The sequence below is a fragment of the Sebastes umbrosus genome, chromosome 13, assembly GCF_015220745.1.
Source record: "Sebastes umbrosus isolate fSebUmb1 chromosome 13, fSebUmb1.pri, whole genome shotgun sequence".
Taxonomy (NCBI): domain Eukaryota; kingdom Metazoa; phylum Chordata; class Actinopteri; order Perciformes; family Sebastidae; genus Sebastes; species Sebastes umbrosus.
Window position 1 is genome coordinate 18,141,237 of NC_051281.1, and position 237,323 is coordinate 18,378,559.

The 237,323-nt window shown below is 41.5% G+C and overlaps 6 protein-coding genes and 2 long non-coding RNA genes across 15 annotated transcripts; 3 read left to right on the top strand and 5 right to left on the bottom strand.

Annotated features, from left to right (window-relative positions):
- Positions 1 to 36,834: 36,834 nt before the first annotated feature.
- On the bottom strand, positions 36,835 to 55,947 carry LOC119500736 (hepatocyte cell adhesion molecule-like). 6 transcript variants are annotated; one of them, XM_037790614.1, is made up of 18 exons: positions 55,686 to 55,947; positions 54,173 to 54,466; positions 51,863 to 52,126; positions 51,398 to 51,502; positions 51,005 to 51,052; positions 48,560 to 48,610; positions 48,258 to 48,296; positions 48,080 to 48,163; positions 47,402 to 47,665; positions 46,798 to 46,848; positions 45,079 to 45,132; positions 43,790 to 43,843; positions 43,501 to 43,539; positions 43,353 to 43,406; positions 42,985 to 43,062; positions 42,385 to 42,435; positions 42,093 to 42,131; positions 41,810 to 41,998 (listed from the first exon to the last, which is right to left on the bottom strand). In XM_037790614.1, exons 1-18 carry the CDS (start codon positions 55,732 to 55,734, stop codon positions 41,931 to 41,933), a joined length of 1,686 nt encoding a protein of 561 aa, XP_037646542.1. In that variant the 5' UTR covers positions 55,735 to 55,947; the 3' UTR covers positions 41,810 to 41,930. The 6 variants fall into 6 exon arrangements, with proteins under 6 accessions (XP_037646547.1, XP_037646546.1, XP_037646542.1 ...); XM_037790616.1 differs by lacking the exons at positions 43,353 to 43,406; positions 43,501 to 43,539 and having other exon boundaries at positions 41,824 to 41,998; positions 43,054 to 43,056; positions 43,793 to 43,843; ... (1 more) ...; positions 47,402 to 47,677; positions 55,686 to 55,941; XM_037790617.1 differs by lacking the exons at positions 43,353 to 43,406; positions 43,501 to 43,539; positions 45,079 to 45,132; positions 46,798 to 46,848; positions 47,402 to 47,665 and adding an exon at positions 44,396 to 44,656 and having other exon boundaries at positions 41,819 to 41,998; positions 43,054 to 43,056; positions 43,793 to 43,843; positions 55,686 to 55,943.
- A 1,767-nt stretch (positions 55,948 to 57,714) lies between these two features.
- On the bottom strand, positions 57,715 to 67,084 carry klhl6 (kelch-like family member 6). 2 transcript variants are annotated; one of them, XM_037790890.1, is made up of 8 exons: positions 66,946 to 67,084; positions 65,984 to 66,267; positions 65,740 to 65,905; positions 62,380 to 62,829; positions 61,338 to 61,575; positions 60,625 to 60,827; positions 59,352 to 59,565; positions 57,715 to 58,222 (listed from the first exon to the last, which is right to left on the bottom strand). In XM_037790890.1, exons 2-8 carry the CDS (start codon positions 66,238 to 66,240, stop codon positions 57,924 to 57,926), a joined length of 1,827 nt encoding a protein of 608 aa, XP_037646818.1. In that variant the 5' UTR covers positions 66,241 to 66,267; positions 66,946 to 67,084; the 3' UTR covers positions 57,715 to 57,923. The 2 variants fall into 2 exon arrangements, with proteins under 2 accessions (XP_037646818.1, XP_037646817.1); XM_037790889.1 differs by lacking the exon at positions 66,946 to 67,084 and having other exon boundaries at positions 65,984 to 66,368.
- A 2,907-nt stretch (positions 67,085 to 69,991) lies between these two features.
- Positions 69,992 to 78,436, top strand: LOC119500805 (immunoglobulin superfamily member 3-like). The gene is made up of 10 exons (XM_037790747.1): positions 69,992 to 70,129; positions 70,899 to 71,276; positions 71,385 to 71,804; positions 71,935 to 72,339; positions 73,019 to 73,384; positions 74,482 to 74,853; positions 74,951 to 75,343; positions 76,144 to 76,545; positions 76,991 to 77,380; positions 77,476 to 78,436. Exons 1-10 carry the CDS (start codon positions 70,060 to 70,062, stop codon positions 77,673 to 77,675), a joined length of 3,396 nt encoding a protein of 1,131 aa, XP_037646675.1. The 5' UTR covers positions 69,992 to 70,059; the 3' UTR covers positions 77,676 to 78,436.
- A 24,066-nt stretch (positions 78,437 to 102,502) lies between these two features.
- Positions 102,503 to 181,146, top strand: igsf3 (immunoglobulin superfamily, member 3). Its single transcript, XM_037789826.1, has 9 exons — positions 102,503 to 103,575; positions 123,773 to 124,153; positions 152,270 to 152,689; positions 156,555 to 156,941; positions 159,369 to 159,776; positions 163,428 to 163,853; positions 175,215 to 175,625; positions 177,604 to 178,047; positions 178,626 to 181,146. The coding sequence occupies exons 1-9, from the start codon at positions 103,533 to 103,535 to the stop codon at positions 178,874 to 178,876; spliced, it is 3,171 nt and encodes a 1,056-aa protein (XP_037645754.1). The 5' UTR covers positions 102,503 to 103,532; the 3' UTR covers positions 178,877 to 181,146.
- On the bottom strand, positions 171,409 to 177,206 carry LOC119500205. The gene is made up of 2 exons (XR_005209577.1): positions 176,623 to 177,206; positions 171,409 to 171,945 (listed from the first exon to the last, which is right to left on the bottom strand). It is a non-coding gene; the product is annotated as an uncharacterized LOC119500205 (long non-coding RNA).
- A 9,889-nt stretch (positions 181,147 to 191,035) lies between the features above and the next one.
- Positions 191,036 to 195,611, bottom strand: rpe (ribulose-5-phosphate-3-epimerase). The gene is made up of 6 exons (XM_037790602.1): positions 195,401 to 195,611; positions 194,982 to 195,061; positions 192,876 to 193,015; positions 192,606 to 192,740; positions 191,821 to 191,907; positions 191,036 to 191,726 (listed from the first exon to the last, which is right to left on the bottom strand). Exons 1-6 carry the CDS (start codon positions 195,592 to 195,594, stop codon positions 191,604 to 191,606), a joined length of 759 nt encoding a protein of 252 aa, XP_037646530.1. The 5' UTR covers positions 195,595 to 195,611; the 3' UTR covers positions 191,036 to 191,603.
- Positions 195,612 to 206,079: 10,468 nt separating this feature from the next.
- Positions 206,080 to 224,187, top strand: LOC119500727. 2 transcript variants are annotated; one of them, XR_005209677.1, is made up of 4 exons: positions 206,080 to 206,580; positions 212,707 to 212,871; positions 213,114 to 213,231; positions 223,789 to 224,187. It is a non-coding gene; the product is annotated as an uncharacterized LOC119500727 (long non-coding RNA). The 2 variants fall into 2 exon arrangements; XR_005209676.1 differs by lacking the exon at positions 223,789 to 224,187 and having other exon boundaries at positions 206,081 to 206,580; positions 213,114 to 213,731.
- A 2,072-nt stretch (positions 224,188 to 226,259) lies between these two features.
- On the bottom strand, positions 226,260 to 233,641 carry ackr3a (atypical chemokine receptor 3a). The gene is made up of 2 exons (XM_037790246.1): positions 233,455 to 233,641; positions 226,260 to 229,814 (listed from the first exon to the last, which is right to left on the bottom strand). Exon 2 carries the CDS (start codon positions 229,744 to 229,746, stop codon positions 228,616 to 228,618), a length of 1,131 nt encoding a protein of 376 aa, XP_037646174.1. The 5' UTR covers positions 229,747 to 229,814; positions 233,455 to 233,641; the 3' UTR covers positions 226,260 to 228,615.
- Positions 233,642 to 237,323: the final 3,682 nt, after the last annotated feature.

A 237,323-nucleotide genomic window follows, 5' to 3' on the forward strand; every position in this document is an offset into this window, starting at 1 on the left:
CACTCTCTACGCACTGGCTCTGCTCCAACTGGCTCTAGATGGGGCCATTCGCGTTTTCGTGTCGGCCACCAACACGCTTGGCACACGGGTGAGGCTGCAGTTGGTCGCAATTTCCCTCACCTCACCTCACCGCTAGATACCGCCAGATCCTACACACTGGCCCTTTAAGTACAGAAGTTACGTGACAAAAAAATCAACGTTGACTTCTGGTTTCACGCAAATGATTGCATGGAATATACACAAATTACAGTGCATTACTTTTCGTAGGTATAGCTACGAACGGTGTATGAGAACAGCCTGATCAGTGACAAGCAATTAGGTCATGGTCTAAAAGAAAAACAATTACTTGATTGAAGGTGGTTGAACATGGATGGCAGGAAATGCCAGAACTGTAAAACAATTGTTTATTCATGAAGAAAGAACAGTAGAAATTCATCTATTTATTTTGTGTTACCCATTAAAGAGGCGCTTAGGCATACAGTCAGTACTGATGGATAATGTAAAGTCATCGTTGTCTAACCCAGAATATCTCACATAGTATGTTGCATGTAGTACATTTGATTTTTTGAACTGTAAATGAATTACTTGCTTCAAATTGAAAGCTCGTAATGGTTTTGCATGACAACCGTTAGCATTCTGTTGGCATGAAATAATGTCTGTGTTACCTCTTTTCAGTATGTTAGCAATATTTCATTAACAGATTAACAAAGAATTATATTGGGAGTAATACGTAATGTTTATTAATGAAATTATAACTTGTGTGGAAATGATGAATTGTACATGTTCTTGGCTGTAGAAATATTTGTTGTGCAGCAGTCAGTGAATGTCTATATTTATTTATGTGTGTATTACAAAGTTTGGTTTGGATGTGCGTGAATGTGAATGTTTCGTGTGTTCTAGTCTCAAGTTTTTGAACCGGCAAAAAAATTCTTGTAAAGACATTTTGTAAAAATGGAATTGTAAATACAGTCTTATGTTACATGTTATTTTTCCATGGTAGAAACTGTACAAAATGCTAAGTAATAAAATAATCCTTAACCAGTTCCCTTTGCTGTTTGTTTAATTGAAGCTGCTGCGAGCAGTAAATAGACATGCTTCTCCTCCCAGTGCTCAACTATTTGGCAGTTAATGTTGCTTATTTTGGCTGTAAAAGCCATCACGGCCGACTTGGTGTACAGCGTATCCACTGATCGGTCCAGGAGTCTGAGACATTCGCTCTGCAAGTCCAAATAAACAGGTCATCTAGCTCAACAGCCCGAGCAAATTTACCATCGCCGAGGTCGGACGCCCTTCAACAGAGTGCTCTGCTTCTCAGAGCACTTGTGTGTTTGAAAAGCATTAAATCCCTCCTCGGCTCAGCGGCCTTTTGCCCTCATAAAATGGAAAGTGGAAATGTTTACAAGAAAATAAAGCTTAGAGTGACATTGTGAGAGTTAATCCTATATATGCGGAAAGTGTGATTTTTGTGTTTAAAACCGCAATCGGAGTTATTTTTGTATGTCGGATGAAAAACTTTTTTTAGGACACACAATAATCCTGAAAGAAGTGCATGCAGAATAGTGTTTAATAATGCATACTGTTTATAATACGGTTAACTTCACTGGATACAAATGGTAAAACTTATAAACATGTTTCATTTGTATCCAGAGAAGTTGACAAATACATTCTTGTTAATGGTAGTAGAGCTTTATTTACACCACGAACATCCTGTATTAGGGCTGTCAAAGTGTACCTGATAATTTGGTTTAACGCCACTCATTTCTTACACATCAATGCAACTTGTGATTTTTAGGTTGTAGCAGGCTCAGTTTTAAAGGTAGAGTGAAGATGCTGGCATCATATGAAACTAGAAAACCTAAGGAATCCATTGGCACAAACCATGTCAAAAATAACGCTCCAAACTTACGCAAAATTTTGACCAGGGAAAAACTGGCGTGGCCATTTTCAAAGGGGTCCCTTGACCTCTGACCTCAAGATATGTGAATGAAAATGGGTTCTATGGGTACACTCGAGTCTCCCCTTTGCAGACATGCCATTTTTATGATAATCACATGCAGTTTTGTGCAAGTCATAGTCAAGTCAGCACACTGACACACTGACAGCTGTTGTTGCCTGTTGGACTTTAGTTTGCCATGTTCTGATTTGAGCATATTTTTTATGCTAAATCCAGTACCTGTGAGGGTTTCTGGACAATATTTGTCATTGTTTTGTATCTTTAATTGATTTCCAGTAATAAATATATTTATATACATTTGCATAAAGCAAGCATATTTGCCCACTCCCATGTTGATAATACTCATTTTAATCGATTGACAGCCCTATCCTATATATATGGTCATTATCATTACATTTAAGTTCATTTCGCAGACACTTTTGACCAAAGTGACTTACAAGAAGTGCATTTGTCCTCCACAGGAACAAGAGCTGTTGTCAGAAACTGTCTTTTACTGTGCTAATGAACATCAGCATCCTCACTGGTTGAGTATTCAGTATTCAAACCACTGTATCTGCATTTGCCAAACCTCGCATTTTGGACTTCAAAAGACTTTGTGATAATCATGCAGGGAATCCATCAATGGTTGGATTTCATTTATATTTTTTAATAGGTTTACAAAATAAAACAATTCATGCATTCTGTCCAAGATTCAATTCAGTTCAGATCTATCACGTGTTAGAAAGTGTTTCATGTCTGCCATAAACCTGATGAGCTCGGAGAGGAGCCACAGGCTCACCTGTGCAGTTTAGAGTCAACGAGGCACAGGTGAGTTCAATCTGCACACAATCAGTGCTCCTAGAGAGGACGAGGAAGAGCATTTCTCTGTTTGCTCTGTTACCAGCCAGACTGGTTCCCCTGTCTTCATCCTGTGGCATCTAAGGTGAGTTATTCTTTATTACTTTGATAATGCCATGTTTTTGTCAGTTCACTTTATGACTAAAATCCCATGTTAAACTGGAATATTGTTTGTGTTTAGGTATTATCTGGCTATGAGTTGATAATCATGCATAGAATATAATGCAATAAATGTATGTGCAGTGCTGCTAACAGTATGTCATGCATCTCCCTCTGTTTTGTCTATTAATGCAGATACAACACCTTGATGATGTTAAAGGGGAAGTTAATCTAATTACAGTCCCTTTTTGGTGGAAATTCCTGACTCGCTGTCCCTAATTCTTGTTGCCTCACATCCAATGTCTAAATGTCCCTAGTTTCCATTTTCCAAACAACATGCATTATGTTTCCAAAAAATCATCACAAAAGTAACTGTAAAATGAAACCAGTCAACAGAAATGTACACAAACAGACATGAAAAACAAGCAATTGTTGATCAATTTAAATTGTTAACTTTTCCTATTGATGCATTTTCATGAGTTTTGACTTTTTTTACCCCCCTGAGCCATGTGCAATTCAAATTTGCCTTAGCGTCCCCAAATAGACAAGATATCATTCCAGCAGTGTGCTGCTAGTTTCCTATTCTGCTGTTGGAGGTTAATCAGTGTCAATTCAGTATTGCAAATATGGCAGTGTTACGTGAATGAAAAATAAGAAATCATGCACTGTATTGATTGTGTCTGTGCATATTTACGTGTGTGTGCTTGCTTTCATAAAGAGACGTTTTTGTCCAGATGTTTCGAAGTCTGTTCTCGTCCCCGTTTTTCCACAGCGAGCCACAAATTATTCTGAGCCCCTTGTTTTCACACACTCAGCCTCTTCAGTCAGTCAATGCTTCGCCGCTCACTTCTCAGGGATGTTGTTTATGTACAGTTCTATTATGTCACAGGAGATTAGTTCCTCTTGGGCTGTGCACGCTAATCCCCTCTCTCTTTTCTAGGAGCCCGGCCAGTGTTTAGCCAAGGCTCCTTTTCTGTGCGAGCCAGCCCAGCCCCTCTCCCTTTCAGGCTGTCACAGTCCCTCTCTACACACACACAGAATACCATGGCCCTCAAGTGTGAAAACCCTCAAAACAAAAGGGCCTCTAGCCTCTTTTGAGGCATGTTGCAAGACGTCCAAGTCTCCGCGGACATAAAAGAAAGGGGAAAAAATGCAACAACTAAATAATAGGCCAGTCGTCGGTACAAAAGCTTTGTCTCTTATGGTACAAGGCCAGTGAGGGCTTATTCACTTTGCATGACATTACATCCCTATTGTGAAAGTCAGGCGGGGGATATCGCTTTCAAATTTTGAACACATATTTCTGAAAACAATATTATTCATTTGGCTCTCGGAATAATCACGGTCAATTAAATATTTACCCGTCTCCTGGTTGACATTAGCCCCTCGTTTTATTAGAATCGAGAATAACACAGTGAGTCCATTCAGAGCAGAGCAACAAAGATAGGCTGTTTCTCCCACACATTTTCCTCTGACCCCTTTGCCCCCGTTCTGCAGATTAAGAGTGCAATGAGCCGTGCATTACTATTTATCAAATCTATAAGCCACTTTTATGGGTCATCCTACGATAGTCAGACAGAGCAGCTGTAACATTACTCCTGAGATGATGGCTGGAATTTAAGTTTTGATGATCCGAGCATGACTTTGAAGTATGAGGCAAAAAATAAAATGGATGGACTTTTACTTTTCGGATGACACCGATCGTAACCTGAACAATTTGAAAGTGAACGCTGCTCTCATGTGAGTTTCAGGTCAGTGAGATCATCGAGCGGAGCCCAGGCATTCGCTCCCAGATTACTACCACATGGACGACATCCATTTGCGCTGGTACTCCTTCAATATGATGAGATGGAATATATTGTCTGTGAGATTGATGAAAAATAACCAGTGTCCACCCCCCCCTCCATTAGGAGATGCAATGTTGCTTTAATGCTATGGCATGGTGAGAAATCTGACCTTGCCCTGGGCAGTGGCATGTTTCTGGTTAGGCTCTGGTGAGTGGGACCAGGCAGGGGACACATGAAAGGATCTCTCTCTCAGGACCGCAAAAGATGTTCAGTCTAAGTCTAATGAAGACCAGAACACATGGACAGACCTGAGAACATGCCACACATTACACAAGAAGCACTAGAGCTACGGCACTGTTGACACGTTTAGTATTCCTCTCTTGTTCTGACAAAGTGAGAAGCTTGATAAGCATGTCATTAAAAAACAGTGCTACCAGGACACTGAAGTAAAAACATTGCCTCTTCCAAAGACAAGCACAGATAATGTGTTTGTTTTCACCGCTTTTCATTTTAGCAACAATTTCCTCTGCCTCTGTGTCTCCACGGGGGACGTTATTTCATAGTCTCCGTGCCTGGAAAAGCTTTTATCAGGTTGGACAAGTCAGCGGCTGCGCTGCTATAATAATACCATAACAAAATTATTTCGTATAAAACAAAGTTACCAGCTTATAGGGTACACCTGTGCAATCAAATGCAGTCCCATACAATAGCTCTCCAATCTCATAATGTTCAGTTTTTGTCGACACTGTGTCAGAGAGGTGTTGATTCAGCTCCTTTTGTAGCAGTTGTAGTGGAGATATATTGGACTGCTATAGAGAGATGTGTTGTGGGCAGCAAAATATTAAATCACCTCCCGGTATAATCAGCGGTGGAAGATGTACTGCAATTATTTAAAGGGAAAGTATCAATACCACAGTGTAAAGATACTCCCTTAAAGGAACAGTGTGTAGGATTTGGTGGCATCTAGTGGTGTGGTTGCAGATTGCAACCAAATGAAACTTTTCCCGTATGACAAGCGTTTAGGAGAAATATGGTGGCCGTCGCGAAAATGCGAAAATGCGAAAACGCGAATGGCCCTATCTAGAACCAGTGTTTGGTTTGTCCATTCTGGCCTACTATAGAATATGGCGGCCGGCTCCGTGAAGAGGACTCGCTCCGTATGTAGATATAAACGGCTCATTCTAAGGTAACAAAAAAGTGATTATACACTAAAGAAAACATACTTATTAATATTATATTCCATTTTTGCTAATAGATCCCCCTAAATGCTACACACTGTTCCTTTAAAAGTAATCATGCATTCAAATTTTTTATTAAAAGTAAAGTAAAAAGTACAGAATCATAATCAGCTAAATGTACTTAAAGTATGAAAAGTGCTAATAAGGCAGAATGAGCCATTTCATAGTGTTATTTATAATGCGTTATTATATTGCATTAACATGTAAGTCTCTGGTCTAGAGTGAAGATACTGGCATCATTTGAAACTAGAAAAACCTAAAGAATAACCAACCATGTCATACTAGCTTGTCGGGAAGGAGGTTAAATAACACTCCAAAGTTATGCTAAATTTTGTTGAGGAAAAACTGTCATGGTCATATTCAAAGGAATCCCTTGACCTCTGACCTCAAGATATGTGAATGAAAATGGGTTCTATGGGTACCCACGAGTCTCCCCTTTACAGACATGTCCACTTTATGATAATCACATGCAGTTTGGGGCAAGTCATAGTCAAGTCAGCACACTGACACACTGACAGCTGTGAGTTTGCCATGTTATGATTTGATCATATTTTTATGCTAAATGCAGTAACTGTGAGGGTTTCTGGACAATATTTGTCATCGTTTTGTGTTGTTAATTTATTTCCAATAATAAATATATATATACATTTGCATTAAGCAAGCATATTTGCCCACTCCCACGTTGATAATAGTATTAAATACTTGACAAATCTCCCCCTATTTTGAACACATGGCCTAAAAATGAAATGTACATAGTTCCTGTCCACCACTGCATTTAATGCAACGTGATACAACAACACGGCTCACTACAGCCTCAAAAGTTACCACACTGTTGAATCAACACCCCTCTGAAACAGTGTCAACAAACAGCATTAAGAGCTTCACAAAGAGACATGCATCTGCCCCTTATCCTGAGCTCAAACACACTCAGTTCAAACGCCTCGCCATCCTTCGGGTCAAAGGTAAGCAAGAGGTCCAGTGTGTTTGTGTTTACAAAGAAAACGTCACCGGAGGAGTCATTATCCAGATCCCTCGGTCCAAACCAAACATCCTTCTCCACAGGCGTACAAAGTGGAGAGATCAGGCAGGGAAGTACAATCCAGCTGGGTAATAGCTGTTTATAATCCACCCTGATTAGTGTTAATCCCCTTAATGCTCCTTCCTGAGAATAAACACATGTTGACCCAAGTGACCCGCTCCTAATTAATGAAGTTTGGTATGCTATCATCTATTCACTGTGGTCCAGTGTTGCATGGGCTTGTATTGGCTGCTCTTAATGATATAGGTAATAACTCAAAATACACCAGCTGACACTTTTTAAATTGCTGGCTGGTGTCAGCTTTTTTTTTTTCACAATAGGCTACAACATCACCCCGAGGCGTGACTAGCGATGAGGGGCAACTTTCCGTCTTGTGTTCTGTTTTCTCCTGTGAAGTCAGCGCGCGGGGTCGGTAGCCGGGGCCTCAGAGGCGAGGCAAAGTTCAAAGGTCAGCGTGTACCCAGGAGGATGGACGGCAGCACGAGGGCAGGGCCCAGGCTCGGGGACAAGGGGAAAGGGGTCAGAGGTTGAGTTCAGACGGAATCCACACAGAGGATGTTGAAATAGATATCGTCAGGGGAGAACAGAGCTTCCTCCACTTTTCCTTCTGGCCCTATATACCGCTTAAAGACTCCACAAGGAAGGCAGGAGCAGCATATCAGAGACTGTAAACACATCTCCTGCTCTGGGCACTAATTCAAAGGTGTTAATAAGATGATGCATCTGCCATCCAAAGTGGCTGTTACAGTAGATGAGGAAATTATGGCACGCATAATTTGATGTGTAAACACTATGCCTCAGCGCCTCTGCTTCCTCAGTATGTCGAAATAAACTTGCGTGACAGGGAAAAAGAGCTGTGAAAAATGTGTTCTGAAGGCTGTTTAGGGATTAAAGTCCATGCACTCTTTTTACAATAAACAAAAAAATCTGATTCTTACTCCAGCTCAAACACAGCTGTTTAATTCTGAGATTTCTCTGAGGGAAAATCTGCTCCGTCTCCTTCTTGAATTCCAGAAAAACTATCTTTTAAACAGTCGATCCATTTGTGCGTCTGCTGTGTGCTCTCTCTTCATATGGAAGAACTGCTGTGCGTCAACATCTGGTTCATATACCCAAAATAATAAATGTTCCTGTTTGTTTACATATAGAAAGACGGCATCAAAGGGTAATGGGATGGTTTTCAAAATGCTTGTTAAATCCATTGGTTGTCCCGACAAAATCAAAAATGAGGCATGAGCTGAAAAGGGAGCGTGAAATCCATTACACTGTAAAAGAACGGCTTATACGTGCAATCACAAAAGCTCTCGCAGGCCACCGAAAACACGGAGCAGCGATTTGACTCCACAAATAAATTAGCGGCAGGATGATATGATTTTTTTTTGTTTTTTATTTTGTATGAAGACGTTGATCTAAATACATTAAAAACAAAGCCGGCACATGTGCTCAGCAAACCGCAGTGTTTATATAATGAATATGCAGTATTTTGTCCTGTCTCTCTATATATGTGTGTGTGTGTGTGCTCCAAGGCTAAGAGCTCATTTCCACCCTTGATGATCACAGGCACCATTGATTGTAATGCTGACGAGCAAGCTCGTTCTGCCCGTGGCATACAAAGGAATCTGGACATGTTTAAAGCACTAACTTTCATGTTTTTTTTTTAATGCTGGTATGAAGTTGAATGCTGATGTTGCGGGGCAGCTGGCTCTCATTAAGAAAACACGATGTCAAACAGAGGGCCTGGCTGGTGAAAGTCAACTGCTCTCCCTCTCTGGTCGCCGGCGTCTCTCGGCGTACGCCGGCAGCTGCGCTGAGAGCTGTTCGACCTCGTGGATTTGATACTTTAGTGATGTCATACAAAGAATCAAGAAAAAAACAACCTGAATGATGACTCTAGGTGCGAAAGAAATCATGCAAACTTTTACACTTATAGGCCTATATAAATATAAATTCCTAGAATTCCCCACGCTACACAGATACACTTGTCATTCCTGCTAGTTAGATCTCATATTGCTGTATACTAGGCTTTGTTAATGTTAATAAATCATTCATTTATGTTAATAAATCATTAATTAATGCTTTATAGATGAGTGAGAAACCACTTGTAAGAACAAATTGTGCAAACACAACCATTGGCTGGTGTATATCATCCTACAGCAAAACTTATTTTGTCTTTAATGCATCAAGAAGACCGTGACGGTGCCCTGGTCACCTAGGTTACCAAGCCAACCGTGATCTGCAACATCCCTGGTTTGCTTCCGACTGGGGATGTATATTACATAGTCATTCATGTCACTCTCCCCTTTCCTGTTTCCTGTCATGTTTTTACTGTCAAATATCCACAAATGGGATTAAAAGGCACAAAAACATAATTTTTAAGAGGATTGTTGTAGTGGAATAAACCTTTAGTACTCACTAACCAATAACATTTCGGAGGATCTATTAGCAGAAATGGAATATAATATTCGTAACTATGTTTTCATTAGTGTATAATAACCTGAAACTAAGAATCGTTGTGTTTTTGTTAGCTTAGAATGCGCCCTTCATATCTACATAGGGAACGGGTCCTCTTCACGGAGTCCACCATGTTGCTCCGCCATGTTTCTACAGTAGCACAGAACGGACAAACCAAACACTTTTGCATTTTTCACGTACCTGAAGGCCACCATAGTTCTCCAACACGCTTGTGAAACTGCGGTAACATGAGCCGCAGGGTGCAAAACCGTGGTACCACCAGCTGCGATCTGACTTCTATTGCTCCTAAAGTAGTGTTATTATGGTAAGGATGGCCTCTTAGTGAGGCGAACAGCGTTACATTAGTTTTACACTCGGCAGCTCACGTTACCGCAGTCTTGGAAAAGGAGGAGTGAGTGGAGGGGTATTCAATTGGTTGCAATCTGCAACCGCACCACTAGATGCCGCCAAATCCTACACACTGTACCTTTTAAGTCTGCAATTACGTTACTACACATTCATAAAAGTTAACAGCTTTTTCAAAACTTTTCAATAAGCCTTCAACTCTGGCCAAATGTTGTTCTTTTGAATATGTTATTACTGATCCATAAAGCAAAATGACTAAACAAATCCTTCCTAACCATGAACAAAGATATTAAAACCCATTAAAAAGTATGCCTTATCACCTAAAAATGCAGTACAAGCAACTTGTAATATACTTTCGTGACTTCAATTTATGTCCTCAGTGATGGCTGACCATTTCCTGTGCCCCAGCATGCTTGGAGGCACAGCCTGGTCTTATTTCTGTCTCAGAGGATGAGGACGACAGCGAGCAGAACATGATGGTACATATCTCAGTCATACTACTACAAAGAATTACAGATTATTGAGGGCATAATAGGGATATCTGCAGGTGTTAATATCTTGAAACGGTGTTAAAGGTGCATCAGCAATATAAAACAGTAACATCTTGTTCATAAATTCCACGTCTAAACGCGCCGTCACAAGTGTGCTTTTTCCAGCCTGTTTGCAACATAAACAGTTCCGTTTGCGTTGAGGTGTTGAGTGGACCCGAGATTTAGGTGAGCTGAGGGAGTCCTGTGATTCAGTGTCAGGACAGGCCACTGTGCCCGCGCAGCCTGTAACACGTTTATGACACTCAAGAGGAGAAAAAAAACATATGGTATACATGTTAGGAAGTTTTTTGCACAGCACGGCTAGACGAGGGATGATCTGTCTTTTTCCATGCTTTGATGGTTAAGTGGCTGTTAACCGCGTCCCACCTTTGGGATAAATGACATTATCAGCTACTTATCTGAGGACAATCTGCTTTTCATCACTCATAACAGAAACCTAGAGCATATTTTCCAGGCTCAGTTCACTCTCCAATCCTTTATAATGACATCTGATGACCGCGGCGACGTACTTGGGGTTTTCTTAATTGCTTGATGTTTAATTACTCCACACAAGAAAGCTCTCTCTTACGAAACTGTCGTTTTGCTGAAGCACCTCAAGAGAGTGATTCCTGAAAAACCACACAGTTCCTGTCTGATTCATATGTGCTGAACAAACAAACATATTCCTCTTTTCAATTCACACACAATTTAGTGCTTTCTATGATGTGTGCCGCGTCTATCAGCCTTCTCTATTCTCACATCTGTGAACATATGATGCTGCCAAAGATCCTCGACTCAACTCATCTTTTCTCATACGCACAGTCCTTTCAAGCAAAGCTCCGAAGACAATGAAATATTGCGCATATCTGATTGAAAACAGCCATCATAATGTGAAACGAGCAATTTCTCAGACCTATGTCATTCCAGTTTTTAAAATGGACTGTTTCAAACATCACGGTAATTTGATTAAAATGGATTGACAGCCCGGTGAGTTACTGTCAGCGCGCCAGTGGGAAAAGAGTGTTTCTGATTTCTCCTGAGGAGAATCCTTCACCTCCCCAGCAGTTCTTTAAATACAAGGGCAGCGCCTTTCATCTGCTCCTCCAAGCGAGGCTCCTAATGCGTTGCAGGTTCTGTTCAGCACTGACGATATTTCACCGTCATCTCTTTAGCGAGCTTTCTGGAGTGCCTTTCAATTAATCTTGATCTTTTCAAACAAAGTCAAGCTAATGTTTGATAATGAATGGCTCATATCCATATATGTTGATAAATAATGCCATGGATTGATAAAGAAACTGCAGAATTTCAGATGATAGTGTCTATAGGTTAAGCTCTGATCGCACTAATACACCATATGTTAAATACCATTATCCAGGGGATGAAATACTTTTAAAATATGAAGCTCCGTGGATGCAATTTACTACTTCATAAGAGCCTATATTTTTCGTTTCCAGTGAATTGTAAATATTCCACTGACTACATCAGCAGAGACAGACTAATAACCTTAACAAAGTAAAGGACTAGCTCTACATTTTGGCTATTTGTTTTCTTGCCAAGACTTAGATGAGAAGATAGATAGGCTACCACTCTTGTGTCTGTCTAAGTGAAGCCGAAAAGTGAAGCCAATGCAGAAGTGCCTTAAACTTGCATTCTTTCTAACAGCCAGCAGGGGGCGACTCCTCTGGTTGCAAAAAGAAGTCTGATTGTATAGAAGTCTATGAGAAAATGACTTGATTTATTACCTCAGTAAACATTGTAAACATGAGTTTATGGTCTCAATCACTTGTTTCAAGTCTCCTTCAATACAGCATGATGTTCATTTAGTAAATGATGGTCCCATTTAGAGTCAAATAGACCATAAAGCAGGCTATGCTTTAAGGCGTGGCTACCTTGTGATTGACAGGTTGCTACCACGGCGTTGTCCGGTCTGGGAGTTGTCCACGTTTTCGTCTTAACCCTTAACCCTTTCACACTGTGTTTTCAGTTCGTGAAAGTTAATTGTAACATTTTGGTTCCCTAAAAATGTCTTATTCAGCGTTTGGTTGTGCTTAGCTCCGCCCTCTTGTGTCACTTCTGGTTGCAAAAATGCAAGATGGCGACGGCCAAAATGCCAAACTTGAGGCTTCAAAGCCGTAGTCCACAAACCAATGGGTGACGTCACGGTGACTACGTCTACTTCTTATATACAGTCTATGGTCTGTAAGTTGAATTTGAGGCTACTGCCAGCAGCTGATTAGCTTAGAATAAAGACTAGAAACAAAACTAGGGTATTAGGGCCAAGCTAATCGACACATAACCCCCTGAAAAACCACAACTTGTTGATTTTACACTTCGGTTTTTGTACATTTAAACAAATATGTTAATTTGTAAGCTTTACATCACTACCTGCAGAGCCAGGATAGCTGTTTCCACCTGTTTTCATCTTTGTGTTAAGCTAAGTTAACCATCTCCTGACTGTAACTGCGTGTTTAGTTTACCGTACAGATATAAGAGTGGTATCGTGCCTCTCATCTAACTTGGCAAGAAAGCGACTAGGCGTATTTCCCAAAATGTCAAACTATCCCTTTAATCAAAGCACAGTGTTTCAGACCTCTCACTGGTCATTCATCTGTGTTTCTATAAATTCCTTTATGCTTTTCTTATGTTCATAAGACAAAATCAGCTATTTGCTGCAGGGCACACAACACTTTGATGCTTGATTAACTCAATTAGTATGACCAAATCAAGAATAGGAAGCTGTAATGTGTAAGGATAATACAAAAAGCAAACATTATATTAACTAACCACTGTGGCGGTTGCTGCAAAATCCCTCTAGTAGTCCTCTGGCCTTGCTGCACGATCTGTCTTTCATAGTCGACCAGCGCTGGCTGCCAAGAATAGCACTCTGGCTGATGTGTCTGGCTCTTGTTAGCAGAGGATAGGTTTGTGTCAAGCACCGCTTCTCTGCAGTCTGAGCCGTGTGTTGTTGTTGTGGTTGAAAAAAGGATCATGGGACTGTTGTGTGCAATCGCTCACTGACAGAGATGTCGAAGATGCTAAATGACACACTTCCAATCAACTGATCGTCTGCCAGTGCAAGTCATCTGTTTCTCATGGCAAAGGCTCGATAGAACAGTCTTTGAACAGGTGTCCAAAGCTGTTGTTTTTCTTTCTCATCACTCTCTTTTTTTTTTTTTTTACTTTACCGTTTGTGTATCTGATCCCATATTAGTCTACCCATCCAACTCCCACACAAACACACACTCGCTTTCTTTCGCTCTTTATATTTTTATACAAAAGAAATAGTGTTGGCCTCTGGCATTTATCAAGGATGAAATGTGTTCAGAGAGAGAGTGCCTTTGAATTTGAGCCTATTCAACATACTTTCAGAGAAAATATTGAATTGAGTTATACTTTCATACTTTTTTTTTTTTTTTACATGAAAAGGGGATTATATTTCTTTACAGGGATTTTTTTTCCGCTGTTTTCTGATCCTCTTTCAATTGACTTAAACTTCTTGTGAATTTCTTCCAAGTGCACTGTCATTGAATATATATCCAGTGACTTTCCTCTCTTGAAGGTCTGCCAGCTATTGCGGGCCTGTTTTTAATTGACTCATTGTCCACTTGGTTGGTGTATTCATGGGCAATGCCATGGGCAGACTTTCTTCTCATCAGAAGCTGCTGTCGAATCTCTGCATCTCAGATCTGAGGGCAGTAATTGAATAGATAGGGTTTTGATTGATGTTTAGAGGAAGTCCCTTTCCTATTTAAATATTCATGGGTCTGTAGCCTGCAGGGGTGAGACAGGAATCCAACCTGTGCACAACAATAGCAGCTCAGAGTTCCTCCTGTCTGCTTCTCATTACAGTAAATACATTCTCAGAGCTACCATCCCATGCTGCATTCCTGCTCCACTGGGCTCCACCTAACGGAGGCTATTTGGCCTCTGAAGACAAGCCTAAATGCACGGAATGAAAAGACAAATTTCCCATCATCTCACTGTTTTGGTAAATAAAAATCAATCAGCGTCAAGGCATGGGAAAGCATGAGTATAGGTTTATATTTCTCCGGATTTCGCTGGCCGCTACGCTTCATTTTCCTGCAGATTGAAAGTGACTGTAATGCTACTTTGTTTGAAACATGCAACTCATATTACAGGTGTTGCCTTTGGCGCCGTGTCTCCACTCCTAATGCACTCATGGTCTTTCAACCCCACCAAATCCCACTTGAAATGTGTCAATCACAACGGGCCGGTCGCTACGACATCGTTATGGACTCCCCCAGTCTTGCTGAGCCAAAAATGATCCCAAACCTGCGAAACGTGCAAGAAAAGCAGCATTATGCGTGATTTAGTCTGTGGCTTTTCGCTCTTGGATCAAGGCCCCCAGTATGATAATACAGGAGGAATGCCTTTAAACTTCATATCAAGTGACTTTAAACAATTATTTTAGCCTGCATTAGCATGTGATGACAATCCAAATAGCCGCTTGAAAGCTAAATATAAACTAAGACAGATGAAGTGACTTGCTAGAAAGAAGTGATTTTGAAAGAGATCAGTAATGTCCACCAGGTGTCCTGCAAAATAAGGTGCTGATTAACAAACACCCCAACTTTCCCTACGAAGCAAACTCGGTAGAGATTATCAGAGGTTAAAGGAGCTATATACGAAATTCAGAGTCTAGGCCAGGATAGCCTGCACACAGCTCTCACCTCTGAGGTCACAAGCCAATCTGGAGGTGGCCGAGCCGAAATGGCGGCGGGTAGCAGTGCCAGCGGCAGGCGAGTGGCGTCCTACTGACTGCCCGGTGAGGAGAGGAAGAGACCCCATGCTGTTGGCAGAAGTCTCGGTCACTGTGATTACTCTGAGCAGCATGCATGGGAATGAAGTACAATATAATATACTTTAATATATTTCTTGCTTTTTCTCTGATGGTCTGTCACTAAATTTGCCGGTAGACGCTTTTTTTTAGAAATAAAGTCGCTAAAAGGGTCTGAAAAGTCGCTTAATCTAGCGAGAAAGTCGCCAAGTAAGCAGCACTGAGAGCAGCTGTGATTAGCTAGTAGGACATGAACACCAAGGGAAATGTAATATATGTACATATATTGAATTACCATATATGAAATATATGTAAATATGAAGTAAAAACATATGTACAAACTATATATGTACTATATATATTGTGTATGTGTAATACATTTTTTGACATATGTCATGTATATAATTATTTATACATATATTTATTTGTATATATGATGTAAAAACATATGTGCATATATGTACAAACTATATATGAAACCTATTAGAAATTGGAACAATTTCATATATGACCTATATGTATAGTGTCACAACTGGCTCAGGGAATGTGACAAAAAGGGTGTCTACGCGAGGTTACACGTAAAACCAGACATAATTTATTAAACTAAGGTTAACTCAAATGAACAAAGGAGTTTGTAGCTCAGTAATGTCAGCAAATTAAATGGACTATTTGTAACTTTCAGAATTGCTTGTTAACAGCAACACTTGTGGCTGTTAAGTCAACGAAAGTCAGCGTTGAGCTCGCGCTTGCTCGCTCTAAATAGACATGAACGAGCATCACTCAAAACAGTGTGGCGACACACGTCAGCTAAAACCACAATATCACTCTACATTTCAGTAATGTCAGCAAATTAAAGTAGTGCATGGATGTGTTGCACATCTGCTGTGGAGGTGTTGAAGGTGCAGAACCAAAAGAAGGTGATGCCGGGTGGATGAGGCTGTAGGAAGACAGAGAGAGGATACGTAATGTAACATAAATTCGTGAGCCTGGTCGATAGCTCAGAGAGAGAGGATTAACACATGGAGCAGATTTTTATAGCCTGGAAGGCCCGTGTGAGTTTAATCAAGCTGACGACCCTCCCTTAGTTATCAAACTGCCTGCTCAGTTTGGCAGGGGTGTGGCCAAAGGGGTGGCCGGAGGTGGCACGGGCCAGAATCTAAGTGGCCACCCCAAGTGAGTCTGAATGTGATAGGTCATTGGGCATGTCAGTATTAATTGTCTACAAGTAGTAGTCGTTTTCTTAACCATGCTGCATGACATCTGCATTAATCCCTCGTATTGTTGTGGTGGTCGAGCACCTGCCATAATACTCCACACTGGGGAGGAACCAATGTAACCAGTGATGTGTTGTTACTGGACTAAATGGGGAGCGCAACCAAAGTAAGCAAGTCGGTGGACAGAGATGCCTTCAACTAATTTTTTTTGGGCGATTTTGCTGGTACAGGAAAAGGAAAACAAAGGCTTAAGTGAAGTTTAATATGTGTAGCTTTTAATTTGGAAAATGATGGGATGCTGAGTTAAGACTAGGAGAAAGGAAGTCCCACTGTGACTGTCAAACATTGGTCAGGAGACCGGGCAGCTAACGCTACAAATTAAGTTAAAAGGTGGCATGTTAGCCAGGCTGGCTCGATGAGAGAAATATGTTCCAAAGGAGGAATTAAGCTTTCCTTAATGAACCGATGGCGAACACACCATGCAACGCCAGCATGTTAGTAAAGGGAAAGTTCTGTGTAATTTCGATAAAGTCTTTGATACTCACTGTATATTTAAGTAAAATACATATTCCTAAATGTCTGTCTCATATACGATACTTATATGTATGTAAAATATATGTTCACTTATCTATGTTACATACTGTATATGATCTTTTACCATAGGTTACATATGTACCTACAGTGTTGCAGTATCTTGCAAATGCACATGACATGCTTTAAGCCTTAATTGTCGCAATTAGCTAAACAAATGAAATAATACATCTTTATTTAAACTGTGTTTATTTAAAGAGAATATCAATAACGCTACAGCAAGTTTAACTACACGACCGAACACCAGAACAAGCAAAAAAACAACACCGAACAAAACAAATATACCAATGATCATGGTGGGGCTGGAGTCTTTCTTGAGGTAGTTGTTTGCTGCTATATTAATGCTCTGAATGTCGTATATAGCTCATTACAAACTTCATCCTAGCTCTCAAAAACAACCATTTGGAAGACATGAATCATTAGAGGTAGTGAGCTGCCAGCAAAAACCAAGAATGCAACCCTTTCCAAGGAAACACCTCCTGACCGGAGTAAGAAGGATGCCTCATTAGTGTTATAGAATGCCACCACAATGCCAGGTATGAATTCCTGGATGCCTTGAGTATTTTAATTGCCGGGTCTCTGTTTGACTGTCAGCTTACAGCAGTGTAAAAATCCACCACAGCATTGCAAGACACTGACAAGAACAAAAAAAAAAAGCCTGTTGGAAAAAAATTCACCCACGTAGAAGCCAACAAACACAGACACAATCTGGGCTGGAGTGAGTGCAGGCATCTTTTTTTTGGAAAAACAAAGGTCCATGAATTGTCTGCAAATGTGTTTTCAGCACGGAATATCTCCTTTCTTTCCACAAACACATTTTTCAATCGGGGATTTAATTAAGCGAGTGTGAGGGGTTTTGTTTGAGCAGTACCGGGAAAGAAGCAGAATAATAAAAGCTCTGTTACGGAGCCAGAGAGTCAAACAGCGTGCTGCTTAAGCACACAGCTCACATTTCTGTCACTTATTTTTTTCTCCATCGTGTGTAATTTGTCTACATGTTTTTATTTATGAGGTTTGTAGGTATGGAGCCAGGACATTCCTTCCCGATGTTGATGCTAAGGGATAATGATTGGCCATGGGAAATAAATGTTCCTAAGTGGAATCAGAAATTATGTTTTTTTTTATTGCTTGTGTGGTACTCATTTTTATAGAGTTTGAAAATTAAAACGACTATATCCTTACAAATATGTTATATAATATGTTCTTATCTGCGTCTAGTAGTTGTTCAGAGGACAAGTAAGCTCAGTAAAAAAATTTGTCAGTTGATTCCCAGCAGTGTCTTTGAAGTGAGAGACAAAGTGGAATGAAGCATAATATCCCCGGGGTCCCATTTAGTATTTGGGGAAAATAAACATTTGCCAAGCCCGATCTTGTGTGACTGACTCCGTACGTATAGGTCTGGGAAAAGAGCCAGTACTATTTCTACAATATAATTAAAATGATAGGTATTCAGGAAATGAGTTGCTCTTTGAGGAGGAGTGATGATTTCATTATTCAGTCTTGTTGACTCCATGGAGAGAGACACTGTAGAGACTCTATTACAGTATAGTGAGTAATTCAGACACACGAGGTTGAAGTAAACACTGTGCTACTTTAATAAATATCATAATGTGATGGATTTTGTATATGTTTTTCACCCTATACTGTCAATTCATTCAATTTTATGAATGGAAAATAAAAAAAACCCCATTCGCATTCAAAGCCTAAATTGTTATATTCTCCGAATATCATTCAGATATCAGAAAATAATCACTACAAGGTCCATTTAATGGCTGTTTTGGAGGTATGTCATATGATCATCATCAGCAGATGGAGTTTCCCAGTTGTCATGCAACTGCAGCCGTTCAAATTTTCCATTATTTTCCAATATAATATAAATTGAATCTGAGGTGAGGGTGGAGGGATAATCAGAAACAAAGCATCATAAAAAGATACGACATTTTCCTTGTCTTGGGTCGGAAGCATTAGGACAATTCGATTTGAACACTAAATGCAGATCTGAAGGGAAGAAGATGAAGTAAGACATAGTTGAGCTTTTAAGAACTGACTTATCTGCGCCTTTTTAATGACAAACTTGCTCCTTGGCGTTTACTCGCAGGGTCCTATCCAAGAAAGGAAAAATAAAAAATCTTTCTTACGACTGAGCACATAGTTTTTTTTCATCCTCTTCCAAAGCCCACACTCCAACCACTCACAATATCCCTGTGAAATGTCCTGATTTATTACATCTTCAAATTTCACAATCTGGGGACAAATTGGTCTCCTCAAAAATGCATGAACATGGCTGAGAAGCCCCATATTAGATGAAAATGCATTCCCGATGTTGCAACATGAGCGAATGCGGGCATGGCCGTGTCACTGCGGATTAAAGGAGATGCCATGTTTTATGACCTGCAATACTGTTACTAATTTGGGGACACTTGATATGGTGCATTTCATTAGAGGGAGACACAAACAGAAAAGCCGCAGCGCTGTTTCTCTCGGCCCAGTCGCTGTCGCTGAGCTCAAGGTGACAGAGACACATGGCCCACAGGGTTAAGCATCTCTTCTAACAAGAGGAACAAAAGCATTGCGAAGCGGAACAGGCCGTCATGCCAAAACACTCATAAAGAGGCATGAACTGGCAAGTCCTCGATCTCCACATCTTGAGAAATAATCACTCCCTTCTGGATGTGTTTATGAGGGCAGAGGGGCCTGTGCTATGACGCCTGCACAATATACTGAGGAAGAAGCGTACAATGCAGCTGATCTGAGCCTTGGACTCTCGCAAAAGGGCATGCCTGAAGTGACATTATGCTTTCGTCATTTTCTAAACGACGGACATGTTTTTCTGTTGCGAATCCATTACGGAGATCGATGCGACTGAGATTCAACAGAGCCGAATGCGAAGTGAATTAATTGAAAAAGATGACATATCTATCTGTGACCACACAAAAAAAAAAACATCACGCATTGTTTCACTTTACAGCCACGGCTTTATAATCGTAGGTGTTCTCCACATGTGCTTCAGATCAAATCATAAATGTCAGGCGTACGTTAACGTTTGCAAGAAAATCATTTATCCTAGCGCAAGCTTATATAAGGTTTGCAGTAAAAAAAGAATATTTGTCCCTGGGCACTGGGTTATTGTTAAGTCCAAGGAAAGAGAGAGGAGAGTTGAGTCCGGCTCCTCTGTGACTACAACACCATCCAGTGAAAGGCTCTTTCTGATTCAAATGAATGGAGCCAAGGTCGGGGCCAAGGAGTCTGGACACTGCGCAGCATGCAATCACCTCTCAAAGCAGTGCTGAACACATGTTTTTGTGGGAGACAATGGGGCGGGTTTAGAAACGTTTGAATGGAGGGGCCAAACTGGGGCACAGTTTTTAAGAAGGGGGGCACATTTATTACCTTTCACGGCAGCTGGATTCTCGCAATGTCACAAGATCGCACGAGAATCCATATTGTCAGGCGTTTGTGTTTGGCAAACCAGTGCACAGACCAGTCGGCAGCTACAGGCGTGGCTTAGGTGTATGGGACGACGCGGGGAGAGGACTCTTCGTTCAGAACGACGATGGCGGCTCCTGAAGAGGTTAGCGTAGATGCTGCAATAGCATCAGTTATATCAGAACTGGAGAGTTTTTCTTCAGTGAAAAAAGAGCAAAGAATGGCACTGAAGGCTTTTCTCGATGGAAATTATGTTTTTGCTCTTCTCCTGACTGGCTTCGGCAAGAGTTTGATTGACAGATGGTTCATCCAACCATCTGCCAAGTATTTTTTTAAAAGGGCCTGACCTTTTTCAAACACTTTCCAATGACGTCTTCTCAGATGGTTCTCTGTACCAAACCATCTGGTGGGTCAGGTTAGCACGAGGGCTGTCAAAGTTAACACAATAATAACGCATTAACGCAAATTTGTTTTAAAGCCACTGATTTCTTTAACGCATTAATGCAGCTTGTGCTTTTTAGATTGTAGTGGGCTCAGTTTTAACAGTTTTAAAGTGAAGATACTGGTATCATATGAAACTAGAACACTTAAAAAATCCATTGGTACCAGCCATGTCATACTAGCGTATCGCAAAGGAGGCTAAATACCGCTCCAAACTTACACTAATTTTGGTGTGGAAAAACTATTATGGCCACTTTCAAAAGGGTCCCTTGACCTCTGACCTCAAGATATGTGAATGTAAATGGGTTCTATGGGTACCCACGAGTCTCCCCTTTACAGACATGCCCACTTTATGATAATCACATGCAGTTTGGGGCAAGCCATAGTCAAGTCAGCACACTGACACACTGACAGCTGTTGTTGCCTGTTGGGTTGAGTTTGCCATGTTATGATTTGAGCATATTTTTATGCTACATGCAGTACCTGTGAGGGTTTCTGGACAATATTTGTCATTGTTTTGGGTGTTAATTGATTTCCAATGATAAATAAATGCATACATTTTCAATAAAGCAAGCATATTTGCCCACTCCCATGTTGTGTACATGGGAGTGGGCAGTATTAAATACTTGACAAATCTCCCTTTAAGGTACATTTTAAACAGATACAAAATTTGCAATTAATTTGCGATTGATCGCGATTAACTATGAACAATCAGGCGATTCATCACGATTAAATATTTTAATCGATTGACAGCCCTAGTTAGCACATTTGTAAACTGAGTAAAAATGTGTCAAGACTCAAATCTAAAGCCCGGGTTCTCTGCAATAATAAACTGTACATTATTAATAGTAACATTGTTTCGTGTCTATTTGTGGTAATTTTGCGCCAGTTTAGTCATTTTACATCTCTTTGCGTCTTATTTTCTGTTTCTTTATGGTGACTTTACATTTCTTTGCAGTTGTTTGACTGACTTACTAACAAGAAATGTCAACAGTCACTTCATCCAGAGGTTTTGGTCCAGAGGCTCATTTACTAATCCATCCATGATGCTATTAAGACAACTACTGAATCTGTTAAGGGGGGGGGTGCCATAGGGGGCCAATCAGATTTCAGGGGAGGGGCAAAAGCGTGACTTTGTAAGAGAAGAAAGAAGCTGAAAAATACTTGAGTGGGTATGAGGTATGTCATGTGAGCAGTGGACTGTTTACAAGTTACCACAGGATTAGGATAGGGTGGATTTATGTCCCGGCGGAGGTTCAAATAGTTCCATGTCAAATCCAGGGATATGTATATTTTGTCCACCCTTTTTAAAGCAGCCCTTTCAAGCTGATGGATATGGTGAGAGCACATGACATGCAGAGGATTTGCTATTCCCTTTCATGATTGCTGTGGCATTGTTTCTGTCTGAGCTTTGCGAGCCTCTAAGGACATCTGGGGGAAGCCAGGCATGTGTTTGTTTGTCAGGAGCCCATTTATAATAGATCCACATTTCAAAACAAAAGCAAACCATCAAAGTGTTTATCTTAATCATTACATCCTAGTCAGTACAGCATTTATGAATTAGGTTACAACGAGGAAATGAGCTTCAAAACAGGAAAGAACAAAAGAAACTTTAGGATTTAGTGATACTTGATACGATGGAATATGAATTAGCATCCATTTAGTGGATGGTTGGTTCGTATAGCAACAAGTATGCCCGGTTTGTCTGAACCCACACAGTTTGTAGAAAATGTTAAAATCGTTTTCATAAGCCACTGTACATGCTATGATGGTTAACTTCTCCTCCAGTCTGATTTGCATTTGGAGGAGGACGATTCCCCCGAGAATCTGCTCAGAAGAGTTGCATCAACCGTGTTCTCTGGATAGACGAAGAGGGCTTTATGTGTCTCTGCAAGCTTGTTAAAAAACAAAGGAGGATGTCAAGGAAAGGAGCACGTGGATATACCATTCCCAGTGGAACAGCCTTGACTTTAACAGAGAAATCTGCTCCGGTCGTTTTTTTCCCGAATTGCTTTCGCTATCAATATATTTCATTCAATATGAAAAGTTCACTAACACACCGTGCCATTGACCTGAAATGTCATAAAATTTTCCTGGAACGCAACTCGGAAGTGAAATAAAAGTGTGTTGCTGGTTCCGAGTCTGTGCTATTGTTCGTTGACTTTGCAACCTTTGAATTGGAAGTTCAGATCATGATTTATTTCCTACAGATGACCTTAGTATATTATGTTAAAAGGGCTGTTACAAATAGATCTTCCACTTTAGTCAAAGTTACGCAAGTTGGGCTCAGCGCAGCTCAAATACCGCAGAGTAACCGTTGCAGGAGGCCACAGTATGTACTGTAATGGAATCCAGGTTATGACCTATTTTTGTTTGGATTCACCTTCGTTTGCATGTCATGTCTACAGCAGTTTCTGTGCTGACATTTACAAGGCCTGTGATGAATGTTGCAGGCTTCATCGTCTCACATGAAGGGTGCTGGGCAGAGCATAATGTCAGCCTGTCCAGCGGCGTCTGCACCAACCACAGAGCATCCTGACAGGTCCGTGTTGCAAACCTGGTGACATGACGTCCAGACATCGAGCTCCAGCCGCCTTGTAGCACCACAGGACTACTTCCTCTAATTAGTTTCTTCATTCATCAGTCAAGACCCTTCGCCACATGCCGTTGATGTACGCTAAGACTCTCCTTTGATATGGAAACAACACAATTCGTCACCTTCCCCGCTTCCCATCACACCAGGCAGCCCGACTCGGACAAATGACATTGATTGTAATGGTTTGCCATGTGAAGGTGCTCCCTCGAGTTACTTCTGATTTGACTTTAATCCGAATCTAAAGGTGTGATCACAAACAGGCCGCGAATCGGCGGAGCGTTTCACATGCACATCTCTGGAACTCATTTCTCCCAGCGTCTGGACCTTGCTGCGAAGTGTGGATGGGGAAACGAGAGACAACGTTGTAGTGGCTACAGCTGAGAGTACATCTATCATCCTGCCAACTGTCCTGCATCCCTCCTCGGATGAGAGCTTTAACCTTGAGGGCAAGCCAGCGCCGAACATATGCGAGTAATTTGTATAGAATAAATAACAGGATGATCTTATGACAGTCAGTGCAGCTGCTCGGGGCTTTGTTGTTGGCTTAGATGAGGCAGCTCTCTGTGCCAGGCTTCTAGTGGTCACTGTGGAGACCTGGAGCTCTTTGTGTGTTCAAACTTAGCCTTGTTATAGCTAAAGTTTACTAAGTGGGGAGGACGCATCACTGAATTAAAACAGGTTGCACCAAACCAACTTGTTTTTACTGAAATGGATTAGCTGTTACTAAATATTTAGACCCACTATCTGCCAAGTGTTGTTGTCACTTATAACTGAACCAAGGGACAAAGGTAACTGTAGCTTATACGACAGGATTAGAGTGGAGTAAAAAAGGTCATATGGAAAATGACCCGTCACTTGATAAAATGCTGTAAATGTAATGGGAATATTCCAAATTACATTTGTATTACTATAATCTAGGCCTTTGTTGAAATTCTCATTACATCCCGACAGCAATCAATAAATCAAATGATCTGACAAAAAAATGGCCAAAAATGGTTGGACTGCCTACCTGTCTGCCTGCCTGTGCGCACTCTTCCACAAGCTGCGGTATCGAGGTCACCCGTCCGAACCAATCATGAGCCGAGCACGGCCGCAGCTAGAGAGACTCACAGCTGCCAATCATGTCTCACCTCCTTTTTATAGCATCAAATAACTAATTAAAACCAGACTTAGAAAAATGAACACTTGAACATGTGATCAGAACTACCAAAATGACAGACACCATCTTTGGGAACATTTTATTTGACGTGTACTTGGACTTTTTAGTTTGGGCCATGTCCCATCCGCTAACATGGAGAAGGCAGGCTGTATGACCTATACTGCAGCCAGCCACCAGGGGGCGATCCAGATGTTTTGGCTTCACTTTTGGGGAGCTGTCATGTCGTCCATCTTTATATACAGTCTATGGTGATAACATGGCCATGTTAATTGTTTACATTCATTATGATATGTTTATGTTCATAATGATAATTGTGGGGGAGTGGCTTTGGAGTGAGCCCTGAAGCGACGGACTGTCAGTGTTGCCGACTCTAACAACTTTTATAGCTGCTAGCGAAGAGTTGGCAACACTGGGCTGGGTTTTTCGGTTGGATAATTTTTAAAATCTAGCGTACTCTTGCTAGTTTCTCAAGATTACCAATCCTATCTTTAATATAAATATTAATATATAATATATTTTAACCCCCCCCCCTCCAAAAAAAAACTGTTTTGGATTGGTTATGCAACGGCTTGTGACAGTGACCTCCAGTTTACAGTTGACTGCATTTGATTGGACAGCACTACAGGTAAATGTTTCCTAGCAACCAATTTACACTTAGGTCTTTACTAGTTAAGACAGTTTTAATGAGGTAACATGATTTAGTAGTGTTTTTCCACTTTTACCTTTTATATACTATATAATTAGTGAGTCTTAAATTAGTGGCCACAAAAATAAAGATTTTTTTAGAATGTTTGTAGACTTGAACTACAGGAACAAAATGATCCAGAGGTCCTTTATTGTACAATAAAATCTGGGCGTGAAAATACTCATACACACCATCACATGTGAAGGGTGGGGAACTATTTGTGAAATGTGCAGCATGCGAGTAACGGGTCATAAACTTTTGCGTCTGTAGCAGCATTTTTCTTTTCTCTCTTTTTTTTTGATGTTTGATGATTCACGATATTGGAGAGCTCACAGATAGTGGGAGCAAACAGCTTTATTTTTTTTTCACTCAGATACCTAAGCCAAACAAAAACCCTCCTGGAAAGATAAACCTTAACACCAGATCGATCATCCCCGTCACTGTGTCAGATCAACTTGCAAGTGCAGGTATAGATTATGGATCTGCTCATTTCCTCCATATGAGCCAAAGAGCAGATGGATTGCACATTAAAAGATCTCAGACGCGCCAATGGCCATCTAAAAAAAAAAAAGCTAAAAACATGGGGTAGAGGTGACATCCTTTCAGGAAGGAGAAAGATTTAAAACAGCGTGTTTTTCCTAAGGCCTCCAAAAGGCAGTTGGAGAGAGGACTTAGAGTGAAATATAACCATATTGAGTTTGTGCGATGTGCTCTGTGGATTCATAACATCTCAGCTGTATGTCGGGTCTATGCAATAAAAACTTCAGACAGCTCAAGGTTAAGATGCTCATTAGAGAGCAAGGATAAAGAGGATCAGCAAATTACACATTGGGGAATTCAATTAGGTGCAAATGGATGCACGTGTGTTTATGGATTAATGTTCAGCCCACATGTTGAATATTGGCATATCCTAGTAGTTCTTACCAGGACTTATTCTGGCTTAGCTATCGGAACAAAAACATTCCCCGATGCTTTACGGAGATTAATAACAACCTTGGTCACACAGTACATTTACATTAGATGGATGAGAGAAGAACATTTTATCAGACATCTGCTCAACCCGACTAATCTCAGACGGTTGGAACCGAAGCTCGCTCTACAGAACCAAATAAAGCCGTGAACTGTTGCTAACACTGCACAGTGACTCGTGGTGGACTGTCATCCAAGAATACCACATAAAACCAAATCATTCTTATAAAGCTCTGCTGTCCCCACGGCTTTGAGCTGGGGGCTTCAGGGCTTATAAAGGGGATACTAGACCCCTTTAAGAGACTTTGTGGCCTCGGGGGTTAAGGTAACAGTTAATTGTTTCGCTTGTGTCCTGAAGATATTCGCAGTGAGCTCATGAATCAAGCATGTGACTTATGCATCAAGCCACATCCCCTCGTGCTCCTTGTGCAGCACGCAGCCTGTGATTTATGGCTGGACAGTGGCTTGCAGAGGTGTTGGATTCAATGAAATACAGGGGAGAACATCTGGAAAGCCTATTAGCTCCAATTCACAGCTTGGGCCAGTTTGATAGCGATGGCTGATGCAAGCCTGGAATTGACATGCTGGTGCACACCGGGGGGACGCCGTGTCTCTCTCTCCCATCGAACGGACATGTGTGAACCCGAGGTTGTTCATATTTTAAGTAGATCAATATTAATGGTCCTACTTAAAGCGCCAGGTGAGCTAACAAGAGCCTTAAATGAGCCTCTTCCATGTGTCCCTAATGTCTCCCAGATGTAGAGCACTTCAGTCCTGTTGGCGTCCTTGGTTGGAAGCAAGTGAAACTCTTAATCTGAAAAATGAAAAGGCCTTGATAGGATAAAAACATCCATCGCAAAGCTGCGTGACACGGCCAGTGCTGCACAAGTCATTCTAGTCAAGGATAATTGGGTAAGAAAGAGCATCGGCAGGGAGTGTCTGAACAAGGTACCCCTGCCTCCACTCATCTCAGCCCCGTAATAAGAGCATGGGGAGGTGTGTTGAAATACAACCCCGTCACTATTCATCCTCACCCCCTTGATGCAACAATGACTAGCATGCGGTCTGCTTTTCATTTAAGGGAATTACCTTTGGGAGGCCAGCAGACGTCTCCCGAGTTGCTCTGTGTGTGTTCTCCCCATCCCCGCAGAGCTGTCTCATTAACACAGAACCCAGCAGGCTCGGGTTTTTTAGCTTAGCCCCGTCTCTGTCCCGCCGAAGCCTGCAGCCTGCAGCCTGCTGCATGGAAGCTGAAAATAATGACTCACACATTACAGAGTCCCCGAGCGCACAGTCCCCGGCTCCAGCACCACTCCCCAGGTTGCTGCAGCTGAGGCCTCCAGCCTCTCTAACGAGTCCACTGTAATGTTAAGGCCACTGAAGACTCAGCGGCTATGTTTTGTGTTATGCGAAGTAAGAAGAAGAAGTAGTCTAATTTATGACTTTGTGACAGTTTATGCAGCCTACCTAATGGGGTGTTTGATATGGTACATGAGTTTCATTATATTTCAGTTTGGAGTGGAGCAGCTATTACTCTTCTTCATGTAAAACATGTTTTACAGCCATTGAAAAGACCTAATTACTCAATCATCAGTAGGGTGGCTACTTCCTCTAGGATGCTTATGAGTTTCAGGCGTCATCTCACCGGGGTGTGGCTCATATCATTTACATTTCATTAAAGCACGCTGTGAGACATCATTGATTTCTCAGTAAAAGCAGGAGTTTCCATGATGCAAGCTCGTGGGTGGGGGGAGCGGTATAGACGTGTCACCCGTCAGGAGCTGTCAAGAGCTGTCAGAGGACAGGATCCAGACCCTTGGCCAGGAGAGGCCAGGCCAGCCAGCTGTCACCTCTCTGACACTGGCTGAGACCATCCATCTGGCTGAGGGAGGCCCACCACGGGCGGAGAGAAACTCGCCAGATCCCAGACTGCATGCACATGACGGCAGGAATGCGTGGACACAAGCATGTTTCATGTGCATATGAACAAACATTTATGCACGCACACGCAACGTACATGCACTTCGCTACGCACGTATGAACTCGTACAATGCCGCATGCCAGGGCTATTTTGGGTATTCACCGGCACAATCTGTGGCGCTGTCCACATGAATCATTCCCCCCACAGACAGATCGGGGAAACAGAAGTGACACGCTGCCATCGAGCTGAACAGACACAAATAAAGAATTATAACATTTGGCTGTGACGCTCGCTTACACATACAGTAACTCTCTGTCTCGTAGAGTGAGCTTTAACAGCAGGAGGGTTTTTTCCCCCATGTACCTATGCATCATTATGGAGTACATAAAAAAGTCCTCTGCTGGCAATAACATTTGGATCAGTGGCACGCTTTATCTACTCCAAATTTAGACATGCCACAGTAATAGATCCATCTCTCCTTGTTAGGTTTCACTCTAGTTTTCACTGCTGTGATGCTCATGTAAAGTAAAACAACTCCGCACATTGGTTGAGCGTGGAACGCATCTACGCTGGCAATGTTTAAGTAAGAGGGGTCAGCGGAGTTGCCAGACATATGGAGAGCATTTGGGATGTATCCAGACTCCGCGTCGACCACAACAGAGTCGGGCAGAGTGTTGTACATCTTGTTTTGGTAACATCTCATTTTCATAAAAATGTTAAATAGCCACAATTGTCCTCAAAATTCTGGATCTATTTTACTAAAAGAAACACATTTAACTCAATTATTCGTTTGCTATTTTCAATATTTTTCAAGACTGAAATTCTTGTCATTTTGACATATGTTTTAAGTGAAAAGCAGATTATAGCCGTTAGCATGATAGCAAATCAAAATGGAATTTCTGTCTTTTGGGTCAGATCTTAATTGTTCGGTAAGGATTTATTCAGTCAGTGAGGAGGACTCACCGACAAACCAATTAACCAAGACACAGTTTAAATGTGGGTGACCTTCATGTCAAACCTTTAGTTTCTAGATAGATAGATGTACTTGATTGATCCCAAATTGGGATGTTAGGGACCAAGCAGTGAGGCAACAAGGAAACAGGAGTTGTTGGAGGGCTTTTTATTCACCCCAGAAATAGCAAAAACAATATAAACCAAGAATTTAATAAATAGGCCTATAAAAAAATGTCAACGCAACATAACTATACTTATTACAGCAAATAAACAAGGTGTTAATTGAACAAAACTGACTTGACACCAGTGTTGCCAGATCTTGCGAGAGAAACAAGCAACCAGGTCCGTAGGAACAAGCCCAAAACATGACCTTACCTACTTAACGTTACCACAATATGAGAGAGAGAGGCAGCCACTTGATCACATATACAGTATTTGTATTAATTTATTTTGTATTGCATGCATTTCATTGCATTTCTGCATTCATTTTTAGCTTGTAACTTTACATTTTTCTTGTTAACTAAACTGGGTTGATCCTGCAACAGGACAAACTAGACCGGTATAGAGGAGAGAGACAGGAGCCCAAATAAGCAACTACACTTCAGAAACAAGCCCCAAAAAAACGCAACCTGCGACTACCAATATTTGTAAGCGACTTTTCAGGAAACAAGCCCAAAATCACTTATAATAAGCAGACTTGGCAACTCTGAATGACACAGGAGGGCACATATATATATATATATATATATATGGGGCTTGGCCAAACCAAATGGCACACAAGGGGTAACCAAGATGGACACTAACTATAACTACATACAAAGCAAAACGAACTAAACCCCAAATCCCTCCCCCCATGACATGGCATCACATGGTTTGGCCCAACGAGCTGGCTCAAGGATTTAAGAGTCCTCAGCCTTCAGCCACACCTTTTGCTCATCCAGGAAGACACCTCCCCCAACAGCCACGGTAACCCAAAGACAAGGAACCAAATGATTAATATAACAAATAATAACATGTGTAACCCTACAGTGTTAATGTGTGCATCTAATCAATGTAAGGCTAAGAGCAAACAAACAGATTCCAAATCAAATCAACTCTTTGATGTTAATTGTTTAGGTGTGGTTGACTGCAAATTAAATGAACCTGTGTTGGTAGCGAACTGGCATGATATTACCCTGTGTGGCTGTGACCATCACATGGGAAATTATTGAATTATTATTCTACTGGTTGTGCTGTTAAAATCTTGCCTTTTCCAGATTGTGAAGTTATACACTCAAAGCGGCAATTATGTGTTTGAGTTTATCTCAGAATTACTGTGAACAATACTTGCTGTCAATGAAAAGACCACAGGAGGCTCCATGATTGTGGCAGAAAGCCTTCTTTTTGGTGTGAAGACAAAGACAGCCAGAAATACACCACTAGACTGGCAACAATTACCCAGTGCTGCAGTCCCAACACATTATTTCCTTCCAGACGTTGGTAAGTATTAGAGGTGATTAGATTCAAAGCCCGGGATAAAAACAGTTTCTCAAATGTTATTCTGGTGATTTCTTATCACACTCGAGAGATGAGAAGCAACATGAGAAATGTCACTGAAAGACTCAGGAAGGCAAAGATAGACAGACAGAGGAGGAGGAGAGCGAGGAGACTGAGATCAATGATAATGTGATCTGATGACATAGCTGAGCGAGCTGTTCCCCTCTGGTGGTCCCACCATCGACCAACTCCGAGCTGAAGAGAGTGAATTTTGTTTGGATTGGCTTTAATCTTCCCATCAGACAATACGAGGCGGGCGGTACGCTGCAAATGTTTTCCATTTTGCCACAAGAGACTTGTGTCAGGTTCTGCAAGTGCACAAGCGCCGATACGTCAGCGTGGCCCGTTGACAGGCAGCTTGTTCAAATAAAGAACTGACAAAGCTGTGAACCCAGCGGCTCGACTTGTTGAGAAAAGTATTTACAGAAACACATGCACATGACAACAGAAAACAAAAAACAAAGTGATTCCCTCTGCTGGTTCGATCAGAGACGGTCTGTCCATGGTGCTGAAAGGATATAGGCAAAATTTCCAAATGTTGAAAAGGGCAATGCATACTTTTTGTACTCCAAAGTCAATTACAAACGGTTACAGAGTAGTTTAAAAATGTGAGCAAATGGAAAACATAGTCTTCTGTGACAATGCTGCTTATGCAATGTCAAGAACGTTCAACAACTTGCGCTGAGATTATCTTTGATGAATAGCATCATATGGTGCTGGTCGTTTCAGACAAAAGAGTGTGAAACCAGATGATGAGTGGTGCTCATTGCTAGTATGTAAATCAAAGACACCAATGTGTCATCCATCTGCTGTGTCTGTCCCGAACAACTCCATGCTCTGCAAGGAGTTTATATTTACAGCCATGCTGGCAGCTTTGTGAGGCTGTAGCTGCATAGGCAAAGTGGGGCTTTGAGCTAAATGCTAATTAGCCTACTAACATGCTTACAATGGTGCCATGCCATTGTTCCAACGGCCCATTATTTCGAAAACCCAATAGTCCAAAAAATGTCCCATTGGACGGAAAGCCAATTTGTCTGATAACCCTTTATCCCGAAAAAAATGCCCATTGTTCCGAAGGCCCATTACTCCAAAAATACAGACTCTCAGAAGCACATGGTTAATTATTATGCAAAATGATGTCATCAGACCTTCCTGTTGTTATTGTTTTCCTACCATGTGGAAGTCATGACCCGCCCTACTCTGCCTCTGGTTGGCTTACCCCAATATGCTTACCCTAAACCTAACTAATCCAACAACGAAGGCAAAGAGTAATATGAGGCAGAGTGGTGGGGGGGTGTATCTTCACCAGTTGGAAAAAAAAATTAGGAAGGTCTGATGACGTCATTCTGCATAACAATTAGCCATGTGCTTCTGTTTCTTGCATGGAGAGTGTGTATTTTCGGAGCAATGGGCCTTCAGAACATTAAGCGTTTGTTTTGGGCTGTGGGACAAATTGGCTTTCGGTCCAATGAGAGATATTTCGGACTATTCAAGTTTGGGAATAATGGGCCGTCAGAACAATGGGCAGTCCCCCTCCAGGGACAATGCTGGTTTAATGTTTCCTATGTTCACCATCTTAGTTTAGCCTGTTAAAATGCTTACATTTGCTAATTAGTACTAAACACAAGGTACAGCTGAGACCGGTGAGAATGTGATTAGTTTTGTATAGTAAGTAAGTACGACTCAACCAATTTTCATGGCAATCCATCCAACAGTGGTACAAATCTCTAACCAAAAACCGTGAACCTGCTGGTGGCGCTAGGGGAGAAGTCAGGGGATCACTAAAGTTATTCAGATACTTGGGGACTATGAATGTTTGTACAACATTTCATGGCAATCTATCCAATAATTGTTGAGATATTTCAGTCTGGACCAAAGAGGTGCACCATACAACTCCCTAAAAGCAACATAGATGTAACCAGGTGGTAAAATCCTACATAGAAATACACCAAAGAAACAAAACCACTGTAAATGAGATTCTCTGCTGCAGCTGTGGACAGCAGGGGGGGCGCTTTCTGAGAGGTCAAAGGTCGCCGGGAAAATACAGGAATTAAACATATCACGCTATTTCGCTGAGTTGGCTGGCTGATGCTGATGGTGAGAAGATTAATGAATATTTACATGTTGTTTAAGGATTATTTAGTACAATACAACAAATTGTTGGTTCAGTGTTATCTTACGTATTTATAAATTCACATTTTGTGTAATTGTTGAGTCTAGGATTTGCCGATGCGGGTGGATCAAAAACATGACGTGTGCTACTGGAGCTCGGTGTGCATGAGCCAGGTAGGAAACTGATGTGCTTTGTATTTTTATTTGTCCAATGTATCTACCAGTATGGACACATTTTGTTTCCTTTGTAAAGTGAAGTTTGGTAAGTTTAAGGTTACCACAAGTACTGTGTAATGATTTTACAGGGCAGTGTTGTGAATGCTTTTCTGTTTACTCCTCAGGGGCCACGGCCGTATTTTTGTGTGATGTAACAACCGTATTTGTGCCAGATCCCTGCCGTGTTTGTGCTGTGTTGATACTAAAATAGTACAAGATTAACTTTTATTAGAACCATACCTGTTTGTTTTGGTAAACTAAAAACCATTGCTTCTGTGGAAGCCAAACTCTTATTTACTTTTGTTTTAAAGACTACATAAAAATGTGAAGACAATAAAGGTCCCACAAAATTCGCATTTGAAGTCTTGTGTGTGATTGATCCTGGCTTCATAGGCTACTGCATTATACTACTACAGTCAAACTAATGTTTTCTAATGCTTGACAAAAGAGGTAGTTCTTTATTACGCCAAGTATTGTTTGTCTCTGTTTCATGCTTAGCTCTGTGCCCATACTGTTTAGATAAAATCCTCGAACGAGGCCAGGTTCTGTGTCCCTGCCGTGTTTGTGCCATGTTGATACTAAAATAATACAAGATTAACTTTTATTAGAACAATACCTGTTTGTTTTGGTAAACTAAAAACCATTGCTTCTGTGGAAACCAAACTCTTATTTACTTTTATTTTAAAGACAATAAAGGTCCCACAAAATTCGCATTTGAAGTCTTGTGTATGATTGATCCCGGCTTCATAGGCTACTACATTATACTACTACAGTCAAACTAATGTTTTCTAATGCTTGACAAAAGAGGTAGTTCTTTATTACGCCAAGTATTGTTTGTCTCTGTTTCATGCTTAGCTCCGTGCCCATACTGTTTAGATGAAATGCTCGAACGAGGCCAGGTTCTGTGTCACTACCACAAAGACGAAATCCGTCTCCAAAGCAAAAGCCCAAGAGGAAACCATAATGAAAACATGTAAATACTCTGAGATTTTTCCTGGCCATACAGAAGAAAATATTTACTTATTGACTTAACAATTGATGTTTCAGTGGGAAATTATTGCCAAGACGTTGTGTGACAGAGAAAGTTTGCATGGCACAAAGATGTGACCGAACTCCAAATCCAGCCAGGCCACAAGGAGATGCCTGAGACTCTGTAATTAGCTTCAAGCTGTCCTGATGTCTAGGAATCCACCGTGAGACTCACGCAAACATGGCTCCCGACGCAGTGCACACCTTCGTTCAGCCTGGAGGTCTAATAACCCGTGTTTATAATGTGGTTACCAGATATGAACATGGCAACAGTTCGTGTTTGATAGACCTTGTGTTGTTCAGACACGACCGAACAGTAGATAACATCCTTCAATTAAGTTCCTTATTAGTGGAGTAATAACATCATCATAGCCGTATAAATCTCAACAACGACCTGATCAGGTTTCCCCTTACAGAGCAAGGCCTCTGTTAATAAGACCACAAAGGAGCTGAGGTATATTTGTAGCTACTGGAATTATTTCTGACTACTGAGATCATTTTTGGTTCGGAGAGGATTGTCAAACGACGTTCTCTCTTCGACCTTACACCTATTTATCTGTCCCATTTGTAGCATTTATAGGTGTACAAGTATTAATAAGTGTTTCCACCGTGTCGGTTGCTGCCATGGGTATAATAATCTCTCTGCCTCAGGCACACTCAGCATAGATGCTGAGTTGGACCCAAATATACAGTCATAAACATCATCACCCAGGAGGGAAACTATGTTTAGTACAATAATAACAATGACAAACAATGCTCTACTATCACCTCTCATAAAAGCAGCGTCCAAAGACAAATCATGCCTTAATAGAGGTCTTTTTATAGAGATAGGAAAGAGATATTATTTCATTATAATGTCTCAACCACACTTAACAATATATCCACATAATGATGGTGGATGCCCAGGTTGCACTGTCACAGTTAAAGCACGGCCCAGAAACAGCCAAGAACTTTTATAGAGCCGATATTAATTGATTTGTCCTGACCTACCCCAGACCTGGCCTCCCCGGGCTCAGCTTCCTCATCGGAGCAGTGCCAAGGTCTGTCCTAACTCTGCATAAAAATAAATGAGAAGCTATGGGGCTAGTCTCTAAAGCCAGAGGATATTGTTCGATTTCACGTCAGCCCTCCAGGAGGCAATTTAAACAACCCAGCATGCTAATCAACCTGGTATAAAAGGCAGTTCTGGAGGGTGGCCCATTCTTCTGTTTTTCCTCCTTCGCTCCTATTGTAACAAGGCCAAAAAAGAGGAGCTAAACAATCTGAAGGGAAAAGTGTAATGAGGCATGTATCTGAAGGAACATTACACAGTGTAATGTAACTATGCGGAAAAGGAAACATGTACTCTTACTTAAAAAAGCATTCCCTGGCATGCCATTGTCACGTGTTGTTTTTTTTTTTGTTTTTTTTAAACAGCCTCTTTGGTGTAGGGCTTGGCGATATGCAGAAAAATCAAATATCACAATTATTTGGACGAAATACCTCAATATCAATATTGCGATGATATTGGTTGACTATTGAAGCTTTCACGAAATATTAAAAAAATTAGATTTTTTGATAAATAATCATCAGTAATGTGGATACAATGACTAAGTGGGTCTGGTAAGTTCAGAAAACGACATCACTTTCCTGTAATGCAGCCTTTAAAACCAAGAAAAGACACTTTAAACCTGCAGTAGGCAGAATATTTTTGGCATCATTGGGCAAAAATTCCATAATGACCTTTCAGCATATTGTAATTCAAGTGTTCTGAGAGAAAACTAGACTTCTGCACCTCCTCATGGCTCTGCTTTAAAAAATCCCATGATGGGAGACTTTGGCCAATCGCAGGTTATTTCAGAGAGAGCGTTCCTATTGGCTGTGCTCCGGGCTGGTAGGCGGTGCTTGGTGTTTCCTCAACATGGCTGTCGGGTCACAAACATTTGAGGTGAGAAATAAGCATTACAGTAACAGAATATTGATTCATATTTGATCAGCGCTGCCTAGTTTGACCGTTTGATAACGATATAATATTGATTTATTAACCAGCTCTACTTAGGTGGAGCAATCACCCTAGAAAAAAGATGCCTAAATAGGCTAATTATAAAAAATAAGTTGGCTCCACTAGACTGGAAGAGCCAGGACGTGAGCTACCCTGCTGCCATCAACACGTCAGCAACGTCTCAGTGAAACCACATTGTGAACCGCGTCGGAGGAGGATCCCCACAAATAATTCAATACTCTAATATCCCCTTGGTATTCGTCGTGACCACAGAAATCCGATAGTGTTCATTCTCTGCTTGTGCCCTGAACCCACGGGTCAGGTGGTAGCAGATCACAGACTTCTCTGTGACTCAGAGGTTAAACTAATCATGCATGACTTTCTCACATGGCCCCGGCCAGTGTACCTTTAGAAATCTACACCAGCTTGTCATCCAGCAGTGGGTGAATCTGCTTTTCATGCATTTACATCATCGTCGGTTGGACTGTTGGTTCACTGAGGCAGCTTTTCACTAAATTCACCTTTCATTCGCACTCCCACACACTGCATTTATACAGCTCCTCAAACACCCACAGCACTGAACTCAAAGTAATATCACATATCTGTATGCTTTAGACTTTAGAGAAATGTTCTGCAATACATTCGTGTAAAGCCACATTTGACCATCATATTTTTCAACTGTGTGTTTGTTAAGCTTGCCTCTATAGCTGAGGATGTCCTTCAACTCTCTGGTAAAGAGGGTTATAAAAAAAAGAAAAACATTTCTAATTTCTAAAACTCAGTTCATGACTAGAGGTAAGAGCTGATAAACACTGCCCCCTATTGACACAAACACATTCTTACAGTTACATACCAATATGATGCAGTGTCAGTATGTTTTGTGTGCTAAACTGTCAAACACACCATCAGTTTGTAAATGTATTTTTCTCTTATTCCATCAGTTCAACAATCATTTCTTCTAAAAGCAAACCCTGCAACCTTTAATAATAAATATTCTGGTGTGATCACTACAATATTTATTTTAAAAACGGTGGAATCTGAGCGTATATCATCAAACAAAAAGAGAAAAAAATCGAAATAAACTACTCACACTAGTATTGCCTTTACAAAATCAGTGCAATGAAACATCCATCATCAGCAAATACTGCAGCAAGCGAAAGGAAGACAAAATACAATTTCGCTGTCATGTGTCATGCACGGAAATCACACATCATTAATGAATAATCAATAATGACAACTATACCCTGGGCACCGAAAAATAAAAATATTATCACAGCAATTAATCAGCAGAATCAAGCCGCTCTCAATACAAATAAAGGACGCATTTTTTAAATACATGGAGGAACAAATATTTGACAATGAACCATCTTTTCAATCTCATATTTTTTAAAAGTGGGTTACTTTTATATTGTCATATATTTTTCAGTCCTTTATGAATATATATATATATATATATATATATATATTATTTATCATAACAGCATTTTTTTCGTAAAAGGGCAAAGATCAGTTGTTTTAATGTCGTCACATTCATATACTTCTATTACAATATAAAGTCTTCCTTATGTGTAAGATCACAATATAACATTTATATGATTTATGCCGTTAAATCAATTAGAGTTAAACATATACATTCTTACTTAAAATAGTTTGATTCATTAAAAAAACAAAGACAAAACATTAAAAAATAGATCTTAAAAATGCAGCTTAGTCAAACACATTTCATGAATAATATCAAAAGTAGCTAAGAAGTTCAAAGTAAGAAGACCAGGGACATCTTAAGAGAAAGTCTTTTTCTGTGTGAGTTTAACTTCTGGTACTCTGCACTTCCTACATAACTGTCATATCTGTAGTCATTTCAGGTGCATGCTAGCTCTCTGAGACTGTTTCATGGTGATAAGATGCCATGTATTTTAGTCGGTTATTTAGTTAGAATACTGGTTTCAATGAGACCTTTTATATCCTGTTACATAAAAAAAAAAAAAAAGGCAACCTCAAAGCGGTCCTTTTTTTGCCTGGTAATTGTCTGTTTCTTACTGTATGGCCATCTCTCCATCATTTTCCTACAACCCCACAGTGAATATTTCTCTTCATTTGGACTGTTGTGAAATACGTCTATACTCTTTTAAATCTGCCTTTACATCTTCGTATCGATCTTATTCTCTTTGCCTTCTGCTGTGTTGTTTTTACAGCTTCACTTTCACTATCTGCTTCCTTCTTTTCTCTTTGCCAAGTTGCATGAAGGCCTACTTCACAACTTCATCTTCCTTTTGTCCTTCTTCATCCTCACTAAGGCTCTCATTGCCTGGCTTTTCTTCTTTTAGGCCACACTGGATGTCATTTTTACCTTCATCATTTTACCTTGCCTTTATCCGACTGCCCATCAGACTCGTATGAGTCACGACTGGTCTTATGCCCTTCTTCTTCTTCTTATTCTCTATCTGGGTCTGGATGTGCAGCGTGTGGCAACTCTTGAGGGGTATCGGCGTTCCCGTTGTCTGGTTTTGTTGGTGTGGGGCTCTTAGGTTGCTGGGAGTCGGCTACATTCAGATCCGATTCCTTATCTGATTCATCTTCGTCTTTAGAAACCGGTTTGACTGTTTCTTGCTGGTTGTCTTTGTTTGTGTTTGCTTCTTCCTGTGATAAGTTTTTATCATGCAGTGATGTTTTTGAACCTTTCTGTTCTGGAATGGTGGACGACAGTTTGTCCTTGCTAGAGTCGTCTGACACATTTTTTTCTGATGAGTCAGCTTCTCTGACATTTTCCTCTGCAGTTCCTCCAGCGACCTAATCTGAGGCTTCCTCGTGTTCACCAGCGGTGTCCTCAAGTGCCATATTTGGAGAGCTTTTGGTGGCGGGGGAATGTGGCTGAACAGCAGGAGAAGTTTCAGAAGTTGCAGGTTTTTCTTCGTCATGTGCCTCCTTCTCTGGCTCTGAAACAGACGGTAAGAAGAGTTTAAAGAGATTCATAAAAAATGCACCTGACTGCTTAGACTTGCCAAAGGATTAAATTGTTCAGAGGCAGCTGGTTTAAAATCAATCAGTCTTACTCCATGGAGGTTTAAAAAATGAGCAGAGCCAAAACGCCATTTCCCAAGTCACTTATGGATACATTAAAATAAGCAATAAAGTCAATCAAATATACTGTAACTTTTACCATATGCTTCAGTTTGAACCGTCAAAATTAAGAAACGCTGTGATCATTGTTAACGGGTGATCATTGGTCGAGGTCAATCTTTCTTCTATGAGCAAGGAAATACTGAAATATTTTTTTTTTTTCTGATCTGTCAGGATCATAGCAAAGAATAATCAATAAATTAATGAATCTGCTGCTGCATCTCGTCTTGTGTGTCTGATAAATAGACTGTATATAAAGATGGACGACATGGCTCCACTTCCTACTCCTGTACAGAAGTGAAGCCAAAATATCCCGGATACGGGAGCTTCCATCTTGAGACTTTGACGTCATATGATAAGAACTGCCTAAAATGATAAAACCATCTTTGGGAAAAAAATTATTTGATGTGTTTGGCTTTTTAGTTTGTCTCTTGTCCCATCCGCTAACATGGAGGGGGCGGGATTTATGACCTATACTGCAGCCAGCCACCAGGGGGCCATTGAGATGATTTGGCTTCACTTTTGGGGAGCTGTCATGTCGTCCATCTTTATATACAGTCTATGGTTATAGATATGGATATAACACAGTATGCATAACCAAACTTGGGTGTTTCATCCAGTTTTGCTGTGCACTCTACTGTAGAAAAATAGATTTGTACCTATCCATGTGTTGTGCTTGATGAAAGTATTTTTTGGTATGTATGCTTCCACTATACAGTATTTTGCTTTTATTTATTTTTTCTTCATTTGAGTGTTTTTTCCCTGTGACTATTCTGAATCGAGTTCAGATAATGTAGTTTCCAAACCTGGCTGTTGAGGAGCCATGGAGAATTCCAGATCAGACTGCGTGTCCTCACTTAATTTGTCCGACACACCGGCTGGGTCTGGTTGGAAAAAATACATTGATTAATGAATTAGTTAATTGAAAAAAAAATGATTACATTAATTCTAATAATCAATCAATACTTATACAGCAACATTCGCTGGTTCAAACTTCTCAAATGTGAGGATTTTCTGCTTTTTTCTTTTCTATACTATTGTGAATTGAACACTTTTTGACTGAACATTTCACTATTTATAACTTACTATAAATAAAAAGATTAAGTAAAAGAGAAAAGTGCAAATGAAAATAAGCATTACTTGCAGCTGTTAACAACCCACTAACAAAAAGTACCTGTTTGCAATTTTGGTGTGTCCCCAAAAAACTTCCTTTTATCTTTGACATGCCCTGGAAAGAGTGAATAGCACACAAATTAGTTTGTAGCACTCGTTCTACAACAGTATGTATAAGTGATAATGAATAACATTTGCGTTAATGTAACCTTTTTGTGGCGTTACATATTTTCCATCCACATCACATGCTGTAAAAAAGAAGATAGGAATTAAACAAAGAATGCTTCCTGATTCAGTCCATAATAATTTCAATCAAGTATAATTCGTAACACATCGTTCCCTGAAATGATATCAGTAAAATACCCACCAAGGTAAAGTCATGGATATGTATGAAAGCCATAAAAGGCAAAGTGAGAAGATAAAACAAAAACATAATTATTGTTTTATTATCATTACTAAATCAAATCATTTCAATACAAAGGTTTTTTTTCCACTTCCTACCAGGGCTCCTAACTTTCAGTGGCTCCTCCTCTTGTTTATCCACATCACCTGGTATAAAAAAAAGAAGATAGGAATTAAACAAAGCAGAATGCTTCCTGGTTCAGTCTATAAGTTTCAATCAATTATAATTTGTAACACATCGTTCCCTGAAATGATATCAGTAAAATACCCACCAAAATAACACTATAAGCACAAGTCATGGATATGTATGAAAGCCATAAAAGGCAAAGTGGGAAGATAAACTTTAACTTGATTGTTGTTTTATTATCATTACTAAATCAAATCATTTCAATACAAAGGTTTTTTTTCCACTTCCTACCAGGGCTTCTGCCATTCAGTGACTCCTCCTCTTGTTCATCCATATCACCTGCTATAAAAAAAAAGAGATAGGAATTAAACAAAGAAGGCTTCCTGGTTCAGTCTATAAGTTTCAATCAATTATAATTTGTGACACATCATTCCCTGAAATGATATCTGTTCCATCACTCTATTGTACTGTATACAAAATACCCACCAAAATATAGATATAAGTACAAGTCATCTATATGTATGTAAACCTTAAAAGGCAAAGTGGGAAGATAAAACAAAAACATGATGATATTTTATTATCAATCCTAAATCCAATAGAGAGGCGAAGTCCCGCCCCTTCCGGTGGACCCATGGGACCTTATTTCGGAAAAAATATGTACGGTAGTCATCGGCCTAGCCAAACTTGGGTGTTTCATCCAGTGTTGCTGTGCACTCTACTGTAGAAAAATAGATTTGTACCTATCAATGGGTTGTGCTTGATGAAAAGTATTTTTTGGTATATATGCTTCCACTATACAGTATTTTGCTTTTATTTATTTTTTCTTCATTTGAGTGTTTTTTCCCTGTGACTATTCTGAATCAAACTCAGATAATGTAGTTTCCAAACCTGGCGGTTCAGGAGCGATGGTGGATTCCGGATCAGGCTGCGCATCCTCACTTAATTTGTCCGACACATCGGCTGGGTCTGGTTGGAAAAAATACATTGATTAATGAATTAGTTAATTGAAAAAAAAATGATTACATTAATTCTAATAATCAATCAATACTTATACAGCAACATTCGCTGGTTCAAACTTCTCAAATGTGAGGATTTTCTGCTTTTTTCTTTTCTATACTATTGTGAATTGAACACTTTTTGACTGAACATTTCACTATTTATAACTTACTATAAATAAAAAGATTAAGTAAAAGAGAAAAGTGCAAATGAAAATAAGCATTACTTGCAGCTGTTAACAACCCACTAACAAAAAGTACCTGTTTGCAATTTTGGTGTGTCCCCAAAAAACTTCCTTTTATCTTTGACATGCCCTGGAAAGAGTGAATAGCACACAAATTAGTTTGTAGCACTCGTTCTACAACAGTATGTATAAGTGATAATGAATAACATTTGCGTTAATGTAACCTTTTTGTGGCGTTACATATTTTCCATCCACATCACATGCTGTAAAAAAGAAGATAGGAATTAAACAAAGAATGCTTCCTGATTCAGTCCATAATAATTTCAATCAAGTATAATTCGTAACACATCGTTCCCTGAAATGATATCAGTAAAATACCCACCAAGGTAAAGTCATGGATATGTATGAAAGCCATAAAAGGCAAAGTGAGAAGATAAAACAAAAAAAAAATGATTATTGTTTTATTATCATTACTAAATCAAATCATTTCAAAACAAAGTTTTTTTTTCCACTTCCTACCAGGGCTCCTAACTTTCAGTGGCTCATCCTCTTGTTTATCCATATCACCTGGTATAAAAAAAAGAAGATAGGAATTAAACAAAGAAGGCTTCCTGGTTCAGTCTATAAGTTTCAATCAATTATAATTTGTGACACATCATTCCCTGAAATGGTATCTGTTCTATCACTCTATTGTACTGTATACAAAATACCCACCAAAATATAGATATAAGTACAAGTCATCTATATGTATGTAAACCTTAAAAGGCAAAGTGGGAAGATAAAACAAAAACATGATGATATTTTATTATCAATCCTAAATCCAATAGAGAGGCGAAGTCCCGCCCCTTCCGGTGGACCCATGGGACCTTATTTCAGAAAAAATATGTACGGTAGTCATCGGCCTAACCAAACTTGGGTGTTTCATCCAGTGTTGCTGTGCACTCTACTGTAGAAAAATAGATTTGTACCTATCAATGGGTTGTGCTTGATGAAAAGTATTTTTTGGTATGTATGCTTCCACTATACAGTATTTTGCTTTTATTTATTTTTTCTTCATTTGAGTGTTTTTTCCCTGTGACTATTCTGAATCGAGTTCAGATAATGTAGTTTCCAAACCTGGCGGTTCAGGAGCGATGGTGAATTCCGGATCAGGCTGCGCGTCCTCACTTAATTTGTCCGACACACCGGCTGGGTCTGGTTGGAAAAAATACATTGATTAATGAATTAGTTAATTGAAAAAAAAATGATTACATTAATTCTAATAATCAATCAATACTTATACAACAACATTCAATGGTTCAAACTTCTCAAATGTGAGGATTTTCTGCTTTTTTCTTTTCTATACTATTGTGAATTGAACACTTTTTGACTGAACATTTCACTATTTATAACTTACTATAAATAAAAAGATTAAGTAAAAGAGAAAAGTGCAAATGAAAATAAGCATTACTTGCAGCTGTTAACAACCCACTAACAAAAAGTACCTGTTTGCAATTTTGGTGTGTCCTCAAACAACTTCATTTTATCTTTGACATGCCCTGGAAAGAGTGAATAGCACACAAATTAGTTTGTAGCACTCGTTCTACAACAGTATGTATAAGTGATAATGAATAACATTTGCGTTAATGTAACCTTTTTGTGGCGTTACATATTTTCCATCCACATCACATGCTGTAAAAAAGAAGATAGGAATTAAACAAAGAATGCTTCCTGATTCAGTCCATAATAATTTCAATCAAGTATAATTCGTAACACATCGTTCCCTGAAATGATATCAGTAAAATACCCACCAAGGTAAAGTCATGGATATGTATGAAAGCCATAAAAGGCAAAGTGAGAAGATAAAACAAAAACATAATTATTGTTTTATTATCATTACTAAATCAAATTATTTCAATACAAAGGTTTTTTTTCCACTTACTACCAGGGCTTCTGCCTTTCGGTAGCTCCTCCTCTTGTTTATCCATATCAATGGCTATAAAAAAAAAAAAAAGAGATAGGAATTAAACAAAGAATGCCTCCTGGTTCAGTCTATAATAGTTTCAATCAAGTATAATTTGTGACACATCATTCCCTGAAATGATATCTGTTCTATCACTCTATTGTACTGTATACAAAATACCCACCAAAATATAGATATAAGTACAAGTCATCTATATGTATGTAAACCTTAAAAGGCAAAGTGGGAAGATAAAACAAAAACATGATGATATTTTATTATCAATCCTAAATCCAATAGAGAGGCGAAGTCCCGCCCCTTCCGGTGGACCCATGGGACCTTATTTCAGAAAAAATATGTACGGTAGTCATCGGCCTAACCAAACTTGGGTGTTTCATCCAGTGTTGCTGTGCACTCTACTGTAGAAAAATAGATTTGTACCTATCCATGGGTTGTGCTTGATGAAAAGTATTTTTTGGTATATATGCTTCCACTATACAGTATTTTGCTTTTATTTATTTTTTCTTCATTTGAGGGTTTTTCCATGTGACTATTCTGAATCGAGCTCAGATAATGTAGTTTCCAAACCTGGCGGTTCAGGACCGATGGTGAATTCCGAATCAGGCTGTGCGTCCTCACTTAATTTGTCCGACACATCGGCTGGGTTTGGTTCATTTGCCTTCTCAGAGTCTGAGAGGTCGTACTGTGGGACTTCTTCCTCAGCAGGCTCTCTGTTCTGGTCTGCATCCGCATCACTGTCGTCATTACTAGCAGGATTATTCAGATCCAGAGGAGAAGGGGACTCACTAGGCGGAGGGGGAGGAGGAGACGCAGTTCTCTTGTGCTCCTCTGCGTGATTTTCGAAACCGGAAACACAAATTGAAGAAAAAGATTAAACTACACAGAGGCAGTCTTAGAAAATGGGAGTAAAAAAAACAGTAAAGAGCAATGTGTGGTGTTAATATAACCTTTTCGTGGCGTCTCATCTTCTTCATCCACATCACATGCTGTAAAAAAGAAGATAGGAATTAAACAAAGAATGTTTCCTGGTTCAGTCTATAATAACTTCAATCAATTATAATTTGTAACACATCGTTCCCTGAAATGATATCAGTAAAATACCCACCAAAATAAAACTATAAGCACAAGTCATGGATATGTATGTAAGCCATAAAAGGCATAAAAGTGGGAAGATAAAACAAAAAACATTATTGTTTTATTATCATTACTAAATCAAATTATTTCAATACAAAGGTTATTTTTCCACTTCCTAACAGGGCTTCTGCCTGTCAGTGGCTCCTCCTCTTGTTTATCCATGTCAACGGCTATAAAAAAAAAAAGAGATAGGAGTTAAACAAAGAAGGCTTCCTGGTTCAGTCTATAAGTTTCAATCAATTATAATTTGTGACACATCATTCCCTGAAATGATATCTGTTCTATCACTCTATTGTACTGTATACAAAATACCCACCAAAATATAAATATAAGTACAAATCATCTATATGTATGTAAACCTTAAAAGGCAAAGTGGGAAGATAAAACAAAAACATGATGATATTTTATTATCAATCCTAAATCCAATAGAGAGGCGAAGTCCCGCCCCTTCCGGTGGACCCATGGGACCTTATTTCGGAAAAAATATGTACGGTAGTCATCGGCCTAACCAAACTTGGGTGTTTCATCCAGTGTTGCTGTGCACTCTACTGTAGAAAAATAGATTTGTACCTATCCATGTGTTGTGCTTGATGAAAAGTATTTTTTGGTATATATGCTTCCACTATACAGTATTTTGCTTTTATTTATTTTTTCTTCATTTGAGGGTTTTTTCCATGTGACTATTCTGAATCAAACTCAGATAATGTAGTTTCCAAACCTGGCGGTTCAGGAGCCATGGTGAATTCCGGATCAGACTTCACGTCCTCACTTAATTTGTCCGACACATCGGCTGGGTCTGGTTCATTTGCCTTCTCAGAGTCTGAGGGGTCGACCTGTGGGACTTCTTCCTCAGCAGGCTCTCTGCACTGGTCTGCATCCGCATTCAGATACAGAGAAGGGGCCTCACTAGACGGAGGGGAAGTAGGAGACGCAGTTCTCTTGTGCTCTTCTGTGTGATTTTCGAAACCGGAAACACAAATTGAAGAAAAAGATTAAACTACACAGAGGCAGTCTTAGAAAATGGGAGTAAAAAAAAAAAACAGTAACGAGCAATGTGTGGTGTTATTAACAAGTATTAATGTAAAAAGACATTGATTAATGAATTAGTTGATTGAAAAAAAATGATTACATTAATTCTAATAATCAATCAATACTTATACAGCAACATTCGCTGGTTCAAACTTCTCAAATGTGAGGATTTGCTGCATTTTTCTTTTCTATACTATTGTGAATTGAACACTTTTCGACTGAACATTTCACTATTTATAACTTACTATAAATAAAAAGATTAAGTAAAAGAGAAAAGTGCAAATGAAAATAAGCATTACTTGCAGCTGTTAACAACCCACTAACAAAAGTTACCTGTTTGCAATTTTTTTAATGAAGTCTGTCCACCACTATGGTTGAGTCTGTCCTCAAACAACTTCCGTGTATCTTTGACACTCCCTGGAAAGAGTGAATAGCACACAAATTAGTTTGTAGCACTCGTTCTACTACAGTATGTATAAGTGATAATGAATAACATTTGCGTTAATGTAATCTTTTTGTGGTGTTACATATTCTTCATCCACATCACATGCTGTAAAAAAGAAGATAGAAATTAAACAAAGCAGAATGCTTCCTGATTCAGTCCATAATAATTTCAATCAAGTATAATTCGTAACACATCGTTCCCTGAAATGATATCAGTAAAATACCCACCAAGGTAAAGTCATGGATATGTATGAAAGCCATAAAAGGCAAAGTGAGAAGATAAAACAAAAACATAATTATTGTTTTATTATCATTACTAAATCAAATTATTTCAATACAAAGGTTTTTTTTCCACTTACTACCAGGGCTTCTGCCTTTCGGTAGCTCCTCCTCTTGTTTATCCATATCAATGGCTATAAAAAAAAAAAAAAGAGATAGGAATTAAACAAAGAATGCCTCCTGGTTCAGTCTATAATAGTTTCAATCAAGTATAATTTGTGACACATCATTCCCTGAAATGATATCTGTTCTATCACTCTATTGTACTGTATACAAAATACCCACCAAAATATAGATATAAGTACAAGTCATCTATATGTATGTAAACCTTAAAAGGCAAAGTGGGAAGATAAAACAAAAACATGATGATATTTTATTATCAATCCTAAATCCAATAGAGAGGCGAAGTCCCGCCCCTTCCGGTGGACCCATGGGACCTTATTTCGGAAAAAATATGTACGGTAGTCATCGGCCTAACCAAACTTGGGTGTTTCATCCAGTGTTGCTGTGCACTCTACTGTAGAAAAATAGATTTGTACCTATCCATGTGTTGTGCTTGATGAAAAGTATTTTTTGGTATATATGCTTCCACTATACAGTATTTTGCTTTTATTTATTTTTTCTTCATTTGAGTGTTTTTTCCCTGTGACTATTCTGAATCGAGTTCAGATAATGTAGTTTCCAAACCTGGCTGTTCAGGAGCCATGTAGAATTGCGAATTAGACTGCGCGTCCTCACTTAATTTGTCCGACACATCGGCTGGGTCTGGTTCATTTGCCTTCTCAGAGTCTGAGAGGTCGTACTGTGGGACTTCTTCCTCAGCAGGCTCTCTGTACTGGTCTGCATCCGCATCACTGTCGTCATTACTAGCAGGATTATTCAGATCCAGAGGAGAAGGGGACTCACTGGGCGGAGGGGAAGGAGGAGGAGACGCAGTTCTCTTGTGCTCCTCTGTGTGATTTTTGAAACCGGAAACACAAATTGAAGAAAAAGATTAAACTACACAGAAGCAGTCTTAGAAAATGGGAGGAAAAAAAACAAACAGTAACGAGCAATGTGTGGTGTTATTAACAAGTATTATTGTAAAAAGACATTGATTAATGAATTAGTTGATTGAAAAAAAAAATATTACATTAATTCTAATAATCAATCAATACTTATACAGCAACATTCGCTGGTTCAAACTTCTCAAATGTGAGGATTTTCTGCTTTTTTCTTTTCTATATTATTGTGAATTGAACACTTTTTGACTGAACATTTCACTATTTATAACTTACTATAAATAAAAAGATTAAGTAAAAGAGAAAAGTGCAAATGAAAATAAGCATTACTTGCAGCTGTTAACAACCCACTAACAAAAGTTACCTGTTTGCAATTTTTTTAATGAAGTCTGTCCACCACTATGGTGGAGTCTGTCCCCAAACAACTTCATTTTATCTTTGACATGCCCTGGAAAGAGTGAATAGCACACAAATTAGTTTGTAGCACTCGTTCTACAACAGTATGTATAAGTGATAATGAATAACATTTGTGTTAATGTAACCTTTTCGTGGCGTCTCATCTTCTTCATCCACATCACATGCTGTAAAAAAGAAGATAGGAATTAAACAAAGAATGTTTCCTGATTCAGTCCATAATAACTTCAATCAATTATAATTTGTAACACATCGTTCCCTGAAATGATATCAGTAAAATACCCACCAAAATAAAACTATAAGCACAAGTCATGGATATGTATGAAAGCCATAAAAGGCAAAGTGGGAAGATAAACTTTAACTTGATTGTTGTTTTATTATCATTACTAAATCAAATTATTTCAATACAAAGGTTTTTTTTTCCACTTCCTACCAGGGCTTCTGCCTGTCAGTGGCTCCTCCTCATGTCCATCCACATCACCTGGTATAAAAAAAAAAGAGATAGGAATTAAACAAAGAATGCTTCCTGGTTCAGTCTATAAGTTTCAATCAATTATAATTTGTGACACATCATTCCCTGAAATGGTATCTGTTCCATCACTCTATTGTACTGTATACAAAATACCCACCAAAATATAAATATAAGCACAAGTCATCTATATGTATGTAAACCATTAAAGGCAAAGTCGGAAGATAAAACAAAAACATGATTATTATGTACGGTAGTCAACGGAGAGAGACAAATATTTTTTTGATCCCATTTGAATTGCGCTATTAATCACATATATGATGTCTGTCAATTTAAAAAAATTTGCAAGTCAAGAAAGTCACAGTTTATTGTAGGTTTGTCGTAATATCATTTAGTTTTGTGTGAAACTGCTCAGTGAACTACAGCTCTCGTCTCGCACAATATACGTCACCACCACTAGCTAACTCATGTTCCACGAACAGATCAAACGTTATCTTACTGATGTGTTTAATCAGCCGGGAAGAGAAAGAACGATCAGACCCGTAGCTGGTGTGAGTTCATCCCAGTAGGAAACACACAGGCATCGTAGCTTCAGCGAGAGAGACGTCACTTGCGCAACTTTTGGGTGTGTAGTCTTTCTGATTACGTTTTTTCACAATCTTATACTTCAGCAGTTTTATAACAAACTGAGACTTTCTTGACTTGCAAAATGATCTTTTGAATTGACAAACATCATGTGTGTGATTCATGGCGCAATTCAAACGGGATCAAAAAAATATTTGTCTCTCGCCTTTAACTACCGTTTATATTTTTACATATATAGTCTGAATCTGTGTCTTCTTTGTGATTGCTAGCAGGTTCATTAATTACATATTACCTTGGTCAAGTTGGCGAAGTCGCTGAGTAGAGGGAAATGTGGGCGCTCTGTCAAGAAGAGGCCTGTCTGACCCTGAAACAGATTGAAATACAGAACATAACAGGCTGACCAACTTTTTCACATGAGAGCCATGGACTGCATCAAAATGGACCACAGAATGCATCAATATCCATCATTACACATCAAAATAAAAAAAAATAAAAAAACATAAAGAGTGGGGCTGTCAATTTATCTGTTAAAAATGTACCTTAAAGGGAGATTTGTCAAGTGTTTAATACTCTTATCAACATGGGAGATGTATATTTTCTTTATGCAAATGTATGTATATATGTATTATTGGAAATCAGTTAACAACACAAAAAAATGACAAATATTGTCCAGAAACCCTCACAGGTACTGCATTTAGCATAACAAAATATGCTCAAATCATAACATGGCAAACTGCAGCCCAACAGGCAACAACAGCTGTCAGTGTGTCAGTGTGCTGACTTGACTATGACTTGCCCCAAACTGCATGTGATTATCATAAAGTGGGCATGTAAAGGGGAGACTCGTGGGTACCCATAGAACCCATTTTCATTCACATATCTTGAGGTCAGAGGTCAAGAAACCCCTTTTAAAAATGGCCATGACAGTATTTCCACGCCCAAATTTTGCGCAAGTTTGGAGCGTTATTTAACCTCCTTCATGACAAGCCAGCATGACATGGTTGGTACCAAAGGGTTCTTTGGGTTTTCTAGTTTCATAAGAAGAAGAATCACTCTATAGCTTTAAAACTGAGCCAGGTACAACCTCTGGAAAATCGATTGCATTAGAAATTAGTAGCATTAAAATGAATTTGGGATAACTTTGACAGCTCTAATGCAGAGATTTAACAGAGGATGCTTCATGGTTCAGTCCACATCCATATTTCAATTATATTTGGTAAAAGTAGGTTATGAACAAAGGGACGACTACTTAACCAGCTCTGATTTAGACCCAGGAAATTTCCAAACGGGTTTCTTAACATTCAAAGGTAGGGCAATAGGTTTCTCATAAACTTCTGCAAACAATCTGTCATATGTATCCTGTGATTTACTATAAATATGTGTTTTTGACAGAGATCTGGATCCAGATGCAAATCATTAAACATTTCAAATCATTCTGGATTATTATATATTTCATTTCATTTAAAGGATTGTGCAGCTTTGGAGGTATGTGCTCTGAATGTTTTCTAGCTCTTATCTACAACACTCCCTGCACACAATGAGCTCTCGCCACCAGCCAGATGAAACTGCTACACCCTTTATTTTAAGTGATTAAATCAATATGCAAAACCTGTTCATCAGAAAGAAAAAGGAAAACACTACATATACATACATTGCTGCTCAATGGTCTAGCACAAAATGGGTCAGAGAAATCGACATTAATGATTAGTCTATTGACAGACATTTAATAAAAACATTTTGATAATCTATTAATCATTTTAGTCATTTATGAGGGATAAATGTCAAACATGTGCTGGTTCAAGCATACAAACAATAACATACCTTCTGTTGCACCAGGTGGTTTTTCCAAATCTCCTTTTGCAAAACATGCTGGAACCAGGAGGGAGAGGACAGAAGAAGAAAGAAATGGTTTGTGTTTTAGTTTCATACATTGTGAGGATTAGAGTTAATAAAAACAGCTGTTCAATGATAATGCATATAAATAGCTTCCTATACATACATACATACATACATACTGTTAGAACCTTTAATCTCTAAATGACAAAGAAGCTTTCACCATATAGAACTGCATTCAGTCAACTGTCACACACATAGCTCTGAATACATGGACAGTGTATATATTCTGTATACTAACTAGTACTCCTTAGTTGCTGAAAAATAATTAATTTGGGGATCAATTTCACTGGTTAAGGTGTCATTTTTTAAAATCTTTACCTTTATGGTGTCGTTTGCAGAACCATATGCCCACGCCCACGCCCACGAGGAGTAGCACAAAGATGCTGAGTAGGCTGGCAATCAGTGCTACAGATGAACTTTTTTCTGCACAGAAACACAAAAGTCAAACTTACACCAACTTCTTATTACATGACATGCATTACTAAAACATTCAGGTAGAACTGTAACACCGGACATTTCAGTCTAGATTTTGCACAAGAACTCTGCCATCTTTCTTGATACTATAATTTATTTATAATTTATTATTATTATGTGAAGGAAACATCATTTCTGCATTTCTTTTTCTGTCATTGTCAATGCAGCAGTGCATGTACTGTTTGTGATCCTGTGACTAATGGTGGGTTAATTATAAGAATATCATACATAAATTAGCTTCTAAAAGATAATTTGCTTGAAATGACAAATTCCACAACATGAACAAAAAACATGCAGTACAGCTGATACCTGGGTAGCAATCCTTTGCAGTGAATGTAGCTGTTTCGTTACTCAGAGGGTTGCTCACAATACAACTATATACTTCATCATCGCGTTCGTCCCCCAGAGATATTGTTAGCTTTGGTCCAGGCTTCACGTTTCCACGTGTACTCCACTCAAACTTCGTTAAGGATTGAGGTCGTCTGGACTCTGAAGAGCACTCCAGCTGTGCAGATGACTTAGAGCTGCTGCCGTTGTTCATCTCACAGGATATGGTGGGCTTGGCGACCTCATCTTAATGAACACATCAATGAACAAATAAATTAATGATTATATTATGGTACATTATGTTTATATAATAACACAATTGTAAACATGGTATAGGGTATAAAGGATATAAAGTGCTTATCAGAAAAAATAAAGAATTAGTATCACAAAATTGGATAAAATATAAATAAAAGTACTGAAACATTTGATAGTTATACACAAAAGATATATGAAAGAAACAAATAGAACATATATAAAATGAATAGAATAGCTACAGTGGCAAAGAAATAATCATTATTGTAATTAAAGTCTTCATTGTCCCAAAACGTCGCTTGTTGTTTTCTGTTCCTTTTAAAAAGGTATAACTAAGTTCAGGTAACTATAACTACTTAGTTTAAGGTTAGGGAAACATCATGGTGATGATAAATAACTTACTGTTAGACTAAAACACTTTAGGGAAAGAGTGCTGTCAGGACTACTCTCACTGCTGGACATGACATTAATGCCAACACACTGACTTTTTACTGCAGTATAAGAAAGTCACAGTAATTCCTACTTTGGCTCTAAATGCAAGTGTATATTGTCTCCAGCTGTTTTGACAAACAACCTATATTTTATGGAGAGCAAAGTCTCTTTGATACGAAGGCCATCATAAAAAGTAAAGTAAATATACAAACTACAAAGTTATTTTTTATAGGTGACATATTAAGAGATACTGGTTTTGATATCTGGATCACTATTGGGTGTGGTGAGCAGTCCTGGCTGAATGTCTCAGTTAGGCCGATGAGCAGGGGCTTCCACACTGACAATAAAGCAACAGCATGCAGTCCAAAATGTTTCCGATACTGCTACTCTGTTTACAGTATATGATCTATAATGTTGTTGTTTTTTTATGCAAATACTAAAAATTTGCAAAATTCAAATACAAAATTTTAAAAAACTTTCTGAAATTGATCAACAGAAACTGTCACTATTGAATGTGACAACAAATCGCTATCTAAACCCGGATCTAAATTTGATTGACGAACATTTATTTGCCACCTCTCAGGTCAATATTTACCAGAGACACCTTTAGCAGCATAACAGCCTTGACTCTGTGTGGAAAGGTCTGTATCAGTGTGCACATCTGACATCTGCAATTCTCCCCATTCTTTATTGCAAACTTTCTCATTTTACAGCGAAACAGTACACTACAAGATGTTTCTGAAAATATGTGAGGTGAGAAATAGGCATTACAGTACCAGAATCTTGATTCATATGTGAATCAAGATTCTGTTAATGTAATGCTAATGTTCACGAGCAGTGATTGACAGCTGCGTTAGAGACTCCTCGGCTCTGATTGGTTGTTTTTTAATCCTGAACTGGATTGCTGGAAAATGAATCTTCTGACTAGTCACTGTTTTCATCAGCTGCAGCAGGTTTTCCTCAAGATTTCTCTGTAGTTTGCTGCATTTACCTTCCCTCTGCCTTCACAAGCTTTCCAAGGCCACCACCACTACGTTTCATGTTCAGTGTTACTGCTGTGGTTCATGTGGTGTCATGCTTGAGCCAAAAACAGCATTTAAGTTGATGTTCAGGAAGCTCAGTTTTTGTCTTATCCTCCATTTGTTTCATATAGTCTCCAATGTCCTCTGGCAAACACTAGCCCATAGGTTGCAAGATTTTTAGCAGCTTCCCCTTTTCCATTCAAATATAATGTTGCAACTGGTAAAGTAACTGAGCAACAGTTGTTGCATGCACAGTGTTTCCCACTGCAGGCTCTGACAATAAAGAGTGTTCTGTTGATCAGTGTCAAAATCCACTGTGGTGCAAAGTTGTAAAGCAATATAACATGAAGAGACAATATTTCTTACTGGCAGAGGCAGTGGTATAGTCTACTAAGCAACAGGATTTAGGTTGTCTATTTTTTTGTGTGTTGGGTTTTATTTTAAAGGAGTTGCTATAGCAACACATCAACCAGCTATTTTACAGCTATATTCCAGCTACAGAATGCAGATGCCTTTGTTGATTTGAGCGATTAAATACATATAAATACTTTGATAAAAGAGTAAAAAAAACAAATAAAAAACGTACCTATAACCTCCAATTTATGAACTGAACGATGATGCAACGCTTTTTTCACTTCTACTTCCAACTCATACTCTCCGCTGTCTTCAAATCTGAGGTCAGTGATTTGGAGTTCTGCAGAAACCCAGCCAAGAGTGATCCTTTTGTCAAATGCGCTGTACACCTGTTCCTCTTTGCCATTAAACTCCACCACTTTGTTGCCGTCAAGTTTCCACAGTATCCCATCAGGTAGTTCAGCGATGTCAGGCTTCAAGGAGACCTTTCCCCCCTTGAGTGCATATTTTGGAGACTGTCCAACAACTAGGTGAATAGAGACGTATAGAAACATGCAGCAGTATGAGTGAAAGTATATTTGTAACATTGTTATCTTCGGTATTTATTTGTTACAGTTTGTTTTATAAAAGTTAGGAAAGGGATGTTTAGGTCATCGAGACTGAAAAAGTCGGATCAGTGCATCCCTATACAGGTGTAACTAAAGGTGCAAAGTCAATGTAGGCAAAATATTGTACATACATAGTTATAACAAATTGAAACAGGTGTATTTCTTGTTATTACCTTCAGAAGCAATGCTGTATTCCTACAATAAATTAGGCTATAATGGGAGGGATTATTTTTTAATCAGTCTATACATTTTATATTTATAAATATATATATATATATATATATATCCATATAAATATATATTTTCAGTCTTGAGTAGTAGCCTAATTATACGCCCATTATAACCTAATTGTTTTAGAAATACAGCATTGCTTCTGAAGGTAATAACAAGAAATACACCTGTTTCAATTTGTTATAACTAGTATGCACAATATTTAACCTGCATTGACTTTGACACATATATATATATATGTATAATTCCTGCATATTATACCTTACAACTATTAATTTGATTATTTTAATTTTACCAAAGGAGTTAGGTTAATACTAATACAGCCAATACCACCACGGACACATGATTATTAGGTTATTATTAGGATTATTTTTTAATCAGTCTATACATTTTTTTTATATATATATATGGATATATACATATCCATATATATATATAAATACATATCCATATATTTTTCAGTCTTGAGTAGTAGCCTAATTATAGGCCCATTATAGCCTAATGTTTGTAGGAATACAGCATTGTTTCTGAAGGGAATATCAATACACCTGTTTCAATTTGTTATAACTAGTATGCACAATATTTAGCCTACATTGACTTTGACATATATATATGTATAATTCCTGCATATTATACCTTACAACTATTAATTCGATTTTTTTTTTTTCACCAAAGGAGTTAGGTCAATACTAATACAGTATATATCACCACAGACAAATGAGTATAAGGCTGCCTGCAGTAAAATATTAAACTATTGTAGCAACTCAACTTTAGATAAATCATTAACTTGCCCTGCGTTGTCCTGTCTGACCTGAGAGGAGGTGTGCACTCTGCACTGTACTTTTCATGTCGACACAAAAGTGCAAAGCTTAGAAAATCACAATCATAATCCACAGACAAACTCACCTAGAGACGAGGTTAAAATGAAAAACGCCAGGAAACACCGAGGAGCCATTTCAGAGGAGCAGAGCAGATAATAACCGCCGTCTTACATTTACTTTCACTTCTCGTCAAGTCTCTCAGGTATCAACAGGTTCACTGTCTGCCCTCCTGATATAGTAAGACGAAAATTTCATGTGTTGTTTTCTGTCCTCGAACAAGTTGGGACAGGCTTAAAACGAAACAAAACTAGGAGAAAGTACCTGCGAAGATAATAGAATAGGTGTGTTACCCAGGTGGGGCGTGACGTAGGTGGGCGTGGCCTGAGGCGCTGCAGGTTGGCTTTTATGGAAATACATTTCTACTGAGCTGAGAGTTTCCGGTCTCTTGATTTACCAGACCTTCACAATAAGGTCGACCATTTATGCACATCAGTAGCTAACAATGACACTGGACTTGGCAGCTTGTAAATGAATAAATAAAATACTGTAGGCCTATGTCCATAAACACTGAAATATATTAAAATATGTTATACTATTTTACATTAGTAGTCTAGGCTTCATTTTCATGATCACACACTTTAATAAGCTATTCTATCAAAATGTAAGCACAAACCAAGTATACCTCTCTCTATAATTACTTAATTACTTAATACTTAAGTACTTAATACTTAAGTATACTTTCTGTATACTTGTCAGTATGAGCCAAGTATACTTAGACTTTTCTGTATACTTGTCAGTATGAGCCAAGTATACTTAGACTTTTCTGTATACTTGTCAGTATAAGCCAAGTATACTTAGACTTTTCTGTATACTTGTCACTATGAGTCAAGTATACTTAGACTTTTCTGTATACTTGTCAGTATAAGCCAAGTATACTTAGACTTTTCTGTATACTTGTCACTATGAGTCAAGTATACTTAGACTTTTCTGTATACTTGTCACTATGAGTCAAGTATACTTAGAATTTGATGTATACTTGTCACTATGAGTCAAGTATACTTAGACTTTTCTGTATACTTGTCACTATGAGTCAAGTATACTTAGAATTTGATGTATACTTGTCAGTATAAATCAAGTGTACTTAGAATTGTATGTATTCTTGTCAGTATGTGCCATTATACTTATGTATACTTTTGTTAAGTATATCTCTGATAAGTACATGAAAAGTAAACTGAAAGTATACTGTCTTATTTTAAGTTTATGAGACGTACAAATAACACACTTGAACAAACTTCTTTTTTCTGTAGGCCGACAGAAAGCCAATTCTGTATATCACATATTCTGTATTTCCACGTATCCCTTCCATGTCATGGAGCAGTCTGAACTGAAAAGCTTAACTGCTTTTTGTGTATCATGGTTTTGTGTTGTCACTATTTCTTAAACAGTTTGTGTTTAATCATTTTCCAAACAGTATTGAGGTGACCAGTAAAGACTCATTTGTTTTAACTCAACACACAAGCTTTGTTTGATTTCACGATTTGATATGAATTGTTGCTGGACTTGTCACCTTTCATGTCAGTACATTTTAGTTTGAAAATATACCGGAAGTTTGACAAATGACCATTGATGCCATAGATTGATGCTAGATTTGTTTTTCTTCCGGGAGTGTACATGTCTCAGGAATTCAATGAATGCAGTACCTGGACAAAAATAGCCTATGGGCCTTCAGTGGTTTTGTTCCACACAAAGATTTGCCATTTTCTAAAACACGTTTGCACTGTGCAAATAAGACAATCTGCTTTTTTCGTTTGTTTAAAACAAACCTCTTAGTTTACTAGATGTAAACTAGATCTTAGACCACTAGATGTCAGTGTTCACAGGAAGATATAGGCACAAAACAGTATCACAGACTGTGTGCATGTGAATTACAAAAACATCAGGTGCTCTAGGGCTTTGGGTTTGGTTCCTTAATGAAAGTCACACCTCATGTTGATATGCATATTTCTAGTTATTAATAAGCATTATTGTCAACAGTTTGCATGCTTCTGCAATCTTTACGTTAGCTGTAAAAGCCATGAAACAATGTATTTCTTGGTATTAAAAGTCATCTGTTATTACTGTTGTACATTCATTTTTAATCAGTATCAAATCAAGTTTCAACAATTACTGCTGTTACATAACATTATACTGTTAAAGGTTAGATAGTGATTGACTCCTAGTATTTCAAAGTGGCATAAATTGACTTAAAATGAACAGCAATGCAACAAATGATCTCCTTTTCCCTTTGTGTTCCTCTCCATGTCCTGTTCACAGAAGTCTTGTGTCATTGGCACTCTGAAACAGGTGCTATTCTGTGTATGTGTGTGTAGGACTTCATGAGTGTCACGCTTCCGTGGTGCGACACTCCCAAAGGTAACACACACTCCTCTGTCAACACCCCTCGGTCAACGTCCCAGCACATCACCGTGGAGATGACTTGGTTCTTGTTATCCCGTCCCCCAGTGATGAAGAGTTTGTTGTTGCAGGCAGCGATGGCACAGCTCGCCCTCTCACCCAGACGGGTCACCAGGGTCCAGGAGTCTGACACAGGTGAGTAGCAGTACATGGCATGCATGGCACCACCTGGGAGCAAGACACAGAAACCATATTACAGTTCATAAATATATATACACACATTTGCACATCCATTTCTCACACAATTAACCAGACACAGATGACCTCAGTCTTGAAAAAACAACAATTATTTGTACAAGTTTTGATCTGTTTTTCCCACATTGTCAGTCACAATATGAGAAAAGTAGTGTTTACACTACTTACTTTTCTTTATAAATATCAACATATATAGACACATGTATACACATAATCCAGATTTAAAGCCACCAACTTGCAATGTTGGAGGAAGTATTTAGATCCTTTACTTTAAAGATACACTGTAAAAAAAATTGTTTTTCCGGCAGCAGGGGCGCCAGAAAATGTAAAAAACAGTAATTATCTTTATATAAATAGCCTTCGTTACTGTAATTTTACAAGAAATATTTGATTTTTAACATATATTTATTGTTAGGATAGAGTAATACACCGTAAATCTAAGACCATTTACATATAAATCATAAATGAAACATGTAATTTTACGTTGCAAAAGCCTAAATTTACATTAACTCAGCAGTTTTGCAAAAGAAAAATCTGTATTTTTACAAGAAATATTTTTAGAATTCCATGAAATCCTTTTCTTCAAACATAAATTAATTGTTAAAATAGAGTCATAAACCTTAAACAGAATAATTATCTTTAAAAATGATCAAGAAAAGCTTAAATACTGGTAATTACGATTGTGATTACAAAAAATACTGTAAGTCTAAGACCATTTATCAAATATAAATATAAATCAAATATAAATCACAAATGAAACATGTCATTTTTACATTTTTTTCTGTCATTTTGAAATACAGACAAAAAATGTAAAATTTCTTCAAAAAAACTGTAAAAAATACGTTTTTTTTTACAGTGTAGCAATACTCCAATATAAAAAAATACTCCATTACAAATATAAATGCATTGAAAATGCCATTTAAACTAAAGTCTTATTGGTAAAATATATTTAAAATATAAAAAAATACTCATATTACAGAAAAATGTCCCCTGTAAATATTTTACTACTACATATTATTGTGTTAATATCATTTCACTGTTTAGTTGGTCAAGGTGAAGCTAGATAAATGCACTTAGTTACCATCCAGCACTGCCAACTTACCAACTATATAGATGCAGTTCTTGAATGTGACTGCGTTAGTGCATTTGGTTTCGATGGGAATGGGCGCCCGCAGCTCCCAGCAGTCTGTCCCAGGTTCCCAGCACTGAACCTTATCAGTCGCCAACTTTCCATTGGGCCCTCCACCGATCACATAGATCCATCTGTCATAGCTTGCAGCAGCAAAGGAGCTCACACCTACTGCAAGAGGTGTCACCTGCAAGCACAGCCAAAAGGGCATCTCATGTAATGGAGTACAGCCAAACAGGTGTAGAAGTAAATATGTGAGATATATTGTTTAAAAGCAGTTTGGACTGTCAGATGAACAGTATTTAACACTTAATTTACGCAATAATAGTATAGTAATTAATGGTAATTATGGAGCTCCAAAGTGTTCAATATTAAATAAATAAATACATATTTATGAAATAAACAATCACGAGAATAAATTGTGGAAAATAGCCTATAAATAGAAAAAATATAATATATATAATAAACCTCAGCTCATCTTTCTTTCAAAATGCCCTTTTTCAAAAGTCTGCTTTTATTTCGTAATGTCACATTTTATTTCACACCACTCATTATTTCGTAATGTTCAGTTTCCTGATTTTTCAGCCAATCACATGTCTCCTGCCTCTCAACAACTGCTACCAGAATTATCCAGTTATCACCTGTTAGCTTCAACAACAAAGTCATTCTGAATCAACTATCTAGCTGCTGCTAATGAATGTGACTTTTGGGCAAAAAAAAGGGCGTTTTGAAGTAGAATGGGTATAATGAAATATAAATGATATCAAATGCAATTTTGTTATCATGAAAGTGAAGAATGAAGTAACATTTCTTAATAAATGAGTTGAGTTTAATGATTTCTTCTTTGTTAGTCCATTTATATATTTTACACAATTTATTTCTGCATTTATTTCATAATGCCTTTTATTATTAATTTAATATTGAACATTTACGGGTTCCATAAGTTATGGCCCCAATCTGGTGTTTGATTTTTGGTGGAATGATATCATTAAACCTGCATAAATCCAATATTTATTCTCCTTTTAGCTCTGTTTGGGTCTTCTGAGGAAGACTTATTAGCTACTAAATGCTCCATTACATGTATGTTTAAACTGCAGAATCAGGTGATAATACTCTGTGGGTTTGTCACTATGAGCAACACCTTTCACATCCATGTAGTCATTGTTATTATAAAAAATATATTTCTATTGGCCTTAAGGAACATTTGATGCAAAAGCACTATTATATAGAAGTCTTGTATGTGTACCTGTGCCCAGCGATTGTGAAAGGGATCATAGGCCTCCACGCTATCAAGTCTCTGAACTCCATCAAATCCACCCAGCGCGTACACCTTTCCCCCATGAACTGCCATCTTGTGTCTCCAGCGCCCGGTTGTCAGGGGCTCGATCTGGATCCACTTGTCCAAGGCGCCATTATATTTCCACACATCATGCTGAGTCTCTTTACCTCCTGCAACAAACAGGAGCATTAAAGAAAAAATAGTCACCTGATGTACAGACTTTCATCCCCAAACATTGACGTGTCACTGAACCTTTAGTTATGACTATCTGTGCTCTACATTTGGCCACACACATCATTCTGAGATGAACTCCCACGACCTAGTCTGAACTTTCACAACGTACGTGTTGCTGGGCTGCTGCAAGTAACCACTGCTGGGGTGTCAGTTCCTGAGTTGGGAAACACCTAAACCCACAGAAACTCTAACTGCAGATGATATCCTGTTGTTTTGTTCAGTCGCAGACTATGAATTCACTGATTATATTACTATATCTGATTAAGAAAAGCCTAGAAACATTTATAACAACCTGTTTACATGATGAAGATGCAAGAAAAATGGAGAGGCCTTAAAGAAACCATAGCTTGGCAGATACATAATCAGTAGACGGGGGACAATTTCACTTTCATCTGCACTGTAGGGGATCTCCCACACTTATTACAGTAACTAAGTCTTTTGCTCACCAGAAATGTACAACTCATTGCGGAAGGTGATGCACGCAAACTCCACCCATTTCCTGTTTTGGGATTCATCCTGCATCTCTGTGATTGGCAGCCTGGCGACCTCCAGCCTGCTGCGTCTGAGGGGGTCCAAACAGGTGACAGTGGAAATGAAGCGCTCGTCTTTAGTGCAGCCGCCGATGATCAGGAACACCTCTGATAGAAAGTGCCGCAAGCGTGGTTTGGTGCGTTCAGAGACCACCTGTAAACATGTTAAACAGCAGTGATTTTTTTTTTATTTTTACAAATTGTCTATTTGTGCAACATTAAAACTATTGATTATTATCTTATTATAACATTTTAAAGCGGCAGTAGGCAGAATGTTTTTGGCGTCATAGGGCAAAAATTTCCATAATAACCTTTCAGCATATTGTAATTCAAGTGTTCTGAGAGATAACTAGACTCCTGCACCTCCTCATGGCTCTGTTTTCAGTGTACTGTAGTGTACTGTTTAGCTGTAAAATGATAACGTTGCTCCGGCTGGTGGGCGGTGCTTGGTATTTCCTCAACTGATCTCAACATACTCACAAACTTTCTCATTTTACAGCTAAACAGTACACTATAAGATGTTTATGAAAATATCTGAGGCGAGAAATAGGCATTACAGTAACAGAATACTGATTCATATTTGATCAGCGCTGCCTAGTTTGACCGTTTGATTGGAGTTTGTGAGTGATTGACAGCTGCTCAGAGACAGCAGACTCCAGCTCAGCTCTGATTGGTTGTTTCCCATCGGTCTGTGAAATCTTGCAGATGCCATTAGGAGCACCGGAGGACACAGAGGTGTTTTTCAGATTACCTGTCTCATGCACTATTGTCAGGATATAGTGACATGTAGTATATAGTTTTATAAAAATAACTTTTTTTAAATCACATTTGCTCCAATTCTACCTACTGCCGCTTTATAGTAGATAGCTTTTGCAAAACAGCCTACCAGCATTTTGTTAAATAATAATCATGTCAGACACAACACCACATTTTTGGTCTTCCCTGATCGGCTACTGACCTCTCTGCCGGAGAGGTGATAGATGCGGGCCTCTTGCAGCAAAGGAAAAGCCTCACTGCAGTAGCGAATCAGTTCATCCGACTCCACTTTTTCTACAAAGTAAGCAGGCTCCAACAGTGGCAGCCGCACATGCGAAAGCAACCTTGCCAGTGAAAGACAGCGTTCGTCCTGCTGGGCTCTCACCCAGCTCATGAGGGCTTCAAAAACACTCTCCTCACATTTGACATCGAGGTCGTCCCTCAGCAGGACGGCCTCCAGCGACTCTACCGGCAGCTCCAGGAAGTCCTGCTGCTGGACCACCTGGGAGAAGTGAGTGGTAATGTAGTCCTGAGCCCCGGTCATCAAGGCCGGCAAGGCATGGCTTTCAGCGAGATTCAGGATCCCGATGCAACTCTCGAGGTGCAGAGACTTGCTCAGAAAGCCGGCACATGCATCCACCACACGCAGGAACTGCAAGAGACGAGGCCAGGCATTAGTGTCACTTTTCAGATCAAAATTGAGAAAGCACTCTGATGTGCACATCACAGGGTTTCTCAATATTGTCACTGATAAGCAGATGAAGCCACATTTCTAAGACCAGTGAGTTGCACCAGAATTCACGAGAAAAAGTTTTCTTGCCTTAAGCCTTAATAATAGCCAACATTTCATTTTTTACAGACTTATTTTGCAATCCACTTTTACAGTTTTTCTTGTAATCATTTCCGCATTTCTTACTGTTTACTGTGTTTGTTTTACCGATAAGCACTTTGTAACTCTATTTAGAAAAGTGCTATAGGCCTATAAATAAAGTAGGGCTGTCAAAGTTAACGCGATAACACGTTAACACAAATTAGTTTTAAGGCCACTAATTTCTTTAACGCATTAACGCAATCGATCTTTCGGAGGTTGTAGCGGGCTCAGCTTTAAAGCTAGAGTGGAGATACTGGTATCATATGAAACCAGAAAACCTTAAGAGTCTATTGGTACCAAGTCATGCTAAGGAGGTTCAATAACGCTCCAAATGTGCGCCAAATTTTGGCGAGGAAAAACTGGTCATTTTTAAAGGGATCCCTTGACCTCTGACTTCAAGATATGTGGTTAAAATGGGTTCTATGGGTACCCACAAGTCTCCCCTTTACAGACATGCCCACTTTATGATAATAACTTGCAGTTTGGGGCAAGTCATAGTCAAGTCAGCACACTGACACACTGACAGCTGTTGTTGCCTGTTGCGCTTGAGTTTGCCATGTTATGATTTGAGCATATTTTTTATGCTAAATGCAGTACCTGTTAGGGTTTCTGGACAATATTTGTTATTGTTTTGTGTTGTTAATTGATTTCCAATAATAAATATATACATACATTTGCATAAAGCAAGCACATTTGCCCACTCCCATGTTGATAAGAGTATTAAATACTTGACAAATCTCCCTTTAAGGTACATTTTGAACAGATACAAAAAATGTGATTAATTTATGATTAATCGCGATTAAATATTTTAATCGATTGACAGCCCTAAAATAGTGTTATTATTATTACATGCATATCCTCCAACTGTACCCTAAATCTTAATCTGTAATTCTAACCTCAATCTTAACCCTAGAACAGTCCGTTTAAGAAGTGAGTACTAACAAGAATGCATGAACTTTTTTTTTTATTTTCAAAAAACTCAAATTGTTTGTGACAAATATAAATGTGTAAAGGAGCACAAAGCCCTGCCTCCCCCCTTGTGTGGTGCAGCTGCGTAGTTAATTTAAGCCTATATGGAAAACTGATCCTGAGTGTAAACAACTGGGCAACTTTCACTTCCCTCTTTCACTCATCTCTTACTCAGTAAGATGTTTATTCCACTGAGTGGGGGAAGAAGATGGCCTAAAGTGAAAAGATCAGAACAATTTGGAGACTTTAAATATAGTTCTAAACTACAGCAGGGTCACAGTGCTGATAAAAAAAGCATCGCTGTAATAGAACCGGTCTTTCTGAATGTAAATAAATATGCTTTCTGATGCTAATCCTGTTCCGTAGTGTCTCCTGCCATGCCTTTTATGTGTCCCAACTGTCTGATAATAATTCAATGACACTGAATTAAAATGCAATAAATATCGACTATCTTGTATAAACGGTAGACTAGATTAGTTTAGAACTTCATGTCTAATTCTGGTAGTTCGTGTTTTTCTTTCCAATGAAGAACCACATGATCATGCATGGTCACACTTGTGTAGATTGAGAAAGTGTTACTCATCTGATAAAAACCCTTTCACACCCAATTGGGTCAGGTAAAAAATGTGCCAAGCTAAACAAAAAAAAAATGTTTTTCTTCACTGGATGATTTAAAAAGGTAACTTTGTTTGTTTTTTTCAACCTGAACCCTATTTTCCAATGTTTTTGTATCCCACTAACTAATAGGGACAACAATTTCTGAACTTGATCCAGTATTGAGGGAGAGTGCTGTACATGACAGCTTCTCACAGGCTTCAATGTAATACTATTGGGGCAAGCTGGCACCGTCATTTACGTCCACTAAAAGTGCTTGTTTTTGCCATGACAGGCTCTGATTGTTATTATAAGTGTCCGACATTATGGAAAGAGTCTCGCTCAAGGAGAAATCTCATTCTGAAATCTGGCTAGGTGACGTGTTAGCAGAAGTAAACGGTAAAATAGTTGAATAGATCCATGGTGGAAACGTTATTGCCAGCTGGGCAGAGTTTGTTGTGTTGGAGTACAGAAAGCGTAGCTTAGTGTTATCTAAAATATTTTCAATGTCATGGCTGAATATTTATTTTGCTGATTTCTACAATGTGGATAAGGTCTTTGAATTAAATGTTATTTATTTGAGCCAGAGTATACGGATATTCAGATTTCACAACGAGACTTCTCCTTTAGTGGGAATTTTACACAATAACAAACAGAAAGTGAAACGTTTTATTTCTCTGTAAGGTTCTTTCCATAATGTTGTCAGACACTTATAATAACATTCTGAACCGGTTAGTGGCAAAAACAAGCACTTCAACTGGACATAACATTACATTGATACTTGCCCTGCTTGTTTTACGGCTGTTGGTTACAGTGTTATCCCTAAATATTGGACCAGTTTAAAAAATTGTTGTCGCCATTAGTCACTTAGACACAAAAACATGGGGAAATAGAGTTGAAAAACACCAAAGTCACCCTTTATGTTTTGAGGATATATTTAGGATCTTATAAAATGCTTGGTTTAGGAAAAACTTTTTGTCTTTACTGGCAATTTGTAATGCTAAAAAATGTGAAAAAAAGTGCTCAAGATTCACAAGGAACTCTCCGTGTATTAGGCAACGAATGTGCAAAGTAAAGTACTAATCGAGTATCCTCTTTGACTTTCATTGTAAATAATTGTCATTTTACCTGAAATTGACTGGCGGCCTCTAGTATTCTCTGGACGTTTGCGTGTGTGAGGAGGGCATGGCTGGTGTAGGTATACTCCAGCAGAGAGTGCATTGTGCCACTGTCCAGCCCCTTCATTTCCACACGCTCATCATAACTCTCCTTCAGACCGCTGCAAAACATGGCCCTGCACAGAAAAAAATAAACAATCCTGTAAAACCAGCAGTATTCACAGTGGAGTTAAACAACACTGGATGTATTTTACCTGAAGTACTGGCTGGCAGCAGCGAGTATGGCTCTATGACAGGGGAAGTCATGTCCCTGAACACACAGCACCACATCGGTCAGTTCTTTGTTCACTCGTAAGGTCTCCATCCCTTTCTGCAGCTCCACAGGTAGACCTCCATCCTCCCAACGTAACTCACTTGAGCATCCCTGGCTGTTTCTGTCCTCGACTCGGCTGGAGTCATCTGCGAGAAGTGGCAAGGGACATTCTGTAGTCCTCTCCAGCGCGTCACTCATCCTTACACCAGAAGCACTTCAGAAACTCTGAAGAACAGCAGTGTGCAGCTGCTGTAGTTGCACCTGCACTAGTTAAATAGACCTCTGTGGTTACCGCTTGCAACAGTTGTGTCGCTTTGAGATGGGGATTTGTTTTTTCCTGTAGTCTACATACTTCCTATTCTTGTTCTGTGAGGAACGTATGTAGCAACGCTTGTTTCTAAACACTTCCTCTTCTTGTGCTGAATATAAATTTCCCCTAAGTTACCCAATTTTCCTCTTTACTCAGAAGCGCAGACGCCTGGTCTCCTCCAACAGATGACACCAATTACTGCAAATAACACTCAGCATCTTATTTGCATGGGATGGAAGTGTCATTGAAGTGTTAAATCTTGAATACATATCTGTTGTTGTGTGTCTATACATTTGCTGTCAACATGAACTCGCTGCCCTGAGGCGCACCTGAGGTGACCCTTTAATCCCTACTGCATTAGTTCCTGACCTGTTTGGCTTGTGACCCTTTTAAAGTGGTGTCTACTTGTGACGTTGCATATTATGTCTTTAGATTGAGAGCAATAGAATCAGATTTTAAAATTTTAAACTTGACTTGGACTTGCAAAAAATGACTTGTGAGCATAACTGCTTTTTAGTTCATGAAAGTATACTTTGCATGTTTTAAGTTATAGTTCTTAGCCAATGATTTATGTATTACATAAAGAGACTTACCCCTTTTGCTATTTGACTTGATGATTTGTGATGAGATTAAAAATAATAATAAAATGAGTTGTTCTCGCATGCCTCTACGGTGAACGGATAATCCAAAAACTTGATGAATTGAAGTAAATTCATATCAAAACATTCTTTTACAAACTCTCACACACTTTAATAGGCTACTCTATCAACAAGTAAGCACAACTACAAGCCAAGTATTCTTTTCTGTAGGCCTCTAAGGCAAGAATACTTAATTATATTTTTCTTAAGTATGCCTTAATCAAAATATATAGTAGGCCTATAAGCCAAATATACTTAACTTGTCTGTATACTTGTCAGTATAAACCAAGTTTACTTAGACTTTTAAGTATACTTGTCAGTATGAGCCAAGTATACTTAAGTATATTTTGTTAAGTATATCTCTGATAAGTACATAAAAAATAAGTATTTTAAGTTCAAAAGAAGTATACTAATAGCACACTTGAATAAACTTAATTTTGGTAAGGGTTGTCTTATTTTAATTTTGTTTGAGGCCTCAAGTGTCTTGGGTTTTTGTGTAGTCTGTTTCCTGTTTTATTTTGAAAGTTTCTCTCCCCATATGTCATGTAGTGTTTTACTTTCTGTCTTTGTCATTTTTCCCGCCTGTTTGCCACCACACCTGAGTTTCATTAGTTAATTAGTTCCTTGTGTATTTAGTGTGTGTGCTTCCCTGTTTCAGTGTCAGATCACCTGCCTTAGTTGCTTGTTCCACGGTCTAGTTTTGCTCCTATAGAGTTTGGTTTCGGTTATCAGTCTTCCCAGTTTGTGATGGATTATCTTCAGTTACCTGCCTGATTCTGGACTCAAGCTGTAAACTAATTTATCATTAAATCATTGGAGTTCTCCCTACTGTCTTCTCTTCTCTTCATCTGTGTTTGGATCCAACTCTGACATTTCCTGAGACCATGACATAAAGAGGTAAAACTGTCAAAGCAAAGACTAGATAACAGTTGAGAAAAAAGAAACACATTTTGTAGCAAAAGTTTTTTTCTTAACTGCTATCTCCAACAATACGTAATCAATAACATATTCATTATTTCTATGACTGCTATGTAAGTAGTAGTCTAAAGGTACGGTGTGAGGGATTTGGCAGCATCTAGTGGTGTGGTTGCAGATTGCAACCAACTGAGTACCCCTCCTCCGCTCCCTCCTCACTTTCCAAGACTGCGGTAATTTGTGCTGCCGAGTGTAAAAGCGTGGTAACGCCTTTCGCCTCGCTCAGAGGCCATCCTTACTATAATAACACCACTTTAGGTGCAGCAGAAGTCCGGTACCATGATTTAGCGCTCACAAGCGTGTGACGGACAGCAGGGGGAGCAGGATATCTGTTTCCATCCTTGATCACACAGTAGGTTACAGATGACTTCATGATAAACAGTCCATAATATTACACCCTGTCATCAAGGGCAGACTGCACAACAGAGTAAACAGCTTCTATGTAAGCTATGATTGCAATCAGAATATATTAGACAAAGGTTAAAATCTGTAGGATCTGGTAAAACCTTTAGATAAAAACAAACTTGAGGCATGCATATCTATCTATCTATCTGTCTATCTATCTATCTATCTATCTATAATATATAATATCTATCTATCTATCTATCTATCTATCTATCTATAATATATAATATCTATCTATCTATCTATCTATCTATCTATCTATCTATCTATCTATCTATCTATCTATAATATATAATATTTATCTATCTATTTATCTATCTATCTATCTATCTATCTATCTATCTATCTATAATATATAATATTTATCTATCTATTTATCTATCTATCTATCTATCTATCATATATAATATATAATATCTATCTATCTACCTATCTATCTATCTATCTATCTATCTACCTATCTATCTATCTATCTATCTATCTATCTATCTATCAATCATATATAATATATAATATATAATATCTATATAGCTATATTATCTATCTATCTATCTATCTATTTATTTATCTATCTGATATATACAGTATGTGTATATCATATCTAGCTATATAATATCTCTCTCTTTATTTATATACTGTATATCACTATACTTTTATGTATTATAATGTATATTATACTTTTATACCCTGCTGGATTTCTGCACAAATATTTGCAGGATTCTCTTATGAAGTGCAAGTTATTATAGGTACATAATTTATATTTTGTATCTATAGATTTTTAATGTCATACCTCTAATTTCCAATTTTATTTGTATTTATTTCATTCTAATATTATTAGTTTCCCCCCCCCTGACCTTTTAGTCTGTCTATGTGCTTCTGACTCCTCTGGGATTAATAAAGTATTATCATATCTTATCTTTACCTTTTATGAAAAGATCTAGACTATTTCACATTTTCTCATGACAGACACAGCTGCAGCAGATATGAATGTTTTCATCTTCTCCACTAAGTGGCACTGTTGCCCCATCCATAGATGTACAACACCATTCAAACTCTATCTAAATGAGTCCAAACTTATTTCCTGTTTTATATGTTTGGTGAAATAGGTCAAACTAGGACCCAAACTGTTTCCTAGCAACACGATTCAATCGCAGGTCCTTTATCTCCTCAACTCGTTGATGCATGATTGGATTATTATATTGTATGTTAATCATGTAAATGAATAATCACATTCTGGAAAAAAAAACGGAAGTTAATCATATTTTATTTTGAAACAAAATGCAAACAATGGTTGGTGTAGTGTATTCTCAGTGTGAAAAAAACCTTTAGACATGGAGGGGCGTCAATCTGTGAGGATGGAGAGCATCACCAGCTGCCTGCAGCAGAGAGCATGAGCGCTCACCTGACTGTTTCTCTCAGTTTGTTAAAGCTGTCATTTTTGTCCAGTTGATTTTGAATTACATTGATAATGGTGTCAAACCATATTTAGGCTACACAGACATATACATGAAATAAATAATAAATTCACAAGTACAGTATGTACTGTATGCTGCAGCTGTGTGTGTAATATGCAGGAAATATCTCAGACTTCCTCTTACCTACAGGAAACATTACTGTCTCTGATAGACAGACAGACTGTCCACAGCTGCTATGGTGTGAACACTGCGTTACTTCTGAGGCAGGTTCAGGATGAAGTGTTCCCTGCAATCTCTTTTGAGAGCCAATTTGCTCTTTTGTCTGGGACTACTTCTGCACTGGGGTAAGTAGCTTACATTGAATTCCTGCAGTTGGATTCTATTTTGCTGAGTGAGTGATCATGCTGAGTGGAAATGTGGTTAAATATTAGTATTTATTTTGTTAAAATCTAAATAAGAACAGAAAAGAGAGAATCATTTTAAAGTAAGGAGGTAATAAGTGGAGCCAGGAAACTTGATGTTGCATTTTAAGTGGAACATAGTTATTTGTGCGTCTGTCATTATGTCCATCTTGACTATAATAAAAAACAAAAAGTAATAATAACCATTAATACATGTGTATATATTGAGCTAGATTTATCTGATAGATCCCAAAATACTCACTGTGTTTGGTGACTTATTTTTATGATTTCATTTAATTATATTTGCAAAGATTTCTGTGGTTGAACTTAATTATTCATATTGATGATTCACATATGTTATTCTCTCTGTCTTTTTAATAACAATTTAATTGATGTAGACAAACAAATTACTGGTCATGAAAGCTGGAAAAGCAGCAGTAATTGCTTCCTTTCTTTTGGATGAATACAAATGTACTGACATTTTTTCACTATTTAGGTGCTCATTGAATATTTATGAATACATAATTCACACTATATACTGTAAAAAAAATTTACAATTTGCAAAGCAACTTGAAGGCTATGAGTGTTGCTTTACGTATCCATGCAATACTAAAACAAAGAGTAGACCCTGGAGCGTAGCACCCTTATATACTGTAAATCATGACTGATGCTTTAAGTTGCACTATTCAACCGACTTCCACATTGTCTGCAGGAGAAGCCAGTGTGCACACCGAAGTGCAGGCTGGGCCTCTGTACCGCATGGTGGGCTCTCCGCTCTCCATCTCCTGCAATGTGAGCGGCTTCGCCAATAACAGCACTCAAAAGGACATTGAATTCCGCATTACGAAGCCTGCAAATACAAATTTTGAGATCAACATCATCAGCAGCGGAAACTCAAACTTCGGCTATGCCGGGTACACACAGCGTGTGAGGAACAAGGGTATCACTCTGACGCATTTGACTCCAAACACAGTCCTCTTTGAGATAAAAAGCCTAGAGAAAGGTGATGAAGGGGAATATCACTGTTCTGTAATCAACCCCCCAGGACATGATTATTATGGAACCTACAGCGCTACGACAAAAGTGAAAGGTAATCAGCTACTGTTCTACTTTCGAGACTTAATACTTTTCAATGTAACTACATCGCTGTATTTTAAGATGTGACTTTAATGTCTCTGTTTCTGATTTGGTGCTGCAGTGATTGACAACTCCCTCAGCGTTTCATCACCTGCCCCCACCTCACTGAACTATAATGAGGGTGATGCTCTCACGTTTACATGCCAAGCCTCCAGCAACACCGTCCAGCACACCCACCTGTCTCTCGCCTGGTATCTCTGTAAAGAAGAAGACAAGGCCAACGCACAGCCTATCATTTCTCTGGATAGAGATTTCACACTGAATCCAGGCTCTGGGTTTGAAGGGCGTTACCAAGCTGGACAGATAAGGTTAGATAAAACGGGAGAGGCCACGTACAAGCTAAACATGGCTCACCTGGAGCTGTCTGACCAAGGCAGGATCTACTGCCAGGCTCAGGAGTGGATCCAAGATCCTGACCGCTCCTGGTACACTATAGCACAGAAGGATGCTGAGGAAACTACCCTGAATGTCAAAGCCAGAGGTGAGAAACAGCTATCATCTATTAGCCGATCTTGATATGAGTTGACACATTTGCTCTTCCTCTACGCAGTTGTTGTGGCTTCTTAACAGGATGTGTGTGTCTCACTGTGCTTATTTTTTGCCTTGAGTAGAGGTGGCGCCAGACACGTCGTCTTTGGTGGTGAGAGTCTCGGCGCAGTCGGAAACTCTGCAGGAGGGGCAGGAGCTGTCGCTGTCATGCAACGTAGTCACGCAGAACCTGAAGGAGAGGTTCTTCTCTGTAGCATGGCTCAGGGGAAGCGTAGAACTGGCCCGCATTGGCCCTACAGGCATTCTGACTGCGGGGCCCGAGTACAGCGGGCGAGTGAAGGAAGGAGAGCTCAGGGCAGCCAGGACAGGGGACGGAGATTACCGTCTCATATTGCAGCCTGTCAGAACCGAGGACCAAGGGGAGTATATCTGTAGGGCATGGCTTCAGGACAGAGGCCAAGATGGGACCTTTACACCGGGTGCAGCACAGGACTCCAGCTCCCAGCTGGTCAGCATCTCAGCCACAGGTCAGTCATTAAGTGAGCCCATACTGACTGAGACAGAAAGACGTTTACTGAGTTTAAAGAGGACCTATTATCTTTTTGTGCTTTTTTCCTTTCCTTTAGTTTGTTATATAGTTTTTTGTGCATGTTAAAGGTCTGCAAAGTATAAACAAAGTCCACGCCAAAGGGAGTTATTCTTCCCCCACAGATACACTGCTCCTGAACTGCCTGAAATGCCTTGCTTGAAGTCCCGCCTTTTCTTCCGTAACGTGATGATGTCACCAAGTAACACATTTGCATAATACCTGCCTAGCAGCTAGTTTGGCAAGCCCTCAAACAAAGCTAGTTAGAGTGGAGCTGGAGTGGAATCTGAAGAGTTTGGTTCGGTTAACCAATCACAACAGAGTGGGCTAGCTGACCAATCAGAGCAGACTGGGCGGTATGAGAAAAGTGAAGCATTTTTTGAACAATAAAGCATGTAAATATGTTCTAGTAGAAACCTAAAATACTTATACACCTGAAAATAAACATAATAGGTCCTCTTTAATTTTAATTTTTACCCAGGATTTGTTAAATTTTTATCTTTTGTAATTGAGTTATTATCGATATTAATAAGATAACATTATTTATAATGAAGTTACTGTGTTTTCTATTCTTCTCAAACACACTCATGCCATCTTTCTGTTGCCTTGTCTCGTCACAGAAAGCGGGCTCTCGGTTAAAATGCAAAACACTAGTGGTGTTAACGAAGGTGACAGGCTGGAGCTCACCTGTAAAGTGCAGGGGGTCAAAGGTCAGCTCTCCGTCGCCTGGCAACGCAAATCAACATCCGCGGCTGCGTTCACCAGTGTCGTCAGTCTAAGTCAGGAGGGTGTTATGGAGAAAGCGCAGGAGTTCACTAGTCGCAAAGTGAAGGCAATGCGTCCAGCGATTGACACCTTCACCCTGGAGCTCGATGAAGTCACGCTCTCTGATGCAGGCGTCTACCAGTGTGCTGTGTCCGAATGGATGACCAATAGCAAGACCAACAGCCAGTCACAGAATGCCGCTGTGACAGTGGCTCCTACAGGTAAGACACATTTCCGTGTGATATTATTCAAGACAAATGAATGATGGCAAAGCTTTGGATGTGGATGTTGCTCAGTCTGCCAGTTGGTCTCTCTGTCTGTATGCAAGAAATATCAAAATTCCTGAGCACATTCATGCTCCACAGAGTGAACGCTTTCCATTTTAGCACTACATGGACTCCCCTCTTGTGCCGCCTCGGGTCAAAATTTGAAGTTTGCACAACAAGATACTACTGTGACATTTGTGAGGAAAATAGTTTGGGATTTTACTCAGCACAAACTTTGCACTTTTAGCCCAACTTCACATAACGGTCTATGAAAAAAACCAAATCTTCAGGATGTGTTTTGTTCTGTCCAACGCTTTTGTGCCGTAGGGTATAATAGATATTGTAGGGTTCACTTCCAGGGCTTTAGACTTAAAGTTTTGTCAACATGCATTTGTTGAAATGGCACTGAAGTATAGACTTTAGAGTGCCTCACTGCATATATTTGCATATAATGACGAAAAATTGATTTTCTACCGCTTAATGTAAAGCATTAAGCGGTAGAAAATCAATTTTTCAGTTCTGAGTTTTATCTGAGGACAAGTATGTTAACATAGACATACTGGATATTTAATGCATTAATGGTCATTTTATATAGATATCTATCTATCTGTCGATCTAGATATACTGTATAGAGATAGATACTTTATATAGAGATAGATGTATAGTGATCTCTATATATAGATATATAGCTCTAGATATAAAGAGATCTAGATATAGAGAGATCTAGATCTAAATATATAGAGCTCTAGATCTAGATATATAGAGATCTAGATTAAATATAGAGAGATCTAGATTAGATATATAGAGATCTAGAGAGAGAGAGAGAGAGAGAGAGATCTAAAGATATACTTGTTTTAAAGAAGGAAATGATATTGAGAAATGATGCGTACGTGTGAGAAAAAGCTGAGTGAAGAGACAGACAGTATTTTGTAAATTTCCTTTACTCACATCTCTTTTTTGCTGTGACCATTCTTGATTGCATGATGATTGTATGATCACTAACTTCTGCTTTCTTACTTGCCAATGCTGACTATTGTGTATTTGTATCACAGATTCCTTTGTGAAATTGTCTCTGAAAAGTCGCAACAACGTAGTGACTGTAGGAGAAGATGTGGGGTTGATGTGCCTGGTCAAAGGGCCACGTGTGCCAATAACACTGACTTGGAGCCTGCAGCGTGATGCCTCGACCCTAGATAACATCCTGGTGATGTACTCTGACGGAGCCATCAGCTGGTCTGGAGATCAGCACCGCTACCAGCTCAAAGTAGAAAACAATCAGAATGGAGTTGTTCACTATCTGATTATCAACGGCGCGAGCCGCAGGGAGGCAGGAAGCTACCAGTGTAGTGTGTCTGTCTTTCTGGAGAATGTACACAAGAAGCTGCCTCCGTCCAACCTGCTGGCTGTTTTGGTGCAGGACCCAGGTAGGCTACTGCTGAGATTTGTGAGGCTGCAGGCTGTGCATTCTATTTCTCTTTATTTCTCACCATATATGACTTAACTTTTCTCCCTCTCCTGTAGTGAGCAAGCTCAAATTGACCACCACCCCCACCTTGACGAGAAACATCAACACTGACATAGAAATTAAATGCTCAGTTAGCTCAGAACCCTCCGCGTCCTCCCGCTACGCTGTCACCTGGCTGCTCCATCAACAGGCAGGAAATAAGACCATTGTGAGCTCAGACCAGGACGCCCTGGTGACATTCGGACCCCAGGTTCAGCTGAGCCAAAGACAGCGAATCAGCATGAAGCGCACTAAGGGCCCTAGTTTTGAGTTGAGCATTCGGCAAGCTCGGACCTCAGACGGTGGCTCATACGTATGCGAGGTGGTGGAGTGCCTACAAGATCCTCATGGTGACTGGTATCAGCTCTCACCAGTGTCCAAAACCACAAAGCTAACAGTTATTGAGCCTGGTAAGTTTGTTTTAAAGCCAGAGTTTAGTAAGAATTTAACATATATCATTAACATGAAGTGCGTAAATTTTAAAGTCCCCTGAAAACTTCTTTTCTCAACAAGCTGTTTACTATACACGATGAGGCCCAACATGAACACACTATGTGCTAACAAAATTCAAACAGTTTTGCTTATTTTAAATGAGATATTTCCATATTTATCCATTTGTCCTTTTCTTTCTCGCTGATTTTAAGTGGCTCGGTTGGAAAAATGTGATGTATTTCTTTGCATCATTAGGCAACATTTGAATCAAAATGTATCTTCAGCATGTTTTCAGCACTTTAAATCAAATGTTTTTTAGTGCTGAAAGCCTTTGTGAATTTACTTTGCACGGGAGTCAAATTCTCGCCATGTCACGAGATCACGCGAAAATCCATCTTGTCAGGCTTCAAGTAATGCGTTTGTGTCCAGAGTTTGATTGACAGATGGTTCATCCAATCACCTGCCAAGTACTTTTTGAAAGAGCCTGCCCTTTTCCAAACAGTTTCCAATAACGGCTTCTCGGATGGTTCTCTGTAACAAACCATCTAGTGGGTCAGGTTATTTGTGAATTACTATTTGACCAAAATTCTTAGGACTGTTTTCTGAATATGGCCCCTTAACTTTTATTTAGATTTTTTTCTTACTTCGCATTGAATATATAGAAATACTTCAGATTTTTTCAGAAGTTTTCAGGGGCTTTAAACAAAATTAATTTGACAAAATACTAATGTCTTGATTGAGTAAGTTTTTCTTTTCTCTGCTCACTCTCATTCTCCAGCCAATGACCTTAGTTTAGACAAAGAGCAGCCACTGCCTGCCATGGAGGGAGACGAGGTGGAGCTCAAGTGTAACATCACCTCAGGTGCATCCGGCCCTTCGTTTCTCTACAAAATCGCTTGGCTGTACACTGGACACGATGGAAGCACAAAAGCCCTGGTGGAGCTTGATCACAGGGGCCTGCTGAGTTACCCAAAGAACCAAGAGCTCACAGGCTTGCAGGGGCGGCTTCGTCTCTCCAGGCCCACTCAGAGCAGCTTCTCTCTGGGGATTCAGAGCGCCCGTGAGGGTGACAGTGGGACCTACCAGTGCCAGGTGGAGCAATATCAGCTGGATGAAGGTCGCTGGCAGCAAAAGGCCTCAGACAGCACTGGGCCCATCACGCTGACTGTAAACGTTACGGGTATGATCAAATCTTTCAGTGTGCTCTGTAGGCAGCTTTTTTAAATGTGGCTGGGTGTTGGCATGGGGATTTTTCATGGCTTGTGTTGCACAACCGCACATCTGTTTCTCAGCAAAATAACCACTTCTTTAATGGTGGTCTCATGTGTTTTGCTCTTGTGGTGTTAATGGTTTTATGCATGTTGTTTTTTTATGTACATATGCCCTACTTGCTCTGCTCTTTTAGTATTACAGATTCATTTTGTTGTGTTTTCGGTTTCTGCCCTTTGCAAAGCCTCCTAATCTTCCTGTTGGATTCTTTCCCGCCAAAGGAATTTAACCTACTAGCTTGGCCTGAGGGTAGCTACTACGGTAGTTGAGATAATGATGTGGCGAGGACAGGAAGGAAAGCCAGGATTGAAATACTGAGGAGTTGACATCTTTTTTACCTGTATGCTTTTACACAGAAAACAACCTGTCCATTTTGAAGGAAGAAAAGAAGTTGAATATGAGCAGCTCCCAGGATCTCCTTATCCCCTGTCACATCACCAAACAGTCCAGCACGGAATCTGAGTTCCAGGTCACGTGGTTAAGGCAGAAAGAGACGGAAACTGAACAACCCATATTCACAGCATACCGCAACTCCACCTTTCAAGACAGGTTTGGGAAGGGTGATCAGCTAAGATTTGGCCACCCTCTACCCAACCACTTCAGCCTCACAGTCTTGAAGCCAAGTCCTGAAGATAGTGGCCGGTATTTCTGTGAGGTAGAAGAGTGGCTCCCATCTCTGTCTCGTGGGTGGATGAACGTTGCAGTGGAAAAGTCAGGATATTTGACTGTTAATGTCTATGCAGAAGGTAAATAGCAGAATCTCTCAGCAAATACTAGCGTTTGAAAGTCATGTTAAATCATAGACGCCAGTAAAGTATTTTTTTTGTCTTCTTCTTTACAGGAGATGCCGTCTCTGAGGCAGAATGCAAGTCGAATATGTGGATGGGGATTCTCATAGCTACAGTCATCTGCTCACTGTTGGTCGTAGTCCTACTGGTGCTGAAGATGTGCTGGGGCAAGGGCTCAGGAGGAAAAAAGTCAGGCACAGATCTGTGGACAGAGGAGCACCCTCTGAACACCAAACCCAGCGGAGAGATCTGAACCTTGTAGACCAGAAGAGAGGAGAGGAAAAATGCATTTACATTTTTTATGTGCCATGTAATATATGCAATGCTTTATAATTCAAAAAGTTGCAGTGTACATATTTTTTTAAAGTCCAATAATTCTCATTTAAATGAATCTGTTGATAATGTTCCATAAAAAAAATATGTTACTCCCTGTGCAGCTGGGAATAATTTTGCCTTTATGAATTAATGAAATTGATTAAACCTTTAAAATTAAACAAGCGCTTTTCATTTTAAAAGCTAAAATTTATCGCCAGCATAATCACCAGCTTCTTACTGCCTACAATGGACAGTTGAACGAGGCACGAGATCAACTTAGTGGCTTCACACCTGCAACTGACAGATTCTTTTTTATGTAGCAACATACCAGGCTGTCTTTGATGGGGAGAAGTCAAAGCCTATAGCATGTCTGAAGGAGTAGCTCAGCACGACATGTGGTAAGATGTGAAACTTCTGTCTGCGAGTAACACCGCAATGAATCAACCGGGAAGTGCTCTGTGGTTCTGCAAGAGCACATGACGACTGTGTGTCGTGCAAATCTGTTAAGATGTGACAAGCATTTGGGCAGACAGAGGTCACATTCGTACAAAGGAAGTAGAAATCTGTCAATGCGAACATTTCATTTGTGTGTGATTCTGAATGATGAGACGTGCACAGTGTGTGTGTGTATATATGAGTGTGCTTCAAGGAGTGTGCGCTTGCTGACTGAGCCCATGTGAAATAAAACGCTGAAACGTTTTTAATTGTTTTGGCTACTCAATCACACTGTATTTGAAGTTAAACATTTACGATGATATTAAAGAGGTCTTATTATGCTTACTTTCAGGTTCATACTTGTATTTTGGGTTTGTACTAGAACATGTTTACATGCTTTAATGTCCAAAAAGCGCTTTACTTTTCTCATATCGGCTGTGCTGCAGCACCTTTTTTCACCCTAGGTCTGAAACGCTCTGTTTGAGGTCCTGAACCTCCCCCCAAAAAAGCCCAGTCTGCTCTAATTGGTCAGCAGGCAAAGTGTGTTACTTGGTGACAGCACCACGTTACGAAAGAAAAGGCAGGACTTCAAACAAGGCGTTTCAGGCAGTTCAGGAGCAGTGTCTCTGTCGGGGAGAGTAACTCCCTTTGGCGTGGACTTCAGGTTTTGCAACTTTGCAGACCTTTTACATGCACAAAAAAAACTATATAATACACTAAAGAAAAAGGAAAAAGCATAATTGGTCCCCTTTAAATGTCTGACTTTCAAGGGTCTTTTACATCCATAATGGTTGAACAATGTAGGAATTGTCACTTTTCTTATACAAGATCCCACAATGTAGGACAATGCAGCGGATCAAAGTGTCTTTCATTTCTCGAAGACCAGGCTGGTGGTAAAACCAACCTAAACAAGCAAGGTCATGCAGGTAGAGGATAGTGGGCAACCTCCGGTTCTGCAAAGTGAAGCCAATTCGGAAGTTAAATTTGCATTCTTTCAAATAGCCAGCAGGGTCCTCGGGTTGCAAAAATAAGTCTGATTGTATAGAAGTCTATGAGAAAATGAGCCTACTTCTCACTTGATTTATTACCTCAGTAAACATTGTACACATGAGTTTATGGTCTCATCGTTAGTTTCAAGTCTTCTTCAATACAGCTTGATGTTAATTTAGTAAATTATGGTCCCATTTAGAGTCAAATAGACCATAAAGCAGGGTATGCTTTAGGGCATGGCTACCGTGTGATTGACAGATCGCTACCACGGCGTTGTCCGGTCAGGGAGTTGTCCCTGTTTTTGTCTTACAACTTTAACCCTTTCACAGTGTGTTTTCAGTTCATGAAAGTTAATTATCACCCTTTTGGTCGCCTAAAAATGTCTTATTCAGTGTTCGGTTGTGCTTAGCTCCACCCTCTCGTGTCACTTCTGCTTGCAAACAACATGGTGACGACCAAATACCAAGATGGTGACCTCGTGAACTGGTGAACTGGTGAACTGGTGAACTCGAGGTAGTGTCCTCTTCTTATATACAGTCTATGGTACAGCACCACCAAATGTTGCTTGCTGTAGACTCACTTTGTCATTGGTTGTAAATTATTTGCAACCAATTTTACATATTTAAATCATCCCCTAAAATTGGCAGATAACGCATTGAATGGGCTACAGTTACAGCACCTCAATTAAAGATTAGAGTCAGCACTTAACTTAAAAAAAAATGTGTCACTGTCCAACACAGGATGGACTGTCCTTGTATACACAAGAATACATTCTGCCATAATGCAGTTGCTGCATTTTAACAGATGTCTCTACTCAACAAAATTGGATGTTGGAGCGTAATCAAATCAAAACTAAGGAAGGAGAGGAAAGTAGCCTCTCTCTCTCTCTCTCTGTCTTTCTCCCTGCATAGCCCTATCAATGTTTAACACCCCATCTGTGTAAGAGACAAGAATAGAATCCATTCCTTGCTTTCACTTTTGAGGAAACAGGCACAGACACCAAATTACTCCCATACAGAGAAATGCTCTTGCCCGATGACTGTGTACACCAGTTATGTACAACTTAAGGTAAAACTAACAGTGTTTTTCTGAAAGATGGGAGAGACTAAAAGTACACTGAGGACCTTTAAGGCAGGCTCAGCCCCGGAGAGATGATGTACATGTAGCGCTGTCTTTGGTCTTGAATTATACCAGCCCTTCACAGTCTGGTGGACTGGCTCCGTCTTACAGCCTCCCTCTTAACTTTACTGTAATTCCACTGCCTCGTGTTTCCATGGCAATGCCTGTCAGAGCAAACAAAGAAACATTGAATTTGGGAGGCAAATCAATGCTTGTGTCTATGCAGCAAAGACCAGATTTAACGGGGACAAACTACAGTGCACAACGGCAGCCATGCTACAACTCCCTCGTCATGCTGTTTGCCGTAATAAAGTCTGAACATTAACATATCATTTCATCAGCTCTTGTTCTGACGTTGGAGGCAGTGCATGAAGCGCAAAGCAGAATTTGTAATCCTTCTTTTTCCAAATCTCCGAAATTCATAGGTGTTAGAGGACATTTTGGTTCCCAGTTTGCCAGCATGTAGCTGGATGCTTTGAGCCGGTTATCTCTATTGCTGTGATCTCGCTCCAGATCTGATTTGGCATAATGCTCTGTCCTTCGTGTGCCATGAATGGACTAGATTTATGAAAACCATGTCGCCATTGTTCCATACATCTTGAACTGCAGCTCCTTGAACTATACAGGAGCATGAACGTTGTACATAACCACTGCTATTAAGGTATACCACTTGGACTGCGACATCACAGCAGTACCTGGAGTTAAAGAAACAGCTGTCGTGAAACTAAAAGAAGGTTATTAATGTGAAAGCAAAAGCGACTTCAGTAGCCTACCTGTTCACTTGTCAATCCCAGGTGCAGTCCATTTAGGCATGCTGTCCATCTGGTTTATTAACACGCCTAAATGGCACATTGCCATCATCAATGGTATTGGTTTCACATCTTCCTACTTTCCCTCTAGTTTCACCATGAAGTGTAAAGGCATTTTTGTTTTTTTAGTAAAATGTCTGGACAACTATTGATGAATTGCCATAGCATTTGGTCCAGACATTCATGGTGCTCAGAGGATGAATGCTAATGACTTTTACCACCATTACATTTGTCCCTTATCGAGTGAAATATGTCAACATTTGCTTGATGATGGCACAACTTTATGTGCAGACATTTGTGGTTCCCAGGACATGAATCATTCAACTTACATGATCCCCTGACTTATCCTTTAGTGCCACCATGAGGTTGACAATCTTGGTGCAGAGTGAAATGTCTCAACTATTTGATGGTTTGTCATGCACTTTGGTACACACATTCATGTTGCCCTCAGAGAGAATTGCAATAACTTTGGTAATCCCTTGACTGTTTATCTAGTGCCATCATGTGGTCAAAATTTCAACTTGTCCAATACTTGCAAGAAAAGACATTTCCATCATTGCAGAATAGCAAATGTTAGCATGATGCTAACACACTAAACTAAGATGCTGAACATGGTAAATATCTGCTTAAACATCAGCATGTTACCAGCTGATTTTCGAGTCTCTTTTGTTAACCATCTGAGACCTGCGATTGCACACTTTATGATAATCACATGCAGTTTTTAGCATGCAGTATTTGGGTTATTTTCGCCTATTATAAAAATGGTATATTTGAATATTTCTGCATACTGGAGTCCCTAAACAGTCTTGGAATTGCATAAATTGGGTATCACTGTAAAGCTGAGACTCTTGTGGATCCAATGAGCCCAACTGTATTCATGTGTGATGATGTTAATCCCAGACCATTTTTTTTAAATTTTACCTCACTGTATACAATTAGCTGTTGTAACCTCTAAGATAATCATAGCCTCATGAAACTTTACAGCCACAAACTAGAGACCTAGAGCATTCAGAGGATGGATGGCCCTCCTATGTATATTGACAATGAGGGGGTGTCTGAGCAGTTTCCAGAACAGAAGTGCTCACCATCCATGGGTGGAAAATCTCCAAATTTCAAAAGGTTTTGATACCAAATCACAGCATGGCTTTTTCTATGGTGTTCCTCAAGGTCTTGGCGTCTTAATGTGGTATTTTGGAGGGATTACTGATCATTTTCTATCAATTATTGATTAGTAAAAAATTGTCAAATTTAGCACCATATCTGTGTAACAAATGGTTCAATTCAACCCAAAAACTGCTGCAACAACTTATCATACACAAGTGAGCATGGGACTGGCCATCACATACTTTGAGCATAATGTTCTAAAACACTTTTATAATTCATTTTAAATAATTAATTAATTAATTCATGTTTATTTCTGATTCATGACAAGAACAACTTGACACACAGTGCTGAGCTGCATCTCAAATTAATCTTCAGGTTCCCAGCTTTCAGATGATGTACACCACTTCTATGTGGCATATATAGTTGACCTTCTATCTCTCCCTAAACACCCCCTCTAGCCACCTAAATGACAAAAACGGGTCCATTGTGGGTCTCAGAGGGTTATAGAAGTCGAAATGTCTTCTGCAAAAAAAGATCTATTGTGGGCTACTCTGCATCCTGCTTTTCTTTTGTCTGAAACAAAGACTCCCTATGGCTCTGTATGTGTGCATTTAACAGTGTACTGTTACACACACACTAACCCAACCTTAACCTAAACCTAACCTTTCCTTGCCTTAAACTAGGTTTAGGGTTACCTAAACCTAGTCTTTACCCTAAAATGTAATGATTTACTTTATGGGGATGTGCATCTTGTCCCCAAAAGGATGGCGAGTCCCCACAACGTGACTGTGTAACCAGATTTATGTCCCCACAACATGAGTAATACACACCCACACACTCACTGTGTGATCAAAGTTGGCCCTCAACCCTCCTGAACAAGAGGATAATGTGTCCTGGCAGAGGTAGGGGCGACACAAGGGGAAAGAGATACTCAAACTACCATCTGCACGAATTACGTAACGTCTCTCTTGAAATCGCAAAGTCTTCTCTGAAGTACTTCTCGCCTCCTCTCACCTCAGCTCACTGAGTCTCTTTGCTTATACCCTCAACTCCTCTCTAGTCTCCCATGACCTCGTCTTGCCTTTGATATTCCCTTTTATTCTCACATGGAGAGGACACGGACCTGACAGAACTGCCTTCTGTTCCTCGCTTGAACTGAGAGCTACATAGTTTTACTCTCTGTTGTCTCTCCACATCAGTCTTATCATCTGCCAGCACTAGAGGGAGCTATTGTTACCCTAACCGACAGAGACATGTAGTCGTCAACAGGTTAATATAGAAAAGGGTGAGTCAAAGGGTGAGTCAAAGTGCTTGTCAGTGCAGCACCCATCGCTTCGTGAGCAAATATGTAGCCTATGTGTGAGAGAATAGAGGACAAAAATGCCTACAAAGCTGGACATCCAGGTGGAGAGGCTGGAAGTCAGTGAGGATGTGAAGGTGAGAGGGTGACATCTCGCTGTGACCCGGATTAGCAGCGATCGCGAAAAATCGAAGCAATCTGTGCACGAGTGACAGGCACAGTCTCTTGACGCAAACACAAAGAGAGAATTACCTCATTTATCCGAGCCCACCCCAACACACAAGTACATAGACACACAAACTGTGTACAACTCTCTAAATTGTTAAGAGCTGTCTGCCTTTTCTTGTCGAGGCCTGATTGTTATCCCCAGAGACAGCGTCGGCTGGTAGAAGGAGCTGGAGAGTCCAAAATAAAAACAGCTCAAATGGTGCAATATGAAGTAATAGCCTGTTCTGCTCCCTGTCAAGGGAGCTCTCAACAAACTCTGAGCTCCCATTTTTTTTCTTTCACAGCTGTATTCTCACACACTGGCTCTCTGCACAGATTGAACACCCCAAAGCTGCTTTATCTGCGCGCCTCTTGTTATGAAAATGTAACTTACCGATGTATGCATGTGTCTTTCATGTCTGTGTGCTGCATGTGCATGTGTTGTGCTGTCGCTGCTGCCTTTAATCATATTTACAGTGGTGCTGTGTGTCTCCTCTGACAGAACAGAGACCAAACAATGCAGAAAATGATGACAAGTTCATGTGTCAAAATGAAATCAATCCTGCTTTTTTTTGTTTTTTTTACATGATATTATTGCGCCGGTGGGCTACACATGAATACAACGATGAATCTTGACTGACTCTTGATTGAGCGTGTTTCTCCTTTGTCATTCCGTCTCTCCTATTCTCCACAGACCACTCCATTTAACAAGCGAGCAAAGACATTTCCATCTCACTGACAAACAAGAAATAGATTTTTCGTTCTGGGATTACATTCAACACACTTTCCAGAGCTGATAATAGAATGATAAAACAAACACAACGTTGATGCGTCTTTATTGGACTGCAGGGGCTTTTACTGTGAGACTGCTGCTTTCCTGTGGTGCGAGCCTCGCAGCTACTCGTTATCATAACTGTCATCATTCATGCTAGAATCATTCAGAAGTCCTCTTTAATAAATCATTGGGCATTTATATCAAAGAGACAGTGACAGAAACAGGTGCCCAGTGTGAATAACTGATGGCATATACAACTAGAAAGGGGCACTCCATAGAGTGCAGGTGTGTCTGCAACAACCACTGCTGCAATGTTTGATTGCATGAATAAAACCCACAATTGGCTAACCACTTCAAGTGTATCACACGTGTTTTTCACACGCACTTCTCACACAACAGATATGCTGTCGTTGTAATCTATGCAGATGTCTCCACCGGCTGTATGCAGGTGCGCCTCTCAGCTCCTTCTCTAGGCTTCAAGTCTACTTTTTCGACAATACGCGTGTAAACGTGAGGTTGATGCCCAATAAAAAGGCTCAGAATAACTGCGTCTCTGGCAGCAGAGCAACGGCGGCGATGCACTCAGCTCTGTGTGTACTCCCGTTAGCTGTTAGCTGATAGACAAACACACCGTCTAAATGAATAAAAGTGAGATTTCTCCCACTGTGTCACTGGCTGAGCAGCGACAATGCACTCAGCTGCGTGTCTCACTTGCGACCGAGGGCCAGTTAAGAGTAGTGAGTGAGGAGTCACCAGTCAATCAACGGCAGTATCAAACAGGCAGTAAAAGGTGTTATGAGAACATGTGAGTCACTGCAATTACAAGCGGTCCCATGAGCATGCACCCATAAATGAGCACCCAAAATATTATGCAATACGGTGCAGCAGTATGCGAGATTAGCCGCGGACAGACACATAGATGCACACACTCACTCACTCACGCACACACACAGCCGTTCTCATTATCTCCTGGCAAGGAGATAACTAACACTGTGGGAGTTGCCATGCATCTACTTGGCTCGCAGATGACATGCTGGCGAGGGCAATCTGAATCAAGCATCACCAAGGAGACACAAGTAGCATGATGTCAGAGATGTCAGACGTTTCAATTTAGCACAACTGTGATTTCTGACTGAAGCTGTTGATGTGAACTTTCCTGGGTGAGGAAAAGGGAAAACAACAGCTAAGCTGGTGTGTGTGTGTGTGTGTGTGTGTACAGTTTTACGTTATCTGATTTTGATACAGACAGAGCCGCTGCAGTGAAGAGGCCTCTTAGCTGAGGGATGCGGGAGCGGAGGAAAATGTCAACTGCCTCCAAAACATTTGCTCATGGGTATTTCAGAGCCGGTCAACAGATATAGTTCTGCAGCTATCAGCGAACTCTATCAGCAGAGGCCACGCAAGCTGCTAATCAGCCAATATATCAGCCCGTGGCATTGAAGGCTTTCCTCACACTCAGTGGCCATCAGGGTCTCGCATCCAAAATGTTTTCCTGGAAGGTAGAGGGGGAATAAATGTCACGGTCGGTTTGGCTTTAACCACCTTGTTGTTGCACATTTTGTGAGAGGAATGAGACCAAGACAGAGATTGCTGTCACTGTTTTGCTGTTAGCTACTTAGAAAATCCATCTCTAGTGTCTGTGCATCTTCCTCCACACTTAATTTGCAGAGTGTCTCGTGTAATTGAATTCTATGCCACTTATCTCTATACTACATTATATATTTCTTGTCACCGGTCTTGCGTTCTTTATTTAACATGCAGAACTTTTTTTTTTCTTCAGCCATGTATGATTATTTTCTCTAATTATAAACACCTACGCCAGTATGAAACTCACATGAGATGTATGTTCTTTTCCCAGCACAATAGCCTTCAAATTGTCATGGTAACACCATGCAAACTGAGAAAAACCTGGAACTGAAAACAAGTAAAAACTTTCAGCTGCCTTTGCTGCTTTAAGCCACTCTATTCCAGCCTTTGTGGATTACCGTATTTGCCTGCATGCATGCCCAAATAAAGCCGGCAAATACAGTAAGAAAGACTCAGATGAAAGCAGACAGCTCCATCAAACAAACAGAGCCAATCTGATTGTATTTACTGTTTTCTTTAGTTTAGTTCTGCACATTTGACTATAGCTATATATTGCAATGCCACCAAGACACCAGCATCCCTACTGGAGTGAGATAATTGTGTGTTCACAGGCACAAATGTTTTTTGTTCTCTGCACCGGCATGTGTACATCTGACGATTCTCGTGCACTGTCTGAGCAATAATCTTCACGCCATAATGCCAGTTTTGACGGCTAGTGAGCTGATGTCTTCATTAGCAGCGGTTTAGAAGCTGTCATCGCATCCCCCTCCTCTTCCTCAGTCACCAGCAACGACGCTCCGCTGCGCCCATCAGCTCCCATCAGCTTTTCTCTGCGTGTGAGGTGCTCCCCCAACTGCTGTCGCACTAACTCATGTTGCTAATTAGCTGACAAACACCGTACAGTTCAACCAAGGGCCTGGCTCATTTACAGCACTCATGTTTGTATATATCTGCAACCATACACACATACAAATATGCACTTCCTTATGATACATATGCACAGTTCAGAGCGTTCATATGGCCATGAAAGGTTCACACATTCACATGAATGCAAACATGTCCACTTAATGAGTCATGTTTTACTCACCGAGCACGTTTTAAGTCAATACATTCCTTTACATTTAAGCATTAAAATGTGATATCCTATCAAATTTTTATGCTAATTGGACTTTGGGTCTAGCCCTCCACCGTGAATCCCATTGGTGAAGCACAACCTCCTTTACCAAAACATATTCTTTTACACTTCTAATTAGAAATAATGCTATAGCATAGAATTTATTAGGGCTGTCAAAGTTAACGCGACAATAACATGTAAAGCAAATTTGTTTTAACGCCACTAATTCCTTCAACGCATTAACGCAACTTGCGATTTTTATAGCGAGCTCAGTTTGAAAGGTAGAGGGAATATACTGGCATCATATGAAACTACAAGACATAAGGAATCCAACCATGTCATACTAGCTTTCGCAAAGGAGGCTAAATAACGCTCCAAATTTAAGTTAAATTTTAGCAAGGAAAAACTGGCACGGCCATTTTCAAAGGGGTCCCTTGACCTCTGATCTCAAGATATGTGAATGAAAATGGGTTCTATGGGTACCCACGAGTCTCCCCTTTACAGACATGCCCACTTTATGATAATCACATGAGGTTTGGGGCAAGTCATAGTCAAGTCAGCACACTGACACACTGACAGCTGTTGTTGCCTGTTGGGCTGCAGTTTGCCATGTTATGATTTGAGCATATTTTTTTATGCTAAATGAGGTACCTGTGAGGGTTTCTGGACAATATTAGTCATAGTTTTGTGTTGTTAATTGATTTCTAATAATAAATATATACATACATTTGCATAAAGCAGCATATTTACCCACTCCCATGTTGATAAGAGTATTAAATACTTGATGAATCTCCCTTTAAGGTACATTTTCAACTGATAAAAAAATGTGCAATACATTTGAGATTAATCGCCATTGGACAATCGTGTCATTAATTGGGATAAAATATCCTAATATATACTGTATACTGTATATAGATGCCTAATGTGTACATAATCATCTTAACTAAAATAGAGGATTTGATTACCATCCCCCTTTCAGATCCCTGTGGCTGCCTTGGTAACCAACACCTTGAGAGTATTCACAGTAAGTAAGCGAAAAATAAATAATTGTGAATGAACCAGTTATGACTGACATTAATCTCTTGTTCTATCTAATTTATGATCCTTATTTGTGCATCTTCTGTGACACTCAGTATCTGTTCCATCATGGTAAGTATAGGAATAAATTTGAAGCTAAATGACTTAAAGTCTATATCTGTCGGTGTGTCTTACTCTCTCTCTCTCATGCAGCTTCTCTCTTTCTCAGCAGCTGGTTGATGTGACACTCAGGCAGGCAGGCCTGTCACACATCATCAGGGTCTTCCAGTGTGACACAGGAGGCCCCCTGGGTACAGAAATGGTCTGGTCCACGTCCACGTGTACGTAATGTCATTTTTTTTTTTTTTCCAACTCCAAAGGCAGATTCAAAGTCATGATGGAGGTAATGAGAGGTCCCATGATACTTTTATGCGACGTTTTCTTTTATTCATCATCTGCCAGTCTCGCCCTAATTACATAGAGTGCAGATGCAGCCATCACAGAAGCTGCTCTTTTTATTTCATTTATGGTTTGCAACCTTGAATATGGAAATTACCCGGCAGGCACAAGCACAATATGCCTATTTATTATTTTTTTAGCAGCATTTGAATTGCATGCTACTGGTGTAGTGTTGATGGGGGTGACTGTATACTGTAATACTTTATTGTGAATGTACAACAGTCTTTCTTTATCTTGCTTTCTATAGTCAAAGAATAAATCCACACTGATTTAAATAGGGCAGACAATTGCTGGTGCAATGCAAGTTGAAATCACTGTGCACCGCTATAGCCACACTGCAATCAGAGATGTAAAAGCATGTGATTTTCTTCTTTGCAGCTGATTGAAAACATCGCTGATTGGGGTGTGGCCGAGAGTGCAGAATGCTTGACAGTTTCACCCATACAGAGCATCTCAGCAGCAGTTTTCCACTCTGTGTAATCCTCTGCTGATTTATCTTTTAAAGTTGTATTCTTTAGAGTACCAGATCGCCCAGTAAACTTGTCCTAAACCATTTCCTAAACTGAAATAAATGCTGTCATCTTTTAAATTCTCTTTTTTCTGACTCAAAGTTGAATATAGGTCTATGGAGAATAAACCGACCATGGAGGTATTTACAGTTTACAACTTACTAGGGATGGTGCTATTTTTTTCTTCTTTTTTTTTTCTTTTACGCTTTAATAACACAAATATTTTCTCCGCATTTAATAAGCTGTTTACAGCAGAGATAGCCAAATCTGCTACCGTCACAGCTAACATGAAAGGCAAACCCCTGGTGAACCTCGAGCAGGAGACAAGCGTGTAGCCCGCCAGCATGTTTGTCACGCTTAGCCTCGCTTTTCTGTGTGTAAAAAAAAAGTAGTAGCTTATGTGAGTTTAGATCCTGGTTTACGGTCACTTAACAGCAGATGCTGCCCTGTTTATGAACCATACACAGTATATTTAGCACTGTTAGCTGAGCAAGGAAAGCTACATAATGATAAAGCTTTATCATAACCTCGTGCAGCATTAGGCCCTAAAAGCTGTGGTCTTAAAACAAGCTCCTGAGGGCTGAGATACAGGTTTTACCGTAACAGAACTTACAAGTCTTTCATCCTGAGCGTCTCTCTGCCACAGCAGGCCCATTAGGCTTCATGATGCAGTGTGCAGTAATTGGTATTTCTGTTGGTAAGCAGCTTCTTTATCCCAGAGCTGAGCCTCACGCTGTGCATGAGACTGTCTGATATCAGAGCTGCAGAGAACACATGACTGAACCTGTACAGTGAGCGACACATCGCTCAGATAAACACCTCCGAGGATGAACAAACTCCAATACCTTACTGACAAAATCCAATCATACGTTTTGTTGGGGAGAGTTTGTTTTTTTTACTCCACACACCCTGCTATGATGATGTACTCCCCTTCAACCTCTCTGCATATGATAAGCGTGAAGCTGCAATCCCTCCCCCCAAAGGATAATATGGCTGTTGCCTATCCCAAACATACTCAATAAGATGACCTCAACACAGCTAAAGGGAAATTCATAAATTAACATTTTTTTTTTAATGCTCTGTGTCATCAGAATTGGCGGTTCGGTTTCCACAAATGGCGAGAGGGCGGTTGCCCCCTTTGATGTGGTAATAAGCTGTTTGGATTTCTGTGTGTCAAGCATGTTTTAACGGTGAGAGGCATTCCCAACAGCAACTACTTCAAAATCAATTAAAACTCTTTTGCTAACAGCCCTGCCCAGTTCAGAAAGAGGAAAACTAATTCTCCCACCCCACCAACCCCCCAACCGTCTCTCACTCTCAAACAGTCATTTGAAGAATGTGGTCCAAGAAGAGCGTAGATATGGAGCCTGGGGAAGTAGTGAGAGCGCCAACCTTATCTTTACTTCACGTGTGCCGCTTACAACTGGCTTGCAGTAGGCCTTAAGTATGCATGCATGGGCCAACTGGGCCAATACAGTGTTTTGTTTTGTTGTGTTTTTTTGCAGATATACTATTTACAGTTTTTCTCAATCGCTTTTTCGAAACAGTCTTAACATTCTCTAAACTGTAAGTGCAATTGTCACAATTGTTTTGTGGGAAATCACAACTCTATTGCATGTTTTCAGAAAGTAACTCACCCAAAACACTTTATTCATGCTTCAAAACCTAGTTATTGTGTCAGTAAATTGGCCATTGCCACCAAAATGAAAAGTAGTTTTGTCAAATGATGGCAGTCAACCCTGGAAATGTTACTTATACAAATCTCTGTTTTGTTCTACTTTTTTACACTGACTGCTTAATGTACTATACAAGAATGTCAGTTTTGTCTGCCAGAATGCTGTTGTGTATCGCGCTGAGCTTTTTAGATTTCCATTTCAACAGTAGGTCAACGTTTACTGGGATAAGTCAGTACCGTAGTAGCTACAGAGAAACAGGATATGCACGTGTATGTAGGCTATACAGTAAATGTGTTTGTGTAGCAATGTGTTACATTTACTGTAAACAGAAAATTCACTTTTGATCTTTCATGTAAAGTCATATACAGTGAACAGAAATTTTGCAGCCCTGCAACACTGAAAAAAAAATGCAGTAGACAAAATACGTGCAATTTGCTTGAATGAATGAGAAATTCAAATCTGTTGTGAACAGCAAAATTTTTGTTTTGAAAAAAACATATTCTCATTCAAGAATTGAGCCAAAGCGAATGATAAAAACTGTAACTTATTCGTGAGTGTATTTGCAATGTTGAGAAATGATTGCATGGACAGTAGGTTTGTTGTAGCCAAAGGGGGGGAAATATTTTCCTTCTGACAAAGACTAAAAGGAAACAGTGATTTTTACAGTAGTAATATAAAGGCTTAATCCACTTTTGATTGTTTTGAATCACGGGGTGCAGCTAATGGTCATCAGCCATGCAGTCCAAGCCAAATCTGTCAACAATCTGATTATTTATTTCCCTAAACTTACAAGTCCTTGAACTAATATCCCCTGGAACATTCACAGTAGCCTAATAGGCTGTGCTTGAGCTAATAACACAAGGCTCGACATGACTTGTTGACTCCAAAATATCCTATTGATTTAAAATTATGTCTTTTTCGCTAATGAAAGTCTCATTCCAGTAAAGCAGCATTACAAACTGTAATTATTTTTCTTCGACGGCTTTCGGTGCCAAAGGTTGAACCCAAAAAAATCCATACGGACCCACAATAATTATTTTCAAGCTTCTTCATGAGAGATGAGAATGTCAAGACTTGCAAAATGTTGCATGTTATGATTGGTACTGCAGGATCGAGGGTCCTCTATTGCACAAGTGCTCACTTTTTTTTTTTTTTTTTTAAACTTAGGTGTGTCAAAGTTTGTTTGGGCAAGATAGATCGAAGTGTGCGTGCACGACCGTCTGCACGTTCACACAGGTTGATGTTTTGTAGCTTTTTCTCCCTCTATAGAACAGTGTTTCTGCAGCGAGACAGTCAGTCATCAGAGGAGCAACGATATGGAGCTCTGTCTATGAATGCCCAAGGACATGAAAAGCCCACGTGAATGTTGGTGAGATGAAAAAGGAGAGCAGGCTCAAAGGCACGTTAAGAAAAGTGTTTTTACATGGGACTGCTAGCATGAGATAGCATTTGCATCAGAGGCTGTGTTTTCCATAGCAAGTGTATAGGCTATGTGTGTCCTAAACTGCTCTGTGTGCACGTGTGTGTGTGTGTGTGCGTGTGTGTGAATATGCAAGTGTGTTTGTTTAAGAAAGTGAAGTGCATGACTCAGCCCGAGGTAGGAAGGCAGCAGCTCATGTTTCTTCTGTTCTGGCAGGCAGCAGAGATAAGATCGGACTGACCCAACATTTAAGGAGCCCTGGGCTTTACCTCTACTAAAACACACACACACGCACACACACGCACACACACACACACACACACACACACACACACACACACACACACACACCGGCTCAGAAATCCTTATCTGTTAACTCTCATCTCCCATCTGAATGGTTGATGAAGTATCGGTGCACGGATCGCCTTGATCTAAATCAAGACAATGAAATATCATCTTCTATTGTCAATTTCATTTTCAGTGATAGTGCTCAGGTAAAACAAGCAAGGAAGGTAGATAAGAAGATAGGAAGGTGGGTAGGCAGGAAGGTAGGCCGGTAGGTAGGTAGGTAGGTAGGAAGGAAGGAAGATAGATAGATAGGTAGGTAGGTAGGTAGGAAGGAAGGAAGATAGATAGATAGATAGATAGATAGATAGATAGATAGATAGTTAGGTAGGTAGGTAGGTAGGTACAGTAGGTACAGTAGGTAGGTACAGTTGGTAGGTAGGTACAGTAGGTACGTACAGTAGGTAGAAAGGTAGGTATAGTAGGTAGGTAGGTAGGTAGGTAGGTAGGTAGGTAGGTAGGTAGGTAGGTAGGTATAGTAGGTAGGTAGGTAGGTACAGTAGGTAGGAAGGTAGGTACAGTAGGTACGTAGGTACAATAGGTACGTACAGTAGGTAGAAAGGTAGGTATAGTAGGTAGAAAGGTAGGTATAGTAGGTAGGTAGGTAGGTACAGTAGGTACGTAGGTACAGTAGGTACGTACAGTAGGTAGAAAGGTAGGTACAGTAGGTAGAAAGGTAGGTATAGTAGGTAGGTAGGTAGGTACAGTAGGTAGGTAGGTAGGTACAGTAGGTAGGTAGGTAGATACAGTAGGTAGGTAGGTATGTAGATACAGTAGGTAGGTAGGTAGGTACGGTAGGTAGGTATGTAGATACAGTAGGTAGGTAGGTAGGTAGGTACAGTAGGTAGGTAGGTAGGTAGGTAGGTATGTAGATACAGTACGTAGGTATGTAGATACAGTAGGTAGGTAGGTAGATACAGTAGGTAGGTAGGTAGATACAGTAGGTAGGTATGTAGATACAGTACGTAGGTAGGTACAGTAGGTAGGTAGGTAGATACAGTAGGTAGGTATGTAGATACAGTAGGTAGGTAGGTAGGTACGGTAGGTAGGTATGTAGATACAGTAGGTAGGTAGGTAGGTAGGTACAGTAGGTAGGTAGGTAGGTAGGTAGGTATGTAGATACAGTACGTAGGTATGTAGATACAGTAGGTAGGTAGGTAGATACAGTAGGTAGGTAGGTAGATACAGTAGGTAGGTATGTAGATACAGTACGTAGGTAGGTACAGTAGGTAGGTAGGTAGATACAGTAGGTAGGTAGGTAGATACAGTAGGTAGGTATGTAGATACAGTACGTAGGTAGGTACAGTAGGTAGGTAGGTAGGTAGGTAGGTACAGTAGGTAGGTAGGTACAGTAGGTAGGTAGGTACAGTAGGTAGGTAGGTAGATACAGTACGTAGGTAGGTAGGTACAGTAGGTAGGTAGGTAGGTAGGTAGGTACAGTAGGTAGGTAGGTAGGTAGGTAGGTACAGTAGGTAGGTAGATCAGCCCATTGTCATTCCCAGACTAGGTAGGTAGGTAGGTAGATCAGTCCCTTCCCAGGGTGTCTAAAATAGACTATTTTACTACATTGCTCCCATTCAACACTTATTACAGGTGAAAAGTAGAGGAGAAAGATGTTGGTGGTGACATTGTCACAGCTACAATAAGCTCTTACAATAACAGGCCCTTATCTTACTCACTTGCTGTATACACCAAATGTATTGTGTGACTTATCGTGCGTCGTCGCCATCAATACCTCAATGTGACCTTCAACAGGATTTAATACTCGTGTCCTGGAGTCGGTGGCACTCTCTGTTGTCCCATCTCAGATTTCACCGCCAGCGATGATGTCACACAGTTTTCTCGGCACAGTTGTGAAGACACAACCAAACAAGTTGATGATTCATTTTGTCAGATTTTCAGAGGTTTGAGAGCTTGCTCAAGGACACTAGGACGTATTTGCAGGAAACTACATTGCTCCTTGCTCTTAACCGGTTACATATTGCATTGTGGTGTATGGATATACAACTCAAGTCTTGTGTTGTATGGAATAATTTGACATTTTAGGAAACACGGTTATATGCTGATGAGTATTAGGTGAAAAGATTGATACCACTCTCCTGTCACACAGTAATGTATGAAGCTACTGCCAGCTGGTAGTTGGCTTAGCATAAATACTAGAAGCAGGGGGACACATCAATAGCTCAGCAAAGCTCACACATTAACACATTATATCTCATTTGTTTTTGTTTTTCGGTTTTGTATGGATCAATCATTTCTATGGCTTGCCCCCCAGTGTATGTTGGGATAGGCTGCTTGCTCCTCGTGACACTGACACAAACATTAGGCAAGAGGAGAAAAGAAAACTGACCTAAAAGCACACTGCATAAGACAGAACGGTAAGTAGTAATGTCCATTTCATTAATTATGAGCCAGTTTTCTATGAGATAATTGCTACTGAATGTCCCTGCTGCCACAAACAAACACCATGTCTGACACGGATTTGACCCATTTACTAATTAGACTGCTGCTCATGTGTTAATGACAACAGTCTAATGGCCACTTTTTGATATACATCACTGCTAAATCACAGAAGTATACCAGACCTAAATTTGCAAAATAGAGCTGACTTTCAGTTAATTAACATTGGTTGTTCAACAACAACAGACAGCATGAATACAGTGGTCTAATATTACCATTATATATATATATAATATATATATATATATATATTATATATATCTTGTTCATTTAGATTTCCTTGCGGATTCTTCTTATGTAACTGAAACAACTTATAATAATGTTAAAGAGAGCAGCAAAAATAATTGTTTAGAGGACTGGAAGTTGACACCAAAATATACTTTTGAGGTTAAAGTAATCCCATAATAAAAGCATATAGTAATCCTATAATTATTGTTTAAACCTTTCATACAACACCTAGTAGTGTCAGACCTGTGTTCAGCATTTGTCAGGAGCAGGGTTGTGTGTGAACCCAGGTCGGATAATAATTGTTGTGTGGTTGTGTTGTGTTGTTCTGAGCGGGGAGTAACAGACATATTCCCTGGGAATAAACCTGAGATCTTCTGGTTGAAATCCCTTTTAACTGCTACTATTAAAGTCACAACTACCCTGTAATTTCTCCTACCCTGTACAGCCAACCACAGTAATGCCATATTCCTAGTAGTTTATTATTTCCTTAATAGTTTATTAGTTAAATGAGTTAAATTATGTAGTGAAACAATATAAAAATAAAGGATATAGGTGAATACAAGTTAACATCAACACTCAGCGTGGTACATACTATCATGTATCTAATTAGATTAGGGCTGTCTAAGTTAATGCGATAATAACGCATTAACGCAAATTCACTTTAACGCCACTCATTTCTTTAATGTATTAACGCAATTTACATTTTGGAAGTTGTAGCGGGATCAGTTTTAAAGCTGGCATCTTATGAACCTAGAAAACTTGAGGAACGCATTGGTACCAACCATTTCATACTAGCTTGAACGCTCCAAACTTGCACTAAATTTTGGCGAGGAAAAACTGGCATGGCCATTTTCAAACGGGTCCCTTGACCTCTGACCTCAAGATATGCATGATATATATATATGGGTTCTATGGGTACCCACGAGTCTCCCCTTTACAGACATGCCCACTTTATGATAATCCCATGCAGTTTGGGGCAAGTCATAGTCAAGTCAGCACACTGACACACTGACAGCTGTTGTTGCCTGTTGGGCTTGAGTTTGCCATGTTATGATTTGAGCTTTTTTTTATTCTAAATGCAGTACCTGTGAGGGTTTCTGGACAATATTTCTCATTGTTTTGTGTTGTTAATTGATTTTTAGTAATAAATATATACATACATTTGCATAAAGCAGCATATTTGCCCACTCCCATGTTGATAAGAGTATTAAATACTTGACAAATCTCCCTTTAAGGTACATTTTTAACAGATAAAAAAATGTGTGATTAATTTGTGATTAATCCCGATTTATCACGGATAATTATGCGATTAATCGTGATTAAATACTTTAATCGACTGACGGCCCTAATTTAGATTAATAACACTTCACATGCTGTGCCCCTCTTTTGTTAGCAGCTCTTGTGATTCAGTAATCCGGTGGTGTATTACAGTAACTGCGCCTCCAAAAGCCTTTTTTGCCCACATACTTCCTCTTCCAGCCGTGAGTCATGAGTCCGATTTACATGAGTGTGTGGTGAGAATTAGAGTTACCTTGTTCTGCATACACAAAGCAAAAGCTCCAGCAAGTGTGACCGTGAAAAAAAAGCAAAAACGATGTTTTCCAGCCTGGAGTTGATAGATAGCATCTGCTTTGTTGTTTTTACCCAACAGCAAAGAGGACAAGCCTGTACCTGTGAGGGATGATGATGAAATGTGTGCGTGTTGTGTAATGTGGTTTGTGTTTTGGGGCGTAAAGTCGAACAATCTTTGCAGTGTGTCTAAGCTCACCTTGATGCCCTCGCCGTCATGAGCTGTTCCCTGAGAATACATAGTGTGTGCATGTTTATGTGTGTGTGTGTGTGTGTTGCTTTGTCCAGTGCATTACAAATGAATAATGTATGACATTCAGCTGCGTATGCACGTTGGGCAACACCCACATAATCAAGATGAGAGGGAGAGACGAAGACGGAGAGAAGAGGAGAGATTAATGCAACACAAATGCATGAACCTCGCTAAAATTATTTTTAATGAAGATCCCAGATAATTAGTTCTGCAACGAGAGAACAAGTGCACACAGCTGTCCTTCTTCATGACACAGGAGGATTTTATCCACGCCGCTGCCAAAAACAAGTGTGGCCTGGTGGCTCTGCTGCTGACACTGTCTGTATATTAACACCTGGAGTAACACAGTGTATTAATACACAGTAACACGGTGTAATGGTACCCACAGTAAGCCTAGACAAGTTAGATGAAAGGATGTATTGTTGCTCAGATGCTCAAGTGCTCGTTCATTTCATTCAAAAGCCTTTAATTGTCACATTCAGCTAAACTAATCATTTGCAATTAAATAAATATAGTATACTTCTCGCAACCACCTGTCAGCTAATGATTACGAAAATTACATGTGGTGCTCGGCCCTTGTTGCAGCGTCAGCTCTGAACAAAGGTGATTTAAATAAGCATATTAATGCAGTTACAACCACCTGCAAAGGTATAAGGAAAAGAGTGGACACTTTCACTCTAGTGTAGTAATTACTGCAAAACCTGTGTGTTATTGAAATCTTTTGCACATGCTTACATCATATAGGCTTACATGCATGTAAACTAGGGTCCACTGCAAAGTAACTCTTAAGACTTGAAACTTGACTTGAACTTGCAAAAAAATGACTTGTGAGCATCTCTGCTTTTTAGTTCATGAAAGTTGACTTTGTATACTTCAACTTATAATACTTAGCCAGTGATTTATGTATTGCATAAAGAGACTTGTTCCTTTTGCTATTTGACTTGATGATTTGTGATGAAATTGAAAAAAATTATAAAATGTTTCATGCCTCTACAGTTAACAGATAATACAAAACCTTGATGAATTCGTGTAAATTCATATCAAAACATCCTTTTACAAACTCTCACGCACTTTAATAGGTTACTCTATCAACAAGTAAGCACAACTACAAGCCAAGTGTTCTTTTCTGTAGGCCTCTAAGGCAAGAATACTTACTAAGTACTATACCATGCCATGTATATATTGATAAAAAGATTAAGTTAGTAAGCCAAATATACTTAGACTTTTAAGTATACTTGTCAGTATGAGCCACGTTAAATATACTTTTGTTAAGTATATCTCTAAGTAAGTATATGAATAGCACACTTGAATAAACTTAATTTTGGTTAGGGACAATGAATTGAAAAAAAATAAATGACAGTGCAAACACATGCATGCACTTATAAAACAATGAACATGCTTTCAGACACACACATAAGTACCAGTACATATAATTATAAAGCACTCATAAGAGCTTTCAAGTGGAAAGAAAGAAAGAAAAAACATGAGGTCTGAGGAGTATGTAGCACAGAACTGACAAAGAAAGGAAGAGAAATTCTATCAGGAAGGAGACACTGACAGATAGGAGGCAAAAAAAGTGATTTCATATTAATACTTTACATTAAGAGCCCATATGATGAATAATTAATCCGCTGGAAAATGTGGTGATTTGTGCTCCTGGCAGGCTAATGCAATGCAAAAGAAAGCCCTTGTGTCTGTGGCTATGAATGTGTTTTGCATAGGTTTGGTGTGGGAAGTCTGGATAACTGATTTTAGCTTTAAAAATAAAACAGCGTGTGACACTTGGTTTATAAAATAAAGGCACAATTACATCTCTGACTGCACCAGCCTCAGCTGTATATAATCAAAGGTTATCTGACAATGCAGTGTGTAATCTTCCGAGCCGATGTGAAGTGTGGCGTGAGGAATTGGAGTGTGTGTACTTTGACTGTGCAGTGACTCAGCTCGCATTAAATCCTAGATAGAAGAGCGGCACTCTTGAACGTGGTCGGTCCCAGCTGGAGCGTCGCCTTCTGCCTGCTGTCTGTCAGTCTGCTGACTGTCAAAACCCACAGTATTTACAATATGTCAGGTTGGTACCTGCGACTACACACTCTCCACGTGGTCCTCTAACAGAAGCCACATGTGTGTGGACAATAGGAGAAATGTTAGGATTGTGAATGTGTCCATACTTGTTGATGAATTGCATTGTTCTTCCCATAAGCACTGCCCACACCCTTTTAACTTATAACCCCACTTGTACTCATGTTTAATTCAGATGGACCACATTATTGCAACATAACTCTTGTTTGACAGTGAACTGTTTCACTTTATCTGTTCTCTGTTTATCTTTACCCATCTGGATTATTTCCCCATCGCTCTCTGCTTTGCTTTCTCGCTCCTTTTAGGGAAGCCTCTTAGAATAAAGAAAGGAATTTCAAAAGTTTTTTTTTCTTCTACTGCTTTTTGACTTCATCCCAACAAAGAGCTTTTGTTTACTTATTCATAAATTTCTCATTTGTTTCAGACATCATTTGTGTAAGTAACCTCAGTGCGCCAGCTGGGATTCATCAACAAAAGTGGGTTCACATGCATGTTTTTCTTGGTGTCATGTACGTTTTCAGACATCATTTGAAGCGACACCGGGATCTGTATGCACGCTTTGCATTAATGTAGGCATATGAATATGTATGTGCATGTGGGTGAGTTGTCTCTACACACTGCTCTGTAAAACTGACATCCATGTGAGACTCGAGAAAAATGCACAGAGAAACCCAATAAATCATTCATATACTTTTGGGACTTACTATGAAGATGTATGATGAAATAAGTGAACAAATCTCTCTCACTCTCTCTCTCTCTCTCTCCACGTCGAGCGTCTCTCTGCTATCCTACGGTATGTAACCTTGCTGACACCAGCTCAACAGATAGTGCTGTAAGGGTGCTGAAATAGTAAGATTAACAAAAGTGGGCTTGAAACAGCGCTGAACAATTATGAAAAATACTGAAATAAAAGAAAAAGAAGCTGTAGCTATCAGCACTTTAGGTGATGGACCCTGTTATGAAGTGCACACAATGCAGACTCCTCTGTTTCCATGGAGACCTATTGTGATCCCCCAGCACCCACTATATTTGCAAACATTCCTCTAAAGCCATTTTCTCCCTCTCTAAGCAAACATACTTGCGGATAGTTGCCAAAACTGGCGTGAGAGGTCAAAGGTGATCTCATCTTCAGTGCTAACACGAAACAACGCTACAGCTGCCTTTTTTTTAGCTGCCTGCCTGTGCAAACTGTGCCATCACTCGTCCATGCAATAAGGACTCTGTGGAGGAATGAGCTAAATTTAGGTGCAGCAATATGTAGACCAGGTGTAATGCACATGGCCTACCTAGCCGGCTCTGTATTAATTCAGCTGCGTTGGACCTGGATAGACCTTTGGAGAAGCTGAACCCACAGGCTTCATACACCAGTGTCTAATCCCATTCTGGCTCACTTTTTGTTGGCAGCAATGTCTTTGTTTTCTCTATATAAACATGCTAAAAGCTATCTGTATTTTCTTTTAATACCATGACACCTTTTATGACAGAAGGAGGGACAAAGAGATCCTTTTTTTTTTCATTAACAGTTTGCCGTTATTCAGATGTGATGCTACGGTTACTGTATTCTGTAAACATCTTTCTTAGTGCCTCAGGGCTCCAGACCCACTTCACCGGTTGTTCGGGAAGTTTTATCTGAGCTGAAATCCACGAGAACAGCAAAGGGAGGAAAATCATTTTTACTGCTTCCAAGAAAAATGGCATTCATGTTGCATTCAGGCGGTGTTCAGAACTTGCAATTCCCAGCTGATAAAGAGAATACCAGATGGGTCCATTGCAATGTACTTTTTTGTACGCACATGCAAAGGCCTGCTCATTTATTTATGTATTACAAAGGAGGGTACTTTTGGGTTTCACTAAGTTAGAGCTTTTGGGATTCTGTCCTTTCCAGAAAGCAACGCTCTTTTTTTTTTTTTTTTACAGCTCCCCACCAAAGAATTGTTATATCTCATTGTGCTACTTTCTGTTTCTCCTGCAAACTCCCATTCACCCTGTCTATTTTGAGAATCCTCCTAATATTGCAGCACAGAGTCGCGCAAATCAATAAACCTCAGCGTATATGTCAAAGCAACGCTTGGTTTAGTTAAGATCTGAATCAAGGAGGGATGGAATTTGTAACTTGCAATCTCTGAAAGGTGAATTGTAATGTGTTGAGATGGGAGAAAAAAAGTGTTTGTTCTGATATTTCCTGCAGTTCCCGAGCGGAGTGGCACCTCATTATGCTGATTGCCAGTTGTGTGTGAGGCAGTGTGGAGAAAATACTGGTGTGTGACTGTTATAAAAATTTCCGTCTATAACACACAGACTGCTGGGTAAATTATGCATGAGGTGACTTTTGTGATCAGCACAAGACAAGTACCGTAAATGAATAGTCTGGTGTTAGAAAAGGGATTTGTTTCTGTTTCCTTAAAGCTGCAGTAGGCAGAAAGTCTTTGGCATCATTGGGCAAAAATTCTATAATTACCTTTCAGCATATTGTAATTCAAGTGTTCTGAGAGAAAACTAGACTTCTGCACCTCCTCATGACTCTGTTTTCAGGCTTTAAAAAATGTAGCCTGTGACGGGAGACTTTGGCCAATCACAGGTCATTTCAGAGAGAGAGAGAGAGAGAGAGCGTTCCTATTGGCTGTGCTCCGGCTGGTGGGCGGTGCTTAGTATTTCCTCAACTTATCTCAACATGGCTGCCGGGTCACAGACTTTCTCATTTTACAGCTAAACAGTACACTACAAGATGTTTCTGAAAACATTTGAGGCGAGAAATAGGCATTACAGTAACAGAATATTGATTCATATTTGATCAGCGCCGCCCAGTTTGACGGTTTGATCGGAGTTCGCGAGTGATTGACAGCCAAGACTCCAGCTTGAATCTGATTTTTCCTCCGGTCTGTGAAATCTTGCAGATGCCATTATAGGAGCACCGGAGGACACATGATTCTTTTTTTTCAGATTACCTGTCTCATGCACTATACTGTCAGAATATAGTGACCATTTTATAAAAATAACTTTTTTTTAATCTCCATTTATACACCCACTGCAGCTTTAATCCCTATCATCATGCATTCTAATAAGCAGTATGAGTGAGATTTTTTTTTGTGCTTTAATGATTCTCAAAAGGTGGTTCAACTTTACCCTGCCAAATAAAAAAGCTGAGAAAATTGGTAGCTTTAGAGAGCTTCAATTACCCTCCACTTGACTTAACCTATTCAAACCACCATCAACGTCCTGCCTGGCTGGCCTAGAATTTAAATCCACAAAATGCAAATCGTGCCCTCTCTCTCTCACCACAGTGGACGGTGTCCCACGCAGCCTGGGCGTGGTCTCTGATAGGAGGAGGGTGGATGCAGACAGACAGGCAGCATGCTGTTAAGTTTCCAAACTGCCAAGCAAACAAAAGTGATTTGCCAAAGCAGGAAGCAGGGAAATAACCTTGGGAGAAGAAAAAAAAAAACGCAGTGGACTGTTTCTGTCTGTCTGGGACCAGATCACAGCATTTTTTCTCAGATTATAATTAAAGCTGTTTGAACTCATGCGTAAAGCAGCTTTTTTTTTTTTTATTATAGGCTTTTTTTTTTGCGCATTGATTGGACACACTTGCTCTCAGGTGCGCAGTCCAAGTGGAGCACGCGGTGTTTTGGAGTTTCTTCTTCATTGATTAATCTGATTTATTGTGTCAGAGCACAAAGCCTTGTCGGCTCCATCTAGAGCGCCCGCCCATTGGGGCTTTCTCTGCGGAGCGATAGTGGAGAGATTGATTATAGTCTCCGGGATTTGCCGGTAGAGGAGGAAAGGAAAGGAAAGGAGAGAGAAAGCCTGCTTCTGCTGCTTTGGACTGCGATTCCCCCCATCAGTGAAGACAATTATAGCAAAAGGACATCTCGACTCCGGCAGCACCCTCGGATCTCCCTTGTATACACTGACTGTCTGTGTGATCGGGTTTGTCCAAAATACGCGCAAGGACTTTTTTTTTTTGGTGTCTTTCACCAAAGGATCGCCTCCGCAGTCTCTGGATGCGTAGTAAACGAGGTGTGGGTTGGGTCGCCTAGGCGCCTGGCTGATACATAGACGCACACGTCGTCAGCGATAGAAAAGCGAGATAGGTGAGAGAAAAGGAAAAGCAGCGACACCCGAGGCTTTATTATAATCAGGAGGACACCGGAGAGGTGAGTCGGACAAAACCGGACTGTGGATTTGACTCTCAAGACAAGACAAGACGCGGATTTCGTAGATCTCCTTTCAGATTTCAAGCACCAAGCGGTTAACAAACCTGACCAGACATCCTCATCATCATCATCTGAAGGGGAATATTACAAGTGGATCTGCGAGGCAACACACACACACACACAATGGCAACCGGTGCGCTCCTTCTTCTTGCCTGTGCGCTACTTGGTAAGTCATCTATACTGTAATACTCTGTTTCAGATTAAAGAGGCACACCTGTGTGACACATGTTAGGCCTACTAGTCATCATGAGTCAGGTGGAAGTGTAGGCTACACATCGATAATCACTGCAATAATGACAGATGTGCCTGTGAACAGCTGTGTGTGTGTGTGCTGAACTAGGTTAATGTGATATTTGCACTTCTAGTCACAGATTAACCCTGTGCAGTCTGACCTCCTGTGTTCATGAGCTGATGGATAGACAACCTGCTATTATAATGTGTAACCTACACATAGCCTACAGTGTATATTATACACAGACATCATAGACACACCTGGATCCCACATCCCCCCCAGGCTATGAAGTCATCCAGTGGGTGTGAAGACACTCAGTGCCGGCTTTGTTGTACAGTCAGCCAACCTTCGGGTGTGTGTTTAGTTCTCACACACATTTCGTAACTTACCTGCAATTTTATTGGATTTCACACACAAATGCGAGTTCAAGCATGTACAGTACAGCCGATGACACCCGCTGACACACACAGACACTCATACAGGCCTGGTTGCTGACACACACTCAGTGCATCCTGCCTGCGAACTGTCCCAAACAAACACCAGATGGCTTTTCTGTTCCTGGATTGGGGAGGCCTGTCAGCGCTGCCGGGGGGACAGAGGAGAGGAGGGGTGGAAGTCAGCCCGCTGGAGGCCCCCACTTCTTGGCCAAGAGGATTACCAGCCTTGCACCCTCATCAGAAGTCACTTTCACTGGGATTTGGTGGAGGCTGCAAATGACTTTTCCCAATGAAAACGTGAAATGGATTGTCCCGTGTACAGTAGCCTTGAGAGAAGACTGCACACCGTCACAATACAGATCTGATCTAACAGTGTAGGCTGGGTAACGGAGGGTTTTCATATTACATAACCATGAATCATATGGTTAAACGGGAAGGAGTTTGAGGTGATGGTGAAGGATTCAGGTGTTGTTTTATGTGGATCGCTGGCACGAATCACAAGAGGGACTACTGTCTCTTGCTGTTACATGGTGCCAGCATTATTGGTGACATTAGGCTGGCAGTTCTCCTATGATATCCCACAGAGCTGAAACATTAGTTGATTGACAGAAAATACATTGGCATTTTGTCATTTTGGAAGGGAAACAGCAAAATGTTCTGGCTCTAGCTTCTCAAATCAAGTCTTCTATGATAATACACTGACTATCTTTGGGGGCTGAACTGTTGGTCAGACAAAACAAGGCATTTGAAGACATCACATTGGGCTCGGGGACCTTGCGATGGGTGTAACGCATACGGCAACACACACCCATGTGCCATCTTAAAGAGGACATATTGTTTTTTTGTGCTTTTCCCCTTTCCTTTAGTGTGTTCCGTTTTTTTTTTGTGCATTTAAAAGGTCTGCAAAGTTACAAAGTCAACGCTCAAGGGAGTTAGTCTCCCACACAGAAACACTGCTCCTGAACGGCCTGAAACGCCTTGCTTGAAGTCCCGCCCTTTCTTCCGTAACTTGGTGATGTCACTAAGTAACGCATTTGCATAACAGCTAGTTTGGCAAGCCCTCAAGCAAAGCTAGTCAGAGCGGAGCTGGAGCGGAGTCTGAAGAGTTTGGTTCCGTTGATCGATCTGTGTTTCAGACAGGGTGAAACAACATGCTTGCAACACCAACCCGTTCTCACTCCGTACTCGTCAAATACTGCCGTTTGGTAAGTGCCCCTTGGCATCAGAAACCGATGCATGGAGGAACCCTTTAGCAACAGTATGTGACGAACCAGGCTTTCAAATAACTCCAATGTAAACCCACCCATGGCGTTATTTTACGGTCGGAGCTAGTGACGTAGTATTAACAGCGTGAGAGTCTGTTCCCGGCGGGCGGGAAAATGAACACGTCAAATGCGTCAAATGAACACAATACTTTCAACCAGGAGACCGGTTTTCGTGTCCTGAGTGAAACTAAAGGTAACGTTGACTTATTTTGTCACGTGACACGTGAATCACCGGCAGTCAGTGAAGTTAACGCCAACCACCGTTTGATAACCCCAACTAAGTGGTTGTGTTGCCTAAACCCAACTTCCTGTGAAAACGGAAGTTTATTTTGAAAGGACACTATGCATGTTGCGAGCGTACATTGACACGCCGTCCCTGGCACGTCCAAAAGTAACGCGAGAGGGGCACTGACCAAGCGGCTGTATTTGACGAGTTTGGGTTGAGAATGTTTGGCAACACTGCCGGTATGCAAAAAGTCAAGCATTTTTTGAGCATTAAAGCATGTAAACATGAAAAAATGAGCATAATGGGTCCTCTTTAACACACTAAAACCAGCAAATCACCCTTGCAAAAGGCTGATTTAGAAAACAGAGCAGTTACAGGTTTAAAGTATCTCACGGAAGGATACAACCGTGCTCCAGTAATGCAACATTAGTGCTAGCGATAAGTATATACAGTATGTATGGCAACATATTGCCATATCAATTATTTCTCCCTCTCCTACCATAGTGTGCATGTACAAGCATCTGTGTTAATTGAGATGTGCTTGTGTCTGTGTTCTCAGTGGTCTGATTTTGCCTCATCATGTGTCAGCTGGCACATTTTGTTGGCGCTTGCATTTGTTTGGAAAGAAAACTAAAGGGTGGATGACAGCTGTGTTAGACGGAGACCGTATCAGTCATTGTTAAACCCAGAGGTGCCACTTACACAATTCTGTGGAAGGCAAATCTTATATCAGGGTTATATCTGCTGCTGAGCTTGCAACCAGGTGTGAGTGGGGGCGTGCGCGTGCTTATTCATGGCACCGGGGTATATGATATGAAGCATATAAAAAAAGAGTTGCCTGAAGGAACGAATATTTATTAGCTTTACAAGCAGGATGTCTTCCTTCCCCCCCGCAGACAGTGAGAAAGATGTCATGCGCTTTGTGTGGTGTAACGCGGTGTGCATTTTTGGGGGTGTGTGTGTGTTTGCTTCTGTTTGTGTAAGCGTACGTTTGAAACTGGGGAACCAAACTAAAGTACCCGAGACGTCCCAGTTTATATAACTAAATTGAAATGTGATATGTTGCTAGGTTTGCTGGTTTAACTGTGAAATGCCTGAGTGGTTTTCCATTTACTGGGCTGACAGGAGAGCAACCCTCCAGTTGCCCAGGTTCAGATGAGCTGCCACTGGTTCCGTTTTGATAAGCTGGTCTCAGAGCAGCTTCGCGTCGCACAGAGGGAAATCTTTTAAAGCTTATGTCTGACAAGAGGCATATTCTGCCACCTGCAGTTCTTCACGCATGTGTCATGATGTGATGTTGTTTTTTATATATATATATATATATATATATATATATAGCTTGATTATCTCTGCCAACTCGGTGAAACAGGTGCTGTTTTTCACCCTGTTCACACGATATCTGAACTTGTTATGAATGCATTTGCACAAACCTTTGTCAGATGGTCGCTGGCAGGATATGTGATAAATAATTCATAAAGGGTTGGCTAAAAAGGGTGTGGCAGTGGGTGTGGCATCCTATACAAAAGGAACATAATATAACACATAATACACTGACAGCTGCATCTTCATGTCTGAACCCTGCTGTAGCATTTCAGTTTTTTCCTTACATCCATTGGATTCCATTTATTTCTATAGGGTGTGAAAATATATCGGCAGACTTTAAACATGCATCATGTCTTTATTCTTTTTTTTTTTTGTATATTATGAGGAAAGTCAGCGCAGACTTTTCAAATCAATCTATAGTTAAACTGCATTACCACAGAACAACGATAATGGAACTTAAGTGAAAATAGAATGAAAAACGCAGCAGACATGGTGTTGTGATGAAATGCACAACTCGATACAGAAACAGATGAAAACTAGTGGCTACCTGGACAGTTAGAAATATACATTCATAACGTTGTAACACTATGGGATAAGGTCAGCAGTAATGTAAAAGTATACATGCTTTTTATTCAAAAAAGCATCCTGTTTCTCCCTCATCCTCCCATTTCCTTTCTGTCTCCCTGTGTGCATCAGTAGATGTCTTCTTGTGTCCTTTCAGTCATACTTGTCTTTTAGTGAGATTTTTGATGCTATTTTTGATCAGCGGTTTCAAGTCAGAAGAGACGCTGAAACAATAGCCTGTTATCACGTCTCATTACAGTACTATTGATTGAAAAGAGGAAAGTTCTAAGTCGGCGTTGAAGTAACGCCATCAAACTCTGAGTATAAAGCCGGCCCTCTATAATTGGCCCAATCAAACAACATGAAGGTACTTAAAAACTCATTTCCATTTTAGGCATAACTATTGTGTTTTTTTTTTTTCCCCCTAAACTTTTGCGCAGCGGAAGAAGGGCAGCACTTATAGCCACTTAAGATTTGATTGTCCATGTGGTGCTGTGGCAATTGTCACAAACGCTTGAAAGTGGTTAGAGAGATTGAAGAATCTCATTTTCTATTTCAGACGTACTCATTAAAATGTGTGCATTTGTTAATGTGAGCAAAGTCTATAATTAACAGTGAAGGAAATCTGGGACATGGACGTGACAACTGTATGAACTCCACTTTGTTGCCGTCTAGTTTTGCAGTATTTAAAGAGGACCTATTATTATGCATAATTTCAGGCATATACTTGTATTTTGGCTTTCTACTAGAACATGTCCCAGTCTACTCTGATTGGTCAGCTGGCCCACTCTGTTGTGATTGGTCAACCGAACCGAACTGTTCAGACTCTGCTCTAACTAGCTTTGTTTGAGAGCATGCCAAACTAGCAGCTAGGCAAAATGTGTTACGTGGTGACATCACCAAGTTACGGAAGAAAGGGCGGGACTTCAAGCAAGGCGTTTCAAGCAGTTCAGGAGCAGTGTTTCTGTGTGGGAGACTAACTCCCTTTAGCATGGACTTTGTAACTTTGCAGACCTTCTACATGCACACAAATTCTATATAACACTAAAGGAAAGGGGAAAAAGCACAATTGGTTATCTTTTAAGATGCAAGTTTAAGGAAAAGTTGGGACGCTTCATCGTTTGCATGAAGATAAAGGTACAGCATTTCAACTACTTAAAGGCTTAAACAAAATAAGATACATGTCATAGTTATTTTCATGGACTTTTCGACTTTGTATGGTCATCATGGGAATGTTGAGGTCAACTCAGGCATTTTGAACGTTGCCAGGAATCAAAGTTTGCATCGCCACACCCTGACGCCCACCCCAGCCCCTCCTCTGTCCCAAATAAGAATGACAGCTGGAAAATGACAGGGATTTTAGCTCATGTGTGGTCGTCAAGCCATGCGTCTTCTGTGCATCTCGAGTCAGCTGTTACCACGCTGGGAATGCTTTCCATGTGGTTTGTAAGCCTCAGCTGACACAACACAGAAAGGATGCAGTCTAGACAGTGAGGCAAAATGCAATAACTCACTGTCTGAGTGTATATACAGTGCTATGTATATGCTATGGAAAAGTTTGCCGTGCGCGCATGTGATTGTCCCAAGTTTTGTCACTCATTATTTTTTGCCTGTTGTTGCCACCAGAAACAGAAGACCCACTTCTCCCTGTTAGGGGAAATACGGGCTCGTGCAGCTGTCTGATTTGCTCCCCTTGTTATTTTCTGTAGTCGTACGCACGCTTGTTTGCATCATAAGCGCTGGAATCCACATCTTTGTGTATACCCATGACAAGATGCCTTTTGTGCTATTGTCTTTTCGTATCATAACATTGTTGACTCAACTGACAGAGAACAAAACAGTAGAAAAAAGCAGAAACAAGACTTGTCAGCTTGGCTATCATCCACCGAACTGTGTGGTAGGTTTCAGTAAGTATTCATTAAAGGGACGGGTAATGAAAACGCAGGTCGTACGTAGGTCAGTGTCAGAACTGAGATGTCCCATTATAGTCATGGATCAGTAGAACTGGATGAGGGGTGTGTGATTGTGTGCTTGCGGGCTTTGTTGCATCAGGTGCACCCAAAGGCAAGTACTGGTTACTAGTGTCTACTGCCCACAAGGCAAGTAATTGCCTTGTCACACAGTCTGTTACAGAACCAACAACCACTGCAGTTTTACTACAACCCCACTGTCCTCTGTTATCAGGTTTCCTCCTCTCTCTGTCCTCTCAAAGGTGGAAAGTTAGTGAAGGAAGAAAAGCAACTCTTCCCTCCAATGGAGCTTTCAGAAGAGATCAAGGAAAATATGAGATTGAAATGACTTCATTGCCAGCAGAGCAATAAATCAAAAGTTGTTGAAGTTAGTTGTGAATAATCATAGCTAATCTTCTCACGCAGTGTCTTGTTTTTTTAATGATGATCCTCCCCCGTGACCCAGATCTGAGCTGTAGTGTCTCTCCAATCCACATGGGGAGACGAGTGACTGTGTGTGAAGTGAAGGAAAAGTTCTTGAGGGAGACTTCCTGCCTGCCACAGTGAATCAGGAAAGTGGCTGGAGCAGGAGGCTGCATCTGCTTTGTGTCTTGATTTTGACTGCAGCAGCAGCAGCAGCATCTCTGCTTTACCATCAGGACTGTCCCACATGTGCCTGCACGCTTGGTCACGCCTGAGATTGTGTCTCATGTTTTGCGATAACAACCCGACAACAACCCGCTAGCCATTCAGTTTGTAAACCGTTTAAGTGTTCTTTTGGGCTGATTTGCATGTATCTCTTCACTCAAACAGTACTCCAGCTGCCTCCTCCTCGTCCTCCTCCTCCTCCTCCTCCTCCTCCAGTGAATAGCCCCTGACCTCCCTCCCCCACTCTTTTCTAAACAATACTATGCCCAGCCCACCTCCTCTTCAAAGGGAACTAATTAGAATGTGCCCTCAAGGGTGATCCAAACCAGATATGTTCATCATCCTTACAGTGTCACAGGAAGAATCTGTGTTTTAACAGCCACATCTACCTTGGACTGGTTTTACGAGCATCTTCCTTTGCCCAGTTAAACGACCCAACCCAACCCTGCCCCCCTTCCCCTTGGGATTTGGTCTGCTCCTCCCCCGTCTTCTGCTGTGATGATGACTGTCCGGCGAGAGAACTCCACTTTCCTCCTCCTCCAACCAGCACCCACAGCGCTCTTGAGCTGCTGTCCTGCGGTGCAGCCACACTCCCCTGCTCCATGCTTGATCCTCCACCAGAGCAGATCCCACGCTGGTGGGATACACACACCAGGCGGCGTAACTATGGCGACCGCTCCCCCACCTGCACACCGCGCTGATCCATATTTAGTGGTGCACGCTCAGCTTGGTTTGCACGTCCAAAGGTGTGTGTGTGTGTGTGTGTGTGTGTGTGTGTGTGTGTGTGAATAAATGTCTACTTTTTTCTCCCTTACGCAATGATGAAGAGCACTTCACTCACTTTGCCATTATGTTCTAGTAATGCGTTTCTTTTTCCGCTTAACACCTAAGACCAAAGAGATGCATGTGTGTGTGTGTTTGTGTCTAATTGCTTATGCATAAATGCATGAATTTACAGGCGCATGTCTTTTGCCGCCTGAAAGGCAAAATGACTGACAATGGCAGAAAAAAAAGTCTGTTTGAAGTAGACTAATTAATAGTTAATTAGTTTCCTTTCCAATCTGCGGCTTAATGCGCAAACGTGGGAACTGATAGCAAGCTGCCAGTCATACAAAAAAACCAACCACTGTACATAAAGTAGATACAGCTGTCGGGCTTAATTGTGCACAAGCGCAAGATGGATAATGACCGAAGATAGCTGAGTGTTTTTATGTCCTCACATTCTTTTTTACAACAATTAACGCAAACATTTAGGCGACTCTGCTGTAACAGTCGACAGGATATTATGAGTTGAGCTTTTTTTTTTTTGCATAATCTGTGTGAAAGTTTAGTATGGGGTAGATTTGAGACCACAGTGCTTTGTCATGCAGACAGAGTGGGGGATGTGTGTGTGTGTGTGAGGTTGGTTAGGACGGGGGGATGGGGAGATGAGGTTAGTGGGGTAGCAGGTGTCCTTATAGAGTTAATGGGTTTGGAAGGGAGTAGATTGAGGCACTTAATGTACTGGATGTGTGTGTGTGTGTTTGTGCGTATGGGCTGATATGAATGAACCACTTTGACAATTTGCCTCTGTCCCCTCCTGTCTCAACCCCTTTGTCTCCCACACTGTTATCAACAGTAGACGGGATAATGGTCCTATTCTCTATGACAGAATGATTGGCACTTTTAATCGCTAACGGAAACACTTCCATGTGTCTCACATACCGCCACATCTTCTATTCATCACACACGCTGACAGTAACCATCTGTCACACTGTAAATGTTGACAATTTGCAAAATCACTAAAACTTTTATTTAATTATGTTTATCTTCCATGTTCATGACTCGATTAGGGCTGTGTACTGGCAAGAATCTTACGATACGTACCATGAAACAGGGGTTACAATTCAAAATATTGCGATATATTGCGATACTAATATATATATATATATATATTTGTATATATATATATATACATATTTTTTTATCTAATTTGAAGAAAACTGTGACAGTATAAAGAACTACCGCCATATGCATAAAATCTGAGTTAAAACAAAATAGGTGTGTAATCAGAACAGTGGGTTCTGCATTTGCATTTATCACAGTCACAGTTATATCAAACATCATAGCGCTATTTTTAGAGGGCACATACTGTACACTGAGAGGATGCATCTCTTTGCAAATTAAATAAAATATTGAATGAGTCAATCTTTGCATGTAAACTATTAGTAAAAAATCAAAACAGTTATTTTGAGAATTTACACAGTATCCCAAAACTAAGGCTGTCAATCGATTTAAAATATTTAATTGCATGATTGTCCATGATTTAATGTGATTAATCGCACATTTTTTTATCAGTTCAAAGTGTACCTTTTAAAAAGAAATTTGTCAAGTATTTAATACTCTTATCAACATGGGAGTGGGTAAATATGCTTGCCTAATGCAAATATATATATATATGTATATATATATATATTTATATTTATTATTGGAAATCAATTAACAAAACAATGACAAATATCTTCCAGAAACCCTCACAGGTACAGCTGTCAGTGTGTCAGTGTGCTGACTTGACTATGACTTGCCCCAAACTGCATGTTATTATCATAAAGTGGGCATGTCTGTAAAGGGGAGACTCATGGGTACCCACATAACCCATTTGCATTCACATACTGTAGGTTGAGGTCAGAGGTCAAGGGAAAATGGCCATGCCAGTTTTTCCTCGCCAAAATGTAGCGCAAGATTGGAGCGTTATTCAGCCTCCTTCACAACAAGCTACTATGACATGGTTTTCTAGTTTGATACAAACCAATCTTCACTCTAGCTTTAAAACTGAGCCTGCTACAACCTCCGAAAGATCGATCGCGATACTCCATATTTTCTGTATTTTCTCACACTCCTAGACTTCATATTCCCCAAATAGTGAGAAGCATTGACTGTAGGTTTGAGAATAGCTCCTTTTGTCAAGTGCCTTCAATTCAGTGATCTGTGTGGTGGAATTTAAAAGCAAGTTGACAGGGGCATTCATGAGGAAAATGATGGAAGGTAATTACTTCCTGTATATACTGTATTTTCTTTATGTGCAGCTGTTGATTGATGGCTCACATTGTAACTTCTGGGTTGAGCGAAATTTTTGTATTCAGTATAGTGAGCCTTATTTTTATTTATGAATAAGTGATGGCTTGTTTGTGTGTGTGTGTGTGTGACCTGCCTGAGCCTGCCATTTCTCAGCCTTATAGCTGTAGGCGTTATACAGTCCAATGAGTTGAACTCAAACACAATATTTTTTACTGTGTGGCCTTTTGGACAGAGGAAAAAAAGAGAGATATTGCTACCCGGCTGCAGCTTCTTGCCGTCTTTCTTGCTGCCTCTCTGAATTATTTATTCATAATAGTTAGTAAGGAACTGTCTTCACACACAATTTTTAGGCTTTAATTATATTTATATGTCAAGATCTTGCCGTATGCGACTATGGTAACTGAGTTATAGCTCCCTGTTGACTGGTGCTGCTCTGCTGCGAAGCTAAGTAGCAGAGTCATGTAATCATCCTCTAATGAAGTTCCAAAGTAATCGTGTTTACGTTCCCTCGCCTTCATGTGGAGGCACATGGCGATAAAGCAACATTTGATAAACAGTAGCTTTACCGGATGAGGAGTAATAGTCTGGCGTCACTTATGTGAATTTAGATTTAAATTGTCTGCTTTTAAAAAGGTTCAGTGGAATCACCGCGTGTTGATTTATCTGTTTCAAATGATCACTCGGGATGAAACAATGAAACTTGAATGCCGTTTTTCCATCGTGGTCAAACAGGAAGGCGAAGCAGCTGAGCGTGTAGGCGGGAGGATGAAGAGGCAGCTGTTCAACAGAGAAGGATGGATTATTATCTGCTCCTTGTTGTTGACACTATCGACAAGTACTGCCAGCACCGGAAATGGATGGGAGAAAATATGAATCAGCCCATATGGAGAAAAAAAAAAAATCCCATTTCTGCAAAGCAAGCATCGCCCCTACGCTTATACATTTATAGCGTAATGGCCACAGGCGCCTACAGTGTACAGTAACACAGACGTATGAATTAGTCTTAAACTCCCCCCCATGGCTTCTATCCTGGTCTCGCCAGCTGTTATGAGCAACAGCGCAGGTGGGGTCGTGACTGTTGTAGCCCAGGGGGCCCATAAATTAGGACTAGTTAGCATAGTGAGAGAGAGCAGAGGACAGCATGACCCAGGTGTGACACATAGCAGGAGTCCCAGTTAAGAGCTGTAGACATTGATCTGAATCATAAAAACGGAGACTTAAGACAAGTTGACACGGACTTGACTTTTTGCAACCAGAAGTGACACGAGGATGGAGCAACCGGACGCTGAATAACACATTTTCAGGCCACCAAAAAAGTTATAATTAACTTTCAGGAACTGAAAACACACTGTGAAAGGGTTAAAGTTGTAAGACAAAAACAGGGACAACTCCCAGACCAGACAACGCCGTGGTAGCGACCTGTCAATCACAAGGTAGCCACGCCCTAAAGCATCCCGTGCTTTATGGTCTATTTGACTCTAAATGGGACCTTAATTTACTAAATGAACATCATGCTGTAATGAAGAAGACTTGAAACTAGCGATTGAGACCATAAACTCATGTTTACAATGTTTACTGAGGTAATAAATCAAGTGAGAAGTAGGTTCATTTTCTCATAGACTTCTATACAATCAGACTTCTTTTTGCAACCAGAGGAGTCGCCCCCTGCTGGCTATTAGAAAGAATGCAAGTTTAAGGCACTTCCCGCATCGGCTTCACTTTTTAGGTTTTAGATCGCGGAGTTGCCCACTGCTTGAGATTTGAAAGCAACGTATTTAACATGAGACATACAGTAGTTAAACCATTGACTGTATGGTGATTATAAGGCTACAGCCGGTGAGCTTAGCTTGGCATAAATGACTGGAAATAGAGGAAAACTAGCCAGCCTGGTCTCCGTCCAAAGGTATAACCATTTCTTGGCCGCGAGTACTAACTTCCTGACGTCTTGTTGTCTTGTGAGGTTGCCAGGCAAACAGCGGAGACTTCAGAAAGTTACTGCTCGCAGCCAAGAAACAGTCCAGCGCACAACCCTCTGTTTAGATATATGGTGATTAATGAGCTCTAAAGGCGCTTGAAGGCGGAATTTGTTACCTTTCGACAGAGCCGAGCGAGCCGTCCCCCCCCCATTTATAATAAGCTAAGATAACCAGTTTCTGGCTGTAACTTCATACTTACCACACACACACACACACACAGAGTGGTATCAGTCTTTTCATCTAACTCTCAGCAAGAAAGTGAATTTCCCAAAATGTCAAAGTATGTAAAAAACACTTTTGTCCCAGTTGCGAAAGAGAGGCAGAGAGAAGAACTCATGCAAGACACCGCATTTGCATGCAAACTCTTTGCACTCCATCTACAGACAGTGGGAGTCTCAGAGGGAGCATAAATGTGCACATTCATGTACTTTACATGTGCTGTATTTGTCTGTTTGGCTCTCAATTTGGCCTCCGGCTATGTTTCCTGCTTTCCAAGGCTGTGAAAAGTGTGATGAAGAGTTCTTCTCAACACTGCTGGCTTACAAAAACTCCCTGAGTGATTTTTTTTCTCCCCTCCATGTAACTGTTATTATCTTGTAATCCCTTCATATACAGTACGCCACACTGACGTCACCTGGCTTTCTGTACTCGAGCCACACGAAGACAAAAATAGTGACATACAGTAGTACATCCACTTCATCTTCCCACTCTCCGACACTCTCTTGTTCTTGCTCTGATTAGAGCTGCGTTGATGTAATGGGCAGTTGTTGTAACTGTTTGTCAGCTGTTAGAGCGAGCCTGTCTAACTGGCCCTCTAATGGAAGTTAGAACGCCATGTCTCCCTTTTCTCGCTGCGTTTCTCCGTGTCAGACACTCACACACACACAACAGTGTCATACCAGCTGACAGGCTTCCGGCAAGCTACAATGTTTTCCCCTCGAACACTGAAAATCATTTAGCGTTCTCTTTGGCGCAGAAGAAACATGAAGTCTGTGTATAAAACACACCCCCAGTTAATAACTCAGCACTGGATGTGGGATTTCTTGGAAGCTGCGTGGCAAAAAAAAAAAGGGTCAGAGGTTATTAATGACAGCCCCTGCTTCACTGATTTCTACATTTCTGACGCAGATGATGATTATCACCGCGGGAAGGACAAGAAGAGGAAAAAAGAGCGAGAGAATGAGGCCTGAATCGTAATGTTTGATACCAGAGCCTAGAGCCCCATCAATCAGAGATCCAAGAATCTGTAGGGAAGGAAGCGTGGGGGATTCTCATCACTCCATTACATGGTTTACATTAGGATGACATGCCTATACCCCAGTGCCGTGTACAATGAGTGAGCAGCCAAATATTCACTTTCATGTGAGTTTCTACACCGCATCAGCATAGGCACAAATTCTCTCATGTCAAATTTAGATGAAGAAGAGGAGAGGAAATGAAAGAGAAAAGGCAATTATAATCTCGGGTGCAACATAACGAAACACATACAGGATTATTTTGTTGCATGATTTTCAGGCACGTCGCTCGTATTGTAGCATCCAGGTTCATATCCTCCTATAAATGTTTCCCTCGTATGAAAATGTTTCCTCTCTCTAAACGCTTTCATCTTCATCCCTCTAGTTTTCCCTCATCTTGGAATCTCTCTGTCTCCCTCACACTCGTGCTGCTCTCTCTGGTAATGATGTTAACAGGGTCAAATGCTTCCGGGAGCCTAGAGGGAGAGAAAATGCTGAGTGATTTTGGAGAATGGTTAACCAGGGCTGAGAAGTATGGAGAGGGGGAAATCCTCTCATGTTATTCATCTCTCTGCAGCGTTTAGTTCTCTCTGTCACACATGTATGTGCTAGACATAAGTCAGCTTGTATATTCACTTAGTTCTGTGCATTTTGTGTGGTGCTCGGCACCCTGGAGGCGGCTGTCGTTTTTCTCTTTAGCTTCCTCGCCGTTCCTCTTTTTCCTCTCCTCGCACTATGTGATCCTTTCCTTTGCTCGTCGCTACCTCGCTGTCTGAGGATTTTCACAAGTTTTCAGATCTGTGGGATGAGTCTGAACCTCCCTTGGGGAGGTAGGACATTGACTAGGTCCTCTCTTTTTTTTTCTTTTTTTACTTCTAGCGAGAAAGTTCATAAGTAATTCATATTTCACTGGCTGGAGTTGCTTCGGTTTCCCTGCTCCTCAACTTTCCCCCGAAAAGTTTTGTTAGAAAAGTTTGAGGACGAGGACTAGCAGTTCATACACACTATCAGGGGTAGGCAATACCACAAAAATTAGTTTAGATCTGAAATTAAGTAATGCCAGGGCCGTTATTTTATAGCTCCTAAAATCATGGTTTCAAATTTTAAATTAAAATTAAAAATATTTATCTTCATTAAATATTAATCACTCATTAAGCAATACTTAAAGACCAACCAGTGTGTACAAATTAGGGGGATCTATTGTCAGAAATGGAATATAATATGAATAATTATATTTTCTATAGTGTATAATCACATGCTAATAAGAATAATTGTTTTTTTATAGAAAACAATTTGGAGGTTGATTACCATGGCAACGGTCGAAGCTTCAAAGCATTCGGGTCAGTTCTGGTTCTACCTTTAGCAGAAACATTCATGTTTTTATGTAGGACCCGTCGCTCATAGTAAGAAAATGATTGATTGAAAAATCATTGATCAGGGCCTTTAAAAGAGACTTATCTGCTATCCCATAAGTCAGAGCAGTGCAATGTGATTTATGAGGTGATTAATGCATCAATCTGCCAAATATGAAGGATTTCTTTCTACTATTTCCTTTTAATTACTTAACCACATGCATGTGAAAAAACTCCAGCTGATGCTACTCTTTCGTTTACTGTAACTATGTGTTTGTCTTCTCTGAAATAACGAGGTAACCCCTGCATGCATAAAGTTGAGGTCTAGGCTTCTTTATGCAAATCACGGTCGTCCGACGCGACTCGCCGCCTCCGGAAACTCCAGAGAAACTTTTAAACTGAGCCTTGTCGATTCAAAATAAAGACAGATTCAGCAACTTGAATGGCTTATTTCTTGCATAAAATGTTTTCAGAAACACATTTCGGTGAATTGTTTTCGTGATATAAGAGAAGAAAGTTTCCCAACGACACGCCATGTTGTTTCCGGTTTGAAAGCTGGGAGCAGCAGCCCACGAGGGAAAGCGCTCGTCCAATCAGATGCCGAGTGCCTTGTGTCGAGTGGCAGCGCATCAAGTGTCCAATGCTGGGAAGCGAGGCGATCCCTCGCGATAAAAAACGCCCCCGTGGACATGCACCATTAGACTTAGTTTTGGTAGTACTGATACTTGAGGTACCCTCTGCTATTTTTATCCTTACATACGTGTAAAGTATGTGTGTGTAATGAGGAATCAAAGCAAAGTGAGAAGAGGTGCCGGACAGCTCAGATCTCCACATTAGCACATCTCCACACCGCTGTGAATGTCCTCTATATTGCCTTCACCCTGCGGTGTTTTTATTATACACCTTTCTTGGTGTATAATTATCATGTGTCATAGAAGAGTGATGGTGTGAGTAGGCATGAATGCTAGTGGCCTCCCTGCTGTTTCCACTGAGAATAAGACACTGGCCACAAATGATTGGATTAGTATTTAACCCCCCTTCCACTTAGCATAATCCTCTTTGCAGCTTTCCGTGTGTGTGAGTGTGTGTGTGTGTGTGATTCGGAGTCATCTGCTGCTCCCATTGCGCTGTATGCTCTAGCCGACAAACAAGCAAGGTCAGTTAGAGAACTTGTCCGTGGTCACTCACCATTATCTGACACAGGACGCATGTTTTTTCCTGTGTTCAGTCAACGAGCTGTGTGGGAACGAAGATGAGAGATACAGAATAGGGAAGCCAGAGAGGGGGTGGGGGGAAGAGGGGTAGAAAGACATCCGCGGCATGCAGAGATGGAGATGAGCGTTAATAATAATAATAGAAAATCCGAGGCCTTGTTGAGCAAATATGGGCACTCTGGCGATCGAGGCATCGCAGCCAGAGGTGAATAAGTGGGGGGGGAGGTTGCGGGCACAGGATTATTTTGGAAGGGTGGTGGGATAGAGCGATCAGTTGAAGGTCTGCAGGGTTTGGTATGTCATTGTCAGCCTTTCTAAATAGCCCGCAGAGCGATGGGCACTTTGAAGTTTCACAGAGCTGCTTAAATCCTGTCTGAAAAGATGCAGAGAACCGCGAGTCACAGAGAAGAGACAGGAATATACAGAGAGAGAGAGCGAGAGAGAGAGAGAGGCAGGACGAAGGGAAGGATTGATGATGGGTGAAACACGCAGGAAGGGAGTGAGAGTAATCAGAAGTAAGGAGGCAGCTTGTTTCAGGAGGATGACAGGAGACAGGCGAGTGGAGGAAAGCTCTTAGTGCACCAACACACGCAGTATGAGTATGGCTTTTTTTTTGGGATGTATGAGTAATAAATGTTACCAGCAGTTCTAGATGAGCAGCTGCAACATGAGAAGCAGTGATGCAGCGGTACAGCTCTGACCTGATCTGAGCTGGATGTGGGTAGACCAGGCGCCGCCAGATTAGCACACTGACATCACAGTGAAGGAAAAAAAAAAAAACGGGAACCAAAGTCTGAGTCAGAATAGATGGCTGCCTCTCTTACCTAATGCATCCCATAATATGCTCAGGCAGAGTCAGTCAGTGCACTTCACTATATAGACTTTCTGTCAATCCGTTTTTAAGTTGTAAGTGTTTGCTCACTGTGGAAGGATTTCCTATATCAACTGGCTTTTTAAATAGCAGAGGCCAAATGTTTTGCAGGTTCTGGCCTCTAGTTTTACAGCAGTGTGGTACAAAAAATACTCTAGTTTATTATTGATTATGTCTGTATTATGTATATATTTTGGTAAAGAAAGCATCAGGAGATACATTATATTATTCAACAGGACTGCATGAAAAATGTAAGCAGTGTGCATGTGGTACAGAATTATTAAAGAATACATTCGGAGCACTAGTAGACCGGTTTATCATTTCAAGCCTCAGATAGTATTCCTATAATATTCCTATAGAGATATATCTGTTTGGGTTCAGTGACATTGCAGTGAGCTTAATCTTTATAAACAGATTCTGCATTCATATGTAGAATCTGCACTGTAGGCAATGCGACAAGATTTTGGTGTTGAATGTGTTCTGGTTTCCGTTTGTAGTCTGAGTAATATTGACCAATCGCGTTCGAGCAGGCTTTGGTTAAAAGAAAGTAAACAGTCCGTGTGGAGAACAAAAGAGGCGGAACGCATTGGCCGCAATGCAATCTGGGAACCCACCGGCTCTCGTCCGACGATGATTTAGTTTTTCATTAGCTTGTAAACTGGCTACTTGTGAAACAATCTGGTTGTACACGTTGTCTCTCAACTCCAACTTCAATCTCGCGTCTCAAGTTGCTAATTAGATTGAGCAGCACACGGAAAAGGAAGTCTTGGCCCGGATATCCGCCGGCTAAACCGGAACCCCAAGAACTGGATACCGGGCCCCGAGACGGCCTATTCAGTCCAATGAGAATTGCTCGCCTGGCACATATAGCCAAATAGTTTTCTAGCTTCCAGGTTTACTTCCAGGGTATACGGCCCACTGAATATGCGCAGTAGTGTTCCTCCCGTTGGCCCCGTCTGCGAGCTCCTGCTCGGCCCATAGACTCTACACTGCGATGACATCACATATGTTTAAATCGCTTTTCTCGGCTCGAGGAAAGTTTTACAAGTATAAACCTTCATGGATCATAAATTCACAATAGAAAGAGTCATAATCGACCTTGTTTGCAGCTCAAGATGTCCAGTTTTACAGATGTCTCTTTTACAATGGTGGTCTATGGGGAAAATGCTTTTTGGGCTGCAGGGGGATTTCCGTTGCAATACCGCGAGTGGCCACTGGAACAAATTGGAAGCAAGGTCTTATTATACATCCATGATATAACTCCTTTCCCCTGGAGGCTTATCCATCATCAGACCGATAGCTGATGGGTTCCAAGATTGCAGCGAGCATAACATACTTATTTCAACCTGCTGTAACGTAGAGGCAGCTGATTTGCAGATAACGAAATTAAAACTTTTTCCTTTCATTTAAGAACAAGGTTAACATCTCTAAATTTTAAAGTTGCGGCATTTATGAGTCATGATTTATATCCTGGTTATTCCTGTGGGGGTTCTTTTAAGGATAAATCGAGCCATAAGGAATGATAGCTTTAATCAATTTTCCCTGTGGGATGCCACTGTGACTGAATTCAAATCCCACCCAAATGAGGCCACACACACACACACACACACACACACACACACTGGGTAACGTTATGTAAGAAATTATATATTTGTTAAGATTTTATCAGCTTTCAAGTGGAATGTGTCTCAAAAAGCAAGCAATAGACAAAAGACCTGAAGCGCAGGAAGGAAAATATGATCCACAGACACACAGACTCGTGCGTAGTCGTACACGTACATCGGCGTAAATGGACCGCATTAATAACAGTGATTGAGAGGTGGGGGGGTGTAGTGCAAGTGTAAAGGAAAGTTACTATGTGAGGAGAGAGGATGTTGAAGTTAAAAAGCTGTTCTGGTGAATTATTAATGCCAAGTATTGTGCCCACAGACACAGCATCTTACAGACTTTCTCACACACACAAACACATGCTCACACACACACACACACACACACACACACACACACACAGCTGCAATCCCCAGTTGCTTGTGCAGACAGGAAACAGCGCACTTGTCGCTCTGTCTGGATTTGGGGGGTATGTGTAAGTGCTCTGTTGTCTCCAGCCCCAATGAGAGGGATGTTTGTAGTTGTTCCCTGAATGGTGAATGCTCTGTGTGTGTGTGTGGGTTTGGTGTGTGTGTCAATGCAAGTAGTTGAGGCAAGACTCACATATGCTGTCAACCTAAATATAGGCTACAAAGCAACATATAGAATAGTAACCATCGGTCTTCACTAGGGGTTTAACGCTAAACGCTTGTTTGCTACGATGCTCAGTACATGGTTCATGGTTCACTTCACTAATTAAATCTTTTGTTTAGATGAGAACAACATATGACAATAGAAGATTTTTTTATTTGTTCCTCCTTAACACATAAAATCATTCCAAATCGTTCCAAATCGCTCATAAAACCTCATAAAACTAACCTGATGAGTAGAAAATGCTTCCGGGGAGCAATTTACCATGCACGGCAGCTGGCTTCTCGGATTGTCACGAGATCACACGAGAACCGCGGGTTCACAAATCACATTAAAATCCATCTTGTAAGGCTTCAAGTAATGAGTTTGTGTTGGACAAGCCAGACCACAGGCCAATCAGCGTCCTGGCAGCTACGGGCGTGGCTTAGGTCCCTGACACACCAAGCCCACTGACGCCGTTGGACAGTTTGGGGCTGTCGGTGATCGTTTGTTGGCCTAGTTTTTGCGGTATGTCCCATATTGTCGGCTCTAGTCTGCCCGTGTCGGAGCTTTTTCGGCCGATTCAGCATGTTGAATCGGAAAAGAATTTATTTCATGTATGTATCTGTAACAACGGCATGTATATCCGCCGTCCTCATCCGCTAGTTCTTTGATGTCGGGTTAGTGTGTCTGGGCCTTTTAGATGTGTGAGACGATACGGACAGGCCACTGTTCGTTCTAAACAACAATGGCGGAAGAAAAGGTTAGTGCAGAGCATTAGTTGTTTCCAGACTGGAGAGTATTTCTTCATTGAAAGAAGAGCAAAGAACGGCACTCACGGCTTCGCTCGATGGAAAGGTTGTTTTCGCTCTTCTCCAGACTAGCTTCTGCAAGATTTTTGATTGACAGATCCCAGTATTTTTTGAAAGTGCCTTCCCTTTTCCAAACAGTTTCCAGTGACGGCTTCTCATATGGTTCTGTATAAACCATCTGTCAGGTTAGGGAGCAAATGTCTAAACTGAATTAGTAATTAGTAGAATTAGTAATGAAAATTGACATTTTTGATAAAAAAACATTTTTAATAACGATCCCTTAAAGAATTGTGACCAAGATATGTACTGGGTGAGACAAATTTGAGGTTGAAAAATAAACTTGTCAGTGCTGGCAGGTGGACAAACCATTGAATATTTGATGGCAAAACCTTTTCAAAATGATCTCAAACATGCAGCGTGTTTGTCATTTTTGTACTGAAATTTACATTTCAGCCACCATATACGCAGATACCGATGTATCTGTGTAATTATTAATAATTATGGATGCAAAAAAAACAGGTTTTATTTTCCTCTTCAGCTTGACACAGTTAACATGCCCTGCTGACTTGTGTTTTAGCAGCTCTCGCTGACCTCTCTGCTAACTCCCAGATGGCTGCCTCTCACCTCCAGTGTAATACAGCTGCAGTGTGGTGGAGGGTTAACATGTGAGTGTGTGTAATAGCAGTGAGCGTGATTGGATGACAGCTGTTCAAAAGAGGTGCTGTAAATGTTTCAAGTGGTTAGCGGTGTTCGGAAAAATGTGTGCGTATGTGTGTGTATGTGCACACCTCAACCTCGGTAAGCACTCTCCAGAATGCTTAGCTGCACATGTCACGCTGTTTCTGTATTTCCTGGGAGATGTGGGGTGCATAAACTCTGCCAATGCTAAATATTTAAACTGCAGATTTGTAACCCATGTTCTCTATTTCCTCTCTCCCTGCCCTCACCCCATCCTCTCTCTCTCTCACCCCACCTCCGCCTGTAGCCGGTGTTGCCGTGGCTCAGAGAGTGGTAACGCTGCAAAGTGGACCGCTGATACGGACTGAGGGCTCTCACGTGACCATCTTGTGCAACGTGACGGGCTACAAAGATGGGGTTGAGCAGGACTTTGAGTGGTCCATGTACCTGCCGTCGGTGCCGGACAGGGAGATCCGCATCGTGAGCACGGCTCAGTCAAACTATGCCTACGCCGTGTACTCCCAGAGGGTCAACAGTAAAGAGATCTACGTGGAGAGGCTGAGCGGCGACTCGGCGGTGCTCCACATCACCAAAGTGCAGGCCAGGGACCAGGGTCTCTTTGAGTGTTACACACCCAATACAGACGGGAAATACCTGGGATCCTACAGCGCACGCACCAACCTCACAGGTGAGTCTCTAAGCACAAACACACACACATACAGATAAACCACATGTTATCACAGATGTGGTGACACTACACATATGGCTGTAAATGTATCAGGTGTTAACCACAAAGCCACTACCAGTCAAAGGTTGCTGTATAATTGAATTAAACGGGTGTTTACTGATCAGTTGTATACTGTAGCACCTTGTGTGCTAGTGCTAATGTAATAAGACCCACCTTTTGTAGCAGTGTTATTAAATCAGTTAAGAGATTTAAGTTCTGTCTCCCGGGGGAGAAGTTGACCTGTGACCCCCTGTTGACCCCTCACACTCTCTGAATCGTGCATGTATCTTGGTGCCTTTAAGTACCCCTCAGGTATACAGTGCACATTGTAGAGTACACATGGCAGCTTCATTATATTTTGCCAATGAGGCTTGTTTTTTTTTTTAGAACAAAAGCCCCTTATTATAACTTTATCTCAACTGGAGCCACAGGATGATTTGTTTTTCAAAATAAAAGCCCCAAACTCACTGTATGTTAACAGGAAACTAGGGATGGACTTAATTTTTTTAAATAAAAGCCCTAAAGGGTAACAGTTTCTTAATAGGGAACTCATAATGAGGCTGTTCTTTTCAAAATAAGAGCCCCATAGACTAACCCTATCCTAAAACGAACCTCTTGATGCGAGATGCGCACCAAGCAACAGGCACACTGTCAAAATGTTCTAGTTTTGAATACAATCCTGCCCCAGGTTTGCCTTGTGCCAGTTAGTTTGTAGCAATTCCATTAAACATACATTTATTTAGGTATATACACTATATAAGCTTAATGTCAATGAAATTAGAAAGGTATCAAAACTAGATTTTGACATAGAGTCCCAAAACAAGGGATTGCGATTAAGTAAAAACTGCAGGGCCTGCCTTGAGTCGTATCAGTACATATTGTGCCTCAATGTTGCATATTCCAAACACATTTACAATAACATTTTCAACTCAAGGTCTTTGGGGCCCATGCTAGTCTGATGCCTGCGTGCCGTGAACTTGAATGTGGTGTCTTGTTAGAGTTGTGTAAGTCCAAAACAAAGGCGTTAGTTGTAGCACAATCAGATCAGTGACCGTCACAAATAAGAAATCAATAACCATCTAAACACTAGCTGTTATCTGTGCACTCTTTGGAAGGAGTGTGATGAGAGGAAGTGTTGCACTCCAGTTTCACACAAAGTCCCACCTGTTCTGTTCTGACTGGGGAAAACCGAGCTCGATCCTATCTCATTCTCACACACACTCACACAAACACTCACATACCTCCTTCCCACACCTACTGAATTCTTCCCTTGCCCAGAGCTGTTTCAGTAACGCATCCGGTGTGTTGGCGTGATGTGTGACTGTTTCAAACAGTAGCATTAGTTTCTGTCTTCTACTCTCTTGCCTGTCTCTCCCAGAGACGTATACAGATCTACCCGACAGTGCTGAAGACACAGCTGAAGACACAGCTGTCATAGACGGAGATTCCATTCCCTTCATAACTTCGTGCCTTTTCTCCCTGACGTGGCTGACCTTCCTCTCAGGGTCAAAGTGCAAACCAAACGCTTGCTGGCTGAAAAATAATTCAAGTTATTTGTGTCCCAGTGTCACATAGCGAGTGGCACCGTGAACTGAGAACTACCAAGTATTGTTACGCTTTCTTTCGGGTCGGGCTGCAGTTCAACAGTTCCTTATGCGCTCAACAGATCAATAGGCCTCGGCTTTTTATTGAATGTGTTATCATCAGGACCTCAGCAGTTGTATTCTCTAGTATTCGCAGTATGATCTGAATGTGGGGCAGGGCTCGGGCGCAGGGTTACTGTAAAACAGCACTGCTGATGGCACGCACAGTATTTATAGAAATGCATGTGAGAGAGCTGTGTGTGAGCCAAGCGGAGGTGTCGAGGGACTGTTATCTGAGCCTTTCTGTGTCTCTAACCTCTTAACCCAGTTTCAGAGGTCAGGGGCACGCGGCAGGGTCTCTCCCCCCTCTTTTCTTTGCTGTGCTCTTGAGCCCCTCCGTGATCCCCCAGCCAGCAGCTGCACGCCTCCTTGGACCATTGTGGGCGAACAATAATACCTTGTCCTTCCCCCCCCTTTCCTCCTTCCTATCCCGCTACTCTTCCTCGTTCTAATGTCTTTCATTCTGTCATCTGTCTGTCTCCATTTATCAACCGTGGCCTCTTTCTCTAATTTGCCTCTTGCTCTGATGCTGCCTTTGAGAATATGTGTTTCAAGGGGTGATGTCAAAGGACAACGACAAGCAGGGGATTGTTGTGGAGGAAATATGGGGAGGAAGGATACGAGATAGAAGGGGCAGACGGAAGTGTCTGTGTGAGTGTGTGTTGGGTGGTTGGGTTAATTGTAGGGCTAGAAGGCCACGCAGTAATCTGTGTCTTGAGTGCTGCATTAAGGCTTACTCAGGGATGTGTTTCTTTGGTCCATTGTCACCTTTTCCGCACAAAGAGCAGGGGAGGGCTATTATCGTGGAACTTAATAGCCGTTGCCTGAGGAGGAGAACAGTTTCTGCAGTGCACCTGGACACCGTTCTCCCCGATACTGACGCTTTGTTTTCATGTGTTGTATCGTCCTGTCAAATTGAATCAGACACCTCTGCTGCTGCGCATGTGGTTGATTGCCTTGAAAGACGATCTTCTCTTTGTGTGGGCGCTTTTTTTTTTTTTTTTTTTTAAAGAAAATAAGCAGACAGAAAGTGTGTCTTTTCTACCCTCTGTGATACTAAACTTAGATTAATCAAATGGAAATGGAGCTCTGCTCAGCCCCCAAGTGCCAATACTGCCTGTAGGCATTGCAGTAATGTTATACATGTGAGAAGAAGAATTACCCATCATGGCACAAATGCTGGATTGTGTCCACTAAATCAGGGAGTGACACAGAGACGCAGGGAAATCATTATTTTCTAATACAGAAAAGGTTAATTTGACATTTTCATTGTTATTTTTTTGAATAGTGGGAAGGCAGAGTGACTTACTGGCTAATAAGGATGCCTGTAAATTAAATATTGGCCCGTTAAAGCATCTATAGCTAATATTTTTAGATTAAGAATTAATCTGCGTGTAATGTAAAATCTCGTAGTGACAAAACCCACAGAGAATTATCACCCAACTCTGCCTTTCCCCCTCAGCTCTGAAGCGATTCATCGTGTATTTCACTTCATGGTTTTACAGCCCACAACTGAACTGTGTTGCTTCAGTCTCACTGGTCTCATCAACCTTGTTTAAAGCAGCTGCAGGCAGTTAAAAAACTCTAAAATCCCACTGTGTGCTACCTGCTCAGCACCAAATAGCAGACGGAGAAAGTTGGCGACTAGCTGGTGAACAAAGTGGAGCGTTTAGCAGCTAAAGAGGAAGATGTTTGCCTAAGGAGGTGGTGAAAACCAGTAGGCAACCTCTGGGTCTGAGAAGTGAAGCCAATGTGGAAGTGCCTTAAACTTGCATTCTTTCTAATAGCCAGCAGGGGGCGACTCCTCTGGTTGCAAAAAGAAGTCTGATTGTGTAGAAGTAAACATGAGTTTATGATCTCAATTGCTAGTTTTAAGTCTTCTTCAATACAGCATGATGTTCATTTAGTAAATTATGGTCCCATTTAGAGTCAAAGAGACCATAAAGCAGGGTATGCTTTAGGGTGTGGCTACCTTGTGATTGACAGGTCGTTACCACGGCGTTGTCTGGTCTGGGAGTTGTCTGTGTTTTCGCCTTTCAACTTTAACCCTTTCACAGTGTGTTTTCAGTTCATGAAAGTTAATTATAGCTTTTTTGGTCGCCTAAAAACGTCTTATTCAGCGTTCAGTTGTACTTAGTTCCACCCTCTTGTGTCACTTTTGGTTGCAAAGAACCAAGATGGCGACAGCCAAAAACTTCAAAACGGCAGTCCAAGAAACCAGTGGTTGACATCACGGTGACTACGTCCACTTACAGTATATACAGTTTATGGTGGAGACCAAAAACAGAGTTATAGTAGGGTGAATATTGGACTTACATTCATCAGGTGGCCAGAAACACAACTTAATTTTTACTTTAGCACACACTGCCCCTAAAAACACAGCGTCTGCGTAGCCCCACTTCGCTAATGCATTTGGGAGCTCTAGAGAGTAGCTTCATGTTCAGGCAAACATTACTATAGATACTGCTTCACTGGATTGACAAGCTGAGAGTAGTAAACCAAACTTGAAGTGTTCATTATAATGAAGGAATATGTCTCTCAAATGTCACACAAAATGCCTCAGCGTGGCACTTTTTTCTGTATTTGATGTGTTTTTGAATGACAGTTCTGAAGCAGCGAGGTGTGAGCTACAGTATACTGTCGTTCAAGGAAACGTTTGGATAAATCCCAAACTGCTGTTTTGTTTTTGTCTTTTGATAACGGCAATCAAAAATGATAACACAGTGGCAGTGTTATCCTTTAACCTCTTTATCAGCTGCAGTGGCACCGCAGTCTGGCTGACTGTGTGACCCACGCAGAGAGAAGAGCGTCCCTCTTGGTAGATTAATCTAGTTCAATTGAAGCAGCTTTATTTCTGTGTTTTTTTCTAAAGCCATTATTTCTCATACTCTCATACATTGTGTCTTTTCACTGGAGCAGTTGCCACCGGTGGTTAAGTGTGTGCACCAGACATGCATTTAACCTGGGTGTTGTTAAGCGGTTTTGAGGCCAAAGGTCACTTGTAGTTTCTCTGTGCACACCTCCGTACTCTGATCTTTGACTACACTCAGTCTGTTGCATTTGAGTGTGTGTTTCTGTGTGCTTGTTTGCACATGAATCTGTGTGTTTGACTTCCTCCCACACATCAGATTGCAGAAGAAAAGGACAACAGCCTGACATGGCCATCGTGGTTGTCCTTATCCTACGCACCAGCCTGTGTGTGAGCGAGTCCAACTAGCTAGCAGAACAACAAGCCCTCGCTGCCTGAGACGAGTATCACACTGCTCTTACTTCTGAAGCTCCCATATACCCTCGCTGTCCTAGAGAGCACCATAGGAATCACCATGCTGGCAGATACACAGATCCTAGCCTCCGCATTTGGCAGTAGTCACCCATTCCCAGTGCTGTAGTAATATAGCAATAGAGCCGGAGAAACCAAAGCCCTGGTGAATCTTCAAACTGAAGCATTCCTTCTGTTATTCGCTGCCACCGGACAAGAAAAGGAAGGAAACGTTCTTCTTCAGATGTGTCACACACTAGAAAAAAAATTAAGTTTGGCAGCGAGCGGCTTTTGAAGAAAAGAAACGGAGACGGATGGCGCGAAATGGCAGAGATGAGGAAATTGAAAAAGAGAGGAATGGGGACAGAAGCGGCAGTATTGGAAATGGGTGGCGGGCCGACGCTGAATAGAGTGTGTGACCAATAAATGATGAGCTCTTCCTCTTGACTCCAATGTGATTGGTTACACGTCCCCGAGGCATTACCCACAATACAACTCGCGCTATAGGGGTGCCGTTTTTAAATAGTGTCTGCCTGATGTGACTCCTGAGGTTAATGCAGTTACAAACCGCCATACGAGTTCTAAATGCAATTAGCCAGCACAAATTGAGGAGACTGAGAGCGAAGGAGACAGAAGGAAAGAGGCAAGAGATGAGACCTAGGAATTTCAATTAAGGAAGAGGGGAAACCGTTTCGGCGAATCGTTTTCAGAACAAACCGAGGCAAAATACCACATTTCTCCAGTCACGCTTTTCATTCTCGTTATATTTATGGCCCACATTTTTATATTTGCTTCATTTCTTGTGGAAAGAAGGAACCTGTTCACCAAACTGTGGCCTTATAGTAGGCTGGAAATCTGTGCCTACTCAAGGTCAAAATGCGGTTTTGTGTGTTTCTGTGCACAAGTTGTTTGCAAAAGGGCCGGGGTGTTGATTTTTCTTAGCTCAGCCGAGCCCGTGCACTGCTAAACATACATACAGAGTAAGAGTGGCTGAATCACGCTTCTGCTGAGCTCAGCGTTGCGAGTTTGTGTGTGTGTGCGTCTGATTTGTGTCTCTCCCCTGCCTTTCTTTTCATGAGGGAGCCGGCGCTGCCAAGCTGCACTCCTCTACTTCACTTAATGAGATAGACCGAATGTGGAGATGTCATCTCGCATTCCATCTTTTACAGTGGGTGACACCGGGACCCCGCCCCCCCATGTCCCTCTTCTCCTCATCATCTGAATCCTGCTCGCTCCATCAATCCAAAAAGCCCCGGAGTCGATTCAGTCTGGTTCCACCTCCTCGGCCCCCAGCTGGCGTTCATGTCATGCAGGTATATGGGTTTGTCAATACGGCTGCTCTTTGAGCTTCATCACGGGAGAAAGGCACGCGGGTGATTTGAAGCACATCAGATTGTGGAGGGAAGCAGTGATTGAATGAAGACAAGAGGGAGGAAAAAGAGATGAGGATCTTTTTTTAGAGAGCACGTGAGTGAAGCCTTGCGTTGACAAAGAAAAGATATAGTCAGATTAGATGCGCCGAAGGAAAATAAAGTGTAGATGAATAGACAAGGGAAGTTGTATCTCTGTCTGTTGGTATTGATTGGGAGCAGAGGCCCGTGTGACTGGAGCATTTTATCTCCCTCGTCCCTCCTTGCAGTGACACTTCCTCTGCTCCCCCTCTCTCTGGCCTTACCATCACCTCTCCGTTTCATTTACTATTACATTCCCTTCTCTGGCGTTTGTGTATGCGTGCGCGCGCGTGTGTGTGTAAGCACATACTGGCTCCAAGCTGCGGACCAGGCAGGACTCCAAATGGAAAGAGATTTTTATCACCTTGTCTGGCTCGCCATTTCCATGCACATCTCATCTACTCTAGCGGACAGGGCCTCCTGCTCGATAACACTACTGCCACTGGGCCCCACTATACAGGGACACACGCATTCACACACGCAGAAACACAGTCACACAGTGTAGCGAGCCGTCAGTCAGGACAGATGTCGCACCTACGGTATAATTGAGTCTGAGAGAGACGGCGCCGTAGTGCTCCCATCGGAAGACATCCTTTCTACTCAAACATCACTGAAGAGGGCTTTAAAAACCCAGCGGATCGCTGCGGTAGACAATACAACTGCTGAATAGAACATGTAGCACTGTGAATAAAACAGCACTGTTGAACAGGGCCAACCAGACACCTTGATGTTTTGTAGTCCTGTAGGGCAGGCTGTACTCTACTGCATGTACATGTGTAGTTTGGGCGACAACCGAAGCGGGTTTGGGCTTAAATGTGGGTGGTTAATAAGAGATGTATTCCAAGTTTGAAATTGTCACACTAATCCATAGGGCCTCACAAAGGCTGTACTCAAAGTTGGGGCAGTGAATCAGATAAGAAATTGTAATCAAATTGCAAGACATGAGTTTTGAAGGAGCAGCTGCATTTTGAAATTGTCTTCCGACATGTAATCTCATCACAAAATGGTCAAAATCACATCTGGCTCCCTGACTCTATATACTCTGGGGTGGCTCTTAGGTCTTGCCATCACTTGCGGTGACTTGGAAACGCTGAAGAAACACATTCAGGTAGAAGGCAGGTTGGATATCTTACTATAAAGCTAAGAATATCCGTCTGTCTTTCCGTATGTCTTGAGTGCTTTGTTGAATTTGGTTCAATTTGGACCTGTGACACATTCAATAATAATAAATATGAAATAAATATCTGTGCAACAGTGGGGGTGGAGCTTCAGGGCTCTGCAGACTGAGACTGAGCCTGTCGTCCGCAGCCATACTGCACCCAACCCTCCTGATTTTCCCAGGAGACTCCCGTTTTTCATTGCTCTCTCTGGGTTTCCTCCCAGGGTCACACTTCTCCCGTATTTCTCCATGTTTTATGACAAATTTTTTTCTTTTCCGTTTTATCACAACCTGTTTCTGGCACTTTAATGTTGTTTACAGGCAGAAGAGAGCTGCTCGCGACACAACTCTGTTTGAGCCGTGCTCGCCGCACATCACAACGCGCAACACGGGAAATCAGGCTTTGCTTGATGCAGCGAAAAGCCGTCGTGGCGTGGCGTGGCGCAAGCCATTGGAAATAATGGGTTTCAGAGCGCAGTGGTGCCGTTGTAGGGTTGTGTATGAAAGGGCCTTCAGTGACTGAGAGACGGAGAGAGAAATGGAGAGTACTAAGAGAAAGAAATGCTCAAGCAGGAGCAAAAAATTAATGAATGAATAAAAAAGGATTAGTTTATGCCAGTGATTCATGCAAGTTAATGCCAGAAGGCTGAATTATTCAGTTTTCTGTCCTGAGAATTAAAAGTGAAATTAAAGGTATTTAAGATTAAAAAATTATTTTGCTATTTTCATTCTTAAAAAGCCACCAGAATGCAGGAAGTCTGGAAGTCTCTCTCGAATTTTCCTGGGAGAGGACCCCTAGATCCCCTACTTTGATTTCAAAATCCTCCCTATTTTTGAAGTCTCAAGGTTGGCAAGTATGTCCGCAGCAGGGAGACCAGTACTAATTGAGTGCATTTAGGTTGTGCTGTTGGATATACTAACGTTACAACCAGACTCTTCTTCACTTACCTGGAGTCGACGAGCACCGAGGGGTTCTCGACGCTGCTGCAAGCAGCACTTCGTTGGGGCCAAGCAATCAGCTTGCTCCGAACGGCCACGCACTCCGAAAGGGAACACGCTCCGAAAGGGCACTGCACTAGTTGGACAATTTTAACGGTGTACAAAGACAAAGAGGACCACGGTGATGAAGCTACAGGTCTTCACAAGACCTGTGAAAAACCTACCGACCTATCTGACACCCATAAACTTGACCTAATTGCACTGAATAGGAATTGGAGCTGGCCCAACTCAGGTCCCGGATCAGGTTTTGGATACTATAGTTGGACCCGTGAAGACCTCTGGAAGTGTTTTAGCCCTGCCTCTTGCTCCAAATATTGCCGCTAAGGAGTATGACGGGCTAATTATGAAGCCGTTGCCATTAAAATGAATCTGAATGCTCTCGTAGCCCACAGACACACTTTTAAGCATACACTGCCTTGCACATTTTGGTGGTTACCCTTGAAAATTAAAATACAAATGATGTCAGCGATGCTCTCCGTTTAGCTCATCGCCCACGTTACTGAGCTAGGCTAATGAGAAAGGATTTAATGTGCTAACAAAATACACTGTGTGTGTGTGTGTTGGTGTGTTGGTGTGTGTGTTGAGAGTATATGTTTATTAATGTTTATATAATGGGCTAAAGATGCGCCACTGTTCCTCTAGTTGATTTGATTAGCTTAGCTAAGCGCTAACCCTCAGGGGCCTGCTGCCTCTTCTCTGTGAGATTAACGCAGCCACAGTTTGAATATGAATTCAGCATGAATATGGATGCGAATGAATGTGCTGCTAATGAGTGTTTGTGTTCATGTGTTCGTTAAAATGTGTGCTAGTAAAGAGTGGGGCTCGCAGTATAATAGCCTCCAGGACTCCGCGCGGTTGTGAGTGTGGTCCAGGACACTCACGCTGCTGCATTGTTTGATGTCGGCGGGTGCTTTGAAGCCTTATCTGCGCACAAGAGGGACAGGAGGTTTCTCCAGTTTCAAGCTATATATCCGATAACCCCTTTTGACACAGACACAACTGCAACGCACAGGCATCAGAATCCATTTACACACATTGATATGTACAAGAACATGCACAGATACTGGTACTCATGCCCTCACTGGAGGCAGGCTACTTATAGACACGTTAGTGATGCTGACACGTACTGTCTCTTCAGTGATGTATCCTGTGCATGGAGAGAATTGGCATTGTTAAAGAGTAACTGCACCCTGGCAATTTTTTTGTTTTCTGCAATGCCAACTAGTGGTTGGCAGTGATGTAGCTGTTTGTGCAACACAGCTGGCTATGGTCACAAGCACATAAGCCGCACTCCATTTGGCCGTGCCAGCATGCTGAGTGATGCATAGTGGCAGGGGCGGGGAAACCCTATTAAACGGAGAGCAGGCACCATATGAGGCAGCAGGTACAATGCTAAATATCTATCGTCTGATAATCAAACGGTGGCCAGTCGGCGGAATATTATCTCTTTTGACAACGAGCCGTATTGAAATATGTGTCTATTAGTATGTATTGTTCACAATGCTGTTGGAATTTTCTTTACCAGCTGCACAAGTTTGGTGTTTTGAAGTTGAATGGAAACCATAACCATTTATCTCAAACCAACACTGTGCAGGTGGCGCGCCCCAAGCCCCCAGGAAGAGTGCCGGGATTTGAAGCAAATTGTCGTAGTGGCCAAACTGTGGAATTTTAAATTGCGTGTCCGTCACTTGATGCCATTGGGCCCAAAAGGACTTTTCCCCATGGACTTACATTGGGAAAGAGACGTCTGTTACTCGGTGGATCATTTTTTTAGGTAAATTAACTTCTTGAATAGCCTGTATTTAAATCATTAGGTCCTAAAGGTTGTAAAATGAAATAATAGCTGAATCCAGAGTTATTCTCTTTCCTCCGTTCATGTGAATGAGCCCCAGACGGAGGGATGGGAGGTGGAGTTAAAGGAAATGCTAGTGCGCCTGCTCTACGGGCTCAATGGATGTAGAAGATCGCCAGAAGATCCAGGTCATTTTATACTAGGAAGCAGTGCTCAAAGTACTCCTTGGCGTACCGTGACTTTTTGTCGCGCACCGGAACTTCTCACAAGCTGCCGGTACTGTTCTCTGCCCTCTCCATATCAGGTTCTCTGTAAGATTCGTAATGGCAGCGGCGCAGCATCAGCGCATTTGAGCGGAACGAGCGGAACGAGCGGACATCGCGTTGTTTCAGTTTTTCCCAATCAAGATGTCCTAACTTGCTCAATGCTTCACGAACAGGCTGAGCGACGTGTCGCTTGTTTGAAAAAGTGCTCATCACGGCTCTATTTATGCAAAGTTTTGCACACCAGTTCACTTGGCCGCTGTGTGTTAGGAAGAGGTAAGCATCTGGACGAGCTAACTCACGGCACGGGGGAGGGAGGGTGAGAACAAGGTCGATGTAATTCATCAATACAGTGTTCACATCCTTTTTGTAAATTAATTAGTGAGCTTTTCACATAACTTTTCTTTTTTAATTTGTGAACAAATATAACTAATGATACAGTATTCAATCGGTTTCTGAATCTGCTCTTCTGATTTATAGAATATGATTTTACAGGGCAAACATTTCCAGAGGGATTGAATGTTCAGACGAAGGCCGTGATAAATAATACAAATAATAATTTAATTAGTAATAATAATGCTCCAAAATGATGAGAAAATTGCATAGTTTTAAGTCAAAAACCTTCACATTCTCTTGAGGGAGGAGCCCCAAACCCAATATCTCCTAGTATCTTTTATTCACTGTAGAAATCCATAATGTGTCTCTGTATAATATGTAGGAGCATCCTGCTCCTAAAACCTGAATGAAGAGCTCACAAACCTCAGCTCTGCATGCATACTATGCTGGTGTTGATTCCAGCCTAAAGGCATCCTATATTATATTATAGAATGATACTATAAATAGCACAGGAAAGCACTTTAAGTACACACCGCCTTAACCCTCTTATGTTCCAGTTGGAATATTATTGGAGTATTATAGGCCTACTATAGAAGATGCAGAGCCCAAGAATAATAACATAGCAAAAAAAATCACAACTGATTATGACTGACGCAGTATAACATGCTTAAAGAAATAATGAATAAATAGGAATAAGATACCGGTTGTTACACACACCCACATGTGAAAAGGGGGAGTATTTTTTTCCACGTCAAGCACTGCTTGGAAGTCAAGCTTTTTTGGCTTCATTACGCCACTGAGCAACTTTAATATGAATGAACATGGCCCCGCCTCCAACGCTGTATCCAGTTCTCTTTATACATCCATACACCACACCTGACCACACCCAGCTATGATCGTGGATGTGGTCAGAGGTTCAACAGCTATATACCTTTGTATCACGCATAAGTTCAGTTGTTAAGTGCAACAATGCTTTTCCCTCTACACAAGATCCAGTGTCGAGTCACTCTTTTAGAGAAGTCACCACCTCCTCGTCCATTTTCTTGTCACGGGTCCTGTCAGTTAGGTTACTACTGATACACCAGTTTAAAGATTAGCATCGCAACCCACCTCATTAGCATGCTAATCACAGCCTCATTATTTGCAATGGGAAACAGAGGTTTAGTTAAAACGTCTGATGTAATGGATTTGAGTGTGGGCTGCAAGAGCCAGCCGCGGGCTGTTTTTTTTCGAGTGTCGGTGTCGAAAGTGAAAAGTAAAAAGTGGAGAAGCCGGGGAAGCTCAAACTCATTTCGGTGAAGCGGCAAAAACAAGGCAAGCAAGCTGATGACCCTCAAGCTGTGTCTCGGGGACACACGCCGTCATCTAAAATCTGGAGTATAGAATTCAATGATGCACACACACACACACACACCAACAAAGCTTTAGCAAGGACTTTTGTGTAAAGACAAACACATGTGCACACACAAACAGACCGAGGCATGAACGGTCCCTCCTGCTCAGTTGACTGAGGGGTAGACAACAGACATATGTTGCCACCTGTGCCCCCCGTGCCAGTGCGGCCACCTTGGGATGTGGGTAGAATGATATGTGTGTGTGTGTGAGAGAGAGACAGAGAGGGATTGGGCGGAGTTGGCATATGCCTAATTCCCCTCAGTGCTGGCAGCTCAGACAGACAGTTGCTCCCTCATCTGCTGCCCTGCTGGATGGGTGCCTGGTGATTGAGTGCTGCCCACCTCCCTCAGCTACACTTTGTTTTTCTCTCTCTCCCTCAAAAGACACTGTTTCTCACACACCAACACAACCCACGCACACCTGCTGATACGCTGCACCTCTGGTCGGCTTCCACACTCGGCTCCACTCAACCCCAGACTTGCAATGTGCTCTAACGAAGTGGCACTCTGGAGATCTTGTCGTCGTGTGTTTATGCATAATACAAAAGGCTTTAGATGTGACTGTGTTACTGGGCTCGTATGCATGCCAATGTACCTTTCCTTTTTTTTAAGGGGAGAAGCCATGTGGAACTGGCCAGAAGACAAGTCTTTGTGTACTGATTAAAACACAGTGATATGTTTTACTTGCACACACACACACATACACACACAGAAATGGTCAGATGGCTGGGGCTATAACTGGTTATGTCCTCGGGGAAGTCTTTAATTGGTCACCGTGCTTTACCATCTGGGGCTGGGGCGATGGATGGAGGGATGAAGGGAGATGGCGGGAGCTCCTGTAAGGGGTATAGAGAGAGAGAAAAAAGAGGGGTGGGGGAAAGAGAGAGACGGTAAGTGCAGCACAGGGATGAAGCTTATTAGTTTTAATACTTGCACCTCCAGTAATATTAGAATCATAATATACTTGATAAATGCCGTTTTGAGTGTACAAGTGGGAAGGTGTGTTGTTTGCAAATGATTGCACATGGTGTGTTCGTGTGCCTGCATGGTAGGTAGATGGGTTATTGCATGGCGGCGTGTGTGTGTAAGTGGTTATGACTCTGGGATGTGTGTTTGTGCTGATGTTGGCAGACGGAGCAAAACCCTGCACATGTGCTAACAACCTCCAGGACAGCAGCGATGGAGAAGACAAACAGACACACACAGGGGCGGCGGCGTCTGTATGTCTCTCTTCTTCTTGAGCACAGGGTGTTCGCCGTAATTCATGTTATTTGGATAGACGAGCAGACGGAAAGAAATGCTAAAGTAAGCGTGTGACAGATGAAACGATGGAGAAAGTGGAGCTGGTGAAGATGAGAAACGTAGGAAAATAAAAAGAGAGGAAGGGAAGGGGATGGTGGTGGGGGGGGGATGGAAGGAATATTTCATGTGTTTAGGCATGATGAGTAAATCTTTGATGCTCTAAAGGATTTCAGTCAACGATAGCTTTGCACACAGCTCTTTCTCAAATGCTCTTAGGAAGATTTGTCTTTCATACTCCCACCTCTCTCCAGACTACCCCTCCTCTCACGCCTTGCCTTATAATCTCCCGCTTACTCTCCATCTTCCCAACGCACTCACTCAGGCTCATTTCCTGGCTGGGCCTCAGCGAGAGGTTGTGTCACATTGTGTATATACGTTGGTGCGCCCGTGTGGGTTTTGTGTGCGTCTTAGTTAGTAGTGTTAAATCCTCCTCTTCTGCCTTTGTGTAAACAGCGTCTCCTATTTGAAAGCTTCTTCTTCTCAACCACGGATCCCGCTCTTATCACAACATTCAGCCTTTTAACTCCACGTCACCATTCTGCCGCTACAATAACAAAGCCCACTCCGTCACTCTGCCCATCTTACTTTTCTTTTCTTCTCCCACTTTCCCCTTTTGTCATGTACCCCTCCTTCTCTGCTTGTGTCGTCCAGTGAGAAAACCAAGACACATGCGTAGAAGTCGACTATTAAAATAATCGCCAACTATTAAAATAATAATCTAGAATCTACTAGGGCTGACCCGAATGCTTCGAAGCTTCAAAGCTTTGACATTTGCCATGGTAATAGACTTCCAAATCAGTATTTGAATGCTGTAGTATGTAGTAAAAATAATGTATAAATCCCATAATAGCCCATGAATTATGGAATAATCCCATAACATTATTTATTATTCATAGTCAACAATAATTATTAGTTATTCTCAGACGGCTTTCGCTGTTTGTTGTGTGTAGAGGTGCATGCGTGTACAGTAGTGCGGCAGCGGCACTGTAACGGGGGGAGATGGAGACGGACCAGAGAACATGTCAGCCTGCCACGCCGTGAAGCTTCGAATACCTTCGAAAATTTCTCACCAAAGCTACGAAGCCAAAAAAATAGCACTCGGGACAGCACTAGAGTCTACCGCCTCGCAGTTGTATGCCTCTACCTACCAGTCAAGTTGCAGTCTACATCCATGTCTGTCCATCATATCATCACTTTATCTATCTATCCTGTTTTTTTTTTGTCATAATTAGGATATAAGTTCATGATTTATGGCCAAAAATGTGTTTTGTGACGTCACCTTGACCTTTGACCACCAAAATTGAATCAGTCATCCTTGAGTCCAAGTGGACGTTTGTGCCAAATTTGAAAAAATTTGCTTATGGTTGCTGATGATATTCCTGAGATATCACGAGAATGGGACGGACGTGAGGTCACAGTGACCTTGATCTCTGACCATCAAATTCGAATCTGTTCATCCTTGAGTCCAAGTGGATGTTGTGCCAAATTTGAAGAAATTCTCTGAAGGCGTTCCTGCGTTAACAAGAATAGACCGGACGGACATGTGGACGTACAGACGTACAAACAGATGGACTTTTGCTGGCACGGAGACATAAAAAGTAAAAATTCTTTGATTCCAGCTTCTTAAATGTGAATACTCTCTGGTTTCTTTACTCCTCTATGACAGTAAACTGAATATCTTTGAGTTGTGGACAAAACAAGACATTTGAGGGACGTCTTCTTGGGCTTTGGGAAATTCCATTTTCTGACATTTTATAGACCAAATAACTAATCAGTTACTTGAAAAAATAATAGACGGATTTATCAACAATGAAAATAATGGTTAGTCGCAACCCTAGTTTGTTGTTTACGTTCATAATGATAATTTTTGGGGAGTGGCTTTGGAGTAAGGCCTGAAGGGACGGGCTGTCAGTGTTGCCGACTTAGTGACTTTCTCGCTATAGATTTAGAGACTTTTGTTGCTAGTGCTGTTAGCTACTTTCATTGGAAAAGAGTTGGCAACTTTGTTTTTTTTTTTGGTTGGATCATTTTTAAAATGTAGTGTACTCTTGTAAGTTTCTCAACAGTATCAACCCTAGTTTCAATATAATATATTATACTGCTATTGCTTTATTTTTTTTTATTAGAATCAGTAGTAGTTTGGCAGCTCAGCACATAGTAGTAATAAACACATCCTGTGCCCACTGTATGCTCTTCTGCAAAAAAATAAAGTTAAAGTTAATAAGCAGCACACCCCTTAGGACTGTGTGTGATTCAGTGACCCAACGCAGCTGAGTCACAGCTCTGGAGGAAATGTTTGGGTGAGCAGAGGGGAGTACCTCAGTCACTTCTACTACTGTGTGTGTGTCAGAGAGCAGCTGTCCCCTCAGGCTTCACTATCTGTGTGTGTGTGTGTGTGTGTTTGTGTGCTTGGATGGGTGTGTAAGAGAGAGAGAGAGAGAGAGATTTTGATGTGCCTCTCCTTCTAACTTTAGGTATAATGAGCTGTAATAGCCACAGGGGGCTAGCTGTGGTTCTCTCTCCCTCTCACACACAGAGCAGATGTTGCTCCCTTTACTAGTTTTATGACCCCCTAGGATAAAAGAAAACAACTTGCAATGAGGTCGTTGTCTGACTGACATGCAGAGAACAAGCTGGTTAGAGTGTGATCAGGGCCGCGATAAAACGTGCCAGCCTGTGTTCTTCTAACCCGGCCACGGAGAGAGGACGAGCTGGAGGAGGAAGGAGGCCGAGAAAAACGGAATAAGTGATAATTGGGTGCTGACAAGCTAACGGAAAAAAAAGGAAACTCACCAGATAATGTGGTTAGAGAGACGGGGGCGTGGATATTGCGTAGATTGAGGAGAAAATTGTGAGGAGAAAAAATGGGACAGAGCCTGAAGAAGAATGTAAGGAGACAGGGAAGAATGCTTCAGAGACCCCTTTATTAAATGAAGAGGCCTTTTCCTTTCAGTCACTGTGACCTCTGTGTTATAGCACAGGAAACACACTTACACCCACACACACCCACTCAGACTGATGTTCCATTAGCGGGGGACCTCACAGCTCCTAACTGAAACTCTCATAACAGCATCTGTAAGATCTCCTCATATCCTCTCACCTCTGTCCTATATCCCCCCTTATTTCTATGTTATCTCTCTGCACATTTTTTAGAAGATTGAATGTGGTGTGTTATGATAGGACCGTGTGAAAGCCCCTCAGATGGGATTTTAGCTTGAGACATTCAATTCATCATAGTGCCTCATTTTAAAAGCAAATAATACGTTTTAATTTGTTTGTTTTACTCAAAATCAAGGTGTTTACGCTATGGGATTATATGATTGAGAACAAACCCCAATCTGTGATCCAGATATTAAACAGCTGTTAATACATTCATAATGTACAAGGAGCCCATTTATTCTGCACACTCAGCTCAGAAAGGAAGCATCTATAGCCTCTTTTGGCATGATCATAATTAAGTGCTTACAGATTACAGCAAATGTAGAAAACTCAGTGGGCAACCTCCGGGTCTGAAAAGTGCCTGGAACTTGCATTCTCTCTAACAGCCAGCAGGGGGCGACTCCTCTGGTTGCAAAAAGAAGTCTGATTGAATAAAAGTCTATGAGAAAATGAGCCTACTTCTCAATTGATTTATTACCTCAGTAAACATTGTAAATGTGAGTTTATGGTCTTAATCGCTAGTTTCAAGTCTTCTTCAATACAGCATGATGTTCATTTAGTAAATTATGGTCCCATTTAGAGTCAAATAGACCATAAAGCAGGATATGCTGTAAGGCGTGGCTACCTTGTGATTGACAGGTCGCTACCACGGTGTTGTCCGGTCTGGGAGTTCAGTTCATTAAAGTTAACCCCTTAAAACTCCGGCAGGTCCGGCTGCTTTTCTGTCTTTTGGAGGTTGTAACTTATACTTATACTTAGTTATTATTGTAAAAAGAGAGTTACATCTCTGACATGATTCTTATATTTACAGATGTGCTTTGGCCTTTTTTTTTAAGCGTTTTTATCTTAATATGACAGTTGACAGTTAACACAGACAAAAGATATGAGAGGAAAGGGATGACATGCCACACTGGCTGAAATCTGAAGTGCATCAGTCCTCTAATATGCACAAGATTTTGACCTCTGCATGGCTGCATTCATCTGCAGAGAGAAAATAACATTTGAGGAAAAACCCGGCCAATATCTGAGAATAAACATATCTCAACTGATTATGACTGTTGACCTAAGAAGTTATGTAATCAAGGTCCTACATTCTGCAGTTAGTTAAAGTCTTGAGGCCTTGGTTGCTTAAGATTAATGTGATTTGTTAATGAAACATTTACTCGTTGTGCCAAACAGCAATGTGACAATTTATGCCTCTGACATTAGCCGTGTCAAAGTCAAATATCTTGACAGCTTTGCAAACTGAAAGCTGTTAGCTAGTTAATTGCAAGTGAGTCCACGGTGCCATCCACATACAGACATAATGAATGAACTGTTCTGTTTCTCATTGTGCTTCCTCATTAAATGCGAGGTGTCCCAAGGCGTTATCAACACGCCTACCATCAGAACGTCGCCGTATGGACCACAATTAAAAAGTGTCGTAATTACATTTGAATCTTTTCATGCAATAAATTGATACTCCACTTTTTATTTTTCAAAACAAATCACTGGAATTATTGGTGTTTATTCAGAATATTATCAACGGATGAAAGTTGTATTAAAAATCACTTATATATAATTGTCAGTTTGCTTCACCTCTCCTTATCCAATCATAGCTTAGCAACCATCACCAGGCACGGCAGGCCTGTCAAGCTTTGGATTTTCTCCACACGCCGCCGCGGTGTGCATGGGGCTCCAGTGAGAGCGACGCACAGCATTTGAAGAGTTTGAAAGGATTTCGTCTCTCTTGTAGCCTTTCCAAAGCCCAAAACATTACAGCAAGTTGCCTAGAAAGGAGAAGCATGCTTTAATCTTCCTCTTTCTGAAATCAAGGACCCCTTGACCCAATTATTATGTCACAGTTTGTTCCTCTGCCCTTCCTCTTCAATCACATTGTCCATTCCTCAGACCCCTTCATTTTCTTTCCGCCCACCAGATGTCCTCGGACTTCCTCTCCAATCACCTGACTGCCACACCCACCTACTCACCTGCTTGTGTAACTGGAGCTACGGTCGTGCGTTGCGATTGGCTCAGTTTCGGCTAGTGCAGACTAGGCTTGTCGTGGTAGTCTGTTTACCCACCGCCCTCCACGGTCGTTTTGCTTTTTTAACAGAAATAAAACCCATCTAGTCAATTTTGGCCTATCAGCGCCGTGTTATCAATAGAAGGTCGGACAACGGACGCTACAAACTGAAAGTGAAAGTGTCTGCTCCATACGGAGTCCCAGCTCAGAGTAGCAGGTGTCATATTTCACTCACACGGCCAGACACACAGCCACCCGACGGTAAAGATCAACGTAAGCGCGCTACAGATATTGACCGTCATTTTTTCCTTGTAAAATGTCCGGTGTAATCGGTAACACCGGTATTATCACATGTTTATTAACCGGTGGGAAACTTTCTTCACCCTGACATCCCTAGTGCGGACCAGATTTTACTGTGCATGTGTTGTGCCCTGAAGATATGACGCGTTGATGACGCATCACCCACCTGCTTCCTATTTTCCTCTGATTAGATCCAGCTCTTCAAATACCAGCCAACCTGAACCCGGCTCTGACCCTGCTTTTTGTTTTAAGTCTACCTATTGTCATCTGCGCTTGGCTCCTTCCCCTGCTGCCTGCTCTCCTAACCGTGACATACCACCGTGACATGCAAGAGTAAAAAAATCTGCGTAGCAAAAGCAGCTTTTGAATTGTCTAAGCGGAGGTCACCACAGGACCTAGTTTACAGTAAACTACAAGGGGCCAGAGCTTCTTTTAGAAGGGAACACAACAGCGTTTGAGGAAACGGAAACGGAAAATCTCTGGCTACTGTACATTGTGGATTTAAAAAGGAAAAGAAAGAAACAACAGACCCTACTAATAACGACACTGTAGCAACACACAAACACACACAGGAGAACGTCATATTAACAAACAACATTTTTGACATCAGTACCTAATAAACACATAATTGTTTCCCTGGGTCCATACAAGGCACAACAGCCTTTATTACATAACACCATAAATATGCAAAAACACGCAGAGAGACAGATGAAAGAGTGGAGTTCTATATCTGAGACTCAATAAGGTGCCGCGCTCATCTGATCATGTGTGTGTGTTCTATTATGGATGTACCCCCTGCTGCGGACCTAGGTCCCCCATCACACACTTCAACTCCAGTCTTCTTCTCTTTTTCCGCTCACCCCTTTCTTCTCTGTTAAAGAGGGCTCCCACATGTCTCCTCTCTGGCTCCGAGGCGTGATCCTTACTCTGCCCTTTTTTTTTTTCTTCTAGTTTTACTCCATATCCTGTCCTTATTATCAGTTCAGGCTCTTGGGGATGGTTCGTAGACCTCGGTTCATCGGACTTTGCTTTACTGGTTGCTCGTGGTGTTTTATTTGAAGACCTTCTTGATTATCCGGTCTCCTGAGAAAGCACTCGCTCTGTGTTGTTCGGCAGATTTGTGTTAGTGTGCATGATTTTAGGGTATTGAAGTAAGAGTGACAAGTACACTATATTGGCTACAAACAGAATCATAATCCGCCTGAAGTAGTTTTTGCACTTCCTGCACAGGAATCATGAAGAATTTGTGCGCGTGGTGTGTTGGGTTGAGGGATACATCAAGCAAAAGAGCGTTGTCTTTTTTTTTACTCTTCATCTTTTCTCCCCTTTCCTCTTTGTCATCATCCTCACCTTGTTCTTCGTCCTCCTACTTTACCCTCCTCTTTCCGATATTTCCCAGTTGAACCACTTCATCCCTCATTCTGACTCATCATCAGCAGCTCTCACGCAGAAGAACAAAGGAGTGGAGGATGTGAATGGGCCGGATAATAGATAATAAGTATGAGGGAAGACAGGTGTAGGCACAGTTTCTGTATTTATCTCTCTTTCTGTTACTTCCTGACCCGGAACGCCTGCATGTGTTCCAGGCATCCTGGGTCAGTAAGTGACGTCTGCTTAGCGATGAGGCCGGACTCACATGAAGTGGAGCTGGAGATCGCCCACTCGCTCTGTTTTGCTCTCAGCAGTACTCTCAGTTTCACTGAGTAATTAACAATAATTACCCTGCTGGCTTTGCCAAATGGCCATTTGCTTTGCGGCAACACGCACACAAACACACACTTATGGCCATAACACACTGAAAAGCGGTAACCATGTCAGCTGTGGCTGAACATCTGTGGTGCTAGGCAGCAGCATTGTGAATGGCCTGTGCTATAGGGCCAAAAGTATGTGGTCACCCCGTCCATATCAGTTTGTGTGGATTTGGATTTGGGCTTTTTTGTCTTGCTTTTGGTTTGTCCCCTTAGTTCCAATTATACAATGATATTTTAGACAATAATGTGCTTCCAAGTTTTTGGAAACAGTTCAGGCCATTCCTTGTTCAACATGACAAAGCACTCATGTAGAAAGTGAGGTCCAAAGCAAACAGGAATTTAGATAGAAAGCAGCCCTGTATTAAAAATACGCACGGGGCTGCGTTGGTGGGGGCGTGTTGTTCAAGTTCCCGGTAAGATGATGAAATGTGTTCCAAGAAGTTCAGTTGAGGTAACAGACTGTGTTTAAAGAGCACCTTTTATGCTCATTTTCCGGTGCATACCCTCTGTCTGAAACACTCTGTTTGAAAAAGCCCAGTCTGCTCTGATTGGTCAGCTGACCCACTCTGTTGTGATAAGTCAACCGAACCAAACTCTTCGGACTCCGCTTCAGCTCCACTCAAACTAGATTATACAAATGTTTTATTTGGTGACGTCATCACATTACAGCAGAAAAGGTTGGACTACAGGAGCAGTGTTTCTGTTCAGTGTTTCTTTTGGCGGGGACTTTGTAACTTTGCAGACCTTTTTACATGCACAAAAAATATAAATATATAACACACTAAAGGAAAGGGAAAAAGTGCAAAAGCATAATAGGTCCTCTTTAAAGGTTTGTCAGACACCAAAACACTGCACAAGGGTTTGTAATACTAACAGACATGGTTTTACAACTCTGGAAAGCTGTCACAATGGCAACTACTTTATCTTTCGTCACGACGATCGTGAGGTAAGGAGTAGAAATAAGCCACTCATGTTACAAAGCAATCCATTAGGAATCCATTAGCTTGAGTGTACGTGATTGGCCAATGCAACGTCCTGCTGGATAACATTGCCGGAGAAGTTGAGCCTAGTTCAGCATTTTTGCTGGACAACCCTGCATTGATTTTGGCAGAGATAAGCTGCCTGGCATTCATGTACCCATGTATGCACCCAGTCCAGCAGCGCAGCGTGGGCTCAAGTCTGTCTGAACCCAGCCCAGGGGTTTTCCAGATTTGGTGTGGAAGAGCTTGACTGGCCTGCACAGAGCCCTAACCTCACCCCCATGAAAGGTCTTTGGGATGTAACACCAACTGTAAGTCAGGCCTTATCCCCCCCAACACCGGTGCCTAACCTCACTAATGCGTTTGTGGCTGAATTGGAGCAAATCCCTGCAGCCAGTTTCCAAAATCTTGTGGAAAGCCTTCCAAAGCAGAGCAGAGGATGTTATGGCAGCAGATTAACACTGTGGAGTAAAGATGAATAACAATCACATGCATTATGGAAGTCCACATCCTTTAGGCCCTGTAGTGTAGCTAGGGTCAGTCCACCAGCTCTCAGAGGAGTTTCTGCTGACTGCCTCACATACAGTTTGTTGCAGTATTCACCGGCAGGCATAAACAAATTCAAATCTATGTCAGAGAAAAAGCTCCATCATGGATAATGCCATCGTTACACAAGTTTTGATATCTACTCCTTCGTTCTGATTGGCCAGCAGCCAGTGGCAAACGTTTGACATTTCCAACTGAGGCTAAGCTACCACCAGTGAAGTAAACTACGGAGCCAGAAACTTGCTGCCTTTACACTAGCATTTAACAACTTTCAAATAGGCAGATACAAACACAATGAAATGACAAATGTGTGGGTGTATATACTGTATGTGTTGTTGAGAGTGTGTGCTTATTCGAGCCAGAACATTTGCAGCAGCGATAACATCCAGAGGGCAGTGTGAATGTCTACCGTTCCTCCTGTCATCATCTTCTCCCATGACGAGACCGTAACAGAGAGCTGCTAAAGTGTCGGCTGGTTGGATCTTTTTGTTCCATCTTTAAAAACCCTGTTCCCACAAACACTAAAAAATAGTGTATGCACAAACAAACACTGCTATTTTATTTTTTCTGTAAGGAATCTTTTCTACAACTTCAGTAGCCATCGTCGCACACACTTCATAGAGACGTCAAAGGTCTGGGTGAATGCAAAATGTACAGATCAGGCTTCATAAATTATCATCTTTTCCTCCCCATGTCGTCTTTGCGAAATCTCTTCTCCTCCGATTTTTGTGCCCTCGTGTCCCGCAGACTTCTATCCCTGTGTGACTGGACTTAAAAGGTCCAGCTAGAAGGATGACAACCGCCGCTCACTTCAGAGGGCTGAGAAGATCGGGAAATGGAGGGAGATGAAAGCGAAAATTGCAGATGAGGTAGAGCAGGAAGAGAGTAGTTTTAAAGATTTATAAAGGATTGACAGCTTCAGTGTCAGTCAAAAAACAGCCGAATAACACAGATATGTTTTTTTTCTTCACATCCACGCACGAGAACCTCCGTTTCAAAAATGCGAAAGATTACCTGATTCATAAGTGAGAAATGTTTTAATCGCTAGCACTTCCGTGATTCCAGTCTCTACAAATTTGATACAAGTGAGGGAAATGACTCCCAAGTTCCTCAAAGTCCTTAAATCAAATGCATTTATTTATTTCATGGTAGTAGAGAGTTGGCTCATTGAGTTGCATTGAACCACATAGACAGTTTTTTGCAATGGTGAAATGACTGACTGTGCTAAATGTTTTTTGAATATGTTAAAAATGCACTGAAGAGGCATTCCCATCGACCTCCACAGACTCTCTCTGGCAGATCTGCGAGGGTTAGTGAAGGAAATTCAATAAAATCTACAAAGATATTAATAATATCTGGCATTTGCTCTCAGAAATTAATTTTAACGTCCAAGTTACCTAAGTGTTTACTCTTAGGTAACACTATGATAACACTTAGATGAGCTAGAAAGATGTTGCAGCTGCTTTTGGCTCGGCAAAGTGGCTGCAATTTATTTTAGTCGAGTGTGTGTGTGTGTGTGTTTGTATTAATCACATTGTAGGGAAAACAATCTGTTAACATTGTGGTGATTGACCCTCAGTGTAGGCAGAAAAGGCTGGTACTACCAATGTTTTTTCTTTATAAATTTCTATTAATGTAGGAGCTTCTTAGTTTTTAGTTGTTTTACTAATAATAAGTAGTATTAGTTAGTAGTATTATATATATATAGCCACAAAATGTGTACTTTTATTTTTTTAAAAAGGCTGAGTATTTTCCTAGAACAGCTGGACACTATAGTTGTTTTGTAAATGGTACTCAAACAGGAGTAAAACAGCTTTTGTTAGGGACTATTTTCAGCGCGGATTGATACACATTTTGTGTGCTAGTGAGTATTTACTGCAGCAGGATCATGTATATATGGGATTGACTTAAAATAAACTAGAGTGCTACATGTTCATCTGAATGAAGAAACGTGTTACCCAGGGCAACGGCGTGGCTCATTGATGTGTTTGTAATATTTTCACAACAACTGAGGTCTTGGCTACACTTAATCAATTAATTATTGTCTATTTGTAGGATTTATTTACTACACGAATAATAGTAGATAATAATAATAGAGTAATTAGGCACACAGCGGTTATGGTTAAGGAAGAATACGTCAATGTCCTCACAAGTGATGAAAAAACAAGCCTGTGTGTGTTTGTGTGTGTGTGTGCCAGAGAATGCCATCTCGTCCTGTTCTTAATCCTTCCCAGATTGAGGTCACTGGGGCTATTGGAGCATCTCAGTGTTTTCACAACCTCAGTCTGACCCTTGGAAAATGCCGAGATTGGCTGCTGCGATCTCATTGGTTCTGTCGCCCAAACACATCTATGTGTGGGGATCTGATTGGCCCAGAAGACTTAGAGATGAAGTCAAAGTGTTAAATATCAGATAGAAGAAGAAGAAGCGGGCCGAGGGGACGTGAAGAATCGGCTCACTGTTTTCACGCTGTTCCCAAGGTGTGTCCACAGAGGGGTTGGTGTTGGGGGGCGGCTGTTATAGTAACTCCCGGCTGTTCTCAGAGGCCCCCAGCATCATGTGGGAGGGTTGCTATGGCGATGGCAGGTTGTAGCGTAGGTGTGTTGTTGTGGTAACGGCATGTCTACGCGAGAGGCTGCCGTTCGTTCACTCGGTGTTGACAACAGACATCACACAACAGAACAATAACATTAAAATCACAATATGATTCCAATGAAAGTTAGTAAATGATCATATTGAGGAATAATTATCACAGCTGCAGCCATTAGCAGGGGCTTATTGTTCATCCCTAAACCTGCACGGTTCGGTATATGAACACTAATATAGGCCTGCTAAGACTCCCATGTTAGTCGTTTCATCGCAACAAACAAATATATCAGCAGAATAGTTTTATTGCTGCCCCTGACTACCGTTTGCCTCCCTTGCTGCTAGACTGTTTATCAAGCACTCAAGGTAATGCAGAAGTGGATTAGAGGGCATATTGAGTTAGACCTTGTCAGTATTTTCAAGATTGCTTCAAACTGTTTGCAGGAAACTGTTTATTCTTGTCTGGATTCATACTGTATGTACCTCCACAATGCAGCCATCTCATTAGACTGCCACTGTGTCTGACCCACCTGATTATTCGCTTTTCTTTCGCTGCCACTTCTGTTTCATCGTCGCTTCTTTCTTTGAGTGTCTTGTTAAACTCCAATAACCAGATGTCAAGCCTCTTCTCTCCGCCTCCTCTATCTCTTTTCTCTGATCTTTCTGCCTTTGTTCCCCCCCCCCCCTCCTCCCGTTTGTTTCATTAGTGCTATCTGTTCTCCCAATCCTCCCATCTCTCACTTTTACTCATGTTCTCACACACATGAGCACCCACACAGGGATGCATGTAGCATGTACTTGTGTTCATCAAATGATGGCAGGAGTAAAGCTTTTCTTTTTTTTTTCACCGCATCTATGTTTAATCATAGCAGGTGACTTGAGGAGAATCGCAGACCTCAAGCGTGCTGATTTGTTGTCTTTGCAATAACAATCCCTTAAGAGCCCGAATAGCCAAATATCTTGACAAAGCACTCCACTAGCGTAAACCCACACAAAGCACTTCCATTTTTTTCTGGCTTCTGAAAGAAGACGGGCTCACAGTCACCACATGGCAACGCAAGAAAGCTTCTCTCGGCATTATTCGCTCAATTCATTTCATCCCGGCCGAGCTTAAATGGTTGACTGCTGTCCATTGTAAACACTGATTATATATTCTCTGTTTCTTACGCATTGTGTGAGTACACATGTGTTTTTGTGTGGCTACATCATCCATAAGCAAGTAATGCAGCCTCAAACAGAGGTCACTCACTACATGAATGATAGGGAGGCCAGCTGGGGCTGCACAATTAATCGAATATTAATTGCAATCATAATTAAAGTGGCAGTAGGCAGATCATTTTTGGCATCATTGGGCAAAAAAATCCATAATAACATTTCAGCATATTGTAATTCAAGTGTTCTGAGAGAAAACTAGATTTCTGCACCTCCTCATGGCTCTGTTTTCAGACTTTAAAAATCCTGTGATGGGACACTTTGGCCAATCCCAGGTCATTTCAGAGAGAGAGCGTTCCTATTGAGCGTTCCTATTGGCTGTGGTGGACGGTGCTTGGTATTTCCTCAACTTATCTCAACATGATTGCCGGGTCACAAACTTTCTCATTTTTATAGCTAAACAGTACACTGCAAGATGTTTCTGAAAACATTTTATGCGAGAAAAAGGCATTACAGTAACAGAATATTGATTCATATTTGATCAGCGCTGCCTATGTTGACCATTGGATCGGAGTTTGTGAGTGATTGACAGCTGCTCAGAGACGGCAGGGCTCCAGCTCGGCTCTGATTGGTCTGTGAAATCTTGCAGATGTCCGTTAGGAGCACCGGAGGACACATTATTTTTTTCAGTATACCGATTATCGGTCTCATGCATTACTGTCAGGATATGGTTTTATAAGCATAACTTTATTTAAATCATATTTGCTCCATTTTTACCCACTGCAGCTTTAAATGAACATTATCGATTGTGATATTGACGTTTAAAATGCGTGATCCACTCATAGAAAACTCAGCTGCATATCAAATTAAGCACTTCCTAAACTAAACAGCCACCAGGGGGCGATTGAGATGTTTTTGCTCACGGACTCAACAGCAGCAGACTGTAATAAACTTGTGAAAGCAGTGCTCTGTTTATTTAAATGTGAAAGTGCAATAAAAACATTTTGTCCCTAAAATCGATGAATAATTGTGATCTCAATATTGATCAAAATAGTCGTGATTATAATTCTGGCCGTAATCGTGCAGCCACACACATCCAAACACAGCTGAGAGAGCTAACACTCAACATACTGTAACTTTTTTTTCTTCAATCACGACCTTACAACCTTTCTTCCTTTTAATTGTCATTAATGCATAAAGTTTTGGGATCTTAGGTCAGTGTTATTTATCAGTCTCTCTCTTCCAAACACACACCCATACACAGCGGCGCCCTGGTTCATATCCAAAAATACTCCCTTAGCTCCTTTTTAAGAGCTATATACGTGTTTATTTCCGTCGATGTGTGTGAGTGTATCCAGCATACTTTCTGAAATGATCACATCTTGATGTCTCTGTTTGCTTCCCTGCACTTGACTGTCCCCGTCTCTCATCTGCGCTGTTCTCAGCCATCTGGCTTGAAGTCCGTCCTCTATTCTCGGCTGTATTGTAGATGGAAGGGCTGGGATGAATTTATTACAGCATTTTTTTTTTTTAACTCGCTGCTTGTATATTTAGTATGTGTGATCAAAAAAGAGTTTAATGAAAGGGAGAGCGGCTGTAAGATGCCGGTTTTGCAGCTGCTCTGTTTGCTATCGCAAAACCAAGTGGGATGTAATCAGTCTGAAAGAAGTGCCAGAGAGGCCTCTGGAGGCGTCTGGCTGTGTGAGATAGAGGAATATACCATCAACGTACGATGACATGTGGAAGTCATGTATGGGGTGAGGAAATAGAGGGCAGTCACCTCAGAACAAAAAAGCTTGGTTACATTAACACCTTTTCCTCACACTGGGGAGTAAATCAGATTTTGAACCGCTTACAGCAAAACGCCTGTTTATTTTCACACCCATAATAGAAGGCATAGTCCTCCAACAGCAACACATTTTAGATTTTTTTTTATAGACAGGTAGCGGGTTCATGCTCTGACTTTGAGTGCTAAATTTCTCTTTTCTTTATTTCTGCAGTCATCGCTGACTCGTTGACGGTGACAGCTCCAGCCCAGACTCTGTCCAAGGTGGAAGGCGACACGCTACAGCTCACCTGCGAGGTGTCTCGGACCACCCTCCAGCACACTCACTTGTCTGTGGGCTGGTACCTGCGCTCCCCAGAGGACGCGGCCGCAGCGCCTCAGGAGCTGGTCACCTTGTCGAGGGACTTTGTCCTGCGCTCCGGGGGACCGTACCGGCAGAGGATGGCGGCGGGGGACCTCAGGCTGGATAAAACCAGCGCCACGTCCTACAGGCTGACCATTCACAAGCTGCAGCCGGTGGACCAGGGCCTGCTGTACTGCCAGGCTGCCGAGTGGATTCAGGACACAGACGGCAGCTGGTTCGCCATGACCCGCAAGCAGAGCGACAAGACTCAGCTCCGCATTCAGCCCACTGGTGAGTAAAGGGAAGAGAAAAAAAAAAAAAAGGGAGGGTGGGGGGAGAGGGTAAAGATGCTCTACTCTTAGGTCCCCCTTGTCCTTTTTGACAGACGCACATGCACGCATGTGGGCCGGCTTCCTCTGATTGCTGATCAGTATCTCGCACTAAGCTCATTAGCTTACTAAAAAGGGGCTTAACTAAACCTCCACAGACTCCCCACTTTTGTATTTGTGTCTGTTTGATGGGAAACATTACAAGCACATCCGACAATAATTTAACCAGCTCCAAACAACGTGGGTGTTTGACAGGGGGGGGGGGGGGGGGGGGGGGGGGGGACCGAACCTATGGCTTCAACATGTACAATTTCCCGGCAACGAGTTGCCCGGGGATCAGAAGCCAAAATATGTTTCTTTCAATCGCTCCGACAATTACACCATTCTAGTTCGTGCTGGAGTGCATTAGTGGGAGAAACCGTGCTGGTTTAGTGCGGTTGCCAACTCTGAAGGAGGAGATTGTGTAATGGAAGGGAGGAAGGGAATTACCAACCGAGGGAGGGAGGGGTGGCAGGAAGACATGAGTAAGTAACAAGGGGCGCACGATAAAAGTATGTGGGAGAAAGAAAGGGTTTGTCTGGGGTGGCTCATTGATGAGCAGGCCTCATGTGATAATGATCTAATAAGCTGTCAACCTCAAGACTTGATGGAGCTGAGACAAAGACGACTTTACGACTCCTCGCATGTACTTGTAACCCCCCGGCCGACGTGACCCCATCACGTCCGCCGCTCTGTATTCCGCATACATAAAGCATCTCTTTGTATGCTTCCAAGAAAAGGGCCAAAGGAGACTGGTGATAAACCGCTTTGACATTAGCTCAATTACCAATGCAGCGCGCAGTGGCGAGTGTCTCATGCCAGTAAATCACTTCAAAGTGGAATCGTTTTGCCTTTCTCCATTAAGCATCAGATCCGCTCTGGACCAATACAACTTGATGGTGCCCCAGATAGTGCTGGGTGGATGAGAAAGGAGAGTGGAAAGTCAGATGTAAAGCGGGGTTTGTCGGATGAGTTCCTCGCTACTTCGGGGAGGAGACAAAAGGCATAAAGAGCTCCCCTCTCAGCACCCTTCGTCACTCTCTGTCTTCTCTGTAATCTATAATGGATGGAGGTGTTGTTACGCGACAAAGAGAATACGACAGAGTCGTGCCGCTCCGGCTCTCCAACTTGTGATTGGACTTGATTTCTTCTCGTGTAGCTACTCACTTATTGCCTGATGCGAGCACAACTTGCATACCTTTAGGCTGAACTCGTGTATTTGATGCTGCACCTGCCCATGTGCATATCTGACAGACGGAGAGAGGAATTTAGAAACGGAGAGAGAGCAGCTCCTCCATTAGGCTCCGATTATAAAAGATGGAGTGGATCTCAAGACAGCCCCATCACTAGCTAATAACCCACAGCCGGCTTCAGAGAGAGGAGCCACGGACAGAATCCTAATGCACACGTCGCTCTCAAGTTTTTACCATCTTTTTCTCTTCCCTCACCTCCTCCCTTGTTCCCCACTCTCACATCACCTCTCATTTTCTGCAGTCATGTCTCATCACTGCATTTCTTTCTACTCTGTCCCTCAGACTTCCTCCTTAACCCTTCGTTACTCGCACTTTTAGTACTCTTTTTTTCTCTAATTAGCTCTAAACCCTAACACATGCAGGACCTGTGGGGCTGTTTTTTTTTTATCACTCTCTGCATCCTGAAGTCTTCCTGTAAAAATGCTCTTAATAGAGCTCCATGCTGAGTGGTGGCCGATCCCTGTCAAATCAGGTCACAGCCCTTTTAGCTGTGCTACCCTTCCTTCACCATTAATCCCACTCAGATGTCATAATGCAACGTCTTGCTGTCCTTGTTGTAGGTGCAGCAAGCAGTCTGTGAGCCTTTCTCTTCACCCCTATGCCATTACGTGCATGTGTGTGTGTGTGTGTGTGCACTACTGCTGCAAATAATGCTTATTTATATCAATTATTCTAGTGACTTTTATCAGTTAATCAGTCCAAAATCCATAGATATTTCATTTACAGTGATACAAAAACTGATAATAATAATAATAATAATAATAATAATAAATGTATATTATGTATATAATATTATTTATATACATTATAAAATATTAATAATTAAATTACGGCTGTCAATCGATTAAAATATTTAATTGCATGATTGTCCATAGTTGACATGGTTGGTACCAATAGATTCCTTAGGTTTTTATAGTTTCATATGAACTCATATCATATCTTCACTCTAGCTTTGAAGCTGAGCCCGCTGCGACCTAAAAATTGCAAGTTGCATTGATGCATTAAAGAAATTAGTGGAGTTAAAACGAATTTGCATTATTATTGCGTTAACTTTGACAGCCCTAATTTAAATAAACTACTACTACTAATAATAATAATTAATTATTAAAATAAATTCAAATCAATTTAATAAATTAATATAGAAATATATAAATTAATTATTTTATGTTCATTGATTGCTGATTGTTTCTGCACAAATTACACATTCCTAGATACACCACTATGATTTAAAGTATATGCTGTTTGTCTCTTAATAAAAGACGCTCAGCATCCCTGTTCACAGGTCTGTATGTCACTATATGTGTGTGTATGTCAATATTTAGTACGTGCATTCATACGTTTGTGTAAACAGTATCCCTCTCCCTCCCACCACAATGCTCCCCTGCGTAATGAGCTCTATACCAACGGCAGGCTTTGAACTTTTCCACATGAGTGTGTTTCTCAGGAAGTCTGTTTAAAGTCTTTGTAATTACAGCTCGGGGCTGCCACCTCACTGAGGGGCAAAGCAGCAGTCTCCGATACGTACCGTGCCTATTTTCTGGAAATTAATACAGCAAATAAAGCTGAACTCACTGCCTCACACACACACTCACACACACACACACACACACGTACAAGCACAACCGCACATGCGCCGAGTATAATGTGGCCAAGTGCAAGAGCTAGCACTAGCAGTGTTTACTTTGCCTGTTATGACTTTGTGCAGGAGGAGGGAGGAGGAAGAGGGAGGAGGAGGAGGTAGAGGAGTGAGGAGTGAGGAGTGAGGAGGACGGAGGACGGAGGAGGGAGGAGGAGGAGGAGGAAGAGGAGGATGAGGAGGAGGAGCGCCTGACTCTGGTTCAGACTGCTGAAGAGAATTTTAATTAGATGTGTTTTTTTATTGCAGAGGTGAAACCAAGGGGGTAGAGAGAAAAGAGCTCTCTGAAAGATCAGCATTTCACCAGAGTGATGCACCGCGTGACCTCGAGCTTCTCTAGTTTCTCTCTCTCCCACCTCTCCCTGACCACCTCAAACCCCACCTCTACCACCCACCCACTTCATCAATCTGCTCACTCTCTCTCTCCTTCAGCGTGCAGGTTCAGCACCACATATTGGATATTAAGAAAAAGGCAGCAGTGTTGTGCATTTCAATTGTAGCCCACTTTTAGACATCAGTCCTGTCTTTAAACATCAGAGAAAAGTTGTTTGGGAACATAACAGATATCACCTTCTTGAGAGAGAGAGATCTCCCACACACCTACGCTCTTTCCATTCTGCTGCTTTTATTTCAAATCTAGTGCTGTATTCAAGGGTTTTGTACATTTACGGGTAGTGGATAAAATTCTTATCTTACTAAGCTACAGTGATGTGCAACATTTCAAAAGGGGATTTCCTTTTTTGTTTCATATATCAGAGTTATCAAACCAAGCTTTTCCTGTACAATACATTACTTTTTTTGCAGCCACATTTCTGATTGTTCTACTAAACGTTACTTGATGGTTCTCTCTGTTTACCCCCCCCCCCCCCCTCCCCCACCCATCTTTTTTTTTTACTCAGATCGGGACTTCAGCATCCAGGTGAGCACAGAGCGACGGTCCTTCACGGCCGGTGAGCCGCTGGAGCTTCGCTGCACCATCGAGGCCCAGAACGTCCCAGAGCGCTTCTTCTCGGTGTCGTGGGTCTTCAGCAGCTCACCGGTGGCCGTGGTGGGCCCCAGTGCCGTGCCTGTCCTGGGCCCCGATTACGTAACCCGGGAGGCGGCCGGGCACATGACTGTGCGCAAAGAGAGCACCAACGTGCACTTGCTCAAGCTGCAGCACCTGCGCCCCGAAGACGCCGGGAAATACATCTGCCGCGTGACGGAGCGGGAGAAGACGCCCACGGGTGACTTCATCGACCGCAGCAAGAGGTCCCGCAATGTCCAGATCACAGTCCAGCCGCTCAGTGAGTAATAATCTGCCGGCGAGGCCACTGGCTCAGTTGTCCTGTCCTTAGTTGTCAATTACACTGAGAACAATGAGCTTCTCATCATAACCGTTTTATCTTCATGCAGGCAGTATGGAGCATGCCATGCTGTGCTCCTCTCCAGCCTCTCTCTCTCTCTCTGTCTCCCCCTCGCTCTTTCTCCAAGGTGGCCTATAACAGATAGCTGCACGGCCTCTATTGTTAACTGGGAGTAAGAGGGGAAAGGATAATGCTACTCTTATTCCTGATGTAGTTTCTGTTTCTTGAGTGGATTGCTAAGGGATGGTAATGCAGCATTATGGTCCTTCCCATTTCCTTGGCTTAGCTGGGAGACGTGGGGGGTGGGAGGGGGGTAACACTATTGTGGGATAATGGAGAGCAGAAGAGTCCGGACTCGAGGAGGCTGAGCTAACAACCATGAAATTAAAGCGTGGAGAAAGAAAAGAAGCAGAGAAAGGCGCCCGGCTCTTCAGGGCCCTTTAAGTGGCTCCCCGGGCTAAATGAATGGGCTCTGCTGGGGCAGACCTCTTCAGCTGGGTTAAGCAAGGCTGGCCACTGGGGTCGGTGTCAGGTTTTGCAGCTGATCGATGCAAATTTACAGATTTTTCTTCATCTCAATGGCAGCAGAAAAATGCCCCATTCCACCAGGTTGCTTCTGCTTCATCCCCTCTCTCTTCCTCTCTGTACCTCCATGTCTCAAAGGACTGGAACAGTGTGTGTGGAGCCAGCTGCTACCAGCAATAATAAAACATAATAACCAGAGAGAAGTATCTCCTCTCAAGCAGCCAGCAGCCACCTTATCCTGACCGCTCCGCACCCCCTGCTAAATCAGCCCAAAACAATGCCCCGAGCCTGCAGCGGTCTCCAGGGAGCCTCTCTGTATGGGAGGTTTTGTTTTTCCAACAAAAGACCTTAATGCCCCATAAAGGATGTTTATAGGGTTTACACAGGATAATGGCTGTGGTTATTGGAGGAGAACTTCCATGAAATACAGCAGAAGTAGTCAGGCAGGCATGTATTTGATGCACAAACCGTCCGCTCACGCCGGCGTTCTCACACTCACACACCATTTCAAGATGTGCTTCATCACTCTAATTGGGGGAATTGGGTGAGAGTCGGTAATAAGGTGCGACAGGAGTTAGAGTTGATGAGTCAGAGGCAGGCCGAGGTGACAGCGAGGGAAAAACAGAGGTAAACACTTGTGACAAATCAGAGTTGATGGATGAGTTTACCTTTGCAATGAGAGAAGGGGAGAGAGCTTACGTGCCACACTGAATCTGTCATACAGGTAAGAAAGGACAAGTGCAAGGGTAGTGGAAAAAAAGAGAGGGGATATACTGTTATAGAGAGGAAAGGCACACTGCAGTTGAAAAAAAAAAAAGAAGGAGCTGGTGGGGGAATTGTGAAAATTAAAAAGAAAGGGAACGTTAGAGAAAAGCAAAGCTGTCCAGAAAGCAGACAGTGTTATAGGAATGAGGATGTATGTATCTATAACTGTCTAACAACCCCCTCTTCATGTCAAAAAGTGATAGCATACAATATATTCTTAAGTGTGGAAAAGTTGTTTCAATGAAAGAAAGGAGGAGGAAGGCTTTTTTCCTTTTGTTCATTTGAGCGTGATGGAAGTAAGAAGCCAGTTTATTCCATATATTCACAGAGAGCCCGTGCTTATTAGGAGGGCCGACGAGCTGAGAGGGAAGCAGCAGAGCTTGGCCTGAGGGGGAGAAATGAAAAAAAAAAAAAAAAAAAGAAGTGTGAAACCTTAAGCCACATGCACAAGAGATAGCTGCACTGTGGCCCCGCAGGGCTAAAAGAGCTTTTGGGTCAACCAGAGCTCCATGATGTTTGATGGACGCTGAAGTGATGAGAGTCGAGATGAGGCGGAAAAACAGAGGAGAAGAGCACAGTAAAGACTTTTATCCTCCTCTTCTTCTGAAGTGCCGCTGTGATCTTTCCTGTGCCCGTGTGGACTTGGTCAACAAGCCACACAGGGTTCAGAAAGAGAATCTCAACCCACACAAACTCAGCAGGGCCTCCTCCCGGGCTGTCACTCTGATGTGCCCGAGGCCAGTTACAAAACCGTGCTCTCACACGCGCTTTTGCATGCGCACACACACACACACACACGCACACACGCACACACACACACACACACACACACACACACACACACACAAGCATTCGAAAACACTCGGCACAGGATTGTGTGATACTGCACTCCCGGGACCGGGCTCGTTTTATCGCCCCTGGCCTCCTGTACTCTCTGAATGTTTTAACACACAAAGTGTGATTCTTGTTGTCTCTGGGAAGGAGTTGAGATTTTGAGGAACTTTTTCTTTCATGTGTCCCACCGCTATTCAAGCTGACCTCCACGTCTCCCTTTCTTTTCTGTCTTCCCTTTCTTAGAGAGCAACATCACCGTGTCATTGTCCAGCAACTCTTCGGAGGTCCTTGAGGGAGATGTGATCCAGTTGACGTGCGCGGTCCACTCCACCACGGGCCCCCTGTCTGTCGCCTGGCAGTGGATAGACAAGGAGGCGACCGAACCGGCCCTGGAGGTGGCCTCCGTCGATCGGGAAGGCGCCGTATGGCACAGCCCGTCCTACAGAGAGCGCTCCAGCTATGGGGAGATCCGCGTGGAGAAGGTGCGGGCCGACACGTTCTCTCTGTCCCTGTATAACGCCTTACCTGGGGATGAGGGCCAGTACCGCTGCACAGCCACCGAGTGGCTTCAGACCGGCACTGAACCAGAGCTGAACTGGGAGAAGATAGGAGAGAAGTCAGCTACCAAGACAGTCACTGTCAAGACTGTTGGTAAGTTACTGCGACCTAATCTAACCTCAATATAGTGTATATTCAGTGAGGCACATTGTGGGGAGGCGGGTGCAGCCCCCCCTGCTGGCCAGAGCAAAACACATTAGAAATACAATTTTACCTTTTTAAAGCAGCAGTAGGCAAGATTGGGGCAAAATGATTTAAAAAAAAAGTTATTTTTATAAAACAGTCACTATATCCTGACAGTAGTGCATGAGACAGGTAATCTGAAAAAAATCATGTTCCTCTGTGTCCTCCGGTGCTCCTAATGGCATCTGCAAGATTCCACAGACCGGAGGAAAACAACCAATCAGAGCTAAGCTGAAGCCTTGCTGTCTCTGAGCAGCTGTCAATCACTCGCAAACTCCGATCAACCGGTCAAACTAGGCAGCGCTGATCAAATATAAATCAATATTCTGTTACTGTAATGCCTATTTATCACATAAAATATTTTTAGAAACATCTTGTAGTGTACTGTTTAGCTACAAAATGAGAACGTTTGTGAGCGTTTGATCAGGGCTCCCTAGTTTGACCATTTTGATCGAAGTTTGCGAGTTATTTGACAGCTGCCTCTGTTGAATGAACAGCCAATAGGAACGCTCTCTTTCTCTGAAATGACCTGTGATTGGCCAAAGTCTCCCATCACGGGCTAGATTGTTTAAATCCTGAAAACAGAGCCATGAGGAGATGCAGAAGTCTAGTTTTCTCTCAGGACACTTGAATTACCATATGCTAAAAGGTTATTATGGATTTTTTTTGCCCAATGATGCCAAAAACATTCGGCCTACTGCCACTTTAAATCATATCTGATAAAAAATAATTTTAACAGCTTCTGTTCATGTGCTTGTGAATGCATTATTCTGTTGTGGTTCAAATGTGAAAACAAATCGACAAACATATATGATTTTCTAATTCAGTATCCTGACATGACTGCGTGCCCTTTGTCTCAGCTAAAAGTTTAGAGGCGCTACAAAACATGACTCAGTAACTAAAATAGGCTATATGGATAAAAGGGATCCATTAGATATCAGACTACATTATGTTATGTGTAGATCCCCAGGTTCACCGGTTCTCATGCTGTGTAAGTAAGTGGTAATCAGCCTTCACATGCTAAGCCTGTATGTTTAAGATGAGCAGCCGCTGAGCTTGTCACAGGTTTCCTTGATCATATGGACCATACTGTTTATCCTGCTATAATATTATTTCCACTCAAGGTTCAGATTGAACTACAAAGAGTGAACTACATCTGTCAGCTGATGTTTTCTACACATTAATATGTGAATGCAAGTAAAGAAAATACGTCCCTGTGTGTAAACCCTCTTACGAGACAGTGTGTCTGCACACATGCACACTAAATCAGAGAGAGGCATATGGTTTGTGATTTGCTAAAGACTGATGAACGGCACAGGCAGAACACGCAGTCCACAAAGTAGAATACACCATGGTTTATTCATGCACCGCTCAGGGGAAAGAGCTATTATAACACACACACACACTCACACCACCTGCCACACATCAAGAGCAGTGCTTCCGTGACACCCGTCATAGGCGCACACACACCAATATGGATTAGCCAGAATTATTAGAATGGAAATGCAGCGGCAATGTGTTTCACAGTCTGTGGGTCTCCTCTGTCAGTGCTGAGTTAAGCTGAACATCCTCGGTACAGGCTGAGGAAGCCACTGGAGCGGAGCAGTGAGGAGCTGGCAGACCAGGAGCTCAATACACACATATACTGTACACACACGCACACACACACACAACCAACGGATTAACTCCCTGCAGCAGCACACAGCGGTGCTGCAGAGAAGAGATGTCGGTTTTTAAGTGGCCATTTGTTAAGTTCGGGCAACAACAGAAACATTAGTTTGAGGAACAAGGGACGCATTATGCAAATCGGGGAATAGGAGTCCGAAGCTGCTCGTGTCTCTTCGGCTACGCTCCTCGAACGTCTCCTCCATGCTTGTTGATCAAAGGATTTTTCTAAATGTGCGCTGTTGTGTGACGGTCAACGTGTGCGTTTCACTTCGTCTCCGATTTCGGTGCTCGTTTTTCTCACTTTAACTTCCAACTTCAGTGTTATTGGACCAAAACCTGCCATGCAGATAGAGAACTTTTTTTGTTTCAACTTTCTTATCTTCTGCTATTTCTGCCTTACTTCTTTAGTCCTTGTACCTAATGAATGAAACAACTTGTGCTCCAGTTTCCTTTGCTTCACACACTGACCCGTCGTCTGAGCGTACTGCTCTACAGACTTGAAGCTCAAGATATTTTACTGTATATGGTCACTGTATCATAATTTAGATCATAGACTCGCTGTGCTCGCTGACAGGACCTGGAGGGGATGGGAGAGGGATGTCTTCTGGGAGACTTGTGTTTCTGTTGCCACAGTGAAGACAAATATGTTCGGTAGAGAGTCTTGTTTCCAGCTGATTGGCTTAAGGGGCCCTCGGGGTGTCTGGTGTGCACAAGTGAGAAGCCTATATACGCACACACACACACACCAATGTATAGTAGTCCCCCACTCAGCCACAAGCACTTTGTACAGTGAACGAAACAAACGCATTCATGTTTATTCACACAAACAAAAAGATAGAGGAGTTGTATGGGGAAAAATGGATCGGCGTGAAATCCTCTTTTCTGTCACAGAGGCAGGCAGACAGTGAAGCGAACGGACGGATGGAAGAAGGGAGATGAGAGATATAGAGTGAGAGGGGAGAGTTATTGTCTATTAGAGAATTATGTCCCCAGGCGGCCGTCCCAAGTCTGGACAGAGAGCCATCGATTACACACCCTGAAGGACACCGGGGGTGATGGCTGTCAGAGGGGGGGAGAGAGAGGGTGAGGGACAGCGGGGGAAAGCGATGTGGCTGTTGACAAGAACATAATGGAGAAAATCTGCAAAGTCTCAAGGAAATGAATGATCAGATCTGGCAGAAATCAGACTTCATCAAACACATTCCACCTCCCTCGTATGACCATCTCTCTCATATTCAATCACTCACATTCATTGAAATGCCCTGAAATAGGCACAGCAGGGCCGGGTTGTTAAAGGGCCGTGGAGTCTGTCTCTCTCTTGACTCCCTCGCTCCCTGGTGTAGATGTATCTTGGCAGTAACATATGGACTTGGGTGAACGTTTTTAGTTTAATGAGGATAGTTTAGACTTGGCAAGGAGTTGGGCGAAGATCGAACATCGGCGCTTAGAGGAAATCTCTCCCCTGGGTTTTTTCTTTGTTGCATCACCCATTAATTTTGAGACGCGCTCACACAGTCAAGCGCTCAAACTCATACTTCCACACGAGCACACGGTGGCACATGCACACACATGCATAAGCTAAATCGTTGTCTTTCGGCGCTTAATGATAGAGGAAAAATGCATGTTGAGAGTCAGTGCACTTTAAGTAAATACTGTCTGTATTTGTTCCAGCAGGGGGCTTTGTTCCTCTCTGTAGCTATGCTTAAAAGGAAAGTTCCTTCCTGGAACTGATTATGAATCCCCACATCATTCGCTGAGCTTTGAGCTTTCGGAGAACAGACTCAATCACACACCCAGGCTGTGTTGTGCTGTTACATGCAATCAGCGGTACTCTGTTTGAAGGGTTCATCATTAGTCAAACACTTCCTAACATTCTCTTCTTCCGCTTTCTAGAGTCCTCCTTCATGGTGTCGGCCTCGTCGCGGACGCCGTCCGTCACCTTCGGAGACTCCTTTGACCTCCTGTGCCTGGTGAAGCCTCGCCACAACCCCCGCGTGCCCACCTCCGTCACCTGGCGCTTCATGCCGGCCAGCGCAGAAGTCAGCGACGATGATCAGGGCGAGTTCAAGGACCTGGTGACTTTCACCCGCGAGGGCACGCTGCAGTGGGGCGAGCAGCTGCTGGGGCTGGGCACCCGCACCACCGTGGACCGCTCCCACTCCAACACCAACTTCCGGTTGTCGGTGACCCGGGCGGGGCGCCGCGAGGCGGGCAAGTACCAGTGCACCGCCGTCCTGTGGAGGAGGAACTACGACAACAGCTGGAGCAGAGTGGCCAACCGCACTTCAAACCTGCTTGGCATCAGCGTCCTACAGCCAGGTAAAGCTGCATGGCTGCTTGCTAGACAGACACACACACACACACACCTAATTGGAACGGACACAGACCAGCACACAAACAAGGATAAACACCGATTGAGACACACACACACATACACATCTAGTGAATTCAGCAGAGCTTAGAGGATGTCTGCCTGCTCTAATTGCTCTTAGTCTCTGGTTTAGACACTAATTGGAGTGTGTGTGGACATGTGTGTGTGCAGGGCAGGGTGGAGTCTCCTAATGGAGCGCAGTGAATGGATTGCTAAACATCCAACAGGAAGAGAGAGAAAACTGAGTGAAAGAGGTAGAAAAGAGAAGGGAAGCAAAGGACGGAGACAGAGAGAGAGTGAGAGAGTGTGATAAAGAGAGTGAGCGATCTGTCCTTGAACCTTTCCTTTCCTCAGCGGAGGCATTAAACTGTCTACACCGCCCCTCATTGGCCCTCTGCGCTCATACACATACGCAGAGAAAAACCCATTCAGACACAGCCCAATTAGTGGCTGAACACAAGACAACAAACACAAGCGGACACACACGCACACGCACACACACACGCACACACGCACACACACACACACACACACACACTGGCCCAATTTAGCCCAGCCTGGTGTGCCTCAACAGTATGATGCTTCATTTATTCAGGTGAATGTGCCTGAGGCAAATATTCATCCCGCTGATAAAAGACAAAAAAAAAATAAAAAACCTCCACCAATGTAGTCTGGCTTTCAAAGCGGTCCAGCAAAGCATTATGGTAGCTGAAGTGCCAATGGGGTCCGGATTTGTTGGATTTGGCGGGAGGAAATATGAGCAAGGTGCGTGGGAGGAACGAGAGGAAGGTTTTCAACTTCTGAAATGTTTTTTTTCCGGTAACGTTCTATTTGTGACCGTGAGTATGAATAGAGATGTGCGAGAGCTTCGCCTTCCATGTTCAGGTGGGGATAAGTAAGACGCCGTATTGAGTTGAGACTGCGGTGGTGATCAATAACACTTTAAAAGTGAGGCGGTGGAATGTAGTCACAAGTACGGTATAGATAGTCTCTCAATCCCCGCTGCTATTGATACAGAAACACATGAATGATGTAAACACACACACACAGAAGCACCCCCAGTTCAGAGACATTGCTCTTACTTGCTTGCTTGACTGACTGTGCTCTGACCTTAACCATTCACGCAGAACACACAGGGTCCCCGTGGCCCTTCAGGAGTTATTTGGAAATCGACTTATCACCCTGAATGCTCGTTTACCTTCCCCTTCCTGTGTGCAGTTTACGTTGTTTATCCTTAACCAGAAAAAGGGCACACACATTTTGCAGGGGAATACACACCGAGGGTCCTCCTCCCACTCCCGTCTCTAGCAGCGTCTCCATGACAAAGTGATCAGTTACCTTGGTAATGCCATCAGTAACCGTGACGATGTGATCAGTTGCCGGCCGAGAGCCAATCAGTAACCATAACAGTGCCATCATTCTGTGTGTAAGGGCACTATCTCGCAGGGGAGGGCGAGTGAGTAATTCCTTTATCTCGGTTCGGTCCCGGTCATGCTGCGTTCGTCTCCTCCACCTTCTGTGTTATTCCTTTTTTTTTTTCAGCTGTGCACCAGTCAGACCTTCATTTAGCCTGATGATTCATTTGTCAGCATGTAGGACGTCTCTCTCTCTCTCTCTCTCTCTCTCTCCCTCTCTGCCCCACGCCTCTCTTCCCCATCTGCTTTTTTCCTCTCTGTTTTCCTAAATGTTAACCACTCATGGCTAAATAAGTGGCTGGCATTTTCAGCTCCCCTCTTCTCAAAGAAGAAGTGGGATAAAGGGGAGTGTGTGTGTAATGAGGTGTGAGCAAACACGGCATCTGACCAGATTCATAATTGAGAGGCTTTAAGTCGTGCTTCCAGAGGTACCTGCTCAATATGCATGAGCTGCCTCGCCAGCATTACGTGTGCACATACATACATACATACATACTTGTGTGCATGTCTTGCATGAATGCCGCTGCAACCGTGTTTATTGTGACGTTCCTCTGAGAGCTTCCATGTGCTTACTGTGCATATTATACCTCGCTCCTCATACCCGGCAACACAACAGCAGAACCATTTCCCCTTCAGCTTTCTGACGGTCCATTACGCCACCATGTTGTATTCAGAAGAAAAGACGTGCATGCGTGTGCCTTAACACGAGGAGGTTCGCTGAAGGTATGGCTCCTCATTAAATTATTGGAGGACTTCAAAAGCGGAGAGTGAAAAGTAGCATCAGAAATAGCGCCCCTTGATCCAACATCCGTGCATCCCAGATTAGCAGAAGCGAAGTTGTCGGATGTTGGACGCAGATAAAAGCAGGACCGAACCCACACAGAAGCAGTCGGCCGGTCAGCGCGGCTTTCCGTCAAACGAGAGAGGTGCCTGCAGCCCAGCCCAGGCCTACTTCCTGTTCCAGATTGCATTAGCAGCACACTGCCTGCCTGTCTGTGTCCAAGTCCCACGGGTCATATTAGAGGAGTTCACCACTACATCTACACGCATACAGTATTTTTATGTTCGTTGCGAGGGCAGCCTGGTGCTGGAATTATCCACCACAGACTTCATGCACAAACACCATCATGTACACACAAACATGCAGTGTATACACACTGGAGGGGGGGTGGCGGGGGGGGTTACCTCCCAGAGCTCAAGTGTAATTATCTTATGCTAGAACACGATTCAATATCATCCCTCACAGCAGAGGATCCCCACAAACGCACACAAAAACAACATAAACATGCGGTAGTATACAATTCCACATACAGTGGTGGCAGCAATAATATTAGATTTCACCTGATTGAGTTTTCTCTTTGTCTCTCTGTCTGAAACGCAATAATGGCAAACACATGTTCAGCATGGAAGATCACCAGGGAAGCCTCAGTCTCTACAACACAATCTAATATCATCTTCTCATAACTCAAACACACACTCATCATTTCTCCACCACACACACGCACACAGAGAGAGAAAACACGCAAAACTAATTATGCTGAATCTTCCCTAATGGAACCGGAGTTTAGATTAATGATGGTTTGGGGAGTTCAAGACATTTTTCTCATCATTCGAGTGTGTGCACATGCACATTTTGTGCGCGTGTGTCTGGCATGAGGAGTGGGATATTAAGACCGTCTGGTTATTGGCTGAGCTAGAATGATGGTGGTGATGATGGAGGGGAGGGGAAGGTGGGGTGTCCCACTTAGAGTTTCTCCTCATCTCATCCTCACACACCTACGCATGCCTGGCTACCTTTCGCTCACATGATCAAACATCACGACGCAGGGATGGATGCCTTTTTTTTTTTTTGGTTATTCTTATCCCCCTCTCTTGTTTTGCACTCTCTCTCTTTGAATTAGAGGATATATGCCTCCTACTTTCTCCCCTACTTTATCTTGTCCTGCCTCATATGCTCTCGCCGTCTCTCTCTGATAGCTCTTGAGGGTATCTTCCCATTTAATATGGGCTGGCACAAGCAGATGCCGCATGTGCTCTCCTTTCATGCCAGCGAAGTACTTGCCACCCAGCCGTTATTGATAGCGTTGGCGTCGCCGCGGCGATTGGAGATTCCTGCTTATCAGCGCAGGGATAGGAGCTGCCTATCTTCATTAAGGCCCGTCCTATCGCCCCTCACGTCCTTCCTTTCTCGCTCCCGCTCCATCGCTGTCTTTTCTACATTTTGTTCTCGCTCTCCCCCATAAGTCTCTTTTAATGTCTTCTTTCCCCTTCACTCTCACTTAGCTGCATGTTTCCCTCCTCGCACGCCCCCAGCTCCTCTCTCACTCTTGTGATTTTTCAATATTTTATAATTCCCTGCCTCCCTTCCTCCTCCTCCTCCCCCTCATAATTCTCTCCATTATGTTTACATTTTTCATCAAATAGCTTCTTCACCATTGTCCGTGTTTCATAAATAATAGGGATATGGCAGCCGTGCTTGTTTGCACACAATAGCGCCTTTATCACAGTGTTATTGTTCGTGTCGGGGTTGTAAATCTTTTTCTGCGCCCTGTTTTTTCGGCTGCAGCCGGATATAGTTTGGGTTTGCCCACAAGCTCACCTGAGGCAGCACTCTGTGTGTTGCAGACATGCCCCGTCCCTCCTATATATACAGTTAGTGTACATGCATATACAAGAAAACAGAGTGCACTCGCTGCGTTTTTGTCTGCTGCACGCGCACATGAGCACACGGGGTCGTAATGGGTGATGAATGAAGAGCCTTTGAGGGGTGCACTGAAACAGAAAATAATTTCGTGAAAGATTTTTTGATTAATCACGCCTGTTTCAGACATTCAAGGTCGGGCTCCTTCCCTGTGTCTTCTTCTTCCTCACAAGGGCAAACCCCGACGCGCTCTCTCTCTCTCTCTGATGCGAGAACACAGGCACATATTTCTGTCAAATCCAATTCAATCTGGGCCTCATTTCCTTGTCCAGCCCAATCTGAAGACACACTGAGATTCTCTGTGCTGCGTCTCTCTTAAGCACCTCTGTGTGTGTGTGTGTGTGTGTGTGTGTGTGCGCGTGTGCACGGCACGCGCGTGCACGTGTCCTGCTGCTGCTGTAATTGAAGTCGTAACTCAGAGCTAGCTACAGTGCTGCTGCTCCCCATGTAAATCAGCGGCTAATAGTAGAGAGCAGAGCAGGAGAGGCTCGGCAGTGCCGCCTCCTGAATACACACACAGAAGCAAGCAGCCTCTAGCCTGCACTAACTGAACGACCACTGTTCTCTGTGGTTTAATGAGCATAATGTGTTTTATGCTTATTGACAGACCCCCTCTTTCAAACACACACACGGCTCGATCTGATATGTCTTGATGCTCTTCCCCTCCGTGCCAGCTTCTTTTAGGGCCATTAATCTCCCAGAGTTCCCCTGCCCTGACCTCCTGTCTCACCCCTCTCTTGTGCATCCGTTTTCCCCGTCGGGCCAGCCGGCGTCCAGCGATCACTCACTCACTCTCTCAGACAGACAGGCAGGAAGTAGGGAAAAGTGCAGTCAGTGCATCAGTGTGTTCGATGGTAGAGATGGAGGAGTGGAGGTTGCATGTGTGTGTGGCTTTTGTCTTTGGTGTGTTCAAGGCTGCCGGTTCGCGCACAGATCGCCATAATTAGCCCGGTCTTAATGATATTGTAGTGGGAGTTGGAAAGGGGGAGGAATGAGGAGCGCTAATATCCCACTGACACAATGGGATCATAGATACATCGCGGTCATTAGCATGGAAATTAGGCTCCCAGTTCAGCAGAGGAGCCACTTTTCAGTCAGGGGAACCCTCATCGCCCTCTGATGAGCAGTGCTCTGATCTATGCTCCCTGTGACGGAGGTCCAGGGGTGTGCACAGTTTTGTGTGCGTAGTTGCAGAGGTTTGGCAAGGAGCAGCAAGCCAAAGTAAGCCGTTCTGCAGGGGATCAGGGCGTGTCTAAAGCCCTCAGTCCTGACATGCTCGGGGTCCTGGCCGTGGATTAGCCAGTGGCTGTGCTAATGCTAACGCTAAAGGCGGAGCAGGCAGCCATTAAGACTATAAGTCCTCTGGAGTGGAGCTGGAGAGACTGCCTGCTGCTTTCCCAAAATCCCCCCAGGAGCATGTTCTCACTTTCTGTCTTTTACATCTCTCTCATCTTTTCCAGGCTCTCTTCCCCCCCCTCTCTGCACACTCTCTCACTCCTCAGCTCGCTGTTGGTAGACGCTCGTGAATATCCGTTTCAGTTTCGGTGATATATCCCTTAACTCTCCCTACTTTTCTCCCATCATGTCTCCTTTAAAGAACCTCATCCCTCTCCCTGTGTCTACCTTTTTCTACTTTTATTCATCCCTCTCATCTCTTTATGTCTCTTTTCTCCACTCTGGCCTCCTTTTAACTAAGTGGAAGCGTTACATATCCGCGGCCCAGTGGATAGGATGTCAGCTCAGTGGTCATTAAGTGCATATTAGACCATATTTAAAAAAGAGCCAAAATGTTAGGCGGATACCCCACCGGCACCTGTAGTGTTCACACTTAATTTAGGCCTCGTAAATATGCATGAACCCACAGGTGAGGCCGCTGCATATTCATGTCGGTGTCAGGCGATTAGACGGGACGTGATCGGGAGAGATTGGGAAACGCAGAAAGGGAGTGATGATCGGTCAAAACACCGTGATGTGATGTGATGAAGGGGAAATGAGAGTGGAGGGTGAAGTGGACATTTCAACCCTAACGTTTAGAGCCAGTCTTGCATTAAAAGACTTCACCTGGAGCAGCAGCATGAGATACGAGATGGGAAATGAATTGAATCTCCTCTCTATACAAAGAATAAAGGATGACATTCTTTGATTTACTATCTCGGGCTGTATTCTCCTCCTCTGAACACCATCGGCCAAGCAGTTTCCAAGCTCCTTTGAAGTAAAATTTTATTACAAGCATGTGTGTGTGAGAGAGAGAGTTGTAGTTAGTGTGCGCTGACATGCCACAGTAGCATCCTTTAGTGTACACTCCTCCTCCCCCCGGACTCAAACTTGTTTTCATCTGCTTCGCTTCATAAACAACAGTTGTGCGGCGCAGCTTTTGGGATTTGGGGGGTGCACTTTGTTCGCTGTCTTCCTTATCAAAACTGGGCTGCCGTTTTGCAGCCTTTGTGTGCTTACCTCCAGTGATAAATAAAAGGAATAAAGACAGCTTTGTCTCAACTCCGCAGCTCCTGTAGCTATTAGACGAGACAAATTGGGCACACATGGGAAGCGGGTGAGACGAGGGTTCAATGAGCCAATTAGTGACTGTACTGTGTGGATCTCGGTGTGTTCGTGTGTACCGTAATGACACTATATGCCCAGCAAACTGCTGCAACACAAGCACCTCCAGTGGAGCTGAGATAGTTAAGGGGGGAAAGAGGCACTCTGTCTGGATACAGCTCATATCATTACTTTTTTATTATTATTATTATTTATTGTCATTATTATTTTGCAGAGCAAGAATCTGGCTTTTTAATTAAAATTATTTAATCATGGCCTTGTTTAATTGAGTTCGCCCTTTCTGACTGAAACATAACACCAGCGAGGTCCTTGAACGTATCTTAGCCAAGCCACGTTGTTCATGGAGACGAGGTTGCCCTGGAAACCATAGAGGCAGATGACGCGTATGAGAGGCTGTCAGCATTTCTGCTCAAGGTTAACTTCAAAATTAGTTTTTTTTCTTCTACCTGATTATAATACATGGGACACCGTTTTGCCCCCCAAAAAAAGAGGAGTTAAAGGCTGTTGCGTATATAATGGGCATGCACTCGTGTGCCAGGTTTGACTGGCACATGAACTAATACAAAACAGTGAGGAGAACAAGTGTTTCCAATTACGGATTTCTCTTACTTTGTGGATGCACCCTTGAGGCTCATTACAGAAACAGAGTAGCAAAGAAGCACACTTAAAATAGGTATTGACAGCCTGACACACAAGAACACAGAGCTCCTCTTGCTGTTGAGGGAATGCACATACATGAGGAATGGCCTTGTGAACGCTGCCTGATTGAACTGGCTTCCTATACGCCGGGTCTCTTGCTCTCATCAGCGCCCCGTATACAAAATTAAATACATCATATCGAATTTTATTTTTGCCTATTTTCTGCTGCTTGCGTCAGCAGATGCATTGATGTAACAGTGGAAGATGGCTGTGTGCTGTAGCTGAAGGAAGAAACCTCAGAGGGAGTGGACACATGTCAGAGGATGTGACAGGCTGGTCTGTGAAGTCGCTGTTCTCTTACTGAGGCGTTTCACAGCGAGAGGATTCTGGAGGGAGTGAAGACTTTAGGGTTGTTCTGGGACATAAGTCTCTTCCTTTCTGCCAATTGCTCTCCTATTTTATTTGTCCCCCCCTGTCTCAGTGCTCAGTTATGATAACTTGTAATAGCTCATGATGCTACCTAATAGGGCTTGAATAATTAGCCTATTTTAGCTTTGAAAAGGCATTTCTGTAAACACTGATGTACGGCAACAGGCTTTCAGCCCCCAGTTTTTTTTCCTCCTGGCTGCGGATTCAAACTTCAAATGGGAACGGCAGAGAATTGCTTTGTCCTGTGCCAATCCAATCCTGCATGGTTCCACTTCAGTAGGTTCGGAGGTAATTCTCCTGCAAAAAAGAAAAAAGATTGCCAGGATTCCGCAGGGCTCGGCAGTAATTCCGGATGGGGAGATTGTCAGGCTTCCTACCAAGTCTCTAGCGGCTACCGAGGCAGTGATAATGTCTCGTTTCAGACGCTGGCTCGAGCAGGGTGGTCTGGCGATGCCTTGCGGCCATGTATCTTTTGAATGCTACCAAATGTGTGCATACTGTATGTATAGTGTGATGTAACCGCTATCATTTGAGCATTCGCAGCAATCTGTTGGTAAGGTTAGTGAGGTTTTCAGGGCAGATGGCTGTGACCCTAGGCAGTCAATCAGTCAGTCAGTCATAGCAAAGCTTAGCGTGAGCTGGGATGGGAACATGAAATTGGAGATGCAGGGGGTTGTTTAAGAATGCAGGAGACGCGTCGAGAGGAAAATTAAAGTTTTATATTGGGCCATATTTGTGTCAGTAAATCAATCAGAAAGCAATATTTACAAGTGCATATTCCTGATCAAGACTGGATATCGTTTGATAATTGTCGCACCAATACAATACCTGAGTTTCGTTACCAATCCCAAAAGTATACTTTTTTTGCAACACTCATCCCAACTTGTCACATACTGCTGCTTTGTGTCACTTTATGTTTAGGCAACAAAACCACTTAGTTAGGTTTAGGAACAAACTACATGGTTGGGCTTAAAACTACTATGTTTGTCAAGTGAAAATGAAACTGAACGTTGTGAACACAGGACACGAACAAAAAGCTGATTGTAACGTGAAAGTGAAACTTAACGCACGGGACACAAACAGCGGTCTCCTGGATGAAAGCCTTGTGTTTGTTGGACCCATCCACCACATCTCCCACTCGCCCTGTGTGTCTCTTTCGTTCTTTAAACGACGTCACCACAGCACATTCCCTGTGCATTTGCTGTTGCTGTGGATGGGTTTACATAAGAGCTGTCAAAGTTAACACGATAGTAACGCGTTAACGCATATTCGTTTTAATGCCACTAATTTCTTTAATGATAAATGCAACTTGCTATTTATAAAGCTAGAGTGAAGATACTGGTATCATGTGAAACTAGAAAACCTGAGGAATCCCTGTCATACTAGTTTGTCGCAAAGGAGGCTAAATAACGCTCCAAACTTACACAAAATTTTGGCATGACCATTTTCAAATGGGTCCCTTGACCTCTGACCTCAAGATATGTGAATGAAAATGGGTTCTATGGGTACCCACGAGTCTCCCCTTTACAGACATGCCCACTTTATGATAATCACATGCCGTTTGGGGCAAGTCATAGTCAAGTCAGCACACTGACACACTGACAGCTGTTGTTGCCTGTTGGGCTGCAGTTTGCCATGTTATGATTTGAGCATATTTTTTATGCTAAATGCAGTACCTGTGAGGGTTTCTGGACAATATTTGTCATTGTTTTGTGTTGTTAATTGATTTCCAATAATAAATATATACATACATTTGCATAAAGCAAGCATATTTGTCCACTCCCATGTTGATAAGAGTATTAAATACTTGACAAATCTCCCTTTAAGGTACATTTTGAACAGATACAAAAATGTATGATTAATCTCTGATTAATCGCAATTAAATATTTTAATCGATTGACAGCCCTAGTTTACATTGTAGTTAATGGAAAGCCCGGTGTGTCTCATACTGGCGCTCAAAGGTGCCTTGTGCTTGGTATCGAACGCCAATGGCCGTGACAAAGCGTCGTTATTTGACGCTCTGGGAATGAGAACGGGCTGTTTTTTGATATCGTACATTGAGGAATGTAAGCACATTTTTCTACAAAATCTGTATTTCATTTGGCAAAAGAAGTCAACATTGTATAAACACAAGCAGTGCAAGAAGTTTGCCTAAATATAATGCATTCACATGTACACATTAGTAAAAAAAAAACAAAAAAACATTTGATCAGAAACAGTCTGATTAAAGAATACATGAATGAGACAATCCAAGTACGGATTTGGTGAAAGCTTTTGGTACTTAACTTTACGTAAAAGCTGCATTTGCTGTCTTCTTTATTTTTTTAATTTCATTTTATTTATCTTTTTTATATTGTGTTTATTCTTTGTCATGTGCATTCACAAACCACCTGACGTGTGTGTTATTTTGACAATTCTGGCAGACATCGGTGCTCTGATCCAAAAATAGGTGTTCCTCTCTCATGTTGGGGGGGAGGGGCGGCAATATGGCGTACTGCAGTTGCATGTCTGCTGCTGAGATCAATTAAGGGAATTTGTTTCCCCAAATTGGACTCAGCCAACAAACAACTCCTGGCTCGCCGCCAGTGTGCCAACACCGGAAAGACTAGTGCTACCAATCAAATCGTTATTGCTCAGGTCATAGATTGTTAAAGTCGCTGCTAGAGATGCACACCTGTGTGGAATTGTTCTACATTTCAATTCAAACTGCGTGATATTTGCTTGTTTGATTATAATTGTTTGACAAATTGTCACTTGTTATATTCCAAATATATGAATCTCATGCTTGAGAATTGCATGTTGTGAATTCTCTTTTGCTTTGTGATCCTATGTTTTTATACATCTCATCTCTTTTGTGTGTGTGTGTGTGTTTACTACATGCTCTGTGCTGAACTAATCCTCCCCCCAAGCATTTGACAGCGGGGCCCTGGCCGCGGTCACACCTGATGTACCTGCAGCTAATCCCATCCCACAACCGATGTCGCTGTAACCAATCCTGTCACAGCACTCAGGGCAGCCCCAGCTCCTTCCTGACATCTCAGTCACACCTCTCTATCATCTCCTCCCTCTCCTATCGGCTCTCTTCCCATCCTCGCTCGACTTTATATAAAATGTGTTCCTTCTTCATTCTGTTTCCTCCTCTTTTTGGCAGACTGTCAGACCTCCTGCCCCGCTTTTGTCTTGTATCTCTTTCCATAATAATATCCACAACCTAACTTTACAATCCACCCCCATCTCCTTCACCCTTGTCTCCTCTGCTGTTCTGCATGTTATCTTACATTTCTGCTTTTGATACCAACAGACCTACCATCCCCTCGGCTTTGACTCGCCTGACATTTCCTCCTCCTTTCCCTTTCCCTTTCTTTCTCTTTGTCACCTGCTTCACCCTCCCACGCACCACTATCTTTTCCTGCCCCGCTGCCACCAGAAATAAACCCAGCTACAGGTCGTCTGTCATAAAACAGAAATTGCATTGTGTACCTGTCACCGGTGCTCACATTCTCCTGCACCCAAAGGAATGACTGTCTGCTCTTTTCCCCCTTTCTCTCTCTCCTAATTCTTTGCAGAGAGCAAGCTGCGAGTGCAAAAGACCAACCAGTCTCAGGTGCACCTGGAGGATAGTCGCGTCAGGATCAATTGCTCCATCAGCTCCCAGACCAGCCAGGACTCGCAGCACGCCGTGCTGTGGTACGTGAGGCGCGCCACCGGGTCAGAAGCCGACGAGCTCCTGCTGAGAATCGAACGCTCGGGGGCCTTCGAGTACGGCGCCTACGCGGACGAGGAGAGACTGCGACGGCGAGTGCAGGCCGAGAGGCTGTCGCCCCGTCTCTACGCGCTGACGCTGAACAGGGCGGAGAACAGCGACTCCGGGACATACTACTGCCTGGTGGAAGAGTGGCTGAGTGATCCAGATGGAGCCTGGTATCGACTCTCCAGGGAGTCCTCGGGGTTCACGCAGGTTCTGGTCAGACAGCCAGGTGAGCAAGCAGTCAGAACTGTTGTTTTAAACAAAATGCTTATTTATTCCCACTGAAGGGAAGCAGCAGCTGCCACTTTAGCCCCACGTGCTGACCTGCTTTAGACCAGTTGTTAACCCAATCCCCCACCCCTTTCCAAATTGCTTCGCTCTCACCACTCCCACATGCTCTGCTCAAGGCCGTCTCGCTCTGATGACCTTACACCTGCTCTGGGTAGAGCTCAGGTGGCAAACAATGGGTTGAAGTCGTGCCAGCTGTCATAACCACACCAGAGGGCAGAGCCTGGCTCAGATGGAGAACCTAATCCGCCTGTCCAGTACTCAAAAACTTTCAGAGCGCTCAAAGCCACGATGTACCTACCGCCACCCAAACCCTGACATCTTACCTCATGACAGTAATCTTAAGAACTCTCTTTTCCTGTCCTCAAATTCCCCTTATTCTGCCAATATTCAATATTCTCCTTTACATACAAACTCCCCCAAATGCAAATAAATAATCCCTTTTTTGTGTGAATTTATTCCACACACCAGCTGAAGGTGACTTTTCTCAGACGTCTCTGAGAGCACCGTTCATCTGCCAGCTGTCCTGTTTATAATGCAGAGTGAAATCCCTGATGAGGCATCAGCCCAACTAGAACGTGAGGATCAAAAACGTCTGGTCAGGAGCCAGTAGGGCAAGGAAAAGGCTTTTATTTTATGGAGACGGTGAAGCAAACAATTAATTGAGCTACAGCACCCATACAAATGCAGAGATCTGGGAATATGAGTACCTCGTGTTAGACTTTATGTTGTGTAAGGCACTGATTCCTTTCATGCTTTAGTTTAGTTGTTTAAGGAAGCTCACCAGGGACCTTGGTTAATATTTAACTGAGGAAAGTAAAGTATATTATATATATAGGTTTTTACTTTTAAAGATACATAAAGATGTATATATGATGAATAGAATATGCTGCAAAAACATCATGGATATTCATTAAGGTGCTAAAAAATGCATTCACCTCGGGAAGCCATCCAGAAATCAGCCTGTCGGGAGGAGAGATGAGGGGAGATATGTGCCAGCGCTCGCCTTTTTTTCTGCTCTCCTGCTGTCCTTTCTGCTTCTCGTTTTGCTTTAACAAGAGGACCGCTCCAAACTGTGTGTGAGAGCAGCCCAAGCAAGCCAGGTCTTCACTGCCATCTTTTTTTTTTTTGTTAACTGCAGTGAAACTGGGTCATCGTACCACCCCTGAAGGGTTGTAGCATACCCATACAGACAGACAGACAGACACACTAGCCTTGGGGCAGGATCTAACCTTGCTGGAGAGCTGAAAGATCACTGATAGCTGTGGGCAGCACTGTGGGATTTATTTATTTTTGTCGTCTGTTTGCACATTTTGAAAGTTTGGTGTCCCAGAGGCCGAGTTGACATCTTTTAAATCGCTTGTTTTGTCTGGTCAACCGCCTTAAACACAGATAGGTTCAGACATTTATCATAAAAATCCTCACATTTGAGAAGTTTGAACCGAGCAGATGTTTGGCATTTTTGCTTGAAAATGACTCAAATGATTAAAGGATTATCAAAATAGATTAATTTTCCAGTAATCCATGAATCAACTAACCATCTCAGCTCTAGTTAAAGGTCTTATTGAATTATGTAGACACATTTTTTTTTTTAAATAATACATCTACAAAGCCTTTAGAAAGATGAAAATTATTATGATTGTGAATTAATCATTTAAAAAATGTTAGCGGGTCCAAAATGAATGTTTTGTTTATCTCTGTGGAAGATATCTGATGTTTGATTCACACTTCTAACAAGGCTTGTGAGCCAATAATAAAACAACGTTGGTATCACATGGTATTTCTGGGTCGTCAGTTAGCGTGGAAAAAAAGTGATTTGGTGCTCTATTGCTAAGCCCCAAGAAATACTGTACATTTCAATACATTTCTTTTTCTCCCCCCATCTGTTTCCCTTTCTTATCTTCTTTGACCTCCTGCAGAGATCCGACTGCAGGTGGAGGAATCGGAGTCAAACGTGACGGTGGAAGAGTCCGCCTCCATCCGACTGGGCTGTAGCATTCCCTCCCAGTCGTCCCGAGACTCCCGCTTCTCCGTGTCCTGGTACGTGGAGCGCTCTGACGACGACGAGGACGACGAGGAACAGCCGGGCGAGGGAGACAGGGAGTGCGTGTTCTCCATCGGCCATGACGCCGTTTTCGGAAACGGAAACTGCAGCCCCAGAGAGGAGCCGGGGCCTAACTCCCGCCTGCAGTTTGAGAGGATGACCTCTGACCAGTACAGCCTGACCATCCAGGGAGCACGGCCGACAGACGTGGGCCGATACTACTGCCACGTAGAGGAGTGGCTGCTGAACCCCCGCAATGCCTGGTACCGCTTGGCTACCAACAACTCCGGGTTCACTATCGTCAACGTAATGCAGCAAGGTAAGTCCTTAATTAACTAAATCCTTTAAGCTTCTCTGAATGCAGGTGACAGTGAACACTGTGACAAAATTATACTTGTATCAATGGCTGTCTTCTAATATTATACTGGCAATTTAAGACTGGGGAGCCTCTTCACTGATAGCACAAGATGTAATTAACTGCTGCTTCCGTTCTGATGTTTCGTCTCGCAGTATATATTGTCATATTGCCCAATCCTAATAGGTCCTCTGTGTTACAGTATACGTAACGAGAGAATATTATGGGCCAATTAAGCAGCTCTCAGGTACTCTAGATGTCATCCTTGGATGATCTGGCGTCCCCACTTGCAGCATTTATTTTAAAGATAGGGACAGTTAGAAGCAGAGCCAGAGATGGCCACCCGCTGTTAAGCATTAAAGCTGAGTGATGAATGTTGTCAAAAGCAGCGCTTGGATCTAAAGATGTCAAACACATTCATTCTCCAGTGTCAATAACTACATGCATATCATGTGTAACTGTAAGCATTCATTTAGTCCAATTTAAGTGATTTCAGGACGACTTGTGCATCTGTGAAGGACTTGTCCATTCTCTGTCAACAGTGTCCACCGTCCAGTCAGTGGTGTGCTCCAAGTCCTCCCTCTTCTACTTCGTCTTCTTCTACCCCTTCCCCATCTTCGGCATCCTCCTCATCGCCGTGCTGATGGTGCGCTACAAGAGCCGCAGCAACAGCAAGAGCCAAGAGGGCAAGAACGGAGCCCCTCTCCTGTGGATTAAAGAACCTCACCTCAGTTACTCTCCCACCTGTCTGGACCCACCTGCGCTCAGCCTGCACCCCGGCTCTGTCGACTAAGTGAGCCCCTCCCCCCCTCCCCCTGCCTCGCGCACATCGAGGATCCAGCCAACACAATGCCAGGGAGCAGATCTGGACTCCACCTTCAGACCTTACTGTCGTTCACTGCTGTGTTGAATTAGTTGATCAGTTTAAAAAACCCTACCCTGGTGGCTGCCTGTTTTACGTTAACTGTGTGTTTGTGTTTGTGTGTGTGTGTGTGTGTGTGCGTGTGTGTGTGTGTGTGTGTGTGTGAGTATGGGTGTGCCATGTTAGCACGATTAATTGTGCGAGTGCGAATTGAAGGACAAGAGAGCATCACGAGCCTCTCTCATTTTTTTTTTCATTTTTTTTTCTGTGAAACTCATAGCTGCATTTTTTTTTTTTTTTTTTTTGTTACTCTGAATATTTGTCTATTTTTCAAGAGAGATAGAAAAAAGAAACTGCGCACATGAGATCATCGGCCTTTCCTGGGAAGGACATTTTAAGAGAAGGAACTCTATAATCGACTCCGGCACTGAGTGGATGCCAAAAAAAAGTCTCTGCACTGATCCAAGAGCAGCCACAGCCTGGCCCACTATGTTGGTTGCCATAGTGATTCTCTGCGCCCACTGACTCAGTTCGTAGCTGCTGACTTGGTTGCCAGCCTGCATAGAGACAAAGGCAAGGACACACAAGTCTGTGTCCTAAGTGAGGATGTATGTGTGTTGGCCCACCTGCCTCCACAATGAATTTGCCTTGGCAGACAGAAACAGGTCCTCTCGCGCCACTTAAACACTGCCAGACACTCTGGCCTCAGCGAGAGGCTGCTCCGCTCTCCTCCTCTATCCTCCCAACAAGAGAACGAGAGGGAGGAACGTCGGAAAGGACCGGGAGTGAATGAACAGCGCTCTCCTGCTGAGGATATACATACTTTGACATAAGAGATTTTTTTTTTGCAGTGCCAAGACGTCCTTATTTCCAACGCTGTTCTCTGCAGCTACTGTTTGAAGTTTTAAAGAGAGTCGGATTGTTTTTATTGAAGCAGATTGTAAGATGTGTCTGCTTGCCTCCTGCTGTGGGTTTATGGGCCTTGTGGGCAAAAAGGGCGATTTTTTACACTCATGTTAAAACAGTTGAATTGACTGAAATTAAATTCTTGCACATTTCTTTAAGTCGCCCATTTTGACCACTCCGTCCAGTCTTCAAAAGATGCGTATTTGTTTTAAAAAAGACTTTTGACTGGTTAAGAGCCACACTGAAGATGTGTAGTAAAACACTTAAAAATGTTATCTGCACATTATAAGAAGACAAATTGCTGGCCGGGGGGCAAATGTTTGACTTTTGTGTTTATTTTAAAGATTTTTCTATTTATTGTTTTTTGTACTACTTGCATAGCTTTGTAAGATTTTTTCTTTTTTGCTTTGAAATTCTCTAAGAACTGTGCTGCTTGTGTTGCCAGGCAACTGCACCAAGCAGATTATGTCAATAGCCTGTGTGTTGGCAATGTGGTAGATGTAGAAATGCTAGATTCGTCCTGCGCATTGCAGTCTTGTAGCATTTCATACCAGATTGTCAAGTTTGGTTCAGTGTCAAAACACTGTATATCTATAGCTATACTGAAACCGTGGCTTTACATGTACAATAGTTGAACAGACGAGTCACACAAATGAATTCACTTAATGCTTTTTGCTCGAGTCGCGTTTATTTAGTGAAAATGTGATGTAACACCTAGGTAGGACGTTTGATCAAAGACGGCTGAAGCCGAACTGTTGCAGGCGTCTTCTAATCATGGATTCTAGCTGGAGGCGTCGTCCTCGGCTCCCCTGATGCAAGGCAGGAGGGTTGCAAACGTGCGTCACCTTCCCTGGAAGTGCAACAGCCAGGAGAGGTACCCAACCTGGGCCTAACCCTTTCACTGCCAGACTGGACACATGAAAACTCTCGAAAAACTTGTTGTCTCAATCGTGTCAACATGTATATTGCATGACAATACTGCAGGAGGAATTTCGATGTTTTGTAAACTTTGAACTCTTTGAGCATTGTGTTTGTGTGACAGAGCAGTGCCCAACCCCCCCACCACACCCCACTCTACCGACTTCCTGAGCCAAGAGTCAACACAAAGCCCCGGTCCCTCGCCATCTACAATATTTGACTGCCAAATATTCCAGATGCCCTTTGAAACCTGTGAAGTAATCTATTTCAAGAATGGGTGTTGTGGAGATTGTGTTTGATATTATTGCTCATATTTGTCTTTTTAATGCTTTGCTTTTATGCAGCACTTCATTAAACAGATTTATGTCCAAAAAAAACAAGTACGTATAGCTGGTACTGACACAAGCAACCGAGTTCATGAGATTTCAGCTTCCTTTGCTGTTTTTCAAGGTGACCAGTCCATTTCAAGTAGACCACACTATTCCAAGCGGGGTAAGACTGGTGCTATTTAGTCAGGGGAGTTAGAAATGTGATGCAGCGAATTCAGCTACGACAGTGTCTTCAAAGGAGAGGCCCATCGATTAGCTGCCAGCAAGTGGACTCATTATTAACCATGTGTTTACAAGTGTCTTCAAGGGGTACAAGGTGCCGGACAAAAGCGGCGCACAACGGATAAAGACAAGTAGTACACACACTGGATAATGCATGCTCCCGAGTACTTAATGAAGCAACATTTCAACTATCAAAGTCGGGCAAAACATCCAGAGAAAAACAGAAAATGAGAACTACAAGAACACATGATACATAAAAGAATTCTCATAAGCCAAAAAATGATCCACTCTATACTTGGGCTGTCAGTCGATTCAAATAGTTAATTGCGATAAATCGCAAATTAATCATACGTTTTTTTTTTTATCTGTTCAAATTGTACCTTTAAAGGGAGATTTGACAGGTATTAAATACTTGACAAATACTTACTTCATAACATGGCAAACTCAAGCCTAACATGCAATAGCAGCTGTCAGTGTGTCAGTGTGCTGACTTGACTATGACTTGCCCCAAACTGCATGTGATTATCATAAAGTGGGCATGTCTGTAAAGGGGAGACTCGTGGGTACCCATAGAACCCATTTTCATTCACATATCTTGAATGAAAATGAGGTCAGAGGTCAAGGGACCCCTTTGAAAATGGCCTTGACAGTTTTTCCTCAACAAAATTTCACGCAAGTTTGGAGCATTATTTACCCTCCTTCGCGACAAGCTATAATGACATGGTTGGTACCAATGGATTTCTTAGGTTTTCTTGATCTCCGGAAGATGGATTGCATTAATATGTTAAAGAAATTAATGGTGAATTTGCTTTAAATTGTTATTATCATGCTAACTTTGGCAGCCCTACTATATACATAAACTCAAATGGCAACTATGCTAAAACTGACTAATAGCCTAGGGGTATATACTGTATATTATACATTTTTAACAAATGTACAATGACAGAAATATGTACAATATTGTGATTTTGCATGAGAAAAATGAGTTTGTGATCATATGTCGTGATCTCCTCATTGGGGGTGGAGTTGTCATTTTCTTTGTGCATATCGCCTGTTCTTCTCACGCATGGGTGTTTGCCTAACAAAGACCTTCTTGGTTGAAATATTGCCTCATTAGAATGCAATATTCAGTGTGTGGACGACCTCTCTTTTTCCATTATAAACAGTCTTTAGCCTCCTGTTGCTATTTGATGTGATGCCAGTGCAAGTCAAAGTGTGTATACTGTGTATATCAAAACTGCAGGAAAGCCATTCTGTGCATTTTCCGGCCCAAGTATCACCAGGAATAACTGATGGACCGGCTGGAACGCACTTGTGTGCTTTGACAGTAATAGTTGCATGTCTTACTGACTTGCATTTGCATTGGCAATAAATACTAGTATGGAGCTGAATTCAGTTTTTCATAAGAAAAGAAAAGATCTACAGGAGGGTGTTTATTGGCTGAATGATTGCCTTTTATAAATCTTGAACATTCCCAGAAATGCAGGTTGTGTAAACGGTGCCACTGAACAGCTGCTTCAGCTTCAGCGTGGAAATTCACATAATCCTACACTTAAATCATCTTCCTCTCTCTAGACCTGAGTCAGGAAATGCAGTGGTGTGGCGTGTGACGTCACAGCGCTGCCGCCGTCATTGGGGGGCTGTACAGTCAAACTCTGAATGGTGTTTTTTTTTTTTTTTTATAATATTAATAATATTAATACTATCCATAGCTGCCTCCCCAAGATTCCTCCGAACGTTCTGACAGTGTTGTAGCTGCGTTTTGAGGGCGTTTGCATGTAACGGCTGTGTGCTGGCTCCAGATTTTAGGTGTAACATAGTTTGTGGTGATGTTTTCAGTTCAGCCAGTGATGCTTTATTTTCAGTGATGTATTTTTATATGACCATGGTTTGTTTATTTTTTTCTTTTGTTACTCAAATAGTTGCCATCGTGACCATTAAAAAGGCACTTTGCTATTGTCAGTTTATTGCAATAAAATACATTCAGTGCATCTTCCTGTTTTCCTTATGCATTTTGCAGTATTAGGAGTATTAGGTTATTAAAACAACATATCGATCCAGTTGTCTGGACACAACAACCACGATGTATTGAAATACTAGCAGCACCTTCCCGACTATCTGCTTTAAGCGTAAACTCAAGGTTAATGCCCTGCAGGCGGCAGGGTCTTGTTGAGTCTGGTGTTGGATTTTGACCTCGGAGCCCCTCAGCGTGAGGGTTTGTTTACTCCGTGTGTTCAGTTGGGTCTACGTGTGTTTTTGAGAGGTGGAGAGAGAAGGATTGGGTCAGCATGTCAGAGGATAAATGATGCTTCGAGAGCCTCCTGCAATTTAACCAGGCACTTTTTCTGACAGCCTCAGCAAATCACATCTCACCACTCATAACTCATCCAATGCAGATGGACTTGCTCACTCTTCCTCCTCTCTCTCCTAAACACACACATAACTCCCCAGCAGTAAACTGCAGTCTTCCACCAGCCCAGGGCATTCATAACTGCTCTCTGACTCCTTCTCCCATGAATTCATATTAACTCATATTGATGCACGCATACTCAATGAAGCCGGGAACAAATAATGCTGCCACCCATTCCATAAATCACAGTGCCACAAAGGGGAAAACAGCTTTCAGTGGAAGAAAAATCATAGTTTGGTGTTTGCTTGTGGAGTTGCTGGATTGTTTTCTGGGTTGTGATGCGTGCCGGTTCCCCTGAAAGAGCTTTTTGGTCGACTTTTGACAAAACAATCTGTCTCGACTGAAAGAGCCCCCACATTCAAAGATCTATTGATGCTGCTAGTGCTGAGAGCGGGCCCACTGATACTGCTGATTTTATTGTCAGCCGGCTTCATCACAACTTCATAGGACGCAAAGAAACACTGAATCCTCCCCCCCTTGGAGCACTTTCTTCCTGTCCCACTTTTCCCCCCCGATTTTTTTGTTCTCTATCTCCATTTTCTCAAGCGCACGCCCTGTGAGGAAAGATCTGTTTTGCATAAAAGTAAGCAACGCTCACAAATCCATAGTCCTCCTCGCTGACGCCAATGCAGACACCAGAGGGCACACATGGGCAGACAGTACTTAACGATCCAGAGCAGCAGGGCAGCAGTCAGGCAAATAGATTATGATTTATTACCAGTGAGGGAGGAAGCGAGGAAGACGATGCAAGGACAGGACATGTCGTCTCCTGCTTTCACTGTGGCGAGATTGGATGCATCATAACAAGGACAAGAGAGAGAGAAAAATCCATGAAGATTGTTACAGATGAACAGCACACAGGTGTGAATAGTGCTTGTGTACAAAACATGTTGACTTACCAGCACACAATGCTCAGCATCTGCTATGTATGAGCAGGATATGTTCTGTTCCTGGAGGTGAAGAGATAAGGGAGGCAAGATTAACAGCTTGTGGAGTGTGACTGGTCTTTTGAGGCCTGCGCACAGCTTGTTGCACTCACCTTTGTAGGATTCCACATTGCGTTGTGTGGTATGACTCACTGTGATGAGTCAATGAGAACAGCGAGTAATCTTGTTAATACACAAACTGTAACGAGTATCGAGTAGTGCGCTGGCTTGGTCTAAGTAAAGCAGAAGAACAGATGTACCACCTGCGCTGCTGAAAATGGCACTGCAATGTGCTGTTGATGTATTAGCAGCAGTCGGTAATGTCGAGGGCATCTGTGTGAAATATGCTGGGGAAAAAAAGAATCAATAGTTGTATTATGGGCCTGTTAGTTAAGGCTGTTCATTGGGGAAAAAAATGTTCAGAGTTTGCTATTGGAAACCGAATCAAATGATTCACGTGGAGCGCAAAACACACAAGACACCTACTGACATGAAAACAACACAAACGCTGATGGTCCCACACATCATTCATTATGGATTACAAACATGCACAAATATACAAACACACAAACTGACAAGCACACTGGAAAAAAATTCTCACTCCATCCATAATTGATAAACTCTAAAATTGTGTGTTTGTAGTTCCACTGGCTCTGCCTCCGATGGAGTAAACCGATGCTAAGGTTGCTACTAAGGCAGCGTTCCCCGGGGAACTCTGCATTTAGTCTGTATTCTCTGAGGCCCCGTGAAAGCCTGGAGATTCAGATGTAGAGCTAATTAACTGGTCCAGGCATTTGTTCTTTTATTTGTTTTAGTGAGAATTTAAATGAACATTTAAATACCTGATAGGTGGGACGCCCTTGCTAAAATGTATAATGTATTAGGGAAATTTTGCCAAGGCCATTTTTCTACTGACCTTTCCCACTAAAACTAATCTCGAACTCGGTCAATGCAATGTAAGACTTTTTACTATCCAAGGGTGGGTTTACCAGAGGTAGCTTCAGTGCACAGGAGCAGATGGAGGGAAGATACTAGTCCTGAGGCATTTTTAAAGTCAACAGCCATGCTACGGACTCTGTGAGGCTGTACTCGGGCTCAGCAGTGCTTAATGCAAACAGTATGGTATGGTGGCATGTTCACAATGACAATGCTAACATGGATGTTTAGCGTTTACTAAGTTATTCATGGTAGGTCATGACAGAAGGTATAAAAGAACACGACAGCGACCGTTGTAATTATGACAGGAGCACCAGCGGAAGTCAGGCGCGGTAGTATGAAACTTTAAGTGTAAGAATATTAATCTTTGAGTACACAATTAGTTTACATCTATTTTATAAAACAACTATACTATGAAGTGAACTCTACTACAGGTTAAACTTATAGGTATAATGTTAGTTTACTAGTTATATACTTATAGCACACTTTTTAGTTTATGAAAGTGCACTTTAAAGTATACTCCCATTAAACTACTAGTTTAATAGATTTTCCTGCAACTATTCTTTGATTTATAGTACTTAGCCAGTGATTTATGCATTACATAAAGAGACTTGATTGATGGGCGGCTGTGGCTCAGAGGGTAGAGCAGGTTGTCCACCAATCGGAAGGTCGGTGGTTCGATCCCTGGCTGCTCCAGGTCACATGTCGATGTGTCCTTGAGCAAGACACTTAACCCCAAATTGCTCTCGAAGGCATAGGTGTGTGAATGAGTATTTAGATTAGATCCTGATGGGCAAAGTTGGCACCTTAGCAGCCTCTGCCATCAGTGTATGAATGTATGGGTGAATGCTGACATGTAGTGTAAAGCGCTTTGAGTGGTCGGAAGACTAGAAAAGCGCTATCCAAGTCCATTTACCATTTACCATCCTTTTGCTATTTGACTTGATGTTTTGTGATGAGATTTTTTTTTTCTTCTCCCATGCCTGCAGGGTGAACAGAGATTGCAAAAACATTGAACATTCTTGATAAATTGAAGTAAATTCATATCAAGACATGTGTTTACAAAACTCTCACACACTCTAATAGGCTTATCTATCAAAAAGTAGGTATAAACCAAGAAAAGTAAGTATAAGCCAAGTATACTTAGTCTTTTCTGTATACTTGTCAGTATAAGCAAAGTATACTTAAGTATAATTTTGTTATGTGTATATATACATAAAAAGTAAACTGAAAGCATACTCTTATTTTAAGTTTAAAAGAAGTATACTAATAGCGCACTTGAATAAACTTCTTTTTAGTAAGGGAGAAAATCAAAGTCATTAGAAAAACATCCATGGTAACCATTAATATCTGCACAACATTGCAATCTATCCAATAGTTGAGATATTCGAGTCTGGACCAAAGTGATGGGCCGACCAACATTTCCCTCCCCAGAGCCACGTCGTTAAAAACCTGGCTTTGATGTATTGTACATCTAAGAAGATGGAGTACTGACTTTCATTTCCTTGAATCCATCCTAGACCTGCTAAGCAGAGTTGTGGCTATATAGTAAGAGATCCATACAAGCAAATGAATAATTACCATCTGTGAGAAAAGATAAGCTCATGATATAAGCACTACAGTACATGCCTTTAGGCATTTTACGCAGCAGTATAATAAACGGGTGCTGAGAAGCAGCAGGGCAGATACAGTAGCTGCCCTTTGACACTGTGCCCCCTTCTGTGAATCAGAGCTCAGTCAATCCGTCATAGGTACCGTATATATACTGTACAGTAGCCCATCTCGCTGCAGGGCAAAGCAAAGAGATCTTTTGTAATATTATTCCAAGCAAGTTGTTTTTTAATTGTTAATACGACTGTGCACACTCAATCAGATGAGGCCTTTATGCATAAGTAAAGCTGGTAACAACAGCGAGCTAATCAGCGATGTGCATCTTGTTCTCCTGTGGGAAGCCGAGTAATTATGAATGAGCGGGAGAAGGCAAAGCGAGTTCACTAATGTGCCTTTAGTGCTGAAGATGAGGAGAGAAGTAGAAAGATATAATTCTACTATATAATGATCCCAGAAGGGGGGAAGGGTGAGTCAGGGAGGCGAAGAGAAGGCAGTAGGGAATAGATGGGACAAAATGAATGGCAGCAGATAAGTGCAAGAGAAGAAGAAAAAAAGGGAGGAAATGTAGAAAACCATGTTCCCCCGAGACAAACAGCTACTTCAAACAGGATGAGCCCGTTGAATATTTGACAGCGTATAATGTACAAGGGTTCCACATTCAGCGATGTATCTGTATCATGATCATGGATATGGTTAAAGATACTGGTAGCAGACTGCTTGAGACCCTGGTGTAAAAATATCCAGATGTGGATTTTACACCTGCTCAATCTAGCTGTTCCCTGTAGTGGTTTGTGTTCCTGTGGATGAGTAGTAGCCCCCGCGGCCCATCAAGAGGACGGCCTTTGGGAGGGACCTGCTGTTTGGTGATCTGACCGCCTTCGCTGCGTGGTTGTACAAGCTGTGGTACTCTGTTGAAGCATGCACGCAGCACCTCTGCCAAGGACTGACGGCACTGTTCTGGAGATCAAAAGCTCCACATGATGGCTGTCTGACTCATTTTGGTGTAAAATCTTTTCTGGACTTTTAATATCTGCTCTCTCTGTCGCTCTACCTTGTGTGTGTGTGTGTGTGTATTCTCAATTTTCTTCCGTACATGCTGTGAAAGATGTAGGCGATTCGCACGTGTGATCAGGAGGAAAGGCCAAGTGCTGATGGTTATCTGACCGTTCTACTCTCTATCCCCGCCATCCCCCATCTATTACTGCTTTTAAACCGCTAATGACAGCACCTGTGGTTATGGTTGCCATGGCACCAGAGCCTCTCAGTGAGTGACTTTGATGTATAAGTTAGGGCCCGGTATGTGAGATACGTCTCAGTAACTCTTTCATTGTCACTGCTACTACTCATATTTCTCTGCATTTCTAGTTTCATAATGAATCAACAAATGGTGAGTAAACATGTAGTGCAAGGTAATCTGGAGAGAGAAGCTGTCAATTAAGTGATGATGAGACTGCGACATGGCTTAAGGAGTGTGGAGCTTGTGTAGGTGCTCCCTCACATTGAATTGTGTCCCTGTCTTTACAAGCTGGCAGTGACACCAGCGTACAAAACGGCTGTCATCATCTATTAGAACACAAGTCTGTCACGGGAGATTCCCTCATGTTGTAGAAAAAACGCCTGTATTATACACAAACTCTCTCGTCACATGCAAACTGCTCTATACGAACCTCTCTTACACGTACACAATGATCGGATGAGCAAAAATGATGACATTTTCTGCCATTATATGTGACGTTGAAATGAAAATACAGATTTCAGGCATCAATATTTCAACTGGTCTGTGAATTGCCTCCAAGACATATGCTGCATTATTAAGAGCGAGCTGCTTGCGGTTGGAAGTGTGTCATGGGTGATTCTCATTGACAGGAGGAATTCTTTCAGCACACAAAGAGATGAGAGATGCTGTAGACGTGTCTTTTGTCTTTGTGGGTGTCCTCGGGAAAATGGGATCTGTAGCTCAGTCTGGCTCAACAAATGCAATATTATATATTGATTCCTGAAAACGCATCTTGTTCACAGACAATTCTTTCTGTAACAATTAAATGGTCAGTGGCAGCGCTACATGATTCACTTAAACTGACAAAAGCACAACTTTATTAATGTATTGATTTAAATTGACAGCGTTGTTAGAGTTACTGAGAAAAAGGGGCAAAAGTTAAAGGGGAACTACACCCATTTTCAAAATTCATACATGTTATTCCTTTGGTCTAAACATAAACAACTCTCTCCCTAATCTAAAAAATAGAGTGCTAAAACTCAAACTTGTGATGTCATAGGGTAGAAAGTGAACTGCTCCATAGACAATGAATAGGGGAAGATGATCTAGAGAGCACCCACGGAAATGATCAGAGTATATGGGAACATTTTCTGTTTCACAACTGAGAACACTACGATAGAATAAAGCTCATTTGAGTATAAAAAAAAGAAAACAAACATTCTGTGGGTCCACAAAATCAGCCTCCCATTCATTGTCTATGGAGCAGCTCCAGACTTCATACCCTATGACACCAAGTGCCTGAATTGCGCCAGTACTCACCAGTACTGAGTACCGGCACTTCTGATTTTTGTTTACATGAGTACCCTTACTTTTTATTGTGTACCGCCACATCCTGGTGAGTCTAGGTGCGCACCTCTAAACACCTGACTAAGCACATAGCTAGTTTAATGCTGAGAAAACAGTTCTGAAAATGCCTTTGGTATTCATTCTCATTATCCAATTTAATCTGTAAGCCAACAGATATCATAATTTAAGTTAGGTTTTATTGTAGCGTATATGCAATAGTATATTAGTGAACAATTTGATTTCTGTAGCCAATTCTCTGCATTGATGTTAGTGGCGCTGTTCACACTATGGAATTGAATGCGTTATAAATTACAGCACTGCGTTTCTAATCTAGAGCTGTTTAGAATATTTGTTCATGCTTACAAATTAATAATATATGCTTACAATTTAATTATTGAATTAAATGATTGATTGATTTTTTTTTTTACACTGACCTGGAATCCCTCTAACTATAAGGGATTTTTACCCAAACTCGCCATCTAGTGTATGAAAGAGAAGTAAGAGTCAGTAAAACAGCTTTTAAGTAAACTTCAACATTCAAAGTCTTAAATTAAAGTACTGAAGGATTAAGATCTTAATGTATTTATCATCACAAGTAAAATAAAATGCCCCTGGCGGTGTTATGTTATATTATAGATTATATTATTGGAGTGTTATTGCTGATATTGGTATGTATTCGGTCAAAGTGGAACTAATTTTAACACTTAATATTCTGTTTTACAGTTTAATCTACAACGCATCATTTTCTAAAATCCCCTTTTTCTACGTAAAATCTTAATCTGCTATGTAGCTAGTATCTATAGCTGTCAAATAAAGTTAAAAGTACAATGTTTCCCTCTGAAATGTAATATAACATGGAAAGTACTAAATAGTAAATACTAAGTACAAGTACCTCAAAAATTGTATTTAAGTTAAATACTTGAGTAAACGTAGTTACATTCCACCACTGCAGTGAATATACATGCAGATTACATATTAATTCTGTTTACGGTTTTCTTATATATCTTCTGGTTTAACTTCAGGTTACGTCTTGAAATTGTTTTTGATGATGATCACAAAATATTGCTTTCCTTTTTAAAGACATAATTGCAAGAGATCTATTTTTACCTCAAAATAAAAAGACTTGACAGTCAGTGTACCACCACATCATTGATGTTAAATGTAAAAGATCAATAGGCTGAATTCAATACTTTCACAGGTCTGTCAACACCTTTTTTCAATTTGATAGTAAGAAACCACACTCAAGGGCAAACTGCAGAGAATCCACACTTCATTTCACTGGAGTCTTTTTAATTTGCATAACCAAATCTCATAGAATTTAGAAGCGCACATTATTTATGCTCAGTAGTGTAGCAAGTTGTGAATGGTTCATTTCAACAAAACCGTGAAAAACTGTTTAATGAGGTATGAAACATGATTTCAGAAGGAAGTCGGAAAATGACTTGCAAAACAGAAGATCTGCTAAACACAGTGCTCCCTGGACCATTTTTATTCCCATAATTAATTTATACTTAAAACAGCGTCAAACAATATTCAGGAATGTTTACAGATGTGAAATAAGCATAACCTCAGCTCCAGTCTTTTCCCCGTGCTGAGATGAGACTCGCGTTGAGTTAACTGTTCAGAGAGGAGGATTGTGGCAGGACAGGATGAAGTTCAAAAAGTTTAGTAGAGGCACGGTGCAGCTTCATTCACGTCAAAGTGATCTGGATTTGGCCTCCCCCCGCTCTGACCGTGACCAATGACCTCAACCTCGGAAAATGTCCGCATTGAGTCTGCTCTACGGGCTGTTGTGTTGCTGGGACGGGCATGTAGGGGGTGTAACAAAGAGGACGTCTCAGCGGTCCAGCGAACGTTTCTGGATTGCTTCGGCCACCACGGTGCGCAGGAGAGCGATGACGGAACGGGGGTCGTCGTTGCCGATCACGGCGCTGCCTGACACGATCATGTTGGCTCCTGCCTGCAGCAAACATGAGAATAAACTTACTGTAAACTGGATTTGAATTTTAGGTGTTTAATTTTATTAGAGTGATATGTGTGTTTGTGTTCTTTACCTCTGCACACTTGTGAATGGTGTCAGGGCCAACTCCTCCATCTACTTCGATGTCTAATGAAGGGAACTGACTCCTCAACCAGCTCACCTGGACACATGCACAGAAATACAACTTTGTTATAGACATTTAAATGACATCTAACCAACTTCCCCACTTTTACTAAAAACAGAAAGAGCGAGAGAGAGAAGAGAGCACTGAAAAGTTTTGTGGTTTCGCAGAAACTTGTATGGAACTTGAGCCTCGCTTCACTGTGAAAGTGAAACTTTACCTGGCACTTATGCAATCTCCCTCCCCTAACAACAACTGTTTAATATGCAATGAATGGAGCATGCATCTGTAACTGCATGCCCAAGAGAATTGGTACAGGAGTTTATTTATTTTTTTCTTCACAAAGGTTAACTTGTTTATGTTTTCTCCATAATGCTACATAGCATGCTTGTTATTTTCCCTGTTTACACAAGGCACAAAAGTGTAGCACACACAATGTGCAAATGGTGCTATTTTTGTCAATGCGCTGAACATTTCATACGTGCTATTTTGTTGACAATTTGTGTGTGATAAGGTATACATTAGGGAAAAAGCAAAAAAAATATTGCCATACTGGTGATTAGCTCTGCTCTCTTGCGCGGCACAATGTTGAATCAGTAGCCTGCAAGTTCTCCTCTATGGCTCGGTATGTATCTCATTATGTCTCAAAGAGATGCTTAATTTACTGTGTGGTTATCTTTGAAGCCTACTTTGTGTTGTTGCGGTTGTGTATAAGGCTCCAGTTGTTTGTCTTTTACCTTGGGCATCATGTCCTCCATGAACTTTTGCCCTCCAAAGCCAGGTTCAACAGTCATGACCAGAGCCATGTCGATCTGGTTAGCCCAGGGTGCGAGCTCTTCAACGGTAGTACCAGGCTTTAAGGCCAAACCCACCTACAAAACTCACACAGGGTTAATATGAAGACATGTAGAATACAGTCACTTTAGCACTTATGTTTGAAGCTGACATTAATATTTCATATTTTGCAAACTAATGCTATTCCGCCTCTTGCTTTGCAGTATTCTCACCTTCATGCCGCTCTCTCTTATCTCCTTGATGAGGTTACCGGGGTTGGTGGTGGACTCTATGTGGAATGTATACTGGTTGGCTCCTGCTGCAGCCATGGGCTTCACCCACTGCTCCGGCCGAGACACCATCATGTGCATGTCTGCAACATTAACACTATCACAATACTGCTCCACTGCAGCAGAGGCATTCATGATTCAAGCCATGGGATGACTGGGTTAAAGCAGCAGTTGGTAGAATTGGAGCATGTGATTAATAACTATAACTTTATCCTGACAGTAGTGCATGAGACAGGTAATCTATAAAAAAAAGCATGTGCCTCTGTGTCCTCCGGTGCTCCTAATGGCATCTGCAAGATTTCACAGACTGGAGGAAAACAACCAATCAGAGCCGAGCTGGAGTCTGCTGTCTTTGAGCAGCTGTCAATAGGCTCGTTCGAGATGAGCTCGAGATCGCCTGGAAAGTAGACGAGATCAGGTGGCAGCAGCAGGGGGCGGAGACAAAAAGCTGCGGTCAAGTCGGACAGGTTCCAACCGTTTCGAGCAGTCTTCACGGAATTTACAGGAAGTCACAGAAAAAGTTACTTCCTGTTAGATCCGATCTGTAGGCCACTTGTAGTTTTCAGACCCCGTTGGGATTTATTTATATTTGTTTGTAAATATATGTGGAAATGTGCGTGTATCTGGCATTGGATTCTATCCTTTATTATTTTTAATGTCCGCCTTGTAAAGCACATAATGAGCACTTGTTTTGATAAGTGTTATATATAGATAACCTTCATTATTATAATTATTATTATTATTATCAACCACACAAGATATGTTTGTTAACAGATGAAACCTTCATTGCACAACATGAGACTAATACAATCTAGCATTAAATATTACAATTACACAGAAAGTTGTGACTTTCTACAACACGTGGTGTTTGCTGTCAAAACTAAGAGCCAATCAGCTCTTTGATCAGACGCGAGCCAGGCGTTTCCCATAATGCCCTGTGTCTTGCGGTCGGTGGAGAGCAACTGCGGCGCCTGGCTCTAAAAACTGCAGCCGCCTCGATCTTGTGAGGTTATCGTTGCACACGTGTGCATGACATCAGAGTAAGTCGGCATGAAGTCGGACACAAATCTAACCGGCACGCATTGCGCGGCGATCGACGGTGATCAATTCTGCTCAGGCCTAGCTCATCTCGAACGAGCCTAATCACTTGTGAACTCCGATCAAACCAAGCCCCCAGGAAGTGCGCCGGTCGACTATCCGGATTTGCGTAGTGGTCAAATGGCGGTACTGCAACGTCTGTGTCCATCACGTGATGCCTTTGGGCCCAAAAAGACTTTTTCCCATAGACTTACATTGGGAAAGAGACGTCTGTAACTCAGCGGATAACTTTTTTTGAGGTGAATCAACTCCCCAGTACGAACACTCTAATAGCCCTTATTTAAAAAATTAAGTTTTTAAAGTTGTAAAATGCACTAATAGCCGAATCCAGAGTTATTTCCCTTCCTCGGTTCGTGTGAGTGAGACCCAGACCGAGGCTGGAGCGCAAGCCGTGACGACGGCGTGACGTTGGGACCCCGTGACCGAGTCATGCGACCGAGCGGACGCTACTGCGCATGTCCCAGTTGCCCAAGATCCGCCAAGATACGGGTACTTTTCCAGACGTAAGTGGAGCCATTTAGGCGTCATGCGCCAAATGAGCAACTCTCCTAGGAATGACCGGGGCCCCGCCTCCAACGTTGTATCCAGTTCTTTTAATACATCCATGGATCAAACGGTCAAACTAGGCAGCGCTGATCAGTTGTGGAAATACCAAGCACCGCCCACAACGGAGCAAACTTTCTCTCAGAGTTTGTGATTGACAGCTGCTTCTGTTGAATGAACAGCCAATAGGAACACTTTCTCTCTCTGAAATGACCTGTGATTGGCCACAGGGGCTACATTATGTATGAGGAGGAGGAGGTGCAGAAGTCTCTCTCATAACACCTAAATTACAATATGCTGAAAGGTTATTATGGATTTCTTTTGCCCCAATGATGCAAAAAACATTCAGCCTACTGCCACTTTAAGGTGAGTCTAGCTTAATGTTTGTGGATGTGTCTCTTCTCTCACCAAAGAAAGGGTCTTGGCCTACTGACTTCCTCAGGCACTCCACCATGGGATGTCCAAATGTGAGGTTGGGTACAAAGTGCCTTCAAAAAGAGGAAACAAAAACAAGACATGTATCTTTCTAAACTGTGGTGAAACTGTCTGTCTCTTCTTGCATGACAAACAAACGCCTTGCACAAGAGGAAGGTAAACAAAGACTTAACTGGCAATGCAGGAAGGAGGAAGTTAAGACTTGGGAAACATCATAATGTTTGACACCTTGAGGTTTTGAAAGCCACGCTTAAGCCAGATAAACCCAGTTACATACATATGTACTAACTTCATGGAAAGCTAGCTTATAGCTTGTTGACGTTAGCCAACTTTAGCTCTCACACACTGAACTTCCTGTTAGCATGCTGGTTTATGTTAGCTGATGAACTGACCCGTCCATGACGTCGAGGTGCAGGTAATCCGCTCCGGACTCCATCATCCGCACGCACTCGCTGCCCAGACAGGACAGGTCGCTGCTGAGGATGGACGGACCGATCTTCGCACTGTAAGCCATGCTGTTACTGCTGTTACTGCTGGACAGTCTGCATGCAGCCTGGCAGCTCACAACACCAGCTAGACGCAACATGACGACCACTTCCGCTGCTCACCTTCAAAATAAAATACATATGTATAAGCAACTACAGATCTGATAATCAAAATACTGCACATGTGATGTCAACACATTTGATGTGGTTTAAAGGTCCCATATTATGCTCATTTTCAGGTTCATACTTGTATTTTATGTTTCTACTAGTACATGTTTACATGCTGTGATGTTCAAAAAACCCTTTATAAAACCAAGGCATTAACTTGTTAAACACAGTGTTACTGTACTTACTGCTTCCAGCTCATTAAACTCCTTAATTACTTTTAACCCCCCACAATGCAATCTGTCTCTTCTTACACCTTAAGAAATAAATTAACTCTCCTTGTGAATGATTTAATAATATTTTGTTAACCAATAATTCCTAATATCCAAACAGTGGAAATTTTCACACAGGAAAAAATGTGAATCTTTTTCATTTTATAGTGTTTATATAGAGAAAAACAATACAACTTCCTCATTTGCAGTTGTTTAAAGGTCCCATACTATGCTCATTTTCAAGTTCATACTTGTATTTTGTGTTTCTACTAGAACATGTTTACATACTGTAATGTTCAAAAAACCTTTATTTTCCTTGTACTGTCGGCCTGAATATACCTGTATTTACCCTCTGTCTGAAATGCTCCGTTTTAGCACATTTTGATGGAATTGCGTTGCTAGGCAACAGCTTGGTCCATGTGTACTTCCCGTCAGCTGATGTCATTCACATACACTGCAACCAGAAATAAACTGGGACACATTTAGAATGTTTACGTTTAAAACTGTGTAAATGGTCTAAATATCGTATATTCGTGACATCACAAATGGGCAGAAATCCTGACAGCTTGTTTCAAATGCAGTGTTTCTGAATATGGGCTGTGTGTATTTCCCTGTGGATTGAGTGTTTCAATACTTTCACAGTATTTATATAGGACTGAAGCCTGCTTTATAATAAAAAAACATGCAAATCTCACTTTTTTATAATATGGGACCTTTAAAGATCTCATACATCATTTGGTATTGGAGAAGATTCGCTATAGAGGGTGTGCTCAGACATTTTATGCTATATGGAGACCCTTTTTAATCTATATAGAAAAAATGGATAATGGGGGGTATAATTTGTTTGTACAATTATTTATTGGATTTTGTACAGAAAACCAATAAAAAGACTTTGAGCAAAAAACAAAATAATGCACAAATGCTGGCATGTGGCTATTAAAATATTTAGCATAAAGGCTTACCATGATGGCATTTGTATATATCTTATTTGCAAGGCAGCTCCAAGCCAACATCTGTATGTGGGGCCCATGTGGGTATTAAATGGGCTGAAAAAATGGGCCCTATATGGGATTGTCCGTGGGTTCCATAATGGCCCAATGTCAATTGCCCACATGGATTCTATGCAGGATTACAATGGGTGTTATGTGGGCCCAAACTGGGCAACATACCCAAGACCCATCTTCGCCCCGGCTTTAAGTTCTATGTGGGAACTACATGGGGACAACATGGGGACAACATGGGGACAACATGGGGACTACATGGGGAATACATGGGGACTACATGGGGACTACATGGGTTAAAATATGGATTGTAAGTGGGTTTGTCCACAGTTTCCATGTTGGCCCGATGCACTAATTTCACAGTAGTGATCCAACCAGGACCCACAGGGGTAGCCCACATGGGGAGCCTATGTGGGACCTACTTAGTTGATCCAAGTGGGCACCAGATAAAATGCCCATTTTGGGCCCATATCTACTTGGTACCCAGGTACCCCTAGCATAACCCATGTGGGGCCCACATAACCATGTTGGCTGGGAGGTAAACAGCCTGAAAAAAGGATCATACAGAATAGGATAGATGTGACTGTCTTTTCATGCAGTTGTCTTTAAAATAAGTGATCGTCATTTTACGATATTGCCCTGCATTGGGAAAACATTGTGTACTGCTTATAAGGATAAAAAGAAAACAGGGAAAACAACTAATTAATTCCTGTTTTGTTTTGTAGACATATTTGCAATACTATCTTTCAGGTCAAACAAGACTTTGGTAACACTTTTTAACCCTCCCTCCCTCATTTTTAAAGACAGATTGTCCTCACTTCCGGTCTCAGTCTAGGTGTCAGCTGGTAACTTGATGCAACACTGGCCTCACACTTCCGCCTTCAAAATAAGATGTTGCCTTCTTCTTGACACTAGATGGCGCAGCGCTCCTATGGGTAATGAACTATCACCTCAGCCATTCACAGTAGATTTAATTTGAATGACTGGGTGTTGATTGAGGAGAAGATTACAGCAATAAAAACTCCTGTCAGCTTGCCTCTCCATGGTGCAACAACTGTGTCATACTTGTTATTGCACTTTTATTACAGGCTACCATCATGTTTTTTTTATCCCCTGCATTATTGGCTGCAACATATTCATGCAAAAGTGCAATTCTTGCAGTGTTTCTCTACTAACAATTCTGTTAACACAACGTGCACACCAGATTTCCTTTTGTTTTTAGTAATAGAACACTTTGTTGAGTAATATGGGACACAGTTTGTGTTTTGTGTAATCTAGGACACATTAAGTAATGTGGGACACAGTTTACTGAATTTTGTAAAAAAGTATAAAAATTGCCAAATCTTTTGAATCCTTACTTCATATTATTCTCTCTGCTTCTATTTTCTCTCTGTATTTGGCCATTGGTTTCATATTGTAACATCTCTCCGAGATTTTCACAGACTTCTTTTCAGCTCTCCATCTGTCTCCGTCATTCTGCTGTGCCAGCCGTGAAAATATAAGTTAAGTGTCAATATGACCAGACAGACAGAAAATATTGCTCACGCTTGGTGCTACAAGGACACCAACACTTAAAGATATAAAGTTGTCTGGGCTTTAGAAAAAATATATTTCATTGATTCAAGCACTTGGCTGGCTGTAGAACAGGTTAGCCTGCTGGGTTGCTTTTGTCTGCCAAAGACTTGTGATGAATCTATTCCTCAAAAGAAAGAAAACCTCTTGCAGAAATGAAAGAAAAGATCAGTAAGACTCTTACCTTTGGAAAAGCCTTTAATGCCCCCTGCTACCTGACGCAACTTAGAAATGAAGAAACGGTAAAACAGACAGAACAGACAAAACAAGCAAAACAAGCAAATAGGTCTCCAGTAAAACGAAATCTTAATACAGTACAATTAAATGTCATATAACTTGCCACGAGTCATTAATTGCCTGCTACATCCCATTCAATGATGTCAACTGTGATATCATACCAATTTGATCATGATTGTCTAAAGCATGGTTATTTGACACAAGTTTTTCCACATAAGGAAATATGCAAATTATAATTAGTCTCAGATGTCTCACAATACCTATATAATCATATACTTTATGGTATTTTACTTCCTACAATTTGGCGTCATAACATCTCTTCAGAGATCAAGTTTGCTGTATCTTTACTGCACATGAGTTATATTTATTCTTCTTTGTCTGATTTGTTTGTCACCTTCATCATCTTGAACACGGTCCACTGAAATGGTATGAATATTTTTCAGATGAGTGTGTAAATTGTTGTGATTTATAAGAAGCAGATGGCTGAGGTTTTATTAAAAAAAAGCCTCTCTGCTGAGGCTAGGCCCACAAAGAGCCACACTCATATATACCCAGATTGGATAAACAGAATCTGACATTTATGAGTTTTACCCACGTTTTGCATTTACTGCAGCGATGATGGAAACTCTGGTGGCACGGCGTATACTCTGGCAGACAGGAAGATGATATATGTGATTTTTGAGTAGGGTTGATGCAGAGTAAGTTGGCCTCACAAAGTACTGGGGCCTCAAGAGTCTCTGAGGAAAGTAGTAAAAACTAGCTTCATGCTTTGACAGTCATTGTGTGGACCACTGCCATATACTGACTTTTATAAGTCTGTCTATACAAAAGTCCTTCATGGTGTCTCTGACTCTTGAGAGGAAGATTCACTATAGCTCATTAAGCGATAAACATCTTCTTAACTAAGATAGTTGAAACAATATTTTGAGACAAATCAATGTTTTTTGAAGGTTAAAGAGTCTGTTTCTACAGAGGTCACACTCAAGGTTGATGCATTGCACCAACCTGGTTGATGCATTTGTGTTTTTGCCTTCAAGAGGGGTCATTCTTTCTCCTGCAGCTGACACTAAGGCACATTCTTCACCTTTACTGTAAACAGCTCCAACACCAAGCACATCATTTCAGTCAACCAAAGGCTTCTGCTTACTGGAGGTCCCCATTAGAGACACCTTTTTTTGGTTTAGTGCAGCTCAGGAATGTGACTTGCACTCATTTTCTGGATGCTGTCAAGCTGTTCTCTATTGCTCACTGTTGACATATTCACATCTTTAAAAACACTCCAGAATAACCAGTATACTGTACCAGTACTGAACTGCCACATATATTCACGTGCCTCATGACATACAATATTAAACAACTTTTTCAAAAAGCACTATGAGAAATGAATCTTTAAACAAAACCTTGAATATTCTGAGTTGTATGAATCCTTTTAATGTATACTGCACATTATGTATGAAGATATACATTAAGCCATTACTGGTGTAAAGCTAATTCACCAGCCTTAAAGGACCAGTGTGTAACATTTCGAGAAAATCTATTAGCTGAGATTGAACATAATATTCATAACTATGTTTTCATTGTCGTATAATCACCTGAAACTAAGAATCATTGTGTTTTCATTAGCTTAGAATGAGCCCTTCATATCATAGGGAGCGGGCCCTATGTGGCTCACGTCTGGGAAAGGGAGGAGTGAGCGGAGGGGCACTCAGTTGGTTGCAATCTGCAACCACACCACTAGATTCCACCAAAAATCCTACACACTGTACCTTTAAATTGTGGATTGAGCTTTAAATCTTGCCTCTCTGTAATACCATCTCATCTTACTAGAGGTATAGGGTGCCACATTTAATGGGCAAAACTTTCAGAATTTATTTGGATGATCAAAATCCTTAGGTATGTGCATGAACTGTACATATTCTACTTCTTCGTGGCGTGTATGGTCTGCGGTCCCATTGAGCTAGCGCTCGTTACATGCATTACTGCATCTCAGTCATCTGTGAAGACAATTAAAAAATGTCTTTTGTTGAAAAGTTGAAGACTAATCCATTCCATTCCCGGTCAACTAAATTAGCGTGTGTTCATTTTGATATGTATCAGCCGTTGCCATCTTTATGAGTTTCTGGTTGCTGGTCTGCTAATTAATGTGATTTTTTTCATTTTTCAGTCTGAGTATTTTTTTTAAAATTAATATTTGTTCCCACAAGGCATTAGCACTTCTTCACTAAGTTGCCATATGGCTTCATCAGCACTTTCAAATGTATCCCTGGAGGTTTAGATTTAGCCGTTGCAGGTACAGTAGCTAATTAGCAGCCACACAGCAGGGTGTATTAAACGTGTTTGAACTTGTTTAACAGTCTTTTGAAGAGCATCATTTATGGACTATGAATTAATTATCTGGTAAATCAATGGCGATTTCAGTTCCAATGAAGAACTTACTGAAAACAACGTACCCTATACTGAAAAACAGCCTCCTATATTACAATTGCTAATGAGGGGAAAGGGTGTGTTGATTCCATATGGGAAAGAATTCCTGTGTGTGTGCTTTAAGCTCTCTTCAAGACGTGTGCATTTGCATTGAGCAGTATGTGAGCTGTAACCTTTGGTTTATGTGACCCTTAACCTCTGCTATAGAAGGCAGGAACAGGAACAGAGATAGAGCTGCTCTGTTTTTGTCTTTTTTCATCTGCAGCAGTTGATTATTACAAACTTGGTACAACTCCAAACTTTTCATGTATTATCTTGATTGAAACCTTCCTCCCGCTTCCCGCCAGCAGTTGACTCTAGCCTCCTGAGCAAACAGACAGCGATAAACTTGTTTTTTGTGATGGTCGGAAGGAGAGTGTGGAGACTGTCCTTGCAGCCTCTCCCTTCCTGGGCTTTATGTCGTCGTGGTCGGGGTCCATAAGTGGAAAGGGAAGGGTGGGATGGGTGCTACCTCCCTTCGTTAGGTTAATGCTACCAATCAAGTTTGTTTTCCTGCCGGGAAAAACACGTAAACTTTGATTGGGTGAGTATTTGATGTCGGGATATCCATAAAGATGGAGGGTAGGATTAATAGGAACGAGCACAGCAGGACTGTCTGTACATCCTGTAAACTGCTACTTTATAGGTTGACAAAGTAGTGATCAAATCAGGCATGTAAGTAAGTCTTGCTCATTATACCTGTCATTGCTCACTGGATGTCGTAGAAGGGCTTTTCATTATGATGATGCACTCACAGGGAATGTAGTCGCTGCCAAGAGTCATTGTGGCCCCCAAACCTGTAATCATTAACCACATTAAACTCAGACTTTGGAACTTTATCTTTACTGCTTGGACTGTGATGCACAGCCGTTATCGGTCGCTACAAGCACCATAGATGTAGGTCAGTAGGGGCCTACTACGCCTATTACGTTGTAAAAGTGAAAGCAAAACTTAAAAGCAACACAGTCTAACATGTTGTTCAACTAAATGCAACGTTACATTTTGAACACAAACAAGAAGGCATCTTTAGGTTTAGGCAACAAAACCACTTAGTTAAGTTTAGGAAAAAACTGTGTTTTGGCTTAAAATAACTACGTTTCAAAAGTGAAAGTGAAACTTGATGCTTGTGAACACAAAGACAACTATATTGTTGGTTTCACACAGGATGCGGGGATGCTAACCCCAGCCTCCTAGGTTAAAACCCTGTGTTTTGTGTGTCACCCATTACCCCCAATATCCAGTCCATATAGACTTCAATGCCATCTATACTACAGCGCCTGACTTCCGCTTCTGCTCCTTTCATAATTACTAGAGTCGCTAGAGGTCGCTGTCATGTTCTTTTATACCTTCTTTCTGTGATCTACCATGTGAATAGATGATAAAACCTACCAGTGGATGTAGTAGGCCCCTATTGACCCACATCTATGGAGCTTATAGCAACCGATAATGCCTCTTTAGTGTAATAGCCTGACAACACAGCCTAATCAGCTGGGCAGTGTTTTTTTAGTGTATGTTTTGTATCACACATGTCACACCATTAGAAGTACATACAAATTAAATTTGAAATCAGTAAAGTGGTCCTTTAACATTAGCATATGTATGAGCTTAGATGTTAACTTATTACATGTCCAAATATGTTAGTGTAATGAAATAATTAGCTTTATGTCAATTATTTATGCAGCATTTAATCAATTTATGTCATGGTGCGTATTCCCTGACATGACCTCAGCTTTATGTACCCTGACCACAGCACACTTCAGAGCAGAAGTGGCCAGCGTACAACAGTAATTGCCTGTGAAAAACCCCCTCTAGGGAGAAATGGACCCTTCCACCAGTCATAATTTAGTGCTTTATGGAGGACAAACTGTCACTTCAAAGGGCCAGTAATGTGACCCCAGGGGCACCTGTCACATTTCAAAATGACAGCATGAGGTTATGAAAGAATAAAAAACACAAATTTATTCCAAATATTTTTTTGTGATTTAATACCAGTAGCCCTGGAGTAGGTTTATGTGAGCGAAGCTTAGCTCCCGATTTCATAAAAGATCTAATCCACCTGATTTAATCTTTAATATGTGAAGATTGTGGATGCTAGCAGGCTGCTGAAAAAAACACAGCAAGGTTTAATATTTTCTCACAACATGAGCTCTCAGAGTGCAGGGGTTTGGTTTATGAAAACGGAAAATCCAGTTCTAATGAAATTGCTTTCTGAGATCAGACAGAGAGATTTATATTGATCTTATATTTTATAGCTTGTGTAATCCTGTATTGCTTTAAGATGTTTTTAAATATCAACCAACCTAAATCTGGAATCTTTCTGATGTTTTTTTTTGCATTGATATATTCAAACACACTCATATGATACACACACACGATATAGACACAGTCTTAAAGTCTTACAAAACTAAATTTGGCACCAAATGAGAGTACTTGTCCAAACTCTTCAGAGAGCAGCCTGATCAATATCCATGTGTGCAGGCTGAATTTTGAATCATGAGGGTGGGAAGAGTTTAACGCGCCAGTAGTGCTAGGAATACAACACAAACATCTGCCGCAAAGCATTACTCAGCTGTGTGGGAAAAACAGCAACACTTTGGAAACTCTTTGGCACTGAGCATCCATCGTCTTTGGAGAAAATAACTTTATTGTGTAATAAAGCGAGAAACATCACTATCACTATCACTATCACATGCTCCAAGTGGGGTGGGAGTATGAATCCTGACCCCAGCTGGTGTTTCCAACAGCTGTTGCACCCGCCGCGGAGAGTGCTTAAGAATCCAAAATCCTCCTCCTAAGTGAAGAGGCGTTTAGGGATTTCGACTGCAGGACACTGGTTTCTGGGATGCATGCAGATGCAGTTGCGTACATACAAGTTAAACACACAAACTAACTCTCTATGACATTCTCTCTGCCTGTCTTTGAGGTGAAACAGTCCCCCGATATGACCGGGATGACTCTCCGGGTAGGAGAGCAGTCTGTGAACCACACTGACTACAAGTAAAGTTAACATTTAGACTTTGAGAAGTTGTTGATTCAAATCAAATAACTAATGGTTAACTAGCAAAGAAAAAAAATCCACCACGATAAAAACAGTTGCTAACAAAATCACACAGATTTACAATATTTAGGAAATCAAAGATGAACACAACTGAAAGCTCCTAAAACTCAGTCATTTGTGAACTCTACAAATGTGTATCTGTGTGTAATTTAACAATGTTCCATCCAGGCGTTCCTGAGATGTCGCGTTCACGAGATTGGACCAGACAGACAGACGGACGGACAACCTGAAAACATAATGCCTCCAGCCACAACTGTCACCACCGTGGAAGCATAAAAAGCCAGAGGAATATCGTTTGACTCCGCCATCATATTCAATAACCATTGCATCATTTAGTGCCCTTTTGTGTGCTTCACAAGTATAACAAGACTCCACAAAGACAATGTGAACTAGTCTTGTGTGTCCTCGGATTCTCTCAACACTGAAGCCCTGCTGGTGAATCAGACGGAAGGACTTAATGAAAAGTGCACAAGTTACTATTAATGGACAAAGGACTGCTTCTCAAATGATCAACAGCAGCTGCACGATTGAGCAAGCTTCTCCGATAAAACTAGTGTCTGACAGTTCGGTTTGAATGCCTCTACACAGACTCATCTGTGAATAAGTGAGTGCCGTTGTATTGGTTGTGCAACTAAAAGGCAAGTTTACAGGAAAAACCCAACAAATCCCCAAAAATCAGCTGTTAAAGTACCTGATAATGTACCTTACTCTTTCTAATCTTGTTGTTCGTGGTGTATTTTTCTTAGACGCAGGCAGATGACTCGCGGATAATGGGGTATTTCTGATACATCTAATGCTCAGGCACGTCAGTCATCGACACTAAATGTCAGGTTTTCTCAAATAAAAGGCCATTGGCTTTCTCTCCGGATTCACCTTTGTTTATTTAATCTGATAATCTCATCGAGATAAAGATCTCTTTTACAAAAGAGAAGCCGCGGTTTAACAACCACACAGGGAGCAGAAGAGGCACATCGTTCCAAAAATACTTAATATTTCGTAGTAAAGCCACAGCTTGCACGCGAGGTATTGTGTCCTCCCTGCAGTTTATCAAGTAAATAAATGACCTATCCGTACCACTATCGCTCTCTGTACTGTCAGCACACTGAGGGACAGTTATTCTAAATGTCAGAAAATAACTCTTAAAATGCACTCGACAATAAATCTATCACAGCCTGGATTTATTGTAACTTTTTACTCCATCTGAGTCTTCAGTCCTGGCAGTGAAACATGTGAGCCGTTATCAGGGGAAATTGCTCATTCCATTAACAAAAAAGGGCCTGTGTGAATGACTCTGAAGACTTACACACACATCCTGACAAAGTGTTGTCCCACTGTCCAATTAACCTCACACAGAGAGCGGACGGAAGTGAGAGCAGGATTGTGATGGGTTACAGCCCCCTGGAGACAAGCAGACGTACGAGAGCACTTCACCAAACTCCAGGTTTTATTGTGGCAGCCGTTCTACTATCTGAGTGTTTTCATTCAGCCTTTAGATATCTTTTGAGGTATTTTTTGCTTCTGGTATTCTGTTTTTCCTGCTGCTGGTTGGCTGTATAAAAGGCTAATATTGACTTTAGTGATGTGTTTTTGTTTGGCATGGGAATGCTTCAGTCTTTGGCTGGCGCTGGCCTCTTTGAGTGGCTTACCAGAGGGGCCTGGCAGATAGCCAGCATGTATAGCAGCTAATAATGGACTCTGCTATACAGTACTGGTCTGCCCATCAGATGAGAGAAGAGGGAGTGGAAAGAAACAGCTACAGCCTATTAGTACGAGCCACTGTTATTTGCGATATGCACGGCATCGCATTAAAATGTGTTGAAGTTACGGTGTTATCCACACTGATGTCCATCAGAGGCAAATAAAAGAGTTTAATAGATTTCAGAGATTAATGGAGCATTTAACCTGGCCCCTGTCAGTTTGCTGTAGCCTGAGCAGCTCCGTAGAGGAAGGTACTTATGTTTTATCTTCTTTGCCAGGAAACATCCCAAGGCATTGAGGGAGAAGAAGAGAATTCAGAAAATATGGATCACAATTGAGGAGCGAGGATCAATGGGCCCTCTGCCAACACATTTCACGAGCTACTCCATCAACAGGAACAGAGGCACGATAGGGAGTTGTGCAGCACAAAGCAAACCACAAATCCACACGAGCCTTGACAAATCTCTCTTTCTCACTAATGCAGAAACTATCTGAGAGATAAATAGAAACGCTGGTAGTTTTGAAGGAGATCCACCCAGCAAGGAAGTTCAGCATTGTAGCAAATCCATGTTGTTGTTTTTCAGGCTGTGGCAGGGTGTTCCCTTTCTGGGTTATGTAAGGTCTAAAAAACTGTTAGTGGTTCATCAGGGTGGATTTCTCTGGAGTCAAATAACCAGTCCCGTGAGTAACTCATTAATTACAGTAAGCACGCTAAGATTGAGCTGCATGTTTGCGATGACAGCTTGTGTTCCAGTTGCTTTTCTACCCAATGTTTTAATTTGTGAGCTACAAAGAAAATGGTAATAACACTGTCAAAAAACAATGTACTTTATATTGAGTGTGTAACAATTAGGGGGAATCTATTGGCAGAAATGGAACATAATATTAATAAGTTTATTTTCTTTTGTGTATAATCACCTGGAAAATACAAATCGTTGTGTTTTTGTTATCTTAGAATGAGCTGTTTATATCTATACAGAGCCGGTCCTCTTCACGGAGTCCGCCATGTTGCCCTACGCCACTCTTACAACAACTGGCCAGAGACGGCCATTCGCGTTTTCACATCGGCCACGCTTGACACACGAGAAGTTCAGTTGGTTGCAATTTGCAACCTCACCGCTAGATGCCGCCAGATCCTACACACTGCACCTTTAATATATTGGATTAGACATTTGTCAATATTTTAAATGCAATAGGCCTACAAAATGCAGAACTTTCATATTACATTTTATCCTGATTTGAACTGAAATGATTGGAATCTTTCCTGTGTAACACAAGTAATTTGTTTATTTGGGGGATTTCTTTGCACTTTCTTGGCAGGACTATGAGAAGTTTGATACCAGTGTTAAGTTTATAAGGTAAATATGAGGCTACAACCAGCAGCCAGTTGGCTTAGCTTAGCATAAAGACCAAAAACGGGGAAACAGCTAGCCTTCCTCTCTCTCTAGAGCGAACCAATTAGCACATTATGTTGTATTTGTTTCTAACTAACTCTCTACAAGAAAGCATATTTCCAAAAATGTCAAACTATTCCTTTGATTTGATATAAAATAAAGGTCGACATGTGCCACAATTGTGAATGCAATACAAAATGAAGTACTACTAAATACTCTTTATCCGTGTTTGAACTTAAATGACTGGAATTAAGTTTCTTATCTTGTTATTTCTGTTTTGGAAAAATGCTTTTCTTGCTGTCTTAAATTAGATGATAAGATTGATATCATTTTAATTCTGTTTTGATGTTTGTACGTATGTCAACATAATTCAAATCTTGTTACAAGACCACACAATCTCTGTGATGATTCCTTAAAAGCGTGTAAACAAACAACAAACAGAAACAGTCTTTATCTAACAACGTGATAAATCTGGAAACGAGCACAATGTGCTGATACGTCTGCAGCTTATCACTAACACATAAGAACAAACAGTGACAGCAGCAGTAACAACCACAATGCTTATCAAGCTGCGTATCTGTAGTTGTCATGGCAGTCTTGTAAAAATTCACTTGTGCATTCCTGTGGTATTAAGACACTCATGGATCCCTGGCAGGAATTTCCCCTGGCCCGCTCTCTGTTTTCTCTGCTGTGTCCCTGCCCTGCCTGTGGAGGTGAGGGAAAGTTCAACCACACCAAATCTGGAATCTAAAAGAGCATCTTTATCTTTATATTTAGTGTTTCTCTGGGCAAAAATTCCATCTCCCTGTGAGATTCAAAGATATTCACTCTACATACTTTTGGAATTCATAATGAAAGTAAAAGTATTATGTGTGTATTTTTGTGTGTGCCTGCTTGTGTGGGTCTGTTTCACAGTGTACTCCGATCCATATCGAATCCTTTGTGTAATACAAAGGCAGTATATAATGTTCAACAAGCCCATGAATACATAGGCTAAAGGAAGAGGATAACTGTTGCGATGACCGGTGGGAGAATCACATTACTTGCAGACAAGAGAAACCCGTGAATAGCAACTTCAAATAATACCAGAAAAACAAGAAGTGATTCATATCACTACCTTGGCAACATCTCAATGTTCTTGTTTCTTGTGGAATTTTGTTTTTCTTTTTTTTTTTAGCAGCAGCAGCTTGATGCCATCAGGGGCCAATTTTCATCTTGAGCCGCCTCCAAGTTGTGTTCCCCGAGTGATTTATGCGTAAACGTAGACTATAATCGATATCAGCTATACTGCTTTAGGTTGTGTGAAATTTTCTCCATAAGGGTTTGACAGATTTAGGGATGGCAAAGATCAGGAGGATGGAGACATGGATTGCAAGGGTGGGGACTCTTGGTTTTCCTTCTGCGTCATTCCTGAGCAGCAGCGATAGATATCATGTCCAGATGTTTTTGTGCAGGTTAAAGTGGACACTGATATTCCCCCTCTCTGCCCCACAGCTTTCCTGCTATCTGTACAGGATTACACTACTTAGAAAAGACAAATTGCTAACAAAAGATTTACTCTTTAAAGCTGCTGTAATGAATATTTTTTTAAATAACAGTTAATCAAATTATTATGTGTAAGGTGAAAGGGGTCGTTCGTACTGACAAACTCACTGAGATTTACAGTATAACCCGACTGCAGTTCCCCTCAGCTCTATGGAGTGTTTTAGCGCCTTTTTCGGCCTGCAACTTTATTTCTTTGGTTCACTCGCACGCCGTGTGAATATTCATCAGGTGTCCAACACGACTCCAAATTAACACTTATGTTACTCCATGTCTCCTCGATGTGTAAATAGGCAGCTGTTTACTAGCTAAAATAATAATAATAATAATAATAAAGTTGATTTATATAGCACTTATCAAAACTCACATTATAAAGTGTGTGGTGGCAGTTTCTGTTAAAACAAGACACAAACCAACGTAACAACTTGTCTTTCAGTGAATTTAATAAAAAGGCATACATTAATAACTAAAACATCTGCAGATGGACTGCAGATGGACTCACGAGCACAGCCACCTGTTGTGGACTGTGGCAAGTGAGCCCCGAATACAAAGAGTAGTCAGTATTTATACATTTAAAGCATAACATGAAGATAAGTGCAAAGAAGAAAGGAAGAGAAGGATAGAAAGTGTATCAATGCGTCAGCACACAGCAGACAACAGAGCATCACAAGACATAACAAGTATTTCAGCAATCTGTTGTTTGCAGTTACAGAGAACTAAAATGTCAGGTCACTGTCCTATGGTGACGAAGTTGAACATGTGAGGCCCTGAGATTATCTAAAGGTACAGTGTTAAACTGCAGATATGAAAATTGCCATTACAAGTGCTTTACAACAAACACATAAAACACAGCAATAAGCACAAACCATCAATGAAAAAGAGGGATACATTTTAAACAATGAATGATTACACTGCAACCTATTCTTAACGTCAAGAACAATGTACAGCGCAAATCAATAGTTAAGAAAAAAAAAAGAAAACCTTTTGATATAGATAGGTCTTCAAGCGTGTTTTAAAACAAGATACCGATGTCACAGGCAGGTCGTTCCACAGCCGAGGGGCCATAACAGCAAACGCTCGGCCCCCTTTAGTTTTTAAACGTAATGTGGGAACAGTCAGCAGGTTCTTGCTGGAGGTTTCTTCGTGTATAATACATACATATAATCACCTGAAAATACTAATCGTTGTGCATATTTCCCAAAATGTCAAAGTAACGCTGTATTTCCGCTGCCCCCAAGTGGCCAAAAAAAATCAGTTATGGAAGTTTTAAAGATGTCAACGCCGCTGTCCAGGTACTGTCAGATCTCAGTCGCAAATCAACAAAGACATTTCACATATGAAATCCTCTGTGAAGCCTGCAATGTGTGAGCAAAGTTACGACTCTCTTCGGACTGTAGCGGTGTCTTTTTACTGCTAAAGTTCTGACTTTATTCTGCTCCTGAGGCCGATTTGGGTTATTTCCACACTTCTGCTTCTTTTTTACAAGTCAGTACTGTGTCTCAGCACAACGGCCACCTACAACACCCAAATTCTCTGACACCACGTCCATCACCACACAGCATTCGAGTTAAGACATTTATAGCTGCAACTGTCACTTCCTGGGTCGACTCTGACTCATGCTGGAAAACTATACACAGTAACTAAATCACCAAACATGATGTAACCAGGCAAAAATGCACTCATCACAAATGGTGACATTTATGTGAAATCACGATATTCTTGTAATCCTGCTCAGAGGAGTGCATGGCAGCTATGTCAGGACCCTGCTGACTTCCTGACAGTGAAAAAAAAAGAGGTGATGTTGGAAACCACTGTTACCACAACGGGCCTCATTCCTGAACCCAATCTGTCAACCCCTTTATCTCACCTTCACCATGATGTCACTGCAACAGGGACACACTTAGATACAAGATCATACTCACATCAATCATTTTACACCAAATGCTAGAGCCTTCCACAAGCCCTGCAGATAAGATAGGAGACAGGACTCTACAACACAGTTTTATAAAAGACATGGTTGGAAGGGGAGAGCTGCTTTGGGTTTGATGAGCACTAATAGCACCTAGAACAGCAGAACAGTGTGTTCAGGCCAATGAAACCTACAGAAAATCAAAAGAAAAGTACATAAACTCTAGACCGATCCTCAAATTTGTCCTTCAGAGCAAACCCGATTCTTAAAACAAAACTTTTATGACAATATTGAGAGTAAATAAGGCTGTTCTCTGGGCAAGATAAGACCATGCACCCTGCCATTTGAGAAGATCCAGGTCATGGGAATAGGATCAGGAAAGAGGGACCAAATGTACACTAAAGTACACTAAGCGTCTCATGACTGATGCTAATGGAAGAGCAGAGTTGATAATGTTTCTCAGGACTGTATGTCATGAACACCTTTACCACTGTACTGAGTTACACTCTCGTTTCTTTCAGTCATTGCACCTCAGCTTGTGAATGAAACAGGCTAAAGATGTTACATGGAAACACAAAGTTGATTGAGCTATTTGTTTAACATCTTTAAGCCTATACCCTTACCAAAAAGAGGTTTATTCAAGGGTGCTATTGGTATACTTCTTTTAAACTTAAATTAAGAGAGTATACTTTCAGTTTACTTTTTATGTACTTATCAGAGATATACTTAACAAAAGTATACATACAGTAAGTATACTTGGCTCATACTGACAACTATACAGAAAAGTCTAAGTGTACTTGGCTCATACCGACAAGTATACAGAAAAGTCTAAGTGTACTTGGCTCATACTGACAAGTATACAGAAAAGTCTAAGTGTACTTGGCTCATACTGACAAGTATACAGAAAAGTCTAAGTATACTTGGCTCATACTGACAAGTATACAGAAAAGTCTAAATATACTTGGCTCATACTGACAAGTATACAGAAAAGTCTAAGTGTACTTGGCTCATACTGACAAGTATACAGAAAAGTCTAGGTGTACTTGGCTCATACTGACAAGTATACAGAAAAATCTAAGTATACTTGGCTCATACTGACAAGTATACAGAAAAGTCTAAGTATACTTTGCTCATACTGACAAGTATACATAAAAGTCTAAGTATACTTTGCTAATACTGACAAGTATACAGAAAAGTCTAAGTGTACTTGGCTCATTCTGACAAGTATACAGAAAAGTCTAAGTGTACTTGGCTCATACTGACAAGTATACAGAAAATTATAAGTATACTTGTAGGCCTACTTGTACTTAATCTTCTGATCAAGATATACTTAAGTAAAGTATAATTAAGTATTCTTGACTTATAGGCCTACAGAAATGTATACTTGGCTTGTAGTTGTGCTTACTTTTTGTTGAAGTAGCCTATTAAAGTGTGTATACCTGAAGCGTTTACTGAGCCTGCCCTTGTGAGAAAGTATAAACTGTGCTGCCATATGTTCTCACCCGCTGGCATGACACACATTTCCAGACGGGCATGCATGGGTGCACACTGCACATTTTGAAGCCGTGCAAAGGCAGAAAGCATCGCACACATGTGCTCCGACCCATGTGTGAAACACAGGTCTTGATTAATGTGTGGAGAATTTGAACGAAGGGTGCTGAGCCTTTGATATCTGTATCTGTGTTTCCATTACAAGGCCACCTACTCTGCACTATTTATACAACGTACTGCAAACATAATCCGCATAGCGGGAGAAGCAGGAGGAGGGGAAGAGTCTGGGTGGAAAGTAGTGGGAAAATGTATGAGGATTTAATTAAGAATGTGGATTAAGGACTGAAAATAATTACACAGCTTAATGACAGAGAGGGAGGTGAAGTGTTTTTAAAGCTTGGAGCAATGTAAAAGGGCACCTGTGTGCGCTTGGAGGCGACCTGTGTTTTATGTGTGTTTGTATTTGTCCAGCCCCAGAGGAAGGTCTGTGTGTGACCAGTCCGTGGCCTGGTGTGGATCAGGTTCGCTGCCTGTGTGTGTCCCTGCCATGGACCCCCTCTGGTGGGCCGAGGTGATGGATGACGCCTGGAAGCTCTGGAGCTGCAGAGTGGTTCATACGAGTTCCTGTCCGAGCAGGTACCAGCCATTTATGGATGATAGATGCTCTCGAGTTTGTGTGGATAAGTTTGGGTGTGAATGAGTGGCAGGTCACTGATGGCTGTTGTGTTCCGGGTGTTATCCTAGCATTATTGATTACAAGGTGACAGGTAAGTGAAGGAAAGCTATTTAATACTGTAGCATAGAGTGGTGAAACACACACCTACGCACGCCTCCTCCCTAAAAGTTGTGTTTGTTCAAACCCCCCACTTCTCCTATAGAGTTACAACCGATGTACCAAGTGTAAGACCAGGATGGAAAGCCCAGTTTGGGTTGCAGCCTTTTACTTGTGACATATCGACCCCAATGAAAATGTTCATCCATCAATCTACAACACAGGTATGAGTTTACAGACCAGACTAAAAAACTTTAAAAAAAAAACTTTACAAAATTTATTAAATAACTTTTTTCATCTGGTGAAATGTATGATGCGTGGAAAGTGATTTCTTACAAAACCAGTCTGTCTGTTGAGAATACTTCTGCATAGAGCTACACAATGAGCCTTTGTTTTATACAAGTAAGTGGTGTAGCATGCATTTTGTCTATTGTTTTACTGTTAGTCTTCTGATAGTGCAGCCCCATCTTGATGAAGAATATTTGGTAATTTAAAGTATCAAGCCATAAATCAAAGACCGTATATAAGAAGTGGATGTAGTCACCGTGACGTCACCCCTGCCGTTTTGAAATTTTGAGTTCAGCATTTTGTCCATCACCATCATGTTGTTTTTTGCATCCATAAGTGACACAAAAGGGTAAGCTAATTACAACCGAACGATGAATAAGACATTTTTGGGTGACTAAGTAATGGATTAAAGCTGAAGTACGTGAGATTGGAGCAAATATGATTAAAAAAAATATTTTTTATAAAACGGTCGCTATATAGTGACAGTAGTACATGAAACAGGTAACCTGAAAAAAATCATATGCCTCTGTGTCATCCGGTGCTCCTAACTGCATCTGCAAGATTTCACATACCGGAGGAAAACATGCAGTACCAGCTGATCTGAGGTCCGCTGTCCAGCTGCCATCTATGAGAGCCGGCTGTAAATCACTCACGAACTCCAACCAAACAGTCAAACTAGGCCGCGCTGATCAAATATGAATCAATATTCTGTTACGTTAATGACTATTTCTCGCGTCAAATGTTTTCAGAATCATCTTGTAGTTTACGGCTTAGCTGTAAAATAAGAAAGTTTGTGACACCACCGCCGCCATTGTGAAATCTGGTGAAGGAATGCCAAGTTCTGGTCACATGACTGGAGCACAGCCAATAGGAACGCTCTCTCTCTGTAATGACCTGTGATTGGAAGTCTTCCGTCACAGGCTAGATTTTTTAAAGCCTGTAAACAGAGCCATGAGGAGGTGCAGAAGTCTAGTTTTCTCTCAGAACACTTGAATTACAATATGCTTAAAGGTTATTATGGAATTTTTGCCCAATGATGCCAAAAATATACTGCCTACTGCCACTTTAATGTACAGCAAGCCGTTCATTGAAATAAACCCCGACAGGAAATCAATAATTTGACACAAAAAGGGTCCGCCAGAGTCCCAACATCAGAACTGCACCCAAAACAAGGATCTGTTATACATAGCAACGGTCTGCCATAAAGAAATAACAGAGCGTAGAACGCTGTGATTGACCAATCCTCAGCCATTTAATAAAATGTTATAATTAACTTTAACTTTTAAGACGAAAACACGGACAACTCCCAGACCAGACAACGCCGTGGTAGCAAACTGTCAATCACAAGGTAGCCACGCCCTAAAGCATACCCTGCTTTACCTCAAAATGAAAGTGCATAAAAAAAAATTGTAATTTATCTTTGTTTTTTTTTCATTTTCATTTTAATGAAGGGAGTTTCCACTTAAATTGGAAAAATCCGACACAAAGGACTGCATTCCATCTATTGCTCACTCCCTCCATCTTTCCTGTCATCTTTCTAGCATTTTTTTGGCCCCGAGCCCCAAATTATGGTTCTTTGATGTTCCAGGTTACTATGGTTACTTAATTGGACAGTGCTGCAAATGATCAAGACCATACATTTTCTTTTATGAGACGAGGTGCTGCGAAAGAAGCTCCACTGCAGAGTAGATTTCTTCATGTTGAGTGAATCTCTATCTTGTACTCTGCTGCTGATGTTAATGATTTTTTTTCTTCTTATATTTCGGCTAAAATAGAACTTGAATTTGTTGATCAATTGCACCACAGTTTTTGACTATTCCTGTAAATTACACTTACATAGTGAAAAATAAGACGAGTTCTGTGTACTGTACATAGAATCAACCTCAGATAAATGGCCTATAGTGGTGCTAGGGTGGTGCTAATTGCTCCGTTAGATATTTCCTTTGTTTTTGAAAAATGACATAGCTGCAGCTGTGACAATGATGATGACTTGAAGCAAATAAAACTGGTAATTGATACATGATGGCGCCTTAAATCCACTGCATGGGTGAAAGGGGGGCAGAGGAGGACAAACCCTGAGTTCAGCCTCGGAAAATCTTCTATTCATAACCAAAAGCCAGAGGGGAAATACAATCCGTGCCATGTTTTCATTTTGTCAATTGTGTGGGTGAATGCTGAGATTTGGTGTCACACACACAGAGACATTGGGCGTGTCTGCTCTCAGCTTCCCCACCCAAACCACCCTCAGTCACCCACACCCGGAAACTACAACTTCCTCCCCCATTCATCTCGCTGCGATTTTGTTTTATTTCTCAGGAGCTGTTTTACAAACTCATTTGTCAAGCCGCACAAAAGTTTATTGAGCCCTGTGAAACCAAGCTTAGGAAAACAGTGGCGGGGGAAACTCTCCTTTTATACACAATACACGATTTCAGAAACCTCAATCAGTCAGGTTTTGAGGTTATTGTATCGAGGCCAACTGCAGCAAACTTCATACACAATGAGATACAAAAGTTTCAGTTTCAGGATCAAAGTTGGTTTATATTGGAAACAGTCTAATGTAATTCATCTTGTTTGTGTGGGTGTGTTTATCCACATTCATTATGAATTGCTTCTTATCGCAGCAGGGTGCATGACGTGCATCGGGGGTAGCTTTAGAGTGAACCTGCAATCACAATAACATTGATGGAGGAAGAGTTGAGTGAGTTCCAGGGAAGCAGTGGAAGTTTCACTCCTGCGGGGGAGTAACTGGTGTTATGGAGGATGACGAGTACCTCTTGTTAAAGCCAAGACGCTCCGAGGTGGTTGCTGAATGACATACCGACATTCGTTTTCACCTCAGGGTGTGAATTGTGTGTGTGTGTGTGTCATGGTGAGATGGTGAGAGAAAACACCCTGTAAAGTGATACCATGCAGAGATCTACCTGTCCTGATATCCAGAAAAGAAGAAAAAGAAAGCAGAGGAGGAAAGAGACAGAGATGTTTTTCTTTTCTTCTCTGTGACAGACAGACATAAACATTGACACATCATCGGTGACAATGAGAACTAACATTTAGTATATACAATAGAGTGTCTGTGACGAACAATGTGCACTGTTAATGGGTGGAGAAATGCAATGTAACCACAACTGCTGCTATAATGTCTAAACACAAAAAGTTGAAGGTGTCATAGTGGTTTAGTTACAACATATTTAATTTGAATTCCTTATAATATGTGCTCTTACGATGTAATATCCATTCATAGCAACTAAAGCATGAATCAACCTTTTATGGTTATGTTTAGGCACTCGCAGCTCTTGGTTAAGGTTAGGGAAAGATCATGTTAAAGGAACAGTGTGTAATATTTCAGGGGATTTATTAGCAGTAATGGAATATAGTATTCACAACTATGTTTTCATTAGTGTATAATCACCTGAAACTAAGAAGCGTTGTGTTTTCGTTAGCTTAGAATGAGCCCTTCATATCTACATAGGGAGCGGGTCCTCTTTGTTTCAACAGTAGCCCAGAATGGACAAACCAAACACTGGCTCTAGAGAGTTCCTTTCACATTTTTATGTTACCTGAAGGCCACCGTAGTTCTCCGACACGCTTGTGAAACTGCGGTAACATGAGCCGCAGAATGCAAAACCGTGGTACCGCCAGCCGCCGTCTGACTTCCTTTGCTCCTAAGCGCCCTGACACATCAAGTCGACGGTCGTCCGTCGGACAGTTTGGGGCCGTCAGTGAGCGTCCGTTGGCCTAGCTTTTTTTGGTGTGTCCTGCACCGTCGCTCTATAGGCTGCCCGTGTTGGAGGTTTTCCAGCTGATTCAGCATGTTGAATCGGCAGCGGCGCTCGTCGGTGAGAGAAATCACTCTGATTGGCTGTTCAGCTTAAACAAATCAGTGCATGGGAAGAGAAACGGAAGTGAGGAAAGCAAGCCAACGAGTAAAGTCAAGAGGAAAAACACGGAAGGCTCTTCTCACTTTTCATCCTCATCTCATCTGATTATTCCAATACACAGATATTTTCACAACAACATATGGAATGAAGCTAAGTGGTGAGTGAGAGCGGTGTGAAAAATGCTCAGCAAACGCTGCTTTGCTTCATGGACGTATCATAACGGCTTGTATATCCGCAGGCCTCGGTCTTCTGACCGTTGGCAGGAGAGACCTGGGTTTCATTCTGGATCATTGTTCCTCTTGTATGAACTGAAAATCTGTCACAAATGATTATACAAGACTAGTGTATGCTCACCCCCATGACCCTGTAATGGAGCCAGCAGGTGTAGAGAATGAGCTTACAGTCGAATTACAATTATTAATTCATACCATCTCTTTTTCTTTGTTTCCCCCATGATTGTGTGGGGAAAATACTGACATGGGGATATTGCTTTACATGGAGTAATTTTTTCTTTCTAAGAATTCAGACGTTCTAATGGCATTTAATAATTTCCAGCCAAACTCAAATAGGATGAATTACATCTTTGGCAACACGAAGTAGGCTCTGCGTAGCTTTGTATTCTGTGGTGGATCAGTGGGTGTTGGCGTGTGTTCAAATCGTGCGTAAGAAACATTCAGTGATTGTAATGAGAATATCAGAACGCAGAAAAACACAATTGCCATTGTGTGCGCTGCATTCATTTGAGAAGGCAAAAGCTGATAACTCTAGTTTTGGGGATTTCCATGTTTTCATCTTAGATGTCGACTTTCATGTTCCAGCGTTGAAGAAAAAAAAATCTTGGGGCTTAGTTTTATATATTTTTCAAAGACAATATAATGTGTTAAAAGAAGAAAGGACATTTTGGGGGTGTAATAATTTTGGGTTTAAAAAAGCCATAATGCAGACTTTAACCCCTACATGATTGGCGGCACTATTTCCAAGTCTCACAAAGCCTGTTTTTCAGGACAAATCTTGTGAATGTGGAATGTCTCGCAAAGAAGGAAAACAGTTGAGGCAACTACAAGTTTATGAAGCTTATTAAACTGGGTGCTGGCGCAGTGATGTCATGTTGACTCGACTGGGACGCCCTGCTTTTGTTTGAATAAACAGGCGTGTTTTTTCAGCCGAATGCCAGAGTCTGACCCCAGACAGGAACCAACAGAGGACATTCATCTGCTCAAAGCACCAACCCAGACAAAACATCACACGCGGCCAAAAGCTGGGTATGTTTTGTCACTTTAGAGGACCACATAATTCTGTCACTATTAAGACAGTTGAGATAAAAGTGTGTCAACACCTTCGTTCTATCATTCTCTCAAAGGAGACAAAATAAGCTATCATTACCTGCAGCCAGTCTCAAACTGCACTGGCTAAGTCATTCATTATCCATCTAGGGAAAAGGAGTGATTTGACAGAGTGAAACGCTATGATAAACATAACCACACTGTACTAAAGCAGGATTGTAGCTCTTTGGGTGCAGCAGTTCTTTGTGTAATGATGTTATGTCTTATAATCCATTCTCATTATCCACACACCAGAGACATAAAATACTTAATATGAAAAGATAAGGAGACCGATTAGTTGAATAAACAATGGTTGAATATAAGTAATATTTTTACATGAAGTCATAAGCAACCTCTTCCTAACTCCAAACACATTACTGGGTGCTTAAAAAACGTATGACAGATAGTTGAATAATAACGCAGGGAAATGGTCTGTATGGATTTGTGCGCCTCCATAAGCCATAAAGCAGCAGCTGCCTTCTCTTCTCTGACACGTCTCTGAAGTTTCATCAGCGGCTCTGACACCAGCGTGCCGCTGAGCTGATGGAGTGGAGGGTGAACTTAAAGTTGCACATCGGGCTGAGCTCTTGAAGCCGACGGGATGGTGGATGAATTAGGTGATGTCTAAACACCGGATCTGTAGCTTGGGCACGGAGTGCGGTATAAATCAGGCCCCCCTATAATATCAAGCCTTCGCAGCCATGTGTGTCCTGCCTATACAGTTACATTTGTGGATCTGGAAGAGATTACAGCTTTCACACAACAATAAGCCAAAGGATGGTTTATGAGGAGCTGAGTCTTATCAGGCACGGGGTGGTAGGTAACAGGAGAGAACATCACAAGCCATCATTCATGGTACATGTGAAGCTTATTTTGGAGCACTCTGTGTCTAATCTGTGTTTGGACCATAAATAAGAGTAAGAGGTGCAGTTCACAGGCGACCAGCTTTTATGTTTTTTAGCCATACAAAGTTAGGTTTTATAAGAGAATTGCTCCGGTCCACATTCATAAAAAGTAGGGATGCACCGATACCGATACTGGATCGGATATCGGGCCGATACTGACTCAAAATAGCTGGATCGGATATTGATGACAATGGGGCCAATCTATTCAATTCAATTCTATGTTTATATACTTTATACATACTAGAATTTTATTTCCTGTTTAAGTTTTGACCAATTTCTTGTTGCATTTAAAAGGTTTACACTTTTACTATCTGTATCGGGACTGAAAAAGTCTGATCTGTGCATCCATAATTAAAACCATACTATCTTAAAGCTGCACTAATCAATGTGTTTACATGATACATGGAAAAGATGACTGTGTAATGTGAAAGTGACGAACCCACAGAGAATTATTGCCAAACTCAGCAGTTCCTCTCTACAGAGTATTTTAGTGCCTTTCAGCTCATCGTTTTGGTTTTACAGCCCACAACTTCCCTTTTTTGGTTCAGTCTACGTGCTCTTGTGAACCTGTTCCCAGCAGCAGGAAACTGCTTTCACTGGAAAAAAAGCTCTAAAATCCCACTGTACACTTCCTGCCCAGCACCAAACAGAAGACAGGCAAAGTTAGCGACTAGTTGGGGAACATAATGGAGCTTTTAGCTGCTTAAGAGCCAGATATTTCCTTCAGGAGTTGGTGGAGACCAAAAACAGAGCTAAAAATAGAGTGAATATTGGACTTACAATCCAAATGAATGTTAATGCTGCTCCGTGTCTGCTAGATAAGTAAATGCAACTGTTTGATAGCACATTTTGCCATATCAACTTCATAAAGTGATAATATATCAGCGTTGTGGTTACATTTTCTAAAAATTCTTTACTGCAGGTTGTGAGTATTTGTGTTAAAGAAGGCTCTCCTCGGTGTGATTCTCTTAATAACTTTGTCCATTAATTAAGGGTTGTTCAGCTAAATGACAAAATATTGAATTTTACAATTTCCTTCTAGAGGTATTTAGCCATGAAAAGAGTTTTGATTTGATTTTAGGTTTCTACCTCCACACTCAATACAAACGACGCAAGAGGAATTTTGCTTGTGGTGCTAACAGCAATGAAAAATGACATCGAAAAAATTCAACAGTCTCTTTCCAGAAACAGGGTCCTCATTTCCTCTGGATGAGCCACAGAACACACTTTAATTTGATTTACTGCCATTATATAGTGCGGAGCCAGATATCTCATGAGACAGATATCTCAAATAAAACCTAAACGCTTCATGGCAAGATACCAGTAAAGGTAAGTGAGAAAATATGTTTTATTATAATTTGGTTGGCCCGATCCTTTAAAAATCGTTTTAAAATGTTCTTTTCCGCAGGACTTTTCGCTCTGTTTCTCCTTGTCAGGCGCAGAAAATATAGTGTGCATGGTCCGTTTGCGCTCAAAGACCCTTACAGTATCATCATTAGTCCTGAACACGGCAACATAAATTAGGCCTCAGTTTCTGTTGATGTATTCCTGCTCACATGTAGAATCTGCCCTCAACTTTCCGTTATCAGGCCTGAGCTTTGAAGGTTAAATAAGCCGTGACTTTGTTAATTGACGTGTGCCAGTGGTGTTGTTTGATCCAAATTCAGGATGGTCTTTTAACTCTAATTTTTCCTTTCCCCTTTGACTCAACATCTGTCCGACATCTGGCCGTAGCACTTGTCCTCCTCTCTTGACGGGATTGGAGTCATGGAGTGCTAAACTAACCCTATATCCTGATATTCACACCAAAAACTCCCCGTGAGCACAAGCAGCTGCTGCTTTCCCCTTCTACTTCTAACTTCATTAATAATTCAAGACCCTTTATTCGCCATAAGTCCTCATGGGGAATTCCTGCTAGAACGAGCGAGGCAAGCACAGACTTGATAGGGAATTGCACTTATTTTAAATGCTTGGAAATGGGCCAGAAATAATGTAAGTTACATTTACAACTACACATGAATGCAGAAGTATGTTTAAATATAGCCCACTATGCAATGTGAGTGTGCTTAATACATTTGTGCTCTTCCAGTAGAGAACATAAAAAGTCCAGTTGTTCTAAATTACTCTCCACCTCCTCCCTGTACCATCATTCATTAATGTTATCTCAGCATAAGGTATAGATTATCATCGTGCTGTAAAGCAACACTCCCTTAATTGTCTTCATCTCTGGCCCATTTCACTTTTTAAATTAAAAAAACAGAAACTTCTAAAACAGATGGCCCCATTAAGAATATACTGTAACTCAAACAAGAAGCAGCCATAAGGACTGAGCTGGACATCGGATGATTTCAACATCCAGTTTTGGACAACTGAGCTTTTGAATCCCACAAATTTCGCTGTAAATCTTTCCTCCCATTCGGAGAGGACAGATTTACATTTCTGTGTGCCTTTCAGATAGACAAAACAGAAAACTGCAAACAGTGAGGCTGTCTTAGAAGTAAAGTGTTACGAGGGGGAACCTTGCAGAGTATACTCCTCTTCTCCTCTAAATTTTACACACAGTAGAGTGTTTGGGTTTGCGTATAGAAGACTGGCTCAGTAGTGTGTTTGACACGTCCTCTATAAGCAACTTATAATGGGAACAGAGGAGAATCATAACTGGCAAACTGTAAAAGGAAACAAAGCACTTCACAGCGTATGTGCGTGCCAAGTAAAACACAGGCCGTTCAATCGTGGAGCAGCAGAAGTGCGTGTTACACTCTGGTCACCGATTGTATTCAGACATGACGGCAGCTCCTGAACATCTGCTGTATGGGTGGAATAGTTTGGAATAATGCTATGAGATTTGGTCTGATCTGAAATTATAATTAAAACTGCTATTGATGCATGCTCCATGTAAACATCCATCTTCAGTGTGTGAGTGTCTACGTTTGCTTGTTGGCGTACTCAGAGTCAGCTACTATGTATATCAATACCGCTTTATGGTGTTTTTAGCCCCAAAGCATATAGGAAAAAAATTAAACCATCTCTGTCTGAGGCTAGATTACCAACTGGGAGAAGCTGGCAACTGCTCCAGGGCCCCAGACTCTCAAGGGCCACAAAGCCCCCAGCTTTGACATATTGATGAATATAAACTGGAATGGGGTTAGTTTTAAAGGGGAACTCCATTGATTTTTTTCACATTTTAAAGTCCGCTTACAGGTCTTAGGGAGTAACCTACTATTGGATATGTGAGAACCTTTGTATCAAGCCTTTTGTGGCTCCAGAGGGAGCTGCAAAAAAGCTGATAAATTGGAGTTGTCAGTTGGGTCTGAAGACTACAAGTTTAAAAATGTAAAAACAGAAGAGTGGAGTTAGAAAGAAGTGAGCTTACCAGACCTCTGTAGCCCGCTCCTCATCTCTGCTTGACGCTGTCGGCTCGAGGCTACATTAGCCGCTACTAACATAAAATACCCGAATCTCCAACGGAAAGGTCGACAGTTGTCGGGGTTGTATTGTCAGTAACGTAGGCATCAGGTTTTGACATGAATGTGTGGAATGAAAAAGACGATATCTCTGGTTCTGCTGCATTGATGTTAAGGTGATTGATGATTTTGTCTTATAGAGGGGTTCTGTTTCATACATTTAATAACATTAACATTGAAGTTAATATTATGCTTAATCATGGTGCATATTCTTAAATATTTGTGCATTTTAATTTTATCAAACCATACTAAGTTAGGGAACACGAAGTGGGCTTAACAGGGGCTCACAGCTCACTTTTTCCTGGGGCCTGCTATAGTGGGTTAACCCAGTCCTCACTTTGTCAAAAACAAAACAATCTGCATTCCTGTGACTACAAAGATGTTTAATTTAAACGTCATCTTGTTTAGTGAGTTAGTTAGTGGAAGTTCACTGACCTGGAGCAAGCCATCAGCAGGCTGCAACATCAGGAAGAGATTGACGGCGTTCAGGTCAGACGAGGAGGTCATGTGTGGGGAAAATCAGTCAAATAAGAAAGGAGGCGGGGTGCCTGGCTGTGGCAGAGGCGACCACCACGCACCAGGAGCGCTGCGAGATCAAGGCAGTGTCACAGGGAAGGAGGAAGGAGGGTATCATCAGCATATCAATCACTTGGTTTGACCTTTGGAAATCCCTGCACAGCTTCCTCATCAGAGTAAGCTACGAAACCTTGGCCCGTCTGTACCAGCAGCAAATCTTCAAAACATCCTGCCAGCAAGACTATACTATCTCAAGGGCACTACAGCTGATTGACCAGATAATGAAAAAGGAGGCCAAAACACTTGAAATATGTCGGGGAGGAGTGAAAAACTAGACAAAAGAGGAGATTTGTAGTTTTTATTGTGACCCCATCAGTGAAAAAAAAATCTTATCCACTTCCTCAGGATAGGAGGGAACACTGGAAGAAGCTGCATCAACACTACTGTGGTCCTTGGCCACCAAGATGGTCTTCCTCATTGAGCTCATCCTCCCGTAGGACGAGGAGGAAGAGGCTGCCTGAAAAAGATGAAGTACTCACAAATGGCAGCTGATTGCAAGGAGGAAGACTGGAGGGTTGTCATGTATCCTGAGGATATAACAGTGGCCGGGTGTTGTACCTCCCACAGGAGAGTAGGTCAAGTACTGGGGTTAAAGGAGCAAACTACTGATGAGTTGTCGTCCCCATGTGACAATTCTTCAAGAGGTGCAACAGACAGCAAGTCCACACGAGTATTACCATGCACCTATGTGTCCTTCTGAGTTGGCACTTGTGATTGAGCTAAAGTGTTTAATTCTTGACTCACTTAAAGCTGTTTCACACCAAGCACAGATTTTTGTCTGAAAATTTTGCAGGGAAATTCATAAAAACTGATTTTGTGGGTTTGCTTGCACATCCCTGTGGACAGACCTCAATTTCAGCGGATTTCCGCTCTGTGGAAATATATGTTTGACCAATGAAATCCTTTGTTGTCCAACCGATCGCTGTCATTCTGCATAAAAGGTAGCCATGTGCTTCTGTTTGTTGTACGGAGTGTGTATTTTCAGAGCAATGGGCCTTGGAACAATGAGCGTTTGTTTTCGGGTGACAGATGGGCTTTCTTTCCGTCCAATGGGACATTTTTCAGACTATTGGTGTTTTGGAATAACAATGGGCCGTCCCCTTCTCAACACCCAGTACGACAAACACTACTACCTCAACAACTAAATAAGGGACAACATAATATATATGGCTTGAGATCGCCCAGCAGCTGGGATATGATGAAGATGGTAATGTAGCTGATATGCACTTCCTAATGTTATATGTTGGTCACAGAATGGGGCTAGCCTCAACAACTAATGTTAGCATCACATTTGGGGTCCTATTAGTTTACATATTGTGTTGTTAACGTTAGACATTCTCCGTCTGGATAGGTTTCTGTTGTGTTGAGTGGACACGGCTCTATTGGGCCTCATTGACGAAAATGGAACACGGCAACATGGATAACCTGGTGTGCGTATTGCGTATTGTATTGTGTGTGGATTTTCCGTGTTCCCGCAACCGCCTTTAACACCATAAGCGCAGTTTGAACTTTAAGGTTGGGGGTTCACAAAAAGAATCTAGAGGGAATGTGACATGTAAAAAACAGAGAGGTCTAGTGTATCGGGATGCTGTGTGTCGTCTACATATTACACCGTGTCCTAACTGGATGCAATGCAAGCGAGCGTCAGCAACAAAATCGGTCTGACTGCATTGTTTTCTACTGGAAAATCCTAACCTGCCACGATGCGAGCTACGCAGCGCTGCACCATTTTGAGCTGAACTTTTGTTTCTATTTATTCCTGTCGCTCACTTTGAAAGCACTCTTTGAAAGTTGAAATGAAGAGTTATCTATACGATACCTCCTCATTTCACTATAAAAACCTAAATAAGGTGGCAACAGGCTGGACGGAGGTGACTTGAAAGTTTCCTACTGGCTGTTGGCAATATTTATGTAATTTCCAGTAAATATCACAACATAATACATGTGTTTTCTGTTTAAAAAAACAAACATAAGATAGCAAGTATCCCCTAGTGGTCATGTCTCCAGTTTGATCTGGTGTTTGATGGGTATGTGGTTTATTACAGGACGTAACAGAAGTGCATATTTGACGGATTCAGTGTGGACAGAGAGCGTTCAATGTTACTGTAAGTAAATAATAATCTTCTTATCTTGGTTGGTTTCTTATTTTGTCAATAAGAAGACACAACAAGGTCGATATTATTCATCATTACAATAAATGACTGTGTTATTATAGAAAAAAAAAAAATATATATATATATATAGATAATATTTAAATCCCTACATGCATTTTTGGCTACGGTCAGGGGGTTCAGTAAGCCCCCTGAACCAATGCAAACTGCGCCTGTGGTAGACACATCATAAATCTAACTAAATTATATACAGGATGCAAGAGAACAAACTCATTTAAATCGTCTCATCTGACTTTGATGGTAAAAAAAGAAAAAGTCAGACTATGCCTTTTAAATTGGCAGGACTAACATCTCTTTCTTCTTTTGCTGTCAGAAAGAGAGTTGGTGCCACAATAGCTGGAAAACGTAAATTCTCTGTCAAACTAAAGCCCAGCTGAACCATAACTTGACTGCAGTATAGAGCATAAATCACATGACAGCTGCAGGGACAAGCCACACAAAGTGATGTTATGTCTCAGCCGGATGAGTTTGCTTGTTATGCACGAATTCAGTGCCTCAAATGGAGCAGTAAAAGCCATTCCAAAACACATGCCATTGGAGCTCCTCGGTTAAAACACATTATTGTAGGAATCTCGGGGCACGGAGGACATTAAGTTGTGAGATTATTTTGACAAGAGCAAAAGAAACGGAGGCACCGAGGCAAAACATTTTCTCTGTATTTAATATATAACAAGACACATGTTACACGTTACAATACCAAAGGAATGCCTCTGTTCTTGTAGACACATGTTCGTGTCCCCAGTCTTTTTCCTGATCGCATCGTGAAATCTTTTCAGTGTAAAAGCATACATGTGTAACCAATCACATGGCACAATGTGCTCTATGTCAGCGTATCAAAAAGAATATGTTGCTTCCTACAACAACTGTATAACTCAATGTTTATGACACATAAAACATCCTCTCTGGGTTTCACACACACTTACACAACTCTAAAGTAATGCAATGACGATTTTTGTTTGTTATTTGGTCCCTAATAAACACTCGGTTGTTACACACCACAGCTGCTGCTGCTTACATGAAGGTAGAGAAGCTATTCATTGATATTATTTGGTCATAAATGTTTTAGCCGTCTGTAGCCTGTGTGCTGAAACAACAGGATTAATACCACATTTACATGTGCATCCTTTCCACTTTTATTAGCACTGATGCAAAATATAGCGTCCGTACAGTATATTACGTAATACTGTACATTTTAGAAGACACAGGAGCTACATCTATGTACTTTATAAGCTCAGTAGTCCCAGTTGAAACCTCCACAATGTTTGGAAATAATTAGAACCAAAAGAAAGTTCATAATTTGTTGTGTGGACGATGTAAATAATTTGCAAGCACAACACCACAGCTTTTTTTAAAGGAACAGTTTGACATTTTAGGAAATACGTTTATTTGCAGAGAGTTGCAGAAGGTCAATACAATGTCTGTACGCTAAACATGAAGCTGAAGCCAGCATGGGATTATCTTAGTTTAGCTTGGCGCAAAGACTGGAACACGACAGAAAGTCATTGCGTCCAAGCCAAGAAATAGTCCAGCACAAAATCCTCCCCAAAAAGTTTTTTTTTTTTTGCTTTCTGACAGAAAATGTCCAACTGTTTCCAGTTCTTATACTATGATAAACTCATCCGCAGCAAGCAGTAGCTTCATATTTAGTGTAGAGACAAGAGAGTGGTATGTAACTCTTAGCAACATTTCCAAAACTCGAACTATTCGAACTATTCCTTTAACTATGCAACACAGAACAGAATTTTTTTAAATCCTTTACAAACCTTAGTTGCAGGAAAAACTCAATTTTGATTGATTTTTCTGATCTTTCTGGAGGATTCAACTGATGTGACGTGAGCTTCTGATTAACAATGAGACAGCAGGACTAAAACACTGAGCCAGTCGCCAGTGGCTCGACTATAATGATGAAGCAGCGCTGTATGACGTGGAGCACTGAGCGGACATCAGTGTGTGAAGACTTTGATTTACAATACGAAAGAGGCAAAATGTACAGTATATAAATACAACTTAATACAAAAAAAGATTAACAATATTACTCTGCTATCGATATCAAATGCCTGTCAGATTATGCATACCACACACACACGCACACACACACACACACACACGCATACATTACAATCCTACATACACAGAAAAAGCAATGATTTTACACATTTATGGTCTCTGTTTTGGCTTTACAAATGAGGGACAATATTCAAATGATTTCGGTATCAGCTGTTATAATAAAACGGCTTTTTAAGTGCTTTTAAATCAGTCCATCAATGTTGATATTCACACCCGATTAAACTGTTATCAGGCCATTAAATAGGATGTTATCAGTCGCTATAAGCCCCATAGATGTGGGTCATTAGGGGCCTATACTATGTTGTAAAAGTGAAGGCAAAACTTAAAAGCAACATGTTGTAAAACTGCATGTAACGTTTTGTTTTGAATACAAACAGAACAGCTTCTTTAGGTATAGGCAACAAAAAACAAAAAATACTTAACTTAAGTTTAGGGAGAAATATCGTATTTTGGTCTTAAAATAACTGTTTCAAAAGTGAAAGTGAAACTTGACGGTTGTGACACTAAGACAACTACACATTGTTGGTTTCACATGGGAGTTTCAGGCTCTCAATACTACAGCGCCTGACTTCCACTTCTGCACCTGTCATAATTACTATGGTCGCTCGAGATCGATGTTGTGTTCCTTTATACCTTCTTTTGGTGATCTACCATCTGAATAGATGATAAAACCTACTATTGGGTGTAATAGGCCCCACATCTACGGTGTTTATAGCGACCGATAATGCCTAATAGCCTGACAAACGGTCTAATCGGCTGATATTAGCCTGTCTTCAAGCATCTCTACATGACTCAAGCAGATTTCTGTACAAAGGCTGCTGTGTGTGGACAGATTCTGATAAGAACAAATCAGTTGTAACATAAGTTTATATTGCATTATAGTCATTTAGATTTAGAAAACAGCGTTCATGTTGCTATTTGAGTTATGAAAGTTTCAGATCTGTGGTGGGTTGTCTACAGCCACAGCAGAGTACTCAGTCTCGGACATGTTGGAAGTGTCGATGAGGCGCGCCAAGCCCGTCCTCGTGGAGTATTTAAAGATGAAGGCCTTCATGAGGTCGTAGCGGTAGTTTCTGTTGATGAAGTTGTAGAGGATGGGGTTGAAACAGCAGTGGAGCAAGGACAGGCACTGGGTGAGGTGTAAGGCTACGTAGATCACATTCTCCAGGCCGCAGGTCAGAGGCACCAGGCCAAGCTGAGACAGGGCGTCGACCAGGAGGACGCCGTGGTAGGGCCCCCAGCAGCCCAGAAACACCACGATGTACGCCAAGATCACCCTGTGGCTCACGCGGCGCTCCTGCTCCACCGTGGAGGATGAAGAAGAGGAGCGGGTGAACGCTCTGGCGAGCAGGGCGTAAAACACTGCAATGATCGGGAAGGGGAGAACAAAGCCCAGCAGGATGAAGCTCAGCTGCACGCCCACCATCCACTCCCTGGGGTTTCCCTCCGGGTACACGGGCCTGCACAGCATGGTGTCGCCGTGTGTCGCCTTCACAGTACGCAAGAAGTAAGTGTCTGGCAGGGAGGCGACCAGAGCCAGAAGCCACACCCCTACGCACACTCCGCGGCGGATCAGCTTCCTGCGCGCACCTCCCTCGTTGTCCCCGTGCTTCATCACACTCAGGTAGCGGTCCACGCTCATGCAGGCCAGGAAGAAGATGCTGCCGAAGAGGTTGACGGAGAACAGCAGGTGCGTGAGTTTGCACGCCACCTCGCCTAAGGGCCAGTGGCCGTGCAGGGCCAGCGAGATCACCCACACGGGCAGGGTGGCGCACACGCACAGGTCGGCGACCGCCAGGTGGACGATGTACATGTGCGTCTCGTGGCGAGGGGTGGCGTCTCTTTGGGCGCGGACGTTTACCCAGAGGACTAGAGCGTTGGCGGCGAGGCCCACGATGAAGATGAAAATGTAGAGGACGCACATGGAGTAGAGCAGAGCGTTGCGGTTGAAAGCCGTGGCGCACCCCATCGCGTCGATACTCGTTATGTTGCTGAGGGCTTCGGAGAAGTTGAGGTCCTCCCACGACTCCCACAGGTCCTCCAGCTCACTGGTGCTCAGACTCATTTTCAGCACTGGGAGACGACCACAGACCACTGGGAGGTAACACACACCACTTCTGACTGGGGTAGATCCTGTAAAAACAAAACGTCAACTCGTCATTTCTTTGCAGCATACATTTAAACGCTACCTGCAATTTTCTGTTCATAAAGAGTGGCTTATTTTACCCATGTGGACTCCGAGTAGCATGAGCTAATAAAACATAAAGCCACTTGCGGTCCGCCACCAGATCCTGAAGAATCTTAATGCGGTTAACTTGTTAAAACACGGCTTTCATGACTTAATAGAAGCGCTCTGTTGCCGTGTCACAAACGCAGGAGTTCGCCGTGATTGATGTGCAGTCGGGGGGGCAGTACAATAAATGTTTACATTAGCTCCACTAGCAGTAGAGTGCAGATTAGACATAAGGAAGTGGGATCGAGAAGTCCAAACAGGGGTGTATTTCCGGAGCGTTCCGGGCATTCCCGAGATAAAGCGTTGGTCAGGGTGGGAAACCTGATGCCATTTTAAAGAATGTTTTCCTTTAACATGCTTGTTATAGTAAAACAAAATCTTCTGGTCTTGAAGGAGAGGGTGAGAGAGGAGCTGTCACCACCCAGATGATCAAAGAAAAGGCTGCTCGAATACGTCATTTTACAACATCTGAATCTCATAACATAGGAACACATGCACACAATTTCACATACAGGGTGCATTAATGCTGTGAGTAAGGTGACTGAAGCAATATGCAAGATCAGAGGTAGTAGCAGCTTGGCATGTCAATATTCATGTGAGCTTAAAGGAACACTGAAACCCTGCATTTTTTTTTTATGCTGTGATGTCTTTCTTAGCTCCCCTAACTGGCAGGCTGCCACAGTGTGAGAGATCAGAGGTGAAAGGTAGTAGATCAAAACCAGAACACGAGTGGCTTAACCCGGCTGTCGCCCCTGACTGACTTGTACGCCCACAGAGTGAATTGTGCGCAGAGATCAGCGGGAGGCTTGACGCCTGCAAAATGCTCCGACCCCGAGGTTAAAACGAGGGTCACCGACCACTGGGTGACACAGCACGCCGGAAAGCAGTGAAATGTGACCGCGTCAGACATCTGTCTGTTGCAGGAGACTTGTTGCTGTATACGGGATAATTGGCACAAAGTCACAGAGGAGATGATGAAAGAAAGAGTGAAAATGTATACAAGGACACCTGGAACATATTAAGACGTGCAGCTGTCTATAGCGTGTGTTATGTCTGCTTTAGTTATCAGTTAACTTTATTTTCATTTTAGGCTACTTTGTACTTCTACTCCAGCATATTTCAGGGGCAAATATTGTACTTTTTAATCCACAGCATTTATTTGACGGCTACATTTACCAGTTACTTTGAAGGTTCCAATTTTATACATACAAAACCTATGATCAGCTGGTAAAATATGATAAATTGTCACATATTAAAATACCCAAAATATGCAAAGTAGTTAAAAAAAAAAGCTCCACCAGCTGAAAAATGTTGTTGGATTTAAGTTATGGAGCTGGACTGCTTTATGGAAATATTGATTTTTATATGATTTTTGTTGCAGATATGTAATTAACTGGATTAGTTAAAAACAGACATTAACAGTTAACTGCAATATAAAATTACATACACTGTGATAGAAGATGAAGTACTCATCATCTACTCCTATGGGCCAATGAGGAATTTTACTTTGAATCTCTCTGATAAATACTTCTGTGCTAAATATTGAATGCATGCATCTTTGTAATAGATTAGTTTGCTAATAGTGCTCAATTTGTTCACATACCTTAATCAGTATTGCTACCTTTACTTAGTAATGGATCTTCCTCCACCATGGCCTGTGATAAAAACAGTTTCAAAGGAATGTCAGAAAACCTGACATTTAATTTTTACTTTCAATTATTTTGAGACACTGGAGAATGCTATTCATTCTAATGGAGGGATTTTCTATGTTTAGATAATCCCTCACAATGGTCTCTGTCTAATTCCCTCATATTATATGGAAAATACCTGGAGGTGCCAGGTAGCCCCACAGGCTTCAAGCTAATTAACCTCTTAACACCCACATCATCAGATAACAGAGATGGAGCCCATCTCTCTCTCTCTCTCTCTCTCTCTCTCTCTCTCTCTCTCTCTCATTCTCTCTCTCTCTCTCTCTCTCTCTCTCTCTCTCATTCTCTCTCTCTCTCTCATTCTCTCTCTCTCTCCCAAATCACTTCAATATGCTTTATTGGCATGACTGTCAGGTGAACAATATTGCCAAAGCGTCAATTCAATAATAAATAAAAATAAAAAAGAACAAAATAAAAACAAAAACAGATATATATAATTCTATCTCTCTCTCTCTCTCTCTCTCTCTCTCTCTCTCTCTCTCTCTCTCTCTCTCTCTCCCAATTCACTTCAATTCAATATGCTTTATTAACATGACTGTCAGGTGAACAATATTGCCAAAGCGTCAATTCAATAATAAATAACAATAAAAAAGAACAAAATAAAAACAAAAACATATACAGTAAATACAAATATACAATTCTCTCTCTCTCTCTCTCTCTCTCTCTCTCTTCAGCTCTCTCTCTCTCTCTTCAGCTCTCGAGCATCCACTTACAAATGAGCTGAAAACCTCTTTTGTCACCCAATACACAGAAAATAAAAGCAAGTGAAGTCGATTTTCATGTGCTAATGCTGCCGACAAGAATGGTGCAGGTGCATTGTGTTTGTCAGAAGTTTCTCCTGTCAGTCTCTCTCTCTCTCTCTCTCTCTCTCTCTCTCTCTCTCTCTCTCTCTCTATCTATCCACAGGTTTTAGTTTGGGAGGATAAAATCTGTGTCTTTTCAGAGACAGGACATAGATTACCAGTGAAAGTGTTGCCTTGTGCGTCATTACACACAATCCAGCCAAAGATCCCAGGCTTCTGCTGCTGCATGACGGTAAACACATACAATGTCATTGTTTGTCATTGTTGATTTCTATCAGGCTGGAAACAAACTGCTCTTATCATAAGTCAGCTCGGTATACACACAGTAGCCTCACTCAGGCAAATAAACAGCTCAGAGGCACGCTGGCTGCTGGGAAGATTGAGAACTACAAAATAAAGAAGTCACTTAAATGTGATAAATGATGTAATAATCATACAGGAACTTCCTGATTCTATTTTTAGTAACACTAATTGGGCACAAGGTTTTATCCTGGTATTGTATCTGTAATAATAAGAGTTAATAAAGTTGTTGAATATAAACTATTTAAGGATATTTTCATACACTGATTATTGCAGGTATCGAGCATCTATAGAAGGAGAAAAGCTTAAGAAAAAAAGCATAAAGAAGAAAAAAACAAAACATTATCGGTACATGGGCCATATTATTTGTGATTATTAGTGTCTCAACAATGCACTTTTGTAGTTAGGTATCACATTTATTTTATCAGGATAAACCTCTTGAGATGTATTATTTCGTTTTCAAGGGGGTCCCATATTTCTGGTTGCTTTATACTCTATATCATGTATAGTATGGCTGTATAGTACTGTATAGTAGTAGTTTTTCAGTGTTTATATTGTATGTTGTAATGCTCATAATGTATATAAGTTACAGCTTTTTAGGTAACTTATCAGTTTTTGTATGTACTTATTACAGTGTGATCATGAAGAAAAAACATGGTTAGAAATCTTAGAAACTATCTGAACACTCTCTTGTCCCCACATGAGTTCATAATAATGAAGCAGCTTACCTGTTTTTGATTCTCTGAAGTCTCCTCTTTAAAAGCACAGATTTGTTTTCGCTTAGTTTTTAGTGCTGAAGGATATAACTTCAACTGGTAAACTAGTGTGCGCTACTCTCCGCCTCCGTCAGTGTATCTGAGGCTGTTCCTTGTTCTGCACTTGCTGTGATACTCAGAGGAGCTACGCCTCCAAGGCTGGTCCTAACAGCTCCGTGCGTATTGACATGGCATCGCCTCAGGCGCGCAATAAACAGTTTCGGGCCAAGAAGGAAGAAAAGAAAAAAAAAGAACACGTGGAATATCCTGCTTACTACTCTCCAAATGTAATACATAATATAACATTTTCCACATTGCTGAACATTATATATGTCATGCAAGTTTGTTTTATGGCATGCAAGTCTATACATGTATATAATATGGCATGCACTGCAGACAATATTCTATGTTATTATCAATGTATCATACAAAACGTGTTTGAACTTTTTAAGGTAAATGACTCATGTAAGAAAAAATGCAATATCCACATGCAAACTTAATAAATAGTACATTTTACATAATATCCCAAAACTTTTTAAAGGACACTCCTACCTCTTTAGATGCTGCACACTTTTGCACTATTTTTTTATTATGATTTACTGGCTGCTATGGACATACAAATGCAAAATAAATCATTAAATTAACTTCATCTCCTTGTATTTTTATATCTGGTATATTTTTTTTGTACTTTGAACTTTGCACTACTAACTTTTTTACTGCCTTTTTACTAACATGTTTTGCAATATTGAACTGTGATGCTGGAAACTTGAATTTCCCTTGGGATCAATAAAGTTACTATCTATCTATCTATCTATCTATCTATTTATCTATCTATTAAACTGCATATTTCCACCAGTTTTTATTTGCTCTACAGGTCTATTCATGCCTATTCTTTATCATTCCCTGTGAAGTATGTATAGGAAATTGTTCTATATTGTTATTATCATGATTAACTTTTTAGGAATGTACTGTGATTCTTGAATATATATCTACAAAACTTGAGAAACTGTACATTTTGACACTGCCTGTTCAGATGCTGCACACATGCTCTGTATCAGTGATTTTTTTTTTTAGATGTTATGATTTAGTGACTGCTATATACAGGCTAATAATACATAATGAATGGTGATGCATAATAATAAATTCCTAAATAATTCAATATAACGTTGTTTTTTACCATATGGCATGCAGGTCTATGTCTATAACTTCCTCGATCATATCATTAATGTAAAGTATCTATAACGCTATATCATATATAGCATAATATTCTATATTATCAATATATAAAGCATATCGTCAATGCATGAAATCAGGAGAAAGGGGAATATGTAATAATGTAAGAATAAAACACAGTTATGGGATATATTATATGCAAACTTCAGAAACTACACATTTTACATCAAATCGTATGGCAATTTAAATTGCATTGCATTTCTATCATGATTTAGCAACCAACCTTTAAACCACAGGATAACTGACTGCATAACACATTAGCCACATTAAACCATATTACCAGGGCACCTCCTTGTGCCGCCGCCCCAGTTACCTAGATATGAAACCAGCGGTGCAGACAGTCAGTAAACCACATCCACTGTCTCCTGCTTCCACCCAAAACCGCCAAACGGGTTAAACCCAACAGCCAGTCGCACTGAGGTAACTGAAAACACCCTCTGAATAACGAACACCAAAACCCACAGTCATGACTTTGTCTTTATTTGAATCTGATGTCAGTTTTTTAGAATCATTTTAACCGAATTAAAGTGCAATGTGATTTTGTTTTTATTTCTTGGCTTGTGAACAACAACATCAGCTGCATGAAGCCTTGTTGTTTCCTTGTCGTTTGAGCCTTATTCAGTCTCATTTCAGGCACATCCTCTGGAAGCAGCCCAAAGCATTGTGGGAGGCTTGTGTGTTTACTGAGAGCCGTTGAAAGCTCACCTGCAACTCTGGTGGCCTCACAGCTGCTCCCACCAGGGCAATTAACCCCCCCAAGTTCAATACAAAGACACAGAATGACAAAAAGAAGGAAGAAACTGTGGAATTTAGGACATGAATTATGTTTTATTTTTTAATAATGATAATAAACTTTGATAGAGCTCATAAATAAAAGTAATTCTTTTGATGTCACATCCAATGAATGAAGTACTGACTTAACCAGGTACAGTATGTCCAGCATGTTTTCTTAGGAAGGAGATATTGTTTACTCGTATGGTCACCCCACAGAAGTTTATTATGACTGGATGCCCTGTATTCGGTGATGAATTGCAGCCAGCAGGTTACGCTGACCTCATTAAAGAGCAGTGTAGTGAAGTCGGTTTCAATGAGGCTTTAAAAAGAGCTCCCACTACGCACGCATACCCATTGTCCTCCATATCAGGAGCATCGGGGGGGATTTGTAAGCCTCTCTGATAAGCATCCGTAGTCCTGCAGACTGCTGCCAACCTCTGTTCTGCAGCCCTCATTCACAGGGAGGCCGGACTGGGAACGGCAGGGGTGTGTGTGTGTGTGTGTGTCCGTGTGTGTGTGTGTGTGTGGTGCTTGTTGTTTGAGAAAAGGCCATCCGGCCACCATATACTTGGATGAAAAAGGATTATTTTAGAAGCAAGTTTGTATTGAGTGATGCAATATAGCAACAAACATGGGAAATACCAAATAGTGTGCAGGGCAAAATTAAATTAAGTGAAGGGAAATCAGATTACAAAGTCGATTGTTCATTTTCTTTGTGAACCACAGTCTTCACTTCAAACACGTGCACACTTTGACTGAATCTGTTCAAAGTCAAATTTTATTAAATATTGAATGTTACATACTTTATTTACTTAATAATTCAGCATCAAACAACTGTTTTCAGTAAAACAGCTCTAATAAATCCACTGTACGCTACCTGCCCAGCGCTAAGCAGACAGATATTTCCTGCAGAGGTTGGTGGAGACCAAAAACAGAGTTAAATGAGAGTGAATGTTGGACTCGCATTCATCAGGTGGCCAGAAACACAACTCCTAATGAATTCGCTAAAAATGTTTGCCATATCAACTTAAAAGGTGAAAGGTCAATGTTGAGTTAACAGCTTGTTTCGGAAAGTAGCCCCCAAAAAATCAATTATTGCAGGTTATTATAATGATTGTAATTACATGTTTCAATGCTGTAATTCTATTACTGGTACATCTGTCCATGCTATAGATATGACACCTCAGCCCAGTCGCACAGCAGTTCGTGAAATAGTCACAAAATTTAATATATAATTATTATTTCCTAAGCATTTGTGCCTAAACCTAACCAAGTTGATCTTTTCCTAAACCTAACTAAGTAGTTTTATTTTGAAAAGACTGGAGCGGAAATTGACACGTGCGTCACATGTTGTTGAAAATCGTGCTGAGCGTCACGAAAAAAAGGGAAATTCGTGTCTATGTACACAAATCAAATAGATTAAATTCCGTGACTGTTTCACAAACTGCTGTGAAACTGTGTTGGACACCAACAGCTCTGCTCTACATGTGTTCATGCTCAAAACAACATGCAGAGTTTAATTTGTCCACTATTCAAACACAAGTGTGTGTCCTTCATTTTTTTGGAGAGTGCATTCACACAGTATGCCTCCTTTCAACTTAGACAAGGCTCAAGTTCATCGTACACGTATTCACACCCGGGACAAATGGAATGATCAACAGATAAGGAGATGGAAAAGAGTCGGCGACTGCGAGAGGGAAACAGAGTGGCGATGACGTAAAAGAATGAGTAGAGGGGGATGGGGGGTTGTGGGAGAAAACTTGAGGGCAACGGAGGAAGAAAGATTGAGAGAGTTATTCCTAATGACTGCCGCTTCTATTGTAGTCTGGCCCTGC

Bases quoted from the DNA above. Each gene is read 5' to 3' on its own strand.
- igsf3 (XM_037789826.1), top strand. From the start codon at position 103,533: ATGGCAACCGGTGCGCTCCTTCTTCTTGCCTGTGCGCTACTTG. The intron at 103,576-123,772 runs GTAAGTCATCTA...CTCCGCCTGTAG, and splicing joins TCTTGCCTGTGCGCTACTTG to CCGGTGTTGCCGTGGCTCAG. The intron at 156,942-159,368 runs GTGAGTAATAAT...TCCCTTTCTTAG, and splicing joins GATCACAGTCCAGCCGCTCA to AGAGCAACATCACCGTGTCA.
- klhl6 (XM_037790890.1), bottom strand. From the start codon at position 66,240: ATGAGTGACGCGCTGGAGAGGACTACAGAATGTCCCTTGCCACTTCTC. The intron at 62,830-65,739 runs GTAAAATGACAA...CGTCTCTTGCAG, and splicing joins AGGCCGCCAGTCAATTTCAG to TTCCTGCGTGTGGTGGATGC. The intron at 60,828-61,337 runs GTGAGCAAAAGA...TGTTTGTTGCAG, and splicing joins CAATGAGTTGTACATTTCTG to GAGGTAAAGAGACTCAGCAT.
- LOC119500736 (XM_037790614.1), bottom strand. From the start codon at position 55,734: ATGGCTCCTCGGTGTTTCCTGGCGTTTTTCATTTTAACCTCGTCTCTA. The intron at 48,297-48,559 runs GGAAGTGGAAAA...TCTTTTTTACAG, and splicing joins GACAGGCAGAAGCCCTGGTA to CATGTGATGTGGATGAAGAA. The intron at 47,666-48,079 runs GTAACTTTTGTT...AAAATCACACAG, and splicing joins ATTAAAAAAATTGCAAACAG to AGGAGCACAAGAGAACTGCG.
- LOC119500805 (XM_037790747.1), top strand. From the start codon at position 70,060: ATGAAGTGTTCCCTGCAATCTCTTTTGAGAGCCAATTTGCTCTTTTGT. The intron at 71,805-71,934 runs GTGAGAAACAGC...TGCCTTGAGTAG, and splicing joins CCTGAATGTCAAAGCCAGAG to AGGTGGCGCCAGACACGTCG. The intron at 73,385-74,481 runs GTAAGACACATT...TTTGTATCACAG, and splicing joins TGTGACAGTGGCTCCTACAG to ATTCCTTTGTGAAATTGTCT.
- rpe (XM_037790602.1), bottom strand. From the start codon at position 195,594: ATGTTGCGTCTAGCTGGTGTTGTGAGCTGCCAGGCTGCATGCAGACTG. The intron at 193,016-194,981 runs GTGAGAGAAGAG...TTAATGTTGCAG, and splicing joins AGGCCAAGACCCTTTCTTTG to ACATGCACATGATGGTGTCT. The intron at 192,741-192,875 runs GTGAGAATACTG...TGAGTTTTGTAG, and splicing joins TAAGAGAGAGCGGCATGAAG to GTGGGTTTGGCCTTAAAGCC.
- ackr3a (XM_037790246.1), bottom strand. From the start codon at position 229,746: ATGAGTCTGAGCACCAGTGAGCTGGAGGACCTGTGGGAGTCGTGGGAG.